The following is a 288,358-nucleotide window of genomic DNA, read 5'->3' on the forward strand; positions in this document are numbered from 1 at the left end:
ATGCCTCACCTTGAACCAAGCATTGGTGAATTGCGGTCTGGTTACAGCCCTAATCCACCAATGTGTGGTATGTACCACCTTGAACACTCACTAGTATGCAGTACGTCCCAGCTCAATTGGGGAAGGCCTGCGGTGCGTCGGAGATCCAGACCAACGCTCCCACCTCCATTAGGTGGCTTTGGTCCTGGAAATGCCCAGGCTCCCTGCAACACCAGCACACCAGCCCAGGCTTTACTCCCACACCTGTGGCCCCTGATTCACCCACCTGGGGGAGAGAGGAGACAGACACAGGGGGATAAGAAGGAGAGGGAAAGCACAGGTTCGGGGAACTGGTTTCAGGGGAATTGGCCCCCGTTTCCATGGAGCAGGGATGGGGAAAGGGCAGGAAGGAGGATGAGAGACACGAAATTGAGAGAGAGAGAGAGAGAGAGAGAGGAAGAAGGGAGGGGCTCACCTGCCCCCAGGTACGCAGGTACGAGTGATGCCAGACAGTGGTACTGGACCCACTCCACCATCCCTTCCGGAGGTCAGGCGATGAACTGCTCCAGCACCACAAAGTCAATCACATCCTCAGCGCCTCATCCCTCAGCCAGGAACCACCTCCGGCAGGTGTCCCGGAACTTCTGGGTGAAAGCAAACGGGCAGCCAATCTCGTGGAAGGTCAGCAAATGGAAGTGCTGATGGTGCTGTTCTGGGGTGCGGCTGACCCGTTGCAAACTCGCTTGGTTCAGGGCAGAGTAGTCCAGCATGTTGGCGACCAGTAGCTGCCTGGCCACGAGTTGAGCTTCACCGGTCAGGAGCGGCAACAGGCGGGCCACCCACTGACCCTTGGGCCAGCCCCACGCCACTGCAGAGCGCTCCTACAGCTCCAGTAAGGCTTCCGGGTCGTCCTTTGGTCCTATCATGGTGAGGGCGATGTGTGGCGTGCCAAACCGCTGCCTGAGCATCGAGCAGGTCCTTGATTCGCTGCTCCTGATCTCGGCGCAGCCGGTGGAGGGCCTGGTGCTGGGTCTGGTGCAGGTTGGCGGGGACGTGATGATGTCGGCCAGTGGTGAGGATTCCATGACGGCGTCTTCCTCAGAAATCCCAGGTTTCGGCACCAGTGTGACACTCTCCCAAGAGCAGAAATGAGGAATCCGGCGGCAGGCTTGGAACAACTCAACAGGCACTTTATTTAACTTTCGCTTTTCAGCACTTTTAATCACACACACATGCGCGCACACACACGGCTCTGTGCTGGTTGCTCTCTCTCTCTAAGTGCTCGTCTCTCCTTTTTATCCTTGCCTCTTCTCACTGCAACACTAAACACCCATTAATAGAATTCCCCACAGGTGTGCATTCCTTACGACTCACCTTCTCCGGCTCCACCCTCCATTCACAAACTGGCGCCCGAGCACGCCCCTGCTTCCACAATTACTTTTGAACATGAAATTGAATGTGATTGGTTCATTCTGAACACAACCACATCCCCAATTATAAAAGGATGTGCACTTATGCAACAAGGTTATTGTAACTTTTTTATTTTTTCTATTTTTCCTTAAAATGTTTCTGATTGTTTTTCACTTAGTTTTTATACATTATAATTTCACATTAAGGGTGGGAAAAGTTCTGACATGATTTATCTTTTTTTTTTTTTTTAATCACAAAAACCTGCCATTTTAACAGGGGTGTGTAGACTTTTTATATCCACCATAGGTATATAAAAACACACATCTGTATTTATTTATTTTGAATTAGTTTATTTTACAAATTAGTTTTATTTCTGTTTTTAGAGATTCACATTTTAAAATTCACATTAAAAAACCAAGTAGGCTATATAAAAACCTGTATTCAGGTTGCTCATTTCAGTTCAGATTCAACCAGTCAAATTCAAGCTGCAAAATTAACACTGTTACACTCCAGCAGATCATCCACTTTTATTCTGGGTAAAAACAGATAAATGTTTTTAAAAAAATCAGTGTAGAGGCCAATATTCTAAAATATCATTTTAAAAATCTAGATTGTCTGCTAAAACAGAAAAAACATTTATTGTAAATTCATAGCCATGACAATAAATGGGTAAATTTTAAAGTTTTTTTTAAGTTGGCTCTTGTTTTCCATTTTTTAATTTCCAAATGTATATAGATTTATTGGATGATACACAGATTGTTTTTAAACCCATGCACCCTCAGGGACTCAACTGCTCACTACAGGTTCACAGTTGATGACATCAATAAAGTGCACACTTAGAGGAGGAGAACAGGACTTACTTTTCCCCTTTGGGCTGCCATGGCAGGCAGACCTTTGCTGTGTAGAATGAACTGCTTAATTCAAAGCCTACAAGCTTTGAAACCTACAGACAGAAATGTAAAGACAGTAATAACTTTTACATGGATGTTTGTTTTTGTTTGGATACAAGCACATTTCTTTTTAAGAACTTGCATTGACACCTCGCCACAGCAGATCATTGGTCTGCGTATTTGATTTGGCATAGTTTTTACAGCAGATGCCCTTCCTGATGCAACCCTCCCCAGTTTTATCCAGGCTTGGGACAAGCCTCAAGATCACAGTTTTAGCATTGCACAGCTCAGTTGATTTCTGTGGTTATCAAGTTATCAACTTTTAAATGCAACTTTCATAATAACAAGCTGTTGTTGAAGTATAGCAACAAACAAGCCCTTCCTGAGCATCTCACAAAATGTACAATTAGCACTAATAATTGGAATAAAGTGTATTGGTGAAAAACCTTTTGATCATACACACCATCAAAATGTTTGAGTCCATAAAAGGAAAAGCACCTGACAGCCATTGCAATATGTGGTTGTGGATCACTGATGATTTGGGGCTGTTTTCGTGGCTGGTGGTTTTTAGGGGCTCTTGTTAAGATTGATAAGACATTTTAGCCCAAAACCTTTGTTTTTTTGTTGTTTTTTTTTTGTACATGGACAATCGGAAGGAGCTTAAATATTCTGCATGGTGTAGTCAACTAAGATCCCTTTACAATTTTCTCCAACCTTTTAGCCCTTACAGGAAGGGGCCCAGAGCTGTTATACTCTCCAGTGCATCACAAAATATTAATTGTAAGGCTGCTGATCATGAAAAAAATGCACTACTTAAAAAAATGTGTTAAAATATAACTATACAATGTCCCTGCATGTTAGAAGTTGAAGAATCACTTATGGCATGTGTTCTTTTTATATATTGATTTTTTTTTTTTTTTTTTTTAATTAACGGTGCCAGTAGCCCTGAATTGCACTGTGTATTCAGACAGTAGTGATGTTACTGCAAAAGGTACTTGTATATGTAAAAATATAAATAAATATTTATATAAATAAATTGCTATCTTATTGTGTGGATTGCATAGGCTAATCTGAGTACTGCACGGAATTACACTGAAGAGTGGTGGCCATTTCCAAAACACCCAATCCTCCCAGAGACTGATTGCAACATCGACTAACCTATCAGAGAGAGAGAGAGAGAAAGAGAGAAAGAGAAGGGTCTGGACCTGAATCAAAAGAAGACAGAGAGGTCTTTATACACACAGTCTTGGGAAAAGGGCAGTATGATAGGAGTTAGCAATATAGGATTGATAAATAATTGTGTTTATGTGTTCAGTATGCATGAGAGTATATATTTCTGGGAGGAAGAGGTTTATACATGCTAAGATGTCTTTGGGATATTTTCATCTTTCTTCTTAGAATTCTTTTTTTTTTTTTTTTGGCCATTTGTTTGTTGATAAATTGGTGGGGTGAACTAGACACAGTATTCAGTTAGTATAATATCCGTCTGTTGCATAAACTGTGTAATCTGTGCCGTAACATCTAGTCGCATTCTGTGCGCATGCGCCACACGGACCGCCCTGATGTGGCAAGAGCTCTGGAATCCGATCAGTTAATTCAGTGTCCTGTATTTTCTTAAAAATCGTCGATATTTTTCGTCGTTAGACCCGCCAGAAAGGGGATCACTGACAAAATTAATTTTAATCTGATTTCAGGTTCTGATTTCGTGCCTATTTGTTAAAGCTACTGGAAAACTCTGGATATGCTGGAGATTTTACTGACGGTAACTTTTGGTATAGCTTCCCTTCTCTTGCTACTTTTGCTGTTCAGCAGGAGACGGTGAGAATTCCCCCTTACGTAATGTTTAACTCAACATTTCTTTTCCACATACAGTACGTGGGTGTTTATGAGCGTTATTATTATTATTATTACTGATTTTTATCTAATAGAAAAGTTCATTGAACATTTAGTTCACTCTGTCTTAGTAAAACGTTGCAAGTTTTAAACAAGTTTATCGGTGCATAAAATAACTTTTTTTATTTCCAGTATACCAAACAAATTCTACTGTCCTACAAAGTTTTGATATCCTTAGTCATGTCCAAAAAGGACTGGACTTTGACCAGTAGTGTATGTATGTATGGGTCATTATCAACATAAGGTGCCTTTAGTGTCCTCAGTACAATCACTCAATTTTCAAGAAAATATAGCAAAACATTTAATTTTTTTAACTGTTATTCTGAATAGTTAAACATTGATGAATACACCACATAATCGCCTTAAGATGCACCTGACAAATTTTATAAAGTGCATCTTAAAGACCCCTTGTCAATGGTGCCTTTGTGTTTGAAGGAGAGAGGGAGAGCCTCCACTGATAAAAGGATGGATTCCATTTCTGGGGAAAGCTCTGGAATTCAGGAATGATTCTTATCAGTTCTTACGACAACTACAGACGTGTCATGGAGATGTCTTCACTGTACTGATTGCAGGTACAACCACCAAGACAGTGCAATAAACAAACAAACAAATAACTAAATACATAAATAAATAGATAAGTTAAAAAAGTTTTTGTAATTGTTTTAATTTGTTGAGTGATGACAATGTCATTCGATTTCATCATATATTTTGAGTAGAAAGATTAATTATTGCGGTTCATGGTGATATGAAATTGCGGGGTCCCTGGAGGACTAGTGGTTAGGCCACAGCGCTCTCACTGCTGCAGCCCGGGGTTGATTCCTGGCCAGGGAACCAACCCCAGCCACTGGGGTTGTGTGCAACAGTGCGCTCTCAGTGCCCGTCCCAAGCCCAGATAAAATTGGGGAGGGTTGCATGAGGAAGGGCATCTGGTGTAAAAACTGTGCCAAATCAAATATGTAGACTAATGATCCGCTGTGGCGACCCCTAAATAGGAACAACAACATGGTAATATGACATTGCGATAACCATTTCAGTTTGTAATCATGCATTGGCTCATAAGGGATGGCCGTATGGGACTCCAGCACAAGGGAAAGTTTCCATGTGTAGCTCTTGGGGAATTGTTGTGGATTGAGATACCTCACCTCTTTCTCAAAGATTATAATAAGTTAATGAGCCCTAAGAGAGATGCCATCTTGCCATTCATTTGGGATAACAGATATTTCCAGTGTGGGTTTTCAGACAACTACTAAAGTAACAGTGGAAACCAAAGCCTCGCCAGCCATCATGGGGATATGATTAGGACACTTAGGTCTAGTTGCTGAATTCTGTGCAACTAGGGTAGAATCAGTGGTAGAGTGGCAGAACGGTGTACAGTAGATGCTGAGGCAAGTCATGGGCCAGTGCCTCCTATACCTGTCTGACTCTGCCAGGGACAACCACAATTGCTAATAAGTTGACTTAACAAAGAAATCCAGCTGTATCTACACCTTTCCCAGAATTGGTACACGATGTACAGTCCCAGCAGGTGAGTTGCTCTCAGCGAGGCTAACCATGGAAGGACCCACCAGAGGAGCTGTCTGACCTTTAGCTGTCTTGATGATTGATACATCTGATAGTTCAATTCAATTCATTATTATTTGTATAGCGTTTTTAACAATGGACATCGTCACAAAGCTGCTTTACAGAAATATATAAATATAAATAAATTATAAATATCCATAATGACAAGGTGGCAAGGAAAAACTCCCTGAGACAATATGAGGAAGAAACCTTGAGAGGAACCAGACTCAAAAGGGAACCCATCCTCATCTGAGTGACACCACATAGTGTGATTGTAAATAATGTCCCTTCTATAACTGTGTACTATATGGTCAAAAAGTGCAATTGTGTAACCAGGAACTTATGAGTTTATGAGCAAATTATGAATATAAGCATCAGAATTATTTCTGAATTCATTATAGTTTTAACATGAAGTCTATTTTGTTGAAGTTATCAAATGTTCAGTGATGGGTACTTGAGTGTTGAGAACTGTTTGTAGCAAATGCAGTCCATCAAGGAGAATAGTATGATCAGTGGTGTCAAAAGCTGCACTAAGGTCAAGCAACACAACCAAGGAGACACAACCCACAACAATTAGAGGCCAGTAGTAGGTCATTTACCACTTTAACCAGGGCTGTCTCTGTGCTATGATGAGGCCTATATCCTGACTATATTCATGAAAACTATGTAGATATGAGAATAACTTCTGTGCTACAACCTTTTCTAGGATCTTGTAGATAAATGGGAGTTTTGATAGTGGCCTATAGTTGGACTATGGGTCGAGGTATAGCTGACAGGGGTCGAGGTAAGGTTTTTTTAGTCAGGGCTTTGATTAACTGCTAGTTAAAATGATTTAGGTACATAGCCAGTGCTATGGGAAGAACTGATTATTTTTAGAAGAGGTTCGATTGCTTCTGGAATTATCTGTTTGAAGAAACATATAGGTAAGGGATCTAGTACACAAGTTGATGATTTTGATGATGAAATTAGAGAAATTAGTTCGGTCTCTTGAAGGGGAGTAAAATATTCTAATCATTGATCTGATAGTTATATTGTTATCTACAGGGTTAGTTAACAAATTGTCTGGCTTTAAATTTATAGTTTGAATTTTTTGCCTGATATTTTCAATTTTGTCATTGAAAAAAATCATGAAGTCATCACTACTAAATATTGATGGTGTGCATGCTTCTGTGGTGGTCTTATTCCTAGTTAATTTTGTAGCTAATCACAGAATATAAGATTGCTTATGTAAACATTTTGGCTTGTTTCAGTAACTATGGTTTCTTCTTCTTCTTTTTTTTTTTTTTTTTTTTGCAAATTTGTTTTGATTAATGATTTCTAGAATCCTTTGTTTATTATTAAATTCATTAGTAGTTTTTAAATTCTTAGATATGAATATATAAACCAAAATTTTTGTACAGGCAATTTAATTGGGTGGGTGCAGAATGTAGTTTTAACTGGTTTTAATGATTCTGAAACCTGACCTCCCTTCTCCAGGGCCTCTTTGGTGGCAGACAAAAAGAGTGACCCTAGCACACAGGACAGATTTCGCAAGGTTGATTTATACACATCCAGTAAAAATGGACTGTGATAACCACACTTAGCGACATGCATCAGGCTGGTTGGTGGAGAGTCATCCCATATTCTGGCCTAGGTGTCCTGCTGCTAGGAGTGAGATGTTGATCAGATCCCCTACAGATATGCTGTGGTTTGAATGTCAATATCCAGTCCTACTTGGGACTGCCATTTTGAGAGTAGCTTAGAGCTTGTCAGCATGTGGGCTGGCAGAGGATATTGAGGCCGTAGTTAAACATTGCATTGCAACTATTGAGTAATTTTCACCTTTGGAAAATCTCCCAGAGCACAGGTAGACACAGCATCCTAGCATTCCCCGAATGAGGACTGGGAAGGAAGACCGGGCATTGAGCTACAGTATTAAGGAAGGCTCTGTTGAGGGACACACTGGGATGCATGGTCACACTTCTATTGCAGAATCATCTATTGCAGCTGAGCCGTGTCTGCCACCAGGTCGTCCATATGCCTAGAAAGTTCCTCAGATTGCTTTCTCGGCTTCTTGTTATTTTTATCAATCATTGACTGATGTGGGCATTTATATTAACAAGTTATTTAGGCTGCTGAGTTTGGATCACTTCTGACTCTGAAGCAGGGTCTTAATCTGTCATGGTGGGGAATCTGTTATGGTATGCAAAAACACTAAAGAATACTAGCTGTGGGTGTTCACAGGCCCACTAATCTGTCATATGGTTAATTAAAAAGAGTAGAATTAGAGCAATAACAATGAAATGAGAAAATGTTTGCCAGACAGCTTTGTTAGAAAAAGTTTAATTTTTATCGTGAACAATGACAATTAGACTTCAAACATTCAGCCATTCACGTAAAAACTGCTGGTCATTTAAAACGAACCAATCTAGAGCACCATTATAGCATAATGGCATCAATCATAATATGAATAAGTACCAATCAGATGAATACTGCCTTCTAAGTCCATATGATCTTCTGTATTAAGTGTAAATTTAGCTTAAGTGTAAGTTTAGCCATTGTAATGCATTGCTTTCTGAAATTTTATTAAACCGTCAATGGGCTCTAAGCAATATTCAATCATTCTCTAACACAAATTCCTTTAATATTGTAAGCTGACAAGAACAGCAGCATAGCAGTAAACAATCAGCAATCTTTCTTCAGAATCCTTCTCTTAATTTTGTGATTACTTATTTTGAACCGAACCAAAGAATCTAGTGCAAAGTTTTTCAGAATCTTATTCACAGAATCAATCTGCTTACTGCATACTGCTGTTGCCCTCTGCTCACTTCTGGTGGACGTTTATGATCTTTACATGGATTTTGTTATAGGGCTTGGAGGAAGACTTCATTTGCTATAACCAAATCTTTATACACCAGCACAAGTCAGGTTGTGTTACATGATTGCATTACTAAGCTAGCCAGCAAACATCTGAATAGGTATTCTCAAAAGTTCAAGAATGTCTTGACTGATAATGTAATGGTCTGCTATAGCTAGTGATGTGTCATGATCAGTGACATTTGTGTATTAGGGGAGGTGATTATCAGTATAAATTAAAATTAATCTCCTTAATGATGCAGACACAAAACATTATTATATTAAAATGCAGGGATGCTTACTCTATGCATATTTGTAGTGCCTTGCTGATTTAACCATTATTTTAATAGATTTTAGAAAATAAAATGAAAAGTAATATTTTGTTAATTAGAAAGTAGAGTAAGATATCATGAAACAATTTCAGCCAGAGTTAGGCAAAGAAGAACAATCAAATGATCAAAATATAAAGCAATCTTTCTCCGGTTTAGGAAAAAAGTCAAGCTGTTTGGGAGCCAAAAGAATTAAACTTTACTGGTGAGGTGAGCCAAATGTTCTGAAAAGAATCGAAATTCCTGTCACTAATTGTAATGCTATAGCTTGCAACAGGTTATAATCACCCACCCACACACACACACACACACACACACACACACACACACACACACACACACACACACACACACACACACACACACACACACAAATAGACACCAACCCACCATGCACCTTAGCCAACACTGTCATTACTTAGTGCAGCTATTTGCATTAACTTTAGCTAGCAATCTATAGGTGTGTTGTTTTGACCAGGTGGGAAATTCAACAGGTAGTCAAAACAAGTGCAAGAAGTATTAGTCTAGTACATGCATAAATACACCTGTGCTGTCCACAATAATGAATTCACCGTAATATAATTTCACTCCTTTATTAACATCTTTCCAATTACCTTCCAGACAGATACAAATTTAAAAGTGAGAAAAAAAAATCAAAGACATACAAAAATGTGTTTGCTTGTGATAGTAGGGAAACTAGAGAAAGCAGCATGGAGAAGCCAAAAATGCAAAGATAGAAGGCAAGACAAAATAGTTAAATCTGTAAAATGGATCTTGTAAATAGTCTCATCAGTACAAACAGCATACTGTCTGTACTGAAACAACCTCCATGAGCCGATTCTAAAAACCCTTTGACCCGTTTTTTTCATTTGGCAAAAGGGGTAGGCAAGGACTTAGAATATTTTACCCTTAAAGATGTAGCAGACTATGCCACCCTGGGACTTGCACCCAGGGAGTACACCAAGTTACTATTAACTGAGACCAAAGTCACAGGTTCATATGTATGAGGAGAGGCAGATTTTCAAACAAAAACTGTTTTTTTTTTTATAAAAATATGAATAATAAATCAAGCACTAAAATGGTATTACATCAATCTATGAAGAACAACTTTGCTTAACACAAAACTAATCAAAACAAAAAAACACAAAGGAGCAGGGCTAGAGCTTACCAGATGAAGATAAGCTATCCATTTGCGTGGTTGAGTATGACGCCAGTAAGCCACATGTATACACAGCAACCACAGATGAACTATCTAGATATGGTGAGGAAAAGAGCATGCATTGAATACCCACCACCAGGTCTACCAGCCCCCTCACCTGAGACCCCAGCTCCTATTAACAGAAATAACAAAAAGAACAATTACACTGGTCTACAAATTTTGGGAAATTATCAACCTCAGAGATAAAATGTGCTAATTCTTACATATTTTGATTAGATGATTTAGAAAACAGGTGATAAAGGTGCTGGTTGGCTAAAGTTTTCAAGATATTTCACGATAAAGATTTATAATTATCTATACACAGGTGAGTATATTTGCCTGCAAGGGAGGGGGTTGTCTGATGATCATGATGCCTCATAACTTCTCGACAAAGTACGGTAGAACAATGAAATGGTACCATTTATGAAATTTATGAAAGTTTATAAATTTATCTTTGAGACTAAAGATTATTACTTAACTGTTATTTATTGGTCTTTTATTGCAGAGTACATTTGTCTTGGCCAGATTCTTAAAATCGCTATAAAAATAAAATTGAATTGAATTGAATTCAGTCAATTTGATAAATTCAGACCAAAACTGAATCAAGACTGCATAAAAAAAATACATATAAAGAATGCAGCAGTAACCGCTGACAATCAGTCATGAGCAAAACTCCCAAAGAGGCAAAATAGCAGCCTAGTCTGAAGCAGGACGTAGACCACAATGCCAAAAAAATTAATGTTGAAACTTGTAAACAGGGAAATTAGCAACTGATAATATTAACTTAACAAAAAAATGTAACAAATTACATACAACATAAGACTACATGCCAAAGAACTGGATGCATACCAGAAAACTTAGACCTAGCATTAATGTTGTTCCAAAAAATAGGATTCATGGGGACAATCCAGGCTTCATGCTTTGATACTTGCAAGCTGAATGAGCTTAAACTGTGCTTAACAAGCTTAAACTTCATCCAACAGCCCTAGTCTTTAACAGGGTAGAAAATTTTGCTAAATCATTATATAAACAGGACAGACGCAAAGTGAAAAGAATTAAGAAAGATAGAGATATACTGCACTAGTGTTAGCCAAAGAAACACCACAAGAATGAGCAGGTGCTCAAAAGCTTAGAGCACAGTGAGTTACCAGCAACTTATATACACATTTCCAGACTGGCTATTAATTACTTAATCACTATTAATTACTGCCTGAATTAGGAACATGCCTTAAAGGGGCAGGTGCCAATATTCATCCCGCCACAGTTACATATGGAGAGTCAGCAATACTGACCAGTTTGAGAGAAAGAGAGAGAGAAACACTGCCTTAGCAGTGTTTTAGTAACTGATTAATTAATGTTTATCAATTTAAACCTCTGACATATCTCATGTTCCCTACAAGGTAACATTGCATATTTGCTGATGGAAAGAGAGGTGATATGCTGTACACAAGTATACACACACATGTACACACAAAAATGACTGTGCCTTTATGCAGAAGTCTGAAGAAGTATTTTTATTTCCCCATTCATTGTTTGCAAATCAAACATTCCAAATAAGGACTGAGCCCCTATAAGAGTTAAACTCCATAATCACCCTTGATAAGAAACTAGATTATATCAGTGCATTGTAGAACATTAAAACCACATGCCAAATATTGTGTAGGTTCAGCTTGTGCTGCCAGAATAGCTCTGACTTGTCGAGGCATGGACTCCTCAAGACCTCTGAAGGTGTGCTGTAGCATCTGGCACCAAGATGTTAGCAGCAGATCCTTTAAGTCCTATAGGTTGCAAGATGAGGCCTCCATTTATTGGACTTGTTTGTCCACATCCCACAGATGCTCGATCAGATTGAGACCTGGGGAAGTTGGAGGCCAAGTCAACACCTTGAACTCTTTGTCATGTTCCTCAAACCATTCCTGAGCAATTTTTGCAGTGTGGCAGGGTGTATTATCCTTCTGAAAGAGGCCACTGCCTTTAGGTAATACCATTGCCATGAAGCGGTGTACTTGGTCTGCAACAGTGTTTAGGTAGGTGGTACTTGGCAAAGTAACATCGACATGAATGCCAGGACCCAAGGTTTCCCAGCAGGACATTACCAAGAGCATTGCCTCCGCCAGCTTGCCTTCTTTCATCCTGGTGCCATCTCTTCTCCAGGTAAGCGACGCATGTGCACCCCGCTGTCCACATGATGTAAAAGGAAACGTGATTCATCAGATGAGGTCACCTTCTTCCATTGCTCCATGGTCCAGTTCTGATGCTCACATGCTCACAGCATGGGCACTCTGACCAGTCTGCGGCTACGCAGCAACATACGTAGCAATCTGTGATGCACTGTGTATTCTGACATCTTTCTATCATTGCCAGCATTAACTTTTTCAGCAATTTGTGCTACAGTATCTCTTCTGTGGGATTGGACCAGATGCGCTTGCCTTCGCTCCCCATGCACGTAATGGGCGCTCATGACCATGTCAGTGGTTCACAGGCTGTCCTTCCTTGGACCACTTTTGGTAGGTACTAACCACTGTATACTGGGAACACCCCACAAGACCTGCCATTTTAGAGATGGTCTGACCCAGTTATCTAGCTACCACAATTTGGCCCTTGTCAAAGTTGCTCACATCTTTACACTTGCCCATTTTCCTGCTTCCAACAAATCAACTTTGAGAACTGACTGTTCACTTGCTGCCTAATATATCCCACCCCTTGATAGGTGCCATTGTAACGAGATAATCAACGGTATTCACTTCACCTGTCAGTAATTTTAATGATGTGGCTGATCGGTGTACCTGAAAGGCTGAAATCATGTCAAACACAACCAACAAAGCAAAACAAAAAAAATTAGCAAACATTTTTACAGCAGTTTCATTTTATTGTTTGCTTTATATGCATAAATCTGATGGAAACTTAGCTCACCAATGATCTACAGTCCACGCTAATGTTAAAGAATTTTTAAAATCCTTGGATTTAGTCATAACATAGTCTTAACGATTAAAGCAGCAGTTCTTACATACGACTGTACAGTATCCATGTGAGATTATTCTCTGAAGCATGAGAGGCACAAGCTGGGCACAAACTGATTTTTGGAAGTGTCGGAAACCATTTACAGCAGCAGCGCCGTCAACACACCTCAGAAATCATGTGAGAACCTCTATGCCTGTGAACCCACCTGATCCGTGCCTTTACCTAAGAAAAACAAAATGCCTGACTGAAAAAAAATAGGTTTTCAACCTAGACTTAAAGCCTGAGACTGGGTCTGAGTCCTGAACACTAATTGGAAAGCTGTTCCATAGTTGGGGGGGTGTTGTAGGGAAAAAAAAGACACTACCCGATGCTGTAGTCTGCACTGTACTAGTTACTGACAAACAGCCTGCACCTTTTATTTAAAGCAAAGCAAGCATGGTGGATCATAATAGACCAAGAGTTTGCTCATGTACTGTGGGGCAGATTTCAATATGTAGTCATTTTTTCCACAAAAAGTAAACCATTAAGAAAGAAATTAGCAGCCAGGTGTTACTAATGAAATACACAAGATTAGTTATTCATTAAGAAGTGTGACTACCTCTATAAAAGCAGAATTTTTTTGACAGTTTGGTGTTCTGGGGCACTCACGGTGATGTCTAAATCATGCCAAGAAGAAAGGACATCAGCCATGTTCTCAGAGAAGCAATTGTTGTTGCTCACCAATCTGGGAAGGGTTATACGGCCATCTCCAAACAATTTGAAATTCACCATTCTACAGTGATAATGATTCTTTAGAAATTAAGAGCCTTCAAGCGGTTGCTAATCTTCCCAGGAGTGAGCATCCCAGCAAATTCAGTCAAGGTCAGACCATTTAATGCTCAGAGATATAAATAAAAATCCAAGAGCCACATCGTGTGACCTACAGGCCTCTGTAAGCACATTAAATGTTTATGTTCACGACAGCGCAATCACAAAAAGACTGAACAAGTATGGCTTTCATGGAAGGGTGGCTAGGAAAAAGAATATGACAGCACAACTTAAGTTTTCAAAATTGCATCTGATCAAAGATTGTTCTGGAACAATATCCTTTGGACTGATGAGATTAAGGTGATGTTCGGTCATCATGCACAGTGCCATATTTGACAAAAACCAAATACGGGGTATCACAACAAACACCTCATACCAAATGTCAAGCATGGTGATAGAGGGGTGATGATTTGGGCTTGTTTTGCAGCCATGGGACCTGGGAAACTTGCAGTCCTTGAGACAACGATGAACTCCATTTTATACTAGAATATTCTTGAGACAAAAGTGAGGCAAGCTGTCCAGCAGCTGAAATTGGGTCACTCAAAAGGACACTGATCCCAAGAACACCAGCAAAGGGACATCTGAATGGCTAAGAAGAAAAAATCAAGCTGTTGGAATGGCCAAGTCAAAGTCCAGACCTCAACCCTAATGAGATGCTCTGGTGGGATCTTAAGAGAGCTGTGTGAATGGTGGAGAGCATCTAGTTGGTTTGTTAAGAATCCAGTCTTTGTTTAGACAGTGTTCAATTGGGCTTAAACCCTTATTTACATGAAAGTGGTACAGTGCAGTAAATGTTACAGGGGGTGCAAAACAGTTAAAGCACAGGATGTTTTCTTTTGGCTCTATAGCCCTTTTCATCATTGTCAAGTTAGTATCAAATTTATAGACGCTAGCTATTCTCTGCATAGATATTATTTGATTTATTATTGAGGCTTCACACTTTGATTAGGACATAATTTGCAGGGCACAGGGATAATGATCTCCAAGCTAAGACATCTCCCTCATGGCCCTGGAGTTTGGCCTTCCTGTCATATCACACAGAATGCTGGTTGCTAAGTATCATACAACAATAACTATGAATTACAGTGCTGGTCAATATATAAGAAAATAACATTTAAAAATTTGTGTGTTTGCATGTGTATGTGTCCTGTTGTAGGTAAATACATGACATTTGTGATGAACCCACTCCTGTACCCAGCTGTCATTAAGCAGGGGAAGCAGCTGGACTTCCATGAATTTTCAGATGCAGCAGCTTCCACAACTTTTGGCTACCCTGCTGTACGCACTGGAAGGTTCCCTGGCTTGAGTGACAAAATCCAGAGATCATTCCTGCTGCTTCAGGGCTCCGCTCTTAACTTTCTCACTCTCAAAATGATGGGAAACTTACAGCTGGTCTTACAACAAGACTTCTTGTCCAGCCATGAGGTTGGAAGTGAGTGTGAGTGGCAGGAGGAGGGCCTATATGAGTTCTGTGAACGTGTGATGTTTAAGGCAACTTTTCTAACACTGTATGGACGACCCCCACACACAAACATGGATGTTCACGCACACTTTCACAGGGAGAGGTGGATAGATGCACTGCGGGATAACTTTAGGAAGTTTGATGCAATGTTTCCTCTGCTGATCACCCGAATACCCATTGGTCTGCTGGGAAGAACTAAATCTATTCGGGAGCAACTAATCAGGTTTTTCCATCCTCAACGAATGGCAGAATGGACCAGTCCATCAGAGTTCATACAGGCACGTAAGGATCTTTTCCAACAGTACGACACACTCAAAGACCTGGACAAAGCAGGTAAAATATAGACATGTTTCAAGTGGAGTAATAAGAAAGAAAAAAATGTGGTAAATCAAATAGTTAACGTTAAAAGAAATGAGTGGCCCAGACAGCATTTAGTTCCCTTTAGTTTTACAGTTGGGTTTAACCATTGTTACAGAACCTTGCAAAACTTTCTCCCTCTCTAGCTCACCACTTTGCAATTCTGTGGGCATCAGTGGGGAACACTATCTCAGCATGCTTCTGGTGTCTATACCACCTTCTCTCCAGCCCACAGGCATTTTCAGTTGTGCGAGAGGAGATAATGGGCTTGTTTGGAGAAAAGGAGCCTGAGTCTATTCTTAGTCGTGACATAGTGACTCGAGAGCAACTTGAGAAACTGATTTACCTCGGTAACTTATACTGACACATACATGTGCCCACACACACAAGGGTTAAAACAGTAAACCTAAATGATGAAGAATGCAGAAAGGCTTTGCAGAAAACTGCTAAATTATGCCCCCTTTTTTTTTCATTGCATTCTCTCTCTCCCCCTCTGTACCTGTTTCTTTTTTTCTCTCGGTTCCTTTCTCCACTGTAGAGAGTGCTATTAATGAGAGTCTCCGTCTTTCTTCTATCTCAATGAATATCCGGGTGGTTCAGGAGGATTTCTGTCTGCGTCTGAACCCGCACTCCTCAGTTTGTGTGCGTAAAGGAGACATAGTTGCTCTTTACCCCCAGAGCACCCACTTGGACCCTGACATCTACCCAAATCCACAGGTAACTATATAGGCAAACCACTTTGGCTGTGGAGACAACGCTAAAAGCAAAGGGGAACAGTAATGAGAATATCGGTCTGACTCTGATTAGCTATGATAATAAGCTTGTAAAATTCTAAAACTGAAGTTGAATGAATGTTATTATACATTTTTACATGGTGATGTGTGTGTTTGGTCCTGCAGCAGTACCAGTTTGACCGGTTTGTGGAGAATGGGAAGGTGAAGACAGAATTTTACAAAGGCAATCAGAAGGTTCGTTATTACCATATGCCATTTGGATCAGGGGCTACCATGTGTCCTGGACGATTTTTTGCCATTAATGAGCTAAAGCAATTTTTGTGTATCACACTGCTGATGTGTGACATGCAGCTCAATGCCAGTCAGCAGCATGCAACAATGGACAAAAGCCGAGCAGGTCTGGGCATAATGCCTCCTGCAAATCATATCTCCTTTAGATACAGAGTAAAAAAAATCAGCATGTAGAGACAGGGGCTGTAGGATTGGCAGCAGAGGTAGTGATATATTGATAGCAGTCATTACTCTTCCATTTCCATGATAAGACCAAAAGTAACTTAGATGCTGTTGAGTCAAGGACAGAAATGCTTGATCTAGAGCAGTGGTTCTCTGCTTCAGACCCAAATTTTACATTTGATATTGCAGTGTTGCTATAATTACACACTGCAAGGTGCAAGTATTTTGTGAAACAAAGTTTGCTTTGGTATGCATTGAGTGTACAAAAAATGTGAGTGTCACAGGTAAACAATGAGACTAAAGGCATTTTTGTGAGACCCTAAAGTCTATCTTTTTTTTTTTTTTTTTTTTTTAAACTTACATTTATGGCATTTGGTAGATGCCCTTATTCAGAGCAACTTACATTCATCTCATTTATACAACTGAGCAGTTAAGGGCCTTGCTCATGGGCCCAACAGTGGTAGCTTGGCGGTGCTGGGGTTTGAACTGATGACTTTCTAATCAGTAGTCCAACATCTTCACCACTGACCTAGCACTGTCACTCATAACAGTTCTATCAAATAATCTCAAGAACCTATGTTCTGACATTAGAAAAGGATGTTTCCAGGCTAACATAAACTATTTAAATGTATGCACTATTAGGTAATAACATTTGTTATATTGATTATAGAAAAAGATTTTTTTAATACCAGCTGCTGTGATGAGAAACAGGATTAGCCATTTGTGATGATGCATTTTTTCTGTTTCAGTTTAGAAGCCTAGCCAGATAGCTACACTATAAACACAGAGCTATAGAGCTGAGAGCCAGTGAAGTAGCCTGCTGGAGTTTACTGCAAAAGAAAAACAGAAAAGGATTTATAATATAAGGTGTAATTTCCCCCAATCATTGTTATTTTAATCATTTTCAGTGGAACCATTTGACAGACAAGTTGTGGCTTAAATGATTAAAATAACAAAAAAATATCAGTCATCAGCGCTCCTACTGCTGTCTGACATTCACCTGAAATGAGCATGTCACATTTACAATTTAATTGTGCAGATCAGGAAAACAATCATGATTTTATTTTGTATATTTCCTCATTACACCAAAATTAATTTCTGGTTAACTGCACTGCCAGCACAACATACTACTCATTTTTAGACATAATCGTGACTTACATCAAGCACAGCACATTGTCTGCATTCAGACTGTGGTACACAGAAACTGGAGTACACATACATAGTATATATAGCAGTTTATGGTAAATGCCCACTGGATGGGGAAAAAAGGCTACTGTACTTATTATTATTATTTAGACTTGTGTGTAAGGATGTAGGGAGATGTTTTTGAAGGCCTGACGTAAGGCATAGAGGGAGTCCTACTCTATCAGGACTGATTTAGGGCACCTGCACTGAAGGTAACTAAAGTTGCAGTTGTGTCCTCTTATCAAGTGAAGTGAAGTGAAGTGAAGTGACTTGTGGCCAAGTATGGTGACCCATACTCGGAATTTGTGCTCTGCATTTAACCCATCCAAGTGCACACACACAGTAGTGAACACACACCCGGAGCAGTGGGCAGCCTTTTTTTTTTTTTTTGCTGCGGCACCCGGGGAGCAGTTGGGGGTTCGGTGCCTTGCTCAATAATCTCAATTATCTATGCATGATGGATGGGATAGGCCTGGAACCTAAAATTCTCATGTTCTTGCTGTTATATTAGATTTTTACTGTATATGTACTTCCATTTCTAATTATATAGTCATTTAGGATCATTCATGCTAATTTTAGCTTTATTTGGCCAATAAGGATGAAGTTCTTTGTCTACTTGTAACCAATCATACCTGTGCAGTAAACTATTTAATTGCATGTATCACTTTGTTCTTTTTAGTTCTCCTCCCTGGCCATGATGAGAATAAACGTATTATTCTGGAGTCAGTTGTGTCTCTGTGAGTTTAACTTGATATTTTTCTTTAGAATGTAATATTCCTACCACACTAGAAACTCTAGATGAAAGATATTGTCTTAATGAGGACACAATTTACTTATAATTGCCTTCACCTGTGAAATATTAAAACAACTCAGATTTTCTGAACAAAGACCACCTCAGTTTAACTGTCACTAAAAAGACTGTCAGTCTGAAGGAAAGGAGTGAAAATGAAGACTAATGAGCAGTCTAAGGATGTTAAAGATAAGGTAATAGAATATCATAACTTAGGAATAGGGTGTAAAATTATACCTAATAGGTTGGACATCTGAGTAAGCACTGTGACAGTGAGGAAGAGGAAGCTGCATCACACCATTCAAGCACTACCTAGACAAGGCCCTTCACAAAAATGACAGAAACTGGGAAACTGGTGAGGGAAGCCACACTAAGGCCAACAGTCACTCTGAAGTAGTTACAGAGTACAGCAGCTGAGAGAGGAGTGAAAGTGCACAAAACAAATCATGAGCTCTGCATAACTGGAATGTATTGGAGTGTGGCTAGAAAGAAACCATTGCTCAAGAAGAGTCATATGAAAGCAGGAGAGCGATCCAGTGATGTGGGGATTTTTGTTATGATAAGACCAAGATTGAGATACTGTATTTGGGCAGGTTTCGAAGCACAATGTGGGGCGCAAACCTATGGCAGATAATACTTCATTTAACACCATCCCTATAGTAAAACAGGGTGGTGGCACCAACCTTCTTCTGGGGACACTTTCATCCTCTCTACCAAAATCAAAATTGAAGGGAGAATGCTTCAGTCTGCTAAAAACAAACCTGGGAGAAACTTCACCTTTCAGCAGGACAATGGTCCTAGACACAAGGCCAAAGCAATGCAGAAGTGGTTAAAAACAAACAAAAAAAAAGGTGAATGTTTTACAGTGGCCAAGTCAAAGTCCAGATCTTAATCCCATTGAAAATCTGTGGCACTGTTTGAAAATTGCAGAAAATCTGCCAGGTAGAATAGGTGAAAATCACTCCCCAACAGTGTGCAAAACTGGTAGGAAATTACCCCTAACAGGCTGCAACAAAAAATTGTTCTATTAAGTACTAGCCTAAGGAGTTGAATACTTATGGGACAACATTAGCAGTACTGCTGACAAATAATGAATTTTGACTTTGAAAATTTACTTTAAGAGCACACTGGTTTTAAATAAATTTACTGGCTGGAAAAATCTGTGTAAGTATAATTTGTAATCCATGCAAATCTGATGACTTTTAAGAGGGTTGAGCATGTTTCAATTTCACTTCCGAGGTAAGTAAATGCACCACGTGTCTGATTTCACCAATGGGAAGTGCATCTACGACGTCTAAGTGGAGCAGTTCAGTAGTCGGCGCGACCTACACACGGAGTTTTAATGACGTGTAATTAGCAGTAGAGCTGAAAAAGTGCTTTCTTTCTCTTACATATCGCTGAGTGGCTCCTGTTCAGGTTAGTAGCTTGGGGGTCTGTTATTACACTGGTCTATCTATTTAAAAAAAAAAAAAAAAAAAAAAAAGAGTGCGATTGAAAGCACCGATCAGGCCGCATCCGGGGGAACTATGCGTAATGTTGTTTTGCTAACCTCGCGTTTTGTTTCACACACCGTTTAACTTTGGGGAAACAGAGAGAGTTTAAAAGTGCAGTATATTTGTATTATTGTTAATATTTAAACGGAGCTGCAGGACGTGTCATACATAGTGAAAATGTCCTGCCCTCGGTGACATTGCTAAGATGAGGCACTCCAGAGATGCTCGACATATGGCGTTTATTGTCCAACCACTATTAACGTCTATGAATACAATCTGCTTTTATATTCGTATCGAACACGTGATTCAGCTCAGTAGCCGACCATCATTCGCATTTAATGAATTAAAAAATAATCAAAAATGCAGTGTTGGTTAAAATGGCTTTTGACGATTCATGATGTAACCGTTTACGTCACCCCGACACTATTAAGTAGGAAGTAAATCTGTTTTTTTTAATTGTGTAGTGGGTGTATATGTAATGCTGTATGTATAATCATTCAGACAGTCTGCTGAAGTGTACTTCAGTAATAAGTATATCGGTGGTAAAAAATTGCAGTGTAGTACACAAAGTTTCGAGAGAAATGGGTCGTTTCTGATAAAAGTCCTGCAAGTAAAAGGCTATAACCAGTTGATATATGATATTAAATGTTAATATATGACTTTCATTTCAAGAGCTCTCTAAGACCTGAGAATATAAATGAGTTGGGTTTTTTCATTGATCATCTACAGTAATTGCTTTATTCTGGTCAGGGTTGTGGTGGATCCAGAGCTTATCCAGGGCCACTGGACATGAGGCAGGAATATGCCTATCTATCTATCACAGGGCATCATGCACATGTAAAATCACCCACTTGTTTATACTGAGGGACAACTAAGTGTAGCCACCAAAATGAAAAGCATGGTTTTATCAAGTTACAACTTCTAATTGCTTGCTAATATTTGCAGCAAAGATCACTGTTCCACAGATGGCAGTGTGGATACGGTTCCTGATTGTGGTGGCTCTGCTGCTGTTCAGGGCCTGCTTGTTGGGTGCAAATGGCAACTGCAACCCTCTTATTGTAGAGACGGACAGTCTTTTAGCAGAGAGAACACAGCAGCAGCATCTGCGTGCACTTTTCCTGAAGTATGGTGAGAATGGGACCATCTCATTGTCTGGTCTGCGAAAGCTGCTTGAGGGGTTGGGACTAGACCGCATCAGGAGAGTAACAGTGCAACACCATGGAAACAAACATGAACACACACACTTGCATACACACTCACTAACACATGCACACAAACATGCCGCACCCATACATTCTGCTGGTAGCAAGAAGGATGGTGATGTTTCAAGTGTGGAAAAGAGTGACTCAACCTCCAGTGTGCATCCTGACTCTATTTCCATGAAGAAGAGCCAATCGGATATTCACCACAATCTCTACATGAAGAGAGATTCTGATCCCACTGCTATCCTGACCACACCGTCATATGTCACCAAATCACGCCGGGTAGAACGCAGTGCAGACTACAACCTCATGGACTCGGACTCTTCCCAGCCCAATGCAACATACTCCAACGACACATACCACAGTGAGAGCACATCCACACACAACCTGGATGACCACCATGATGAGGATGAGCATAGCCCATTAAGCTATAACAGTCATGAGGTAAACACCAAAGATATTATTTAAAAATATTTCTTTGCAGCATTTCAGTCAACTAATACTACTACAGAACTTCTAAATAGCTTTAACCAGGAATATTGTGCTTCTGCTGTTCCTAACGTTGACCACAAATGAATGATTACAAATTGAAATATTACTCGCATGGAAACAAGTTATGTCATGTGGCCAACAGTGTAGTGTAATGTCAAGACTTCCTTTAGAGGAAGTGTTCTGTTGTAACATGCTCTGCTATTTACATCAAATGTATTTTCGGTCTATATGAAGTGACAGTGCACCACAGCATGCTTCATAACACAGTTCAACTAATTGATAATTAAATTCTTCCCAAGACAGAGTTTAGCCGTTTATTATCATTTATAATCTATATTTTTATAGATTTAGTTGATTAGTTGTTGAAGCCTCACAGCATACTATACTTCAGTACAGCCAAGAGGCACAAACATAGGTTATTGAAACATTCAAAGGGGTATAACACTACACTTATGTTGCATCCACCACATGTTTGTACACACAGTCGTAGGAAGTGCTGAAATTCAGAAGCCTGTGTCAAGAGCCAGTGCACAGTCACTGATATCACATGTAATGGCTTCTTGCTTTCTGCTTACTCTCTTTATCTCAGTGCCAGAATGCCACCATGATTCTGCAGATGCATGGCATGTCCCAAGAAACGACTCTCTCTGTTAATGACTTCAGCTTCCTTTGTCCTGCCCTCCTTGTGCAGATTGATTTTAAGTCCTGCCTTCTGCATGCTGACAACCAATCAGGTTAGAGCATGTTCAGTGATTTACATAGAAATTGTCTTATGCTCAATAATGATATGCAATATATAATCAGTTGATATAGCTGTAAAAATTCTTTGGGACATTTTTAGACTATAAAGATCACTTTCACCATCACCACCATCAACATGATAAAGCTATTGGAAAACACCAGAAGAATCCTTCCATTCATATGGGTAAGTATGTGAAATGTATACATGCAGATACACTGTGCATGCAGAGTGTGCCTCTATGCCCTGTTGACTGAGTGAGAAAGGAATATGTGCATATGCATGTGTCTCATTTGTAGTCAGGTCCATAAATATTTGAACATAGTGTACTGGAGTTTAATTAAATAATGAATATGAAAAGTGCAAACTTTCAGATTTAAAGGTTGAATTAAAACTGAAAATCTTCATTTAAATTTAACTCCAACATAATGTGGTAGACAGCTAAAATAACAACTTTGTCAATGTCCAAATATTTATGGGCCTGACTGTATGTAGAGCACCTGTGCAAGTATAACCTGTGTTTATTCTATATGTACACTCACTGGCCACTTTATTATAAACACCTGATTATTCATGCAGTTATCCAATCTGCCAATCATGTTGCAGCAGTGCTTCACATCAATCGGAATAGGTTTAAAAAAAATAAAAAAAAAAGATCTTATTGACGTTAATCATGGCATGGTTGTTGCTGCCAGACAGGTCTGTATACTTCTGCATTCATTTAATTTTTAACCTTTAAATCTGAAATCAAATATGGGAAAATGTCTGTTTGGTTTTTTTATTAGTAAGAATAATACAGCAACAATTAAAGACTTTACTTTGCTTTTTAAAAAATATTGATTATTGAAAGTAACATACATTATACAGTTATTTTTTATTTTCAATATGTTTAACCTTTGACCTCTTTGACCTGAGCTGCTTGAAGGAAGCGGTAGGTAGCTGCAACTGCTAACATAATACAGCCTAAATAAAGAATTACAACAAACAAAAAAAGGACTATTTTTAGTAGGTTTTTCATTTTGTATGCTCACAGTCCACTTTTTTTACCATCCACTATTAGCAACACCCGCTCAGTTATGCATTTATCCAATTGGCCAATCAAGTGGCACCAGCACAATGTATAAAACCATGCAGATACAGGTCCAGAGCTTCAGTTAATATTCACATCAAACATCAGAATGGGGAAAAAGTGTGATCTCTGTGACTTTAACTGTGGCGTGATTGTTGGTTCCAGACTGGCTGGTTTGTGAACTTGTAAAAACAGTATAGAACATAATTCAGTCTGTGTCAGATTCTGAATCTGAAATATCAACTGAAGTCACAGATAAGAAAATGCCACTCGACATTGAGGGCATAGCATCTCCTTCATCAGCTTTCTCCTCCTGTGCATCGGTCTCCGCTTCTCTGCTCTTTGTTCTTGTTGGGGTTTTATGTTCCAGGTGTCTTGAACCTTTTCCAGAAAACATCCAGAAATTAATTGCCTTGTCTGGGCAAAAAGATTCAACTGATTCCCCATTTATGGAGAGTTGCATGCAGTCATTCAGTGTTTCAGGCTGTAGAGAGGTACGATATGTTGTCTTCCCTCGGTTCATGCAAGAAAATCCTCTCTCACAGATGGCTGTCGATGGACTAAGTGTCAGCATTAATTTCACCAGCAACAAGATATGAGAGAGGTGTTCTGGATTCTCAGAGAGGAGATCTCTGTACAAGCAATCTAGCTTGCCACCACGGTGTTCTGCAAGCCACATTTTTAGATCCATCCATTCTTGTGGAATTTTCTCCTTCTCTTCCTCATTTAGCAAACTGGCAAAATGTGTGACAAGATAGTCCACCTCTTCATCCCCATAATTTGCCAGCTCTTCTCTGGGGTGGGGAAGAGTGGAAGGGTCAAAAACTTTGAAACAAGAGAGAGGCTTTTCATGCAGACTTTTAAATCTGCTGTCCATGTACTTAACTGTGTTGTCAATAATCTTCTGAATCTTTGCACCAAGGGCCTCTGTGGTCTGTGGCCTCACCTCTTCTAGCAGGTCGCACTTGGATGAGATGGTCCTGTAGTCCAACATAAAATGCAAGAAGCGAACAAATTTCTCAGTCTTCATCTCCTGCACCACCCCCTTTGCTTTGGCAGCATCCTCTGACATAATATCACTTCCTCCTGACATATTCTCCATATGAACAACAGTGGGAGTGTAATTTTTTTCCACAGCCTTTAGACATCTTAGCCTGCTTGGAAGCCACCGTGTGCTCTTCAGACCACTGAAATGTGCCACTTTCTCTTTTAGCAGTTCACTTATTTCTGTCAGTTCTCTTCGCTTCTTTGGGGGAAAAGTAGTACATCTTAATGATGGTTTTCAGTGTATCTTCAAATTTCACCAGGTACTCACAGCCTTTCACACTATCCAGCACGGCTAGCTCTAATTTGCGTGCCACACAGTGGATTGTTATGATGTGGGGTTTCCTCTGTTTCAGTCTCCCAGCTACTCCTGTTTTCTCACCCATCATTACTGCAGCTCCATCAAAATTTGCACACACTACTTTCTTTTTCCATGTGTCTTCCCTGATACCCATGGTGTTCACTGCCTCATCAATAGCTTCTAAAACACCTGCAGCATTTGCACTCTTGACTGGCTGACATTTGATCATGTATGTGTATATGTCCCATTATCTCTCACATATCTGACATGAACCAACTTCTGTTCTATTATACCAGTGTCTGTACTGCCATTTGCAAGAATTGATAAGAACCTGCTTTCTTAAATTTCCTTTTCAATCTGGTCTCTTGAAGTTTGTGCTATTGCTCCAATAAATTCTTTGCAAGTGTTGTCATTGAGGTAAGTGGAACCAAGGTCTAGGTTTTGCTTTTTGAAGTCTGCAAAGACCGCTAAATTTTGCCAATGGTAATTCACCTTTTGCAACATAGTATGCTGTTCTGAAAAGTTTCTTCAGGACTTCTTGTTGTGCTTGTTTTATTTTTAGTATGTTTTTTGCAATTGGTGTTTGTTCTGGGAAAGACTCTGCAGAGTGAGCACCAATGCATTTCTTGTGATGCAGGGATTTCTCATGGGTTCTGATGGTGTCTTTCCTAAAATTACTGGTTCCAGTAACAAAAGCACTTGTCGAGTCAGAAATCGAAGGGAACTGATGACACACCTGGCAGAACATTGTCATTTATCTTGTCGTGTTCCAGCCACAGAAATTCCTTTGTCCATGAAACCAAAAAGCTGCGTTTTCTTTTCGCCTCATAGTCTGATTTTTCAGAACTTTTCCGCTTTGTGGTAGTCTGCTTTTCTTTGGCTGTCCCTGCTTCATTCTGACCTGTCTTTTTTTGCTCAGCAGAACTGAAATACCTGCAATCTCTATCACATGTTTAAGCTTGCTGCAGGAGATTTCACTTGTCACATGAGGATAGTAATGACTGACAGGACGAGCGTCACTGATACACGGTTCGCACGATTGCGAATTGAAAGTGAAAGTTGAAACCGAGCGCTCATTCAAACGTGATTTCAATACCCCACATATTGATAGTGCCTCCCCGATGCCCGAAAATTACATACAACATAATTACCCAACCAAATTTGTGAGAGAATGCAAAAGCATTTCAATATATTTTTCCTCCCTATAAGATAGCCCGACGGGCAGGGCAGAAATACATTTTAGTAGCCCGACTGGATGACACAATAGCCCCGGGACGTCAGGCTAGCGATTTTGCGAGCCCTGTATTAGCAGAGTAATGACTCAGTTACAGCAGAGTCCGTGCACCATGATTTGTTAACCTACATGCACAGACCTCCTCCTTTGCTCTTAGTAGAGTCCACTGCTGTTCTGTCTGCCCTGGAGACACAGCGACCCTGTAGCTCAATGGTCCTGCTAGAAATGTTGTTAAGCCATGTTTCCATAAAAATCATGATGTTGCATTCCGTAATCCTTTTATGCAATTTAATCTGAAGCTGCAATTTGTCCATTTTGTTCACCACCGATCATACATTTGCAAGAAAAATGATTGGGAGAGATGGTTAATGTGGGTTTAGCTTTAGTCTAGCTCTAAGGCTGCCTCGCTTTCCCCACCTTTGTTTCTTTGTTTACAGTCTCGGCACCGACACTGGGCTCTGTCTGCCAGAAGAGCTGGATTAGCAGTCCATGGTGATCTGGCAATTTCCTGAGGGAGTTACAGTTGCAGCTGTAACTGTCGTCTAGCAGTGTTTGTCGGTTATATGAAATATATGTAAGGCTATCCTGAGTGAATAAGTTTGCAACCAATAGTGTAATACTACTAAATTGCAAAATCTAGGGAGAAGCAGATCCTCACATTGTACACGCACCACCATCTTGGTCATAATCCTATACCCGTCCTGGCAGCTCAAAACAATCTGGCTATTTTCCTGACCTCTCATCAACAAGGCTTTTCCACCCACAGAACTGACGCTCACGCATTTTTTTTTGTTTGTTTCATTTTGTCGCACCACTGTAAAAATGCACTCATCCGTGATGTACATCATGTATGCCTAGTCATGCATTTCAACATCATGAGAAAAATAAGTAGTGACCTTGAGAAAACAAGAAGGTGTTGGACTCAATGCAAGTGTCTCGGAGTCTGCTGGGAATCATTTTGGTTTGAATTCCAGCCTGTAACTAATCACCCCTTGCTCTCTCCTTCTATTTTCATATTAGTAATTTAGTTGTTAATTAGATATTTATTAATCATATATCTTGGTGTTCTAATGATATATTTAAACTTTTCTTGTATTAGTTGCTATCCTTTGACATTTATTTTTACTGTTTTATAAAATTGTCATTTTGTAAAGCATTTTGAACTGCTTTTTGTGTGAAAGGTGCTATTTAAATAAGTATTATTAGGGTGAGTATATTAACATAAACTGGTGATTTTCAGCTGCACTATTGCTGTAATGGATGCTGTAATAGAAAATTATTCGGCACCTTACTGATTTGAAAATTTAACTGAACCCATCACTGTAATTAACACAATCTTTGTTAAAAGAAAAATTATTTGAATATCATTCACGTGTGCTGTCATAGCTCATGCCTAGGATTGCAACGGTATAAGGTTTTCATGATACGATAACCGTCTTGGAAAATATCATGGTTTCACTATATACGGTATTACAAAGGTTTTTTTTTGGTATAAATGGAAGGATATGTTTAAAAAAAAAAGTCTCCCTTTTGAAAATAGATAAAATAAATAACAAATCCGTTCGTTGTTGAAATAGAACAAAAACAGACAATATTGAGTCTAAAATGTAAGTCACTTATTAACTTATTGTTTACATGTTAGCATAGCATGTTAAATTAACTACTAAATGAAAAATAACATCAGCTGTGTGAGCTTTTAAAATAAAAATGTCCTATATTTAACATATACTGTAGGTGCATGACAGTGCAGCCAGTGTACCTTTACCCCCCTCTCTCTCTCTCTCTCACACACACTCACTCAGTCACCCAGATTGGGGTCAGTGTGTGTGTTTGTAAGTCAGAGGTTGCCCCAAGCCAGGATCTGGAAAATGATTTTGGTGGCACATTTTATGATTGACGTTTAAACATTCACATGTTTTTTCTTTAGGGATTAAGTTGTAAACAGAACGTATTCCTTGATCTGCATGGAGGGATGCGATTCTTGAATATGGACAAAATTGTTTGTGTTTCCTCCTCTAGCCACTTTGCGTCCACATTTTTTGCAAACTAGATATCCGTCCTCAAGGACAACCTCCCTTTCATTTTTGGTATATCCAAAGAAATCCCACACTACTGATTTTAATTTCTTTTTCGGCGAGGGGTGGAGATTGGTGATATCAACCTCGCTTCTTTGACATTTTCTCCGCTGTGTGTCAAGTTGACAAAGAGTAAAGGCGATGCAAATGCGCAGGTGAGATTCTCCGTCCAGTTGCGCTTTTTTTTTCTCCCCAATGCCGTAGATAAGCAAACGTACATGGTATGATAACCGTCAATTTTCATACCACGGTATACCGCTGCAACCCTACTTGCTCCACATTTATGCTGCTTATACAGTGGCATGTGAAAGTTTGGGCACCCCTGGTCAACCTTTTTGTTAATGTGAAATGATCTCCAAAAGGCATAAAGTTACAGATGACACATTGCCTTTATATTTTAAACACATCTTGAGGTAGTCCATCGTGGATTTTGAGCTGTGTTTAGGATCATTATCCGTTTGTAGAAGGCATCCTCTTTTCAACTTCAGCTTTTTTACAGATGGTGTTATGTTTGCTTCCAGAATTTGTTGGAATTTAATTGAATCCATTCTTCCCTCTACCCGTGAAATGTTCCCCGTGCCATTGGCTGCGATACAACCTCAAAGCATGATCGATCCACCCCCATGCTTAACAGTTGGACTGGTGTTCTTTTCATGAAATTCTGTGCCCTTCGTTCTCCAAATACACCTTTGCTCATTGCGGCAAAGAGTTCTATTTTAACCTGATTAAATGCATCAGGCTTGTGTAAATGTTCTTTTGCAAAATTCAGATGCTGAATTTTTTACATGTTTAACTTTATGCCTTTTGGTGATCATTTCATCTTCCACGTGCTTAACTGTTCACATTAACAGAAATTTTGACCAGGGGTGCCCAAACTTTCGCATGCCACTGTAATTCCAGCACCCCCTCAGTGTAAAACACCTTCTCGCGTCCCTTGTCAAGTGTCTCCTCAACATCTCTTCAGAGATGATCCCAAGCTGTAGGCATTCATGTTGTTGCCAGAAAAGCTTCAACAGCGTATCCCAGAGATGTACCCTTGAAAATTAGTTGAATTGATATTTATGATTACATTTTTGCATTATATGATTTCAGCACATTAATTTAATAAATAACAAAGAGAATATTGAATTTATATTTTGAAATGGGAACAGAAAGGAGCAATTCTCCATTAACATGTTGATTATAGCATTTTAAAAAATAATAAAACCATTCGTTTTTGGTTTTTCAGTTAAGTTTAAAATACAATAATGAATGAACCCAAGTACATGGCCCCAGATGGGCTGGTTAAGTCTTTCATTAACTGCCAATCTGCTGGAATTTTAATGCACAATAGTCTCTAGAGTTTATACAGAATGGTTTGTGGAAAAAAGTGGCAATAACTCAAATTATATAAATAATATAAAAGACCAAAAAAGAAAATTGTTTTTCCAATCTTCAGCTGTCCAGTTTTGGTGAGCCTGTGTTGACTGTAGCCTTAGATTCCTGTTCCTGGTTGACAGGAGTGGAGCTTGGTTTTTTTTTTTTTTTTTTTTTTTTTTTTTTTTTTTTTTTTGGTAACTTGTCTTTTACTGTTGTAGCCCATCCATTTCAAGGTTCAGTGTGTTGTTTGTTCCTCATTCTGATTGATGCAAATGTCCTGATCTGCATCTGCAATATTTTTATGCATGAGCTGCTACAACGTGATTGGCTGATTGGATACTTGCATGAATGGGCCTTTGAATTCCTAATAAAGTGGGCAGTGAGTGTATATAATCAATTGTGTGTTTGTCTGTTACAGCTTGGATTGGAGGTTTTCTCTCTATCACAATAATCAGTTTGCTGGCTCTGGTGGGCGGAGTCCTAATACCACTCATCAACAAAGTCTGTTTTAACTTCCTGCTCAGCTTCTTGGTTGCCCTTGCAGTAGGCACGCTCAGTGGAGATGCCCTCCTGCACCTTATCCCACATGTAAGTTCACACATGGAATTGGTTAAGCTTTGTATTCTGGGCTACTTCTGAAAGCTGTAAATGTAAATTAACACATGCCGCAAAAGTAGTGTATCAAGAGCCTATTTAACTGTTTTATCTGTCTGTTAGTCTCAGGGTCACCACAAGCACCATCATGCTGCCAGTGAGAGCTTGGACCATGGTCTCCATGGCGACAGTGAAGATTCCCTTAAGCCTGTTTGGACAGGGTTGACTGCATTGGGGGGAGTCTACATCATGTTCCTCATTGAGCACTTCCTGACCCTTGCAAAAATGTTCAAAGATAAAAAACAAAAGGTTAGGCTAACAAGCAAAAATGCTCTGACACACACACAAGCACAGCTGTGAGCACAAAATGATCGATCAGGGTAAAGTCGGTAAAACAGAAGTGGAAATTATGTTGACTCACTATTGTGCCAATAAAAATAGTTAATAATAAGTAGTGAGTGCTAAAGTCTCTGTCAGCAAAGGCATTTGTTTGAGGCTTGCATCTATGTGTAGATAGACCGGCCAAAAGACAGTACAATAACTAATAAAACAGGACAGTAGGCATTCCATAATAAGAGACAGTAAGAGACAGTGCAGTGCTGACCAGTACACATTGTGGAAGTGTCAGATATAACAGGTAATGCAAAAGAATAACAATATACACCGATCAGTCATAACATTAAAACCACTTGCCTAAAAGTGTGTAGGTCCCCCTTGTGCCATCAAAAAAAAAAAAAAAAAACAGCTCTGACACATCAAGCCGTGGACTTCACAAGACCTCTGTAGGTGTGCTGTGGTATCTGGCACCAAGACATTAACAGCAGATCCTTTAAGTTCTGTAAGTTGCCAGGTGGGGCCTCCGTGGATAAGACCAGCACATCCCACAGATGCTCCATCGGATTGAGATCTGGGGAATTTGGACGCCAAGTCAACACCTTGAACTCTGTCATGTTCCTCAATCCATTCCTGAGCAAGTTTTGCAGTGTGGCAGGGTGAATTTTTCCTGCTGAAAGAGACCACTGCCATTAGGGAATATCGTTGCCATGAAGGGGTGTACTTGGTCTGCAACAATGTTGAGGTAGGTGGTATGTGTCAAAGTAACATCCACATGAATGCCAGGACCCAGGGTTGTTGAATGTTCCCAGCAGAACATTGCCCAGTGCACCACACTGCCTCTGCCAACTTGCCTTCTTCCCATAGTGCATCCCTGTGCCAGTCTCTGAGTATTGAGAAGTGTGATGGTTTTTGGGAAGAAACTGTTGCACAGTCTGGCCGTGAGGGGCCTGAATGCTTTGGTACCATTTGCCAGACAGCAGGAGGGTGAAGAGTTTGTGGCTTTGCGGATGCAGCATGTGGTGTAAATGTCTATGATGGAGGGAAGAGAGACCCCGATGATCTTCTCGGTTGTCCTCACTATCTGCTGCAGGGGTGCAATTTCCAAACCAGGCAGTGATGCAGCTGCTTAGGATGCTTTTGATAGTCCCTCTGTAGAATGTGGTGAGGATAGGGGTGGGATACCAAGATGGCGGCGCGGCAGTAGCACGCAGCGGCCACTCTGGATACAAAATGGTGCTTTTTTCGTCCTTAGGCCGACTTTTTAACGGCACATGGACATCGGAGCTACCGGTGTTCGTGTTTACCACCGCCAGACACTTATAAACCTCAAACACTACAATACAGCCTCTCTGCAAGATGATCTGTTGGAGAAGCTACGCGATCTCGGCTTGCTGCGGGGACCAGGCCTCCAGCCCTCGGCATCGCCCGATGCCGGTGGCCGGGGGAGGGGACGTCGCAAGCGGTGCGCGAGAAAGCAGAAGCGCGGCAAGAGGGCGGGGGTTCGTGCTAGGCTAAAAACAAACCCTAGCCGGCCAGCTCTCCCGTCCATCCTGCTCTCCAATGTCTGCTTCCTGGATAATAAACTGGACTACATCCGACTCCAGCAAGCTACGCGGCGTGAGTTTAGAGACTGCTGCGTCTTTTTCACGGAGACGTGGCTCAGCAACAGAGTTCCGGACGCCGCCATTCAGCTAGACGGGCTAGCCTCGTTTCGTGCCGACAGAAACACTGCTCTGTGCGGTAAGGCTCGCGGCGGCTTGTGTGTTTACATCAACACGGAATGGTACAAGTTACTGCTCATCGCTGGTGGAGTTTATGACTGTTAGATGTAGACCTTTTTATTTACCACGGGAATTCACTACTGTTTTCATAATCGGTGTATACATTCCCCCCAGTGCTAACGCTAATGATAAGGAGGCGCTCTGTGTACTGTATGGGGCTATTAGCGAGCTGCAGAATTCACACCCTGACGGACTGTTTATTGTTGCCGGAGATTTCAACCATGCAAATCTCAAGTCAGTGCTCCCTAAATTCCATCAGCATGTGGACTTTGCAACGAGAGGGAAAAACGTGCTGGACCTTGTTTACGCAAACATCCCCGGCGCGTACCGTACGGAGCCCCGCCACCACCTCGGCTACTCAGACCACATCTCTGTTATGCTAATGCCAGCATACAGACCGCTAGTCAGACGCTCCAAACCGGTTCTGAAGCAGGTGAAAACCTGGCCAGGAGCCATCTCTGCTCTTCAGGACTGTTTTGAACACACTGACTGGCACATGTTCAGGGAAGTGGCAACTGACAGCGACTTCACTGACTTGGAGGAATACGCGACATCAGTGACCAGCTATATTAGCAAGTGCATTGATGACGTCACCTTCTCCAAGACCATCACCTCACGCTCCAACCAGAAGCCGTGGATGACTGCAGAGGTGCGTGCGCTACTGAGGACCCGCGACTCCGCCTTCAGAGCAGGCGATAAGGTGGCCCTAAGAACAGCAAGGGCCAAACTGTCCCGGGCCATCAGAGAGGCGAAGCGCACACACGCTCAGAGAATCCATGACCACTTCAAGACCAGCAGAGACACCCGGCGCATGTGGCAGGGCATCCAGAACATCACCAACTACAGGTCATCACCATCTGCCTGTGACAGTGATGCCTCCCTCCCAGATGCGCTGAACGACTTCTACGCTCGGTTTGAGGCACAGAATGGCGTGGAAGATCACCCCTTCTCCCAATGACCAGGTGCTGCGTCTAACCACGGCTGACGTGAGGAAGACTCTACACAGAGTCAACCAACGGAAGGCTGCTGGACCAGACAACATTCCTGGCAGGGTGCTCAGGGGATGTGCAGACCAGTTGGCAGATGTTTTCACGGACATCTTCAACACCTCCCTGTGCAGCACCGTTGTCCCGACCTGCTTCAAGGCCACCACCATCGTCCCTGTGCCAAAGAAGTCTTCAGTGTCCTGCCTCAATGACTACCGTCCCGTTGCATTTACACCCATCATCATGAAGTGCTTCGAGAGGCTCGTCCTGAGGCACGTCAAGACCCTGCTGCCTCCCTCACTGGACCCCCTGCAATTCGCTTACCGCCCCAACCGCTCAACAAATGATGCCATCACCACCACCCTCCATCTGGCCCTCACCCACCTGGACAATAAAGTCACTTATGTTAGAATGCTGTTCATAGACTTCAGTTCAGCATAGAACACAATCATTCCTCAGCACTTGATCGGAAAGCTGAACCTGCTGGGCTTGAACACCTCCCTCTGCAACTGGATCCTGGACTTCCTGACTGGGAGACCTCAGTCAGTCCGGATCGGGAACAGCATCTCCAGCACCACCACGCTGAACACTGGGGCCCCACTGGGCTGTGTGCTCAGTCCACTGCTGTTCACTCTGCTGACTCACGACTGTGTAGCAATGCACAGCTCGAATCATATCATCAAGTTTGCCGATGACACGACCGTGGTGGGTCTCATCAGCAAGAACGACGAGTCAACATACAGAGAGGAGGTGCAGAGCCAACAACCTGTCTCTGAATGTGGACAAAACTAAAGAGATGGTTGTTGACTTCAGAAGAGCACAGAATGACCACTCTCCGCTGAACATTCGACGGCTCCTCTGTGGAGATCGTCAAGAGCACCAAGTTTCTTGGTGTTCACCTGGCGGAGAACCTCACCTGGTCGCTCAACACCAGCTCCATAACAAAGAAAGCCCAGTAGCGCCTGTACTTTCTGCGAAGGCTGAGGAAAGAACATCTTCCACCCTCCATCCTCACCATGTTCTACAGAGGGACTATCGAGAGCATCCTGAGCAGCTGCATCACTGCCTGGTTTGGGAATTGCACTGTTTCAGATTGCAAGACCCTGCAGCGGATAGTGAGGACAGCTGAGAAGATCATCGGGGTCTCTCCTCCCTCCATCACAGACATTTACACCTCACGCTGCATCCGCAAAGCCACCAGCATTGTGGATGACCCCACACACCCCTCACACACATTCTTCACACTCCTGCCGTCTGGTAAACGGTACCGAAGCATTCGGGCCCTCACAACCAGACTGTGCAACAGTTTCTTCCCTCATGCCATCAGACTCCTAAATACCTAGAACTGGACTGAAGGAACACACACACACACACATATACACACACACAACTGAACTGGTCCAAAGGAACTCACGCATACATACATACATACATATATATACACACAACGGAACATCCTCTATGCACATGCACTGCACATGTTTTGCACGTCTTATTATTGCTGCTACTGCTAGGTTTACACTGTTTACACTACCTCAGCTGTAATATTTGCACTACTGTCACTTTATCACTTTCAACAGGACTGTGTACTGGTCGGCGTCGTAGTTATGTACTGTCTGTTCTGTCTTGTGCTGTCTGCACATGTTTGCACTTGTGCACTTTACGTTTAATTTATGTAATTTATGTAGTCCCCGTAGTTCTGTGTTGTCTTATGTGGCACCTTGGTCCTGGAGAAACGTTGTTTCGTTTCACTGTGTACTTGTATATGGCTGAAATGACAATAAACTCCACTTGACTTGACTTGACTTGACTTGACTTGAGATGGGCTTTTCTCATCCTTCACAGAAAGTAGAGATGCTGCTGGGCTTTCTTGGTTATGGCGCTGGTTTTGAGGGACCAGGTGAGTTTCTCCGCCAGGTGAACACCAAGGAATTTGGTGCTCTTGATGATCTCCACAGAGGAGCTGTCGATGTTCAGCAGAAAGTGGTCACTCTGTGCTCTCCTGAAGTCGGCAACCATCTAATTTGTTTTGTCCATGTTCAGAGAGAGGTTGTTGGCTCTGCACCCTTCCATTAGCTGCTGCGCCTCCTCTCTGCATGCTGCCTCTTTGTGGTGGGTCTCATCAGCAAGAACAGTAGTGTGAACTTGAAGTGATTCAAGCTGTGCATTGCTGCTTAGTTGTGAGTCAGCAAAGTGAACAACAGTGGATTGAGCACACAGCCCTAGGGAGCCGCAGTGCTCACTGTGGTGGTGTTGGAGATGCTGTTCCCAATCCAGACTGACTGAGGTCTTCCAGTCAGGAAGTCCAGGATCCAGTTGTAGAAGGAGGTGTTCAGGCCCAGCAGGTTCAGCTTTCCATTCCGGTACTAAGGAGTGATTGTGTTGAATGCTGAAGTCTAAGAACAGCATTTGAATGTGTCCTTTTTTCCAAGTGGGTAAGGGCCATATGGGGGGTGGTGGTGATGGTGTCATCTGTTGAACGGTTGGGACAATATGCGAATTGCAGGGGGTCCAGTGAGGGGGCGCAGCAGGGTCTTGATGTGCCTCAGGACGAGCCTCTTGAAGCACTTCATGCTGTTGGCTGTGAGTCCAACAAGATGGTAGTCATTGAGGCAAGACCCTGAAGACTACTTCGGCAGGGGGCAGATGTTATATGTTATGTTGTGTGTGTGTGTGTGTGTGTGTGTATATATGTATATATATTTATATATATATTATACATTATACACACAATATTTTCTAAGCAGTCTTGTACAACATGCAGTTGACTTCATCTAGTCTGAAATATTGCATTTAGACTACTTTTTTAAACTTCATCTGCCTGCATTTTCTTACCGCCTGTCTCACTTTTTTTTTTTCCACTGCCCTGACTAGTCAACATCCCCACAGTAGCCTAGTGAATGTATTAATCTAATAAACTTGTCAGTGTAACTAATTACATTAAAAACAAAAGCTTTAATCGGTATAGTAGATGTTACCACATAATAGTGCAGACAGTTGAATAGTTTCTAGTAGCACTTCTATTGCCTAGAACTGTCCTATTCTACTATCAGGGCCTATATTGTTGGTGCTAATCAACAGAATAGATATGTTAAATTAATAGCCTTAGATTATGACTCCTCAAAGGCTCACAAAAATACTGATAGCACAAGAAATACTGGCCCTATAAAAATTTGAATTATGTAAAATCTGTTGAAAATGCAGTACAATAGTGTCTCATGTTCCCCCCCATAGTAAATGGACACTGGGTTCCTGTTATTTTACCACTGAGGAATGTGCAATGCTGAATCAGTAAGATCAGCAACTATAAGCAAGAGCAAAAATGATTTATCCTTTGCATTTTCCTGTAAAATGTTTTTACTTCAGTACATCTATGCATTACTAAGGCTTGAATGACTAACTCTAGATATGGGTGGGTGTGTGTGTGTGTGTGTGTATGTGTGCATGTGTGTAGGTGCAGAAGAGAGCAGACTTTGCTGTTGAAATTTTAGATTCTCAGAACGTGGCAGACCCTAACATTAAACCACTGGATGGTGAGTTTGTGTGACTGGATATTTGCATTATACAACCATAATATAGTATGTTGCTTGAAATTGATGGATGATGAGAACATGTTTCAGTGTGAACTGTCTGGTCCCCCCCCACTTCTTCTTCTCCGCATTAGACTCTGAGGTAAATGGCAGGCATGCATGGGGACAGGGTCTGCCAGAGGAGGAAGAAGTGATGTTATCTCAGGGTTGTTACACAGATGAAGATTGTGAGAACAAGTGCCACTCCCACTTCCACGACACTGTTGGCCAGTCAGACGAGCAGCACCACCATCACCACAACTACCACCATATTCTGCATCACCACCACTCTCAAAACCATCACCCCCACACTCACACACACAGACATACACACTCTTATTCTGTCCAACATTTCGAGAATGCTGGGGTTGCCACCCTTGCCTGGATGGTCATTATGGGGGATGGCCTGCACAACTTTAGTGATGGGCTGGCTATAGGTAAATCACACACAAAATTGGATGTATGTTTTAAAAACATATATTCTCACTGATAAAGTGGCAGTGTGATTCATGCAAATTCTTACAGCACTATTCATCAACTTAAATGCCTTCTGAAAATGTCTCTCTCATCCATATGTGCGTTTTTTTTTTGTTTTTTTTTTAAATAAAGGAGCAGCCTTTACAGAGGGTTTATCTAGTGGTCTTAGCACTTCAGTCGCTGTGTTCTGCCATGAGCTTCCTCATGAGCTGGGTAAGACCATCTTCACCACCATCATTAGTGAACTCCAGTATTGTGCAGGTTTTAGTATGTAAGGTTTTTGTTGCATGAGTGTATTATGTATGTGTATGCATGTGTATTATTTCTGAGGGAAATAACATTGCAGCTTTCCAGTTTATTTGCTGCTTTCGGATTTGCCTTGGCTTTGATGTGCTCATGGAGACACCCACCCACCTGACTGCTCAGGGAGAGAGAAAGAGAGATGATGTAAATGTAAAGTAGATATCATAGCACAGAGTCCACCCTTTTAAAGGTTTTAAATGACATTCTTTTAACTATGGAGTCAGGGGATTTTGCAGTTCTTGTGTTATTAGATCTGTTGTGTTTTAGATCTGTTAGATTAGATGTGTTTGATACTCATTTGATGGTATCCTCCTCTCTCGCCTTGAACATTGTGTGGGCATCCAAGGTATTGGTCATAAATGGTTTACTTTCCTATCTGTCAAACAGAAGTTTCTCGGTTTGCCTTGGGAAATTTTCTTCTGCTGCAGCTCCTCTTACTTGTGGGGTCCCACAGGACTCTCTTTTAGCTCCTGTTTTGTTTTACTTATATATGCTGCTGTTAGGGACTATCTTTAGGAAACATAATGTATCATTTCACTGCTTTGCGGACAATTCTCAAATATACCTACCTTTGAAATTGAATGACACAAATGCTTTACAACCCCTGGCTTGGCTTGTTTAAATGATTTGAAATCATGGATGCCATTTAAATTTTTTGAATCTCAACGAAAACAAAACAGAGATTGTTGTATTTGGTCCTTCTGATGAATATTATATCTGGAATCAACTTTGGCCTATTAACTTGCTTCTTTCAATTTGTTTTTAAATCTCTAAATGGATTGGCATCAGCCTATATATCCAATCTCTTATCCATGCACAATCCATGAAGGTCCCTTAGTTCAGAACAGAGGCTGTTGACTGTTCCTAGGTCAAGATTAAAATTGAGAGATGATCATGTCTTTTCATTAGTTGCCCCAAAACTATGGAACAGTCTACTCATTCAAACTGAACTGCTTCAACGTTATATGATTTCAAATCTAAGTTGAAGTTATTTGTTTTCTCTGGCTTTTAATGCATCATAGAGAGTATTTGATCTCAGTTTATCTGTGTTGTGTGTGCAACTGTTTGTTCCGTTTTGTTTTTTTTTGTTTTTTTTGTTTTTTAGTTTCTGTATGTACAGTGCTTTGGTCAACACTGTTGTTTTAAATTGTGCTATATAAATAGATTGACAGTGATATAAAAAGTCTACACACCCCTGTTACATTTGGGGTTTTTGTGATGTAAAAAATGAAACCAAGTGGAAAAACAAATATAAACATTTTAGGGGAAAAAAAACTTAAAATAACCTGAGTTAAATGAGTGTGTATACCCTTTAACTAATACTTTGTTAAAGCACCTTTTGCTTCTTATACAGCACTCAGTCATTTTTGAGTAAGAGTCTACCAACTTGGCACCTGTTGATTTGGCATATGTTATTCCTTGCGAAAATGCTCCAGATCTGTCAATCTGTGAGGGGATCCCTTGTGCACAGCTCTTTTAAGTCATTCCATAGGCTTTTGATGGGATTTAGATCTGGGATCTGACTGGACCATTACGAAAAGTTTATCATCTTCTGAAGCCATTCCTCTGTTGACCTGGATTTTTGTTTTGGGTGATGCTGGAAGGTAAACTTTTTCTTCATATTCAGCTGTCTAATAGAGGTTTGCAGGTTTTGTGTCAAAATAGATTGGTATTTGGAGCTATTGAAGATTACCTCTGTCCTGACTAGAGCCCCAGTCCCAGCTGAAGAGAAGCAGCCCCATAGCATGATACTGCCACTACTGTGCTTCACTGTGGGTAGGGTGTTTTTTGCACCAAACATGTCTTTTAGAATTATGCCCAAAAATCTCCTCAGACCATAACACATTTTGCCACATGGTCTGGGGTGTCTGTCTGTTTTGGCAAAATGTAGACAGGCTTGGATGTTTTTTTTTTTTTTTTTAAATGTGAGAAAGGGTTTCTATCTACCTACCCTGCCCCATAGCCAGCCCATGTGATTAGGGCTGCAACTAACAATTATTTTAAATTAAATTCACACACTGGGTGTTACAAATGTAAATTTCAAAGTAAAACTTTACATTATCGCAACATTTTGTCCAGTTATTTTAGCAGCAGAACTTTTTTTTTTTTTTTACATAAATGAACAAAACAAAACCACAAACTGTGTTTCTCAAAGAGGTAGAACTACAAAGTGCTAGACCATCACTGTTTGTTTAAACAGTCAATCTTCCATAAACTTTGAATTGAAATGCAAAAAAGTCAACATATCCACATGCTCCTGGCTGAGACTGGCTCTCTTTTTGCAAGCTATGTTGCCTGCAGCAGAGATGAGGCGCTCAGATGGAGTTGAGGTACCTGGGATGCATAGGTAGGATTTTGCAAGCTTTGCCAAGGTGGGATATTTTGCGTGATTAACTCCTCCACCAGTCCAAAGGAATCTCTTCAGCTTTCTCCTCTTTATTCTCTTCCTCACTGCTGCCTCCAGACTCCAGGAGTGAGTCAAGGTAAGAGCCAGATGTTGAAGGTTCATCAGCTGCAGTCACAGTTGAAGTGGATGATTTCTGCTGCAACATCTCCCTTCTTACGGCAAGCGCCTCTGTTTGCCTGCACATTTGTCATTTGTTCTGGTGTTAGAAATTTCATCCTTCGGAACTTTGGATCTAGGGCAGAGGAGAGAATTACTGTTTGGTACTTGCTGAAAAATAATGTCCTTCCATCTAGTTTGAAGCTGCTCTTTTGCAATGGCCTGGAAGGACTTCAGTGGAGCTGAATCAAAGGCTGCACCCTCAGTGGACCTCAACAGTCCTTTCACAAGTGCAGGCACTGAAGAGATTATGATATATTCTTGTCCACTCATAAACACAGTGGCACATTCAAAAGGCTTAAGAGCAGTGGAAAGCTCTTCAAGCAGTCTCCACTGGTCAGGTTTTAAGTCAAGATAGTGTTTGCCTCTTTGTGTGATGGATGGGTCAGAGAGGGTTGCAGTGACTTGGCCACCTTTGCTCAGTCACTCGGTTAATCATGTAGTACGTACTATTCCATCTAGTACTTACATCCTGAACAATTTTGTGCTCAGATGATCCCATCTGTTTCTGTTTTTCTTTGAGCTTTCTGCTGGCTAGTTCACTTTTTTTAAAATGTTCAACTAGACATCTTGCAGCCCCAATGGCTGTATTCTTTAATGCAGCAGTGATCACCAGCTGCAGTGTGTGGCCAGTCCGGCGGATACTGATCCATCCAAGCTTCTTCTCCAGTATGTTTGCTGCAGCCACAATATTGGCACCATTGTCATGTACAATGGCAATGATTTTCTCTGTGGGAATTTCAAACTTCGTCACTACATCCTCCAACCATTCTGCGATGTTTGCTGCTGTATGTCTGTCTTCGAGTGGCATGGTAATGAGGCAGACAGACATCATCTTCCTCTCATCCCCTATGTAATGGCATGTAATGCCAAGGTAGGCTTCAGTGGCTACACTTGTACATATATCAGCAGTTAAAGCAATTCTTTTCTCACTATTGTTGATGTCACCTTTTACCTTCTGGAATGCCTCCTGGTACTTTCTCTCCATCAGTTTAGTAAAATCTGTTCTTGAAATAAGTGTGTATCCTGGATTGAGTATGCTGATCATGCTTTTAATACCTTGGTCTTCAACCACTGACAGTGGCCGCATGTCAGTGACCAGCATTTTGAGGATGGCATCAGTTACAACAGCTGCTTCTTGTGGGGTGCATGGCTGATTTTTTTCTCTGAACAAACTCACTCATGGTGCGCTGTTTCTTTCTGAAATGAAAAAAGGTGCTTTTCAGGTGCTCGTGCATCACTGTCGTGCTACTGTGCCACAGGAGCTCCACTTTGAAAAGTTTGCAAGTTACAACTTTCCTCACAGAATTTAATGTAAAGTGCTCCCATACCTTAGAGGACTTGGGTCACACACTTTTTCCGCTGTTGCTGCACATGTACTCTCCGCCATTCTTCTGAAGTGCATCTGTTTTTGCCGAAACGCTATGACCAAACGTGTCGTGAAGTGTCATGAAGGTCAACTAATCGATAATGAGATTCGTTGACAACGATTTTCATTATCGATGTTATAGATTAGTTGTTTCAGCCCTGCATGTGATGAATACGAGAGATTGTGGTTACATGCAGGGAGTGACCAGTACTCACGTCATATTCTTGCAGCTTCTTTAAGGTGGATTTATACTTTAACTTCATGTACACCATGATGGTTGCTGCATCCTACAGGCACTTGGTGCAACGCTTATGCACATCCTCAGAAATTAACTCTATGCACCTCTGTGATGCAATACCAACATAATAGTGGAGGCAGTATTGCACCCTGTGATACCATGCCCACAACTAACTAAACAAATTAACATTGTGTCTCAAATCGCATACTTATGTATATTCTTGATCGTTATCGAGTACTACAGTTATTTCCTAATACAGTTAGTCTTTGAATTTTAAAAACCTCTTAGACCTACCAAAAGACCTGTTTTCAGTACCAGTCTTCTGGATTTTCTAGATTACTAAATATTTTTGAATGTGTGGTGAGGGTTTTTGATTTGAGATGCAGATCATGACAACAGTCATGCCCATGGCAGAAAGTTTTAAAGCGAAACAGAGCTCATCAGTCTGTATAACAGCGCTGTGCATGAAATCGCTAAACATTACAGCTCAATTACAAAACATTACAGCTGCGATTGGAAACCCAATTTACTGAGATGTTATGGCTCTGATGTGCCATTTAATGGATGCCGCTTTTAATCCTCCACATTTACGTAAGATACGTAAGCGAGTATGTGAGCAATATCACTTGTGTAGCATCTGCTTGTGCACGTGTATGCATGGGGAAAGTGACGTATGTATGCACCTTTAATGTTGCTTTAGGTCTATTGGCAGCCTCCCTGATAAGATTTCTTCTTGTCCTTACATCAATTTTGGAAGCCTGTCCTGTTCTCGGTAATGTCACTCTGGTGCCCTATTTTCTCCACTTGTTGATGATGGCCTTCATGTTTGTTCCATGGTGCATGTACAGCTGTATAATAATTAAGCAATACCGCACAAGCAAGAGTGCGGTTATACTGAATATTTGCACAGCTGTGATTCACCATAAACGTTTTATATTTCCAAGCAGAAAAAGGAGGCAAATGCAATGGTCAGTCTCCAGAAAAACTGTGGCAAATTGTCCAAAATGTTCAGTTAAACTTGGCAGCCAATTTCCTTATAAAATTTTAATTAGGGTCACTAATTACATTTAATTAGGCATTTAATTACTTACTACAATTAATTAGACATTTAATTAGGTTTTTTTTTTTTTTGCATATTTAATTATTTTTGAAGGCTTTTTTGCTTTAGAGTGTTTCTTTGTGTATGCCTGAAACTTTTGCACTGTACTGTATATGAGACAGCAAGGCTTAGGTGTATCATGTTAGTTATTACTCCTCTAGCTCATCCCATATACCCCTCCCAGGTGCAGACCCATGCTAAGCCATGCACACACATGCTGGGATGGTGTAACTGCTAGGATCAAACTTCAGTGTAATGATGTTGACTGCTATATTTGTTGGATCCATATTGTATGATAAAACAATTGCCTTGAGTTACAGCGATGTAGTTGTATTTCTTTGGTATCTGTAAATAACAATTCGCGTCACTCCCGCATCAGAGAAACTAAGCTGGAGTCTTAACAAACTTTATTTCTTTATCTCTAGGGGATTTTGCAGTTCTGCTGAAGGCTGGAATGTCTGTGAAACAGGCGATTCTTTATAATTTGCTGTCAGCAATGATGGGCTACCTGGGAATGGTTACAGGCATTCTGATTGGTCACTATGCTGAGAATGTGGCCATGTGGATCTTTGCTCTCACGGCTGGACTCTTCATGTACGTCGCACTGGTGGACATGGTGAGTAACACATTTAGTAAAATTTTGAGTAAAATTTTTCTTCATTCTCTTAGCAGATGAGAGTCAGACATTGTAATTAGTTTTAACACTGGCTTGCATGGACCAAACCTCCTGGAGTAGTTATCAATTAATAATAAAATTATGTAAAGAATAAAATAAATCATTAAACACTAATCAATAAAAAGTCATCAATCACTAGTTTATCACACCTTTGGTGTGATAAATTTGAAAGTATTTTGTTTTTATGTATTAATCATTTAATAAGTAAAAACTATTTGTTGAATCTGTTGTAATTCCTTTTCAGAATAAAATCTTGCATTATTTATTTATCCATTAATTTTCACATTTCTTAGTCATCCTTAATTGATTCTTTATTTATTAGTGCAGCACAATTGGCATGTATCCACTTTAATTTTTAGGCTTTTATTAACTTTTTTCGTTCTTGTAAAGCAACTGTCCCAGATAAGTATTTGTGTGTGTATAGGTCCCAGAGATGCTACATAACGATGCCAGTGAAGCAGGCTTCAGTCATTATGGATTCTTTGTCCTGCAAAATGCTGGGATACTGCTTGGTTTTGGCATCATGCTCATCATCGCCATGTTTGAACACAAAATTCAACTCAGTATTGAATTCTGATTTAATCACTCCACTGCCCTCAGTTAACACCTCTTTCATGGCTCATGGTGAAATCTAATTCATTAACCTTTCATTTCATTTTACAGATTCTGTATAAAAGTCTGGAATTTGCTGAATTTTGGAAATGTTACATTGACATGTTACATGAGTCAAAGTTCCACTGTCTCACTAGGATACATATTTAGTGATGGCCCTCTCTAGGAACCAGCAGTAGTTTTACTCTTTGCAGTGCAGTGCGTGACCATTTCATGGTTTTGGTTGTCTGCATGGTCATCTTAGAGAACAGATTGCCTGTGCTGGGATTAAGCTGAAAAGTGCTTGAGCTCAATATACAGTGATATAATGCATGAGGTTGATGTTCCAATACAATTTTATAGAAAATAATTCATAGGAAAAAAGGAATCTCTTGAAAGAGTAGCAATTATAAAAGCATCATGTATTTTGTTATTTATGTATGCTGCACAAACTGCAACAGTATTGTTGAGCATTTTATGTGCTGTTACAGAGTGTACCTGAATGTAAATGTTTGGAGTATTTTCTGTTTCTTGTTTTCACATTCCATTTCAGTGATGTTTACTTGTGTGTTATTAAGAATGTGTGAGGGGAAGAAAATAAAACAATCTGGATTTATTTGACTCCCTGGAATTCATTTTAATATACAGTCAAAGCTATAGTGCAGCCAAACGATTTCAGGTTGCCAGGGTTGTGGGGGTAATAAATATTGACTGGGAATGAAGGTGTAAACCTTGAATCACATGCATTAAATATTTTTATCAAAACAGTTTTGCACTGTTGTAGCATAACACAGTGGTTCAGTGGGTAGGGTTATTGCCTCGCAGCTCTAGGTCCCCAGTTTGATCCTGAGATGGTGCAGTTTTGTGTGTTCTCTCTGCATCCATATGAATTTCCTTTGGGTGCTTTGGTTTTGTCCTGTCTCCAAAAACATGCATCTGGCAGATTGGCTAAACTATATTGCCCCTAGGTGTGAATGTGTGTGCATGGTGTGTTTCCACCTCAGGTTTAGTATTTCTCTATGGTCCTAAACAGGATAAAGCGGTTTCACAGAACCATGAGGAAAATTAATGATGTCCTGTCATTGTTCTAAATTTGTACTTGAATGTTAAAGGAAGATACTGGAAATAAATTGCAACACTGCAAGTGAATTTAAAGTCCTTGCTTTCTAATCTAATTAAACCTTTACTAATTTACTTAATGTTGCTGCATGTAAGGCTTTGGAATACCACCCCCTGTGGTAGAAAAATGCTATAGCAACCTATTTATGGAAGAACATTTATTATTCTATTTCTGTTTGTGCTCTCATTCTCCTCTGCACAGATTTACAGTATCTTGTGGCAACGAGTGCACAACTTCAAAGATAATTCAGAGCTGTATCTAACATTACGCATACTAAGTCATATGGCTAAATAGTAATGACAGTTACTGACTGTGACTATTGTGCCTTATCACACTATTTCTTTCGTCTCTATTACTGAGATGAAAGTGCAAAACCTCTAGGTTGATGTTATCTCTGCTGTTATCTCGCTGTGCTGCTGTGTATGTTTCTGCGTCTTCCATGCTGATAGACATGAGCTAGCCACCTAAATCTAGTTTAGCTAGCTAAAATAAAAAAAAAATCTGGGTACTTTTACTATGTGTATTTCTATCAATGAATCTGTGTTCTGCTTATTTTATCTAGTCTGTGCAATTTGTTCTCCGGCCTGTCAGAAATGATAGGCTTGAGTTGAATAGTGTTAGCACCCTAGCCAAAACAAAACAATAAATTTTAGGTACACACCAAGAGCAAGCAGAAACCCTGGATGACTTATCTCCTGATATAAGCAAGTGAAAACTGTAATTATACAAAATCTACAATGAGGATAAATTATTAACTGCATTGAAAATATAATTGGCATCCAGGGTTCAGCCCTCAGCTGGTTCGCTTCCTACACTGAGTGTAGGACTTTTTCAGGTAACATTGGCAATAGTTTTTCCACACCGGCCATTACTTGTGGGGTCCCCAAAGGGACTATTTTTGGGCCTGCACTCTTTAAATATGCACGCTACCATTAGGTCACATCTTCCGGAAGCACAATATCTCGTTTCACTGCTACCCAGACAACAAAGATTTACAGTGCTGCTAGAAAGAAACAAGGTGCTACATAAGCATAACACATAACAACACAGAACTACAAGGGACTACATAAATTTATACATAAAGTGCACAAGATCAAACATGTGCAGACAGCACAATGACTACTGGGATAGACAATGGGCACGGTAAGTCCCAGTGCAGTGCTGACCAGTACACAGTTCTATTAGAAAGTGAATCCAGTGATGTGTGTGTAATTAGGAACCCATGTATCTTAATGAATAAATTAACACACCTGATCACATGTGAAATTTGCTCACAGGTTAAATTGATTGGGAGCCTTACAGGGGCAGGTGCACAAAGTTAATAAAGAGACACCTGGATTAAGGTTTTAAAACATTTTAAAATAGCATAACCTGCTGAATTTGTTAAAATTCAAGCAAAAGTATATATTATAATAAATTATATTGATATTTAAAGTTTATATTATAGTTATTTCACTATAATAAATAAATATAACTCAGACTTCACTCAGGCTGTCCCTGGACATTGCTGTGTACCTTGTCAGTGTACCTTGGTCGAGGCAGACAAAAATGTGGACACACCTGTTCATAGAAGGGGTTTCTTTATTTTTAATTTGCCTCCTATTTTAGAATAATATTGAAGACCTTAACACTATAAAATTACACATGTAATTTTATAGTGTTAAGGTCTTCAATATAAAATTACACATGTAATTATGCCTTGACCAAGAAAAGTGTTTGACAAATCAAAACTATTTTACATTTAAAATTCTCAACACTTCATTTCTAATGAAGCTTTGCATACTCTTGACATCATCTCAGCCAGCTTCATGAGTAGCTTCACCCAGTAGGCTTTTTTTTAATTCCCAAATAAGCAGAGAACGTTTTGACTGCTTCTCCTAAGTTCTAAATGAAAACTGCTTGTTTGGGGAAGCTATTTTATTTTAATTATACATGCAAATTAAAAATACATTTCATTCAGAATTAAATATATTTGTCTGTGTTAATGTCACTATTTAAATTTGTCTTGTATTTGAAGAGTGACACAATTTTTATTGTTTTGCCTCTGTACACCACTACAATGGATTTGAAATGAAGCAATCAAGATGTGACTGAAGTGTAGACTTTAATCTTCAATTCAAGGGGCTTAACAAAAATATTGCATTAACTGTTTAGGAATTACAGACATTTTTACATAGTATATTAAGATTATTTTTAAAAATTGAAAGCAAATCATTTGTAGTCAATGACTGCCTGAAGTCTGGAAACCATGGACATCACCAAATGCTGAGTTTCCTCCCTTGAGATGCTTTGCCAGGCCTTTACTGCAGCCACCTTCAGTTGTTGCTTTTTTGTGGGTCTTTCTGCCTTCAGTTTTGTCTTCAGTAAATGAAAACATGGTCAATTGGGTTGAGGTCAGGTGACTGACTCAGCCATTCAAGAATATTCCATTTCTTTGCCTTAAGAAGCTCTTGGGTTGCTTTCACTGTACGTTTTGGGTCGTTATCCCTCTCTACTGTGAAGCGCCATCCAGTTTTGCAGCATTTGACTGAATCTGAGCAGTATAGCTCTATATGCTTAACAATTCATCCTGCTACTTCTATCAGCAGTCACCTCATCAATAATGCCCATGCCATAACACTGCCTCCACATGTTTGACAGATGATGTGGTATGCTTTGGATCATGAGTCCTTCCTTTCCTTCTCCATACTCTTGTCTTCCCATCATTCTGGTACAAGTTAATCTTGCATCAGAACTGGTCGAGCTTTTTTTAGAGGTTTTTAGCAAAGTCTAATCTGGCCTTTCTGTTCTTGAGTGTGACCAGTAGTTTGCATCTTGACGTAAAATAACTGTATTTACATTTGTGAAGGCGTCTCTTGATTGTAGACTTTGACAATGATACGCGTACCTCCTCCAGAGTGTTCTTGACTTGGCTAGATGTTATGAAAGGGTTTTTCTACACCAAGGAAAGAATTCTGCAATCATCCACTTTAGTCATGGTCTTCAATTCAGTTAAATTTTATTTGTATAGCGCTTTTAACAATGGACACTGTCACAAAGCAGCTTTACAGAAATAAATACATTCAAAATAAATTGTAAGTGTGTGAATTTCTCCCTATTGAGCAAGCCAGAGGCGACGGTGGCAAGGAAAAACTCCCTCAGACGATATGAGGAAGAAACCTTGAGAGGAACCAGACTCAAAAGGGAACCCATCCTCATCTGGGTGATAATGGGTAGTGCAATTGTAAATAAATCCCTTCTATAACTGTGTACTACATGGACAAATAGTGCAATTGTGCAACCAGTAAATTCATTAGTTTTCACATGAAGTCTGGTTTGTTGAACCTATCCACTATCCACTGATGGAGACCTGAGTGCAAAACTGTTCACAGCAACCCACAGCCCCAAAGCCACCACAGCTATTGCAGTCCCAAGCCATCACAGTACAACTCCCCATATGAGATCCCCAAGCCATCTCCACGGCCCCCAAACGACACTACTTCCCAATGATCTGCAGGCTGTCCATGTGCTCTAGCAGCAGCAAGCGATCTCCAACCAATGAGAACTCCAACCAGAAGTAGGGCATCAGGATGGATCAGGCAGGTCCAGAGAGCAGAAGGGGTCAGGATCACTGGTATCTCAGGAGTAGCCTGTGTAGCTCGACAGAGAGAGAGGGAGAGATTGTTAGGTAAGCTTTTGTCCAGTAATGTTCTTCCAGGCCTTTTGGAGTTGCTGAGCTCACCATTGCATTCCTTCTTTTTAAGAATGTACCAAATTGTTGATTTGGCCACTCCTAAAGTTTCTCTCTGATAGGTCTCTTTTGTTTATTCAGTCTAATGATGGCCTTCTTCACTTGCATCATATTGAGAGTTCCCATGAACAGCTACCAAATGCAATTTCAACACTTGGAATTAACTCCAGACCATTAATCTCCTTAATTTGTAATAAAATAATGAGGAAACAGGCCATACCTGGCCATGAAACTGCTTATCAGTCAATTGTCCAATTACTTTTGAGCCTGTGAAAATGAAGGGACTATGTAAAAAAATGGCTGTAGTTCATAAATGGTTAATGCAATATTTTTATTAAACTCCTTGAATTAAAGCTTAAAGTCTACACTTCAGTCACATCTTGATTGCATCATTTCAAATCTTTTGTGGTGGTGTACAGGGGCAAAATTACAAAAAACAAAAAAATAATAAAACTGCTGGGTTAAGCTACCAGTTCAACACCAGTATTTTGGATATACATTTTACATTTTTACATTTATGGCATTTGGCAGACACCCTTATCCAGAGCGACTTACAATAGTGCTTCAAAAGTCTATCAAAAATACATTCTGATATTGGCTCGCTAGGTCACAAACTAGGAATACCATCAGTCCAAAACTCTGTTGGGGAGGTGCTTTTTTTTGTGAAAATGCAGGTTGAAAACCAAACGTGCAGCTGCATTCTGGATCAGTTGCAGAGGACGAAGGAAAGAAATGGACGAATTCTTCTGATGTTATAAAGGAGAAATCGACATGAGCGTGTTAGATTAGCAATGTGAGAGGAGAAGGACAGTTGATTGTCCATGGTTACCCCAAGGTTGCGTGCGGTAACCGAAGGCGAGATCAGAGAATTGTCTAGGGAAATTGCAAGATCCTGAGATGGGGATGAATCACCTGGGATGAACAGCAGTTCAGTTTTGGTGGGATTAAGTTTCAGCTGATGAGTTGTCATCCATGATGGGATGTCAGCCAGACAAGCTGATATCCGAGAAGAAACATGAGAGTCTGAGGGAGGGAAGGAGAGGATGAGTTGAGTGGCATCTGCATTGCAGTGGTATGAAAACCCATGTGAGGATATGACCGCACCAAGAGATTGAGCATAGAGGGAGAACAGGAGAGGACCAAGTACTGAGCCTTGTGGAACACCAGTGGAGAGTCTGTGAGGAGCAGATGTGGATCCCATGTCACCTGATATGACCGATCTTCCAGGTAGGAAGCAAACCATTTCCATGCTGCACCACGAATTCCTAAGCTCATGAGGGTGGATAGGAGAGTCTTGTGGTTCACCGTGTCAAACGCTGCTGAAAGGTCAAGGAGGATGAGAACTGAAGACAGTTTGGCTGATCTAGCGGCATGTAGCTTCTCAGTGACGGCCAAAAGGGCAGTCTCTGTGGAGTGTGCCGGTTTGAAGCCAGACTGATTGGGATCTCCGAGGTTGTTCTGTGAGAGATAGCAAGACAGCTGATTATAGACAGTCCGTTCAAGGGTTTTAGAAAGAAAAGAGAGAAGTGATACCGGTCGGTAGTTGCTGATGACAGAGGGATCTAGAGTGGGTTTCTTCAGGATGGGAATAACTCTTGCTCTTTTGAATGAAGTTGGTACATGACCAGATGTTATGGAGCCATTGATGATAGTGGTGATGAAGGGGAGGAGGTCTTGAGAGATGGTCTGGAGCATTGTGGAAGGGATTGGATCCAATGGGCAGGTGGTAGGATTGCAGGATAAGATGATTTGCAGGATCTCTTCTGTTGTTAGTTTAGAAAACTGTGTCAGCGAATGAGAAGGAGAATCCTCAGTGTGTAGTGTAGGAGCAGGAGTAGAAGTGAATGTCTGGCAGATTTTTCCAATCTTCTCATCATAAAAAATGGCAAAGTCTTCAGCAGTCAGAGAGGATGGAGCAGGAGGAGCCGGAGGGTTGAGCAGTGAAGAAAAGATTGCCAGGATCTTGTGCAGAGGATTCCAGCTTTTCTTTGTAGAAGGCAGTCTTAGCAGAAGTCACTTCAGAAGAAAATTTGGACAGGAGAGCACAATAGGAGACCAGATCTGTGTCGAGTTGCGATTTCTTCCACTTCCTCTCTGCTGTTCTTAATTCTCTCCGATTACTGCGCAGCACATCTGATAGCCAAGGAGAAGGGCTAGAAATCTTCCTGGGTTTAGAGGATAGAGGACAGAGGAGGTCCAAGGATGAGGAAAGTGAGGAGAGGAAAGTGTCAGTGGCTAGCTCCAATGGTAGGGAGGAAAAGGAGTCAGGGACAGGAAGGGATGATAGAGTGCAGGAAGCTAAGGAGGAAGGGGAGATAGAGTGAAGGTTTTTACAAGTGGGAGAGAAATATAGATGGCTGGTGGTTTTAGGCAGGATAGGGAGGGTGATGGTGAAGGATACCAAGAGATGGTCAGAGATGTGGAGAGGGGTAGCACAGATGTCTGAAGTAGGAAAGGGGCGACTGAAGACAAGGTCCAGGGTGTTACCTCCTTTATGTGTAGGAGGACAGCTGTTGAAAGTTAAGGAAAAGGAATGGAGAAGAGGGAGAAGGCAAGAGGACTGGAGCTTGTCAGCAGGGAGGTTGAAGTCTCCAAGGACAGTAAGAGGGGTGTGAGTAGAGAAAAGACTGAGAAGCATGTCCATTTCTTCAAGAAAGCCCCCGAGGGGACCAGGAGGTCGGTAGATGACACCGATGAGAAGGTTGACTGGAGACGTAACTGTAACTACATGGAATTCAAAGGATGAGATGTTGAGATGAGACAGGGAGAGCGGTGTGAAGCACCATCTCCGAGACAACAGCAAACCTGTACCACCACCCCTGCCACCTTCTCGTGGAGTGTGCGAGAAAGCATAAGCAGAGGATAAGGCAGCCGGTGTAGCTGAGTTCTGTGGAGAGATCCAGGTCTCAGTTAGTGCCAAAAAGTCAAAAGAGTAATGGGAAGCGAAAGCTGAGATGAAATCAGCTTTCTTTACAGCAGACTGGCAGTTCCAGAGCCCACCTACCACCACTGTTTGAGATTGAGACAACAGGGGAGGGTAGATGAGGTTACTGGTACTGCGGCCTCTGGCTTGTGCAAAGCTTCTGGGTCTGTGAGAGGCAGCAACAGAGATTGGTCACATGTCTGTGGCTTAGTGAAAATAAAAATATTGGGAGGGAACGTGTAGTACTTAACTAAACAAAACATACACCATTAAAGTTGATACTTTCTAAATTTGTGTGTCTAACTGTTGCAAATTATGTTTCCGACCAATATATTTTAGTAGGCCCTGCCCACAATTCACACCTTAAGGAAGACTGAAACTACACTTGATTAGTCACCTGAGAGAACTAATTAGCATAGTCAAACAGACACTTCCAAACACCACAACAGAATCAACAATACAACAATTCAATAATACAGCAATTCTAGTGGCGAGAATCTACATCCAACTGAGTCAAGTAGATAGTACACAAAGTCAGAGACTTACCTTACCAGTAGAGAATAAATTCAAGATAGAACTTGAATATACTGCATATGTAATATATAATAAAGCAAATATGAAACAATCATATTTTAGTTTATTATTATAAACATACACGAAATAACATTCTTTTTTATCACATCTAGATATGTGTACATTCTTGAATGTAGAACCTTTCCTGCTGCTTGGATTCACACCAGAATCAAAGCAACAGCCTGGAAAGCAGCACACCCAAACTAGCAAATAATTGAAGACAGATCTGGGTGCCAGGCTGCGTAGCCGATTGCTCTGCACAGTGCTTGCAGAAAGTGGTAAAATCAGGTAAGATTGTGGTTTGTGTGCACTCCACTTCTACTTTTCACTTCCAACTTCTTTACAAGGCTATACAAAGCATGGCATTGCATTGTGCAAAAGCATCATGTTTATCATCTCTGGTCTACTAAAATGGGTTATGATTCATTTAGGGTTGTGAGGGCAGTGAAGCTTGGCAAGATCCAATTTTTATTTATTTGTAAGGTCAAGAAATTTCATTTTGCAAATGTTAAAATCAGAAACTATACTCTAGGCTTTTTAATGTGCCAATGTATAAAGAATGAGTATTACAAAAATGCATTCATTTTGAATGAATAGGAAAGAAGTCACTGTAGTTTCTGAGCCAAAAAAAAAGGCAGATGGCTAATTCTGATTGGTACTTTAATGTCATTGGTGTCATTGTGATTTTTTTTTTTGTTTGTTTGTTTGTTTTTTTGTTTGTTTCTCTGGATTTAGTCATGAATGGGGGAGAAGTCAAAATGTCTGGTGGGCATCTTTTACAGTCATGGTTGCCAATGAAATATAATATTTGTATCATCATGAAAAACTGCAGGCTTCCTGCTGTGTATTTTGTTTAGATTTTTCATTTTTGCACAGAAATTATTATTTATTATTATTTATTATTTATATTGTTTGTTTGTATGTTTGCGAAGGGCCATAACCTAAGACTGTTAATTTTTTTTTAAATTTATTTAACATATTCTATTGATTAACACCAATAAAGACTGTGAAATTAGAAAAGGATCTTTCTAGGAAAAAGAAGGGCTAACAGAAACTATTTAAGTATATGCACTGTTAGGTATTAACATTTATTATACTTTTTTTTTAAAGCATTCTTTTGTTAAATCACATTTTATTGGCTACCAGCTGCTGTGGTGAGAAACAGGAATAACCAATCAGGATGATGATTTCTCTCTCTCTCTCTCTCTCTCTCTCTCTCTCTCTCTCTTTTCGTTACTGTCTGAAAGCTACTATCCAAAAGCTACTCTCTGAGCCCAGAGATATCACAGGGATCAAGTAGCCTGCCGGAAGTCTGCTGTACTGAAAAGTACATCAGTATTTCTAAGGTGTAATTTTACCCTATTTCCACATGCTAGTTTAATCATTTTCAGTGGAACTGTCATAAATGTGTTTTATGGGAACGTTATTAATACTGTATGGCAAGATTGTTTGGCCGGAGATTATGCTTTAAAATAATCATATCGACAATCAGGATTTTATTTTATATACGTCCTCATCACACCAAAAGTAATTCCTGTTTAGATGTGACTGTGACTTTCATCAGCCGCAGCATAAAAGGTGTTTCAGCACTGTGAGACGTGAACGCTCGCGCGCTGCAAGTCGCTACACTACGCAGAGAATCCTAGAGAGTATATAATAATGTACAGTAGAAGAATACTGCGGACCATTTCAACATTATTTCTTGAGGTTGTATAATATTTTTGAGGTTGACACGTGATTTAATTAAGGTACTTGATAATGAGAACGTTAGCGGGGCCTATCGCCCGCCACCCCCGCCCCACACCCCCCCCCCCCCCCCAATACGGTCCTGTCAGGAAACTTAACCAAGTAAAATTATAAAATTATATAATGTCTGAATGAATTAAGGTCTGAAATCTAGAGGTGAGCTAAATTTAGCAAGTGAACTACTTCAATATTAGACCGAAAACACCGAGGCATGATGCGTTTTTCGGCGTGGCCGCGAGGGGGCAGTGTGAGAGGCGCTGCGGCCGCTGAGCCGCTCTTGCTGACTCGCTGCGGCAGCTGGGTTCGGTCTTTTCCGGTGCCGTAAACGCTGGCAGCACGTGCGTTGACGACATGGCACTCTACAACTTTAAAAAGATTATGGTGGTCCCCACTGCAAAGGTAAGATTTTCACTTATGAATTTTTTAAATATGTTATGTACGTCGTTACGTGCCTGGTATTATTGTTCTTACTGTAAACGTGTCTGCTTTTGACGCGTGTGTCAGTAAGTTGGCTGGAGTTAGCATGGTTGGCTAACGTTACTTACAGTTATATCAAAGTGAGCGAATCGAGTCATGTTTGAACGTTTAAATTAATGTCTTAGTTACGATTTAGTTATAAGTTATAGATATTTTTTCGTGGATTTTCAAAAAGCAATAATATTCATTATAAACCTGTTTTATTTTGAGTACAAAATCCTAAAATGCGTTACATTGAAAAGATTAAAAGATTTAAAAGTATCCGCAATTATCAGCGCAATAACGTTACTTCCACGATCTGTAATTATGATAAAGTACTAAAATGAAATCATACGCTATTACTAGTTAATGCAGATTTTGTGACCACACTTTGAGTGCTTTAAGAATTTTTTTAAACATATTTTTTTTTCTTACTGGAAATATGTGTTTTCTCAGTAAATGTTGTAAAGACACCGGTTGTCCTTCCTTAGACCGCTCTTGTTAGGTACTAACCACTGTGTACTGGGAACACCCCACAAGACCTGCTGTTTTGGAGATGCTCTGACCCTGTTGTCTAGCCATCACAACTTGGCCCTTGTCAAAGTCACTCAGATCCTTACGCTTACACATATTTCCTGTTTCCGACACATCAAATTTGAAAACTGACTCTTCACTTGCTGCCTTGCTTATTCACTTCATCCTCTTTAAAATCAGTGTGTGTATATGTATGTATGTATGTATGTATGTATGTATGTATATACATAAGAGATAGATAGATAAATTTCTTAACCTGGAATTATGCATGTCTCATTTAAACATCTTTTAAGTTTTAGAATGCTATCCACTGAGGTGGCAGCAGTCGTTTTTAAACTTTATACAAGTAACAGTAGAGACTGAAAACAAATCAACATGTGAATCTAACACACAGTTTCCTCTTTGTTCTTTCAGGACTTCATTGACCTGACGCTGTCTAAAACCCAGCGCAAAACCCCTACTGTGATTCACAAGCATTATCAGATTCATCGCATTCGCCACTTCTACATGCGAAAGGTTAAGTTCACACAACAGAACTACCACGACCGTCTCTCACAGATCATAGCGGACTTCCCCAAGCTGGATGTGAGTTGCATAGTTGAAGTTTTTTATTATTTGGTCTGTTTACTTGTATTCATTGGACGTGTGGGTTGTTTTTAACAGTCTGTCTTTGAGTGTTTCTTATTTTCTTTCTTTCTGTTCCCATTCCATTTTTCTCTCTTTCATTCTTCTAGGATATTCACCCTTTTTATGCTGATCTGATGAATGTATTGTACGATAAGGATCATTATAAACTTGCTCTGGGTCAGATCAACATTGCCAAGAACCTGATTGATAAGTAAGAATGCTATGTTTTTTTTTTTTGTTTTTTTTTTTTTCCCCCATACTGATGACCACATTTATTTTATGTCATATTTTTTATTGTATTCATGAAAGGTATCTGGAATGACAGAAATTATGTAAAATGTGTATGTGTGTTTGTATGTAGTGTAGCTAAAGACTATGTGCGTCTGATGAAGTATGGCGACTCACTGTATCGCTGCAAGCAGTTAAAGAGAGCAGCACTCGGTCGCATGTGCACCATCTTGAAGAGACAGAAACAGAGTCTGGAATATCTAGAACAAGGTGCACATCCTGACTCTCAACTCATTTTCTAACCTGCTATGACAGACTGGTTACCTGTGCCATATGATTAATGTGTGAAGGCCATCAATGGTCATAAATAAATGCACTTAATGTTTGCGCTTGCTGTTTTAGTTCGTCAGCATCTTTCTCGTCTGCCCACAATCGACCCAAACACCAGAACTCTTCTGCTCTGTGGGTACCCCAATGTTGGCAAGTCCAGCTTCATCAACAAGGTGTGTGAAATGTATAAGGTTAATGGAGCATATGAATGTATTTTCTTTTTATTTTTTTGAGAATCAGACAACAAAGACACCAGTTTACCTGTTTACCAGAACTCTTAATATAATATTGGCTTTTAAATTTAGTGATAATTCACATGATGTTGGTATGTGCCCAAACTGAATCAATTCTGAAATTTCTGTGCTTAATTATGACTACAATAAGTTTCTATGAGGGTATATCTTCTATTTAGATATACCTTGGATTGTTTATTTTTTTCTTCTTCTCTTTTATGATCACTATTGCTTGATGTCTGAGGGTATCATCTATATTTGTGTGTGTACTGTGCAAGTACGCAAAGTGTTGGGCCACCATGGGTCTCCAGAACAGCTTTAGTATGCAAGCAAACCCTGAGTACAGTTTAGTTGAATTGATTATTGTACAGAAAAGAAATTTAGACTTGTCTGGGATGGTTCAGTAAAATGGACACCTGCCCATTCCATACTAGTTAGACCCTTTTGATGGTTATAGTGAAGAATGTTTTCAGATCGAAAAGCTGAGCTGCAATATTTATGATGAGTCAGTCTAGTTTGTTTGTTTAAAGTTGAATAAATGTATATAACTAAAAGCTGATATCTAAATAAAATTCTCAAATTGTAGTGCTATGCAGTTATGATTTTTAAAAAGGTATTTAGTTGCAAGGCTACATTGACATTTCTTTCTTTCTTTTTTCTAAGTAAGCATTAGCCCATTAAATGTTTCAACCCCATTTAAGTCAGCTGCTAGTTAACCAGAGCTGAGATGTGTAATGTTTTTGTTAGGCTGTGTTATAAGTTGTGTCTGTCCATGCAGGTCACACGTGCAGATGTGGAGGTGCAGCCGTATGCCTTCACCACTAAATCTCTGTTTGTGGGTCACATGGACTATAAGTACCTCCGCTGGCAGGTGAGTGTAATAACCTTTTACAGAGTTGCTCTAAACAAATACAGTCCTCTCAAATTTTCGGAACAGCAAGGCCAATTCTTCTTTTTTTTTTTTTTTTTTTTTAATATATAAATACAATGCACTGAGGACATTTGGGGTGAGTTTGAAAGATGTATATGAGAGGATAGATCAGAATTTCACCTTTCATTTCCTGGTGTTTACATTTAGCTGTTTTAAACTACTTAGAACATGGCACCATTTGTTTCAAGTGATCAAAAATATTGGAACAGGTGTTTCTTGTTGCCCAGGTGTGCCTTGTTAGATTGACTGTAAACAATAAATAGCTCTGAATGTCTACTCTTGGTTTGAGCTCTGAAGACTGCATTTGTTGTTAAAAAGGATAAACCAACTCAATGAACAGAAAGCTGTCAATGGGTGAAAGGCAAGATATTTTGAAGCTGCGAAAAGAGGGATAATCAATCAGAGCCGTTGTACATGTATTGGGCATAACCAATACAACAATTTGGAATGTCCTGAAAAAGAAAGAAATCGCTGGTGGATTAACAACCAGACATCAAACAGGTCAGCCAATGAGTTGATGGCATTGTGAGAGCTGTGAAGAAAAACCCAAAAACAATCATCACTGACATCACCAGCAATCTCCACAGGGCAGGAGTGTAGAAATGTAGAGGCAAGTTGCAAACCACTTATTCCACAAGATGCAAACCACAATTTTACATTAGCAGTAAAAATGGGAACACCCAATTGGAATTTGCAAAGAAATACAGAGATGTGCCACAAAAGTTCTGGAACCAAAATTAACCTCTACCAAAGTAATGGAAAAGCCAAAGTGTGGAGAAAGAAAGGATCTGCTCATGATCCAAAACATCCAAGCTCCTCTATCAACCATGCTGGAGGTAGTGTCATGGCTTTATTGATGGTGTGACTCATGATGGTAGCGGCAGAATGAATTCAGAAGTCTACAGAAACATTCTGTCTGATTTACAGAGAAATGCATCCAATTTAATTGGGAGAAACTTCATCATGCAGCAAGATAATAACCTAAAACACACTACCAACACAAAAAAGGACTTCATCAGGGGAAAATGTGGAATGTTTCAGACTGGCCAAGTCAGTCACCAGACCTTAACCCAGTTGAGCATGCATTTCATCTCCTGAAGAGGAGAAACCCCTCAAAACAAACAACTTAAAGAAGCTGTGCTATAAGCCTGGAAAAGCATCACAGAAGAAGAATGCAATAAAAGTTTGGCGATGTCAGTGGGTTGCCAACTTTCAGTTTTTGCCGACAATTCAGTTATTGTAAGCAAGGGATATGCAACCAAATATTAAATACAGTAACCAAATATTAACTAAATATTAACCAAAGTGTTATTTACTTTAAAACTATCTGTTCCAGTATTTTTGCTCACCTAATTGCTGGCAGTTTGTTAGTAAATCTGTGATGCATATTGTGTATCATGGATATTGTGATATGATATTTTTGTTATATTGCCTACTCCTACTGTAGATAAAAAAAAAGCATTTTCAGAGTCAGAATTTATGACTTCTGCTTCAAAATAAAGGATTTATTTTAAGGATAGAATTAAGATGGAGTAGAATAACTGTGTGTGTTTGTACAGGTAGTGGACACCCCCGGTATCCTGGACCATCCATTGGAAGAGCGGAACACAATTGAGATGCAGGCAATCACTGCGCTGGCCCACCTGAGGGCTGCCGTGCTCTATGTGATGGACATATCTGAGCAGTGTGGACACACACTTTCACAGCAGCTTGAACTGTTTAACAGTATCAGACCCCTCTTTGCAAACAAGGTATACTCAGACACCCATACATGCATGCACACGCAGTTTCTTATACTGACTGACATCAGAATAACCCTAACAAATAAAATGTTTTGGCACAATGTATTTTTTTTTTTCCAACTCAAAAAGACAGAAAGTAGTCTGAACAACATACATGCATTTAAAAAATGAAAAGCGCCCTAACCCATTGTGAATCATTGGGGGATGTTGTGGTGGTTCAGCTAGTGGTGCAGGAACTGTTATGAACATCAGTGGCATCCATGATTTCTGTTAAGTACCTGCATATTTTAAGCCTAAACTTGGTTGACTCTGCCAGACAGTTAAGACTTGGCTATAGATCTTTCAAAACCAACAGTATCCCTAACCATGTATTCGATTTTAAAATCAAAATAAAGTTCTTAATTGTCAAATAAGTTTTTTTCTGGTCCCAACCCATCCCCAAGTCCTTTGTCAGTTACTGTAACTTTTTAGAGTAATTATCTCTTTCAGTTACTTTAGTTTTAATGGGGGTTACTTTATTATAATTTTACTTGTACATCTGTAAACAGAGATGTAATCTACTTTTAATGCATTATATTCAGCTCTGTTTTTCTGCCACTTTTTTCCTGTAGCTGGATATCAAATACTGTGCACTACAAAGGCAACACCCATGAAACAGGGTTGTAATTTTATGTTTAAAATTAAAAAAAGTTTACCTTCAGCTGAATGTTGGTACTTGTTATAAATACGTTATTATTTTCAACCATTAAAATCAGCATTGTTAACATACGTTTAATGTGATATAGTGGAATGAATGAGAAAGCGAGTGTTAGTGTGAAAGGAGGTGTGTTTAGCATGTGTGTTGGTGTGGGGGTGTGTGTGTTGGTGACCCCTGGTCTATTTTCAGGGATTATTTTCAGTGTACTACTTAAGAAAACTTTACATTTATGTTTAATCTCAAAATATCATTAGCTGTTGACTTTTTTTGGTAATCTGTGTGCTTGTGTGTGCACTGTAGCCTCTGATTGTGGTGGCCAATAAGTGTGATGTGAAGAAGATCAGTGACCTGTCTGAGGAGAATCGGGTAAGTTGCTGTGGCGTACATTTTGGCATCTATTTTATGTTCCAGTGACCATTTTACTGTCAGAGGCACACACAAATGGTGGTGTTAAGTTGGACAGTACCAAGTAAATGTCCTGTCAACTAAGTGAAACATGATCTCATTATGATTAAGACTTAATTGCCTACAGAATGCATCTTCAGACTGCATCTATACACTTGCTTTTAGTAATTTGGTAATGACAAACCAAGAACAAGAAAAAGCAAACATTTTATTATCCAGAAAAGGCAAAGCTTTTATTTAAATAGCCACAAACCAATATTAAACTAAACCAGTCTTTTTAGTTTATGTAAAAATAATTGCAAATCTGTGGCATCTAATTTACGATCATGTTACTCTGTATTTATATCCGAATCGGGTGAACTGTGTAGGAATTAGAGCACTTTTTAAGGGACCAAACGTAATTGGACAATTAACTGCTCAGCTGTTCCATATGTTATTCCCTCATTATTTCACTTAAAAGTAAGTAGATCAAAGGTCTAGAGTTGATATCAAGTGTGGCATTTGCATTTGGAATCTGCTGCTATTAACTCTCAATATGAGGTCCAGTGAGTGGTCACTGCCAGTGAGGCAAGTCATCATTAGGCTGAAAAATCAAAACAAACCCATCAGAGAGATAGCAAAAACTTTAGTTGTGACCAAAAAAAGTGTTTCCATATTTTCAAGATGGTTTTCTCTGTGATGGCATGCTCCTCCAGTTCCATCAAATGTGCTGAAGTGGCAACGCACACCGCAGCATGATTCATAACACAGTCCAAATAAGCAGTAATAAAATTTGTTGCTATTTGTTGCTGTAGTCATTGTTGTTGATTACATGCCCTATAACAAGAGAGTACTGTATGCATTACATCTTCCCAGTGCAGTACAACTGTGTCTAAGTATTAGTAAAGGAATATGTGCAAGTAGTCAAATTATAAGGCTAGATGGATGATATTTTTTCTGGTAGCAGTCGGTAGCAGTACTGTCTAGTAACTGCTAGCTTTTTTTCTGTATTTGTCTAGAAAATTTTTGCTGATCTCTTGTCTGAGGGGATCCCAGTGATTGAGACCAGCACTCTGACAGAGGAGGGGGTCATGCAAGTAAAGACTGAGGTAAGGTTACACAAAAATTGTTTGTTTGCCACACTGGAGACAACCTGTCAGGAGGCTACTGAGCCGATGATTACCACAAGAAGACTCACTCTAGTATTGCGGTACTAAATGTTTGAATGGTGTGTCAGATTATAGTTAATTGTAAGATTACAGTTAGCTCTAGTAAATAAAAAAAAATCACAAACATTACAGTGAACTGTAATGCAAAAAAGTATTAAATTATTGTTACTGGTAACAAAATCTAGGTGCCAGCATTAATAAAGGTATCAAGAACTTTCTTGATTGTCATTAGTTTTGCAGTTGGAATAAACTGGTGAGGTCAAGTCTTTGGTGTGTGTTTGAATGTAGTTACAGTTTATCTGTTGTTCTGAAAAGGGTTTTTCCTTTGTAAGTGATAACGGTTGTGTTTCCAGGCATGTGATAGGCTGCTGGTCCACCGTGTGGACACAAAGATGAAGGGGAAGAAAGTACATGACATCCTGAACAGACTCCACCTTGCAGTGCCAACCAAGAGAGACGACAAGGTTCCCACATTCATACATGTTAAACCACATGGTTTAATAAATAATTTTAATCAGTTTAATTAATCATTCACTTCTTATTGTGTTTAGGAAAGACCACCGTTTATCCCTGAGGGAGCAGCTCTTCGCAGAAAGGTGATGGAGGTTGACACTCCTAAACGTAAACTGGAGAGAGACCTTGAAATAGAGCTTGGAGATGATTACACACTCGATTTGCAGAGTAAGTCACTCACACATAGCCGTTTTTTTTTTTTTTTTTTTTTAAGTTATTAATATACAAAAGCTTCTAACAATATATTTTAGAAATGGCCATAAAGGTATCCATTCAAAATCCCTTTTGTACTGTATATGTGCTCATAGAATACTGGAACTTGATGAATGCTGATGAGAAGCATGATAAAATTCCTGAGATCTGGGAAGGACATAACATTGCTGACTACATTGATCCTGAAATCATGAAGGTGAGAGAAATAAACAGTAATAGTGTGTAATACTAGCTGCCTGGTAGGCACGGCTCAGTGCAGGTAAGACTGATGTTTACAAACGCACTTAGTTTAGTAATGTGTTAATCATGTTCACCCTCTCACTCACCCTAGCGATTGGCTGAGCTGGAGAAGGAGGAAGAGCTCCGTGAACAGGCAGGTGAGTATGACTCTAATGAAGAGAGTGAGGATGAAGAGATGCAGGAAATTCGGCAGCTGGCCAAACAGATTCGAGAGAAGAGAAAACTGAAGATTTTGGAGTCAAAAGAGAAGGATGTGCAGGGACCCAGAATGCCCCGTACTGTCAAGAAGGTCAGTCTTCCCTCCTGGTTGCTATAAATCACACTGTGACAAGATTTAGATTAGAGCAAGAATCAGGCAGTCAAAATATGTGTTTTTCTTGTACAATATTTAATTGGATAATTGGCTTGGTACACACACACATTTTTCTTATGTTCCACTTCATGACAAACCTGGATTTGGTATATTTGGCTTGATTGACAGCCTGTGTTTGATGTGCACTGATTGTTGTCTGATGGGTATGTGATTTGCTCTGGGTGCGCTGTGCAGGTGGACAGAGCAGCGTTGGAGAAAGACATGGAAGAACTTGGTTTGGACGTGACGGACAAAGATAATGTAAGAAATCCACTTGCTTTCCTTAATGTTACTTTTACAGTGGATATAAAAAGTCTGCACACCCCTATTAAAATTGCAAGTTTTTGTGATCTAGAAAAATTAAACAAAGATAAACATGTCAGATCATCTTCCACTTTAAAGGTGATATAGCAACTAACAAAATTCAAGTGAAAAACAAACAAACAAACATTTTAGGGGGAAAAGGAAATCTATAAAATATATTTAAAAAATATATAACCTTATTGCATAAGTTTGCACACCCTTTTATAATAGGGCATGTGATTGGTTCGTTCTGAGCATAATCACATTCAAACTCATGTTCAAAAGTAATGATCATACACCCGACATCAATGTAGTAATGTATTAACCTCAAATAAAGATCAGCTGTTTCTGTAGTAATTTCTTGACATCATCTTAGTTTCATCTGACTGCTGACATAATGGTTCACAAACAGCTTACAATTCATATATGGGCTCTCATTGTAGAAAGGTATCAATCAGGAGAGGGATACAAATCCCCATAAAAATTGTAAAATCTCTATAGGCTACAGAAACTGGTCACTCCCTGCATGTGATAGCAGTCTCTCGTATTCTTCACATGTCTATGGGGTAGGGGTGGCTAGACGGAAGCCCTTTCTCAGGAAATAAGTCACCCCAAGCCATATGGTCTGATGAGACCAAGGTAGAACATTTGGGCATAATTATAAAAGATATGTTTGTTGCAAAAACAAGATAGCTTATTACCCAAAGAACACTATACCCATGGTGAAGCATAGTGGTGGCAGCATCATGCTATTGGGCTGTTTCTTTTCAGCTGGTACTGGGGCTCTAGTCAAGATAGCAGGACTCATGGATGGCTCCAAATACCAGTGTGTTTTGGCAAAAAACCTGCAGAGGTCTGCAGCTGAAGATGTAGGAAAAAAATTCACTTTCCAGTGAATTTCCATAACAACACAAAATCAACAAAAGAATGGCTTCAGAAGATGATCAGATCGAAATCCTATCAGAAACATGTGGAATGACTTCAAGAGGGTTGTGCACACTTGCAATTTGATCTGGAGCATTTTTGCAAGGAAAAGTGGAGTAAAATTGCAAAATAAAGATGTCCTAAGATGGTAGTCTCTTACTCAAACAGCCAATGATGTATTAAAAGAAAAGGTGATTTAACAAAGTATTAGTTAAGGGCTAAACCAGGGTTTTTTTTTTTTTTTTTTTTTTTTTTTTTTTTTTTTTTTAAGATTTCAAATGCTTTTTCTTGGTTTAGTTTTTTTATATCACGAAAACCTGCAATTTTAACAGGGGTTTGTAGACTTTTAGCATCCATTATTTTTACGTGTGTGGGATATTTGCAAATTTTTTGTTTTTTCCATTTATATTTTAACCTTTTCTCTCTGTAGAGCCACTATGCCCAGCAGGCTCGGAGGTCACGTTCACTGGTTAGAAAGAGGAAGAGGGAAACATCTGTCTTGCCAACTTCACGCACCCGTAGTCAGAGTGCATCGAAACAACCACGTGACCAGTCAGGAATCAGAGATGCCAAGGTACACAACAGAATCTCATTGTTTACATCAAAAAAATTTGTTTCAAGAAATGTTTAAACTGTTGTAATGTTGAAATGCTGTACGGTTGTTTAAACCTTAAACAGTCATAGAATATTGGAGGTCAAAATGAACTTCTGGATCAGTTATATAACCTCTGAACTAAAAAGTGTACCATTATGTTAGAAACTGTTTAGCTGCTGAAGTTTAAAGCTGGTCTATGATTCAGATGGTTGTTTGATCATTTGACTGAATGACATTTGTTTTATCTTTATTTTTTCTCTGACTCTCTTCTACCCTTCCCAGATGATGAAGAAGGTGAAGACTATGATGAAGAACTCTCAGAAGGGGATGAACAGGCAGGGAAAGAAGGGCGAATCAGACAGACACGTATTCGACTTGAAACCGAAACACCTGCTTGCAGGAAAGAGAAAATCGGGCAGCACCAACCGTCGATAAACACATTCTTCATTTTACATATGCTTGTGTATGTGCAAGCATGTGCATTTATAAACTTAATAAACACGTTTCTCTGATATCCAGGTTTATTTACATACCCAGCATCAGATATGCAAGGTTCATGATGTCCTCCACAAAATACTCCACTGAACATATTGCTGGACTTCTGTTGAGTTGTATGTGGATGGGAGTGAAATAAATCAGCATGAGCTGAATAAATAGTTTGAATGTTTTTTATATGTCCAAATGAATAATGTTTTAGCCACCTTCTGTGTATAGAATGGTGTTTAATCTAAAAAATTAGACAGTATAATTTAAACTTGCCCAATTAAAGACCAGCATATGCATTGTGATTGATACAGTCCTAAGATGCTATTTTGAAAGACTAGATTTGTGTTTTTTGTACTTAGGTTTTGTACTTTTAAGGGTACTTTAATGAGGAAGGGTGAAAATATTCTATAGTATTCTGGTCATTTGCATTAATGTGAGGAGAATTTGAGTTTATTTGAGTTTATTTGTTGTTTATCTAAAGACAACCATTTAAAAATGAGGTAAACAACTTTGCCCCATTCGCTGAAGAAGAGACTCAATTCACAACTAAAACACTTTTATTCTAAAACCTCACAATATAAATCTAAATTAACTGCTCCAGCATCAGATTCAATTTAAGGCCTGGTTTATTCTTGACGGGTGACTACACGTGCGCAAGGCATTGTTTACATATTAGCTTGCGTACCTTATGTACATCTGGAGGATTAAAAGTAATATCTACTGGAGAGCAAGTCAAAGTCGAAAAATCCTGGGCTGTTGGGTTTCTATGTCAATCTGTAAAATGTTTAGCAATTCTGGGATGTAGTCAGGTCCACAAATATTTGGACACTGACAAAGTTATTATTTTAGCGGTCTACCTCAGTATGTTGGAATTGAAATTAAATAATGGATACAAGATCAAAGTGCAGACTTTAAGCTTTAATTTGAGTATTTGGTGTTTGCATTCAAATTGGGTAAACAATCTATAAATTACAGCAATTTTTATGTATGTGGTTTGGAATCTGTTATTGTCAACTCAATATAACGTCCAAAGAGCTGGCACTGCCAGTGAAGCAAACTCATTAGGCTGAAAAATCTAAATAAACCCATCAGAGAGGTAGCAAAAAATATTTGGTGTGACCAAATCACTATTTGGTACATTCATAAAAAGAAAGAATGCACTGGTGAGCCCAGGAACACCAACAACAAAAATGAGTAACTTCTCCCTGCTGAAGGAAAAACCCCTTCAAAGATCAACTATCAGAATGATAGCAAGAGAAGTATATGAGGAAGAGAAGGAACTGCTCATGATCCAAAGCATACCACCTCATCTTATGGCATGGGCATGTATGGCTGCAAATGGAACTGTTTCACTTGTATTTATGTTTGCTAATAAAAAAATTTTAAAAATATATTTAAATATATATATTTATATTTAAATATATTTTAAAAATATATCAAGTCAGAATATTATACACATTTGAATAATGAGATTAATATTTCAATAGGTTCATAAAATACATCTGTGCTTAGTGGGTCTGGGTGGGAACTTAATATTAGGTAAAGAGCTGCAAAAAGTTTGAGAACCAATGCTTTAGATAAGTAAATATATTTGAATGGAAGGTCATAGTTTTTGACTTAAGGCATAGCTCATGATCACGATGGAGGCGGCACCTATTAAAGAAAAACCAACAGAGCTCATCTGCCATCTGTTTATATAAATCACATATAAAATGAAATCACTATACATTTTATTGGTCAACACTGCAACCTGATGGACAGGGACGTTTTGGTCTTAATGTTCCATCTAGTGGATGTCACTTTTAATCCTCCCAATGTGCATAAGATAAGCATATACATGCATAGTCACATGTATAAACCACAAGTATAACCCATGCCTTAGATGTAATATAAATTATTAAAGAATAACAAGAACAAATTAACTTCTTTAAAAGTTATTCTGAATTTTTTTTTTACACATAGGTGTATGTATCTGCTTAGCTGCACTACATGTCAGATGAAGACACTGACTGCTGCAGGGTCAGTCTACCAAAGTTCCACCTTAAATAGATAGAACTGCAAACTGGCTAGCAGTGATTTACTGAGCTACATAAACTTCCCTGAGCTCTAACAGCTTCGGCAGTCCGTAAATCAAAGTGAAAGCCAACATGCAATTGTGTATTATTTGTGTGGCTCAGCTACTTACACCCACTGTAGGGAAAATAATATAAATGACCAAACACAAAGAATGGTTTAGCTGAAATTATGTGCATTATGTTTTACACAGTTCTGCTTCAGTCATGTTATTCTGCCATCCAAAGTTAAATGCATAGGATCAAATTTATGATCTCTTCCCTAAGGAAAAACAGCAGCACTTCAAAGAAATCCAGTTTTTAAAAAAAAATAAAGTCAGTTGCTTTCCTTATGCTTTACTTATGATGGCAGCGACAGGTGGAATTCCCTGCCTTCTTCCTCTGTGTGGTGTACACAACCAAGTTCAGTTCCATAATAATGAAAATGTCCTGAATCTAGATGTTACTGTGGTACTCATGAATTTGACTCACAAGGCTGGTTCACCAGTAGCTCATATTCTTTGCTATATTCCTACAAAAGGCCTTCCTGACTAAAAATCAATTTAAATATTTTGTGTTGAACTGTCCTTTAATTCCTTCCTTTCAATTTACATTTAGTCTTTGTGACTCAAACACTGCTATTAAGCCAACTCCAGAATACATTTTTGTTTTAGCTTGTGCAGTATTTTTAGTGTGTTTGAATTCTAAACACTTATTTCATTCATGTGTATTAGCCCGTTTCAGTGTCCTCTGCAATGCACGTGTGGATAAGTACGTCTGTTACTCAGTGTAGTGTATCATGGATTATTACAGACATTAGTGTTTATTTTCTGTGGTGTCTGTTGAAATCTTGTTACTCAGGATGGTGTTTCTTGGTGTGTATTCGCAGGTACTGCTTGCCTGCAAAGCGTTTGCCACAGTGTGTGCACTCATATGGTCTTTCTCCAGTGTGAACGGTCTGGTGTGCTGTAAGGTGGCCAGACTGAGTAAACCGCTTGCCACACTGTTCACAGCGGTATGGACGCTCACCTGTGTGTATCCGCATATGTGTGTCTAGGCTCTGTGCTGTGGTGAAGTTCTTGCCACAGATGGAACAGATAAAATGCCTCTTACTGACTCCACCCCCTTGCAAGGAACCACGTCCTCCAAACAACCCCAGCCCAGCCACATTACCCAGTCCAAGCAAGTGCTGTGCAGTATAGAGAGGGGAACTGTGGGCAGCAAGGGTCCTTGTGTCATTTCCAGCAGAGGAAGTATGGGAGTGTGACAGTGTGTTATGCCCTGGGTGTGTACTCCAGTCCAAAGTAAGATTCAGATCAGATACCATAGGCTCTCTCTTCATACTCATCTTATCTGGAAATGGGCGGCTATGACCGGTGATATCAGTGTGTGTGTCAGACAGTGAGTGCACATTACTCTGTGTGTTAAAAGAACAGAGGGGTTCATCAGAGGCTGTTAGGTCCACGCTAGAGTGTTGTGAATCCTCAGTGTGCGAGTGTGTGTCTGTGAATATGTGTGAGGGAATGCTCGGGGAGTGTGCGTCTGCGAGTGTGTGTGTATGGAGGTCATCATTTGCAGAGGCTGTATCTGATGGGACTTTATGTGACAAGAGCTCTATGACTTCCTCATCTGGAGAATCATGAGTTACCACAGCAACTGTTTCGTCATCATCATCATCATCATCATCTTTGAAAGAAAAAACATATATTAGAAATAGTCATGTTCTGCTCCATTATTGCACAGGTAGAACAAGAAAATAAACGTGACTCACCATTTTGTGGCTCCTGACCTTCCTCTTTGACCTGCACTGTGATGAGAGCATGCTCTTCTGAATCTCGTGACTGTAACATAATTAAAAACTCACTCAATAAGGAATCCACTCAAGTGTGTACCTTTTCCTGTTATTCTGTGTAGTTAACCAGACTGTTCAAATGGTTATTTGAGGGTGGTCATAACACCAATACAGCCGATTATATATGTGCCAAATAACATTTTCCACAATCATGGCGCTATAATGATTTTCATAAAAGGTCCACAGTCATCATTATGATCTCTACATGTTTAACTGCCCCAGATGTTCCTTAGTTTGTGTAATCATTAATTTTATGGTAACTCAGTGCTTAAGGCTTTGGGCTGCTGATCAGCAGGTTGTGACTTCAAATCCCAAGCTGCCATTGTTGGGCCCTTGAGCTCAATTGTATCCTGTCTCAGTTGAAAGTCTAGTTGGAAAAAGGAAAGAGGACTGGAGAGAAGTTATTCAAGACTTGGTAGAATTAGGACAGCACCATGACAGAAAAATGATTTACTATGCTCTCTGAGCATGTGGATATTTAGGTGACAGTCAATGAAGTACTGATGTGTATTACAGAAGGAGAAAAAGAATGGTAGATAAGGTTTTATATTAAAACATATTATTTAATGTTTAAAATAAACAAACAAAAATGAAATAAATTGCTTTATAAGAATAAATCAGTCTTGCTCTGGTTCAGCTCTGCTACAGCGACAGATGTGTCATGGCACCAAAGTATATGTCACATGCAAATCAGTCAGTCAATGTTGACACCCTCCACAATGGATAAGCTCTAATGGTGTGCATTTTCGGTTATGAATGATTTATTACAATATATGTGCCAAACATATGCAACGGTTTTATGAACAAACAGGAAAGGAATAGTGTTTATCTGATCTCATACCAGGGAAACTTGCTGACAGATAAATAACCTTCTGCCTATATGAGAACTCTGGCTAACCTTCCAGGACAAGAACACAAGTGCAGTTACAAAGTACCAGTTTCCTGTACAAATATCCCTCGTTTTTTTAACTCCCACTGCTCTACAGGATTATGAGAACCAAACTAGGGGCCACACTTGATTTACAAGAGAAACTCACAATCTTCTCTTTTGTTTATGAAAACAGATTTTGTGAGATATTATTTTGAAATGTTACTGGGAGGCACATTCATTCAAGCCACATTTAAATGAAAATTGTGAAAAAGACTAAAACAGCATGTACGATCTCGACATGCTGCACTTGCATAGGAGTTCTATTCTAGACTGTCACTGAGTACTAACACTAACCAGTTTTCCTATTACAGTTACTGTTTGAATTTTAAAAACCTTTCATGCATACTTCAAACCGACCGATAGGTTTGTTTTGCATTCCAGTCTTCTGGCTTTTCTAGATTAGTAAATATTTTTGAATGTAAGGTCAGAGTTTTTAATTTGATGGAACTCATGACAACAATTACAACGACGGAGGAAGGTTCTAAAGACAAACGGAGCTTGTCGGTCTGTTTAAAGTTGCTGTGCATGATATTCTCTAAACCTTTTACAGTTCCAACTGGAAACTAGATGAGCAGGGATGTTTTGGCTCTGATGCGCTATCTACAGTGAATGCTGCTTTTAATCCTCCAGATGTACATGAATTACACAGCCGAGTATGTGAACAATGCCGCTCATGTTGCCGCTGCTTCTACATGTTTACGCAAGTCATGTGTCAAGTATGAACCAGATCCCTTTGCTTTTGAGTCGGGCTGTATCACATAACCCCAGTGTGAATAATTCCCCTACATCAACACACTCATCATGTTTTATTCCTTATATTCCGTTCGAACCTGAATGTGACAGTGCAGATAGGGGGCACAATTTCATTAAAGTACTTTTACAGCAACTGGAAAAACATAAGTATACATCACCCCCACGGACTAACAAAAGGACTTCATCAGCCTTTCTGCGGTCCTGCCGGGTTTAACCATGATGCAGTATGGACCAAAAAAGAGAGGATCTTACATCTCTCTCTCTCAGGCTCATCATCATATGCAATCTATTTGCAAAGAGGAGGCCTACTTTTCTTTGAGACCATATGGCGTAAAAGCAGTTAGTGCTACCCAGTAGCATCTCACATGTTTTTGTCTTTCAAGTTCACATTCACTTTTAACAGTAAGCGAATCAGCTTTTTTTTTTTAACTCTGTTGGACGGTCGGACCTCTGTGAGTTATGAAGCCGACTGATCTTTGTCAGGGAGCAAATCCAAAAACAGATAAACCTGCAAAATGCATGTATGCATGAAGACATACTCAAATGTGCTGCATTGCCATTCACCTACAGTAGAATCACCACCAAACAAACCCGAATCCCCATTTCTCTCTATCTTTGTCTACCATTTCTCACTCTATGCTTACTAACGGTCACTCAGTCAGTGATCGCTGTTTATGGAGTTTGGTCCTCAACATAATGACCAGATCCCCATTAACGTTACTGCGTTTTGGAACTTATTACAATTTGTAATAGTTAAAATAACTATTAATGTCACTATTACCAATACAAAATTTGATTGTATCTGCTTTAATTTCTGAGATATAGATGCTTTATTAATGGGGTGTGGCCCTGTAAAAATTAGTGCTACAGAAAAAGTTACAAAGTTCCATAAGTTATTACCTTTGAACTATTCAGGCTAGATTCATTAAATTTTCAAGGAAAGTTGTCTAATATAAGATGTCTTTAACTTTAAAAATAGAAGGTCCACATTTGCATATTTGCCAATTTATTGCCTGCTGAATATTGGAAAAAAAATCATGCTTTGGCCCTGTATATCTCTACATGTCACATCACATCAAAGCATATCAGATCTTTCAAAATTTCTATTATCTATATCTATTATTCATGTTATGGTTCTATTTTAGCAACACCATGCATTCCTGAAAGTCCTCAACCTTTGATTTCTGAGGTGTTTAAAAAAAAAAATAAAAAAATCATTTTGCACCCTATGTCAAATACATACTGCCCATGTATGCTAAGGTCTACCATAAAAAGAATTAAACCACTTGAAAGAGCATGTTTTATTTTAGCAAATACACAAAATATGGTCCTTTGAACCAAACTATATTAATTAAGGTATTAATTATACCATGTTTTTCTAGTAAGGGCTGTGACTCTTTTTTTTATTTTTTTATTAAGTGTTCTACTCTTATAAACATGGGAGTGGACAAGATATTCCTGCTTTATGCAAATGTATGTATTTATTAACATAAAAAACAATGACAAAAATTGTTCAGAAACTCTCAAAGGTACAGCATTTACCATAAATATAGTGAAAATCAAATTATAACTAACAGCAAACTCAATTAATACGAAACAAAGATGTTCCAGGAACCCACAAAGGTCCAGCATGGGTCCACCAATTTTTCATTACTTTAGTATAGAATAAAGATCACCCCTTATCCCTCACACTTCTCAAGCAAATCACACAAAGTAATTGTGTCCAATCTCACAGATGGGAAAATAAAGGCTCACAAAAACCTCCCCTGTGCTATGTGGTATCAAAAAAGTATTATAAAAAAATAAATTATAAACAAAACAATAAATAAAGAGAGCAGAAAACTGTGGAAAGGGGGTACAAGAAAGAAAATTCTATTGGCTATTTGCTACCTTTGCACTCTCATCTTTGTATAAGTCATCTATTCTTGTCACGGTGGTGGTTCTCGAAGGCAATTCACATGTACAGTCATTACATGCAATCCGAATTGTCACGCAGGCCCTCCACAATGTTAACAATGTTTACAATGTTTAAACAGACCTGTAGCCACCCATTTTGCTATAGCTGCTTTTAGCTTGATGCTTCTAGTTTCGTCCATGGATTTCCCTTGCACACTATCAAGTGTGGTCTGCCGTATGCCAGGGCTCAAAAAAGGTGTTAAAAGGAAATTGCATTAATTTGTTATTAGCACGGTAACTTTGAAAGCCCTAATGCAGTCCCCTCTGAAAGTACTGGAATGGCAAGGCCATTTCTTTTGTTTTTGCTATGCACTGAAGGCATTTGGGTTTGAGATCAAAAGATGAAAATGAGATGATAGATCAGAATTTCAACTTTCATTTCCTGATATTTACATCTAGATGTGTTAAAAAACTTGCACCTTTGGTGGAAGACCACCTAATATTTAACTGAGAAAAAGTACTGGAACAGACAATCGTAAAGTAAATAACACTTAATTTTTGGTTGCATTTCAATTCCTTTCAATAACTGCATGATGAAGTCCCTCCCAATTAGATTGGATTAATTTTTCTGTAAACTAGCACACAGAATGTTTCTGTAAACTTCTGAATTCATTCTGCTGCTACCATCATGAGTTAAATCATTAATAAAGATTAATGAGCCCATTCCAGAAGCATCCATGCAAACCCAAGCCATGACACTGCCTCTACTGTGCTTCAGTGATGAGCTTGTATATTTTGGATCAAGAGCAGATTCTTTCTTTCTCCACACTTCGGCCTTTCCATCACTTTGGTAGAGGTTAATCTTGGTTCCAGAACTTTTGTGGCTCATCTCTGTATTTCTGTTTTGAATTCCAATCTGGCCTTCTGATTCTTACTGCTGATGAGTGGTTTAAACAAAGAGTAGACATGCAGGCTTGCTGGAAAAATGCTTACCAAAACAGACAGTTACTATAGTGACAAACAGCTTATTGTGGAACGTGAACATGTCTTAGATTTTTAAAACATACTTAGTATTAGTGCTATCTAACTTTATGAACTAATATTTTGCTGTTATTAGCTGCCTGAGGAGTAAAATGCGAAATGAAGTGGGGTCGAAACAAACTGCCCTGACGTTCATTAAAAGGTGTGTTGTGCCCTGTTATTGTATCATAATCAGACCCTGGCTCCATATAGTGCTAATGGTAAAATACATAGTTAGTCTTTTATTTTAAATTTTATTAAATATCATTAAAAGCATCGAATTTTGCTCTACCACTTTTGGAGTAGTGGTGCCACCCCTGGGTGGGATCAAACAAAAGGGGCCCTGTTCCAAGATGTTTAAAACATCTAGATGCAAATATCAGGAATTGAAAGCTGAAAATCTGATCTATCGTCTCATATTCATCTTTTGATCTCAAAGCCAAATGATTTCAGTGCATAGCAAAAACAATTTAATCATGCAATTCCAATACTTTCAGAGGGGACTGTGCGTGTGTGAAAAAAATATATACAAATATATATATACAGCTGTGTGCTTTCACTTGTCAGTTTCACTGGGCACCGATCTATCCTACACATGCACTTTATTCCTAAATGCTACACTAGCATGTAACACACACTTCCCTGCAGTGTGAATATACTGGAACCAAGCTCAGGAAAGAACCGGAGTCTTTGGAGCTGTGAGGCACCATCGTGCCACGGTGCCACCCCATATAATAATAATAATAATAATAATAATAATAATAATAATAATAATGTATAGGGTTTGAGATGTGTAAGGCTGTTAAATTTTGTCTGGCAACCCTGGTCCTTTGTACAGTGCCAACTTGCTGTATTGCATGTTGCACTATGGTCCTAGAAGCATGGTATTTTGTCCTATTGCAAATGTATACGTGCTTAGATGAAAATTAAAAAAAAAAACGCCTATGACAATATTTTTTTAATAAAGCGATTAGCAACAATTCTCACCTCCGCCCGAGCGCGGCGGCTCGTGGCCTCCTGCACGGCCGCAGTCTCATCACTGTAGCCGCGCGCAGCAACAATGGACTCGATCAGCTGAAGTTTTCGCCGGAGCTCTTCGTTCTCCTTCTGATGCCGTGAAATCTCCATGTGTAAAATAGCGTAGCCGTCATCCACGAGCTCGCAGATTTCCGCCACTGCCGCCCGAGTCAGGGTTTCCATTATGGTCGCAAGCTGTGTGTGAAATGCGCGGTAATTCGCCATCCTCTTCGTAAGCGCCGAGTAGACTGTTGTGACAGATTAAATGACAGAATATAAAGAATACTGAGTCGTAGTGCTATACAGCGATATAGACTTACTATGGTTTCGGGACTTGAACGTGCTAAACTGCGAATTCTTTAAGTTGTCAATTAAGTATCAATTCCGCGTTCACCTCATCTCCGCTTATATCAAAATAAAAGTCTTCGGGTTGCATTAACTAAAGTCATTATCATTACCCGTCGATACTACACACTCCAGTTCAGTTGGTGGCGGTAATGCACCTAAAGCTGGTCTGCCAACCGCCAATAAACTGAAAAATAAGAAGAATATTAGGTTGAATTACAATTACAAATTGTCGGTCTGTGTCAATTTTAGTATATTAAAAGTCATAAAGTTATACCCATTGAGGATATACCGATCCAAAAGCACATTGCAAGAATACTAAAGACTATGCACGATTACTTGTGCATACTTGTGCATTGTATGCAATGCAACAACTTTTGACAGTCACAGCTATCTTTGTTAGATGCATTGGTACACTTTTGCATTCACACTACAAATGTTATGTGGTTATATGCTATGCAGACCACCTCCAAAGGTGGTTTGAGCGATCAAATCACAATGCATCTCCGAGTCAAACTGGACCCCAAACCTTGTGAGACACCAGGTTGTACTTTTTCAGTCTCTGAAGAATCTTGACTTATGCTCACACAACTCTGACAAATAAGATCTTAACCAGTCAAGACCCTGTCTGTCTAACCCAACTTTGTATTCAAGCCTGTCCTTTCAAATATGGTCAGTGATCACATTAGCTAGTCCTGACTCCAAAAACCAGATAGAAATATATCATACTTTTTATTACTATTTAGAAAATAGCCTGTCAGGTGACTGTCAGGTGACACATGTTGGAGAGTGGATAGATTAGTAATTGATAGATTAGTAGCTCTCTGTTGAGATACACGTTACTTCTGAGATGCCAGTGATCCTGACCCCTTCTGCTCTCAGGACCTGCTGATGCCCTACTTCTGGTTGGAGTTCTCATAGTTGAGTTCGCTCGCTGCTGCTGGGGGTGGCCCCATATGGATGGCCTGAAGAACCGTTTGGATTGCTGGGGATGGTGCCACCTGGGGGCTGTGGAGATTGCTTGGGGATCACATATGGGGAGCTGTACTGTGGCTTGGGGCTGTGATTGCTGTGGTGGCTTTGGGGCTGCACCTTCGTACTAAGGACTCCATCAGTGGACAGTGGATAGATTTTAACCAACCGGACTTCTTGCGAAAACTGTGATGAATTTACTGGTTGCACATTTGCACTATTTGTCCATATAGTACACAATAATAGAAGGGATTTATTTATAATTGCACTATCCGTTGCACCCAGATGAGGATGGGTTCCCTTTTGAGTCTGGTTCCTCTCAAGGTTTCTTCCTCATATTGTGTCAGGGAGTTTTTCCTTGCCACCGTCGCCACTGGCTTGCTCATTAGGGCTAAATTCACAGTATATTTTTTGAATCCATTTATTTCTGTAAAGCTGCTTTGTGACAATATCCATTGTTAAAATTGCTATACAAATAAAACTGAATTGAATTGGATAGATCAGATCACATATATGATGTTTAAAGATTTAAAAGGATTGATTAACAATAGGTGTCTTAAAAAACTAGGTTAAGCTAAGTGATGAATCATTGATAATCACTGATAATTCCAGTAACTTACAAAGTATTCAGTCAAGGACACAGGTTTGAGCCACGAAATAAATCCAGTTTAATAACTCATTCACGATATTTGTGTGGCCTAAGTGCTCATTGCAAAAAGACGGAACATCGGCTAGAACATGGAATATCTGCTAAAGAACTATACATAGCTTATCTTTGACCTCAATTTCACTCCAAGTACTGAGGTGTACCTAATAAAGCAATGTCTAAAGAAATCTGAACAGAGTCAGAAAGATTCAGCTCAAGCTATGACTCATTTACAGTACTGTCTTAGGCACCCTTTTTTTTAGTACAAACTTTGTTATAGATTTTTATTTTATGACCTCTACATTATTGATTCAGTACAAAAACTTTTTAGATTTCCAAACATTAGTTTTTCAGCACAAAATTGTTACAGAAAAATGTTTGTATGTCAGTAAAGAAAGCAGCACTTTTCAGACAAAAAGACATAATGAAGGCTGCTGGGTTTTGCTGCAAAAATAAGAAGCAAGTGTGACAGTCTAAGTCTCCAGAAGAACTGTGGCTGGTTCTGCAAGATGACAGTAACACTTACAGCTAATTTCCTTATAAAACAGCACAAATTGTACCTGAGACTACTACATATATTTTTTTTAAAGCGAAAGATCGTCACACCAAATATTGACTTGAAGTTTCATTTATTACTGTTTACTGCTCTTTATAGTTTTTTTTAAATGTAGAAACATTTAATTTCATTATTTTTGAAGGCATCTTTGCTCTACAGCATTTCTTTGCATGTGCCTAAGACTTTTGTACAGTACTGTATATACAGTTCTGTTATTCATATTAGCCAATAACATACAGTACATGCAGAGTTAGTGGCTGTGTCACTGAACATTCAAGAAAGGCTGGACCCTGTAATGGAAAGTCCAGGTCAAACAAAACCCTACTAGCAGTTTGGGACTCATTAAAATCATTGCATTGCACTAAAAATGTGCACCCTACAGCAGGGCTTCAGGTTTGAATCTGAGCTATGTCACATAGCCATGAATAAGATTAACTGAAGATGCAAAAGGAAAGGCACTTAATGATCAATAATTAGCACCTCTTCACACCTCCAACTCTCCACTTTTAAAAGATGTGTTTTTGCTGCTGTCTTATTCCAACTTTCAGTTAAAGCCCAATGGTCTAAATTTAACCAACCCAGAGGATGAGATCATTGTGGTCCACTTTACCATCTATGGAATGCTAACACAAGTATAACATTTCTTATATATTATAATGTAATATTTCTCAATGTAAAAAATAACTAATTACAATATTGCCAACTGTACTGAAGGTCAATCAAGACATGTTTGTGCTGACCTCAACAGAGGCACTGATGAATATATTTCTGAGCCAAAGTACAATGCAAATCTACTGAACATGTTAATATTCACAACACTGATCTAATAAGCCATGCTGGGTGCAGCTGAACCATTTCTATTGCTATGTCTCAGAGACAACATCAAAGTTATTATTATTATTATTATTATTATTCATAATAATCATCATCATTATTACTACACAGAATAAAATACATCTAACACTATATTATAAACAGAGTGGGAATTCCCTACTACTGGCCCATACTTAGATAATAATATAAGTAATAATATAAATATAACATAAACATCATTATAGTCTTTTTCTATAGTCATTATAATCTTTTTTTAACTTCATTTTCTATTCCATAGCCATATGTTCCTTCATTGTACACTATTGTCAGGTGCTCTTCTAGACCCGATGCTTTACTAATTGAAAAGAAAATCGTAATTTGGTTCTACAGAATTGTTAGTGGATAGACTCTTGAATTACAAAGATATAGAATAGAAAAATGTGTACAAGTGAGTAATTGAACAGTGAGGAGTGACTTTGTATGTAACATTTTTTCTGGTTATGTTGCTTCTTTGAGAGACCAACCTTACAATCTCCTGAATAGTAGACAGCGTACAAAGAGAAGTGACCACAGGCATTAGAAAGCTAACAAATTTGGGCATAGTGATGCACATTTGCACATACTTGAGTTACCTGAATGATTAATTCAATGATTCACTTCTGCTTATGTGACTGTGTGTATGAGTGTCTGTTAGACCGTGTGTGTTTCTTCATCACTCAATTCTTGATGTGATATCCTAAAGGAAAGGCACAAAGTCTATGTGAGCACTTTTGGTGTTAAACCTATGGAAAACACTAATAATGTTATTCATATTGAACTTAAAGTCAAACTATTGTATATATACAAGTCTATAAATGATTATATATAAAGGGAATTTTAAGTCAACTCACCTCAGTCTTGGTCCAAATTGTGCATGCTGTTCCAGACTTAGAGCCACCTGACACACACACACAAACACACACACTTACTTTCAAACATATATGCATCTCTGTGTGACAAACTGTAATGAAGCTATTGAAGAAAAACTATTTCAGACATTTGACATTGACCCTGTTTAGATCAATTCCAAAATCCAATCAGTTCATCTGCTTGTTACAATGATAATTTCATATTAGTCCTACAAACATTCAACTGCTCATTTTTGAGATATTGCACTAAAGAGAACCTCAGACAGACGCACGGATAGATACATAGACAACCTAATGCCGTACCTAATGCCTCCACCACTAAATGGCGGAGGCATAAAATGATTTATACAGTCCTCTTGGGTGTTCCTTTGAACGTTACTTTATTAAAGAAATTACCTTCAACTAAAACCTGAAGTGTTTTTTATATTACAGCATCACTTGAGATTTAACAAGTCAAGCATAACATGTGCTGTGCTGGTTATGTCAGAAGGTTTGTATATATACTCACATATAGATGATATCAGGAAAAGGAAAGTCATTGCTACAGCAATTCCTCCACACACATATCTGTCAGGTTGTGAAATAATTGCACTGTTACTCAGAAACACTTTCACTGACAAGAAAAAAAAAACTATGGCAGCCAGGACTTCACAAAATCAAGAGAGCTGTAGAACATTCAGTGATTCATTAGCTGATGATATTCTCACTTTTTCACTTAGTCACTCATTTTCTCACTTACACATGCCTTCTTTCCAGATCTTACCTGGAAAACATGTTCGCACAGAGACACAGTGTGAAAAGGAGGACAAGGAAGGCCTTCCTAAACATGGCATCTAGAAATAAATTATAAATGATCAATATTACAGTGTAATCCTTTACAAATGATTAACATCAATCTCAGTGGGGGTATGAGATATCTCAGCACCTCTAGGCTTGTAGGTACTGTATATAATTATTCACTATAGTCCATAGGTTCTCATAAGTTCATAGGCTGTGAGTGTAGACTGTGTGTAATTGTGGGCCCTTACACACAATTTGTAAAAGCATTCAGAAAGCAACTGGGGGAAAAAATGTGTGCGATCTTTCCCTCTTTGATATATTAAATTAAATTTGATCTAATTAAATGATGTCATGTTCACGACCACAGCAGTCGTGGCCTAATGGTTAGAGGCTCGGACTTGCAATCCGAAGGTGAACCTGAAGGTTGTGGGTTCGAGTCTCAGGTCCGGCAGGGATTGTAGGTGGGGGGAGTGAAGACCCAACTGAGGAAGACCCTTGAGCAAGGCACCAAACCCCCAAAACTGCTCCCTGGGTGCCGCAGCAAAAAAAAGGATGCCTGCTGCTCCAGGTGTGTGCGTGTGTGTGCGTGCACTTGGATGGGTTAAATGCGGAGCACGAATTCTGAGTATGGGTCACTATACTTGGCCACAAGTCACTTCACTTACTATTACTTTGCATGAGCAGAAATGAGCATGCTCTCTAGGCAAGGTTTTTTTAAAAAATAAGTTTAATCTTAGAATAAGTAAGTTACCAAAAAGGTTGTAAAGAACACCTGTATTAGAATTTACCCTTGAAATTAAGTTCTTACATGCAATAGTAAAACCTTCCTAAGAGCATATCATTTGATGTAAACTTGAATTAACTTTGCTATGACATAAATTGTCAAATTATATGCCATATTTGAGAAACTCACAGACCACAGACTCACAGAACTCACAGAAGCACTATTATAAGGGTCTTACTTGTAATGTAACAGAATTTTCTTGTCACTTAACAACAAAATTGCTTTTATTTGGTTACACCATGCTGACATTTAAGAAATGTTATTTCATCTATTATTATTATTATTATTATTGTTATTACAAAACCAAAATATTTAAGTTGTTGTAAACGTGTGTAGCAGGAGGACAGCATTCATGCATATTCTGTACTGTACACTATCACATTTTCCTCTCACCTGAGGGTGGGTTGTTGGGTGTGCAGTAACATTTAGATTCTGGTGGGACATCAATCAGACTATTCAGTGACTGAGCAGGCAGAACAGGGGCAGAACAGTCTTCACAGAGAGACTCCACCTCTGGTAAAAAACTTTCTTTGTCTTTAAGAGGCACAATTTCTGTAGGACCTGCAAGAGACACACACGGGTCCAGAATACACATATGTACACACACTTTGGTCTAAAACATTTTTTCAAAACTAACCAAAGCCCTTACCATATGTAAAATAGACAGAGGTGTCTTGTTCAGTGCCGCTGTTAACATCCAAACATGATGACAATTCAGCAGACGACAGGGTACCATCTCTACCAAAAATGCTTCCACTGAGCAAGGACTGGCTGACGTCATTCAAGAGTGTGGCAAAAGACCTTCTGGTTTTGCGCCTCCGACGGAAAATTCTATAAACACACACACTACAACACGTAAAAACTGCAATATGAGCTCTTTAAATGCTAAATAATAATGGTAATGACACCAGTCAAATGTACAGGTGGAAACAAGAAAAGTATGACTTGTTGCGTTACTACACAGTATCTGCTGGAGTCATGAGCTAAAAACAAAAACACACCAAGAATATATCTAATAACTTAGAAATCAAATGTGTAGAACAGGTCAGACATTCTCGCACAAAAAATTTCCTCCTGTCTTGTACTCGATCATCAGTGTTCAATATTTGACATATCAAAACATATTTGACTCATCTCCACTGTTGTTTATTCCTTCATATACAGAGGCATTAAGTAGTTAAAGTTTATTAGTTAATTAGTTATATGATGTCATATTTATACATAGTAATTTTGTTTACATTACACCTTATGGCATAGGCTCTAAACCGTGGGGTTTCAGCTCTCAACTGCGATCCTGACCAGGATAAAATGGTTACTAATTTAGCTGGGCTCTGCTAATACACAGATTTGGCAGGGTGTAATTAACCAGTTATGCTGAAAGAATCACACTTTTACAGACAGTGTCTGAATCTGCTAGAAGTCGATTAGGTTCTAATTAGATTTAGAACCTGATTTGGAGTTTGCAAAACCAGTAATGATAAACTCATTAATTAAGATCAATTTTAGTTTAATTCAGTTTTTTCATGGACTACATATTTTCTCTTCAAGATTAGTTATGAAAATTGAAAAATTTCTCATTTTTGTCTCCTACAGAATACTGACCAGTTTGACAGGTCTTGACGCGACTGTTGCACATGTAGAACATGCACTGACAGGGTTGACACGGCAGCCTATACTGTTCAGCCCTAACCTATGGTGAGTCTGCAATATGTGTTATTCAAGTATGCAGTATGCAAAGCATTATGCTTTTTTCACATTTGTGTTGTTAGCTTTCTTAGTTTACAGTCATGTTTTTTTTACTAAACAACAGGAATTATATAAACACTGAATATCATTTAAATGATGGCTAATATAATTAACTTAAATTAAATTAATTTAACCCTCCTATTGTGTTCCAGGTCAAACTTGACCCTTTCAGGTCTCAATGTCTCTGAATTACCACTACACTATATAATTTTTTTCATGAAACTTGATGACTTCTTTAACAGTGATGATATGAAGCTATAAAAAGGAAGTCTCTACACCATTTGGGTACAAAGATACTGTTCAGGGTCAAATGTGACCATGTAGATCAGAATGGCAGTTCAGAATGTGGCTGCTGTAGTTGGGGTTTGCCATAAAGAAATATGACTATACAAACTCATGTGTCTCTTTCAACTGGGTCAGTGGTATCTCAGTGTTTAAGGCATTGGCCTACTAATTGGAAGGTTATATCAAATCCCAGCATGACCCTTAACTCTCAACTGCTAAGTTGTACGAATGTAAAAAGTAACGTCCTTTCATGTCTGTAATTTGCTCTGGATAAGGGTGTCTGCCAAATGCTGTAAATGTAAACTTAATTTGGAAAAACTTTGAACTAGTGATGAGAGGTGTCAAAAATGAAGTATAAAGTTCACAGTCTGTCTCTTCCTCTCTCTGTTTCTATCTCCTTTGTCTGTGTCTTCACTCACACACTCACATACAGGTTCTCACTGTTACTGACCGAGCAATATTTTCTTTGTAGGAAATGTTGGTCTGTGTTGGAGTGAGGGTCAGGTTACCCTCATCATCGGTAACAACACTGTCTTCTGTCAGTACATAGTAGCCATTTGCAAGTAGGCGTGGACTTCTACGGCACAGGTGCACTAAGCCTGTTTCCGGATTGGTGGAGAAACACTCATAAGAAGCATCAGAGAGGAAGGATGTGTGAAAACTGAGGAAGAGAAAAAAGAAGAAACACACAAAAGCTCATACAGAAATGCAGATATGCTTATAACATGTTTAGTCACTAAAGAGCCCTTCTAAAATCATAAACACATTATAAATCTTAAGATGTCATTAAAAATTTTGTAAATTAATTAAAAAGTAAAAAAAATTAATTTACTTTTATAAACATATTTTTTTAAAAGTCACGATTAGCATAAACAGGGCTAAACGTACATCTCCTGACCTTTGCCTGTTCTCTGACCTTGTTTTTGTCAGACTTTGATCTGTCTGCAAGCTTGATAAAGAAGGCTTTTGTTTACCTGCACCTGCGTCCATATTTGCCATTCACTGTAAGCTGTGGTGCATTATGTAGTGAGATATTGTGGTGCATTATGTAGTGAGACTACAACTAAATACACTGCTCAGAAAAATTAAAGGAACACTTTGAAAACACATCAGATCTCAATGGGGAAAAATATCATGCTGGATATCTATACTGATATGGACTGGGTAATGTGTTAGGAACGAAATGATGCCACATCGTTTGATGGAAATGAAAATGATCAAACTACAGAGGGCTGAATTCAAAGACACCCTGAAAATCAAAGTGAAAAAATGATGCAGCAGGCTAGTCCATTTTGCTGAAATTTCATTGCAGCAACTCAAAATGGTACTCAGTAGTTTGTATGGCCCCCACGTGCTTGTGTGCATGCCTGACAACGTCGGGGAATGCCCCTAATGAGACGACGGATGGTGTCCTGGGGTATTTTCTCCCAGATCTGGACCAGGGCATCACTGAGCTCCTGGACAGTCTGAGGTGCAACCTGGCGGCGTCGGGATGGACCGAAACATAATGTCCCAGAGGTGTTCTATTGGATTTATGTCAGGCAAGCATGGGGGCCATTCAATGGTATCAATTCAATTCAATTCAATTCAATTTTATTTGTATAGCGCTTTTAACAATGGACATTGTCACAAAGCAGCTTTACAGAAATAAATGGATTCACAAAAATATATTGTAAATATTTAAATTTATCACTGTGAATTTATCCCTAATGAGCAAGCCAGTGGCGACGGTGGCAAGGAAAAACTCCCCGAGATGATATGAGGAAGAAACCTTGAGAGGAACCAGGCTCAAAAGGGAACCCATCCTCATCTGGGTGCAACGGATAGTGCAATTATAAATAAATCCCTTCTATTGTGTACTATATGGACAAATAGTGCAATTGTGCAACCAATCACAGTATTTGCAAGAGGTCCGGCTGGTTAAAATCTATCCACTGTCCACTGATGGAGTCCTGAGTACGAAGCTGCTCGTGGCAACTGCAGCCCCAAAGCCACTACAGCAGTCGCAGTCCCAAGCCATTACAGTACAGCTCCCCATATGTGATCCCCAAGCCATCTCCACAGCCCCCAGGTGGCACCATCCCCAGCAATCCAAACAGTTCTTCAGGCAGTCCATATGGGGCCACCCCCAGCAGCAGCGAGCGAACTCAACCGATGAGAACTCCAACCAGAAGTAGGGCATCAGGATGGGTCAGGCAGCGAGGAGGAGCAGAAGGGGTCAGGATCACTGGCATCACTGGCATCTCAGAAGTAGCATGTGTAGCTCGACAGAGAGTGAGAGAGAGAGAGAGATGGAGAGAAGGGAAGAGATTGTTAGGTGAGCTTTTGTCCTCTAATGGTTAAGCACGATGTACTTTGCATGCAGAGTGCAAGCAGGGACTCCGGCAAGACTAGCTATGACAGCATAACTGAAAGGGAGAGCCAGAAGCTAACACAGACATGAGGGCACCCTGGGACATAAGGCAGCCAGCCACTCCACCATCGACAAACCTGAGTGAACGTGTGAGAGTGGGGGGGCGACAGCATCCAAACATCCCATTTCACCACAACACTCTATGCCTGTGAAACCCTCCAGACCTGCCCCTGTACCTAAGAAAACTATTCACAAAAGGCTTGACTAAACAAATATGTTTTCAGCCTAGACTTAAACACTGAGACTGTGTCTGAGCCCCGAACACTAAGTGGAAGGCTGTTCCATAACTGTGGGGCTTTGTATGAGAAAGCTCTACCCCCAGCTGTAGCCCGCATTATTCGAGGTACCAACAAATAGCCTGCATCTTTTGATCTGAGTAGGCGTGACGGATCATAAAAGACCAAAAGTTCGCTCAGGTACTGTGGCGCGAGACCATTTAGTGCTTTATAGGTCAATAGTAGTATTTTATAATCAATACGAAATTTGATTGGGAGCCAATGCAGTGTGGATAAGATAGGGGTGATGTGGTCATATCTTCTGGTTCTAGTAAGGACTCTCGCTGCTGCATTCTGGACTAACTGGAGCTTGTTTATGCATCTACTGGAACATCCAGACAGTAAGGCATTACAATAATCCAACCTAGAGGTAACAAAAGCATGAACTAATTTTTCTGCATCGTGTAGTGACAATATATTTCTTATTTTAGCAATATTTCTGAGATGAAAGAAAGCAATCCTAGTTATATTATCTACATGAGCTTCAAAAGAAAGACTAGAGTCGATAATCACACCAAGGTCTTTTACTGCTGCACATGATGAAACAGAAAGGTCATCCAGAGTTATTATGTAATCAGAAAGCTTACTTCTAGCTGCATGTGGTCCTAGTACAAGTACTTCTGTCTTGTCAGAATTAAGTAAGAGAAAGTTAATAAGCATTCAGTTTCTAATGTCTTTTACACATTCCTCAACTTTATTAAGCTGGTGTCTGTCATCTGGCTTTGCTGAAACATACAACTGTGTGTCATCAGCGTAACAGTGGAAGCTAATACCATGCTTACGAATAATTTTGCCCAGAGGTAGCATATATAAAGAAAAGAGCAGTGGGCCTAAAACAGAGCCTTGCGGAACACCAAACTTTACCTTAGCATGAGAAGAGAAGTCACCATTTACGTTTACAAACTGATAACGATCAGTCAAATAAGACCTGAGCCAGGAAAGGGCTGTTCCCTTAATGCCTACTACATTTTCTAGTCTATTGAGGAGAATAGCATGATCAATGGTATCAAAAGCTGCACTAAGGTCAAGCAGCACCAGCAAGGAGACACAACCCTGATCAGAGGCCAGTAGTAAGTCATTTACAACTTTTACCAGTGCTGTCTCTGTGCTATGATGAGGCCTAAATCCTGACTGATACATTTCATGAATGTTATTCCTATGTAAGTATGAGCATAGCTGCTGTGCTACAACCTTTTCAAGGACCTTGGAAATAAAGGGGAGGTTTGATATTGGCCTGTAGTTGGACAGTTGACAGGGATTGAGGTCAGGTTTTTTAATCAGGGGCTTGATAACTGCTAATTTAAAAGATTTAGGTACATAGCCAATGCTAAGGGAAGAATTGATTATCTTTAAAAGAGGTTTGATTGTTTCAGGAATTATCTGTTTGAGGAAACAAGTAGGTAAAGGATCTAGCATACAGGTTGATGATTTTGATGATGAAATTAGTGAAATTAGTTCAGTCTCTTCAAGGGGACTAAAGCGTTGTAGTTGTTTATCTAATATTATCATATTATCATCTACAGGGTTAGTTATAGAACTGTCCGGTTTTAAATTAATAGTCTGAATTTCTAGCCTGATATTTTCAATTTTACCATTGAAAAAATTCATGAAGTCATCGCTGCTATATAATGATTGTGTGCGTGTTTCTATTGTGGTCTTATTCCTAGTTAATTTTGCTACAGTATTAAATAAGAATCTAGGATTATTTCTGTTATCTTCAATTAGGGTGGAGAGATACATTGATCTAGCAGCACTAAGAGCTTTCTTATAGCTCAATAGGCTCTCCTTCCATGCTATTTGAAATACTACCAAGTTAGTTTGACGCCATTTACGTTCTAGTTTTCGAGTGGTCTGTTTTAAAGTTCGTGTGTGATCGCTATACCAGGGTGCTAGCTTTTTCTCCCTAATTATTTTTCTTTTAAGTGGAGCTACCTTATCTAGTGAGTTGCAGAACGTTGATTCTAAACATTCAGTTGCCTGGTCAAGTTCTTCGGTTCCTTCATCCACCAGGAACTGCCTACATACTCTCGCCACACAAGGCTGGGCATTGTCGTGCACCAGGAGGAACCCAGGACCCACTGCACCAGCATAGGGTCTGTCAATGGGTCCAAGGATTTCATCCCGATACCTAATGGCAGTCAGGGTGCCATTGTCTAGCCTGTAGAGGTCTGTGCGTCCCTCCATGGATATGCCTCCCCAGACCATCACTGACCCACCACCAAACCGGTCATGCTGAACGATGTTACAGGCAGCATAACGTTCTCCACGGCTTCTCCAGACCCTTTCACGTCTGTCACATGTGCTCAGGGTGAACCTGCTCTCATCTGTGAAAAGCACAGGGCACCAGTGGCGGGCCTGCCAATTCTGGTGTTCAATGGCAAATGCCAATCGAGCTCCACGGTGCCGGGCAGTGAGCACAGGGCCCACTAGAGGACGTCGGGCCCTCAGGCCACCCTCATGAAGTCTGTTTCTAATATAAGATAAACTTTATTGATCCCACAGTGGGGAAATTCACTTATCACAGCAGCTCACAGACAGTTAAAGTGCAGGAAGAAAGAAAAAGGAAGGAAGAAAGAAAAGTTAAAACTATAACTACAGTCAGGTCCATAAATATTGGGACAGTGACACAGTTTTGGTAATTTTGCCTCTGTACACCACCACAGTGGATTTGAAATGAAGCAGTCAAGATGTGACTGAAGCGTAGACTTTCAGCTTTAATTCAAGGGGTTTAACAAAAATATTGCATTAACCGTTTAGGAATTACAGCCATTTTTTACAGAGTTCCTCCATTTTCACAGGCTCAAAAGTAATGGGACAATTGACTGATAAGCAGTTTCATGGCCAGCTGTGGCTTGTTTCCTCCTTATATCATGATAAATTAAGGAGATAAATGGTCTGGAGCTGATTCCAAGTGTTGAATTTGCATTTGGTAGCTGTTCATGGGAACTCTCAATATGCCGTCCAAAGAGGTGTTGATGCAAGTGAAGGAGGCCATCATTAGGCTGAAAAACCAAAACAGACCTATCAGAGAGATAGCAGAAACTTTAGGAGGGCCAAATCAACAATTTGGTACATTCTTAAAAAGAAGGAATGCACTGGCGAGCTCAGCAACACCAAGAGGCCTGGGAGACCACAGAAAACAACTAAAGTGGATGATTGCAGAATTCTTTTCTTATTGAAGAACAACCCCTTCACAACATCTAGCCAAGTCAGGAACACTCTGGAGGAGGTAGGCCTATCATTGTCAAAGTCTACAATCAAGAGCCACCTTCATGAATGTAAATACAGACGGTTTACCTCAAGATGCAAACCGCTGGTAACATTCAAGAACACAAAGGCCAGATTAGACTTTGCTAAAAAACCTCTAAAAAAAAGCCTGACCAGTTCTGATGCAAGATTAACTTGTACCAGAATGATGGGAAGAGAAAAGTATGGAGAAGGAAAGGAAGGGCTCATGATCTAAAGCATACCACATCATCCGTCAAACATGTAGAGGCAGTGTTATGGCATGGGCATGTTTGGCTGCCAATGGAACTGGGTCACTGGGGTTTATTGATAATGTGACTGTTGATAGAAGTAGCAGGATGAATTCTAAAGTGTACAGAGCTATACTTTCTGCTCAGATTCAGTCAAATGCTGCAAAACTGATAGGACAGCGCTTCACAGTACAGATTGATAACAACCCAAAACATACTGTGAAAGCAGCCCAAGAGCTTGGAAATTAAATGTTCTTAAATGGCCGAGTCAGTCACCTGACCTCAACCCAACTGAGCTGCTTTTCACTTACTGAAGACAAATCTGAAGGCAGAATGACCCACAAACAAGCAGCAACTGAAGATGGCTGCAGTAAAGACCTGGCAAATCATCTCAAGGGAGGAAACTCAGCATTTGGTGATGTCCATGGGGTCCAGACTTCAGGTAGTCATTGACTGCAAAGGATTTACCTCGAAGTAATAAAAATAATCCTAATATTTATGATTATATTAGTTTGTCCCATTACTTTTGAGTCTGTGAAAATGGAGGAACTCTGTAAAAAATGGCTGTAATTCCTAAACGGTTAATGCAATATTTTTGTTAAACCCCTTGAATTAAAGCTGAAAGTCTACGCTTCAGTCACATCTTGACTGCTTCATTTCAAATCCACTGTGGTGGTGTACAGAGGCAAAATTACCAAAACTGTGTCACTGTCCCAATATTTATGGACCTGACTGTATATATGCACCCTTAGGAATAATAAAAGAAATAAAATTATATAAAATTATATAAAATTTATAAAAATATTGTACAGATGAATATCACAGTAATGCAGTGTTGTAAGAAATAAAATTATATAAAATTATAAAATATTGCACATTTGAAAGTTACAGTAATGCGGTGCTGTAAAGTCTGACAGCCACTGGTATGAATGACCTGCGGTAGCGCTCCTTCCTACACTGGGGGTGTAGCAGTCTGCTGCTGAAAGAGCTACACAGGGTCTCCACAGTCCCATACAGGGGGTGAGAGGTGTTGTTCATAATAGATGTCAGCTTGGCTAACATCCTCCTCTCACCCACCACCTCCACAGAGTCCAGTGGGCAGCCCAGGACAGAGCTGGCTTTCCTAACCAGCTTGTTTAGTCTCTTCCTGTCCCGCTCTGCACTGCCTCCCACCCAGCAGACTACAGCGTACAGAATTGCGGAGGCCACCACAGTGTCGTAAAATGTCCTTAATAATGTCCTGCACACTCCAAAGGACCCTAGTCTCCTCAGCAGGTGGAGGCGACTCTGGCCCTTCTTGTACAGAGCATTAGTGTTATCCAGCCAGTCCAGTCTATTGTTTAGGTGGACACCTAGGTACTTGAACCTATCCACCAACTCAATGTCCAAGCCCTGGATGGTCACTGGTATGTGGTGCTGTGTTCTCACTCTCCGGAAGTCAATCACCATTTCCTTCGTCTTACTGGTGTTCAAGTGCAAGTGGTTACACTCACACCAGTCAACAAAGTCCTTGATGACGTCCCTGTATTCCTGTTCATTCCCATCAGATACACATCCAACAATGGCTGTATCATCTGAGAACTTTTGGAGGTGGAGTCTCCCCTCTGCGACAATCTGTGAACTCTTTGGTTACTGGGGCTGTGTGTACAAGCTGTCAGTGGGCTTGTTCCCATACCTGCTCACTCTGCCTGAACCATTCGTCCACTGCGCGTGAGTCAGTCAGGCTGGCATTCCATGAGAACAGCGGTAGCTGGTATCCTCAAACACATTGGAATGGGGTTAACTTGGTGGCTGAGTGCCGGATGAACTTATCCACATACTCTGCCCATGGAAGGAATTGTGCCCAGTCTTCCTGATTGTTGGTGCAGAATGTGCATAGGAATTGCCCTATTTCTTGGTTGGCTCTTTCTAGTTGGCCATTAGCCTGGGGATGAAAACTTGATGTCAGGCTCACTGTGATGCCAAGTTTCTTCATAAATCCTCCCCATTTGTGTGATGTGAACTGCACTCCCTAGTGACTCATAATGTCCTCAGGGATGCCAAAGTACCTGAACACATGGTTAAATATCAGTTCTGCTGTTTCAGATGCTGACAGCACACCGGATAGGGGAAGCAGGTGAAGGGACTTTGAGAAATGGTCGATGATTATCATCATGACTGTGTTGCTCTGTGAGAGAGGGAGATCAGTGACGAAGTGGATGGCTAGATGTGACCATGGTCTCTGAAGCATGAGTTGCGGGAGGAGTTTCCCAGCATGTTCCGTAGGGTGCCGTTAATCAGACACTGAAATACTGTGGGTATTTGTATGCACTCCTCAGATCCAATCTTTTGAAGAGTTTGGCCTCCTGTAGCTGTGCGAGCGCTGAGGGGACGAGTGGCAGAGGATCATGATATTCTACTGTGACTTGGTTGAGGCCTCGATAGTCACTACATGGTTGTAGACCGCCCCCTTTCTTCTCCATGAAAAAGAAGCCAACAGATGCTGTTGATGTCAAGGACCGAATATATTCCTGTTGCAGAGCCTTCATGGCTTGAGTCTCCTTGGTTGACAAGAGGTAAATGGGGTTCCAAAGTGGTGGGGCTCTGGACAGGAGCTCGATGGCACAGTCATAGGGATGGTGTGGTGGTAGTCCACTGGCTTTGGCCTTGCTGAAAACCTCCTTGAATTTGTGGAACTCAGTGGGAAGTTCCACTTGGGACTAAGTTTCAGGGCTTTCAATGGTTGTGGAGGAAATGCAGATCAAAGGGACTTAGAGTCACTTCTCATGACAATGCTGACCAGTGTGTGATCTCCTTCTCCTTCCAGGAAATTTGTGGGCAATGGGTCTGCATCCAGGGGAACCCAAGCACCATGGGGACTGTGACGAGGAGTGATATCCATTCCTGGTGCATGGCGCTGATGTGGAGGGTTATGGGTTCGGTGCTGTGGGTGACCCCCCCCCCCCCCCCCCCCCCCCCCCCCCCCACAGTGGGGCCTCCATCCAGTGCTTGGACATGGAGAGGGTGTTGCAGTGGCTGAAGGGGTAGCTGGAGCTTTTCAGTGAGGGTGCTGTCTATGAAGTTACCAGCGACGCTGGAGTCAATCAGAGCTATAAGATGACAGACATTCTTGGCGTATGTGATCTGAACGGGGAGTACACATTTCTGTTGAGAGAAGAATTTAGAGTTACTCACCATGTGGGAGCGAGAGGTGTTCGCTCATGATTCAGCTGTGGTGCCTTGGTCATCGGCCTAGAGGAGCAGTGTGCTACTTGATACTCAGGGCTGCCACCGTAATAGCGTAATTTCTCCTTCTGACGCCTTTGGCATTCCACAGGGATTAGCTTGACTTGGCCAAGTTGCATGGACTCTATGAGGTGGATTTCCGGAATTGGGATGGTCATGGCTTTGATTCTTCCTGGGTTCCAAAGCATGATGTTGAGACGAATAGACATGTTGATAAGTGAATCGAGGGTGGCTTGGTCATCCCAATAGAGCTGGTTCATTCCAGCTGCTTCCAGAGGTTCAAGGCGTATTCAGTAGTACTTAGGTTCCTTTGCTTCAGGCTAAGGAGTCTCTCACCAATATCCTTGCCCTCAGGAGAGTAATCGAATACCCTCTGGAAGAGCTGAAGGAAGTGCCATCCTTCAGGATAGCCAGCATACTTCTCCGTGCGTGCTATGAGTGCTCACCTCCTCGGGACCATACAGCTGTTGCCCATGTTAGTGCTTTGTCAGTAATTAGTGAATGAGTTGTGTGTGATCCGTTAAATGGTGAACATGAACATGAAAGTTTCTGTGGTTGTTGGGTATTCCGTGGTAGCCATATCTGAAGGTCGTGCTGTATTCTGCGTATTGTAGTTGGACACCGTTTCCGGTGTTGACATGACAAAAACAAGACATTTAGAGGTGGAAGGTGTTGTCCATATACTCCCAAGACAGTATCATGATAAGGCACAAATCTGGAAAACAGTACTGAATATTTGTGCAGCTTTGAAGGTCCAGAAGAACACAATGGCATCCATCATATTTAAATGGAAGAAGTTTGAAACCAAGTTTGAGACTCTTCCTAAATCTGCTCAAGAATGCCCAGGACCTCATACTGGAGCGAAGGTTCACCATTCAACACGACAATAGACGCAATGCCAGAACCCTAAAAATGTACATCTCTGAAGATACCTGACAACAGTGTTACAATGCCTCTCCCCATCAAACTTGGCAGAGCTTGACAGATTCAGCAGTCAGGAAAGAAAGAACATCCTCATATCCAGGTGTGCAAAAGCTTGTAGCATAGGACTAAAGAAGACTTAAATCTTTAATTGCTGCCAGTTGTGTTTCAACAAAGTATTGTGAATATCTGTGATATTTCAGGTTCTGTTTTTCAATACAATTACAAAACTGTAAAAATTTGAGCAGGGGTACAGGTGTTCCTAGGTGGCTGGTGAGTGTGTGTGTATACATATATATATATATATATATATATATATATATATATATATATATATATATATATATATATATATATATATATATATTACTGTGCAAAATTCTTAAGCACATCCAAAGAAATGCCGTAGAACAAAGGTGCCTTCAAAAAATCATGAAATTAAATGTTTCTACATTAAAAAATACTATAAAAACCAGTAAACAGTAAAAAATAGGAGTCTCAGGTACAATTTGTGTAGTTTTATAATATAAATTAGCTGTAAGTTTTACTGAGCATCTTGCAGAACCAGCCACAGTTCTTCTGGAGACTTTGACTGTCGCACTTATTTTTGCAGATAAGAAGCAAGTGTGACAAAAACCAGCAGCCTAGATCATGTTTTTTGTCTGAAAAGTGGTCACGTATGTAATATGCTGCTTTCTTTACTGACATACGAACATTTTTCTGTAACATGTAATTTTGTATTGGAAAACTAATGTTTGGAAATCTAAAATGTTTTTGTTCTGACTCGAAAATGTAGAAGTCATAAATATATATATATATATATATATATATATATATATATATATATATATATATATATATATATATATATATATATATATATATATATATATATTAGTATTACACATTATCTGGTTTGTACCTGTAGGATGGCTGACATCCCTGTGCATTCCTGGTTTTTATAGGAGAACCTACAACAAATACAAACATAAAAATATAATATTTACATAATATTATAATATAATATAAAAATATAGCAACATTAATACTATACTCAATCTGTGTGTGTGTGTGTGTGTGTGTGTGTGTTGGGGGGGGGTAAACACTAACTTGTTATGGTGCCTCTGAAGAATATATCCATGGTTCCTACTGCTGAACAGCCTACAAAACACATACACACACAGCAAGTTTATCTTATTTTCACATAAAACCCTAATCATACAAAAACACACACACACACAAAATATTCTTCCTAAAGGTCACAGCATGAAATGTATTAAAGAGCTACCATTTTCTGATTTCTGACATTTTGGCATAAATTCTTTTGCTGAAATGTAGTGCATTTTTCATAAACTCAGTATCACTGATGTGAAGCACCACTGTCCATACTGACCCCTGACCATGTGTGCCCCAATACCATCCCCACCCCTTCCCTGCAGGACCCCAACGTCATTCATACCTAGGTAAGTCTCATCCTATAAAATATTTTCGGATTCTTCCGAAAGTGGACAGATGTTTAAAAAGATCTGTTTCACAATGCTGTGCAAAATGTACATACATATATATATGTATATAATAACATATATATATATATATATATATATATATATATGTGTGTGTATATATATATATATATATATATATGTATATATATATATATATATATATATATATGTATATAATAACAAAAATATTAACATATACAGTCAGGTCCGACAGTATCTGGACAATGACAGAGTTTTTGTGATTTTTGCCTATAAAATTTTTTGCCTATAGATTTTTGCCCAGACTTCAGGCAGTTTCATTGCCTGCAAAGGATTTTCATCCAAGTATTAAAATTATAGTTATATTTACGATTATGTCACTTTGTCCAAATACCTTTGAGCCCCTGAAAATGGCTGTAATTCCTAAATGGTAAATGCCATATATTTTTGGAACCTCTTAAAATAAAGCTGAAAGTCTACACTTCGATCACATCTTGATTGATTTATTTCAAATCCATTGCGGTGGTGTATAAAGGCAAAATCACAAAAACTCTGTCATTGTCCAAATACTTCCGGACCTGACTGTATATGTTAATATTTTTGTTATTATATACACACATATACACTATATTACCAAAAGTATTTGGTCACCCATCCAAATGATCAGAATCAGGTGTCCTAATCACTTGGCCTGGCCACAGGTGTATAAAATCAAGCACTTAGGCATGCAGACTGTTTTTACAAACATTTGTGAAAGAATGGGTCGCTCTCAGGAGCTCAGTGAATTCCAGTGTGGAACTGTCATAGGATGCCACCTGTGCAACAAATCCAGTCGTGAAATTTCCTCGCTCCTAAATATTCCACAGTCAACTGTCAGCTTTATCATAACAAAATGGAAGAGTTTGGGAACAACAGCAACTCAGCCACGAAGTGGTAGGCCACGTAAACTGATGGAGAGGGGTCAGCGGATGCTGAAGCGCATAGTGCAAAGAGGTCGTCGATTTTTTTCACAGTCAATTGCTACAGAGCTCCAAACTTCATGTGACCTTCAGATTAGCCCAAGTACAGTACGCAGAGAGCTTCATGGAATGGATTTCCATGGCCGAGCAGCTGCATCCAAGCCACACATCACCAAGTGCAATGCAAAGCGTCGGATGCAGTGGTGTAAAGCACGCCGCCACTGGACTCTAGAGCAGTGGAGACGCGCTCTCTGGAGTGATGAATTACGCTTTTCCATCTGGCAATCTGATGGACGAGTCTGGGTTTGGAGGTTGCCAGGAGAACGGTACATTTCAGACTGCATTGTGCCGAGTGTGAAATTTGGTGGAGGAGGAATTATGGTGTGGGGTTGTTTTTCAGGAGTTGGGCTTGGCCCCTTAGTTCCAGTGAAAGGAACTTTGAATGCTTCAGGATACCAAAACATTTTGGACAATTCCATGCTCCCAACCTTGTGGGAACAGTTTGGAGTGGGCCCCTTCCTCTTCCAACATGACTGTGCACCAGTGCACAAAGCAAGGTCCATAAAGACATGGATGACAGAGTCTGGTGTGGATGAACTTGACTGGCCTGCACAGAGTCCTGACCTGAACCCGATAGAACACCTTTGGGATGAATTAGAGCGGAGACTGAGAGCCAAGCCTTCTCGACCAACATCAGTGTGTGACCTCACCAATGCGCTTTTGGAAGAATGGTCAAAAATTCCTATAAACACACTCCTCAACCTTGTGGACAGCCTTCCCAGAAGAGTTGAAGCTGTAATAGCTGCAAAAGGTGGACCGACATCATATTGAACCCTATGGGTTAGGAATGGGATGGCACTTAAGTTCATATGTGAGTCAAGGCAGGTGACCGAATACTTTTGGTAATATATATATATATATATATATATATATATATATATATATATATATATATATATATATATATATATATATATATGGCCCTCCTATCTCAAGGATTAGAACTATTGCCAATTTTGGCACTAAATTTTAGACTACGCCACCCCAGAATTTTGGCTAGGGACCCACAAGTACATCAAGTACCCAATACACAGATTCGTTGTGGCTGAGACAGGTATCAAACAATGATGGAAGGGTTCACACAATTTATTCAGAACAGCATACAATAAACTGCAGCATTGATCTCTTTAATATACAAACATTAAAACACCTCACTCATAACATTATACACATGCACACTTTACCACTTCAGAACTGGGGAAATCGTCTTGCCTATCCAATAAACACAGCAACCACATGTGCCACCACAGCACCAAATCACCCGTTGTGAACACTGCAAGCTGACAGCCGCACCACCACCACACACGGAGTACTCTGGCTAATGTTAGCCCCCCAATTCTGAAGGAAAAAAGAAAACAAAATATAAGACACAATCAAACATACACTTAAATAATAACCCCAATAAAGAAACATTTAGGTTGGGCTGTTGGAGGAAAAGAGCAAGTCAAATTGCTCACAAAAATAAACAAAAGAAAGAAAAATTCAAAATACACAACCACATACACACAAAAACACAACCAAATAGTACTGACAAACATGTCGCTATTCGCCTCCGGTACCCCTCCTCAAGTCCCACATTCACCGGATGCTGAAATGAAATGGTCATCCAATTAACCCCGAACGCATCTACAACCCATGCATGGTTCTAGTAAAAGGCAGAAGGTTGGTCGAAGAGTACAACTCATTAAAAAAAAGGAAGCAATCCAATCTGTTCCGGCGCTCCTAAACAGCCGGTGAATAACCAATGCTCGTAGTTGCAGCTCATACAGACGAACAGCGTTGCATCAAATCTAGCAGCGCCCCACCAAAAAGCCTGCTGCAACACCTTCCAGCCCCTGTATCACTACTAAAATAAAAAAAATAATTACATTTTTTAAAAAAGGAGTTACTACTTTGCCCAAACATTAAAACATAACATACCTGCGACTGACAACACACCCCGCCCAATGTGCTCGGCGGCATGCAAATTAAACCCTCGCAGAGATCAGCCTTCACTCAATGCATCCGTAGTTCTCCTCAGCCACGCTATTAAATGAAACAAGTCTCAATTAACCCCACATAACAAACACAGACCACATTGTAGCCACCACCAGCAGCTCCTACCTCCAGAATGTGCACCCGGAGCACCAAAATTGACGTCACTTCCAGGACCCAACTGGACGCACTTAATTAGGCGTCAGTCCTATCTCCTTTTATAGCCACGAAGCGTACCCTATATCCGCCCCATACAAAAAACGGCAGATCACATCGCCACATACATATATATATATATCTTTATTATTATAATATATAGTAGTAGTAGGCAGACTACCACTGCTGTTTGGTCACAAGACGATACATTCAACACACACATCTTGGACAACACAACACAATTATCATCCTAATATAGACAAATATTACAACTTAAGCGGAACTGGTAGGCTGTAATGTATATTACAGTGGCGGTGGGAATAGCAGCTGGATGTAGCTCAGGGTGCATTAAACACACTGGAAATATTGTGATATATAATAAATAATAGCAATGATATATAGTAATGACAATTAATAAATATGTTTAATCAATAGCAATATTAATTAAAAATATTTAAACTAATATTTAAAATTTTAACTTAATAAACAAACAAACAAACAAACAAACAAACAAATAAATAAATAAATAGCATTTATTTCAGTGCTTTCTTGCACTGTGAAATTACGTATAATGTGCAAATATCTGTACTGATACTAAGGTGGTTATGAATGTGTTACTAAATATAATCAAATAAGGTTTGTTAATCCAGTGTGATTTTCACTCCTATGTTAGTACCTTCACAAAACTTTATAGAATTTTAATCATGACCTGAACATGCACTGCTGCAGTATGACTACGTGACTATGCTGAAATATAGCCACGCCCTGTTTAGATTATGGATGCTGAACAATATAGCATAAATATTTTTATTTTATAATGTTTCTAGTTAGAAATTGTTTAGTTGATGGCTTAAAAATTTTCTTTGTGCACACTTTAACAGTATGTTCAGTGTAAAAGACCACATTGATTAAAATGAAAGTGTATTGGATGTGGAGCCACTAAGAAGTGTTTTAAGTGTCTGGTGTAAAATGGGCCTTCACTGACTGCCACATTCATCAATAACCAGAGTGTTAGCATTCAGCTTATTATCATGCTTGTGGCAATGCAGTAAAGTTCATAAAGTTCTGCTTTTACAGCATTTTTTAATTCTATTCCCATTCCAGCTCATATCCATAGAAATTCACTGTATTACAGCTATGTCCAATACCATGCAACTCTCTATACTAGAGTAGCAATACCTCCTGCTTGTAAAATATCTTCAGCCTTATAAAAGTAAATAGGGAGTGAATGACTGAGTGAGTGAGTGTAATAATGTAGTTGGGGAATCCTGCACCTCAGAGAATATGGTGGGTAGGAATATACATTTAAGTGACTGCTTATGCCCATAAATCACATGTTGCACTGGCCAATCACAGATTAGAACAAGCTGTCCATCATATTTTGCATCAGTCAACCTAAAGCTCAGATTAAGTTTCCAGAGTAAGTTTAAAGCATATATCTGAGTATGCAAGATGAATCATTCCCTTACTTTAATGGACAAAGAGAGCAGTTAATTATTTATTATCCCATTCAGCATTCTTTGCCTGGGATGGACTGGCGTTCCATCCAGTGTGTATTCCCACCTTGCACCCAGTGTTCCCAGCAGTGGCAGAACTTTGTTACAGTAGGCCCCTTTGCAAGCTTTAAATTTGGGGTTATACTCATATTGCCTTACCAAATAAAGTATTTGCATGTGCATATTCTCACACCCTTAATATTTCATAAACATTCAGTAACCTGGTATCCCTGTTATGACTAGTAGTACTGTCTACACCTGCACCCCAACCCTAATGTCAGTTATATTGCCAAGCAAAAATTGCATTAAATACACTACAAAAACAGATCAATATATAATTAATTGCAGCTGTTAGCTAACTAATTAATAGGTGCATTAAAGTTACCAAACCATTATCCTTTGCTAAACTCGTTCAGATGGTTTACCAGTTATCAGCCAAGTTGACGAAAGAGATGAGTTAGAAGAAGGACGAGGAATAATAAAAATTTAATTGTAATAACATTCCCCCAGCCTTTCTCTTTCCTCTCTCTTTGCTGTTGGGCTCCACTTTTATGTTTATAATTGAAAGGCATTCTGGTACTTTTGCCTGGCAGCCTGCTGCACTGCAGACTGCTGCACTGTGAAACAAATACACTATATGGCCAAAAGTATGTGGACAACTGACCATCACATCCATATGTGAGCCTTCTTGAAACTTTTGCCACAAAGTTAGAAGCACACAGTTGTTTAGAATTTTTTTGTATGCTATAGCATTAAGATTTCTCTTCACCATGTTCCAGCTATGCCAAAGGTGAAGCGCAGAGCCGAGACCTCAACCCCACTGAACACCTTTTGCATGAACTGGAATGTCAGGTCTTTTTGTCTGACATCCAGGCTCAACCTCACTAATGCTACTATCCCAACAGCCACATTCCAAAATCCAGTGGAAAGCCTTTCCAGAAAAGAAAAGGAGATAAACTCCATATTTTTTAAAAAGGATGTACAACAAGCCTATATGGGTGTGATGGTCAGGCATCCACATACTTCTGACCATATAGTGTAACTTCAAATAAGCAAAGAAGTGTAACTGGACCAACCATTAGTAACTTCTAAATCACCTGATAAAATCAGACAATGTAATACAATAGGTAAATAGAAAAGTAAATTGTAACAATGAAGTAGATTTATTTGGATTTCATTGTCTAATTCTAAATGGCGTAATTTAATTGTTGGATAGTGTCGTTTTCCATGGTTCGCCAGTTTGGAGTAAGCAATCAGCCACACATTATCAATATTTATAAGACGCTTAATATAAAAACAACATTTTTTATATTATTATTTATTTATATATAATATATTTATTTAGCTCAAGTCTAAAAATTACATACACTACATAAAAACATTAAACAACACATAATGTTTGAAGTTCAGTAAGACCCCTGGCTGAAGCATGATATGATGGACACATACTTCACATATTTCCTAGGAGTGAATGAGTGAATTACATGAAGTGTTATGCATCTAAAAATAAATACAGAAAGAACGCAGTCTGAAAGAGAAGGAGAAAGTGGGGGCCAGATGGGGGCTTGAGCGAAAGCACATAGAAGCAGGAAAAAGGAGGGGTTAAACAGGGCTGACAGCACTGGAGATGATGCTGGCAAAGTGGGCGGAGACAATACCACTTCCTGTTATTTCTGTATTTCCTGGAGAGAAGCTCATTGGTTATGGGTTTTATTCTAAATTGTTCACCCACTATCGTTTCCCCATTCACCTCCCAGTTTAGGTCGTTAAAATTCTACAAGGAGGTGTGCGCGCTTCAGAGACTCTGTCAGTTGTAATTAGATTGCCTAAAAATAAAATCAGAAACTTGGACCATGTGTAGTAAAGCAACAAATAAAGAAAATGAGGAAAATGGTTCACTCGCGGTCTAAATATCCTAGAAAAAAAAAGTCACAAAAAATAGGCAGAAAGACACAAGTGGAATGTAAAATATCAAGGCTAATCAGCAAAAATGTTGTGGATAGCGCATTGTCTCCTGGAGATCTACTACAGATGTACATGCTCACACTGTATTTTGTAGTATTTGTAGTAATATAAACTTAATACGTAAACCAAAACTTTGCAACAGTATCAAGCGCAAAGAAATGATGTATCTATCTGATTTATAGAGATCTACCGTCTCTATACTGGAGCAAAACACTACATTCCTACATGACATATGCTCTAACAAAACAATAATGGCCCAGCCCAGCTTACCAGCTTTCCTGTGCGGAAACGAAAACAGTCGCAATGTTAAATTAGAGGGAAGCGCTGCGATCCCACCTCCAAATACGAGATCAGCTAGACACTTTCAATTCCTCCAATATCTCCAGCTCTGTTTGTTTTTAGAGTCTTGCTTTTATAAAGGATTTGGTTTAACATGACGCAAACAGACCAGAACAGACCAGGGGTCGTCCATTTGCGGACCCAGCAAAATATTTCAGCGGACCGTACTGAGAACTTGGGGGCGGGGGACACAGCTGGAGCTGAGCAGATCAACGCATGAAAAACCGCTTGTTGTAGTTCAGCGAGTCTCTACGGGAACCTTTGCGGCTTCTGTAGCAGATCCTCATCTGTGTCGGTTTGGTCCAATCACATGCATTTATAAACTGGCAGCTCATCTGAACAGACAGTATAGGACTAGTGACATATTCAGAAAGAAGAGTTTTCACATCGGTTTTTCATTTTATTTTCCCTCTCTGGTCTGATTAGCGAACTGACAATATTGTTTGTTTAAAAAAAAAAAAAAGTCGTCGACGAAAACGGAATGTTTAAAGTCAAATGGACAGAGAAGGATGCGTTTATTCTCATTGCGTCAAATTAAAAATTGTGTATCAGCTGTTCAGAGTGCATGTTATCAAATTAGATCAAATTAGATACCTAAGTACAAAGCTAGCTAACTGGGTTATCCTGCTAAACAGCTTTGAACTATGGACTACGTACTATTAAAAAGGACACAATATTTTCACAATTTGAATAGCTTTTGAGATATAAAAGTCATGATTTTGAGATAAAAAGTCATGATTTTGGATAATACATCTAGCCTTTGAGATAATATGTCAAAATTTTGAGATAATGAGTCGAAGTTTTGGATAACTCGATCACATTTATTACGTATTTGTCCACTTTTTTGCATTCATTACATAAGTAACAAGTTTGCAGGCTGTAAGAAATAGGAAACTGCAAATACCCCACCCTTCATATGTGGTCGTTTTATTTGCATTGTAATGTGATTTATTTGGGAGTACACGTTCTGTAATTGACAGATACAAATTTTCATAAAATGAAACAGAATGTTGTGAAAACAAAAAACATTGAGTGAGTAACAATTCTGTAATTTTTACCCTATTTTCCCGCCGGGATGAATTAAGTCTCATCTTAAGTAGCATTAAATCGGCACGCTTGGTTAACATAGTTAGTCCATATTGCACCCAGCGCTGGGTTTCCAAATTTTAGCACAGGGTTATTTTTAGCACAGCAATTTTTATGAATTGTTATTTTTATCCAATTTTAATGAAACACTGCATATTTTAAACATTGAAATTGCACACAAATAAAGTAAAGAACAGTAATGTACATGCTATGGGCAGATCAAAACTGAAGTATTGATACTTAAGATCCCGGCATTTATTTTTAAGAATCGATTTTGACATTTAAAAAGAAATATGAATATTATTTTTATTAATTTATCATTGTCAGAAATCGGTAGATGCAAGTGCACATAATGTATTATGTGAAGTGCAAACAAAACAACCAAAACTGTGAAAACAAGAACCATAAACATGAACTGTGGATAAGAGGCTAATTAACATACAACAGACTATAAGCGATACTGTGGCACACACAACAACAAATGACAAAAATATAGCTGCAAGCAGCGATGATGGGCCCAAGCACTACGGTGACATTGCCACCCGGTGGGCGTATGAAAACAATGCACAATGAAGTGAGTGCTGTTGAGTAACTTGTTTCGAGCTGATCTGTTTGGTTAAGCCCAAGTCTAAGGCTTTACACAGCTTCAGTGTCCCAACAAACAAAATATTTGGTGAGATAATGCATGAAGAAGATAAGAGATATATGTTGTTATCCTTATTAGCCATTAATTAATTGTAATGAAGTAATGTGCAGTGGGCACATGCATTTAAGGGGGTGCAACATTGCTCTGTTTATGTGCCTTTCTCCCAGTTTGTGATTTGATTGATTTGAGTTACAATGTAACAGCTATGCAAAGATTAAGTATAATTATAGCTCTATGGTAGATGTCTTTTCAGAAAAAAAGACTGCTTTTCAAAAAATCCACATTAAGTCCAAAATGACCTACTTCCTGTTGGGCGGGGCATCATTTTGAAAGTTGTCTGGCTTGATGGGAACAATATATGTACTGAGTTTGGTGACTGTAGGTAAAACTGACCCCAACACTTTAGTCAAAAGGGGATGCTACAGCGCTCCCACTCCATGCCCATGTCTCAGCTTTTGCCATCCGCCTAACGGTGAACAACTCTGACCTGCTTGATGACTTTCATGAAATTTTATGCATGCTAGGAGCCTCAAAAACACCAGAAAGAAATATTAAAGTTCAATGCGTTACCACTGCAACACTATTTAAGATAGCAAAAATCCTTTTGCCATTTTACATCAGCCATGTCTTGGCATTACTCTGACCAAGCTTGAAGCAGTTTTGGGTAAATTTAAGACTATTTAAAAGCCTGTTTTAAATGACACACTTCCTGCTGCCAGTTGGTGGCGCTATGACCATGACCAACAATAGTCACATCCATGTGCTCAGCCCCATGACCAAACATACAGCTCAAGTTTGATCTAAATCATGCAATGCATGCAGAAGGTATGAGACACTTCCTGTTTCCCTTTTTTCACCATAAATTTATTGCCTCGCCATGGCGAAACCGCTCAAGATATCAAAAATCTGTTCTTGATATAGGTCATATATTGATGCGATCCTCTATGCATCTCTCTTCCTCCAACTCAGTAGGATCCAGAAGAATGGACTTGTTCATTGTTCCAGCTGTTATCAGGAGCAAAGACAGATGCAATAGAATGAATGTGTGGCACTGTTATGTACCCTGGATACGATCTATTTATAAATGGGGCTTGTAACATTTTATTGGCCAACGGTGGGTGAGAGTAGGCAATCAGCAACCAAAATGATTTCACACACCAGAAGAATGTGTCTCAATGCATTTAATGCGCATATTGAGGCAGTATTTTAATGCCATGTGGTTGGTCAACAGAAAGAATGTACATGACAGTAAACACTCTTGAATAAAAACGGAGCCTGGACCATGGACGGCGCTAAAGAAAAGAACAAAACCAAAAACAAGCGTGCCCAAAGTTAAGCATTATATATATATATATATATATATATATATATATATATATATATATATATATATATGTACACACACATATATATATATATACATACTCCCCTTCAGAGGCTACAGAAGATAGTTACATGTTTCCCAGAAGACAAAATAAGTTAAATTTACCCTGATCTTCAAATTCAAAAAGTTTTCACCCCCCGGCTCTTAATGCATGTTTTTTCCTTCTGGAGCATCAGTAAGCATTTGAACCTTCTGTAATAGTTGCATATGAGTCCCTCAGTTGTCCTCAGTGTGAAAAAATGGATCTCAAAATCATACAGTCATTGTTGAAAAGGGTTCAAATACACAAAAATGCTGGAAAACCAAAGGATTTGTGGGACCTGAAGGATTTTTCTGAAGAACAGCAGGCAGTTTAACTGTTCAGGACAAACAAGGGACTCATGAACAACTATCAGTAAACAAAAAAACACAGCTGTGGATCATTCAGGTAACAACACAGTATTAAGAATCAAGTGGATGTAAACTTTTGAACGGGGTCATTTTTATAAATTCAACTACTTTTTTCTCTTGTGGACTATACGTAAACATCTTTTATGTGAAATATCTTATTCAGCACTAAATAAACAATAACATGCATTTTGTATGATCCCTCTTATTTTGGTAAAATAATTAACATTTTGCAGATTCTGAAAGGGGGATGTAAACTTTTGACCTCAACTATATATATATATATATATATATATATATATATATATATATATATATATATATATATATTTATATATATATATATATATATATATAAACAGTGTATATATAAATATATAAACTGAAATCAGAAGGAACACAGAAAGAACCTAACTACTCTAAGCTTGCCTGTCCATTAACAGAAACTGCAAGGGTTGGCACCCGCCCCTTACCTAGGGTGTCTAGACAAAGGGACGGTGTGCTGTAGGCTATAGGCGTGCCCCTACTTCCCTGTCCAGACCCCAAACACAAAAGAAGCAGCAGTGGTTGTTTAGTACACCTCTGAACGGTAATTTACACAAGTAGGATATTGTCCAAACACTGCTGCTGCATCCGCCAATCACTTAATAACGCGGGGGATAACTTTTTTTAAACAGGCATAATGTTTTAATAACACAAACCAAGTTGCAGCGGTATCAGTGCGGATGTGTGTGTGGCGCTCAAACAATTGCCAAAAATGCATGTGACAAGCAAAAAGAGAATGAATGGAGGTCTCTTTCTCCCCAAAACTCTTCGGACTAACTTTAAATCCGTAGCTCCTCCTCCACCGCGCAATGATTGGAGAAGCGGAGTGTAGGCACGCAGCACGCCTGGCATTCCTTGACCTGCACACAGAAAACAAGCGGAGCACGCCTGCGTGATCGTGTACGTAACATAATGTGCAATTTGTGGTATTAACATAATGTGCAATTTTTAAAAGTAGTATTTTAGGGTTAGCATGTGCATTCCTTTTAACTGATAAACTTGGATAAGCAGTAGAAAGGCCAATCCACGACCCTGTCCATTAACGGCAGCACTTTTTACATGGTGAGGAGACAATTTAATATAATTGGGCTTAATTATGAGCCACTGTGCCATAATCTTGTAGCAGGGTTGTCCAAACCAGTGCCATTTTTAAATCGCCTGAGAAGTATATATATTTTTTTGAAAATGGGCCAGTTATTAAGAAAGTTTAAAAATTAGATTTCTATTTTGAACACTGGGTGTCAATGTCGTGGCAAAAACTCTTCAATTCAGAATGAGAAAAAAGACTTCCAAAGACAAGGGGTTCTGGATGCCAAAAAATCAATAGACTTTATTGAATCAAACAGCAAGAGAGCATCTGATTTACATTGTCGTGGTTCATGCTTTTATACAGTTCTGAAGTTTTCTCTTTTTTTCTTTTAATCACACACCTGTCTCTCGCACAAGTATTTCACTGTCCCCTTATCTTAGTTTTAACCGTGGCGAGAGGTCAGGCAGTTTATTTTTTAAAAACAACACTAGCCTTCAGACATTAGCCTTCAGACACCACCTGTAAGGTTACACCAGTTTGTAAAGGAAGAATGATGATGGTTACACCATCCTTGTAAAATCATAGGCATAAAGTCACTCTCTAAATGTACTAGAAATGGTACAGTGTAGTATATAAGTAAACCTCTGAAAGTTAAGTACTTGCTTGAATACGTAAGGTCATGGTTTAACACGATCACATTTCAATACTGTTGCATAGATACTGATTGACATAATACTGATTAACAAATACTGATTGACAAATAGCATTGATAAAGATAGAAAAATTCTTTCATATCAACATCTGAAATTATGGCTACATTATTGCTGCCAAGCTACTGGCAGCACAGAAAAAAAAATAATAGAAAGCAAATGCAAAAGATTACAGGCACATTAGTAAAATTAATATTTTCACCGAATTCAGAGGGAAGTTTGTTTAGTTTATCAGCCGTCAGTTGCTGTAACAAAGGGGTATGAATGGCAATGGAATGTTGAAATGAAGTATGAAAATAAACAACCCTTTTCAAGTTCTACACTGGTGCTGAACAAGTACAGAAGGTGAACAAAAACACAGTATTAATGGTGATAAATTTTATAGAGAGTCTGTGGCCCATGACTGCATTTTTTTTCTCTCCACTGGCCCAAAAGAAAAGTTTGGAAACCCCTGTCTTAATGAATGAGGGAAAATGATAAATTTGTGTTTACCAATAGTTCTGCCTTTTAAATGTACCACATTTACTTTTGGCCAGCGAATTTACTATTGGCCAAGGGTGCTTTATGGTGCTGCAGCAGGTTGCATTGCTGCCTCCCAGCTCCAGCGTCCTCAGTTTGATCCTGAGCTTGAGCTACTATCTGTGCATAGTTTTGTATGTTCTTCCTGTGTCTGTATGGGTTTCCTCCAGGTTCTATGAATCCCTAACTGTCCGAATGACATGACATTAAATGGCTACATTAAATTGCCTGCCTATGATTGTGGGCACCTAGTCTTAAAATAGTCCAAAGTTATCAGCAAAGGACTGGTGTAGTAAAGGTTTTTATGGCAGGTGTGCTCAAACCCAATTTTGTGTTGATACAACATTCTTGTTCAAGGTATGAATAATTTGTCATTTCACTGTGTACAAATTCAAACAAGTTCCAATTCTCCCATTTTCCCCACATAAAGGAGGCAGTAGTAAGTTGAGCAAATCTAAACTAATGAGCAGTAATAACTTCATCCTGGTGAGGGCTGCAGTGGATCCAGAGCCTATCCTGGGAACACTGGGCATGTGAAGGGAATACACCCTAAATGGGACACCAGTCCAGCACATGGCAGCATACACACACACACACACACACACACACACACACTCATTTCACACCTAGCACATTTTATGTGTAGGAAACCCACATGGACACAGGGAGAAAATGTGAAACTCCACACAGTTCAGGATTGAACCAGAGACACTGGAGCTGTGAGACAGCAATGCTACTCACTTCATCACTTGTGATCATTCGGATCGCAAGACCCTTCAGCGGATAGTGAAGACAGCTGAGAAGATCATCGGGGTCTCTCTTCCCTCCATCACAGACACCTGTGATTACACCTCACGCAGCGTCCGCAAAGCCACCAGCATTGTGGATGACTTCACACACCCCTCTCATACACTCTTCACCCTCCTGCAGTCTGGTAAACAGTACCAAAGCATTCAGGCCCTCACGACCAGACTGTGTAATAGTTTCCTCCCCCAAGTCATCAGACTCCTAAACACTCAGAAACTGGACTGAAAGAACACACACACACACAACTGCGCATCCTCCATCCTCTTTGCAATTTCTTTTGCAAGTTTTGCACATTACACTATGCTGCTACAATATTTATTATACTGTACATAGGGTGCTACTCTTATGTTTACACTATTTCAGCTACTTATATTGTATTCTTGTACTCTTTGCACTATTCTCACTGGACTCACTTTCAAATAGAGTTGTGTACTGGTCGGTGCTGCATTTGGACTTACTGCGTCCATTGTCTATCACAGTAGTCATTGTACTGTTTTGTGCTGTCTGCACATGTTTGCACTTGTGCACTTTATGTATAAATTTATGTAGTCCCTTGTAGTTCTGTGTTGTTCTGTGTTTGTCTTATGTAGCACCTTGGTCCTGGAGAAAGGTTGTTTCGTTTTACTATGTACTAACTGGCTGTATATGGTTGAAATGACAATAAACTCCACTTGACTTGACCACTTGACTTGACTGTGCTGACCTGTTAAATAACACGGCTGTTAATGAACCCACCTATTTTTCAATTGATCAAACTTGGATGAACTGGACTGGCCTGCACAGAGTCCTGACCTGAACCCGATAGAACACCTTTGGGATGAATTAGAGCGGAGACTGAGAGCCAGGCCTTCTCAACCAACATCAGTGTGTGACCTCACCAATGCGCTCTTGGAAGAATGGTCAAAAATTCCTATAAACACATTCCTCAACCTTGTGGACAGCCTTCCCAGAAGAGTTGAAGCTGTAATAGCTGCAAAAGGTGGACCGACATCATATTGAACCCTATGGGTTAGGAATGGGATGGCACTTAAGTTCATATGTGAGTCAAGGCAGGTGACCGAATACTTTTGGTAATATAGTGTATATACTGATGACCCAAATGCCTGGCATACAGCTCTACACTCAACTATAAACAATCTGAAAATGGCTGGAAACAAAACCATGAGGCAACTCTATCTGGACACAACCTCTTAATTCTAGAAACTAAATTCTAGATAGCCTAGAAACTAACCTGAGTGAACTGATGAAACAAAACCAGGCTTTAATCCATAACCTCCAACACAATCCCACAACCAGTCAACAAGCTTACAGCAACACAACAGCCCACTGGCCCCTATGGACAGTCAGAAAAAATACAGCAACACCACTGCCTCACAGCCCGCTAATTCTTGCTAATTCTAAAATAAAGAATACAACACCTGAAAGACACCCACTCACCCACTGGTCACTGCCCAGTAGAGACTGACCCATCAGAGCCCCGCCCAACAGAGTCCCACCCAGGAGAGTCCAGTTTACAAATATGCAAGGGGTTCACAGTAATCTAAGTAATGAGAACTGGCACTTCTCCTATCTACAACAACTCACATACTCGGAGGTGGTTCAAGGTAAAAATACCCAAACGCATTTTTTCAATTGCTTCACCTCATCTGTAAAACACTAGGATAAATAGCCAAGAAACTTCCTAAAATGCTTTCAATGAAGCACAAAAATGCCAGAAAATATATTGTAACTTCTTTCTTCTTTAAGAATTTGATAAATATTTTTATGTTCATCCTTATCCCTCCTTTTGTAAAATTTGATACATATTTTAATTTTTTTGTCTGCCTTACTCCACTAACGAACATGTAAACAACATGTAAATGATGAAATCCTTAAGTAAGTTCCTGGAATATCCAGGATTTTTATTCATCCCTTCGTAGTCCTTGGTGTTTTACTGGTTGAGGGCCCAAATGGCCTGCAGGAAGAAGCTCTTCCAGGCCCTAAACCAGTATATAAAGAAAAATATTAAATATAAGAAAAATATATACTTTTATGTATATATTTTTCTTTATATTTAATATTTTAATATATTTTCTTTTCTATGTTGGAACAGTTGTAAAAAGCATTTCACGGCAAGTCGTACTGAGTATGGTTATGCATGTGACATAAAATTTGAATTTGAATTTGAACTAAAAAAAAAAAAAAAAAAGATTAACAATTGCTGTATTATTAGAAACATGGTGTTGATCAGGCATAGATACTCACTGTCCCTTAGGCTACAGGGAAATCCTCCTTTTTTTCTTTCTTTCTACACATAAATGTAAAACAAAGCTGCGACTCAGGCAGGGTCATTATTTGAGCCTCAAATCCCAATAGTTCTTAATAGTTCTTAACAATAGTTAAGAAAGAACTCACATATTTCTGGCTAAAACCTAAAAGAGGGCCTGTTAACCATGACAGTGACCATTATGTATGTGCAGCATACCCTACACACCCTATTCAAACAGCATATTCACAAAAACAGCAAAGTGAAAATATTTGCATGTTTTGTTGATTTTAAAAAAGCATTTGACTCTATTTGACACACTGGATTATTTTTTAGCAAGTTTTTAAAAGTGGTGTAGGGGGTAAAGTATATGACATCAACTCTATTTAAACAATAAATGCGGTATAAAACTCAGCAACAAAAGAACAGAATACTTCACTCAAGGGCATTGGGTGAGACAGGGCTTCAGCTTGAGTCCAACTCTGTTCAATATTTATATCAATGAGTTAGCTGTGTTACTGGAAAAATCTGAAGCCCCTGGACTCACCCTAAACAATAGAGAAGTCAAACATCTGCTCTACACAGATGACCTGGTGCTGCTATCATTCAGACCCAAACCCAGTCCAGATTACATTGCTATCGGGTCCTAAACAGAGAGTATGAATTAGCAAGTATATCTTCACAGTCAGAGATATAAATCAGAGACAGATCCTGACCAGGTACAGGCTGAGTGAGCACAGTCTTGCCGTGGAGAAAGACAGACACAGGAGAACCTGGCTGCCCAGAGAGCCGAGACTGTGTGCTCACTGTATGAATGGTGAGGTCGAGACAGAGCTGCACTTTCTCCTCCATGGCCAAAAATATAAACGTGAAAAAAAAAAAGTTTCCCTTGACAAGATTTTGAGCAATTGCAGATTATTGTGGGAGGATACACTGCAGCTTTCACTGTAAAATACGTTGCAGAATGTCACAGCCTGAGGGACAGCGAGACACCGAGTGAGAGACTCACACTGACCGCTCAAGAACTAGCCGATAACAGTGAAACAATGTTTATTTTTTCTCCATGTTCCTTTTTTAAAAAAAAATACATTCTCAATATGTATATGTATTTTAACATCAATTTAGTATTTGGTGACCAAATACTAAATTGATGTTAAAATACATATACAATACAAAAATACATATACATTCAAAGTATTCCAGCTAACCATGTAAAAGGCTTACATTAAATCAATTATGGTCTTTATATAGGCCAAAGGCTCTCCAGAAGCCAAGTAATTCTGGACTAGTCATAAGACCATAAAAGTAAATATTGAGTGGCTTGGCACTGCTAACGTCAATTATCAGAATAATGGTTAGGGCAGAATGGTGGGACAGTGGTGCAGGGTCCACTGCAGGGTCCTAGGTATGAGTGCATGAATGTGTGCATGCATGCTGCCCTGTGATGCAGGCTGTATTCTTGGATCATGCCGACATATGGGGATGCTAAAATAGCTAAAATAAAATAATTTTAAAAAACAATTAATAAAACGGGAACACAAGTTTTCATAAGTAGTGCAATTTATTTTTTCTGCAAAACACTGGCTTTGAAATCATCAAAACCAAAACAACAAATATCCACCCATTTTGCAGTGAGTGTGGGCCCTTTTGTTTGTATAGAGTCCCCATAAAATCAGATTTCTTATAGAGATGCACATTTTATTGGAAATAGCAAAATTATAATCAGGTAATCATTAAAATGCATTTCTAATTATTATTTATTGCCATGGCTACATATAGCACACTCTACAATGTCATATCTATGTGAAGTGATTTTCAAACAAACTGATTTTCCTTGCACTGTCAGTCTACACAAATGAACAAATAGTATTTAAAAATATTTTTTGCCATTCAAAACATCTTTTGAACTAAAACCTGCTGAATGGAATTTAATGTAAATGTGTAAAAGTATAAATTTAAAGAATATCTTTGTATTGCTGTTACTGAATCAGGAGCTATAACAACCAGTTCCAGAAATTGTGAAGAAGCAGACAATAAATATAGCATGCATTAAGATGTTGCAAATAAATAGTTAAAATCTGTAGCATACATTAAATGAGACATAGATGTTTGAGGTTGTAACTCTTTTCCAAGTCATTCATTAAAATACTGTTCGCCTTCTGACAACAGGAGATAGAGCACAATAAGCGGATATACCTTTTAAGGACTTGATACACTCATAAGTATTCTTGTTACTTGGGATCAGAAATGACAGATCATATAAATAGAAGCTAAGTTTATTACAAAGTTAAACAAAGGGCATTTTAAGGTAAGAAAATATTATATATATACATATACACCACTTTATTAGGAACAACTGAACACCTGCACATTCATGCAGTTATTATTCAAACATGTAGCAGCAGCACAATGCGTAAAATCATGCAGATACAGGTCAAGAGCTTCAGTTAATGTTCACATCAAACATCAGAATGGGGAAAAAGAAAAAAAAAAAAGTTATCTCAGTGACTTTGATAGTGGCATGGTTGTTGGCGCCAGATGGACTGGTTTGATTATTTCAGAAATTGCTGATCTCCTGGGATTTTTTTTTTTTACAAACAACAGTCTTTAGAGTTTACAAAGAATGGTGCGAAAAACAAAAAACATCCTCTTTGAGGCTGAAACACCTTGTTGATGAGAGAGATCAGAGGAGAATGGCCAGACTGGTTTGAGTCTATATTAACTCAAATAAGCACTTTACAACTATGGTAAGCAGAAAAGCATCTCTGAACACACAACCCATCAAACCTTGAGGTAGGTGCACTATAAAAGCAGAAGACCACATCAGGTTCCACTCCTGTCAGCCAAGAACAGAAATCTGAGGCTATCATGGGCACAGACTCACTGAAACTGGACAGTTGAAGATTGGAAAAAGTCACTAGTTGCTGTGAGCCTGTGCCAAGGATCGCCTCAGATTCCTCTTCTTGACTGACAGGAGTGAAACCCAGTGTGGTGTTCTGCTTTTGTCCACCTCAGTGTTCGATGCTTTGTGTGTTCTGAGATGAGTTTCTGAGAGGAGTTTCTCACCACGGTTGTAAAGAGTGCTTATTTGAGTTACTATAGACTTACTATATCTTATAGAGTTACTATATCTTTCCTGGCAGCTCGAAGCAATCTGGCCATTTTCCTCTGACCTCTCTTATCAACAAGGCATTTCCATCCTCAGAACTGTCACTCACTCAGTGACAGTTTTTCACACCATTCTGTGTAAATTCTAGACTGTTGTGTGCGAAGTTCCCAGGAGATCAGCAGTTTATTAAATACTCAAACCAGTCCTTCTGGTGCCAACATCCATGCCATAGTCCAAGTCCCAGAGATCACACTTTTTCTTCATTCTGATGTTTGATGTGAATATTGTCTGAAGCTCTTGACCTGTGTCTGCATAATTTTGTACAGGTGTTCCTAATAAAGTGGGTGGTGGGTGGTGTGTGTGTGTGTGTGTGTGTATATAATATATATATATATATATATATATATATATATATATATATATATATATATATATATATATATATATATATATATATATATATATATATATATATCTGTGTGTGTGTGTGCATACACACGCCGATATAGATATATACAGTATGGTTATGAGTAGGTGTGTGTGGTAGTCTCTGTGATGTGTGTGGCATGCATGTCTCTGGTCATGTTGTTCTTTTCCTTGAGTTTAGCCTGAAGCAGTGTGTGTTCCACCACCCCCATACGCACGTCCATCTCCTGGATCTCCTGCTTTAACTTAGTCAGACTCTGCCGGATCTTTACTACTGGAGCTACAAAACAAATGTTAATTTATACCCAGAAAATTAACAAATGTTAGCAGGAAATTGTTCATTAAGGGGGTGTATGTGTGTTGTTTCACCTCCATCTGACATGCTGCTACCCTTCTCCTCCATCTCCTGTTTGACTTTCTCAAGATCCTCACTGATCTGTACATAATGTTACAAAAGTGTCATTAGATGCTATGAAAACATGAGATATGAATATTTGTGTGTGTGTGTGTGTGTGTGTGTATGTGACTGTCAGGTATGTTGTATGGGTATTTGTGAACTCTGAATGTATTTAATGGGTTATATCACAGGTTCCCAATCCTGCTCCTGGCATACCCCCCATCCTGCACATTGTAGTGTTTCCTCTGCTCTTACATATCTGATTAAAATAATCAGCTAAATCAGCCCTTACTGAGTTGAAGTGGTTGTGAAGGAGCTGGGAAAACACTAAAATGTGCAGGACAGTGTTTGGAACCTGTGGGTAACATGAAGCTTCTCTGTGAGGTGATAGCATCTGTAGTGGTTGTATCACCTCTGCTATAGTTCTACTTCTCTCAGTCACTCCTCCACTGCCCTGCTGATACAGCTCCTTGGCCTAAACACACACACACCACAAGAAGTTAAGTATAAAAATAAAAGCTGCTGGACATAAAATATGACAATTGGTAGAAAATGCTTTTGCTACTAGTGGAAGAAAATTTTCTAACAAGGGTGGTGCTATGCCCCATGTAGGTTAATCTGACAGTTGTGAGAGGCAAGTCAACGCACACTGAAGGAGAATTCAAGGCTATGTAGTATGCCTAAATAGTACTGACACAATTAATGTGCTGATATTCCCTATTTAGCAGTACTACGCAGTTTAGTATACAACCCAAGTATTCACAACTCAATTATCTGCTGTGATCATCATTGTCTTCTCAGCATTACAGAATAAACAAAATGTTATTGTGCATGTCAATGTGACCATCTTGCCTTTAACGAGAGCTTCTTGTTCATCTAGCATTAGCGGGGTCTGTTGATTACATTTTTATAGTTTGTTTCCAAAGCATGATAACTGCCAAATTCTCATTTATCTAGATAATCTGTATGGAGGTGGGGGAGTGATCGAGTGCTGATTTGTGAATGGAGGGAGGAGCAGCACAGAGCCAAGTGTGTGTGTAAATCTGCTTAGTAAAATAAAAATCACTGAAAAGTGAAGAAAATAGTGAAAGAAAATAATGAGCTCTTTTTGAGTTGTCCCAAGCCTGCCTCCCATCTCCTCATTTCCGGTACAACCCGTAAAAGTGTCACACTGGTGGCGAAACCCGGGAAATTGAGGAAGATCTGCTGTTATGGAGTCCTTGCTCCTCGCGGAGATCACCAAAACCCTTGCCGGCATCCACCAGACGCAACATCAGGCCCTTCTCTAGCTGTGCACGGAGCAGGAACAGCGCTTCAAGGCCCTTCTCCATGCCTGGGCAAAGGATTGGCAGGGACTATGAAGCCTGGTCCATCCAGCCCCATGCCCCACATCACGGTCTCCCAGGACTGCAGGATGTCCTGGAAGCGTTTATTTATCTCTTTGAGCATGCTCTGGAAGTGTGGGGCTGACTCACAGTGGGCAGTCTACTTGCTGCCGCTACTGTCGGGGGAAGCCCGACTCACTGCCCAACAGCTTCTGGTCATGAACCTGCTGGAGTACCCAGAACTAAAGCGGGCTATTTTGCAATGGTTTGAGCCAGTTATTGGTCCCAAAGAGCTGTCGGGAAATGTTATTCCAGGTGGCTCACCTAATCTGGTGCATTTAGGTTAGGACACTGAACCGTCTCATGGCCCACTTCTATTGGCCGGGCATTCGCAGCGATGTTTGCACGTGGTGTGTGACATATTGTGAATGTCTTCTGGTAAATCTGCTGACCACCCTAAAAGTGCCATTGTGCCCCCTTCCATTGATTAAGGTCACCTTCGAAAGAATTGGTATGGACCTCCTCGGGCCATTGGTACTGACGGCATTGCTTTGTGCTGGTCCCGGTGGATTATCCAACACAATACCCCGAAGCCATTCCTATATCTACCATGGGGCACAGCAGTATACCATCTCAACATCTTTAAACCATGGAGAGAGGAGGTCCCTGTGGCTTTGGCGACGGTCGTTCTGAAGAGGGAGGAGCTAGGACTGGAGGTGAATCTAAAAGGGGTGGCTCAATTCACCCTGTGGAGACCACGTCTCACCATCTCAAATCACGGAGGTTTCCAAGTTGCACACAGAATTTTCTATGTGTTTTTGCCTCTACCAGGTTCCACTAACCTCATAGAACACCACATTGAGATGCCTCCAGGAGTGGTGGTATGCAGCCGCCCCTATCATTTGCTCGAACACAAAAAACAAGTGGTGCAGGAGGAGACTGATGGTATTCTTAGTCTGTGACCCAGAGAACCAGTATCAGAATGTATTTATTGATAGAGACTTCAAAGTGCTTCTGTAAGTCGCTCTGGATAAGGGCATCTGCCAAATGCCGTAAATGTAAATAGAAATGTGAGTTCAAGGCCATGCCCGATATGGGGGTAATCAAGGAGTCCCACAGTGACTGGTCCAGTCTGGTGGTCATGGTTCCCACGGCAGATGGTTCTCTCCGGTTCTGTATGGACTTTAGAAAAGTCAACACAGTGTAAATTTGACGTGTGCAAGATGCCTTGCATTGACAAACTGCTCAATTGGTTAGGCGTGGCTCACTTTTATGCAACACTGGATTTGACAAAGGCATATTGGCAGATCCCCTTGACTAACATATCTCGCCTTTTCCATTCCATTTGGTTTATACCAGTTTGTGACCCTTTCTTTTGGGTTGTCTGGAGCCCCAGCAATGTTCCAACAACTCACAGACAAAATCCTCCATCCACAAAATGCTGTTGGAAATTAGCTGTTTAGGTTAAGCCTCCTGCATTCTCCACCAAAATATGTAGGACATTAGCAGATCAGCTCAGAAGGGGAAATTTTGCAAACTTAATATTTTAATAGCTGAACAACTATTCATCCAGCGATGAGTTGAAATTAGTGTATTTTTTAATTGTACATGGGGTATTTACCTCTGTGGCCACTGGCAATAATATTCTAAATACAGTGAAACACTATATTAAGAGCACAGTAACAAGATCAGCAGTTTAAGGCAGTAAATTATAAGCGCAGAGACACAAGACACTTGCCTTTAAAATCAGATGAGACTTTAATACTATTACTTTATACTACTTTACATGCTTGCATGCACTCACACACAAGGTTAACAGGGAAGGGTTTTGAATAGAGAATGAATGAAGTCCTGAGTATCTAGGACTGTAGCTGTTTCTCAGACCATGACCTGAACAAACCAACAACTTATTAATTAACCTTTGTTTCATTTAGAACGGCTTTAAGCTTTATATTAACCAGTTCAGCTAGAATATGGAGGTACTGTACTTGTGTTTAAGTTGTCTCTTTGAATGGGGATTCATCAGCAGTCTGGTTGCTTTTGAATGGTGTCTCGGAAGACCAATCAGGATGATGAATGGAGTGAGGCGCGCACCAGCAAAGTCTTGTAGGAGGGTTGCAAAGCATTGATGAGAGGTTCACAAGCTTTGCAGGAACTAGTCTGGATGCGGAGCCTCAAACTGAGCGTGATTTCCTCATGATGGTGAGGGGCGAGAACTTCTGAAGCTCTTGGTTGACTTGTTGGAAGAGACTCCCACAGATGTTGATGGAAGAGAGCTCCTTGAAGATGTTGGTAGAGACTCAGAGTTGTTAAAAAAGACTCCCTCGAGATGATGGTTGAAGAGAACTCAGAGTTGTTAAAAGAGACTCCCGAGTTTCCTTTGTGTCAGGGTTTTTTTTTTTTTAACCCTTTCCAGTTGGGCTGACCATAAAATGCTTGCTCCAATCATCAGGATCTTGGGGCAGGGTGTAAACTGCACTCTCCTCCTCTGACACTGATTAGCATGCAGAGCTCTGAGTAATGTGTTTTTTCTAACTTTCCACAAGGTAAAATTAGAACTTTGGTCATGAATTCTGTAACAGGGATGTAATACATTGTACTCCAATTTACTTTATCCCAACTCTTACACAACCATCAACACAACACCAAATTACACAACCATCACACGCATACAAAACAAGCTGTTGTTAATAGATTGATAATAATCAGCCACAATAATCATACTAATACTCAACCTGGATAATGCATGCTAAGTAATCAAATTAATAATGGCAACCTTGTGGCTATAAGCATGACACAAATATAGTATGACATTGAAAGACAACTTGTTTTAAACCATGGTGCTGTCCTCACCCTCCGATACTATCTGTTGGGATGAGCCTTCACCCTCTGTTCAGACCATGCCCCGCTCCGTGGCTCCACCGCATGTTTAAGTTCGAGGTGGTCCACAGGCCGGGGGCACAGATGGCTATGGCCGATTTCTGCTCTTAGCATGGGGGGGAAGTCGTCGGCAGGCTGGATGGCTCCCTGGCCTGAGTCGGCATGGTTTGTGAATGGAGGGCGGAGCCAGGAAAAGTGAGTGCTAAGAACCTACAACTATGCAGGATTTCTCTAACAAGTGTTCTGTTTCAGTGAGCGGCAACAAGGATAAAGGGGGAGAGACGAGAACCACGGGACAGAGAGAGCTGAGCAGCACAGAGCTGTGTGTGTAAATCTGCTAAAGTAAAATAAAATTGCTGAAAAGCGCAGAAAATAGTGAAAGAAAATAAAGAGCCCTTTCTGAGTTGTCCCAAGTCTGCATCCCGTCTCCAACTCGTAAAAGTGTCACAATCTGCTTCACATATTCACAGTTTTATTTATGCAGGCGTATTTAGCGTTAATGGATCTTTTGATGATTTTAAGATCATCTTTTGAGAGCAGATTTAAATGAGTCATTCCATGTCAATTCAAACAAAGTTCCAAAAGGTTGGTTGCATTAATGTCTTCTAATTAGTTTAAACTTATTCTAGGCTTAGTATGTGCAAATAAGACGTATCAAGTACAGCTGATCAGATATTGATACTTCACAAAATATAGCTTGTTGTCAGAAGAGTGAGGGATTTCTTGTATAAAATAAGCTTCCGTCACATTTTTTTGGCTTTTACTTGACAGATCCAACCAAGTCATGTTCTTATAAAATTTTCTGGTCAGAGTTGAGGTATTTCTTAGAGATAATGTCAAATTCAATTCAGTTCAATTCAATATTCAATCCCATATGAGCCGCAGTCCAAAGCCATTTCCATGGTCCCCAAGCAGCACCATCCCCAGCAATCCCAATGATCTTCAGGCCACAGCAGCGAGCGATCTCTAACCGATGAGAACTCCAGCCAGCCAAAGCTGTATCTGTCTTATTCTCTGAAATATGGGCCCTTCAAAATGGCCGAAAATTAAATATTTCCATTATAAATTCATTCTGAAGGATTTTTCAGATGCTCCCAGAAAGGTCTTAAAGGTAGATACAGACTTAAAACTTGCTGGAGAATTATAGTTGTTGGTTCAGATGGCACTGATACCTTTATAGACACCAGATAATGCTTCAACTCTTAGTTTCCAATTTTTTAAAAAATAATTTTACTACTCAAAAACTAGTATTTTGAAAATTATTGAAAATTCTCTATATTATATAATTCCATTTTCTTTCTTGTATTATGCCATGTCTGGAATATAACCACCAAGTTTCATTTGGAAAGGACCACTCAGTTTAGAGATTTAGGCATGCAAAATGACTAAAATTGCACAAATTTTCATTTGCAAGAAGCAAATGTTGACAAGCAGCTAGGGACCTGAATTTTTGCATGCATAAACTATTATCCTAGGACTACATGCACCCCAAATTTCATTTGCCAACTGGGCTTGCATCATTATTAAAACAAAATGTGGTTATGTACAACAGCAATGTTAATGGCCACATAAACATGTTATTCTTTTGATAAGTCCTACATAATTTGCTGTAAAAGTGTAAAGTTTAGACATGATTTATAATTAAAAAAAAGCTTCTAGGCAGCAGAAAATTTTTATGGATAACTGGTCTGTGGAGCATTCTAGGAACTTAGGGGAAGTTCTAAGAACTCAGGGGAAGAGTGTTTCCCATTGCTTCCACACAGATGACGTCAGTGACCTGACGGCAATGGAAGTGGCCTCTTTCAGAAGGATAATGCGGCCTGCCACACTGCAAAAATTGTTCAGGAATGGATTGAGGTTCAAGGTACTTGGCCTCCAAATTCCCCAGATCTCAAACCGATCGAGCATCTGGGGGAGGTGCTGGACAAACAAGTCCGATCAATGGAGGCCCCACCTCACAAGAGCTTAAAGGATCTGCTGCTAATGTCTTGGTGCCAGATACCACAACACACCTTCAGTGGTCTTGTGGAGTTCACGCCTTGACAGATCAGAGCTGTTCTGGTGGTACAAGGGAGACCTACACAAATATGACAGAGTTTTTGTGATTTTGCCTTTATACACCACCACAATGGATTTGAAATAAAACAATCAAGATGTGATTGAAGTGTAGACTTTCAAGTTTATTTTAAGAGGTTCCACATAAATATGGCATTTACCATTTTACCATTTAGGAATTACAGCCATTGTCAACAAAGTACCTCCATTTTCAGAAGCTCAAAGGTATTTGGACAATTGACTGACAAGAAGTTAAGACCAGGTGCGGTCCATTCCCTTGTTACTTCAAGACAAATGTAGCAGATAAAAGGTCTGGAGTTGATATCAGGTAATGAGTTGGCATTTGGCAGCTGTTCGACTGGAGCTACCAATATGAAGTCCAAGGAGATCTCAATGCAAGTGAAGGAGGCCATCATTAGGCTGAAAAAACAATATAAATCTATAAGAGTGATAGCAAAAACCTTAGGTGTGGCCAAATCAACAGTTGGGTACATTCTTAAACAGAAAGCAATGGTAAGCTCAACAACATCAAAAGGCCTGGAAGACCACGGAAGACAACTAAAGTGGTGGATCGTAGAATCCTTTCCTTGGTGAAGAAAAAACCCTTCACAACATCAACAGAAGTCAAGAATATTCTGGAGAAGGTAGGCGTATCATTGTCAAAATCTACAATCAAGAGACGCCTTCATGAATGTAAATATTGAGGGTTTAAAACAAGGTGCAAACCACTGGTAACATTCAAGAACAGGAAAGCCAGATTAGACTTTGCCAGGAACATCTAAAAAGCCTCCCAGGTTCTGGAATAAGATTCTTTGGACTGATGAAACCAAGATTAACTTGTACCAGAATGATGGGAAGAGAAAAGTATGGCTACAGCTCATGATCCAAAGTATACCACATCGTGTCAAACATGGTGGAGGCAGTGTTATGGCATGGGCACGTATGGCTGCCAATGGAACGGGCTCACTGGTGTTTATTGATGATGTGACTGCTGACAGAAGTAGCAAGATGAATTCTGAGGTGTATAGGGCTATACTCTCTGCTCACATTCAGCCAAATGCTATAAAACTGATAAGACGCCACTTCACAGACATACTACGAAAGCAACTCAAGACTTTTTGAAGGCAAAGAAATGGAATATTCTTCAATGGCCAAGTCAGACCAAATATTGACTTTGTTTCATTTATTACTGTTTACTGCACTTTATAGTATTTTTTTAAATGTAGGAACATTTAATTTAATTTAAGGCATCTTTGCTCTACAGGATTTCTTTGCATGTGACTAAGACTTTTGCACAGTACTGTGTGTGTGTGTATATAATATGTTATATATATATATATATATATATATATATATATATATATATATATATATGCACACACTATATTGCCAAAAGTATTCAGGTGTAATTCAGGTGTTCCAATCACTTCCATGGCCACAGGTGTATAACATCAAGCACCTAGGCATGCAGACTGCTTCTCCAAACATTTGTGAAAGAATGGGTCGCTCTCAGGAGCTCAGTGAATTCAAGAGTGGTACCGTGATAGGTTGCCACCTGTGCAATTAGTCCATTCGTGAAATTTCCTCACTACTAAATATTCCACGGTCAACTGTTAGTGGTATTATAACAAAGTGGAAGCAATTGGGAACAACAGCAACTCAGCCACGAAGTTGTAGGCCACATAAAATCACAGAGAGGGGTCAGCGCATGCTGAGGCGCACAGTGCACAGAAGTCGCCACCTTTCTGCACAGTCAATAGCTACAGACCTCCAAACTTCGTGTGGCCTTCAGATCAGGGTTTCCATGGCCAAGCAGCTGCATCCAAGCCTTACATCACCAAGTGCAATGTAAAGCGTCGGATGCAGTGGTGTAAAGCACGCCGCCACTGGACAGGGCAGTGGAGACGTGTTCTCTGGAGTGACGAATCACGCTTTTCTGTCTGGCAATCCGATGGACGAGTGTGGGTTTGGCAGTTGCTAGGAGAACGGTACTTGCCTGACTGCATTGTGCCAAGTGTAAAGTTTGGTGGAGGGGGGATTATGGTGTGAGGTTGTTTTTCAGGGGTTGGGCTTGGCCCCTTAGTTCCAGTGAAAGGAATTCTTAATGCTTCAGCATACCAAGACATTTTGGACAATTTCATGCTCCCAACTTTGTGGGAACAGTTTGGGGATGGCCCCTTCCTGTTCCAAAATGACGGTGCACCAGTGCACAAAGCAAGGTCCATAAAGACATGGATGAGCGAGTCTGGTGTGGATGAACTTGACTGGCCTGCACAGAGTCCTGACCTCAACCCGATAGAACATCTTTGGGATGAATTAGAGTGGAGACTGCAAGCCAGGCCTTCTCGTCCAACATCAGTGCCTGACCTCACAAATGCGCTTCTAGAAGAATGGTCAAAAATTTCCATAAACACACTCCTAAACCTTGTAGAAAGCCTTCCCAGAAGAGTTGAAGCTTTTATAGCTGCAAAGGGTGGGCCAACTCCATATTAAACCCTACGGATTAAGAATGGGATGTCATTAAAGTTCATGTGCATGTAAAGGCAGACGTCCCAAAAATTTTGGCAATATAGTGTGTAATATATAGTGTGTAATATATATATATGTATATATATATATATATATATATATATATATATATATATATATATATATATGATTTTCTTAAATTTCTTAAACCTTTTAACTAAGTGTAGAAACAGTATTTGGTGTCCACAATCGAGTTGTCAGAACCCAACTTCTGTAACACTTCAGCAAGTTTCAGGTCTCTGTGTACAATACTCTGTGTACTTTTACATTTATGTACATTTATGTACTAAATGTTTTAGCAAATTCTAATATCATGGTGCAACCACCTCTGGTTGAGTTTTTATGGAATGACCCAACTGCCGCACAGCCCAAGAGAAGTTATGTGACCACATGAGAAGTGCAAATTCGACTGATATTGCATTAATATGGACAACAGATGCAGCTCACAGTGGCTCAGCAATTCAGTTTTACTGTTTTACACCCCTGACCCAATAATGATTGATGCAGCATTGAAGTAAAGACTTTAATTTCAAAAGTCCTTGAAAATCAGTTTATGAGTCTACACTCAGTCAGGCATGAGCAGGCAAAACACTAAACTGTGCCTGAAGCACTCCCTATCAAGTTTACCTTGCTTAGACTTTTACCTCACGGAATTTTGATTGTGCATTCCTGTAGTCTGTGATTAGGTGTTCTAGCTGTGTGTTGATATACTTCTCTCTGCTGCTCACTTTCTCCTGAGTCTTACTGATCTCCTCCAGCAGTTTATCCAGATATGCCTGAAACATATGCAATCACTGAGCTCCAAAAGCCTTGAGTGTTAAAAATATACAAACTTGAGTTATATGTAAACATGTGTAACATACCTTGGCCTCTTTCAAAGAGCTTTTGATGCCGTCCTGGTGCTGATGCATTTGGCTCACATGGCTTCTCCAATCCTGAAGTTTACCATAATTACCTGTTACTCAAAACTCTAAACTGGTAAAACATCTTGATTCTCAGGCCTGGTCAAAGCATTTAATTTGAGTAGTATAATACAAAATGTTACAAGTAGTATAAGTAGTATAATTATAAAACAAAAAAAATCTAAATACCAGGTATAAGTGTTTGGGATTCATGAAGTCATTTTTAGGATTTATTTTTACTCTTTCTAACTTAAGTAAGAAATGATTGTGAAAATGGAAGCTCTAACCTTAACATCTGAGCGGACAGAGACTTTGAGCTGGGGCAGAACCCTCTCTACCTCCAGATTCCACTCCGCAGAATCGGTGACTGACTCCAGGATCATCTCTGGTCTCAACACACTCACTTCCTAAACACATATTCACTTGCACATCACATAAATCAGTAAAAACCATAAACGTTTTCACAAAGATTTATAATTTAATTTTTAATTAAAAACTAAAACGTCACATTTATATATCACATTATATATCAGACATCAAGCTTAATGCGGTGCATCCCACTTCCACTGATCACCCTTGAGACGGCTCACTTGTATTAAATTCTGCTGATTGGACATGATTTCAAAAGACAGTGGATATAAACTGTCTACATATCCCTGTTAAAATTGCAGGTTTTTGCAAAAAAAAACAAAAAAACAAAACAAGAAACCAAGATAAATCATGTCAGATCTTTTTCCACCTTTAAATAAGGAATAACTGCATGGTCTGAAGTGTGTTATTACACTTATACCACTTGGTATCATTTGCCAATGATTACAGTGTTTATTAATGAACAACACATTGCACCTTTTAATGGTTTATAATTGTTTTTAATGTTGTGGAACATCCACAAGTTAGTTCCTGTTCTATTCTCACTTATGTTATAGCTGCGATAAACAGTCACTCTTCAACAGCTTCTCTCTCTCTCTCTCTCTCTCTCTCTCTCTCACACACGCACACACACACACACACACACACACACACACAAAGCACAGTCTGTTTAAAAAAAAATAAAAACCTGCTTTTAAATCTGTTTATCATCAGTCTTAGATTATGTGGCGCATCCACCGCACAAGTCCCTGTGTATAAAACTGTTACTGCAGAAACAAAAACATAATGTAGCAAGCAGCAATTACGGGGCCAAGCACAAACTTGCTGTGATGCTTGCTGCAGATTTCTCAGGTACCATCAGGGCATATGTGTCAAAGACAATTTGAGTTAAAACAGTAATGATTATTCTAGTGATGTGATTGTTGTGACAGCAGTGATGACTTTATGCAAAATAATTTACAAACCACAAGAAGAAATACTTGAAATGTTTTATAATTTCATATAACGTTTGACCAATAGATGCACTGTCACCAAATTCCTATGGAATTGTCTGGGGATGGTTACAATGGCTCATATAAACTTTCATCATAATACATCAAAGAATTGCACAGATACAGCCTCAGATCCTTGCGTTTCTCTGAAAAACTACATTATATAAAACAATTAACAATTAAAACGTGACAATTTTTTTTTCAAATTTTACACAAACCTCTCAGCCCAAAAGGCAAATATATCCACAGTGTTTTGTTTTGATCGGTCTTCGGTAACTGTCTAAAAACTGCTGAAATTTGATTGGCAGATGGCTGCCATGTTTTTAAGACACACAGTTGTCCTCATGGACAATGACGGACATGAACATAGATGCTGTAGGCCAATTTTTATGCAGTTCAGTTTGGCCTATCAACACAAAATCCATAACTTATTGCTGGCATGGACTGAAGATGATCTGAGTTGAATCTGGTGAAAATTGGACAAACAGTCTGAAAAGCAAAAATATGCTTTTTTCATATCTCATGAGCACTAGGTGGTGCTGTTCTGAAACAGTGTAGGCACCCTCAAGTCATGATGGCTATGAAATATACTAAGTTTGGTCTGAATATGCTAAAGCATTATGGAGATATAGCCTCACGTCCATTTCGGCATGCTCATGAAAATTGTCTGACTAATCAACTTGAATTCCATAATTTTTTGTCGGTATGGTCTGAAAATGACGTTATTCGACTTTCGTGAAAATCGGATGAATGTTCCAGGAGGAGTTCATAAAAGTATGTTTTCAAAGCATTTCAAAATGGCGCACAGCAGATTCAGCCAACCATGGCATAATTGGTAAAAGTAATCAAAAGCTATTAGCATTTATTGAAATTTCATTATAATTTTTTTGACCACAAGGTGGCACTCTCCTGAATCTTTTTAAGTACCTTCAGAGTATAGTGCCAGTGACACCAATGATACTGATTTCACAAGTCCATGTTGGCATGCTTATTATCGAATTCGTTTGCACGTTATTCGAGAACGTTTGACTAATCAACTCGAGTTTGAAAAGGTAGGGTTTTAAGAAAATTCAAAATGGTGGAAAAATTTTCATGACAGAAAATGACATCAAAGGGTGCATTCGACTTGGCACAAGCCAAGAAATCGGAGGAAAATTTTGTTTCTGGCATTTATGGTTCAAAAGTTATTAGCATAAAAATCAGTGCAACTTTGAGCTGTTGGTGGCGCTAGAGGGCTTAAGATACCAACTCCAAATTTGCTATGGTAACATTTCAGACTGTCCCCTATCTGTGTACCAAATTTGATAACTTTCCTATGTACGGTTCTAGAAGAAGAAGAAGAAAGTTGATGAAAACAATGGGTGTCTACGCACCTGTGGTGCTTGGCCCCTAATTAGAATGAGTGCATAATATTAACATTCATGTTACAGCTGGCAGTACTAATAATGCACACTTTCTGATTATCAGATTTGAGAATTCAATTGAACTCTCATATAATGTGATATAGCAACCAACAAAATAAATAAAAAGTTTAAAATAAACAGAAATGTTTTGGGGAAAAAAGAACAAGTACTGATCGCTCCCTGCATGTGACAACAATCTCTCGTACTCTTCACACATCTGGGCTAGATGAAGCCCTTTCTCACAAAATAAATAAATAAATAAATCCCCCCCAGCCAGTTCTGCCTAAATTTTGCCAAACCATGTGGTAAAATGGTTTGAAAAGACCAGGGCAAAATATATTTGGCATAATTCTAAAACATATGTTCAGCACAACAACAAGACAGCTTATCACTCAAAGAACGCCATACCTACAGTGAAGCATGATGGTGGCAGCATCCTGCTATAGGGCTGCTTCTCTTCAGCTGGGACTGGGGCTCTATTCAAGATAGATGGAATCATGGATAGCTCCAAATACCAAACTATTTTGGCACATAAGCTGCAGACCTCTGTTAGAGAGCTGAAAATGAAGAATTTCACCTTCTCATACGATAATGACCCCAAGCACAAATCCAAGTCAGCAAAGGAATGGCTTCAGAAGAAGGTCAAATTTTGGAGTCAGAGCCCAGATCCTGTCAAAAACTGTGGAATGACTTGAAGAGGGCTGTGCACAGGAGATCCCCTCACAATCTGATAGATCTGGAGCACTTTTGCAAAGAAAAGTGGACTAAAATTGCCAAATCTAGATGTTATGTTGGTACAGAAATTGGTACAATCTTACCCAAAGAGACTGAGCACTGTATTACAAGCCAAAGGTGCTTTGACAAACTACTGTTTAATGGGTGTGCACACTTATGCAACCAGGCTATTGTGTTTTTTTCTTTTTCCCCTAAAATGTTTCTTTGTTATTCACATGAATTTTGTTTTCTGCTATATCACATTAATGGTGGAAATCATCTGACATTAGTTATCTTGGTTTAATTTTTTTTTTTTTAAATAAAAACCTGCAATATTAACAGGGGTGTGCTGACGTTTTATATCCACTGTACCTTTGTCAGTATAAAGCCCCACAGCTGGCAGTGCATATCAGAACAAAAAAAAAAACACAAGTTAAAAGAAATTGATCATATACCCCTGAGGCAAGATTACATCAAAGCACAGATCTAGAGAAAGCTACATAAAAGTTCTGCCACTTATCATCATACTTAAATGGAAGACATTTGAAATCACTGAGACTTTTCATAGAGCTGGCCATCCAGACAAACACAGGGCACTTTGAGTTTACCAAAAGCTACCCAAAGGATACTCAGGATAATATTATATAGTCTAATAAAAACACGATTTAACTATTTTGCATGAATGCCAACTGTTACATCTGCAGGAAACCAGGCATCATTCATCACCTGCCTAATTCCATGCCTATATGACACACAGTGGTGGCATCATGCTGTGGGGATGTTCTCCAGCAGCAGGAACTGGAAGGCTTGTCAATATCAAGGGTAGATCAAACTGATCAAAGTACAGAGATATCCTTGAGGAAACTCATGAGCACTCAGGACACCATGATAATGACTCAAAACAACACAGACAGGTTGATGCAGGAGTGGCTTCAAAACAAATCTGCGAATGTCCTTGAGTGATACAGCCACAACCAGGTCTTGAACCTGATTGAAAATCTGTGGAGAGACCTTATATAGCAGTAAACTAATGCTTCCGATCCACCTTGACAGGACTCAAGATGTGCTGCAGGAAAGAATGGGAGAAGACCCCTAACTCCAGGAATACCACTGTATGATTGATACACAAATGTAACAAGTTTAATTTCTGATTCATGTGACACTCATCTGTCAGAGTTTGTGAGAGTCAGACAGTGAAAACAGTGCTGCTAGTTCTTAAACTCACACTCTGACTATTTCTGGACTTCAGTTCCTCCAGATCAATAACGTCATCTTCCTCATCAGCCTCCTCCTACAAACAGACAGGGTTTAATGCTGCATTATAGATATGGTTTTCATCTGTCTACCACAGTATATTGGAGTTGAAATTGAATAATTAATATGCAGTGCAGACACTTTTGGTTTTAATTTGGGGGTATTTGCATCCAAACTGGGTGAATCGTGTACGAATTACACCACTTTTATAAGCGGTTGCTGAACATAGATTGGCCAATGGCAGCCATGTTTTGACGGCAGAAATGAAATCTTTATACGTTTTGTTTGTCTTGACCCAAGGTTTCCAATGATTTAAGACACCTGAGTCTGTGACAAACGGTTCAAAAGGTATGGCCATGTTTGTAGAATTTTTTTGTTTTGATCACTGTAGAGCCACTGTGTGGCCGATCGGGGTGAGACTTTGCGCCCTTGTAAACTGGTGGAGTACTACAATCCCTCAAAGTTTCATGTTTCTAGGCCTTATTGTTTGGTCCAATACTACTACTACTACTACTAACAATAATAATAATAATAATGATAAATATAGCTGCAAGCAGCAATCAGAGTTCAAGCACTTCAGGGCCTTTAAGGACATGTGTAAAAAGTTATTACTTAATATTGTGCAAGCCTATAAGCACCTAAATCAGAGAAAAAGCAAGATAATTTTAAGAAATATATGGGAATTTACCAGAAAGAAATAGAATTTTTAAAATTTAAACTGTTGTAGAACCATCTATTGTCTAATCTCCATAAAATTTTGCATGCTTCTTAAGAATCATATATGGATCTTTGATCCAAGATGGTGTCACAGGCAATAGCATGCAGGAGCTGCTCCGGATCCAAAATGGTGCCATTTTTGTTCTTAGCCCGACTTTTAATGGCACACGGACATCGGAGCAACCTGTGTTCGTGTCTACCATCGCCAGACACTAATAAAACACAGAATCCACGCAACAACCGACTGCATGATGATTTGTTGGAGAAGCTACGCGATCTCGGCTTGCTGTGGAGAACAGGCCTCCACCCGGCCAACGGCATCAGGCGACGCCGTAAGTGGTGTGCGAGGAAGCGGAAGCACGTCAAGAGGGCAGGGGTCCATGCTAGGCCAAAAACAAACCCTAGCCGGCCGGCTCTCCCTTCCATCCTGCACTCCAATGTCTGCTCCCTGGACAATAAATTGGAGTACATCCGACTCCAGCAAACTACGTGGCATGAGTTTAGAGGCTGCTGCGTCTTTGTTTTCATGGAGACGTGGCTCAGCAACAGAGTTCCTGTCGCCGCCATTCAGCTAGACGGGCTAGCCTCGTCTCATGCCAAGAGCTCTACCAGGATGAATAGCTCTATGTTTGTCACAGACACTATGCGTGCTGGCAGATGTTTGTACCTCATTTTTCAGACGTCACCAGGCCACTGACTAACCTCACTAAAAAGGGAGCGTCAGAACTGGTCTAGTGGATGGAGCCGTGCAAGCAGGCACAATTGAGAAGGAGTGTCTAGCCATCAAATGGGTGGTCTTTACCCTCCGGTACAACCTACTGGGGCATCCTGTTACCCTCTGTTCCCATCATGCCCCGCTCCAATGGCTCCATCGCTTGAAGTACGCCAATGCATGGATCACTCATTGGTATCTGGCACTTCAGCCATTCAAATTCGAGGTGGTCCACAGGCCAGAGGCACAGATGGTAGTGGCTGATTACCTCTCTTGCTATGGGGGTGAGTCAGCTGCAGGCTGGATGGCTCCCTGGCCTGAGTCGGGCGGTGGGGTTATATGGCAGCGGGGGCGTGGTTGAGCATCAGCTGTGGACGGAGAGGGGGCAGGTCGAATCGGCAGGTAACGTGTGATGATTCTCACCTGTGTCTTATTACCGCCAGTCCACTTACTTTTGTCTTTTTGTGCTTTCAGAGATTCCCGTAATCAGCAAGAAAGAGCGAAAGATATAGCTGGCGGAGCTCGCTATATTTTTGAAGACACGCTCACACACCCATACACATGCCAAAGAGCATGAACTTGAACTTGATGGACGGATTGCCACAAGTCTGAGACAGACCCTTTTTCTGTTGAAGTGTTCTGCTTTGTTAAGTTTTTGAAAGCGCTGATGCAAGCACCACATTGGTTGTGCCTTCATCATTGGATGTTTGTGGACGTCCACTTCTCAGTTGGTCCACAACACTTTTTGAATTTGTTTATAAGTTTGGTAATAGTGCTGTGTGTGATGTGCTTGCCATGTTTCCTGTTAAAGTCCATGGCAAACTTGGGACAGCTTCCTGATCCAACCATGAGAATGATTTCAATGTTTTTTTTTTTTGTCAAAGGCATTCTTAAAGGTTATCTGAAAAAAAAAGTTCCTTAATCCTCTCTGCACGAGGGGCACCATATCAGCTGACCCCGGCTTCCTAACAAGCTAACAAGCTATGCATATGCAAAGAAAAGAATTTCACTGTGCTGTAATGTATATGTGACAAATATATATGTGTGTGTGGTCCCTCCTTTTTAAGGGACCAAAAGTAATTGGACAAGATAACAATCATAATAAGGGCTCTAAGCACCAAAGGTGCTAATTTGCATAATATGCAAACCCTACTTTTGCAAACTAGTCCTAGGATTTCTGGCCCATCAAAAGGTCATTTGGTAAATTTTGGGGTGTGGTCATACATAGGGGTGGAGCTAAGGTCAGATAACTGTTTCTCAGAAACCATACATCTGATTGAGCTTAAATTTGGTAAGGTGCATCTATGTGCTAATGTGTAATTGAGTTTTTGATGGTGACCTAATTGATAAAAAAAAAAAAAAACGTGGCTGTCATCAGCCAATCCGTTTCAGCAGGCAATTAACAGAGAAATCTCTTTCAGGATCCTGACTTGGGAGATAACACCGATAACTTGGGAGTGTGCCTCCGCTACACAGTGTGCCAAGATGATGTGCAGAAGCACTGCTTCTGGATATTGCATTGCATAATCCACCAGGGCTAACAAAAAGTGATATCCTCGAGTACACCGATTTCTAATGGCCTGATGAGGTCCATGCCAATTCTTTGGAAGGGGACCTCGATTAAGGGTGATGGGCACAATGGCGCTTTTGGGGTGGCCAGGAGATTCACCAGCTGACATTTGCGACATGCCGCACACCACCTGCGAACATTGCCCTAATGCCTGGCCAATAAAAACCATTAGATGGTTTAGGATTTTATCCAGCTCCAAATGCCTATCCATGGGATTATGGTGGGCTGCATGGAACAGCACAACGTTAGGCTGAATTTGCTGACCATCAATTTCTCTCACTTGGTTGAAGGTGTGCCTCAGGGTCTCGTTGCATTACTGCTCCAAAGGGAAATCTCTGCATAGGGTGGAGTAGAGGAGCCCTCCACAACCTCTGTGTCCCCCTGACACAGAGCTGACTTTGACAGCCCCAGCACCACCTTCCCAGTCAATGCCCCAGTCCTGGTGGGTGCAGAAGGTTCTACCTGTGTAGAAAGAGAGGGATTTGGGGGAGACAGCAGAAGTGAAGGAGAAGGCGGGGAGGAAAAACAGGGAGGAAATCCGGCTCGGGGGGCCGGTTTTAGGGCTTGGTTCCTGGGAGGAGTAGGAGAGAGAGAATGAGGTAGACAGCAAGGAAAAAGGGAGGTGTCTGGACCAGTGATCGCCATCACGTGATCCTCCGCCAGGGAGGGCCTGTGGCACTGGACTCACTCCACCGTACCTTGCTCCAGTACCAACTGCTCGATGATCTGTTCCACATCCAGCACAATGCTGGCATACATAGTCCCCTATGTATGGAGACTTTTGGGACACCCTGTATATATACGTAGGACTCGGTGAGTGAGGGTACAGAGGAAGACTCGGGAGGCAGGCAGAATTTTAGCCAAGCTCCAGGCTCGCATTTATTCAGTCCATGATTTTCAAAAGCTCAACAAAACAGAGCAGTTCAACAGAAAAAGGGTCTCGTGGCATTCGCTCAGTCAGGTTCATGCTCTTCGGCGTGTGTACACGTGTGCGTGCACGTGTGTCTCATGAGCTCGGCCACCTATAGATCACTCTGCCTTTTGTTCACAGGTTATGTGAGTCACTGAAAGCACAAAGAGACACAAATAAGTAGACTGGCAGTAATAAAACACAGGTGCGAATCATCACGTGTTACCTGCCAGTCCGACCAGCCTCCCCTCCGTCTACATCACATACAGTCAGGTCTGGAAGTATTTGGACAATGACGGAGTTTTTTTTTTTATTTTGCCTTTATACACCACCACAATGGATTTGAAATAAAACAATCAAGATTTAATCAAAGTGTAGACTTTCAGCTTTATTTTAAGAGGTTCAATGACTGCCTGAAGTCTGGAGCCCATGTTCTCAAAACTCAAATTCTGAATTTCCTCCCTGGAGATGCTTTGCCAGGCCTTCACTGCAGCCACCTTCAGTTGCAGCTTGTTTGTGGGCCTTTCTGCCTTCAGTCTTGTCTTCAATAAGTGAAAAGCATGCTCTATTGGGTTGAGATCAGGCGACTGACTTGGCCATTGAAGAATATTCCATTTCTTTGCCTTCAAAAAGTCTTGAGTTGCTTTTGCAGTGTGTTTAGAGTTATTATCCACCTGCACTGTGAAGCGGCGTCCTATCAGTTTTGTAGCATTTGGCTGAATGTGAGCAGAGAGTATAGCCCTATACACCTCAGAATCTTGCTACTTCTGTCAGCAGTCACATCATCAATAAACACCAGTGAGCCCGTTCCATTGGCAGCCATACATGCCCATGCCATAACACTGCCTCCACCATGTTTGACACATGATGTGGTATACTTTGGATCATGAGCTGTTCCTTTCTTTCGCCATACTTTTCTCTTCCCATCATTCTGGTACAAGTTAATCTTGGTTTCATCAGTCCAAAGAATCTTATTCCAGAACATGGGAGGCTTTTTTAGATGTTTTCTGGCAAAGTCTAATCTGGCATTCCTGTTCTTGAATGTTACCAGTGGTTTGCACTTTGTTGTAAATCCTCTGTATTTACATTCATGAAGGCGTCTCTTGATTGTAGATTTTGACAATGATATGCCTACCTTCTCCAGAGTATTCTTGACTTCTGTTGATGTTGTCTTGACTTCTGTTGATGTGTTTTTTTCACCAAGGAAAGGATTCTACGATCCACCACTTTAGTTGTCTTCCGTGGTCTTCCAGGCCTTTTGATGTTGTTGAGCTCACCAGTGCTTTCTTTCTTTTAAGAATGTATCCAACTGTTGATTTGGCCACATCTAAGGTTTTTGCTATCTCTCTTATAGATTTATGTTGTTTTTTTTTCAGCCTAATGATGGCCTCCTTCACTTGCATTGAGATCTCCTTGGACATATTGGTAGCTCCAGTCGAACAGCTGCCGAATGCCAACTCAATACCTGATATCAACTCAAGACCTTTCATTCGCTTCATTTGTCTTGAAGTAACGAGGGAATGGACCACACCTGATCAATTAACTTCTTGTGAGTCAATTGTCCAAATACCTTTGAGCCCGTGAAAATGGAAGAACTTTGCTTAAAATGGCTGTAATTCCTAAATGGTAAATGCCACATTTTTGTGGAACCTCTTAAAATAAAGCTGAAAGTCTACACTTTGATTAAATCTTGATTGTTTTATTTCAAATCCACTGTGGTGGTGTATAAAGGCAAAATCACAAAAACTCCATCATTGTCCAAATACTTCCAGACCTGACTGTCTCTGTGTGTGTGTGTGTGTGTGTGTGTGTATATATATATACACTGCTCAAAAAAAATTAAAGGAGCACTTTTTAATCAGAGTATAGCATCAAGTCAATTAAACTCCTGGGATATTGATCTGGTCAGTTAAGTAGCAGAGGGGGTTGTTAATCAGTTTCAGCTGCTTTGGTGTTAATGAAATTAACAACAGGTGCACTAGATGGGCAACAATGAGAAGACCCCCAAAACAGGAATGGTTTTACAGGTGGAGGCCACTGACATTTTTTTCCCTACTCATCTTTTCTGACTGTTCTTCACTAGTTTTGCATTTGGCTTGGGTCTCTACTGGTAGCATGAGGCGATACCTGGACCCTACAGAGGTTGCACAGGCAGTCCAACTCCTCCAGGATGGCACATCAATACGTGCCATTGCCAGAAGGTTTGCTGTGTCTCCCAGCACAGTCTCAAGAGCATGGAGGAGATTCCAGGAGACAGGCAGTTACTCTAGGAGAGCTGGACAGGGCTGTAGAAGGTCCTTAACCCATCAGCAGGACCAGTATCTGCTCCTTTGTGCAAGGAGGAACAGGATGAGCACTGCCAGAGCCCTACAAAATGACCTCCAGCAGGCCAATGGTGTGAATGTCTCTGACCAAATAATCAGAAACAGACTTCATGAGGGTGGCCTGAGGGCCCGACGTCCTCTAGTGGGCCCTGTGCTCACTGCCTGGCACCGTGGAGCTCGATTGGCATTTGCCACTGAACACCAGAATTCGCAGGTCCGCCACTGGCGTCCTGTGCTTTTCACAGATGAGAGCAGGTTCACCCTGAGCACATGTGACAGACGTGAAAGGGTCTGGAGAAGCCATGGAGAACGTTATGCTGCCTGTAACATCGTTCAGCATGACCGGTTTGGTGGTGGGTCAGTGATGGTCTGGGGAAGCATATCCTTGGAGGGACGCACAGACTTCTACAGGCTAGACAATGGCACCCTGACTGCCATTAGGTATCAGGATGAAATCCTTGGACCCATTATCAGAACCTACGCTGGTGCAGTGGGTCCTGGGTTCCTCCTGGTGCACGACAATGCCCGGCCTCATGTGGCGAGAGTATGCAGGCAGTTCCTGGAGGATGAAGGAATTGATACCATTGAATGGCCCCCACACTCGCCTGACCTAAATCCAATAGAAGACCTCTGGGACATTATGTTTCGGTCAATCTGACGCCGCCAGGTTGCACCTCAGACTGTCCAGGAGCTCAGTGATGCCCTGGTCCAGATCTGGGAGGAAATACCCCAGGACACCATCTGTCATCTCATTAGGAGCGTTGTCAGGCATGCATACAAACACGTGGGGACCATACAAACTACTGAGTACCATTTTGAGTTGCTGCAATGAAATTTCAGCAAAATGGACTAGCCTGCTGCATCATTTTTTCACTTTGATTGTCGGGGTGTCTTTGAATTCAGCCCTCTATAGTTTGACAATTTTCATTTCCATGAAACAATGTGGCATCCTTTCATTCCTAACACATTACCCAGTCCATATCAGTATAGATATCCAGCATGATATTTTTCCCCATTGAGATCTGATGTGTTTTCAAAGTGTTCCTTTTTTTGAGCAGTTTATATATATACACACACAAACAAACACACACACACACACACAGGGCAAAAGTCTCCATACATAGGGAACTATTTATGCCAGCACCATGTCGGTTGTGCCTTCATCAGTGGATGTGCGTGGACATCCACTTCTCTTTTGGTCCGCAACACTTCCAGTCTTTTTAAAATTGTTAGTAAATTTGGCAACAGTGTCATGTGTGATGTGCTTGCCATATTTCCTGTTAAAGTCCATCGCAACCTTGGGACATCTTCCCGATCCAGCCATGAGAATGATTTCAATACGTTCTTCTTTTGTCAAGGGCATTCTGAAAGGCTAGCTGAAAACAATATAAACTAAATATGAAAAATTTTGGAAGACATTTTTGTCAAAAAGTGTTATTTTCCCCTATGTATGGAGACTTTTGGGACACCATATATATATATATATGTGTGTGTGTGTGTGTGTGTGTATGTATATGTGTGTGTGTATACAGTGCTCTAATTCCCACACGGTTCACCTGATTTGGACGTACATATGTACAATACACTCAAATTAAACCTGAAATCTCAACCTTGAGGTCATATTCATTACTTAATTTCAATTCCACTATACTGTGGTAGACAGCTAAAAAAAAAAACATTAACTTTGTCAATGTCCACATATTTATGGACCTAACTATATGTGTAAGTGTGCGTGCCTCACAGTCAACTCCTCCACTTTGCTGAGTGTGAGCTCAGCATCATCCCCCATCACAGACTCCTCCTCCAACTCCTCTGAGGGGTAGAGAGGCCTGAGAAAGAGAAGCAAATTTTTGAAGTGCTCTTCTTAAATGTTCTGGTAGGTCACTCCTTTAAGTGTGGTTTACCTCTTCCAGACAAACTGCCTACATTTCAGTGCTTCCTCTGCCAGGCGGTCCAAGACGTAACACACATGTTCTCCAGCACCAGACTTCAGCTTAGATGGAGGAAAGTCAACCAGCCCACCCTACACCAACCACAGAAACAATCAAGTCATAAAGAGAGTACACTCTCTAGGAATGGCTATTTGTCTCTCTTTCTCACTCTCTCACACACATAGTCATGTGTTCTTGTGTGGCTGTAACTGACCAGTGCCCTAAGGTGCGTCAGGATGTTTGCGACAATCATGTTGGGGTCATCGTATTCCTGTGGTGTTTCAAACGACCGGCCACACAGTGTTATGAGCCACGCTGCGATGACATTAAACATGTAGAATTGTTCACCAGGGTTACTGACTGTGTATGAACTTGCTACAAAATAATGCCTGGAAGAGAGATAGAGAGGAGCAAAATGGGAAGGAGAAGCAGAGAAAGAAGGAATGAGATGGCAGTGGCCAGTTTTTGGAACAATTTTGTTCAATGTGCCCACTCAATCATGCATGCATTGAAATTTGATAATGTACATTTAACATGCCAGCATAAAGGCATAAAGGGCCTTGTGAGCTGCTAAACAGTCTTTCGTTGTTCAAAACAATGGCAATAAAATCTATTCTATTCTATTCTAATCCAAATACATGCATCTGACAGGGCTACAGTAGCTTAGTGGTTCTACACAAGGACTGTACAGTTAGGAGTTCCCAGGACTGCCAGAAAGCATTTTTTCAATATCAATAATTCATGTTTGAGATAGCTTCAATAAAATTATTACATCATTCAATGTGGTAGCAGCCGCGAAACTCTGAACATTTGAATTTTTGTCTGTTTTGTACATTTGGTTCCCTTAAGTTCTTCATTTTAGTGCAAACAAGCGTTACACTACTAGTTCCCCCAGCACTTAAATGGAGCTTTCCACAGCAAAACAGACAGCTCCACCTACCCCTCCTCTGTCGCTCATTTCATCCATTGGGAGAGCCAGTGCTCCTACACCTGAAATGTAACCTGAAGAGGACAGGTGGCACAATATTGACAAGGATGATGTGCCTCCCATTCAACATCACTTTTCTCCTGCCCGCACTCCTGGGGTACAGCTTGATAGCCACCATTAGCACACCGCTCTCGAGCTGTTTCAGTTTATAAAGCCGATTATTCTACTTATTCGAGAATTCAACCATCCTGTCACATAAATATAGACAAACCATATGGCCAAAAGTATGTGGACCATAACCATCACACCCGTATATGGGTCTTCCTCAAACTGTTGCCACAAAGTCGTAAGCACACAATTGTCTAGAATTTCTTTGTATACTGAGCATTAAGATTTCCCTTCACTGGAACTAAAGGGTCCATATATGTTTCATCATAACAATGCCCCTGTGCACAAATGGTCATGGTTTGCCAAAGTTGATGCAGAGTAAAGAAGTGTCTGCTAAAGGTGTGTCCAAAACAGATGGCAGCTGCACTGATGCCTTGCAGAGTTTATATTTAATTTCTTTTATAAGGCAGTGGTGTACCTGTGAGATAATGGTTTTAGACTGGCTTCGAATGTGGCATTATCATGTTGCCAAGTTATCAATATATGCTAATAGTCACTAACTCTAAAGTCCATTAGGTGAAATGGAATAAAGTATTGTCAGAGAAATAGAGCGAATATTCTGTGGCTACACCAGCCGTTCTCACAAGAAATGAAATCTGGTCAAAAATAAAGTCAGTAAATAATTTCACATAATGTATTTGTCCACAAAGTTACCGAAAATGAACTTGATATGAAAACATAGATGCAAGTGCCATCTCTCAGTTAGGCTTAATACTGCAATTAGAGAGCCCATAAACTTGCTCATCATTCAGGTTTGTGACAGTAAGCAAATGGTAAACCTGTTGAATGTGTACTGTGTACTGAGGGCTGATTTATCCTTGATATCAACCACTAGCCAACTCTTGTAATGACATAGATCACTAGGAGTCCAGCACTAACAATGTTGATGCAGCATGATTCCTGCCCAAATGGGGCTCTATTAGCACTTGCTGCAATAATAACTCTGTGGAAGTGGGGCAGTGAGCATGATGCCCCATGATTGTGCAATATCTACAACCGCAAGCAAATCAATGGAACATCAGACTGTATCTGTGAAATAGTAACTTTTTTATTTTTTAAATCACTGATCACTTAAAAGAGGTATTTATGACGAAATCTCTGCTTGTGAAGTGTATTATGCGGTTAAACACAGGCTGAGCTACAACAGTACTTCCTGTCAGCTTAAGACAGTTTAACAGCTCTCTCCTTCAGGACTCAAACAGTGTAAATAAAATGCATATGGGAAGAACAAAAGCAAAGATGATTGCTATGAATGTTCCAAGACTGAAGATTGTTGGGGATATTTTGGATGACCTTACACCTGAGGTGAGCCCATTTATTTCTCAGTTGCCAAAGATGCAATGATGCAACAGAAAAATGTTTCCAGGGTGTCTTAGATATTTTACGGTGTCTGATGGAGCTTCCTGACTCCTATGCAAGCTTCTTGACTTTTATGAAGACAGTGATGAAAAGGCTTTTATAAGCTGTCTCGAGAAGTATGAATTAGACTGGGCATGTTCCAGCTTATGCTGCAGATAATGCTAATGTTAATTTTGGGAAACACCACTCTGTTCTGGACATCGAGTCAATGGTTTTAAAGATTTACAATCACTTCTCAGTATATGCTTCATGAATAGAATAATTGTGAGGATTTTTTAAACTCATTTGAGTTTAAAAAATTTAGTTTAAAAATCATTTGATTGAGTGGAGAGAAATTCTGTGTCATGTCTGCATGTGATGGCTCTCTCTTCACTGAGCTGTTGATTGTCTTCTCTGGTCATTAAGGGAGAGCTGTTATACAAAATGTGTGTGTGTGTGTGTGTGTGTCTGTGTGTGTTTACGTATGTACATACAATGGGATCCAAAAGGCTGGGAACATTTAAAACTGGAAATAAACAAAGTTTTAGAATTCAGAAAATTTTACTATTCAATATTCAAGATGTTACACTATTTCTAAGTCACTATTTAAATTTAAGCAAATTTGTGATACTGACTATATTAACTCCTTTGTACAAAAGGTCAGATTTTCCATGAGTCTTATCCCTTCCACTGAAACACGTCGATGGATATGATCTAACATGGATTATCAATTTTACACAAACTTGTGGAGTCTGTGTCAGCTGAAGGGCACACTGTCATTAAAGCAAAAGGGGACATACCAAATACTAAGAAATTCTGAAATTCATGTAAATATTTTTAAGATTCTACTTTTCCCTCAAGCTGTAGCTGATAATATCATTAGTGATGAAAATTTTTCAACCAGAAGTCTTTTCACTAGTGGTCACAGACTTTTGGACCCCACTGTATGTGTTTATGTGTGTGTATATATATACACTTATTGTCCACTTTATTAGGAACACCTGTAGATTCATGCAATTATCTAATTAGCAATCATGTGGCAGCAGCATGATGCAAAAAATCATGCAGATACAGGTCAAGAGCTGCAGTTAATTACGTCTTTATTATGTTTGTTCGTATGTATGTACATGTCTGTTTTTATTTTTTATTTCTATATAGTTTGTTATCTTGGCATTCAACGTGGACAGCAAAGGAAGAATTTCATTGTTCAGGGAAACTTGGTTTCCTCATTGTGCACATGACAATAAACGCTTTGAATCTTGAATCTTGAAAGTTCACGTCAAACATCCAAATGAAGAAAAAGCGTGATCTCTGTGACTTTGATCGTGGCATGGATGTTGGTACCAGTATCACTGGGATATCTCCTGGGATTTTCACACACGACATCTGCAATCTGTGCGTGGGTGTATATATGTCATTGTGCAGTTGCCAGATTGCCTCATTGGATAACTGAATAATTGAGCAGGTGTGCAGGTTCTTATTAAAGTGGAGGGTGAGTGTGTGTGTATATACACCAATCAGCCATAACATTATGACCACCTGCCTAATATTGTGTTGGTCCTCCTTTTGCTGCCAAAACAGCCCTGACCCGTCGAGGCATGGACTCCACTAGATCCCTGAAGGTGTGCTGTGGTAACTGGCACAAAGATGTTAACAGCAGATCCTTTAAGTCCTGTAAGTTGCGAGGTGGGGCCTCCATGGATCGGACTTGATTGCCAGCACACCCCACAGATGTTCGATTAGATTGAGATCTGGGGAATTTGGAGGTCAAGTCAACACCTTGAACTCTTTGTCATGTTCCTCGAACCATTCCTGAACAATTTTTACAGTGTGGCAGGGCGCACTATCCTGCCGAAAGAGGTCACTTCCATTAGGGAATACCGTTGCCATGAAGAGGTGTACCTGGTCCACAACAATGTTTAGGTAGGTGGTATGTGTCAAAATAGCATCCACATGAATGCCAGGACCCAAAGTTTCCCAGCAGAACATTGCCCAGAGCATCACACTGCCTCCGCCAGCTTGCGTTCTTCCCATAGTGCATGCTGGTGCCATCTCTTCTCCAGGTAAACGATGCACACGCACCCGGCCTTCCACGTGATGTAAAAGAAAATGTCGGACCAGGCCACCTTCTTCCATTGCTCTGTGCTGCCACTGCTGGGCCCTTGAGCAAGGCCCTTAACCCTCAACTGCTCAGTTGTATAAATGAGAATTGTAAGTCGCCCTTTTGGCAGTGGACAGAGGTCAGCAAGGGCACTCTGCAGGTCTGTGGCTACACAGCCCCATACGCAGCAAGCTGCGATGCACTGTGTGTTCTGACACCTTTCTATCATAGCCAGCTTTAACTTTTCAGCAATTTGTTCTACAATACTTCTTCTGTGGGATCAGACCACACAGGCTAGCCTTCACTCCCCATGCGCATCAGTGAGCCTTGGGCGCCCATCACCCTGTCGCTAGTTCACCGGGCTGTCCTTCCTTGGACCACTTTTGGTAGGTACCAACCACTGCGTACCGGGAACACCCCACAAGGCCTGCCATTTTAAAGATGCTCTAACCCAGTCATCTAGCCATCACAATTTGGCCGTTGTCAAAGTCTTTCTAATCCTTACACTTGCCCATTTTTCCTCTTTCCAACACATCAACTTCGAGAACTGACTGGTGACTTGCTGCCTAATATATCTCAACCCTTGACAGGTGTCATTGTAACGAGATAATCAATATTATTCACTTCGCCTGTCAGTGGTCATAATGTTTTACATATTATATATATATATATATATATATATATATATATATACACTATATTACCAAAAGTATTCGGTCACCTGCCTTGACTCACATATGAACTTAAGTGCCATCCCATTCCTAACCCATAGGGTTCAATATGATGTCGGTCCACCTTTTGCAGCTATTACAGCTTCAACTCTTCTGGGAAGGCTGTCCACAAGGTTGAGGAGTGTGTTTATAGGAATTTTTGACCATTCTTCCAAAAGCGCATTGGTGAGGTCACACACTGATGTTGGTCGAGAAGGCCTGGCTCTCAGTCTCCGCTCAAATTCATCCCAAAGGTGTTCTATCGGGTTCAGGTCAGGACTGTGTGCAGGCCAGTCAAGTTCATCCACACCAGACTCTGTCATCCATGTCTTTATGGACCTTGCTTTGTGCACTGGTGCACAGTCATGTTGGAAGAGGAAGGGGCCCGCTCCAAACTGTTCCCACAAGGTTGGGAGCATGGAATTGTCCAAAATGTTTTGGTATCCTGAAGCATTCAAAGTTCCTTTCACTGGAACTAAGGGGCCAAGCCCAACTCCTGAAAACAACCCCACACCATAATTCCTCCTCCACCAAATTTCACACTCGGCACAATGCAGTCCGAAATGTACCGTTCTCCTGGCAACCTCCAAACCCAGACTCGTCCATCAGATTGCCAGATGGAAAAGCGTGATTCATCACTCCAGAGAGCGCGTCTCCACTGCTCTAGAGTCCAGTGGCGGCATGCTTTACACCACTGCATCCGACGCTTTGCATTGCACTTGGTGATGTGTGGCTTGGATGCAGCTGCTCGGCCATGGAAACCCATTCCATGAAGCTCTCTGCGTACTGTACTTAGGCTAATCTGAAGGTCACATGAAGTTTGGAGCTCTGTAGCAATTGACTGTGAAGAAAGTCGACGACCTCTTTGCACTATGCGCTTCAGCATCCGCTGACCCCTCTATATATATATATATATATATATATATATATATACACACAATGTATATTTACACACAGTTAGGTCCGGAAATATATATATATATATATATATATAAAATATACACACACACATACAGTACTGTGCAAAAGTCTTAGGCACCCTATTTTTTTTTAGTACAAACTTTGTTATAGATTTTTATTTTAGATTTCCAGCACAAAATTAAATGTTACAGAAAAATGTTTGCATGTCATTAAAGAAAGCAGCATATTACATAAGAGACACTTTTCAGACAAAAAACATAATGAAGCTTGCTGGGTTTTGCTGCAAAAATAAGAAGCAAGTGTGACAGTCAAAGTCTCCAGAAGAACTGTGGCCAGTTCTGCAAGATGCTCAGTAACACTTACAGCTAATTTCCTTATAAAACTGCACAAATTGTACCTGAGACTACTATTTTTTTTTTTTAAAGTGAAGGATCGTCACACCAAATATTGACTTTGTTTCATTTATTACTGTTTACTGCTCTTTATAGTATTTTTTAAATGTAGAAACATTTAGTTATTAAAAATAACATATATATATATATATATATATATATATATATATATATATATATAAAATTTTTAATAACTAAATGAAAAGCATGCTCAATTTGGTTGAGGTCATCGGAAATTTAAGAACATTTAATTTCTTTGCCTTACGAAGCTCTTCGGTTGCTTTCATGGTACATTTCATGGTACATGGTGTCCTACAGGCCATATATAGTCCATGCTATAACACTGCTTCCACGTTTGACAAATAAGGTGGTATGCTTTGGATCATGAACCCTTCCTTTCCTTCTCCATACTCATCTCTTCCCATCATTCAGGTACAAGTTACTCTTGCATCAGAACCGGTCAGGCTTTTTTTTTTTTAAGGTCTGTTCTGTTTTATCAGCCTAATGATGGCCTCCTTCAATTGCATCAACACCTCATTGGACCGCATATTGAGAGTTCCCATGAACAGCTACAAAATGGAAATTCAAAGCTTGGAATCAACTACATATTTATCTCCTTAATTTGTCATGAAATGAGGAAACAGGCCACACCTGCCCATGAAACTGCTTATCAGTCAATTGTCCAATTACTTTTCAGCCTGTGAAAATAGATGGACTCTGAGATGACTTTTGCTTCGTGACATGGTGCATGATCTTGCTGGAAGTAGCCATTAGAAGATGGGTAAAATGCAGCCATGAAAGGATGCACATGGTCAGCAAAAATACTCAAATAGGCTGTGGCACTGAAGCAATGACTGATTGGTCCCATTAACACCGAAGTATGCCAAGAAAACATTCCCCACAGCATTACACCACCTCCACCAGCCTGGACTGTTAACACACAATCCATAGATTCATGCTGTTGGCGCCAAATTCTGACCCTACCATCTGTCTGCCTCAGCAGAAATCGAGACTCGTCAGACCAGGATACGTTTTTCCAGTCTTTAACTGTCCAGTTTTGGTGAGCCTGTGCCCACTGCAGCCTCAGCTTTGTGTTCTTAGCTGATAGAAGTGGAACACGACAAGGTCTTCTGCTGTTGTAGCCCATCCACCTCAAGGTTCGAAGTGTTGTGCATTCAGAAATATAGAAATATAGAATACATGCAATATAAAAATATTCAAACCAGCCCATTTGACACCAGCAATCATGCTATGGTCAAGATCACTAAGATCACATTTTTTCCCCCATTCTGATGGTAGATGTGAACATTACCTGAAGCTGCTGGCCCGATCTTCATGATTTTATTTATTAAACTGCTGCCACATCATTGGCTGATTGTGTGTATATGCGCATATAAATATATATATATATATATATATATATATATATATATATATATATATATATATATATAGAGAGAGAGAGAGAGAGAGAGAGAGAGAGAGAGAGAGACAGAGAGATACACACACATACGTGTATAAGCTGATTGAATGACTAAATTGGCAACCCTAATATCGACGCTTCACAGCTCCGGTACCCAGCATAACATCACGAACAATGAACCAACTAACACTCAGTCCCTCAGACATGCTAACGATACCTGGCATCCTAAAGTCTGGGTTAAAAACAACTTGACGTTATCATATAACTTCTATGTAGTTTACATCAGATAAACCTAGCCAGTTAACGACATCCAAACCAGTCAGCACCTTTCTTACAGGATTCTTTAGTCTTACTTTACCTGGATAGAGGTTTCATGTTGTGCTTTACAAGGACTTGTTCCTCATAATCCAACAGTTTTAGTTTATCTAACAAGTCCTCCATGATCATAAACATCTGGTGCTGTAATCCAGAACTCCGTTCATCCTCGTCTTCCCTTCGACCATCGTCTGCCATGTTTTTATACCCACCCGGGAGCTTACTTTTATCTACTGTAAATTTTGCTGAACGACGGGTTTTACAGGTTAGTATCCCGAAAACCAATGGAGTATGGGGTGCAAACTTGAATTAGCTAGCGAACATTAACAAAAGGTAATTCAGCTAGCTAGCTCCTACCATTGCTGGACACAAATGGCTTGTTGTCGTTAACTTAGTTACCGTTGTCAGTCTATAACAACAACAGGCGAATTGGCTCATTTTACTTCCGGGTGAAATTTAGTAGACAAAGTTACATGTTTAAATATAGTCACTCACAATATAAACGGAATGCACATAAATACCAATAATTTTGCCAATAAAAAATGAAAAGCACAAATAATTACTTTTTTAATAACTGCAATCGTACAATCATAATTGTCCCCAAAACGAAAAAGTCTAGAAAATATCACACGGTGTTTACACCCTATTTACCAAGCCAAATGTGAGTATGACCTAGGAGCCTTATCCCAGACTGCTCCAGAAATGTGGAACAACAGATGTATAATAGTTAGAAATAAAATGCAGTTTAGTCATTTGGAACTGGATCCAAAAGCATATAACAGGTTAAACATTCAGTGACGATGGTGAAATTTATATTTAAGTTAATATACAGGAATAGTATTTCCCCTTACATTCATCAATATTTTGCCGTAAGTATTACCATACCTAGGGAACTGTATAATTTATTAGAATCTTATAGAATTATTTCTAACTTTTAAAGAACGAGAAAGATATTTTAATTTATTGGTGTTCATTCATCTTCGGTAACTGCTTTAACCTGGTCAAAGTGGATCTGTCTCAGTGGCTCTGGAACCTTTGTAATTTTACTGTTTACTTTCTAATAATAGTAATGATTTTGATACTTTTCATTAAATTATTGCTGAAGACATTTTTCTCTTATAAATAATCACTTGTAAATAATTTATTAAGCTGGTTACTGGTTTTATTAAATTTCTGGTTATTACTATTTCTACTATTATATCACTATCCCAAAATAAATTCAATTAAATGATTGCAAAGGCGTTAACACGGTCCCTGAAATGGCCTCCCGTGGGAGCGCTTGATGGCTCTCCGTCCCAGCTGGGGGCGGTAAACGGACCTTTCGTCGGTCTGCCATCTGAAACACGTACACGAAGAATGAGTCGCCTGGAACGATAAAAGAGAGCTGTACGTGAACAGTATAAATTAGTTGGCGCTCTACTTCAGTATAGAAGTAAGAAGTTGTATCGATTGTAGTTACCTCACGTGAAGCTCGTGAGGTTAAATATTTTAATATTTACATATTTTTAATATGTAACTTCGCTCAGTTGTTTAGTGTTAAAGGTTGATAGTATAATATTAACAATGTGTTGCGCAGGTCGCTAGCTAGGATAACGATAGCCAATTCTGCATAGTGGTTAAGCTAGCTGGCTTTTACTTTCTTTTTTCACAGTACCTGTTACTTTGTGCGTTACAGGTAATGTAACTGACTGAATGACAAAAACAATGATAAAGCTGCTTACTTTAGTGCCAGCAAAACAACCGTGACTGCTTAACACTGGATACGTAGTGAGCGCAACAAAAGACCTTTAATAAAGCAACATTTATAATAATTTTAGTTCCTGAGGGTTTAACACAAGAAGAAACACCAGTCAAGGCGTCTGGAACCGTTTCTAATGTTTGTGGTTGTGTTTTGATGGTGCAGAATTGTTTAAAGTCGTTTAGGAGTTTGTGAAGTGTTTGGTGTTGTGTTTAGATGGTTATGTTTTGGAGTGGGTTTAGGGAATGCAGTAGTGAATTGTGTAGTGATCAGAGGATGCTGTAGTGGTTCTGTCTGTTTTATTTACAGAAACTGAATGAATGAGAACAGCATGTCGGGGGTACCTGCAGTGCGCGTGAGTATTGAGTCATCCTGTGAGCGGCAGGTGCAGGAGGTTTCACTGGATGGAGTGGAGACGTATGTGCCACCACTTTCCATGTCACAGAACCTTGCAAAGCTTGCACAGCGCATTGACTTTGGTCAGGGCTCTGACTCGGATGAGGAGGACCCAAATGGACAAAGCAGAGTGTCTGACTGGAGCAAGCAAGACCTGGAGGGGGAAGAGGGTGAGTAGGGGTTATGTGCGCCTTCACTATCATGCTTTTATTGACACTGGAATTAAAATAATTTTTAAGTCTTATCAGACCTTTAGTATCCCAGTAACGCATAACCCAAAATTATACAGGACTGGTAAAATTCCAACCTTGTTCGTGGCCATGGGATTCAGTGAGGAACCATCTACGGAGTGCTCTGACTGAGATGTGTGTTCTGCATGACATGCTCAGTGTCATCAAGGAGAAGAAGTATATGGCTCTTGATCCAGTATCCCAGGATCCCATTGTTGTCAAAGTAAGAAAATACGATGCAATCTCTCTAAGCTCTCTAACCACCGTGCAGTTAAAGTCTTGAATCTGACTGGTCAGAATGGCTTGGACACTCATAGTTTCTATTGTTTCTATAGTAACAGCTCATACATAGGGATTTGTATGGCAGATGGAAAAAGTGTTGTTTAACAAAGAAAAATGTATAATTGTTGATATGGTGAAGTCTGATTATTCCTGTTTAGGCCTAAGGAACTCGCTAACTCGCAAGATTTTCCTGATGTGTAGGCATTGGATGCCCTGCAGACCATGATGTAAACACAAACACACAGAGTTTCAACAAAGAATAACAATGACTAAGAAATAATAAATGTTGTAATAGCTGCATATTATTGCCCAAAACAGAACAGTAGCCTAGTCTTTACTGTTTATTAGAGCAAAAGGCACCATGCAGTTGCCTTTAAATTCTGTTTGGAGGAAAGCCGTACTATTAGATTAAGGGTGCACCCAGAAACCACACATTCTCATACAGTACCACCAGAATTATTGGCGCTTTAATATATTAAAAAGAAGAACATATGCAGTAAGTGATGTTTGAACATAGTGATATTGTATAGATTTATTTAAAAATTGCTCTAAGTAGCAGAGTGTTGCTTAAACAGCGATATGCATTACTTAATAGGTGAGGTCATTAAAATACCATCATTAAAATACTCCTGTCCACTGTACTTAGTGGCATCATATCTTATTTTTCCATCAAAAATATGTGTCAATCCCAGCTTCCAATTTGAAAATTTTTTTAAAATTAAATTTTTTTTTTTTGCCATGTTTAAACCATTTTCCTGCTTCTTTGGATTTATTATTGTATTATTTCAGCAACATCTAGAATCATAGAAGTATGATGACTTCTTGAATTATTGAATAGAAAATGGATAGGTTGACCCCGTTTCGTTTTTAAGTAAAAACCTTTAAATATATCTCATTTCTTAGTTAGGGGGGCATGGTGGCTTAGTGATTAGCACGTTTGCCTTGCACCACGGGGATTGGGGGTTCAAATCCCAGCGTACAAAGAGCTTGCAGGTTCTCCCTGTGCTTCTGTGGTTTCCTCCGAGTACTCCAGTTTTCTCCCCCAGTCCAAAGACATGTTGTAGGCTGATTGGCATTTCCAAATTGTCCATAGTGTGTGTTTCTGGGTTATGTTATTTTCAACACTGTGAAGACCTAATGTATGTTTGAAATGATGCGTATGAAAATACAGGACGAATAGCATTATATTTTCAAGACGGTATGATCCCGTATTATTTAGGATGGGTGCCAACCCTACTTATAGCTTTTCTCTCATCTCCTGGTGCGTTTTTTTGATCCGTATGGGATAACGGCAGGAAAAGTCTACTCAGTCAGCTGTTGTTTATGAGAAACTCCTTTGCTTGATGGCTGGCTAACTACATTTGAATGCACTTTTACACTCCATGTTTGTTCAGCTAGGTTTTTTTTTTAATAGTGGAACAAATTGGTAATGTTTAGACTTTGTCAGCACTGGATGGCAGCATATGTTGGGCTTAACTGTGCTCGTCATACTTTAGATATGTGACCTGGGAATGCTATGGCCTTTCTCTGGAACAATGACATCAAGAGATGATGACCCACTTTCACTTTTGCTTTCAGGCCTCTCTCTCACCATTCAGCCTGATTGACTGTTGTGCTGGCTTTATGCCATTACTACATGCTGCATAATCAGGCTGCATCCATTGGCTATTTCAGGAAGTTAGAAGGGAAAACAGAAATGAAAGTTTATCGAATTTGAATGCCCAATTGGGTTGAGGTCAGGTGACTTACTCGACCATTTAAGAAAATTCCATTTCCAAGCTCTTGCATTGCTTTAATGGTATATTTTGGGTCATTATGCATCTGTACTGTGAAGCACTGTCCTATCCGTTTTGCAGCATTTGACTGAATCTGAGCAGAAAGTATAGCTCTATACAGTTCAGAATTCATCCTGCTACTCCAATCAGCAGTAACATCATCAATAAACACCAGTGACTGGTCAGGCTTATTTATTTATTTATTTATTTATTTATGCAAAGTCTAATCTGGCCTTTCTGTACTTGTGTGTTACCAGTGATTTGCATCTTGAGGTAAACCTGCTGTATTTACGTTTATGAAGGGGTCTCTTGGTTGTAGACTTTGACAGCGATACACCTACCTCCTCCAGAGTGTTCTTGACTTGGCTAGATGTTGTGAAGAGGTTTTTCTTCACCAAGAATTTTGCGATCATCGACTTTAGCTGTCTTCTGAGGTCTTTCAGGCCTTTTGATGTTGCTGAGCTCGACAGTGCATTCCTTACTTTTAAGAATGTACCATATTGTTGATTGGGCCATTCCTAAAGTTTTTTTTTTTTTTTTTTTCTTTTTCAGCCTAATGATGGCCTGTTTCACTCGCATCGACACCTCTTTGAAGTTCATGGAGTTCCCATGAACAGCTACCAAATGCAAATTCAGCACTTGGAATCAACTCCAAACCTTTTATCTCCTTAACTTGTCATGAAATAAGGAGGAAACGGGCCAGATCTGGCCATAAAACTGCTTATCAGTCAGTTGTCCATTTACTTTTGAGCCTGTGTAAATGGAGGGACTATGAATAAATGGATGTAATTCCTAAACAGTTAATGCAATATTTTTGTTAGACCCCTTGAATTAAAGCTGAAAGTTTACACTTCAGTGACATATTCATTACTTCATTTCAAATCCATTGTGATGTACAGAGGCAAAATTACGAAAATTGTCACTGTCCAAATACTTATGGACCTGACTGTATGTACTAGATTGCCAAATTTCCCCTATGAGACATCAAAAAAGGTACGTCTTATGGAAATTAATGAGTAATCAGCGTGCATGTGTGTCGGTTTCCAGACCCCCCAGGTTTTCCAGTTGATCAGTAAGAAGAAGTCTCTGGCCACTGCAGGCCAGTTGCTGTTGAGGGGGGCAGAGAAGCTAAGTAAGTCTGTAGCAGAGAGTCAGGAGCAGTGGCGTCAGCGTGATTTTAATGCAGAACTACTACACCTGCGCTCACAGTGGAAGTTGCGCAAAGTTGGAGACAAAATCCTTGGAGATCTTAGCTACCGTAGCGCAGGTGAGTCAACGGCTATGACTATGATAGTTATTTAACAGGATATGCTCTGTTGTAATTCAAATGTCCTCTCATGACTGCAGGGTCATTGTTTACTCATCATGGCACTTTTGAGGTGATTAAAAACACAGATATTGATTTGGATAAGAAAATTCCAGATGATTACTGTCCACTCAACGTTCAGATTCCGAGTGACCTAGAGGGCTCTGCATACATTAAGGTAAAAAGCAAATATTGTATTAGACACAAGGCATACTGATATGGTGCAAAGCCATACTTACATTTTGTAGTGGCTTTGTACTTCTACAGGTCTCTATTCAGAAACAGTCTGCTGATATAGGAGACCTGGGAACAGTCAATCTTTTCAGGAAGCCCCCCAAAGCCAAGCCAGGTACTGAGTAAAACTTCTAATAAACTCACATGAGGTTGGCCATATAAACCACAGAACACACATGCCTAAGAGGCACAAATTTCAGAGATTTTCATGCTTTAATAAAGCAATCTCTTTTTTTCCTTCTCTTTCTTTCCTCTCTCTCAGGCTCCCAGATATGGCATCTAAAGCTGGAAGCTGCTCAGAATGTGCTGCTATGTAAGGAGATATTCGCTCAGCTCTCTCGGGAGGCAGTGCAGATAAAATCCCATATTCCACACATTGTTGTCAAAAACCAGATCATCTCACAGCCTTTTCCTGGTAAACTCAACCACACCTTGACCAAACAGCTCAATTATCTGATGATGATATGGAAATGTGTATGTTAGAGGATGTTATGCCTGTACGATCCTGATCACAGAGTGTGCAAGCAACTAATATGAAGGGATATTTGTGGTACTGGTGTGTGTGTGTGTGTGTGTGTGTGTGTGTGTGTGTGTGTGTGTGTGTGTGTGTGTGTGTGTGTGTGTGAGAGAGTGTATATATAAATCACAGAGTGTACTGTGGCTAATTGATGTATGCAGGGCTATATGTATTTGTATCTCATGTAAGTTTAGTGTTTGCAGGGCTGTGTTTATATCCATTCAGAGGTGTGTGTTTGCAATGCTTTGTGTGTATAAGTAACAGTCAGTTGGTAATTGTAGGACTTCAGCTCTCCATCTCATTGTGCCACTCTACTACGGATAAGAAGAACCAGAGAGCTTCACCAGACAAAACCAAACCAGATGACCATCTATATGTGTTGGAACACAACTTGCACCAACTTATTAGAGAGGTACACAAAAAATACCCTCACTGTATATGCTGTTATTCAAGCTTATTAGAATCCTGTGTATACATGCACAGTGGCCCTTAATTCATGAAAGTTGTTCAGATATGAGGGCAAAAACAAGTTCTGAAAGATCTGATTGATGGTGTCCTGTCATGGGCTGCCATGCCATGCCATCCAGGGTGTATTCTGGCCAGTGTTCCCAGGATAGGCTCCAAATCCAGCCTGACCAAGATAAAGCATAATGAATGAGCATATGTACATGTACCTCTTAGACTTATGCACTGAAAGTTATGCTCTTGGAAGGAGTTAGAAAAGAACTTTTTTTTTTTTTTTTTTTTTTTCTTTTTTGAGTAAATATTGTCAATACTTCTGTGTCAAGTTCCATAAACAGACTCTGAGCTCCTCTGTGATGCCCCACCCTGCAAGTGCTCCGTTTGTTCCTAAGCGTCTGCGGATGGCTGGACCAATGGCTTATGATAAGTCGGAGATCAGCTCGCTGCAGCACAGTGAGGGCTTACTTGAGAAAATAGTCAAACAAGCCAAACATATTTTCCTCAGGAGCAGGTAATGCAGACACATGAGCTACAAGAACATGCACACTGTGTACATTTGTAGGAGCTATTGTACCATAGTCTTTCTCTTTCAGGACGGCACGAACCATTGACAGCTTGGCAAGTCGTATTGAGGATCCTCAGATTCAGGCTCACTGGTCCAATATTAATGATGTTTACGAGTCCAGTGTCAAAGTGCTCATCACCTCACAAGGCTATGAGCAAATCTGCAAGTAAGAGTAGATACTGATTCCTGGCCAAGACTCGGCTTCTATCTAGTTTACATATAGATGTATCTAGTACTTTTTGCCATACTGATGTTTGTGATGGATTCATAAAATGAGTATAAATTAGGCATTAGACAGAATATCGTTGTCTCGAATATCACAATGCAAAATACTGACCAGACGAATTTGATGCTCGTATCGTGTATCACGATATTTCCATTTAATATTTATGAGCTCTAGCTCTACTCGCACAGTAGGCAGCAGCACCAGAGGTAGTAACGTACAAAGTACGAACTTTGCGTGTGGGAACCTAACTGTCTTGAAGTATGTTTGCTTAATATTCCAGAATATTAAGCTAATCAGGAGGAATGGCTATGGCGCATGTCAAATTCAGCTTCAGCCTTGTTTCATTTGGCCTTGAGCTTGGGGAAAAAAAATAATGAAATGCCCCTTAATACACTACTGCTCAACTTTTTCACACTATCCAGAATTTGTGCATTGAAGATGGATGGCAGACAGCAGTAGAGAGCAGTGATGGCACTAATTTATTTAATCATATAAGTCGCAATCTATGGCCAAACAATCTTTCCATATTAATAACTTAATAACCATTAAATACATTTATGACACTGAAAAAGATTAAAATAACATACTATTAATAATTATTAATAATATTATTATATATAAATATATATATTATAAAAATATTATATATAAAAATAATTTTATATATAAATCTGATATACTCTGACAATACAATGTATTATTACAGTGGTTTGATTTGTTGTCATTAAAAAAATAAATGTATTAAAATCTAACATTTTGTGTCAATATTGTCTTGTGAAGCCTGTCGGGATACATCTCGTATTGTGGCTTTAGTGTATCATCTCCTGCCTCGTACAAATATTAAATACCTGAATGACCTGTCTTTCCACACCTCTCTCTCAGGTCTATCCAGCTACAGTTGAACATTGGAGTGGAGCAGATCAGAGTTGTGCACAGAGATGGTCGTGTCATCACTCTTTCTCACCAAGAGCAAGAGCTGCAAGACTTTTTACTGTCACAGGTAAATATTCATGCCCACAGCACCACAATATCTGCATTAATTTCATTAGTTATATTAGATAACAGGAATTTAAACACATGCCTAATGACTGCATGAAATTTATGTAAATCATAATCAGCTGATACTTTCTTAAGGGCCCTATAGTTGCTTTTTTTATTTCTGTCAAAAATAAATATTTTGACAAATTTGTGCTTTTCAGCCACACTTAAAAATGTTCTCAAAAATGAACAAAAACATGTTTAGTGTGTTCCCTTTTTGCCATTATCCTGGGTGGGTGTGAGCCTCAATGTATTATGTATTGTTATAATACTTTATAATAAAGTATAAAGTATTACGTATTCAGTTGCCTGTATTTTTCCATTTGGATGCACTAACAATTAAAAATTAAATTATTTTTAATTAATTAAAAAAAACTAAAACAAGCATTAAATTCACAAAAGTCTGTAGTTTTACTAATTCACTAAAAGTCACTAACGTGACCTGTTCATTAACACACATTGTCAAAACTAGTGTGCTGTTTTATAAAACATTTCTAAGCTATGTTTACAGTCATAAAATCAGATTCAGAAATTAATAAAAGGGTGACATTCACTGTGCAAGGAAATCAGACTTGGCTGTAGACTGACAGTTTTGTTAAATGCCTCATTTGTTAAATTTGCTCCTTATCCAACGTGATCTTTCCATGAAGATAGTCTAGGCAAGATTAATGATTTCTACATTGTTTTGGTGAAATATATTTATTGTTTCTTAAAGTTAAGGTGTCAAGGCGGCCTAAAACTAGGTTCTTATTTATTTATTTATTTTTTGTTTGTTTTGTTTTTAAATAAATCGGCTGAGAGAATGGCACTGGCTCAGCCTATACATTCTCTGGGGGACAATGCAGAAAAAATGCACCTGGCAATCTGGCTATATATAAAATGCTATTAACTTAATAAATTGACTGCTGTTAAAATTGTATTTATAATATTAAGTTATAATATTATTAACAGTTGTTTACTGTGTAAGATTTTTTGGAAGAAGGAATAATACTTTGCAGAATGTGAAAATCCAGAATTGGATTTATTTGGCTTTGTGTTTGGGTGTGTTACAGATGTCTCAGCACCAGGTGCATGCAGTACAGCAGTTGGCAAAGGTAATGGGCTGGCACGTTCTAAGCTTCAGTAATCATGTGGGACTTGGAGCCATTGAGAGCATTGGCAATGCCTCTGCCATTACAGTAGCATCACCAAATGGAGCTTATGCCATTTCAGGTATATGCACAAATAGCAAAATATATGCAAATATACTCATTGTTTTCCTCTTTGCAACCCACATGTGTATGCTTATTTATGTGTGTGCATAGTGCCGAGAGGGAACATAGACTCTAAACAGTAAAATTCAATATTAATTAAATATCTCATTAAACATAGTTCTCAGAATGCATTACATCACAGTGCATTGCATTTTGTCGTGGCATTTACTATCTTGTGAGGATCACAATGTTGGAATTACTTGCAAAGTTATGGCTTTATTTTACCTCCAAATGTTTTTACTTTCATGCTTCTCCTTGCTCTTGGAATTTTAGTGCAAGAAATCTAGGTCATTGTAAGGAAATTAGCAGTTTAGGTTAAACTGATGTATTCTCCACCAAAATATGTAGGAGATTAGCAGATCAGCTCAGAAGGGGAAATTTGTAAATTTAATATTTTAATAGCTGATCAACTATTCATCCAGCGATAAGTTGAAATGAGTGTATTTATTAATTGTGTACGGGATATTACCTCTGTGGCCACCGGCAGTAATATCCTAAATATAGAGAAACACTACATTAAGAGCACAGTAACAAGATCGGCAGTTTAAGGCAGTAAATTAGAAGCACACAAGACACTTGCCTTTAAAAATCAGACGAGACTTTATTACTATTCTAAAACACAGAAACTAATCTAACACAAACACACGCACACATGCACGCACGCGCACACACATGTAAACAGGGGTGAAAATGGCTTTGAAAAGACAGTCAATGAAATTCCAAGTTTCTAGCAGTTCTCAGACCATGACCTGAACGAACCATCCACTTATCAGTTTAATTTAACTTTTGCTTTGTTTAGAAGGGCTTTAAATTTGTATTAAATGCACCAGTTCAGCGAGAATCTGGGGGTACTATACTTGCGTTTGTGTTGCCAGGATTCCCTCGTTGCGTTGTTGGTTGGGAGGAGTTTCCGGCAATGTCAATTGGTCGGTGGTCTGGTTGGCCTTATGTAGCATCTCGAAAGACCAATGAGGAAGATAAACAGAGTGAGGTCGCGAACCCGGTGGAGTCTCGTAGACGGGTTGCAAAACTTTGATGAATGGTGCACAGCGGTGTGAAGGCGAGAGTTGGAGGCTTTGCAAGCACCAGTCTGGATGCGGAGTCTCGGAGCAATCTCCTTGTGATGACGAGGGGCAAGAACTAAGCTCTTGGTTGATGGGACTTCCTTCAGATGTGGATGGAGACTCACTTGAGCTGTTAGTTGGAGATGTTGGTAGAGACTCCCTGAAGATGTTGATGGACTCTTGCAAAGATGCGTTGGATGAGACTCCTTTGTGTCAGGGGGTTTTAACCCCTTTCCAGTTGAGCCGACCCCAAAGTGTTTGCTCCAATCAGCAGGATCTTGGGGCAGGGTGTAAACTGTATTCTCCTCCTCTGACACTAATTAACATTCTGGTCTCTGAGTTATGGGCTTTGCAAACTTTGCACAAGGTTAAGTTAGAACTTTGGTCAGGAATTTGGTAACTTGCATGTAATACATTGTACTCAACTTCACATTATACCAACCTTTAGGAAGTTCAATAGCGATCACACACATACCAAACACGACATACCTGCTGTTATTGATACACTCACAAAGACTATGATACCTGTTAAATGATCAAAAGCATCATAATGACCTGGTGGCTATAAGACAGAATGACACTAAAAGAGGCAACAAGTTTTCAAACTATGGTGCATCATCTTAAAAATCCTTACAGGAGATGTAAAGTAGCTTTATGTAGTCTGTTAAAGCTGGGTTCTGTGGAATGTGTGAAGGGTGGTGAACTTTGTGTTCCAAGGTTCAAAGGTCTCATTCAATGAGGGTCCTTGGGTGAGTCCCCTTTTCTGTAGTTATCAGTTTTACCATTGTGTTGGGTGAGCCATCTGGTCTTGGCGAACGGCCTAGATCAATAAGTTTGACAGAGGTTCCTCTTGGCTGAGAGGGTTCGTCCTCTGGTCAGGGATGTCCTATCAGTTGTCGATTGTTCACAGGTCAGTTGAAATCCAGCAATCAGTAAACAAGCGGTAATTAACTTGGGTCTGCAAAGTCTGGGAGCAGGATTCCTAGTTTTATGGCTTCTTTGCTTTCCTTGCCTGTTTGCTTCAGATCCTACATCATCAACCTAAAGATTGTTTATGGATTTCAAATCGGTTACAGATTATAATTGGTAGTAATATCCAAAATCTTCAAAGGCTTATTCAGTACTTTCTGATATGATTATTGGTTGATACGACACAAAGCCATATTAACTTACAGTCTGCTTTGAAGGTATTGGAATGGTAAGGCCAGATTTTTGTTTCTGCTATACACTGAAGATATTTGGGTTTGAGATGAAAAGATGAATGAGACAGTAAATCAGAATTTCAGCTTTTATGGCTTGGCATTTACATCTAGATGTGTTAAACAGCTTAATCGGAATCCATCCATTTTCAATGGTCAAAAATATTGGAACAGGTGTTTCTTGTTGCCCAGGAGTGTCCTGTTAGATTGATTGTTTAAACAATTAATAGCTCTGAATGTCTATTCTCGGTTTGAGCCCTGGGTTTTGCCTGTGAACACAGCATTGTTGTTAAAAAGGATAAACCAACATGAAGACAAGAAAGCTGTCTGTGGAAGAAACGCATGCCATTTTGAAGCTGAGGAAAGAGGGGAAAAATTGAACAGAGCCATTGCCAAGCATTGGGCATAGCCAATTGAACAATTTGGAATGTCCAAATTGAAGGAACCCACTAGTGTACTAACAACCAGACATTGATCAGGTCAGCCAAGGCAGTAGATGACAGACATTGTGAGAGCTGTGAAGAAAAACCCAAAAACAACAGTCAGTGTCATCAGCAACAACCTTCACAGGGCAGGGGTGAAGGTATTACAATCCACCGTTGGAAGACGACTTTGCTAGAGGCCATACCACAAATTGCAAACCACTCATCAGCAGTAAGAATAAGAAGGCCAGATTGTAATTCAAAAGGAAATACAGAGATTAGCCAAGTTCTGGAACCAAGATTAACCTCTGCCAAAGTGATGGAAAGGCCAAGTGTGGAGAAAGAAAGGATCTGCACATGATCCAAAACTCCAAACGGTTTGCCTGTAATGGGTCAATGAATCCGACAGTGAAGCTGGGAAGTGAGGCTGTATCTCAGATTTTGCGCACTGACACAAAACTTGGTAGGCATGTTCAGGACTATGACCTGAGGCTATGCAATAAATTTCATGACAGAGCCACCTACTGGTCAAAAGTAGCAATAATATGCTAAAAATGCTTACATCTAACTGCCATTTTTGCTACTTTTCCTTCAAATTTTGTCCAGTCTTCACCAAATTTGGCTCATACCGTCTTGAGACCTGTCTGAACAAAATTTATCAAAGGAATTTTGATGTTCAGAACTGTTCTCCCATAAAAGACTGGCAAATGCGTGAAACTACAAATCAGTCCTGAAACCTTTTGCCTACAGTTATGGCTCTGCTTTCCTGTGATTGCTTATGCAACATTTGAAGTGCATCTGTGAATGTGCGGCTTACCAAGTCTGGGTGCTTGGCCCCCGAAAATGCTGCTTGCAGCTTTAATCTTTATTGATGTAACTCATGATGCTAGCAGCAGAATTAATTCAGAAGTTTACAGAAACATTGTCTGTCGATTTACAGAGAAATGCATCCAATCTAATTGGGATGAACTTCATCATGCAGCAAGACAATGACCCAAAACACACTGCCAGCACAACAAAGGACTTCATCGGGGGAAAAAAATTAATCACCAGACCATAACCCAATTGAGCATGCATTCCCAACACTTTAACACGTAACACTTTTTATTTATTTATTATTTTATTTATTATTTTATTTATTAATTAACACTTCTAGATGTAGATATCAGTAAATGAAAGCTCAAATTTTGATCTATTGTTATTTTTATATATATATATATATATATATATATATATATATATATATATATATATATATATATATATATATATATATATATATATATATATATATATATATGTATGTGTATATGTGAATATACACAGTGGTTATAGAAAAGAACCACTCCCCTTCAGAATAATCACATTTTGTTGCTTTGCAGTCTGAAATGAAGATGGACACAATTTGTTTTATCCAGCTGTATTTACTCAGTGCAACTTATAACATCCAAGTGAAAGATATAACAGCAACAGGTCAGAAAAAAAAAATTAAAAAACAGAATTACTGAGTTGGATAAAGGATCACCCCCTTGTGTCAGTATTTTGTTGAACCACTTTTTGCTTTAATTACATCCTTTAGTCTGTTGGGATACATCTAGACTTCGCAATATTTGCCCACTCTTCTTTGCACAACTGCTCAAGTTCAGTTAAATTTAATGATGACCATTGGTGGACTGCAGTCTTCAAGTCATTCCACAGATTTTCAATGGGGTTTAAGTCTGGGCTCTGACTAGGCCATGCAAGGACATTCACCTTTTTCTCCTTCAACCACTGTGTGGTCAATTTTGCTGTGTGCTTTCGGTCATTGTCATGTTGGAAGGTTAACCTTCTTCCCATTGACAACTTTCTGGCAGAAGGCAGCAGGTTTTCCTCAAGAATTTGACAGTATTTTTTAAATCTCAAACCCAAATGTCTTCAGTGGCAAAAGATAAGAATTGCCTTTCCAGTATTTTTCCAGAGAGGGGACTGTATATCAAAGACTTAGGTAACACTACATAAAAATATTCTCACATGCGTACTTGTTAGTCACTGGTGCAGATGTTATTTGGATTTATTCCATACATACAAATTCACATTAAAGTATCAGTGAAGTATCAGTAACAACTGCAAAAATGCTCTAAAAGAGCGGAAAAAGGCAGAAGTCTTTCTTCAGAAGTCCAACAACTGAAAACCTCATCATATTAAAAATAAGCAGAGCACAAGCATAGAGAGAAATTAATGAAGCTAAGAGACAATGTTGGAGACAATTTTTATCCAGCATTTCAGCAAAGACTTCTACAAAAAAAGGTTTGGAATCTGATTTTCAGTATAATAGGCAGGAATTGCTAATTTCCTTGCAGAAACTTTTAGAAAACATGAATCTACTGAATATTGCCTTCCTGCTTTTCAAGCAATTCAGGCTGCAGAAGAAAAGAAGGGTGTTGACTTTTTCTCTGATAATTTTGAATCATATAACCTCTTTGAACCCTTTCAATCAGGTTTCCCTCCTTTCCACAGCACTGAAACTGCTCTCCTCAGAGTTGTAAATGATCATCTCTCTGCTGACTCAGGGGCCCTTACTATTGTCATTCTTCTGGATAATAGCTCTGCTTTTGATACCATTTCTCACTCCGTACTCCTATCCTGGCTTTCAGCCATTGGTATCTCTCTTGGTTCTTACTTGTCTCACAGACAGTATTTCATATATTATATATATACAAACACAAATCCTCCACTGTCCCCTTGCCCCTCTTGGCCCACTGCTTTTTATTGTTTATATGCTGCCCCTTGGTCATATCATTTGGCATCATGATCTCTGCTATCACTGCTATGCCGATGAGACACAGATCTACCTTACCACTAGCGCTCCCACATCCCATTCACCTCAGTTCTTAGCTGCCTGTATCACTGATATAAAACAATGGATAAATTGCAATTTTCTAAAATTAAACTCTCCCAAAACTAAAGTAATGCTTATTGGACCCCATACACTAATTAGGAAAAAATCATGAAGATATCAACAATACAGTATTTCTTTCAATCCCTCTTTAACTGTTAGGAACCCTGGCGTTACTTTTGATCCCTTCCTCACATTTGAACCACACATTAGCTCCATTGTTAAAACTGCCTTTTATCACTGCTGCAAAATAGCTTGCCTTTGTCACATTCTCAGTTTTAAAGATGCAGAAACTCTTGTCCATGCATTTATCACGTCCTGTCTTGACTATTGCAATGCCCTTTTTATTGGACTTCCATCCAATGCCATAACCAGATTACAATATATTCAAAATTCAGCAGCTAGAGTCCTCACTCACTCCTCTAGGTCCACTCACATTATACCCATAAAACATAATCATGCAGTGGCAACCTGTAGCTTCAGGGATTCAGTACAAAATCCTTCTTCTGACCTTTAAAGCCCTCCATATCCTAGTCCCCCCCCCCCCCCCCCCTTCCTATTCGCACTCCTCCATTTTTACATCCCAGCACAGACTCTCAGATCCTCTGATACAGGCCTACTTATTGTACCATATTTCCACTTCTCCACCATGGGTAGTAGATCATTTGCTGTCATGGTTTTGGAATTCACTCCCCAGAACCTCTGAAATGTTACTTCTTTCTTGACTTTCAAATCACAACTTGAAACACAATTATTCCTTCAGTACTTTGGCTCTTCCCCTAACAGTTGAAATATTTTTATCATTGCTCTTTTGTGTTTCAGCTTTTTTTTTCCCCTCCCTCCCATTCATCCCCCATGTCTATTCGTTTGGAATGTAAAGTGTAAAGCTGTGGAAAGGTGCTATATAAAACAAAACATTATTATTATCATTATTATTATCATTATTATTATTATTACTATTACTGGAAAGAAGTAGAAATCATTCCCATTCTAAAAGCAGGGAAAGATCACAGTGAACCTTCCAGTTGTCTCATAGCTCTGACAAGTTGTTTATGTAAAACTATGGAGAGAATGGTTAATGAACACCTTGTATGGATGTTGTAGTTCAATCATCTTAAGTTCAACTTCAAGTTCAGCCATATACAAGTACATAGTGAAAGGAAACAACGTTTCTCCAGGACCAAGGTGCTACATAAGATGACACAGGACAACATAGAACTACAAGGGACTACATCATTTATACAGAAAGTGCACAAGTGCAAATGCGCAGACAGTACAAGACAGTACAATGACTACTGGGATAGACAATGGGCATAGTAAGACCCAGTGCAGCGCCGACCAGTACACAGTTCTGTTTAAAAGTGAACCTAGTTGCAATAGTGCAGAGTACAAGTAGCTGAAATAGTGTAAACATAAGTGTAAATGTAGCAGCCTATGTACAGTATAATAAGTATTGTAGCAGCATAAGCATGTGCAAAAACTTGCAAAAAAAAAAAAAAATTGCAGAAAGGATGGAGGATGCTCAGTTGTGTGTGTATATATGTATGTGTGTGTGTGTGTCAAGTCAAGTGGAGTTTGTCATTTCAGCCATATACAAGTACATAGTGAAACGAAACAATGTTTCTCCAGGACCAAGGTGCTACATAAGACAAACACAGAACAACACAGAACTACAAGGGACTACATAAATTATACAATAAAGTGCACAAGTGCAAACATGTACAGACAGCATAAGACAGTACAAAACAGTACAAGACAGTACAGTGACTACTGGGACAGACAGTGAGCATAGTAAGTCCCAGTGCAGCTCTGACCAGTACACAGTTCTGTTTAAAGTGAACCTAGTGACAATAGTGCAAATAGTACAAGAGTACAAAACAAGTAGCTGAAATAGTGTAAACATAAGTGTAAACGTAAGAGTAGCAGCCTATGAACAGTATAATATAATGAGTTATGTAGCAGCATAAGCATGTGCAAAAACTTGCAAATAAATTGCAGAGAGGATGCTCAGTTGTGTGTATATTGGTATGTGTGTGTATTCCTTCAGTCCAGTTTCTGAGTATTGGAGGTATGTGTGTGTGTGTTCCTTCAGTCCAGTTACTGAGTATTGAGGAGTCTGATTGCATGGGGGAAGAAACTATTGCACATTCTGGTCGTGAGGGCCCGAATGCTTTGGTACCGTTTACCAGACGGCAGGAGGGTGAAGAGTGTGTGAGAGGGATGTGTGGGGTCATCCACAATGCTGGTGGCTTTGCGGATGCAGCGTGCGGTGTAAATGTCCGTGATGGAGGGAAGAGAGACCCTGATGATCTTCTCAGCTGTCCTCACTATCCGCTGCAGGGTCTTGCGATCCGAAATGGTGCAATTCCCAAACCAGGCAGTGATGCAGCTGCTCAGGATGCTCTCAATAGTCCCTCTGTAGAACATGGTGAGGATGGGGGGTGGGAGATGTGCTTTCCTCAGCCTTCGCAGAAAGTAGACACGCTGCTGGGCTTTCTTAGTTATGGAACTGGTGTTGAACGACCAGAAACTTGGTGCTCTTGGCGATCTCCACGGAGGAGCCGCCGATGTTCAGCGAGTGGTCTCTCTGCGCTCTTCTGAAGTCAACAACCATCTCTTTAGTTTTGTCCACGTTCAGAGACAAGTTGTTGGCTAACCCTAACCCAGCTGTGCATTGCTACACAGTCATGAGTCAGCAGAGTGAACAGCAGTGGACTGAGCACACAGCCCTGTGGGGCCCCAGTGCTCAGTATGGTGGTGTTGGAGATGCTGTTCCCGATCCGGACTGACTGAGGTCTCCCAGTCCGGAAGTCCAGGATCCAGTTGCAGAAGGAGGTGTTCAGGCCCAGCAGGTTCTGCTTTCCAATCAAGTGCTGAGGAATTACTGTGTTGAATGCTGAACTGAAGTCTATGAACAGCATTTGAACATAGGTGTCTTTATTGTCCAGGTGGGTGAGGGCCAGATGGAGGGTGGTGGTAATGGCATCATCTGTTGAGCGGTTGGGGCGGTAAGCGAATTGCAGGGGGTCCAGTGAGGGGGGCAGCAGGGTCTTAATGTGCCTCATGACGAGCCTCTCGAAGCACTTCATGATGGGTGTAAGTGCAACGGGATGGAAGTCATTGAGGCAGGACACTGGAGACTTCTTTGGCCCGGGAACGATGGTGGTGCCCTTGAAGCACTTCGGAACAACAGTGCTGCTCAGGGAGGTATTGATGTCTGTGAAAACATCTGCCAGCTGGGCTGCACATCCTCTGAGCACCCTGCCAGGAATGTTGTCTGGTCCAGCAGCCTTCCGCGAGTTGACTCTGTGTAGAGCCTTCCTCACATCGGCTGTTGTTAGACACAGCACCTGGTCATTGGGAGGAGGGGTGGTCTTCCTCGCCGTCACGCCATTCTGTGCCTCAAATTGGATTGTCTGAGCATGTGTGCGCTTTGCCTCTCTGATGGCCCGGGACAGTTTGGCCCTCGCTGTTCTTAGGGCCAGCGTGTGGTGATGGTCTTGGAGACAGTGACGTCATCAATGAACTTGCTGATATAGCTAATCACTGATGTCGCGTATTCCTCCAAGCCAGTGAAGTCGCCGTCAGTTGCCACTTCCCTGAACATGTGCCAGTCAGTGTGCTCAAACTAGTCCTGAAGAGCAGAGATGGCTCCTGCTGGCCAGGTTTTCACCTGCTTCAGAACCGGTTTGGAGCGTCTGACAAGCGGTCTGTATGCTGGGATTAGCATAACAGAGATGTGGTCCGAGTAGCCGAGGTGGGGACGGGGCTCTGCACGGTACGCACAGGGGATGTTTGTGTAAACAAGATCCAGCGTGTTTTTCCCTCTCGTTGCAAAATCCACATGCTGATGGAATTTAGGGAGCACTGACTTGAGATTTGCATGGTTGAAATCTCCGGCAACAAACAGTCCGTCAGGGTTTGAATTCTGCAGCTCGCTAATAGCCCCATACAGTTCACAGAGCACGTCTTTAGTATTAACGCTGGGGGGAATGTATACACCGATTATGAGAACAGTGGTGAATTCCCATGGTAAATAAAATGGTCTGCATCTAACAGTCACAAACTCCACCAGCGATGAGCAGTAACTAGAAACTAGCACCGAGTGCTTGCACCATTCCGTATTGATGTAAACACACAAGCCACCGTCGCGAGCCTTACCGCACAGAGCTGTCTCTGTCGGCACGAAATGAGGCTAGCCCGTCTAGCTGAATGGTGGCGTCCGGAACTCGGTCGCTGAGCCACGTCTCCATGAAAACAAGCAGTCTCTAAACTCACGCCGCGTAGTTTGCTGGAGTAGGATGTAATCCAACTTATTGTCCAGGGAGCAGGATGGACAGGAGAGCTGGCCGGCTAGGGTTTGTTTTTAGCCTAGCACAGACCCCTGCCCTCTTGCCGCGCATCTGCTTTCTCGCGCCCCGCTTGAGACGTCCCCTCCCCCGGCCACCGGCATCAGGCGACGTAGAATTTTCGGTTACACTTTTTAGTATTAGAATAAACAGTATTGCAAAAGTAATTGGGCCAGCCATCCACGGCAGCCTTTATGTGGATTACATCTGTATTTATTACAGAGGTAAATTCATGCATAATATTTAACAGAAATTGCAACTGACAATCAGTAGAATGCAGTCTTGGTCCATATCAAATGGTTTCAAGTTCTCAAAGACCAAAACTCGGTGTGCATTTTTGCCAATTACACTCTCTTCACCTCGACCCAGAATTATTTTGGAAAGAGACCAGCTGTCAAAGAAGCAAGATTCCTTGGCATAACCTTTGATAATAAATTGTCCTTTATCCCTTACTTCAAGAATTTAAAGCACAGTTATTTTAAAGCCATGAATATCTTAAAGGTTTTAGCCCAAACTAATTGGGGAGCCGAAAGCTCAACTCTGCCGAAACCCTATAGCACGCTGATTCAATCATGTCTGGACTATGAGACCATGGTGTATGGCTCAGCTAGGAAATCATATATCCAGCTGTTGGACACTGTCCTTTCAGCATGATGCCGGTAGTTGCGTGAAGAGCATGCAGCCTTTCATGTGCACGGGGGGACGTCACACTGGTGTTAGTGTCTTTGGCTTTAGCCATCCACTGGAGAGGAGCATGGTTGGTTACCAGGGTGAAGGCCCGCCCGGCAAGGTCATATTTGAGCTCGTTGGTTGGTAGAGCCCACTTGATGGCCCACTTGATGGCTTGAGCTTCTCTCTCCAGGGCAGTGTAGTTTCTCTCTGCGGGGGTCAGCTTTCAGCTCACGAAGAGGACCAGGTGCTCTTCCCTGTCGAAGACATGTGAGAGGACAGCCCCCAGCCCTGTCTCTGATGCATCTGTTTGGACGACGAAGGGGAGGCTGAAGTCGGGGTTTCACAGTACCGGAGGGCTCGTCAGGGCTTGCTTCAATTCATCGAACACCCGCTCGGCCTCCCGACTCCATTCCAACTGGTCCGGTTGTCCTTTCCAGGTGAAATCTAAGAGGGGAGAGGCAATCGAGGAAAAGTTGGGCACAAATCGTCTACAGTATCCAGCCAACCCCAAAAAAGGCACGTACCTGTTTCTTGGTGGTTGGTTTTGGATACCATGGTTTCTACTTTCTTTTTCTGTAGCATGAGGAGGCCCCGGCCGATGCGGTATCCCGGGTACTGTACCTTGTTTTAATCCCAGGTGGCACTTCTTGGGGTTGGCCATCAGCCTAGACTTCCGGAGCTCTCCTAGGACCTCCCTGCGATAGTACAGGTGGTCAGACCAGGTGGAGTTGTGTATCACCATGTCATCTATGTAGGCCACAGCGTAGTGGTGATGGAGCCGTAGGATGACATCTGTAAGTCTTGAAAGGTGGCTGGGGCCCCATGCAGCCCAAAGGGGAGGACCCGGTACTGCCAGTGGCCGCCCAAGGTCAAGAAGGCTGTCTTGGGCTTAGCTGCTGGACTCAGGGCCACCTGCCATTATCCCTTGGTTAGGTCCAGCGTGGATATGAAGCGGGCCCTCCCCAATAGCTCCACCAGGTCGTTGACCCTAGGTAGGGGGTAGCTGTCAAACTCCGAGACTTGGTTCAGCTTCCGGAAGTCATTACATGGCCGGATACTCCCGTCTGGTTTTGGCACTACCACAATGCGGCTGGACCAGGGACTGGTGGACTCTTCGATGATGCCATCCCAGAGCATCTGGCTGAATTGCCTTGCGACGGGCCTCTGGGACGTGGTAGGGCCACTGTCAGACCACGACTCCCGGAGGGGTTTTGAGGTCGTGGTGGACCAAGTGCGTAACGCTGTGGGTGGAGGAGAAGACGTCCGCAAACTGGTCCACCGCCACCGCCGATAATGGGGAGAGAGTTGAGTGGTACAGGAGCAGGTTTATAGGGGGTCGTCCTCTGGCACTGGGGGCACTGCTGGCAGAAGGCCCGAACCTCGGTGTCCATCTCAGGCCAGGTGAATCGGTTCATCAGCTTTGCGAGGGTGTTCGGTGGCCCCAGTTGTCCCCCCAGTGGGTGTGCATGGGCCAGGTGCATAAGGGCCTGGGTGCGGCTTTGGGTCGTAGCACCACGGGTGGAACTCTGCTGCCGTACTGGCAGGGGAGAAACCACAGCGCAGGCGGATCTCGTTCTTCACGATATTATGCTGCGCAGCCTCCACTGGGTTGAGGGCATGGTAAGCCAGCTGGGCCTCTCCCGTGAGGAATGGCGCAAGGGTGTGGGCCTAGTCCTCCCTGGGCCAACCTTCCCTCTGAGTGACATGCTCGAACATATGCAGATAGGCCTCCACGTCGTCATCGGCCATTAGTTTGGAGATGAGGTGCTAGGCCTCGCGGCAGGGGCTGAGGAGGGGGACCGCAGCGGTATCTGACTTTTTCTTCAGGTCCAGGAGCTTCTGGGTGGTGGCCTGGAGGCCACGGGCCAGCTCCTGGGTCAGGGCTTGCTGCTGCAGGCTCGCCTGGAAGAGTTGTTGCAGTGCCTCTTCCATCACGGTGCTAGGTGCTGTGTTCATGGACGTGTTCTCCACCACTGTGATACACGAGATCACGAGTCGACCGAACACAAGCACCCAGAGGCAGGAATGTGAGGAATGTGCTCTTTATTTTCGAAGTGAAAGTCAGGGGTAAGGGAAATGGGGAGTGAGGGAAGGTGGTGTGGAGGTGGCAGTGAGAAGTTGTCCCGGAGTGGAGCGCGGCGAGCAGGCAGCAGCAGTGGGACAGAGGGTGCATGGCGGGCACTCTCAGCAGACAGGGCCGTTGTCATGCAGACGGTGAGGCTCGTCTTCTTCGCTCACATCTCCTTCTGACAGCCATTAGTGGGCTCATAAGGCTTGCCTACCAGTACTGGAGAGCAGCCGCAAGCTCCCTTTATATTCCTCCATCTTCTCTGTGAGGGTAGATTTTTGCTGCTGTTTTTATTGGCTGCCAGATGCGCAGCATTAGATTGCTCTGCCTCACAGCCACGTGCACTCAGGCTTTCCAAAACAATGGGGGTGCTGAAGCAGCACTGTCCTTGCAGCACCCCGCCAGCAGTCGTGTGAGGAAGATGGGTGGGTGAGGAGGATGGATGAATTATGTGCGCGAACCTGCAGTCACAGTGTGAGTGTGTGTGTGTGTATATGTGTATATGTGTGTGTGTGTGTGAGATATATGTGTATATATACAGTCAGGTCCGGAAGTATTTGGACACTGACAAAGTTATTGTGATTTTGCCTTTATACACCACCACAATGGATTTGAAATAAAACAATCAAGATGTGATCAAATTGTAGACTTTCAGCTTTATTTTAAGAGGTGCCACAAAAATATGGCATTTACCATTTAGGAATTACAGCCATTTTCAACAAAGTACCTCCATTTTCAGGGGCTCAAAGATATTTGTACAAAATGACAATTGTAAATATAACCATAATTTTAATATTTGGATGAAAATCCTTTGCAGTCAATGACTGCCTAAAGTCTGGAGCCCATGTTCTCAAAACTCAAATTGTGAGTTTCCTCCCTGGAGATGCTTTGCCAGGCCTTCACTGCAGCCACCTTTAGTTGCTGCTTGTTTGTGGGTTTTTCTACCTTCAGTCTTGTCTTCAGTAAGTGAAAAGCATGCTCTATTGGGTTGAGATCAGGCGACTGACTTGGCCATTGAAGAATATTCCATTTCTTTGTCTTCAAAAAGTCTTGTTGTTTTCGCAGTATGTTTAGGGTCATTATCCACCTGCACTGTGAAGCGGTGTCCTATCAGTTTTGTAGCATTTGGCTGAATGTGAGCAGTGTATAGCCCTATACACCTCAGAATTCATCTTGCTACTTCTGTCAGCAGTCACATCATCAATAAACACCAGTGAGCCCGTTCCATTGGCAGCCATACATGTCCATGCCATAACACTGCCTCCACCATGTTTGACACATGATGTGGTATACTTTGGATCATGAGCTGTTCCTTTCTTTTGCCATACTTTTCTCTTCCCATCATTCTGGTACAAGTTAATCTTGGTTTCATCAGTCCAAAGAATCTTATTCCAGAACATGGGAGGCTTTTTTAGATGTTTTCTGGCAATAAATGTTACCATTGGTTTGCCCCTTGTTGTAAACCCTCTGTATTTACATTCGTGAAGGCATCTCTTGATTGTAGATGTTACGCCTACCTTCTCCAGAGTATTCTTGACTTCTTTTGATGTTGTGAAGGGGTTTTTCTTCACCAAGGAAAGGATTCTGCGTTCATCCACTTTAGTTGTCTTCTGTGGTCTTCCAGGCCTTTTGATGTTGTTGAGCTCACCAGTGCTTTCTTTCTTTTTAAGAATGTACCCAACTGTTGATTTGGCCACACGTAAGGTATTTGCTATCTCTCTTATAGATTTATGTTTTTTCAGCCTAATGAAGGCCTCCTTCACTTTGAGATCTCCTTGGACTTCATATTGGTAGCTCCAGTCGAACAGCTGCCAAATGCCAACTCAATACCTGATATCAACTCCTGATCTTTTATCTGCTTTATTTGTCTTGAAGTAATGAGGAAATGGACCGCACCTGGTCAATTCACTTCTTGTCAGTCAATTGTTCAAATACCTTTGAGCCCCTGAAGTACTTTGTTAAAATGGCTGTAATTCCTAAATGGTAAATGCCACATTTTTGTGGAACCTCTTAAAATAAAGCAGAAAGTCTACACTTTGATCACATCTTGTTTTATTTCAAATCCACTGTGGTGGTGTATAAAGGCAAAATCACAATAACTTTGTCAGTGTCCAAATACTTCCGGACCTGACTGTATATATACACACACATCCTGACTTGAATCTCATTGAAAATTTATGCAAGTCTACAACTAGGACCATTGTGACATTTTTGAAGACAATTTACCAAGAAGAATGGGCCAAAATTAAACTACAATGCTGAAAAAAAATTCTCTGTAATTGCCAACAACAGCTTTGCAACATGGTACTTTTTTGTTCAGATTACAAGTATGAAATCAAAAAACATTGTGTACAAATTTGAAGTGGATATATGCACTAGAAATACAATATATTAAATATGAAAATAAGTGTCCAAATACTTATTTCCTCTCACTGTAGAAGTATACACATTAAATAATATTCTTTTATTTAATCAAAATATTTGATAAAAACACCTGGTATCACAGTTTTTTTTAATGTAGCTGACATGACCGTTGTCATATGCTACAGCATGGCTGGACTCACTGATGAAAAATAAGTCCATTAGAATTCAAGCTGACAGGTTCACTTGCTCTTTCTCAGTATCCCAGATGTTTTCCTGAATTACTGAACCCAATTTTTAGACTGCTTGAATTTTTTTTAACATGATTTTTTTCAACCTAAAATTTTCAAAAACATCACATTTACACATGTATTTTTTCAAGCATTACAAATTTACTTGTTTTGTTTGAAATTCAGGTTCTGCAGACTCTGATTTAATTCCATAATGCTCATAGATCATGGTGAACTCTATGGTTGACATTTGCATGGAGGAGTTTTGCTCTAACCTGTAAGCGCTATCTGTCTTGATGCTGCATTTGTGTGTCAGTTTTCATTGATCAGCTTGGAGCAGCCAGGTTTCTGATGTGCTTTTACTTTTAAAATTGGGGCTGTTCTCTGAAGCTTTAGAGATGAGGAATTTCAGGGGATTTGCTTGGGCTAAGGGCAAACAGTAGCAGAAGCAGAAAGCAACCTTGGAGTTTAAGAGTAACGTACTCTTTGTGCCCTCACTGGGATCTCGATTATAAGCTAGGACAAATCATAGCAGATGGATTTGTTGACAGTACAGTATGCGTCTAACAGGCTCTGTCTTCATACATACGTCCTCTTTTTCTTGCTGTTATTCCTGCTCTACTAGTGTGCGTGTCGTTTTGTCCATGTCTGTGTGTCTGTTCAAATTTCTCATTCATCCAGGCATTTCCCCCCATTTTTTTAACAGGTATGTTAATTAAGCAAATCAGCATTGCAGTATAAATGCAATTAGCCAAATTCAGTGAAAAATTCCATGGCCATTGCATAAAAATGAGTTTGTTTTCATTAAGTCTGTTAACACAATTTATTTTTGTCGATCACCATGATTTCCAACAGACATTTAAACCATCCAGCTTTGTGATTGACAGAATCCGTCTGCGATTCCTGATACTATAATTCTTCAAGCTTATAACATTCTTTCAGTTCTATGTTGTTCATATCAATTTCTAGGGGTGCCAATAGTTGACACATTTTTAAAAAATATTTTTTGATCAATTTCTTAGAATAAATTTACTTCAACTAAAGGTTAGATTTCTCTTAAATTTTCATTGCTATATAGTGTGTGTGATTATATACATATTTATCAGTGATGCTCTAAAGTAGCACTATCACTAATGTTAATATCCATGTTGTCCATGTTATTTCCACAATAAAAACAATAGAAAAAATGTTATAAAAATAAAAATAAAAAATGTAAGCATTTAAAGAAAAGCAAACTGGAACCTCAAAAAGCAAAACCCAGTGTTGCTTACAAAATACAATTCCAGGCAATGCTTTATGATGTCAGCTCCACATTTCCTGTAGTATAAGTACATATATCTCCATAAGTACCTTTGGAGAATTGGTAATATATGTACCATTTTTAAAGAAAACATGAGTGAGCAGGCAAAACACATTTCTTTTATTTCTTATGGGATTCATATTCAACTGTAGATTATAACAGAATGGCACAATCATAAAACAGAACATGGCAACAAAGAAAAAAATGAAATGACCCCTTTTCAAAAGTCTGCATACCCTTAGTTCTTAATACTGTGTATTGCCTCCTTTCGCATCAATGACAGCGTGCAGTCTTTTGTAATAGTTGTCTGTGAGGCCCCAGATTCTTGCAGGTGGTATAGCTGCCCATTCGTCTTGCCTCCAGGTCATGCAAAGTCTTTGGTCGTCTTGCATGAACCGCACATTTGAGATCTCCCCAGAGTGGCTCAATGATATTAAGGTCAGGAGACTCCAGAACCTTCACCTTTTTCTGCTGTAACCACTGGAGGGTCAGCTTGGCCTTGTGCTTAGGGTCATTGTCGTGCTGGAAAGTTTAAGAGCGTCCCATACGCAGTTTTCATGCAGAAGAATGCGAATTGTCTGCCAGTATTTTGATAACTTGCTGCATTCATCTTGCCATCAATTTTCACAAGATACCCCATGCCTTTAGAGCTCACACACCCCCAAAACATCAGTGAGCCACCACCATGCTCCACAGTGGGGATGGTATTCTTTTCACTATAGGCCTTGTTGACCCCTCTCCAAACATAGCGCTTATGGTTGTGATCATAAAGCTCTATTTTGGTCTCATCACTCCAAATTACAGTGCGCCAGAAGCTGTGAGGCATGTCAAGGTGTTGTCAGCATATTGTACATATCGCAGTAAAGGCTGCTTTCTGGCAACTCGACCATGCAGCTCATTTTTGTTCAAGTATCGTTGTATTGTGCTCCTTGAAACAACCACACCGTCTTTTTTCCAGGGCAGCCTGTGGATTTTTCTTTGTATCCTGAACCATTTTTCTGGCAGTTGTGGCTGAAATCTTTCTTGGTCTACCTGACCTTGGGTTGGTATCAAGAGATCCCGGAATTTTCAAATTTTGTATAAGTGATTGAACAGTACTGACTGGCATTTTCAAGGCTTTGGATATCTTTTTATACCCTTTTCCATCTTTATAAAGTTCCAATACCTTGTTACACATGTATTTTGACAGTTCTTTTCTGCTCCCCATGGCTCAGTATCTAGCCTGCTCAGTGCATCCATGTGAGAGCTAACAAACTCATTGACTATTTATACACAGACACTAATTGCAATTTAAAATGCCACAGGTGCAGGAAATTAACCTTTAATTGCCCTTTAAACCCGTTTGTGTTATCATGTGTATCTATAACAAGTCCAAACATTCAAGGGTATGTAAACTTTTGATCAGGGCCATTTGGGTGATTTTTCTTTAAAAAGGAGCCAAACAAGTATGTAATAATAAATGGCTTCATATGATCACTATCCTTAAATAAAAGAGTTTTTTTTTTTTTTGCATGATCAGTCATATTTTCAAAATCAATGCCAAGATTTCACAATTTCTGATAGGGTATGCAAACTTTTGAGCACAAATGTGTAGGCATAGCATAATACCAGGAAGGATGTCTGTTTTTAATCATATTAATGGTGTGTTTTTTTTTTGTTTGTTTGTTTGTTTGTTTTCCCTGCCAGTACGGAATGGGCCTGAGAGTGGATTTAAGGTTCTGGTTCAGTTTCCACGTTGCCAGACTAAAGATCTCCCAAAAAGCGACGTGTTGCAGGATGGGAAATGGAATTTTTTGCGAGGGCCATATAAGGAAGTGCACTGGAGCAAGATGGAGGGCAGGAACTTTGTTTATAAAATGGAGCTTTTAATGGCAGCACTTACTCCTTGTCCTTAAAACAAAAGTGTCTATATGTCTATAGATATGCATACATGTTTTAGCTTTTATCCTTATAAGTAATTTTCTCCCCTCTTGGGATCCCTGTTGTTGCATTGTGTTTGTACTAGTTGCATTATTGTTGCATTTCAGTAACAGTGTTTGACGGTGAACTTCTGGTGTTTCTGTGCAGCATCTCTTATGTGCTTATAAATAAATAACTATAGTGTAACCTCTATCTGCAGACCATTGGAATGCTTCCCATTGTATCATTTAGTTGGATTTCATACAGAATATGACTGCATTATGTTACTATTTCCTTGGCCAAGAAACTTTTTGAGCTATTTGAAGAGCAATATTAATGGCTAATTCATGCTTAAAAGTATCATGAGCTGTGCAGTGGTTACACCATTTTATTGTAATTGTTTCTAGTTGTGTCCTTTTAGAACAATAAACCAGATGCCTCATTTATAAAACTTTGTTTGGTTTCCAGACTTAAAGGATATGTGTGCACAAACATAATTTCTTATGCATGACTGATTTAATATGCTATAAATCATTCTTCACATGCATATTTTGTTTATTCGTGATCTATATAATATATAAAGTCGAAGACAAAATTATTAGCCCCCTATGAAATATTTCATTATTTTTCAAATAATTCCCAAGTGCTGTTTAATGGAGTGAAGATTTTTTTCAACACAGCATTTCTAATACATAATAGTTTATTTACAAAACTTGGAGTGTTTGTAAAACAAGTAGAAACAAAATTATAGCCAAGAATAAAAAAAGTCTACAGGTCAAAATTAGCCCTGTGATGTTAATAGTCAATAGCGTGTCCCTTTTGCTTGATAACAGTGTTTAGTCATTTGTTGTAGTTCTCAACAGGTTTCAGGCATGTCTCCTGAGGAGTTGCAGCCCATTCCTCCTTAGCAGATCTCTCAAGCTCCTCCAGATTTGTTGTTCTCCTGGCATGGACTTTGGTCTTCAGTGTGCCCCACAGATTTTCTATTGGATTCAACCCAAACCAAGTTTTGTTGCAGATTACCTGAGGTTGTCTTTGAAAATCTTCTTGTAGTCTTCCTTTTTCATGTTTCCTTCGACCCTGACGAGATTCCCACTTCCAAACGCACTGAAACATCCCCACAGCATTATACTCCCACTGCCATGTTTCACTGTGGGAACGGTGTTCTTTGGGTTCTTTGAGTGCCTCTACCTTCTTTCTCCAAACATAGGCAACATCTCTATGGCCAAAGAGCTCTAGTTTTGTCTCATCTGACCAAAGGACATGTTTCCAGTAGTCATCATTTTTGTCCAGGTTGTCCTAGGCAAATTTCAGTCTAGCTTGGAGGTGTCTCTTCTTTAGAAGTGGAGTTTTTCTTGGTCGGCAACCTCGCAGTCCATTCCTGTGCAGGGCTCTAGTGACCGTCTTCATTGAGACATCAATCCCGACTTGACTAAATCATTCGCTAGTGTCTTGGCAGTTGATCTTGGGTCTTTAGAAACCTCTCTCACTAGTTTTCTTTCCAAAGTTTTTGAAATCTTTCACTTCCTACCTCTGCCAGTCTTGTTCTCCACTGTGTGGGTCTCTTCAAACTTCTTGATAATACTTCTCACGACAGTTCTTGACACTTGAAAACGCTTTGATAAATGTGTATATCTTTCTCCTTTGTGAGCATTAACAATTCTTTTTCTCAAGTCTAAACTAATTTCTTTTGTCTTTGCCATGATGACAGTACAAATTATTTTACAAGTTGTTTTGCAAGATATTAATCCTCAGCTTAAAGTGAAATTTAAAGGCTTGAAGGGTTAATTAGGTAAATAATTGGACAACAGTGGTGAGTTCCGTAGCCAATCAAACAGATCATTTCTTAAGGGGGCTAATAATATTGACCTTGGCAATTTTTTTTTTAAATAATTATTTTATTCCAGGAAAATTAAAAGAAATGAGGCTTTCTCTAGAGGAAAAATACAATATGAAATACTGTGATAAAATTCCATTACTCCGTTAAACATCACTTGGGAAATATTTGAAAAAGAATTGAAATTTCTTAGGGGGCTAATAATTTTGTCTTCAACTGTATCTGTGTGTGTGTGTGTGTGTGTGTGTGTGTGTGTGTGTGTGTGTGTGTGTGTGTACATATATATATTACACACACTTACACACACACACCGATCAGCCATATCATTAAAACCACCTGCCTAATATTGTGTAGGTCCCTCTTGTGCCACCAAAGCAGCTCTGACCCGACCCGGAATGGACTCCACAAGACCTCTCAAGGTGTGCTGTGGTATCTGGCACCAAGACATTAGCAGCAGATCCTTTAAATCCTGTAAGTTGTGAGGTGGGGTCTCCATGGATCAGACTTGTTTGTCCAGCACATCCCACAGATGCTCAATCGGATTGAGATCTGGGGAATTTGGAGGCCAGGTCAACATCTTGAACTCTTTATCATGTTTCTCAAACCATTCCTGAAAAATTTTTGCAGTGTGGCAGGGTGCATGATCCTGCTGAAAGAGGCCATAGCCATTACAGAATACCGTTGCCACGAAGGGGTGTACTTGTTCTGTGACTATGTTTAGGTAGATGGTATGCATCAAAATAGCATCCACATGAATGCCAGGACCCAAGTTTCCCAGCAGAACATTGCCCAGAGCATCACACTGCCTCCGCCGGCTTGCCTTCTTCCCATAGTGCATCCTGGTGCCATCTCTTCCTCATGTAAATGACACACACGCACCTGGCCATCCACATGCTGCTCACATGTCCATTGTAGGCACTTTCGGCAGTGGACAGGGGTCAGCATGGGCACTCTGACCGGTCTGCGGCTACGCAGCAAGCTGTGATGCACTGTGTATTCTGACACCTTTGTATCCTAGCCAGCATTAACACATGCATCAGTGAGCCTTGGCCGCTCATGACCCTGTCTCCAGTTCACTGGTTGTCCTTCCTTGGACCACTTTTGGTAGGAACACCCCACAAGTCCTGCCATTTTGGAGATGCTCTGACCCTTTTGTCTAGCCATCACAATCTGGCCCTTGTCAGAGTAACTCCTTACAAAGTGTAAAGATCCTTACACTTGCCCATTTTTCCTGCTTCCAACACATCAACTTCAAGAACTGACTGTTCACTTGCTACCTAATATATCCCACTCCTTGACAGGTACCACTGTAATGAGATAATCCATGTTATTCATGTCACCTGTCAGTAGTTTTAATGTTATGGCCCTATTCCTTCAGTTCACCAAAGCAATGAACTCTTTGACAGTATTTATATAGCAATGTGGGTGTGGTCAATGGTGCGATTTGTATTTCGAAAACCAGTGATCACTGCAAATTGACTTGAAGTTGGCATATTCACCCTGAGTGATGACTCAGAAATGACCAGAGATGTCCAGTCATTCCACACTGTGGTGTTGCCTTTAACTATATCCTGTTTCCTGGGGTATGAATATGAAGTTGCACACCTATTAATATCCCTCTCATCCATTACCAGGGGAACAAATCAGGTAATTTATGTATTTAAAAAAATTACATTAAGCACAAATGGGGCCATAACAAAAGTTTGGAAAAAGATAAAAAGTTAAAGATAAAAAAAAGATTTGCAAAAAGAGTATCTTTTGCTCTGAGAGCATCTCACAAAATCAGGATTTTTGGTCATGCACAGCATTAGCACAGTAGTTCTCAAAACTTTCCAGCATGAGCCCCCCAAAAAATTAAAGGGAGACTTTTTAATCAGAGTATAGCATCAAGTCAATTAAACTCCTGGGATATTGATCTGGTCAGTTAAGTAGCAGAGGGGGTTGTTAATCAGTTTCAGCTGCTTTGGTGTTAATGAAATTAACAACAGGTGCACTAGATGGGCAACAATGAGACAACCCCCAAAACAGGAATGATTTTACAGGTGGAGGCCACTGACATTTTTTTCCCTACTCATCTTTTCTGACTGTTTTTCACTAGTTTTGCATTTGGCTAGGGTCAGTGTCACTACTGGTAGCATGAGGCGATACCTGGACCCTACAGAGGTTGCACAGGCAGTCCAACTCCTCCAGGATGGCACATCAATACGTGCCATTGCCAGAAGGTTTGCTGTGTCTCCCAGCACAGTCTCAAGAGCATGGAGGAGATTCCAGAACAGGCAGTTACTCTAGGAGAGCTAGACAGGGCTGTAGAAGGTCCTTAACCCATCAGCAGGACCGGTATCTGCTCCTTTGTGCAAGGAGGAACAGGATGAGCACTGCCAGAGCCCTACAAAATGACCTCCAGCAGGCCAATGGTGTGAATGTCTCTGACCAAACAATCAGAAACAGGCTTCATGAGGGTGGCCTGAGGGTCCGATGTCCTCTAGTGGGCCCTGTGCTCACTGCCTGGCACCGTGGAGGTCGATTGGCATTTGCCACTGAACACCAGAATTGGCAGGTCCGCCACTGGCGCCCTGTGCTTTTCTCAGATGAGAGCAGGTTCACCCTGAGCATACGTGACAGACGTGAAAGGATCTGGAGAAGCCGTGGAGAACGTTATGCTGCCTGTAACATCGTTCAGCATGACCGGTTTGATGGTGGGTCAGTGATGGTCTGGGGAGGCATATCCATGGAGGGACGCACAGACCTCTACAGGCTAGACAATGGCACCCTGACTGCCATTAGGTATCAGGATGAAATCCTTGGACCCATTGTCAGACCCTACGCTGGTGCAGTGGGTCCTGGGTTCCTCCTGGTGCACGACAATGCCCGCCTCATGTGGCGAGAGTATGCAGGCAGTTCCTGGAGGATGAAGGAATTGATACAATTGAATGGCCCCCACGCTCGCCTGACCTAAATCCAATAGAAGACCTCTGGGACATTATGTTTCGGTCCATCTGACGCTGCCAGGTTGCACCTTAGTGTCCAGGAGCTCAGTGATGCCCTGGTCCAGATCTGGGAGGAAATACCCCAGGACACCATCCGTCGTCTCATTAGGAGCATGCCCCGAAGTTGTCAGGCATGCATACAAGCACGTGGGGGCCATACAAACTACTGAGTACCATTTTGAAATTTTGCAATGAAATTTCAGCAAAATGGACTAGCCTGCTGCATCATTTTTTCATTTTGATTTTCGGGGTGTCTTTGAGTTCAGCCCTCTGTAGGTTGATGATTTTCATTTCTATCAAACAATGTGGCATCATTTCGTTCCTAACACATTACCCAGTCCATATCAGTATAGATATCCAGCATGATATTTTTCCCCACTGAGATCAAAGTGTTCTTTTAATTTTTTTGAGCAGTGTATATTTCATAAAATGGAACAAATTGTCATAAAACTGTTTTGACCGTTAGAAATAATATTGTGCTGAAACTGATACTTTCAGAAATTTTTGTTTTGGAAAAGTGCAACAAAAGTGAATAATATTGAACATTAACTTACTATTTCCATAGTAGATGAATACTGAACATTTAATCTACATATATTTAATCAAAATTTGCATTAAACCCATTACATTTTGATGTGGTAATAAAATAAGCTTTTTCAAGCACTGTAGTAAAATGTCAGTGGCTCAGTGGTTTTGTTTGCAACGTGTATCTGAAGGGTTTTTTTGTGCTATGAAACAATAAAAAATGTGTTCTCAAAAAGAAGTAGCTTTAAAATATTTAAAAGAAATCATGCAGTGCAGGAACATCAATTTAACAAATACTGTACAAAAGCACACATCCTCTCTTAGTGGGAAGGGTGAGACTGTCTTTCTTTGTAGAGCTTATCAATTCTGGGTGTTTTTGGTGACAGGCAAACTCTCCAGTCATCTTCCACATTAAGCCGTGCCCTGTATTTTGTCTTTATTGCCACCATGGCTGATAAAAATGTCTCACAAAGGCAACAATATTCTCATGGCCTGAAGAGCAACCTCCTTGTACTCCTTTTCAATTGTGGGCCAAAATTCCACTGGGGTCTGCTGATTAAATCTCATCCTGAGAGTGTGATCACTGGATAATTCTAAAATTTCATCCTCAGCCTTTCGGCTGAGGCCACTGGCCATCACATCACAAGAAAAGGGATCTTGAACCCAGTCATATTTCTCCATGTCAGTGTCTGTGAAGTAGTGACTTAAATGTTCATGGAGTGAGTGTTAATGGTGTCCAAAAAAGTCCATTCTCATAATGTTTGTGTCCAAAAATTCAGATAGATTTGCCTGTTTGTAGTTCACATATCCACAGATAAATTTTTCTCCTGAATGCATTTAGTCACTTGCCTCCACTATTTTGGAATAAGACCCCCAAACAGACAAATCAAGTCCACTGAGACTACTAAAAATGTCTGCAAGGTAGGCCAGTTTTGCCATCCACTGTTGGTCGGAAAAGAACAGTGCCAGGTCAGGAGTGTGTGCTTTCAAAAAGTCATAAAGTTCATGTCTCAATTCGAACACTTGCTCCAAAACTTTCCCGTGTGAAAGCCACCGCACCTCCGAATGGAAAGGTAGCCGATCATGAGCTGCCCCCATCTTCGTGCATAGTTTTGCAAAGAGACGTGACTTCAGTGGTCTTGACTTAACGAAGTTCACAGCTGCTACTACTGCTTCCAGCACATCGTGCAGGTCAGATGCCATTGATTTTGATGCCAGTGCTTGACCATGAAGCATACAGTGAGTGGCTATGATCTTTGGGTTTACTGCTTGAATTCGGGTGACAACTCCGCTCTTGTGCCCAGTCATTGCTGCCGCACCATCAGTGCAAATACAGTGCACTTTTCCCAGCTCAGATTTTCTTCTATCATGAAACTGTCCAACATTTTGAAAATTTCCTCACCCATAGCTCTCCCCTCGAGTTCTTTGAAAAATAAAATGTCTTCCAACTGCGCTGCACTGCTAATGTCAGTGCATTCATCAAGCTGAAGCGTGAACTGCTCACACGATCGCAATCTTGCAGTCAGAGATTTCACATCAAAAGAGAGGTCCTTGATCCATCTGCCTACTGTATCGCTGGACAGTGGTATGGATTTAATCTTGTTTGCAGCCTCCTCCCCGACCATCACTCTGCACAAATCCACTGCTGCTGGAAGTATTAATTCCTCCCCAGTTGTGTGTGGCTTTTTACATTGGGCTATTCGCCGAGCTGCAAGATAAGATGCTTGCTGCGCTTTCTCAGGAATTGTCGTGATGTTAGTCAGTTGTACCTTTTACTTTACATATTCTTCTTTCTTTCTCTGGAAAAAATCCTCACTTTTATTTGCATTGCGACGATTCATCGCAAGACGTGGACAAGTCACAGAAATACGATCTGATAATGGTACAAATTTTCTTGGAGCAGAGCGTGAGTTGACACAAGCTATTGAAGGCTGGAACCAATCTCAGATTAATAGCATGCTTCTGCAGAAAGGAATCAAGTGGATTTTTAATCTTCCAACTGGTTCACATCATGGAGGCACATGGGAAAGATTGACTAGATCTGTAAGGAAGGTTAGTAATGCCACCTTAAGAACACAAACCTTTGATGAAGATTGTCTTCATACAGTTCTATGTGAAGCTGAAGCAATCATTAATGGACATCCCATTACTAAGGAATCTTTCAAAAGGAGGATATATATTCTCGTCGACAATGGAAACAAGTGCAGTATATATCTGATCTGTTCTGGAAACGATGGACAAAAGAGTATTTACCTCAATTGCAAGAGCAACAGAAGTGGTCAGCTTCAGCCCGCAACTTCATTCCAGGAGATATTGTACTTTTGGTTGATGATTCTGCACCCCGTAATTCAAGGATAATTGGGAAAGTGATCTAAACCTTTCCAGATTAAAAAGGTTTTGTCCGTCAGGTGCGACTCAAGACTAAGACCAATTTTTTGAATAGACCAGTCACGAAAATCTGCCTTCTGCAGGGGGCAGATATTTGACATTTCCCTTGGAAAAAAATTTTTTTGGACTGGTCAGTATAGACATTGACACTGAACCTTTATAGACATTGACTTTACACATTGATATGATTGAGTTAATCACTCATTGACACTAAAGTATTAAGGGCTTTACATGGACTCCATCAAATGTTTTTGTAAATACACAGACATTGATTGATGTAAAAAAAAAAAAAAAAAAAATTAGTTATTGTATTTTGAGATTTTGAATCAAATGTCTGTCTCCTATGTGTATTTAGTGGATGTAATTATTATTAAGATTATAATAATTAGGGGCTGGAGTATAGGAGCCATGTAAATATTCATGTGTGATGTCATGTGACTGTGGGAAAATATGGGAGTGTCATTAATTATTTGAGAATTAAAGCACCTGTTGTGGGAGGGGATGGCAGGAAGGAAGGGGTGAGTGTGGGAGCACACATTTGTTTGTTGATGTTTGTTGACCATAAATTCAGTCAAAGTTTTTTTTTTGCCTTAATTCAAATGATCCCCCGATGCTTCAAGAAATGTTGATGCCTCAATGTTAAGTATTTGGTGGAGAAAATAAACTTCAAGATGCAAATGTAATGGATGATTGACGTGTCATAAGTTATTCCCGCATTCAGCTCCTGCAGCTTTGGCTGCTACACCCAGTGTAAAACTTGGTTGATGCTTTGGGGTATTCTGTGACTTGGATATAGAGAAAACTCTCAACAAGATGATGATCCAAACTTGCTTCCAAATCAACACAAATGGTTAAACAAATGAAAAAAAATCTAAATTTTGCAATGACCATTTCAGTCGGATTTGAACCCTACTGAAAACCTGCAGTCTGAATTGAAGAAAGGCCCATGTGCACAAATCTAAGAATATAAAGGAACTTAAAATATTTTGGATGGAGTAGTGGATAATGATTATTCTACAAGTGTCATCAACCTTATTCGACATTACAGGAAGAGGCATTGCTTTTATTCTCGCCCCCAAAATAGTTTGACCTGCGAGCAGAGTGTAGCGGGTCCATGGTGAGCGCATGCAGAATGGAAGTACACTCGTGAGCAGAATCTCTTCTGCATGCTTGATTAACTGCTCCATGCTCATGAATAGCTTTGGGTGCTTACAAATCACAGTCAGGCTCTCTATTAATGGTCCTTTCTAGCCAAAGAGAAAGTACAGCACAGTGGCTTGTGTCTAACTCCCATTTGCATGCACAAGAGTCACATTATATCGACACAGCCTATTCATATCATTCATGATTTCTGCTGATTTGTCTGTACAACTTTTCGTTCATTAAACAAAAATGGTACTTCATGAATAACCCAAAGCATACAAGTAACTATTAATTGCATATACAATTACTATATATGGGTGGATGGAGTAACAGGGATTCAAAAGCAAAGCTAAAATGTCTCTTAAGACCCTCTAGTGGCTGGCTGTAGTACAATTTTTAAACCCTGTCCAGTCCCACTTTAGTGAACGGGAAAGGACCCAAACTTACATTTTAAGTCTCCACATATTACTTTTGGAAATAGCGTTCTGTCGTTTTTTTAAGTTCAATTCACCTTGATATCACCACCAATATTTTTTTCAGTGTGATAAATGTGTTTTATAGGAGTTATTTGATGATAAATAAAAAGGGAGTGGTTGATGAGGTGATTAACATTTTTGGACAATAAAGAGAGACTGTTGTGTGTGAAAATCGCAGGAAATCATTTCTGAAATTTCTGAAATACTCAAACCAGCCCATCTGGCACCAACAACCATGCCATGGGTAAAGTCACAGAGATCACATTTTTCCCCATTCTAATGTATGATGTGAACATTATCTGAAGCTCTTGACTTGTATCTGCATGACTTTTTGCATTGTGCTGCTGCCACATGATTGGCTGATTGGATAACTGCATAAATGAGCAGGTGTACAGGTGTTCCTATTAAAGTACATGGTGAGTTTATATGAAAATCATGGAGAGCAGCAAATTTTTCTGTTGTGTTGACTATAAATTTTGACTGCGGTTTACCAGTATATTTTCAGTAAGTTAGCTACTTATAATTACATTACTTTGATTAATATGATGTGTTAGCCAATGTCAGCTTCCCTAGTAAATAGTAGCTCATTCAGTCATTAGTCACCCCTGGACAGGGTGCCAAACCATCACAGGGCACAACTGCACACACACTCACACGTGTGTTTGGACTGGGGGAAGAAACCCCCGAAGCATGGAGGGAACATGCAGACCCTACGCACACGGGCAGAGGCGGGATTCAAACGCCCCAGCAGTGCTAACCACTAAGCCACAATTAATTAATAACACGCTCACTGCATCATCTTAATTTGCACTCTGTCAATGTGCGCACTAAACAGAGGTGTCCATAACCAATGTAGGTGGGCGATAGGCAGATCTGTTGTCTGACTGGCCATATCTACTGTGCATGCTCTGCCTCCAAAGTCTCTATTGCACAATCTCTGGCTCCAATTTTTAACCTACTGTGCAAACTCAAAGATGGCATTATTCAATCCAACCAAATTTAGGCTTCAAAACTGTATAATGGGAGCAAATGGCGCCATATTTTCCACTCATATGTGAACAAACTGGGTAATTTTTTGTTAAGCAGACAGGAGAACAGCAGGTCCAGAGCAGAGCCCTCAACAATGAGACGTTGCGATCATCTAACACTCTAGGATGACTGACATGGGGTCACAGCATCTCAGTGCTAAGATTTAGGTCCAGGTAGTAAGCTGACATTTTCGATGAGAGGCATGCTGGATACAAGCTGAAATGTAGGTATTTGAAGGTGAAAAGAGAGAATGAATTAAGTGTCATCAGCATAGCAGTGGTATGAAAAACCATGTCCTCCCTCACTGAAATAGGCAAGGACCAGCAGTGAGCCTTGTGAGACACTATTGGAGCTTTCCTTCAGGTAAGAATCAAACCACTGCCATGCTTAACCTGTAATCCCAAGGCATATGAGAATGGACAGGAGAACTTCCTTCTGACTGTTGGAGAATCTCAATCTCTTCCTATTTAAATTTGATTTTATCTATAATCTCTCCCAAATATAACCACACTGGATCGCATACACTAGGTCCGTTGTCATGTCCTCTCCTGTTTTCCTCAAGATTAAACAGGAAGTTTATCAAGCCTTAAGATCATCATCAGTGTAGCATACAGAAATTATTAAATTAGCCTAATGATAGCCCAATGGTAAAAATAAAAATATAGTGCACTGCATTAGGTCTACTTACTTGACATAACTGTCAAACACAAAAGCTACCATTTGTATTGTCTAATTAAAAATGCAGTATTACAATGTTGTCATACATGTTGGCTTACAGTCAACTTAGTTATAAATATATTCATCCTATACATACACAGCCAATTACTCCTGTTGCCTCCCACCTCCCAAAAAGAGCCAGTATGCCAGAAAATGGATTAAATATGCTAACCTGTCTCTTGGTGTGTCTGCATCAAAGGCTGTGTATACTGTATATCAGTGGACATCATAACAAGGGTTTAAAGGTAAAGTAAAGCCCTCTTTTTTCTCAAAAATCTACAATATTTAACTCTGCACATTACTATGTTAGTAAATGGAAGTCAAGCCAAAATTACATTTTAAGTTACAGCTTCACAAATTATTTTTGGACAGACTTTTTTACAAATTCAGTTGATGTTGATATCTCCCAAATTTATTTTTTTTCATTTTATAGTGCTATTTATTTGATGCTAATTAAAAGGGTGTAAGCTCTTACTGAGAGTACAGTGAAATTAATTGACATCTTTCAAACTTTGAAAGTACTATAGCACTATCATATCTTGTTCTGCTCTAAACTGTTCTAATAGACAGTTTTTCTGGTATGTGGATCAACTAGCTCATTAATTAGCTAGCTAGCTGCTAGATAACATTAGCAAACTGAAACAACTTGAAGGGAAGATCACAAATTACATTGCTAGCTAGATGTCATAATATTAATTTGGTTTGGATATTAAAATTGCCCAAATCATATTTAAATAGATTATGTGAACATCCTGTCTTTTAGGTGCACTTCTCCATTTAGATGGGTAACTTACTGCAAGTGTCAGTTGAATATCATGGAGAGCAGTAATTTTTGTCATCTAAAAATATGCTGTGTTCAGTATAAATGTTGACTGCTGTTTACCATTATATTTTCAGTTAGTACTTTTCATTAGCTACTTATACTTTACTTTTATTAACATGATGGATTAGCTAGCATCAGCTAGCTAGCGCATGATAGCTCAGAAAGTCATGGCAACTCTAAACTCTTTTCCTGACAATGGTAAAATCAGTATACTTGAGTAAATTCTATGACTACAATTTAGCAACACGTTTTATGTAATTAATAATGCTTACCACTTTAAGCTAGCATTAGTCAATGCTTCATCTTTTTTTTTTGCACTTGTCATATGCCTGTCACCATGCACACTCCTGGCATGAAGAATAATACGAATAATATGGGCAGGCCAGAGAAACTCTGACTCCACCAGCTTCTACTGCACAGACTCTAGCTCCAATTTTCACCTGCTCTGCAAACTCACTGAAGATGGCAACTTTCAGTTCAACCAAAAAAGGCTTCAAAATTGCACAATGGGAGCCAATGACACCATGTTGTCTACTTATATATATACAGTTATTAGTCTTACCACTTTAAGCTAGCATTAGTCAATGCTTCATCTTTTTTTTTTGCACTTGTCATATGCCTGTCACCATGCACACTCCTGGCATGAAGAATAATACGAATAATATGGGCAGGCCAGAGAAACTCTGACTCCACCAGCTTCTACTGCACAGACTCTAGCTCCAATTTTCACCTGCTCTGCAAACTCACTGAAGATGGCAACTTTCAGTTCGACCAAAAAAGGCTTCAAAATTGCACAAAGGGAGCCAATGACACCATGTTGTCTACTTATATATATACAGTTATTAGTCTTACCACTTTAAGCTAGCATTAGTCAATGCTTCATCTTTTTTTTTTGCACTTGTCATATGCCTGTCACCATGCACACTCCTGGCATGAAGAATAATACGAATAATATGGGCAGGCCAGAGAAACTCTGACTCCACCAGCTTCTACTGCACAGACTCTAGCTCCAATTTTCACCTGCTCTGCAAACTCACTGAAGATGGCAACTTTCAGTTCGACCAAAAAAGGCTTCAAAATTGCGCAATGGGAGCCAATGACACCATGTTGTCTACTTATATATACAGTTATTAGTCTGCATGTGCGATGCCCTGAGATGGATTGGCATTGCATACAGGTTGTATTCATGTCATGGTCACATCACTTCTGTTCTCCACACTCTTCATTGTTAGCAATTTCCTGTAGAATACAAAATATGCTCCTCCTCCTGACCATCAATGCATCCACTGAAATGCATGGACCATACTTTTTCTGTTTAGCAGCACTTCAGCTGTGGAACAGTCTCCCAGATCACCTGAAGGAATCAAAGACCTTGGTTTAGTATCTTAGTATAATTTTTATGTCTTCTGGATATTTTGCCTTAGTTTTTTTATGTACCATTATGTACATTATGTCTTATGTACCATTTTTATTTTGTAGCACTTTGAGATTTGCCTCAAATGAAAAGAGCAGTATAAATAAACTTTATTATTATTATTATTATTGTTTTCTTAATTTAATTTCAGTATAAACTGACACAATTCATTAGTTCTTCCCTGTTGGGCATGCTCCCTCTGACAAAAACAAGTAGAACTCAATGCCTGAAATACCCTGAAAATACTCTTCGAACAGGAAGGAAGCTATTGAAGAAAAACTATTTTTTGACCTTGAAGTGATTTAGCCACTTGTTCTTGAGATATCACACTAACAAGAATCTTGGACTGACCAATGGCAAAAATCGGGAATAGTCAGAAAATGGGGCTTGAGTTCCTGAACATGAACAAGTAACAAGTAACATCTCAGTATGACAAACAGGAAAGAATCTATTGAAGAAAAATAGATTTCAGACATTTGATCTAGCCTTGACCTTGACCCTGTTTGGATCAGTTCCAATATCTAATAAGTTCATCTGCTGATTCAAATTAAAAATCCTACAAACATTCAAACACTCATTTGTGAGATATCGCGTTAACGAGAATCTCGAACGGACAGACAGACAGACAGATGGGCAGATGGACAACCCTAAAAGATAAAGACTCCCACCACATGTCAGAGACATAAAAAAGATTATCACCATATTTTGCAATTTTTTAAAAGATGTGACACATTATCACTGTTTATTTTTTTTAAAAATAAGTTTCAGTCCCATATCACATTGACCCCACAATCAGGGAGTACATTGGGATGTGTAGTCCTTAAATGTCAGAGTGCAGAAATACTCATGAGGTCATGTTACAGTGTGTGAGGTAGCTGCAGCTGCTGACTTCAATTGAGTTAGTTAAGTATTCCCAAGGGTCGGGTGGTGTTTGTGCAGATAAAATTAACCATTCAAGCATACACACATAAAAAAATCAGTATGTAACACTGTTCCACCCTCAATCTATATATTTCAAAGGATAATCACACACTTAGTATAATACACATTAAATGCAATTGTACATGTGTCAAGGCATTTTAAACTATCAGGGCTTTCCATTTTGTTTCCCTGTCCTGCTGATTCCCAAAATGCCCCGTGTCCTCTTACAGCTGTACTTATTTATATCTGTGAGATGTGTGAGTGGAGGGTATGAGTCAGGCTGGTGGTTCTTTGGCAGGACAGATCTTGGTCTTTGCATCAGTCAGTCTTTCTCTCCAAGTCAAACAGGCTGGCAGATCTCCTGCCTACCAGGATAAATGCGTGGTTGAGGACTTTATCCTCACTAAACCATCAGTGGTTGTTTCCAGTGTTTGTAAGAGTTTGTTGGAAATGGAGAAGAGTAGAGACATGGTGCTGGGAATTGAGGATGAGTCTGGTCAGCCGGTGTCTCCACTGTCCATCCTGTCTCTTCTGGAACGTGTCTCCACTATCATTGATGGTGTGCAGGCCAGCCAGCAAAGAATGGAAGAACGCCAACATCAGCTAGAGGCATCTGTTGCTACAGTCCAATCAGAACTGCTCAAACTGGTCCAGAACCATGGTGCCACAGCAACCACTGTGGACAAGCTGCTGCAGAAGGCCCGGCGTGTGAGCGCTCATGTGAAGGAGGTGCGTTCACGTGTGGAGAAGCAGAATGTCCGTGTAAAGAAAGTGGAGACTGCACGGGATGAACTTCTCACCAGGAACAAGTTCAGAGTGGTTATCTACCAGGTACATATACACAGAAACACACACACACACTTTGTAATACTCATGTTTTTGTATTTGTCTTTTTTTTTGTATTATATCTTGATAGACCCAAGGTATGTTTTTAGGCAACGTGTTGAATTTAAGTCCCACTTCTACATATAGTTTCTTTTCGGGTGCTGGTTAGCAGCTTTTTGTTGTAGGTAAAGACTTCTTAACGTTTGCATTTACATTTAGTCACTTGGAAGATGCTCCACAAAATATTTGTCTTAGTTCTTGTTCAGTTAATCTAGTTTGTCTATCTTTTTATTCCTTTGTTCTCTAGTTTGCTTTATTCCATTTATTTTCTTCTTCTCTCTGTTCTCTTTCTCTCTGTCTTTTCCTTCAGGGTGAGGCTGAAGTTCCATCAGTTGCTGTGACAAAAACCCCTAAGGATGCAGGGTTGGCTAATGTTGAGGTGGAGCCTGATGAGTATGAAATACCTGCAGACCTCTCATCTGATGAGGAGTATATGGTGGTGGAAGAGGCAGAGTCATCAAGGGCAGCACGACTGAGGCAGACAGGCTTGAAAGGGATAGACAACATCAGAGCGGCTTTCTCCAAGGATAACATGAATAAGACCCGTGATCGAACACGGGAGAACCTCAGCAAGACTAAGGAGAGCCTAAGCAAGACAAGCCAGACTTTGGGCACTAAGATCAACACCCTGGGTGAGAAGATCATTCCTCTTGAGCAGCGGGAGAAGATGCGTCAGAGTGGTGAGAGGCTGAAGGAGAACATTGCCAAGAAAGCTCCCAGCAAAGAGTCCTTCCGCATCAAACTCAAGAAGGAACGTGCTGTTGCTGAGGGCCAGGAGGGTGCTGAGGCAGAGCCTGCTGTGACTCCACCAAAAGGCAGGAAGACCAGCCCAGAAGTCACCTACACAGAGGTTGTTACAGAAATCAAACGGGAAGGGCCTGTATCTGAGGAACGAGCCACCCGTATTTCAGAGGAAGGAAAGAGTGGGCTGGCCATAGAAACACCAGAGAAGTGAAGAAAACAGTGGAGAGGGATAGAGAGTGTAAGAGAAAAAAATCGAAGCGCTAAAGAAAAGGCATAAGAAAGTTTATTAGAAATAATAAATAATAGAACACAATGTGCATATATGTGTGGATGTAAAATCCAAATTTAAAACAAATTATAACTGAGACCTCCCAGTCTAATTACCAGGATGGCAAACCTAATCAGTGAGTAATAAGGACTAGACATCATTAAGAAAGAGTCATACTGGTACAGCTGTCTGTGTGTCAATTCCATGTTTAGAAATAACTTTGAAAAACTGAGCAACTGCACAACTTATTATTTATTAACACACATAGGGAGTATTGCTTGTGAATTTACTGGAGTAGAAAAAGCACTAAAATATTCAGAACAGTGGCCTAACATATTTGGGAGTGGGGAACACTAGTTATAGGGCCATATTTTTTTAGAAGACCTAGATTTTTTTTTTTTTTTTTTTTTTAAACAATTCTTAATTGGGAACATTATGTCCAGCACCTTTAAAAACTCTCAATCTCTCTCTCTCGCTCCCTCTCTCTCTCTCTCTCTCTCTGTGTGTGTGTGTGTGTGTGTGTCAGAGTGCATATACATTTGGAGGAGTATTTGACATGTATACTAAAAAAAGATGACTTGAAATAAATGAACAGCTGAGCATTCCTTGTCTCTCTCTCTGTCTCGTTCCCTCTGTCTCTTTGCCTCTCTGTCTCTCTCTCCCTCTCTTTCTGTCTCTCTCTCTCTCTCTCTCTCTCTCTCTGTCTTGTTCCCTCTGTCTCTTTGCCTCTCTGTCTCTCTCTCCGTCTCTCTCTCTCTCTCTCTCTCTCTCTCACACACACACACACACACACACACACACACACACACACACATTGCCAAATGGCAAATGGTTCATGGCATATCTTTAGAAACACATTGGACATGACTATGCTGTGTTGCTATATGAGCCAGAACAATGTTCACACATGGTAGCCCTGCTGTACAGAGATACTTGTGCATGAATATATACACACACACACTATAGAGCCTACACACACTGGAGTAGTTACAATATTTTTAGGAGACTATTAAACAGATGTATTTTTAGTTTTTATACTGTGAGTATTATCATGGAAGGGGTCAATATTTCAAGACTGGATTTATAAGGTTCTGAATTTTTTTTAAAGGCTTTACATTCTTTTACAAAATGAGAATGAGTAAATGAAATACTTTGGGTAGTCACTTCTTTCTTATTTGATTGACTCTTTACAGAGGTTGTATGTGGTAGAACTGTGGCACAAGATTTTTAGGGAGGGTTTCATTAATGATTTGTCTGAAACATAGAAGGTACACATTCTAAGCACAAATATAGAAAATCCAAAAGTATTTGTTTGTTAATAACTACCAAACACAAAAACACCACAAACTATAGAAACTATAAATCACACTGAAACTATAAATAAATTGTTTTGTTTGCATTAATATACACTGATTCCCTAATATTTGCAAAAGGAAACATTTTATTACTACTTTATTATTTAGTTACAACAAAAAATGATTTGACAAAAAAGCATTCAGAAAAATGGCAGGTTGCATGTGTAACCATGGCTCTAATGGCAGGTTCTAAGACTGGGGTTGATGAGAATGACCAGAGGATGAACATAACATACCAAAGCCCTTTCATAGGCCACTCACTTAGGGTCATTGTCACATGTGTTGGAAATGTGGTCGTTCTACTGGCACTTATCTACACTTAATGTGGGATTGTCATTTGGTGGCTCCATTCTGGACAAGAGTTATTCAGACCATTGAGGAGTGGATGGAGCAGCCTCTACCTTGTTCTCCAAGATTTTGTCTTCTTGGAGATACAACTGTTCTACAGATGGAGATATCTAAAGTGCAGGCTGGGCTGGCTGTTGCTGTATGAATTACGACTGTGAGATTGGTGCTGCAAAATTGGAAGAACTCAGACACTCCCTCTTTCAAGGATTGGATTGAACTTATGAATTCTAACGCATCATATGAGCGAATGCTGGCAAAACTTCAGGACTCCACCTATGTTTTCAATCAGAGATGGGGTAGGTTTTTGTATTATCTGGAAAACAAGTAGAGGAATGGTTTGTCGTGCTGTCATTTTGGTTGTTTGTTTTATTATATTGTTATTTTTATTATTGCTTTTATTATTTATTTTATTATTATTATCCTTAAATATTCATTGTTTGTAGTTGTGTTTGTGTATTCTATGTTTTGTGGGTAATACAAGTTTAAAATAAAAAAGTTGAATGACAAAAAAAAAAGTTAGCGTTAACTCCTGGCAAGTTTGCCCCTGAACCCCATCTGATCCCTGCAACTGATCCAGAATGCAGCTGAATGACTGAATGAACTGCTATCAACCTCTCCAAGCTCTCCTACTCCATTGTTATGCTCCCTCCATTGGCTTCCTGTAGCTGCCTGGATCAGAAAACACTGATGTTTGCCTATAAAACCTACCTACCTTAAAGCACTTACCACACCCTGCTCTGCACCACGTTCCCTCTGAGCCTCTACCATGGATCGACTGGAACCAGTTCTCAAGGTAAAAGGAGAATATGCATCAAGACTCTGTCCTGGCAACCAAGAGGTGGAATGAACTCCTCCTGGCAGAGTCCCCATGGCAGACTCACTGGCTGTCTTCAAAAAAAAAACTAATGTCCTACCTCTTCACTAAGCACTTGAATTAGCACTTTGTTTATCTACTATTATATTAAAAAATCCTTGACTTGTGTTTTCCTTTCTTTTAGACTGCTGATACTCTTTGTCCTTCACCTAGTGAACTAGCATGAGGATGTGTTTTTGATAGAGGCTACAAAGCGCTTCTGTAAGTTGTTCTGGATAAGGGTGTTTGTTAAATGCTGTACAGTGGGGCAAAAAAGTATTTAGGCAGCCACCAATTGTGCAAGTTCTCCCACTTAAAAAGATGAGAGAGGCCTGTAATTTTCATCATAGGTACACTTCAACTATGAGAGACAGAATGGGGGGAAAGAATCCAGGAAATCACATTGTAGGATTTTTAATGAATTAATTGGTAAATTCCTCGGTAAAATAAGTATTTGGTCACCTACAAACAAGCAAGATTTCTGGCTCTCACAGACCTGTAACTTCTTTAAGAGGCTCCTCTGTCCTCCACTCGTTACCTGTTTTAATGGCACCTGTTTGAACTCATTATCAGTATAAAAGACACCTGTCCACAACCTCAAACAGTCACACTCCAAACTCCACTATGGCCAAGACCAAAGAGCTGTCAAAGGACACCAGAAACAAAATTGTAGACCTGCACCAGGCTGGGAAGACTGAATCTGCAATAGGTAAGCAGCTTGGTGTGAAGAAATCAACTGTGGGAGCAATTATTAGAAAGTGGAAGACATACAAGACCACTGATAATCTCCCTCGATCTGGGGCTCCACGCAAGATCTCACCCCGTGGGGTCAAAATGATCACAAGAACGGTGAGCAAAAATCCCAGAACCACATGGGGGGACCTAGTGAATGACCTGCAGAGAGCTGGCAACGAAGGAGTGGCTTCATAAGAAGCATTTCAAGGTCCTGGAGTGGCCTAGCCAGTCTCCAGATCTCAACCCCATAGAAAATCTTTGGAGGGAGTTGAAAGTCCGTGTTGCCCAGTGACAGCCCCAAAACATCACTGCTCTAGTGGAGATCTGCATGGAGGAATGGGCCAAAATACCAGCAACAGTGTGTGAAAAGACACTTACAGAAAACGTTTGACCTCTGTCATTGCCAACAAAGGGTATATAACAAAGTATTGAGATGAACTTTTGTTATTGACCAAATACTTATTTTCCACCATAATTTGTAAATAAATTCTTTAAAAATCAGACAGTGTGATTTCCTGGATTCTTTCCACCCATTCTGTCTCTCATAGTTGAAGTGTACCTATGATGAAAATTACAGGCCTCTCTCATCTTTTTAAGTGGGAGAACTTGCACAATTGGTGGCTGACTAAATACTTTTTTGCCCCACTGTAAATGTAAAATGTAAATGTAAATGACAGCAGAGAAGCAATATGGGCTACCTTGATGTCTCTCCAGCAAAACAATGGGACAGAAAATTATCCAAGAATCTGGTATTATATTACCAAAGACAGTTTCCTTTCAAACACTTCAGATCACATCAGAAAATTGCTCAGGACACTCAAACTTCTGTTTTTCATGTATTATATTGTTTGTGTAGCACATGCTTAAAGTATGTGTAAAGGTTACATGTTCTTGAAATGCACACAAACCTTAGCAACTACATCATGTTTGGTCTCAAATGCATTGAAAGTCACGCTTAGAACTTCAGAGTCAATTTCAATTTGATATTATTTGTATAGCACTTTTAACAATGGACATTGTCACAGAACAGCTTTACAGAAATATATAAATTCAGGATACAAATTTTAAATGTATGAATTGATCCCTACTGAGCAAGCCAGAGGCGACGGTGGCAAGGAAAAACTCCCCGAGACGATATGAGGAAGAAAACTTGAGAGGAACCAGATGCAAAAGGGAACTCATCCTCATCTGGGTGACACCGGGTAGTGTGATTATGAATAAGTCCCTTCCATAACTGTATATTATATGGTCAGAAAGTGCAATTGTGTAACCACAAAAGTTCATTATAATTTATTGCATTCATTTATAAGTTATCAACTGTTCACTGAGTGCAAAACTGTTCATGGGAATTGCAGTCCTAAAGCTATCAAAGCAATTGTAGTCCTAAGCCATCGTATCAGAACTGTTCATATCAATTGAAGTCCAAAGTCATTTTCATCCACAGTAATCACATGTAACTTTTGGCTGTCCATGTGGGGCAATCCTCAGAAGCAGCGAGTGGTTTCCAAGTGATGAAAAATCCAACCAGAAGTAGGGCATCAGGATGGATCAGTTAGGTCTGGAGAACAGAAGGGGTCAGGATCACTGGCATCTCAGGAGTAGCATGTGTAGGTCGACAGAGAGAGAGATAGAGAGAGATTGTAAGGTATGCTAATTGTCAGGTAAAAGAATATGTACATTGTGTGCAGAGTGGAAGCAGCGACTCCGGCAAGACTAGCTTTGGCAGCATAATTAAAAGGGAGAGCCAGAAGGTAACACAGACATGAGGGCGCCTGGGACATAAAGCGGCCAGCCACTCCACCATCAACAACCCTGAGTGAATGTGGGGGGGGGTGGGGGGGCAGCATGTTTGACAGCATCCAAACATCCCAGTTCACCCGGTTCACCACAACGCTCTATGCTGTGAACCCTCCAGATCTGCTCCTTTACCTAAGAAAAAACTATTCAAAAAAGGCTTGACTAAACAAATATGTTTTCAGCCTAGACTTAAACACTGAGACTGTGTCTAAGTCCCGATCACTAATTGGAAGGCTATTCCATAACTTGTATTTGTATATGTATGTACTTGTATTTGTATGTATGTATGTACTTGTAATTGTAGTATTTTATAATCAGTGCGAAATTTGATCGGGAGCCAATGCAAGGTGGATAAGATAGGGGTGATTTGGTCATATCTTCTGGTTCTAGTAAGAACTCTGGCTGCTGCATTCTGGACTAACTGGAGCTTGTTTATACATCTACTGGAACATCCAGACAGTAAGGCATTAGTATAATCCAACCTAGAGGTAACAAAAGCATGAACTAGTTTTTCTGCATCGTGTAGTGACATTATATTTCTTATCTTAGCAATATTTCTGAGATGAAAGCAAGCTATCCTAGTAATGAGCTTCAAATGAAAGACTGGAGTCAATAATCACACCAAGGTCTTTTACTGCTCCACATGATGAAACGGAAAGACAATCCAGAGATACTATGCAATCAGAAAGCTTACTTAGCTGCATGTGATCCTAGTAAAAGTACTTCTGTCTTGTCAGAATTAAGTAGAAGGAAGTTAAGCATCCAGTGTTTAATGTCCTCTACATACTCCTCAACTTTATTAAATTTGTGTTTCTCATCTCATCAGAGTAAGCTCTGTGCATACACAACACTTACGTTTCATGATCTAGGCATTTTATGAACAAACATAAAGTTGTCTCCAAGACAGGGGGGTGTTAATTGAAATTGCACCCCAGGACATCCCTTTTGACAACAACCAATCAGCAGCACTGAATGAGATGAGGCAGGAACACTGACCTGGTAAATCACTTCTGAGTATAAACCTAGGAAACTCAAACACCTGTGAGTTGGGAATTAGTTTTCCAGCCAACTTGATATCTGATCATCAACTATAGAGTCATGCTTCTGACTTTAACTATGGCTGATCCCACATTGACCTCAGACAGTCTCTACTGTTGCGAGAAGTAGAAGCATGAGAATTTTGGACCTTCAGTACTAATTGTTCACAGTGACTCATAAGCTCCTTCATGATCTCTGGATGAGCTGATTCAACAGGCTCTGGCTGGACAATCAGTGTGATTCCCATTTAAATCTGTCAGAACCAAGTCATAAGCCTTCATCTATGATTCCCAGACAAGCAGCTGCCTTCTGTTGCTGCTTGTTTGTGGGTCTTTCTGCCTTCCGTTTTGTCTTCAATAAGTGAAAAGCATGCTCAATTGGGTTGAGGTTATCAGACATTTAAGAACATTCCATTTCTTTGCCTTAAGGAGCTCTTGGTTCACTTTCGCTGTACTTTTTTTGGGTCATTATCCATCTGTACTGTGAAGTACTGTCCTATCAGTTTTGCAGCATTTGACTGAGTCTGAGCAGAAAGTATAGCTTCATACACTTCAGAATTCATCCTGCTACTTCTATTAATCACATCATCAATAAACAACAGTGACCCAGTTCAATTGGCAGCCATACATGACCATGCCGTAACACTGCCTCCACATGTTTGACAGATAATTCATGAAGGCATCTTTGATTGTACACTTTGACAATGATACACCCACCTCCTTTAGAGTATTCTTGACTTGGCTAGATGTTGTGAAGGGGGTTCTTCTTCACCAATGAAAGAATTCTGCAATCATCCACTTAGTTGTCTTCTGTGGCCTTGAAAGTCCTTTTGGTGTTGCTGAGCTCGCCAGTGCGTTCCTTCATTTTAAGAATGTACCAAATTGTTGATTTGGCCACTCCTAAAGTTTCTGCTATCTCTCTGATAGGTCTGTTTTGTTTTTTCAGCCTAATGATGGCCTCCATCACTTGCATCTACACCTCTTTGGACCGCATATTGAGAGTTCTCATGAACAGGTACCAAATGCAAATTCAACACTTGGAATCAACTCCAGACCTTGTATCTCCTTTATTTGTCTTAAAATAATAAGGCAACAGGCAACACCTGGCAGTGAAACTGCTTATCACTCAACTGTCCAATTACTTTTGAGCCTGTGAAAACGGAGAGACTCTTTAAAAAATGTCTGTAATTCCTAAACAGTTAATGCAATATTTTTGTTAAACCCCTTGAATTAAAGCTGAAAGTCTACACTTCAATCAGGTTTTGATTGCTTCACTTCATATCCATTGTGGTGGTGTACGGCAAAATTAAAAAAATTGTGTCACTGTCCAAATACTTATGGACCTGACTATTTATATAAACCACCTGCCAAATATTGTGTAGGTCCCCCTTGTTCCATCAAAACAGCTCTGACCCATCCCGGCATGGACTCCACAAGACCTCTGAAGGCGTGCTGTGGTATTGCACAAGACGTTAGCAGCAGAGCCTTTAAGTCCTGTAAGTTATGATGTGGGGCCTTCATGGATCGGACTTGTTTGTCCAGCATATCCCACAGATGCTCGATTGGATTGAGATCTGGGGAATTTGGAGGCCAGGTCAACACCTTTTTAATATTCCTTAAACTATTCCTGAACAGTTTTTGCAGTGTGGCAGGGTGCATTATTCTGCTGAAAGAGGCCATTGCCATTAGGGAATTCCATTGCCATGAAGGGGTGAACTAGGTCTGCAACAAAGTTTAGGTAGGCGGTACGTGTCAAAGTAACATCCACATGAATGCCAGGACCCAAGGATTCCCAGCAGAACATTGCCCAGAGCATCACACGGCTTCTGCTGGCTTACTTTCTTACCAAAGGTCATCCTGTTGTCATCTCTTACCCATTTAAGCGACACACATGCACCCGGCCGTCCACATGATGTAAAAGAAAACATGACCAGGCCACCTTCTTCTATTACTCCATCCTCCAGTTCTGATGCTCACGTGCCCACATTGTGCAGTGGACAGGGGTCAGCATATGCACTCTGGCTGGTCTGTGGCTACGCAGCCAATATGCAGCGGGCTGTGTGTTCTGACATCTTTCTGTCATAGCCAACATTGACTTTTTCAGCAATTTGTGATACAATAGTTATTCTATGGGATCGGAACAGATGGGCTAGCCTTCACCTTTTGATGCGCATCAGTGAGCCTCGGGCGCCCATGACCCTGTCGCTGGTTCACTGGTTGTTTTTCCTTGGACCTGTTTTGGTAGGTACTAACCACTGCATACCGGGAACACCCCACAAGTCCTGCCGCTTTGGAGATGCTCTGACCCAAGCTCTTGTCAAAGTTGCTCAGATCCTTACGCTTACCCATTTTTCCTGCTTCCAACACATCAACTTCGAGAACTGACTGTTCACTTATATATATATATATATATATATATCTAATATATCCCACCCCTTGACAGGTGCCACTGTAATGAGATAATCAATGTTATTCACTTCACCTGTCAGTGGTTTTAATGTTATGGCTAATCAGTGTATATATATATATACATATATATATATATATATATATATATATATATATATATATATATATATATACATATATATATATATATATATATATATATATATATATATATATATATATATATATTATACTATACACTGATTACATTTGGCTTTGAGATCAAAGTCCTTTGTTGTGTTGGCAGTGTGTTTTGGGTTATTATCTTGCTGCATGATGAAGTTCCTCCCAATAAGATTGGATGCCAAGCAGAAACCACACCTGATTCCAGGTTTAATCAGTAGATCTTGCGCTTGCATTTCAATCAGAGGTGACTCATGCTTGTTTGGAATGAGGACTTTGAAGACTCCAACTTTGTGGATAAGACTGAACATCCCTGATGTAACCTTTCTACAGCATATCTTGTTTTTGAAAACAGTGTAGAATTGCAATTGAAGTATATATATATATATATATATATATATATATATATATATATATATATATATATATATATATATTTATTTATTTATTTATTTATATACTATTTATATGTAGGGAAGATGTAATATGTTCTTCCAGCCTTAGGGGGGAGCTGTGTTTTATTGTTGTGTGAGCCTCAATAACAGGGGTGGAGCTGGTGTTCAGTCAAAGTTCGGTTTCCCTATGGGAAGGTAAGGAGGGTTATCCTGTTCTCTGTGACATCTGTTTAATTTATTTAGTTATATTGGCCATCCATGCCAGTTTTAAGATGGCGGCGCGTGCACACGCTACGGCTTCTCTCTCTCCCGACAGTACGGTGTTTTCGTGTTTTTTATCTCCATCACCGACCCCCACTCCTGTATCTCGCCCACAGTGGATGCGCCACAAGCGGCGTGAGAGGAAGCAGAAGAGGGGTAAGCACGGAGGTATCCGGGCTAGGCTAGCGGCTAACCCACACAAGCCAGCGATCCCCACCATCATACTGGCCAACGTATGCTCTTTGGAAAATAAACTGGACTACATCCGTTTACTGCGCTCCACTCAGAGGATTGTAAGAGACTGTTGTGTTTTTGTATTCACGGAAACATGGCTCAGCAACAGCGTCCCGGACTCTGCCATTCAGCTCGACCAGCTAACATGCTATCGTGCAGACAGAGTTCTCGTCGAGGGAGATAAGTCCCGCGGCGGCGGGCTTTGTGCTTACATCAATGATGCTTGGTGCCATGACGCTGTTGTGGTCTGCAGACACTGTTCACCCCTGGCGGAGTTCATGATTATTAAGTGCCGTCCGTTCTATCTAACAAGGGAATATACAGCCATACTGCTCGTTTCTGTATACATCCCTCCCAGCTCCAGTAACAACAACAGGAGTGAGGCACTGAATGAACTATACCAGCACATCAATGAGCAGCAGACAGCCCATCCTGATGCATTTCTCATCTTGGCTGGGGATTTCAACCATGCAGACCTAAAGAGTGTGTTTCCTAAAATATATCAACACATAGACTTTCCAACTAGGGGAAACAACATACTGGACTTTGTTTACACCACCCAGAGTGGAGCTTACAAGGCTCTTCCCCTCCCCCACCTTGGTGCCTCAGACCACATCACTGTCATGCTAATGCCTGCATACAGACCGCTTGTTAAAGTTGCCAAACCAGTTCGCAAACAAATACTGGTGTGGCCAGAGGGGTCTTCAGAGGCTCTTCAAGACTGTTTCAGCACCACAGACTGGAATATGTTTAAGCAAGCTGCCACATACAACAACACCACTGACATCCAGGAGTACTCAGAGACTGTCACTGCCTACATCACCAAGTGTATTGAAGATGTAATGGTCACCAAGACCATCACTGTTCGGGCCAATCAGAAGCCGTGGCTGACAGGCAAAGTCTACAGACTCCTGAAGGCTTGTAACGCTGCCTTCAGATCTGGAGATGAGGAGGGACTGAGGACAGCTAGGGCCAACCTGTCCCGAGGCATCAGAGAGGCTAAGAGACAGTACTCCAGGAGGATAGTTCATTGTTTTAGCGAAAGCAGAGACACTAGAAGCCTGTGGCGAGGGATACAGACCATTACGGACTACAAGCCCCCGCCGCAGACCTGTGACAGCACCATCTCCCTGCTGAACGAGCTGAATGCCTTCTTTGCTCTCTTTGAGGCACAAAACAGCACCACTGCACAGAAGACTCCACCTCCTCCTGGTGACCAGGTGATGACATTGTCCATGCACAGCGTGAGGAGATCCCTCAGCAGGATCAACGCACGCAAAGCTCCGGGGCCTGACAAAATACCTGGTCGTGTACTGAGAGACTGTGCAGTAGAACTCACTGATGTCTTCACAGACATATTTAACATCTCACTTAGTCAGGCTGTTGTTCCAACATGCTTCAAAGCCACCACCATCATTCCAGTCCTGAAGAAGTCGTCACCCTCCTGCTTCAACGACTTACTCCTATCCTAATGAAGTGCTTTGAACGACTAGTCATGCACCACATCAAGTCTTTCCTCCCCCCCTCCCTTGACCCCTTTCAGTTTGCAAATTGGTCCAACCGCTCAACCCGATGACGTCATCGCCACTGCTCTCCACTCAGCCCTCACACATCTGGACAAAAAAGACTCATACATTAGAATGCTGTTCATAGATTTCAGTTCAGCATTCAACACTATCATCCCTCAACAGCTCATTCACAAATTGGTCCAGCTGGGACTCAACACCTCGCTGTGCAACTGGCTGTTCGACTTCCTGACTGGGAGACCTCAAGCAGTACGGGTCGGCGGCAACACCATCACATTGAACACAGGGGCCCCTCAAGGATGTGTGCTGAGCCCCCTTCTCTTCACTCTTCTGACCCATGACTGCACACCATCACACAGCTCCAATCTCTTCATTAAGTTTGCGGAGGACACGACTGTGGTGCATCTCATTAGCAACAAAGATGAGACAGCCTACAGGAGCGAGGTGAGCCGCCTGGCTGGGTGGTGTAAAGACAACAATCTCTCTCTGAATGTGGAGAAGACAAAGGAGATTGTTGTCGACTTCAGGAGAGCGCACAGTCAGCATGCTCCTCTGACTATCAATGGTGTGACTGTGGAAAGAGTGAGCAGCACTAAGTTCCTGGGTGTGCACAGGTCATCACAGAAAACCTCTCCTGGACTGACAACACTGCATCACTGGTCAAGAAATCACAGCAGCGTCTCTACTTCCTGCGCAAACTGAAGCGAGCCAGAGCCCCGGCCCCCATCATGTGCACCTTCTACAGAGGCACCATCGAGAGCATTCTGACGAGCTGCATCACTGTGTGGTATGGCGCCTGCAACGCATCCTGCCGAAAGACCCTCCAACGCATAGTGAGAGCAGCTGAGAAGATTGTTGGTGTCTCTGTCCCCTCCCTCCAAGACATCTACAGCACCGTCTCACCCGAAAAGCCCTTTGCATTGCGGGTGATCCCACCCACCCGACACACAGCTTCTTCAGTCTGCTGCCATCAGGGAGAAGACTGCGGAGTCTTCAGGCCGGGACCAGTAGACTGAAGGGCAGCTTCATCCACCAGGCTGTCAGGAAGCTCAACTCTCTCCCAAACTTTGACCCTCTGACACCACCAACCCACCCCCACCCTTTTCTGACAGTTTACTTTGTCACTTTAACTTTGTCACTTTAACTTTGTCACTTTAACAGTCTGATAAGCTCTTTGCACTACTCACTTTACATTTACACTGTTTGCACTCTATCTGTTGTGCCTTGTAGATCTACATTTATACTCTATTTATATGTATCCATTTGCATTTCCATTTGTATTTTTACATCCTTTTTTTTTTGTGTGTTATCTGTATGCACCTAGGGTCTGAGAGTAACATAATTTCAATTCTCTGTATGTGCTGAACATGTGGCAGAATTGACAATAAAGTTGACTTTGACTTTGACTTTGACTTTAAAGAAATATTGTTGTTAAGATGTTAATTAAAGCATATGTGTGATTATTTTTGATGGATGATTTCTTATTTGTAATATTATTTTGTGTTTTGTAAATTTCATGTGGCAGAGCATATTTTTTCGATATGTTGTATTGTGTTTGAGCTTTATTTGAATGTTTCGGGTTTTACTCTTTGTAATCTGGATATTTCTAACATTTATCTTTATTTGTGACATGTTGAAGTTCATTTTTCCTGTGTTTGACTAAATTTGTGAACTGTTTGACTAGTTTTTATTTTACTGCAGTCACAACTATATTATTTCCTTTTCATAATTTGATATATATTGTTATTTTGATGTTACAGTTCTGGCACAGTTCTGTTTCCCTATGGGAAGATGCTGCAGTTCGGTGATGTATGTGAAAGCCGATGCTGTTTGGTGCATAGTGGCTGATGTGGATAAATAGCCTAATTAAAAGAAAGCTACTCTGCTTTGACTCAACGGCGATCTTGGTGTCCTCCTCATTCACTCCTTACATTCAACACAACGCAGAGACATTTGGGGGAGCACACCAACAAAGAGGGATACACACACACACACACACACACACACACACACACATACACACACACACACATATATATATATATATATATATATATATAAATGTGTATATATATATATATAAATGTATATATAAATCTTTAACGACATTACTTGTGCTTTTCATTTTGCACCGGGCAAATGCTTTATAATAAATGACTCTTATTTTGACAAAATCCTACCTATTTTCTCTATGAAGTAAAACTGATTTGCCTGTACAGCAGAAAAGATACATTACTGCACCTTCATCAGTAGGTGGCAGTAATGTATCTTAACCTGGCTTGCCAAATAAAAGACAAACGAAGAAGAAAACCACGTGTATTACTGTCTCTCCAGCTTAGGTGCAGTCTGAGTTAAAATATGGCAAATAAACGTCAAGGCACGGACTTAAAGTTCCTCATACCAGAGAAGAAAGCTAAAGAAAATAATAGCGAGTTTAATGGGACTGTTTTTAAATCCATGCTAAAGGATCCCAGTAAAGCATTTAAGGGTAAGTGGAAATGTGTTCGAGATCTACCAAGTTAACTCATATAGTGTTATAGAATTTATCGCGCCGTTTTCTTTAAACATGTCACCGGTGATGTAGCTATATGTGTTATGTTAGTCTTCTTGGAAATGTGTAATCTAACAAATTGGTCAGTTTTATATTGGACATTCGATGCATATTCAAGTTTTTTTTTTTCTCAAGAAATAAAAGTACAAAATGATAAATTGTATATTATCTCTGGAGTGGACAGAGAACCAACGGCAATCGAAAATATTTTTAAAACCTCCTGCGGCTAAAGCTCCCTGAAACCGTGGATCATTAGCGCTGATCTAGATGATGGAGTCACTAAGGGACCGTCTAAAAATTACCCAGAATTCGGTCTAGAATATAGTCGTCTACCTTGTAGGATATCTGACGTAATGTAACATTAGAATACGGATACAGTACAGTGGTGTTTGTTTGTATCTTTTTTTGCATTTTGTGACAGCAGAATATTACAGTTGACATGTCAGACATTGACAGGTGCATTTCCACATGTACTCATGAGTGACTGGCTCAAAGCAACACAACCACTTAGATGTTGCAGAATAGAAAAAGTAGCTAAGAAAGGTAAATCACATCCAGACCCCACACTTTTCAATAAGCCTTGTTATTTATACCCACTGAAGACAATAACAGACCATAAAGTGTGTGTGCATGTTTCATCTAGCATAATAAATAAATATATTAATTAATTAAAATAAAATAACATTTGAATAAAAAAAAGATTTTTACGATATAAAAATTTAGTAGAAAATGGCATGTGTATTGTTTTTGCTTTATATACAGATGTATACAAATCTAAAAATAACAAATATAGAAATGGAAACTCCTAACAATGCTGGTTGAAGTCCCAAGATCCATTTTAAATTCAGTAATGCATCCAGTAAACACTGACATGTCTCAAAAATAGCTTTATTTATAATGCAGACAACACAGTAAAGCTAGTAGCACTAGAGTCCTAACTATAACTGAAAGGTTTCACCTGTTAGCACTATTTATTCCACACTACATTGGCTGTATTGATTAAAAATGCTGGTAGTAACCTATAAAGCACTAAATTGTCTTGTCCTCAGTACCTAAACTGAACATTTGTATATTGTGATTATGGTAAACTGAGATGCTCTGTTGCTCTCACGTACACGTGAGTTTGGCCTCCACCAATCCACTGTGAGGCAGATGATACACAAATGGAGGAAATTCAACACTGCTGTTCCTCTCTCAAGGAGTGGTCATCCAGCAAAAATCATTCCAAGGGCGCAGTGAATATTATTTTGGGAAATCATAAAGAACCCCAAGGTAACATCTAAGGACCTACAGGCCACTCTTGCATTGAATAGTGTCAGTATTCATGAGTCCACCATCAGCTAAACACTGAACAAGAATGGTCTGCAGGATAGCAAGGAGGAAGCCACTCTCCAAAAATGAACACTGCTTGCTGTCTGAAGTTTGCTCAAGACCATGTGGATAAGTCAGAAACCTTGGAGGAATGTTCTGTGGACAGATGACTCAAAATAGAACTTTGTGGTTTAAACCAAATGCTGCATTCCAACATAAGAACCTCATCCCAACTCTGAAGTATGGGAGTGGCAGTACCATGGTTTGGGGCTGTTTTCCCACCTTGGGTCCATTGATAGACCTATGAATTCTGGATTGTACCAGCAAATTCTACAGGAGAATGTCAGGGTATCTGTTTGTGAACTGAAACTTAACCATAAGTAGGTAATGCTGCAAGACAATGTCTCGAAGCACACAAGTAACTGCAACTACGAAGAAATTAGTAAAGCAGAAGAAAACATTTAACATTTTGGACTGGGCAAGTCAAAGTCCAGACCTTAACCTAATAGAAAAGTTGGGGAAAGATCTAAAAAGAGCAGTTCATGGAAGGAAGCCAATATCAATGATTTGGTGCAGTTTTGCAAGGTGGAATGGGCCAAAATTCCTCCAAACGTTTGTGCAGGATTGATCACCAGCTCCATGTTCAACCTTTTACTAGTAAATTTGATGCTGTCAGCTGTGGTGGTCAGTTCCTTTTTGCTTTGTTTAGTCAACTTTTGGGCAAAATGTTGATTTTTAAAAAGATTTTTCTAGTTAATGTCAAACTGCAATTGCATAGTGTGGCTTCAACAGGTACAGTTGTTGCGGGAGTGAGATGCAGACATGTCTATTCCATTTCTTCTCTTCCTAGAAGTCCCAGAATGGGTTTTATGACTCCCTACAAATGTAGTATTACATAAGTTTTAGAGTATGAATACAGTAATATAATTTTATGAGTTATAATGATTACATACAAAACTCTTGATTCAATACATCTGCGTACTGAGCAATATATTCAAGAGACTGCATAATATAGTAGGTTGTCGGTCATAAAATACCACTTATTACTTGAGGTGTAATAAATATTTAAATTTACAGTAATCAAGCTCACATTTCCTACACCTTATCTTGAATCAGGAGAGGCTACAGGGGTTTAAAAAAATATGCTTCTCCTAATCACGTTGCTTTTCATGAGCTAATACGGTACTATACTATACACCCACGCATGCGTCACTCTCTTCAAATGCTGCTTTAAGACAGCATTTCCCAGCTGATTCAATCTGGTTTAAAGAAATCACTGCTGTGATTGGGAAGTTCATATGTGGAATTTGGAGAATGCAAATGTAGTTCAAAACTACATTTGAGTCACAGAAGCTGTGTGACTTTCATAGCATATCTCATAACATATATTGTGACATTCTAATGCACAGCTTATTTGTTGCTTGCTTGAATGGAGCATACAAACTCTAGCATTGCCATTATTTACCTAATTAATTTCAGTTTCAGTTAGTTTCAGTTATTGCACTTTTATGATAATGTTCAGTATTTTTAAATCAGTTGAAAAGGCTCATGTTTATTTTTGATTTTTGAAAATGTATTGTATCAGGACACTACCTTATATTTAACTGAAATTTTTGGGCTGAACTCCAAGCACTGTGTCTGGTGAAAACCAGATGGCAGTGTCATGTTATGGGGTGGCAGGGATGGGGAGACTGGTCTGAATTGATGGAAGGATGAATGCAGCCAAACACAGAGTGGTCCTTTATGAAACCCTGCTCAAGAGTGCACATAGCCTCAGACTGGGGTGAAGGTTCATATTTCAGAATGACAACAACATGAAACATACAGCCAAGACAGTAGTGGAGTGGCTTCAGGACAAGTCTGTGAATGTGTGCTTGGCCCAGCCAAATGCCAGATTTGAACATAGAACATCTGCAAAGAGACCTAAAGATGGCAGTTCATAGACGCTTCCATCCAGTATGATTGAACTTGAGAGGTTCTACCAGGAAGAATGGGAGAAACTTCCAAAATCCAGATGTACAAAGCTTGTAGAGACTTACCCAAGCTGTAATTGCTGCCAAAGGTTCTTCTACAAAGCACTAAACAAAGGTTCTGAATACTTATCTAAACGAGAGATTTCAGTTTTTGATTTTTAATAAATTTGCAAAAATCTTTAAAAGCATGTTTTTGCTTTGTCATTATAGATTGTCATATTAGCTGCACTGTAATGTTTCGGTCCACCACTTACTGTTCGTCAGTAATGTCCTGGGAAGCCAAAGTGCTCCCTCACACCAGACCTTGAAGACTAGGAGGAAACCAGCTAGCTCCTGCTTCCAGCTCTTGCTTGATGCTGAATGTGGGAGTTAGTAAGCTAGTAAACTAGTATTTTAGCGTATGGGTGTAGGTGTTTTAAATCCCTGTAGTGCCTCCTGGTTCAAGATAAAGAAGTTACCTATTCAGGGGAATGAGTGATGACTTGATTAAGTTTTAATGTTTTACACCTCATGCAATGCAAACACTATTTGATGATGAATAGGCTATTTTATTACGCAGTCTGTTGTATCTGTTGATCGATGTGTTGACATTTCAAATTGAGAGCCTTGTATGAAATGGAATATGTGATATGATACATCATATTGTTATGGCCCTACAAAGGACCCCATTGGGTTCCACTCATGTCAGCCAAGAGCAGTAGTCTGAGGCTACAACAGGCACAGACTGACAGAAACTGGACAGTTACCTGGTCTTTTTTCCAAACTGCAAGTGTCCAGTTTCATTAAACAGGCAGTGATTGTTCTGCAACGATAACCGGAGATACAGTGCAGTTTTATATTGTATGGCACCAAGAATTGTATTGTTTGTTATTTTGGTTATTGCTAACAACCATTTGGTTATGATACACCAAATGACTTCTTGTAGAAGCACTATTATTAGGAGACCAAGTACCAAAGGTGCATAGGCACTTGATTGTTATTTTATGTCTTCTTCTTCTTCTTCTTCTTCTTCAAGCTAGGGTGTCTATGGCAGCCCTTAGAACCATCTGGCAAAAAGTTGTGAAATTTGGCACACTGATTGGGGAGGGTCTAAGGAACATTCTGACCAAATTTGGGCCAAATGTTGGCAATGCTCTAGCGCCATCATCTGGTCAAATTTGGGCTTAATTTGGAAGTACATTTATGGTCATAATTTTTGAACCATGTGTCCAAAATGTAAAAGCCAGACATCACTATATTCCTGGGTTGAGCCGAGTTCAATGCACCCTATTACGTCAATTATATTTTCAGCCATCTTGGATTTTGTCAAAAACAGGTTTTTTTGCTACTCCTCCTACAAATTTTGTCCAATCATCACCAAATTTGACACACATCATCTTCAGAGTAAGCCTCACAAAAGTTGTCAAAAGAATCTTGAATAGTCCAAAGGGTTTGCCCGTAATGGGCCAACGAATCTGATGGCAAACGGGAATTGAGGCTGTATCTCATCAACGACTTTGCGCACTGACACAAAACTTGGTAGGCATCTTTAGGACCATGACCTGAGGCTATGCGACATTTTCGTGATGGCACCACCTATTGGTCAAAAGTTACAATAACATGTCAAAAATGCTTATATCTAACTGCCATTTTTGCTACTCCTTCTCCAAATTTTGTCCAGTCTTCACCATATTTGGCTCACATCATCTTGAGACCTGTCTGAACAAAAGTTATCAAAAGGAATTTTTATATTCAAACCTGTTCTCCTGTAATGCGCTGGCAAATGCAAAAAAAAAAGGATGTCAGGGTGTATCTCAGCAATGCATCTACGTATCATCACGAAACTTGATCTTCAGGACCATGCCCGAATGTACCCAAGAAGTTTTGATAGATTCACACATTTTTCCTGTAATTCCCTGGCGTATGCAGAAGTGAACGCACACCAACATCTGTAATTCAAGTGTACTTCCTGTTGACCATCTTGGATTTTGTTAAAAACTGTTTTTTTCTCTACTCCTACAAATTTTCTCCAATCTTCACCAAATTTGGCACACGTCATCTTCAGAGTAAGCCTAACAAAAGTTATCAAAAGAATTTTGAATATTCCAAATGGTTTGTCCATAATGGGCCAATGAAAGCTGCCAAACAGGAATTGAGGCTGTATCTCAGCAATGACTTTGCGCACTGACACAAAACTTGGTAGGCATCTTCAGGACCATGACCTGAGGCTAGGCAACAAATTTTGTGCCAGAGCCACTTACTGATCAAAAGTTACAATAACATGCCAAAAATGCTTATATCTAACTGCCAAATTTTGTCCATTCTTCACCAAATTTGGCTTATATCATCTTGAGACCTGTCTAAACAATGCTGCAGCAATGCCACCCTGCTGCCCATTTGTTCATCTAGACCTTCCCTCCTACAGTCAGAGAATTCCACCACTGATTTTGGTCAAAACATACACATCATGAGTGAAACTACAAATCACTCTTGGATTCCTTTGTCTAAAGTTATGGCTCTGTGTTCCTGTGATTACTTAGGTAACAATTGTAGCATGTCTGTGAATGTGTGGCTCACCGAGTCTGGGTGCTTGGTTCCCGAAAATGCTGCTTGCAGCTTTAATTATTATTGTGTTTACATTTTGTCCTCGCCCATACAAAAAGGTGGACGATAGAACTGGGTTCAGGGATCTACTGTGAATACAACAGGTGATTTCCTTGCAGACTCTCATGGCTGTTTCACATCACTTTAGCCTGGAAAAAAAGACAGGAAAACAAGCATTTCTACCATTTCAAGTTCAAGGAGAGCACAAGAGGCCATAATAATCGGTTGTGCAGTCAGGAATTGTGGCAATCACAAAAACTCAGCTGGATGGTGGATTTTTATGTGATTCTATAGTAATGCGCAGTAAACAGTTTAAAATAAAAAAGCTCATAAAAGCTGATTTATTATATAGTCCCTTTACCATTCTGTGGCTTCCAATAAGTGGTCGTTAATATTGGGGAGTTCAAAACTAGGGGTGCTCCGATCGGGATTTTTGGGGCCGATCACCGATCCCCGATCACTGGAAGCTGAATCGTCTGATACTGATACCAATCACCGACTACAGGGTCTATTAGAAGCCTTCTATTTATCATGTAACATTATTTATTTGTTAAATATAGTTTATTAAGTATTAAAATTAAGAGATCATGATTTGACAACTGTGTATTTATTGGCAAGCAACATGTGCAAAATATCAACAAAACATTGCAGCCTGTGCTTGGTTAGTAATTGGGAACAGCTTAGAGCTTGACAAATACAACTTTCCTGTACAATATATAAAAAATAAATAAAATTAAATTAAAGACAGAATAGAGTCTTTAGCTTTAGACTGTTTAAACATTAGACTAAAAACTGCAACAAAAAAAGGGCTATAGCCAAAATACTGTTTCAAGTCAGTCAGCCCTCACATCTCTTGGGATGTCAAGAAGAAATGCAGTTGACACTAACAGAACCACAGCTGCATTATCACGATGGCTTTTGTATCATGAATCAATGATAAATTCTGGAGTAGTTGTTTTTTTTCTGGGAAGCTCAGTCAGATTTTGTGGGCTTGTAGAGAGAGGGAGAGTGAGGTAGAGAGAGAGGATGGGTACAAATTAGTAGATTAATATCGCCCAAAGCTTACTTCTTAAGCATCAATGGCAGATTTTTCTTTATAAATATAAGCATCTCCGTATTTTTGGCTGACAGCTTGTTCCTCTTCTCATCTATAATATTTCCTGCTGTGCTAAAAAGTTGCTTGCTATCAACACTTGTGCACGGGGCACAGAGGTAGGTCCGTGCTGCTTGTGCAAGAGCTGGAAAGCGGCTTTTATTGTTCTGCCAAAAAACAAGTGGCTGTCCACTTTGTGGGATAACTGGCTCTGATAGGTAGAGGTTCAACTGCAATGATACTGAGCTGCTGATGTCACTGCCACCATGTTCCCGATCTCCATCCAACAACTCAGCATACATTTACATTTACATTTATGGCATTTGGCAGACACCCTTATCCAGAGCGACTTACTAGGGGAAGTTCATTCCACCACCTTGGTGCCAGAACAGAGAAGAGTCTCGATGCAGGCCTTCCTTGTACCCTGAGAGATGGAGGGACCAGTCGAGCAGTGCTAGAGGATCGGAGGGAGCGTGGTGGCGCTCGAGGTGTGATAAGTGCTTTGAGATAAGTGGGTGCTGGTCCGTTTTTGGCTTTGTAGGCGAGCATCAGTGTTTTAAATCTGATGCGGGCAGCTACAGGAAGCCAGTGGGGGGAGCGCAGCAATGGGGTGGTGTGGGAAAATTTAGGAAGGTTGAAAACCAGTCGTGCAGCTGCATTCTGGATCAGTTGCAGAGGACGAATGGCGCTCAGAGGCAGACCTGCCAGGAGTGAGTTGCAGTAGTCCAGTCTCGAAATGACAAGGGACTGAACAAGCACCTGTGTGGCCTGTGAGGAAAGAAATGGACGAATTCTTCTGATGTTATAAAGGAGAAATCGACATGAGCGTGTTAGATTAGCAATGTGAGAGGAGAAGGACAGTTGATTGTCCATGGTTACCCCAAGGTTGCGTGCAGTAACCGAAGGCGAGATTGCAAGATCCTGAGATGGGGATGAATCACATGGGATGAACAGCAGTTCAGTTTTGGTGGGATTATGTTTCAGCTGGTGAGTTGTCATCCATGATGAGATGTCAGCCAGACAAGCTGATATCCGAGCAGAAACATGAGAGTCTGAGGGAGGGAAGGAGAGGATGAGTTGAGTGTCATCTGCATAGCAGTGGTATGAAAACCCATGTGAGGATATGACCGCACCAAGAGATCGGGTATAGAGGGAGAACAGGAGAGGACCAAGTACTGAGCCTTGTGGAACACCAGTGGAGAGTCTGCGAGGAGCAGATGTGGATCCCCTCCATGTCACCTGATATGACCGATCTTCCAGGTAGGAAGCAAACCATTGCCATGCTGCACCACGAATTCCAAGACTCATGAGGGTGGATAGGAGAGTCTTGTGGTTCACCGTGTCAAACGCTGCTGAAAGGTCAAGGAGGATGAGAACTGAAGACAGTTTGGCTGATCTAGCGGCATGTAGCTTCTCAGTGACGGCCAAAAGTGCAGTCTCTGTGGAGTGTGCCGGTTTAAAGCCAGACTGATTGGGATCTCGGAGGTTGTTCTGTGAGAGATAGCAAGACAGCTGATTATAGACAGTCCGTTCAAGGGTTTTAGAAAGAAAAGAGAGAAGTGATACCGGTCGGTAGTTGCTGATGACAGAGGGATCTAGAGTGGGTTTCTTCAGGATGGGAATAACTCTTGCTCTTTTGAATGAAGTTGGTACATGACCAGATGTTATGGAGCCATTGATGATAGTGGTGATGAAGGGGAGGAGGTCTTGAGAGATGGTCTGGAGCATTGTGGAAGGGATTGGATCCAATGGGCAGGTGGTAGGATTGCAGGATAAGATGATTTGCAGGATCTCTTCTGTTGTTAGTTTAGAAAACTGTGTCAGCGAATGAGAAGGAGGATCCTCAGTGTGCAGTGTAGGAGCAGGAGTAGAAGTGAATGTCTGACAGATTTTTCCAATCTTCTCATCATAAAAAGTGGCAAAGTCTTCAGCAGTCAAAGAGGATGGAGCAGGAGGAGCCGGAGGGTTGAGCAGTGAAGAAAAGATGTTGTGGAGCTTGCGAGGATCTTGTGCAGAGGATTCCAGCTTCTCTTTGTAGAAGGCAGTCTTAGCAGAAGTCACTTCAGATGAAAATTTGAACAGGAGAGCACGATAGGAGACCAGATCTGTGTCGAGTTGCGATTTCTTCCACTTCCTCTCTGCTGTTCTTAATTCTCTCCGATTACTGCGCAGCACATCAGATAGCCAAGGAGCAGGGCTGGAAATCTTCCTGGGTTTTGAGGTTAGAGGACAGAGGAGGTCCAAGGATGAGGAAAGTGAGGAGAGGAAAGTGTCAGTGGCAAGCTCTAATGGTAGGGAGGAAAAGGAGTCAGGGACAGGAAGGGATGATAGGGTGCAGGAAGCTAAGGAGGAAGGGGAGATAGAGTGAGGGTTTTTACGAGTGGGAGAGAAATATAGATGGCTGATGGTTTTAGGCAGGACAGGGAGGGTGATGGTGAAGGAGACCAAGAGATGGTCATAGATGTGGAGAGGGGTAGCATAGATGTCTGAAGTAGGAAAGGGACGACTGAAGACAAGGTCCAGGGTGTTACCTCCTTTATGTGTAGGAGGACAGCTGTTGAAAGTTAAGGAAAAGGAATGGAGAAGAGGGAGAAGGCAAGAGGACTGGAGCTTGTCAGCAGGGAGGTTGAAGTCTCCAAGGACAGTAAGAGGGGTGTGAGTAGAGAAAAGACTGAGAAGCATGTCCATTTCTTCAAGAAAGCCCCCGAGGGGACCAGGAGGTCGGTAGATGACAACGATGAGAAGGTTGACTGGAGACGTAACTGTAACTACATGGAATTCAAAGGATGAGATGTTGAGATGAGAAAGGGAGACTGGTGTGAAGCACCATCTCCGAGACAACAGCAAACCTGTACCACCACCCCTGCCAGCTTCTCGTGGAGTGTGCGAGAAAGCATAAGCAGAGGATAAGGCAGCTGGTGTAGCTGAGTTCTGTGGAGAGATCCAGGTCTCAGTTAGTGCCAAAAAGTCAAAAGAGTAATGGGAAGCGAAAGCTGAGATGAAATCAGCTTTCTTTACAGCAGACTGGCAGTTCCAGAGCCCACCTACCACCACTGTTTGAGATTGAGACAACAGAGGAGGGTAGATGAGGTTACTGGTACTGCGGCCTCTGGCTTGTGCATGAAAGCTTCTGGGTCTGTGAGAGGCAACAACAGAGATTGGTTTGAGGCACATGTCTGTGGCTTAGTGAAGATAAAAATAAAGATTGAGGGGGAATGTGTAGTACTTAACTAAGCAAAACATACACCATTAGAGTTGATAAATTTATATTATAGTTTATAAAAGTGTGTGTCTAACTGTTGCAAATTATGTTACTGACCGCTACAGACGCTAGAATACCTTCAATATATCTTAGTAGGCCCTGCCCACAATTCACACCTTAAGGAAGACTGAAACTACTCTTGATTAGTCACCTGAGAGAACTAATTAGCATAGACTAACACACTTCCAAACACCACAACAGAATCAACAATACAATAGAATCAACAATACAACAATTCTAGTGGCAAGAATCTAGATCCAACTGAGTCAAGTAGATAGTACACAAAGTCAGAGACTTACCTTACCAGTAGAGAATAAATTCAAGATAGAACTTAAAGCACTACATAGCATGCAAGGAGCCAGTTTGTGGTACTTTCTCTGGGGGTTCGGACCCACTTGCAGCCAAACTGGCCTCACCATCCTGCTGCTCCAGTCCAGTGGCCAGGACATCAGAAAGCAGCCCACGTATCTGGGGCTTGAGTGCGTCAGGGAAATATCTGTCTTTATACTTTTTTATTAACAAGAAAACAAAACATTGATTAATTTATTTGAATTGAATATGAATTTATCAAAAATCATAATCGGAAATACTTTAGTGACTGGGTTACAGTTGTTCCATTTTAGACAAGAAATATGTGACAGCACAGAGAAATAAGAAAAAAAAAAGAAAATATAAAATAAGAAATGTTCTATTATTTAATGCATTTTGAGGTTATGCTTGGCTCTTGATTTGTCAGCCTAGCATACTCTAAAAAATATGCTTTTTAACTGTAGTCTTATTATTAATTCTTCCAAGTGCTTATTTTTACAGCAAATTTAGCCAAATTTGAAGGAAATGCCAGCCTACACAAAGGAATAACACAATAACACAGTGTTCATTTCAGTAATAGCTCCTTCTATTAATCATTTCGAGCAAAGATGAATTTGTGCAAGATTCTTGCAATTTGAATTAAGGAGCCTAATAGAATGGTCAAATAATATATATGTTCCAGTTTATATCGATTCTGAATTTAAACGTTTTCAATACATTTTCAAACATTTTCAAATTTGCCTGCCCGTTAATGCGCTCTGACAGCGAAACAGCTCCACACACGAATGTGAAGAATGTGTAAATTAAGTTCTCTCACCTCGGATCGAGGATTGTAGCGATGCTATACAGGCGCTCAGATTCAGTGTCACGGAATCTTTTCTGGACCGCTTCCAACAATGTGGCTTTCGAAGTTTTTACACCATGGACAGTCTCTGTGTTCTTCTCAAGAAGACAAGTTAAAGCTCTGATGGATGGTATAACATCTGCAGCCGATGCAGTTGATGAGCTGATCTATTGCGTGAGCTCTTCAAATGGGGCGAGTAGCGAAATCATATTTTCCACTAATTTCCACTGGCTTCCCGGTGAACATGGAGGGTAAGTCATAGTCGGCTCCATAAGCACACAGGGCACGTTTCTGTTCCAGCAGACTCTGCAGCATGTATACAGTACTGTTCCACCTGGTAGGTACATCTTGCTGTAGTCTCTTGATAACACTTTCTGAATACTTTGAAGTCGGGAGTAGGCAAGCAGGGAGTGTTTGAAATGACCGACGATGCGTCTTCCAGAGGCAATTATATCAGCGATGCTGCGTTGTGACATAACTCCCTCAGCCACAGCAAGCTGCAGTGAATGCGCCATGCATGGCAGGCTGGGTAGATTGGCGTCCCTCATCGCCTTTTCCATGTTCTTTACATTATCCCTTAGAATAATGTGCACTTTTTCCTTTGGGATTCCCCATGCACGAAACATGTCGCTGAATGCAGCAGCAAGAGCCTCCGCAGTGTGTGACCCTGAAAACTCTTGAGAATGAAGAACAGCTTTTTGTAGTTCGAAGTTTTGATTAATAAACTGTACAGTGAGGCTCAGCATGGACATGGGACATACACTTGCACTCCAAATGTCACTCGTGAAACTAATTGATGTTATGTTGTCCTTCATAAGGCTGTTGACATGTGTAAACACTGTTTGGTATAACTGCGGCAGGCACACATCAGTGAAATATTTACGCCCTGGCATAATGTAACGTGAATCCAAGTAGGACATGAGTCGCCGGAACCCTTTGTCTTCCACAATAGACACCGGCCGATGATCAAGGCATATGAATTCCATTATTTTGTGTGATATTTCTTTATGCTTCTTACTGTCCTTGCAGTAGGGTTGCTGTCGTTGAAACGTCTCTGTTACCAACAGCTGAGTGAGTGGCGTTTGAGTTGCTGTCCCGCTCTCTCTTAGTGCTAGTCAATTTTGAAAACTGCTCATATTCTTTTACGTGACTAACCTTTAAATGTCTGATAAGGTTGGTTGGTTTTGGGTGCTTCTCGCCTTCTGGGATTTGCTTGGTACACACGTTACAGATTACTAATGTATTGTCTTTTTCACACACCTTGTAGAACTGCCAGGCCAGTGAAGCCATTTTAGCAGCGCGTAAAAATTTGTCTCGCGAGTTTTGCGTCATCTGCTCAGCCACTCTGGATCGGCTTTTATAGAGACCGACGATCAAAATTCCCAAAGCGATTATCGGCCGATTATGATCAGCGACCGATCAATCGGAGCACACTTATTCAAAACACATGCGCAGATTGTTTCAGATCCACTGTCATTTGGCTCATATGCCATTTTATTGGGGAGAAAAAGACTGCCTTTTTGGCATGTTTGAGTGATAACTCGTACTGGGGTATGCCAATGTTTTTTGCAGAGCTTGCATGGAAAATACTTAATGATTTATAATCAGCGATAAATGTCACTGGGTGTTGTGGCAATGTAATACTGACTAGGGACAATATCACACAAGCCTAATGTATAAATGAATACAATAAATGAATTGCTAAAATGAGCAAAACTTTCCTATTTTACTTAACATAAACATTTCTACAGTTGAGCCCAAAGGTTAAGATACATCTAGACTAAAGATATTCAAACTCAGTTTTTCACAACTCCACACAGTTCATGTAAACTTACATTTTATGTGTTAAGCCAATTAAGGCATGCATTTTATTTCCATATGAAAGAAAATAAAAACACATTTATTTCAGCTTTTTTGTGGGTCAGATTTTCACTGGGTCAAAGTTTATGTACACTTTGTTAGTATTTGGTGGTATTGCCTTTTAATTGCTTGAACTTGAATCAAACACTTGGAGTAGACTACTACAAGCTTCTTTGGTACAATACTTCAATCAGATTTCGTTCCTCCCAACAGACAAGTAAGACAGTTAAGTTTGTGGGCCTCCTTGCTCAGACATGTTATTCCATTTCAGTCACAAATTTTCTATGGTATTCAGGTCAGGGTTTGTGATGGCCACTCCATTATTATCATTTTATTCATTATTTTATTATGTTTTGAGGTTTTGCATCAGTATTTTTAGAAAATCCTTCTTCCTCATGATGCCATCAATTTTTTTGCACCATTCTCCTTTCCAGCAAAACACCACAGAGCACAACTGCACCTTTGTGCCTGCTATGAATGTGCAGTTGATTCAATAAACCCTTGAAACAAAATGTATGGTATCTTGAAATGTGTAGAGTTGTGAAAAACGGAGATTGATTAGCCTCAACTGTACAGTGAATAACATGATAAAGCAGAATTCTAGCATAAAAATAGAGTTTAATACATTACTTGTCATGGTATGTAGTATTCTGTTGCACAGGATTGTGTCACTTTGAGTTGGCACTTTAACAGCATTCAAGATTTTTTTTTTTTTTTTCCTCTTCCTGTTTTCACCCATTTAAGTCGCAAAACTACAATACCTAGCATGCAATACGGATCATGCATCAATATTCAGACTATGAGAATCCCTACTGGCTAGTCTGAAGCACTCTGACATCTCCCATTGGTACGCATTTCTGGGGGAAAAAAACCACAGTGGTATTGTGAATCCCCTCTGAAAGTATTTGAATGGCAAGGCCAATTATTTTGTTACAGCTATACACTGAAAACATTTGGATTTTAGATCAAAAGATGAATATGAGATGATAGATTAGAATTCGAGCTTTCATTTACTGATATTTACCTCTAGATGTGTTAAACAACCTAGAGAATCGCAACTTTTTGTGCCAGATAACCCAATTTGTTAGGAGAGCAAAGGTATAGGAACTGTTTGTCTTAAAGTAACTTAAACACTTAAACAGTTTATCCTTTTTATCAACAAATGCAGGCTTCACAGGCAAAACCCAGGGCGCAAACCAAGAATAGACAATCAGAGCTGTTAATTTTTAAACAATCAGTTTAACAGGGCACATCTGGGCCTGCCAGGAACACATATTTCAATATTTTTGTTGTTTAACACATCTAGATGTAAAAATTGCCTTTGCTGTTCCAATACCTCTGGAGGGGACTGTAACTGGTCTTTAATTTTTTATTTTTTTATTTTTATTATTAAAGTAAGCCAGAATTTGCTTTCTAAAATGTTGCGTTGTGCATACTATCAAATTGGACACCATTCCAAGCCAACAGAAGACAGTTGTGGTTAGAGGCATTATCTCGAAGGATAATTCTGGCCGGAGTAGTTCCTTTGCAGTGCCCAAAGCTAACTAAGAATTATATCAGTAAGATGGGCGAGCTAACTAAGACTTCAACATGCCTAGCCTATAACGGAAATGTTTAGCTAACTAAATTTGTTCAGCTTAAAAAAAGAATTTATAGCATCTGGCTGGGCAGCACCTCGGCTTTCAGTGCAGCCGTATAAATGCTCGGAGTTTCTATGAGATACAGTATGTATATATGTCCGGCTATTGCAGGCTAAGTCACCACTTAATCATTTAGCCACTGACAGTGCTCAATAGATTTTTCAGTCAGAGAGTAGCTCACATTGCTAGGCTAGTCAGGTCTTTTTCCAACCAGGTTGCATGCGCATCTCTTTGTTTACGAACACTAAAGAGTTCTGTACAACATTGAAGAATTATGGATATTTGAGTGTTCACTTCAAACTGGAGGACTATGAAAGAGATTTGAAAGCAGAGTTACTGGGTTTTCCACAGAATAAAATACTAAAGTACAAAACAGAGCAGAGGAAAGGTCCTTGCCTGGTCAACCTGACCTTGTCCTCACCTATGTAACTATTGGTAAGATTTCTAGTAAAGTCACTAGTGTCATAAAGATTTGCAGTCGGCTATAAGTTATTGGATTATTTACACGGCACTCACCTTGCAATTATAGCCTGAGGTTGAGTCCCTCTGTGTGCCAGGCCCCCGGGGAATCGCAGCGTGTGAGAAGCCTGCAAGCATGGTGTAGTGTTTTTGCCCTCGTAATTTCATGCTCATAAGTCACAAGCCGTACAGTCTTGACCATTGTGTGAGCCTGTAGGGTGTAGACAAACAGCACTGAGGCATTAGAGTACAGCCATATTCATATGATGTGCACTGATGCTGATATAAGTCCCACTGTTCTGCTGATATAGAGTACCTCTTTATCAAGTGCAGACCTTTTTATCTGCCCCGTGAATTTACATGCATCATAATTGCTGCAGTATATGTACCCCCGAATGCTAATGGTAAGATAGCCATGAAAGAACTTAGCCGTGAAAGGTGCTGTTATTAGTAAGCTACAAACAACGCATTCGAATTGAGCTATTATCATTGCTGGGGATTTTAATCACACTAATTTGAGGACAGTATATTCTATCAAAATGTCTACAAGAGGAGACAACGTTCTTGATCATGATTATACAAACATTACTGAGGCCTACAAAGCTACTCCCCTCCCCCACGTTGGACAACCAGATCGTGTAACCCTGTTCCCGCTCCCCAAATACACACCCATCATCAAATGTGTGAAACCCACAGTGAGGACTGTAAAAGTCTGGCTAGAAGGAGCAGACTCTTCACTACAGCAACAGTTCCAGGACACAGACTGGAATGCCTTTGCTTCTTAGGCCACACTGGATTTCCACACATACATTAATATTTACACCAGTTCTGTTCAGGATCACATCAAGTGTGTCAACACAGTAACCACCCAAAAAATAATTAAAACATACCCGAACCAGAAGACTTGGATGGATAAGGATGTCTGACTCCTGCTGAAGGCATGTGACATTGCTTTCAGATCTGCGATTGGGAAGCTTACAACTTATCCAGGGCCAATCTGAAGAAGGGAATAAAAGCAGCTAAACACAACTATAAACTTCAGTTATAAACTCCTCGACACTCAGGGACTGGACTGAAAACACACACACTCAACTGAGCATCACTCCATCCTCTTTGCAATATCTGCACACACCTGCATTCAATTTCTGGTGCTATAAATATTTTATATACTTATATTTTATATACTTTATATATACGTATATTTATACTCTCCACCTGGCTGCTATGTTTACATTCAGCAACTTATTTGGTCAATTTTTTGCACTACTGTCGTAAAAGTCACTTTTTTAATTAGTACTGTGTACTTGTTGGTGCTGCACTGAAACTCACCAGGCCCCTTGTCTTATTTTGATAGTTTTTGTACTGTCTTGTGCCGCCTGCACATGTTTGCACTGTGCACTTTATGTAAATATATGTAATGTCTACTGTAGTTCTATGTTTTGTTTTATGTAGCAACTTGGTCCTGGAGGAACGTTGTTTTGTTTCACTGTGTACTAACTAGCTGTATATGGTTGAAATGACAATAAAGCCACTTGACTTGACTTGAGATAGAGGATAACTTCAACAACCATGACCCTTGACGCGTGTGGGCAGGAATCCATGCCCTCATGGTATATAAACCAACCAGCAACAGTTCCTCAACCAGTGATGTCGCCCTTCCAGATGATCTTAACACCTTCTATGCTTGCTTTGATCGTGGAAACACAGAACCACCAAACAAAGCTGATCTCCCACCTGATGACCTGCCACTCACATTCTCCACCAGTGATGTGTGCTCCACCCTGAGCAGGGTAAATGCACATAAAGCTGCTGGCCCCGATGGCATCCCAGGCCATGTGCTCAGGGCCTTTGCAGAGTAGTTCATCACTGATATTTTCAACTTGTCCTTGGCCCAGGCAGTTGTTCCCACCTGCTTCAAGACAGCCACCATTGTACAAGTACCTAAACATGCTGCTGCAATGACCCTCAATGACTTCTGTCCTGTCGCTCTCACTCCCATCATTGCCAAGTGTTTTGGGGGACTGGTCCTCTCTCACCTGAAAACATGCCTGCCCCCAGCACTGAACCCATATCGGTTCACCTACAGACCCAACAGGTCATCTGAGGATGCCATCACCTCAGCTCTCCACTCTGCCCTGACCCACCTAGACAATAGCAACCCCTATGTCAGGATATTGTTTGTTGATTTCAGTTTTGCCTTCAATACTCTCACCCCATCCAAGCTGATCTCCAAGCTCATTGATCTTGGCATCAGCACCTCCATCTGCAGTTGGACCTTGTGGTCTGTTAGTCAGAAAGTCCAATCTGTTAGGCTTGACAACCACAACTCCTCCACCCTCATTCTGAACACTGGCGTACCACAGGGCTGTGTGCTGAGCCCAATCCTCTACTCTCTCTTCACCCATGACTGCATGCCTGTGCATGGCACTAACTCCAAGTTTGCAGATGACACCACGGTGGTAGGCCTGGTCAGTGGCGACAGCCTACAGGGAAGAGGTTCAGCACCTGGCAAAGTGGCGTGCCAACAACGATCTTGCACTCAACACTCAGAAGACCAAAGAGCTTATTGTGGACCACCGGAGGACAAGAAGAGACCATACAAACACACTCACAAACACACACCCATCCACATTGATGGGGTCGGGGTGGAGCATGTGACCAGCTTCAAGTTCTCGGGTGTCCATATCTCTGAGGAACTTTCCTGGGCACTCAACACATCCACACTGATCAAAAAGGTGCAAAAGCGCCTCCTTAGGAAACCAAGGAAGGCTCACTTATCCCTCAGGTACTATGGAACTTTTACCGCTGCACTATTGAGAGCATCTTAACAAACTGCATCATAGTGTGGTACGGCAATTGCACTGTCTCAGATCAGAAGGCCTTCCAGCGAGTGATGAAAACTACCCAATACATCTCTGGTGTCCAGCTACCTTACATTAAAGACAGTCTTCACAAACTCTGCTTACGGAGGCTGAGAAGTATAATCAAAGACACCTCTCACCCCAACCATGGTCTGTTTACTCCTCTACCATCTGGGAAACGCTACAGAAGTCTATGCTGTCGCACTAGCAGACTCAGGAACAGTTTCTTCCCGTCAGCTGTCAGCCTTCTGAACTCAGGCGCTGAGGTGTACACCCCTATTCTAACCCATGTTATTAAAAAAACCCACTGTACTGTACAATATTAATGCTGTGTGCACTCCTAAATACCATCTGTATCTTGTCATTTGCACTACCATGGTAACTTGCCCTTACACCTCATTCAGAACTTGCCTCCTTGCACATTAATGACTAATTACTACATGCACCTTCTATGTTTGTACTGAGCTGGTCTCTTCTACCAGATTTTAGAATGTATGATGCACCTTGTATGTTTGTACACCTTGTCATTTGCACTGAGCTGGTTTCTACTTCCTCTCCCTCATACCTTGCACATGTATATTCATAAATATATATATATTTATAGACATATTGCTATTTGCACTTCTGGTTAGATGCTAAACTGCATTTCACTGGCTCTGTACTTGTACTCTGCACAATGACAATAATCTAATCTAATCTAATGTGTTCTGATGGGCTCCCACAAAGAAGCAGACCATCTGGGATGTCCCGCGTTCCTCGCGCACATTACGGCGCTCAGTCTCACAGTGAACAGGAAGATCCCTATCCCATACGTCATATGATTCATTGTGGAGGGTGCTAGCCACCTTATCGTCCCAATTTGTGTCAGACATTACTGCACCTTAAGGCTGATTTACACTGGCTGTTAACTATGCATACTCATATGCAAGATGTCAGCCATATCCTGCAATCATTTGGCACGTCACTTGTCCATGGTGAGGGTTTTTGATTTGAGATGCAGTTCATGACAACATTCACGCCTACGGTAGAAAGTTTTAAAGAGAAAAGTGCCATCCAGCGGATGCCACTTTTAATACTCCAGCATAAGATACGCAAGTGAGTATGTGAACAATGACACTCACATAGCAGCTGCGTGTGCACGTGTACGTGTGGTGAAAGTGAAGTATATTTGCACGCTTACAGGCTTGGGTAGGTTTCTGTGGTGGTTCCTGCTTTTGCTGCCATGCTTGAACTGTTAACTGCAGCTGTAACAGTAACCCTTTAGTCTTACTGCCTAGTTTAATATTACCCCCTAGTTTAATGTTTATTATAGCACTCCCCATATTCTTGAGAATATGCCACAAATTAAATTTGTATTTTTTTGATGTTCTAACTGTAATGAAACATTATTCTGAATGATTTGCACTGTATTTCATCCTTAATATGTAATTTTTATTTAAACATGTTAAACAGAGAGTACAATGGAATGATAATTTATTTATGCTTTATAAATTTCTGTAATATGAACAACTTTTGGACAAAAACAAACCTTGCATTTGAACCTTATAGCTATCATTTACAAATAGCTTCTTGTTGTTATCTCTTACCTTCTAGCCTTGGAAATCTTCATACAAACTGCAAAACAACTTCCATGTGCCAACCTGTATGATGTAGTTGAGGGTTACATAAAAATCTCAGCAGAATGTGCAGAAATATTGGCCTTATTAAAGGGGGATACCCATTCTGAGACTGAGGTAAGATAATACACCAAAAATGTCTAGCTAATAGATAAGAAAATTTGTCTTGGCTAAGGTCAATGTAATTACTAGAATAAGTTCAGGCTAAGTTTAGCCCAAGATTAGGGCTAATTATTGCGAAATATTTGTCTACTTGAGCTACTAAGTGACTGCTCAGGAATTCAGGCCTTTATATAATGTATCTTTTTCTCTGTTCAGCTGATGCTGATATTTCAGAGCTTAGAGTTGATTTTGCTGCGGACAGCAAGTGACCTTTCTCATTTCAACCTTATGGGCTCCAGCATTGTGAAGAAGACTGTCTCGTCACACATGAAGTTGCTGCAGTCCTCTTTGTGTTCAGGCAATCGTCAGTAAGTTTCAGTACTCCAGCCCATCTGCACAGCTGTTATAGTAGTATTTTATTTTAAATGGCCTGCCCACAAGAATGTTGAGTTGAATTTTCCAGTACACATTTAACTAAACTGTGGACAGTGTTATATTTTTTGGTGATTTTAATTTCATAATTGAAATCTGACAGTCACTAATAAGGCTTAAACACACCCATGGATAAGTAATCCCTAACCAGTTCTCATTATGGACCTGTGGATGGTTAAACTTGAGACAAGTAACTTATCTATTAATGCTAATATGTGTGTTCAGAAATATCCAACACTGACGGTCGTATGAACTTTTTTTTTTTTTTTTCCGGTGTGTTCAGGTTTGTCCGACAGTGCCTTTGTTTGATGACAGCGATGGTGTCTCAGGGCACTGAGGCAGCATGTGAAATTTTCAGCAGTTTGGTTTTCAACAAAACTCTCAGCAGCCTTGCTCGCATGAGAGACAGAACTGTGAGCTCTTCATTTAGATTAATTCTATATTTTCTGCTCATATAGATTTTAATTATAGACATTATTATAAACTTTTTTTTTTCCTCCACATATACTAGTGCTGAATGGTATGGGCAGTATAGGGTCATTTTTGTTAATATATTTAACACATTCCACCAGGTCAGAGATTACACTGTATGGACAAAAGTATGTGGACTCCTGACCATCACATCCATATTTGCTTGTTGAACATCTGATTCCAAAGTTGGTCCTCCTTTTCTGCTATAAAAGCCTCCACTCTTTTTGGAAGGCTTTCCACAAGATTTTGCAGCGTGGCTGTGAGGCTTTGCCTATTCAGCTACAAGAACATTAGTGAGGTCAGAAACTGATGTCGAGCGAGAAGGCCTGGTGCACAGTCGGCGTTCTAGTTCATCCCAAAGGTCTTCAAAGGGGCTGAGGTCAGGGCTCTGTGCAGACCACTCGAGTTTTTCCACGCCAACCTTGGCAAACCATGTCTTTATTTGCGCTAGGCCCTTTAATTCCACTGAAGGAAAATCTTAAAGGTACAGCATACAAAGACATTCTAGCTAATTGTGTGCTTTCAGATATGTGGCAACAGTTTGAGGAAGACCCACATATGGGTGTGATGGTCAGGTGTCCAGATACATTTTAACCACATAGTGTAGAAGTATTAATTGCAGGATTTTTGTTAATGTTTTGATTCAAAGGGCCGACCAGATGTTCGCATGTCCTACATTCAGTTTGCCCTCTCTTTTTTGATGTATGGAGACACTGCAACAATAGTACATGTACTGGAGACCAAAGGTATTATTTACTTCATGTAAGTGTGGAAGGTTACAATGTATAGTGGCATGGTACTAACCTTTTTTGATTTTTATTGTTTAGATTTTCTGTCAGAAATCTTAAATACAGGGCTAAAAGAAGACAGAATATCAACAATCAGTGTGATACTATCTACCTTTCAGTCTAAGGCAAGGCTTTTACATTTTAATTTTCTGAAGCATTTTGTATGTCATGTATCACCTTTTAATCGTTTTAATCTAAATTTTTTTATGTTGATCTTTGCAGATTGTTCAAAATACTGCTGTGAGCAAAACTCAGAAGTTACGTTTCTTCACTGCTTCCACTTTGGCTCAGATTGCTTCTCTGTACAGATGGAATGGGACTGTGGATATATCCACTGATCAAAGTGTGGTAGGAATGGGATCGTATGAAGTCATGTTCTCTCTCTCTCCATCTCTCTTTCTGTGTATGTTTGTTTTCTTTCTTTCTATCTCCAATTTGTAATACTGCTTCATTTTGTTTCTTAGACTATGAATGAACAGGAAGGAGGAAGGCTTGTTGTGCGAGAGTCTGTTCATTGTTTCCTTCTTGACCTCTGTTGCTCTCGCAAACATGGTATCAGTTTTCATGACCCAAGCCTGGGGACAGCTGGAAGGTGCGTGGGACCCAGCATCACTACTAATGCACTAAATCCATTTTACACAATGACCTAATGCTCTTGTTAACAAACACTATTTCCTCAGCTATTTTAGTTAAATAATGGCACCTTGCCCTGGTGTTGCTGATCTCTTGCTGCTGGATTTTGTATAGTTTTGCTTTTGCACCCAGTGTTGGTTCTAAACTGGCCATATATACATGGTTGAATGTCAGTGCTGTACAAGGATATTCCGGTAGGCTTGCTGTTCATTAATCCCTCATTACAAAGACGAACGCACATTTGACAGTTCAGTGGTGTTTAAACTCTAGATATTGGTCTACAGAGATGTGGAAAACACCATATGGTTAGAGGAGTCATCCTTCACCATATTCTCAAGTGGACGAGTGGATGTGAGATGTACACCAAGAGAATCATACAGTCATGAATGGCTCTGTTAATCACTTGCCTGCTTAAGTGGAAATGGTCACTGCAAATGAATGCGAAGTTTGACTTATCACATTAATCCTCTGATGAAACATTTTTCTTTACATTTCTTTTTCTTTACATTTTTCATTACCTATGTAACTGGTTCTGGGAAACTCATAACCACCAGGGGTGGTGATAATGACCTGGATACCTTCTTGTGCACGTGTAGCCTTATGCAGAGAACCTCCAACAAAATACTGAGGTGCGAAAGATGCGGTATTTGCAAAAAAATACCATTGTCGTACAGCCATCTTTCCCTGCCCTGTAACTTGCTTGCCAAGCAACTGGCCCAACAAAATCCCATGGTTGGTGTAACCACTCTCCTACTCATTGGGCTGCACTCAGGAACATGCTATTCCCTAGAGAACCCCGTAAGCAAGCTGTGGTGACCAGATTTTTGCTCTTTTCCCATTGCTGGGCAAGGCAGATGACAGCCCTGTGGCTGCACACCATGTGGGCTCAGAAGAAGAATTTGACTCAGTTGAGGTTGACAACAAGCATGGATGGGGTACCACACCTGACTAGGTTGATATTAGTTAATATTAATTAATTGATTGTTTGGTTGATTAATTGATTAAGAATTTTTCTTACACAAAGATGTCTGTGGCCATGAGGAAAGGAGGAAAGAAAATAAAAGAGCAGTAAGTGACCCCATACTTTTTATGGAGAGACAGGGCTGGCAGAGGTTTGTCCAATCATGGTGGCAGAAAACTTTTATTACCTGAGCTGGCCAATGCCTTCTTCACCCCACATGGTGAGGGGTCGTGAGGTACAGAGTTCAAACAAAGAAAATTCCTTTGTCCCATGCAAAGAAACCCAAAAAGTAATATATAACTATACTTTTTTTTGACACTGATAAAAAATAAAACTTAAAATACTACCAAGTCATACATGAATATGCTCAGGCAGTACTGGAACTCTTGACTGTGCCATAAAGTGTGAGTGGTCACAGTCCTCTGCCTGCATTTGCACTGATGGGAAGTTAAAGTGTCCATGAGAGCTACGGCCCTTAAGGTTTCTTGAAAGAGTGCGATGGCTAACTTTTCAAGCCTGGAAAGAACAACAAAAAAGCTTTGAGATCTTCTGCTGTCAGAGTCATATGAAACTTTAATTGCACACAGGTGGCACAGGTGGTCTTAAACTAATTGTGAATTCTGATGGCAACTTTTATAATATTTATATCTTAGACAAAAGCTAACACCCATATTCAAAACATTTGATAACCTTTTGACTGAGATGGATCTTTTTATTCTCCTTCTGTTCTCATACTATAATTTGCATAACTTGTTTGACTAGGTGTAAATGTGATGAAAGTCTAGGGAACTTTTTTGTGACAACGGTGATTGGGGCACTTGCAGTAACTGATTATCGGCCTTACAGCTTGGGAGAGAGGTTCCTTATAAAACTGAGGCAAGCTCAGTTCTCTGCCTTAGTTTAGATTTAAATTTAGCATGGAATGTACTGCTACCAAGTCACTGTACCTGTACCTTTTCCAGGAAACTCCTCCATCATCGCCATAACTTGGCAGTTTAAGTCATTGCCATTAAATTCATCTTTTCCCTTTCTAAAAGCCTCAGCCACCCGTTGTTTTTTCAGAGCTGGGAATATTGTCCTGCTACAGTTTGTGGTGAGCCTTAAGCAGGTCATCGAGGATGAAAAAGTGGCTGAGCTGCTTGTCAGCATTCTGAAGTGCAACCCTGATATTCTGCACCGTTACTTTATTGAAACACAACTCTGCTTTACTCCGCGCATGAAAGGAGCCTGGTTGGACAGCATTGCACTGCTCAAGAAAGTGAGTTCTCTGCCATATGGGAGGGAGACTTAAATTATACGCTAATTGTGCTGCATGACTGACATATTTAACTCTATCCATGTTTGTCTTTTTTCACATAGATCTATCAGTCCCTGCCTGAGGTGTCCCAGGCATTCCAGCTGCAAGAGGTGGTTCCTGTCCCCCGTTTCCTCAGCATGGTTCTAGTTACCTCCCTCCCTCCAGTCTGCAACAAGGCCTTTTTCACTCAGGGGCTCAATGTGAGTCGCGGTTATCGGAAACTCCTATCCTAAAACACATTAACTATGTTTATATTGCAATATTTGTGTTGTGACCAATGATTCTATTGCTTATTTCGTGGTGCTGTAATTTCATTATTCCTGTGAGAGGTTAGTGCAGTTACAATGGTGTTTAATAGGAAAAATGTTTTTTTTTTTTTTTAACAATCTCAAACATAAAGGATAATAGTCAGGTTTCATGCTTGCCATTTTTCAGGGGCATTCATATTACTTAGAAATCCAGAGTAGAAATATTGTAAACAGCAAATGTTGGACTAAAATTTCTAGAATTCTATGCAGCTATATAATGCAGATATGAGTGGAAACTCCGCTTGGCTAATTAGCAATCTATGAGATGACAAGCAAAATGGTTTTGATGGCAGTATGCAGTCAGGTCCATAAGTGTTTGGACAGTGAAACGATTATTGTAATTTTCCTCTGTACACCACAATGGATTTGAAATGAAGTAATCAAGATGTGGTTGAAGTGTAGACTTTCAGCTTTAATTCAATGGGTTTAACAAAAAATATTGCATTAACCGTTTAGGAATTACAGCCAATTGTTACATAGTCCATCCATGTTTTCTCTCTTTTTCATGACAAGTTAAGGAGATAAAAGGTCTGGAGTTGATTTCAAGTGTTCAATATGCATTTGGTAGCTGTTCATGGGAACTCTCAATATGCGGTCCGAAGTGGTGTTGATGCAAGTGAAGAAGGCCATTATTAGGCTGAAAAAACAAAACAGACCTATCAGAGAGATAGAAGAAACTTTAGAAGTGGCCAAATCAACAATTTGGTGCATTTTTTTTAAAAAGGACTGCGCTGGCAAGCTTACTCCAAAGGGCCTGGAAGACCACAGAAGACAACTATAGTGGATGATTTCAGCATTCTTTCCTTGGTTAAGAAAAAAACAATTGACAACATCTAGCTATGTCAAGACCATGTTTGAGGAGATAGGCATATCATTGTCAGAGTCTGCAATCAAGAGACGCCTTCATGAATGTAAATACAGAGGGTTTACCTCAAGATGCAAACCACAAGTAGCACTCAAGAACAGGCAAGATTAGAATTTGCTAGAAAACATCTAAAAAAAAAAAAAAACCTGCTGAGGAAACTCAGCATTTGGTGATGTCCATGGGTTCCAGACTTCAGGCAGTTATTGACTGCAAAGGATTTGCATCCAAGTATTAAAATAATCCTTATATTTATAATTGTTAGTTTGTCTAATTTCTTTTGAGCCTGAGAAAATGGAGGGAGTATGCGAAAAATGGCTGTAAGGTAATGCAATATTTTTGTTAACCTTGAATTAAAGCTGAAAGTCTACACTTCAATTACATCTTGATTGCGTCATTTCAGATCCATTGTGGTGGTGTACAGAGGCAAAATTACGAAAATTGTGTCACTGTCCTAATACTTATGTACCAGACTGTAAGCATGAAATTGTGGATAATTTAAGAAACTGCTAACCAATGTAAAAATAGACCAACATGTCAATGAAAAGTTTAAACTAATCAAATCAACTTGTAATTTCATTACAAAATAAATATTGGACTCAGTCAGATCCATAGTATTTGGACATTGCACCACATTTTATTTTTATATGTCTACCACACTATATTTGGATTTAAATAATGTATGAGCTCAAAGTGCAGACTTTCAGCATTAAACTTTGCACAGTAGAAGAAAGATCCCTTCCCCTGAAAACTAACCCAAGCTTTTGGCCTGTACCATGAGTTTGAGTTGCCATCTGCAACATGATTGGCTGATTGGGTAATTACAAGAATGAGCAGAGTAGAGGTGTTCTAAGGTGTAACTAATTTACTAATAATGTTAATTTTCAACAGTTGCACAGTGTGGAGGGCCAGCATGCTACACTCACTCTGATAGCTTTTATCCTAAGAAGAGCTCAGAAGAATATAGAGCACAGTCTGAAGAGACCAGTGTTGGATAGTTTTGATGCACACAGTCTCAATGCCAAGGAAGAGTTTGTCCAGCTTTACAGGGAAGCACTGAGTAAGGTGTGAACAATCTCAAAAAGGATATAAAGCAAAGAAAGAGACATGTAATACAATGTAAGTAAACACAATGATGACACACTGAAGGCATTATTCTATTTTTTTCACAGGTTTTACCGGACATCATGTCCATTGTTTCAAAGTGGCAGTCACTCTCAAAGAATGAGAGAAAACGGGATGAGGTACAGATGGGCTTGTCAAAACTAAAAGCAGAGGAGGTTAAAATTCAAGAACATGGTAAAACACTGTGCATTTGTTGTTTTATTTACTGTGCTTGTGTTGATTTTATTGAAATAACTATCTTGTGTACTGCAGGTGATCGAAATCAAAAGCTAATCTTGTTTAAGGCTCTTCTACTGCACGTGATATGCTTATATCAGAATGTTGTTCCTCACCTTGTTACCGAAAGCAAGTTTGACTTCAGCAAACTGTTAAAAGGTGAGTTCTCTCCAATGCTCAAGTTTTCTTCTTGGTTTGGACTTAAAGGTAAACAAAATTAGGAAAAGGACCTTACATATAGCATTCTGCAGCAATATATTCAACTATTCTCTAATGAAAAGAAAATGTATATTTTGAACGTTTTTGTGTTCAAAATATACATTTTCTTTTCATTAGAGAATAGTCCAATCAGATATCACTTCATAATAGGATGTGACAATGTTGGTGCATATCCCTCTCATGGTACCCATTTATTTATATAGAAATTACATTTGCTCCTAGACACTTGCAAAATTTCACAATAATCACACAGATGACCGGGGCAGGGCAGAAATTTCACGAATTACTTGTGGCAAAGGTAACGTTCTATGACAGTGCCATGTTTAAAGTCACTGAGCTCTTCAGTATAACCTGTTCTACTGCCAGTTTTTGTCTAGGGAGATTACATGGCTATGCACTTACATTACATTTTTGCACCTGTTAGCAGTGGGTGTGACCTCCTGAACTCAATAAATAGGAGGGGTGTCCACATAGTTTTGGACATATTGTGTGTGTGTGTGGGCGCTTGCAGTCCCCCCACCTTGAAAGTATTGGAACAACAAGGCCAATTCTTTTGTTTTTGCTATACTCTGAAGACATTTGGGATTGAGATCAAAAGAAAAGTGAGAGGATGGATCGGAATTTCAGCTGGTATTTACATCTAGATGTGTTAAACAACTTAAAACATGGCATCTTTTGTTTGAACCCACCCATTTTTCAAGTGATCAAAAATATTGAAACATGTGACTGACAGGTGTTTCTTGTTGCCTAGGTGTGCTCTGTTAGACTGATTAGTTAAACTTTTAATAGCACTGAATATCTACTCTTTGAGCCCCTGGATTTTGCCTGTGAAGACTGCATTTGTTGGTAAAAAGGATAAACCAACATGAATTCCAGAGAGCTGTATATGGGACAAAAGCATGCCATTTTGAAGCTGAGAAAAGAGTGAAAATTGATCAGAGCCATTGCACAAGCATAGCCAATACAAAAGAAAGAAACTACTGGAATAATAAAAACCATGATGATCATTGTGAAAGCTGTGAAGATGATAAAACAAAAACAACAGTCAGTGTCATCACCATCAGTATCCACAGGGCAAGGCTGAAGGTATCACAATTCACCATTCAAAGAAGACTTTGAGAACAGAAATAGAGAGGCCATACATGGCCATCCAACATGTACAAGCTCATCAGTCGAACACAGTGGAGGTAGTGTTATGGCTTGGGTGCGTCTAGAATGGTCTCAGTAATCTTTATTGATGATGTAACTCATGATGCTAGCAGCAGAATGAATTCAGAAGTCTACAGAAACATTATATCTGTCTGCAGAAACATTCTGTCTGTCTGCCAATTTAAAAAGTAAATCACCAGACCATAACCCAATTGAGCATGCATTTCACCTCCTGAGGGAGGAACCCCCCCCCCCCCCCCCCCCCCCCCCCAAAAAAAAAAAAAAAAAACAAAAAAAAACAACAACAAAGAACAACTGAAAGAAGCTGCAGTACAAGCCTGGAAAAGCATCACAAAAGAATGCAACAGTTTGGTGATGTCAGTGGGTCGCTGTCTTGATGCAGTTATTGCCAAATATTAAATTTAGTTTACTTTAGGATTATCTGTTCCAATATTTTGCTCACCTAAAAATTGGGTGGTCTGCAATCAAAGATGCCATGTAGAACTAAGCTGTTAACACATCTGGATGTAAATATCAGGAAAAGGTGTGTGTGTGCGCATATGTATGTATGTATGTATATATGTATGTATAAAGCCACTCAACAGATGGCACAGTCATTTCTACATTCTGTTTTGCTCTCCTGTTGTGTTTTGAGCACTTTATTCAGTGTATGATATGTTGATCAGTGCATTTCACCATCTTTGCCATCTTTCCACCCTCTTTATTGAAATGACATTCAATTTGAATAATAATTGGCAAGTTTAGCTGATTATACATAACCAAATACAACAATAATGCTACTACAGCTTTGTTGTAGTGAGTTTATCCAAATACATTTTTTTTTTAAAAAGTATTTTTCCTGTGCACTGTAAAAGGTTTAATGCATTTTCTCAAAGGCCTTAATGTTTGTATTCGTTCAATTTAAAATTAGATTCTAATGATTAATAAGCAGAAGATGTCTTTGCAGTTCTCTATGTGAATAGTTTGCCCTGTAACCAATCTTAGCATATTGAATGTCAGTCTTAATCATTTGCAGGCATTGTATCAGAGAAAGGAATGAAAGGTGCTGTCCCTCCCATCCTGCAGTACCAAGTACTGCAGCTGGCGCTGGAGCTTCCTGCTAGCAAGTTTTCTTGGTTCCGCTTTCAGGTATGTTGGGTATACCCATTGTGTGCCAATCAAATGCAAGTTGTAAGCCACACATCATTGCTATATTTAAGAGAGTTACTTGCCTTTTAACCTGTGCAGGCAAATGCTAGCTGGAAGTGGTGAAACAGCACTCAAGCATATACAAACCTCTATTTTGCTACTTTACTGGTACATGTTTATTAAGTAACAGATCTTCAGTATCAGAATTTTTTTACCATTTGATGTTGCCAAGGACTTTATTAAGCAGATGTTTTTTTTTTTAATGCTATATCGGGAAAATTTGTCCTTTATATGCAAATTAGGTTCTCTTTCCTGCCTACCATTCCCATGGATGGTATAATAGCTTGCTAACACCAGTGTAAAGATTAAACATATTTGGTGATATGTCACTTATATCATATTTGTATTAAATTCAATTCAGTTTTATTTGTATAGCGCTTTTAACAATGGACATTGTCACAAAGCAGCTTTACAGAAATAATTGGATTCACAAAAATAAATATTGTAAATATGTGAATTTATCCCTAATGAGCAAGCCAGAGGCGACAGTGGCAAGGAAAAACTACCTGAGACAATATGAGGAAGAAACCTTGAGAGGAACCAGGCTCAAAAGGGAACCCATCCTCATCTGGGTGCATCGAATAGTGCAGTTATAAATAAATCCCTTCTATTATTTTGTATTATATGGACAAATAGTGCAATTGTGCAACCAGTAAATTCATCAGTTTTTGCAAGAAGTCCAGTTGGTTAAAATCCTTCCACTGATGGAGTCCTGAGTACGAAGCTGCTCGTGGCAACTGCAGCCCCAAAGCCACTACAGCAATCGCAGTCCCAAGCCATTACATTACAGCTCCCCATATATGATCCCCAAGCCATCTCCACAGCCCCCAGGTGGCACTATCCCCAGCAATCCAAATGGTTCTTCAGGCCATCCATATGGGGCCACCCCCAGCAGCAGTGAGCAAACTCAACCGATGAGAACTCCAATCAGAAGTAGGGCATCAGGATGGGTCAGGTGGGTCCGGGGAGCAGAAGGGGTCAGGATCACTGGCATCTCAGAAGTAGCATGTGTAGCTGAGTGAGGGAGAGAGAGATGGAGAGAGAGGTAGAGATTGTTAGGTAAGCTTTTGTCCTCTAATGGTTAAGGACAATGTACTTTGCAGAGTGCAAGCAGCTCTGGCAAGACTAGCTATGACAACATAGCTTCTGGCTCTCCCTTTTAGTTAACACAGACATGAGGGCACCCTGGGACATAAGGCAGCCAGCCACTCCACCGTCGACAAACCCTTTCGACAAGTCCATTTCTTGTAGCATTGTTATGCTGAGGATTTCCAACTTTACCTTCCGATCAAACCATCCAATACTTGTTTATTTGACCATCTTTTACCATGTCTAGCTGAAATCAAGACTTGGATGGGAAATAACTTCCTACAGTTAAATGAAAACAAAACTGAGGTTCTCTTGCTAGGCTCTCATGTATCCAACAATTCACTTAAAAATCAGTTACAATTTGCATAGTTATGCAAAGAACTTGGTGTTTGTTTTGCTCCAAGTTGATAAGCAAATTAATGCTGTTGTAAAGAGTTGCTTGTTCCAACTTAGATCTATTGCAAAATTAAATTCTTTCTTTCTTGCTTAGATCACTTGATTTCCTGGTAGATTATGTATGACTGCTGCAGCTATGAGTGGTGTAAGTGTTCATTTAAGAACTTTGGATGTAGATCTAGATCACTAATGAGTAAGACAAAGACGACAGTAGCAAGGAAAAACTCACAAGTCAACATGAAGAAACCTTGAGAGGAACCAAACTTAAAAGAAAAAACACATCACTTGTGGGGTTTAGGGTTCGGACACCATTCATTATGTTTCTGCCAGAGAACCACCTGTTAAACTCAGTGAGCATCTTGTCTAAAACAGGGTAGAAAATGGCTATATGAATACTATCTTTGTCTAGTTCTAAATCTGACCTTTTCTAATCTACAGTAGTGAGCACACAGTACCCAGCCAGTCGAGAGCTTAGCCGTTTTTGTTGTTTTGCAGCCGGCTGTATTGCAGTATCACATTGCTTACAATATTCAACAATTTATTCCACAGGCTATCAAAAAAAGAAAAAGACTTACCTGTCCCTCAAGTTATTCAAAGTTTGACTAAAGCTTCAACTAAATCAACAGGGTTTGAGAGGTCAAGTGAACTAAAGACTGTAGCATATCAGACAGAAGTTTTGTTTCTGCAAAGACTATACAGAATGTAAAATTGCTTACACAGTGCAAGCGTGCTTCAACAGATTTCTCGCCATTGTGTTCTTGAGCTATCTCATAAGGACTTGCTTAATGACAATCTATTCGTAATGCTACATAGAACCATCTACCGACATGCCCAGCAAGTATCATTTAATCTCTGGAGCTTTCTGGGTACACCTTCATACATCTGGTTTTGTACACTGAGCCATTTTTGATGGACATGTGATCTAGATGTGAAGACATACTGTCTTTCTAGTAAGGAGAAGAACTGCTCTGCCTCAAGTTGCATGAAGTTTCCTTTATTATCTGAATCTGCACTCATTGTATCCTCTTTGTGGAATGTTTTGCATGGCTGTAAATATAGAACTTCATCTAATAATATAGTTTTTAATGTAGTCCTGGTCGTCTTTAACCTGTTTGCTGTGTTCCTTGTTTAGGGTATTTAAGAGTGTTGCATAATTTATTTTTTTTTTTTACAGCTGTCTGATAGTCCCTCCATGCAGTCATTGTTTGTTTGTGCCGCTCAGATCTCGCATGAATTGCAAATCTACCCTCTTTGTAAGTCGCTCTCTTCCAGTTGCTGAATCCTGCTGAGTCAAATACTGTCTCTGAGCTTTTGGGAGGCCTAAAATTAGTACCGGGAAAGCACCACGCAGAGTCTACATTTTTTGAATATTCAAGCCAGTGGTGGATATTGTACCAGGCTGTCTTGAAACTCATCCTTCTGTTTCCCATCAGTGTCTTCGGATATATGTTTATGTTTATGTCCCAAAGGTGTTCTATCGGGTTCAGGTCAGGACTCTGTGCAGGCCAGTCAAGTTCATCCAACCAAATTTCACACTCGGCACAATGCAGTCCGAAATGTACCGTTCTCCTGGCAACCTCCAAACCCAGACTCGTCCATCAGATTGCCAGATGGAAAAGCGTGATTCATCACTCCAGAGAACGCGTCTCCACTGCTCTAGAGTCCAGTGGCGGCGTGCTTTACACCACTGCATCCGACGCTTTGCATTGCACTTGGTGATGTGTGGCTTGGATGCAGCTGCTTGGCCATGGAAACCCATTCCATGAAGCTCTCTGCGTACTGTACTTGGGCTAATCTGAAGGTCACATGAAGTTTGGAGCTCTGTAGCAATTGACTGTGAAGAAAGTCGACGACCTCTTTGCACTATGCGCTTCAGCATCCGCTGACCCCTCTCCGTCAGTTTAGGTGGCCTACCACTTCGTGGCTGAGTTGCTGTTGTTCCCAAACTTTTCCATTTTGTTATGATAAAGCTGACAGTTGACTGTGGAATATTTAGGAGCGAGGAAATTTCACGACTGGATTTGTTGCACAAGTGGCATCCTATGACAGTTCCACGCTGGAATTCACTGAGCTCCTGAGAGCGGCCCATTCTTTCACAAATGTTTGATTATCTTCAACCCCAGACCTACACTTTTCTACACATGCCATGTAAACTGACTAACAGAGCTGTTCAACATCATAAACCTGATGGTGCTGTGCTGGTGGACACAAATGGCTCTGCTGTCTGTGTCTCAGTCTGTCTCTACCTGTTCTGCTGTGTCCTTGCTGTTCAAGCCAGGCTCTCCAACTGACCATTCTTCCTGCTCATTCTGCCCAGTTGCCTGGGCTCTCTCCCCACCTGAATGATCTGGCTCTATCTGACTTTCTGAATGATTGTCTTTCTGTTCTTGAAAGAAGTATGATATTTCACTTTTCCTCTTCATTTTGGAAGATGAAGAGGAACTATAGAACAAAATTGTCATACCACCAACACAGTGGTTTTTTTGCGTTAGCTAGCTAACATTACACATATATGCAAACAATTGAGAATGTGACATATTCTCAATAACGCTAGCTTACATGAATGTATACATCTACAGTAGCATGCTTATATAGACAGGCAAGACAAAAATATTTTTCTCAGAAATGTTTTTCTCATATTATCACCTTAAATGGTCTGACTAGTAAAATGTATTTTTACTTTAGTGTGCCACTTTGGGGCTTCGTACAAAAGTGGTCAGGTTATAATAATTAGCTCAGAGTTGACTTACTCCTCATTCAGGGGGGCACAGCAGGGGCCAAGCTTGTTGTCACAACTGCAAAGCACATCCTTAAGAGGCTCTTGATAATGGCATTTGCTAAATGCTGTAAATATAAATGTATGGCACAGCACCTATACATCCCAGTATACCAAAATTCTCTATGCCCGTGAACCGTTAGATCTGCACCTTTACCCAAGCAAAGAGCTATTTAACAAAATGCTTGACTAAACAAATAGTCATAGTGACTGTGTGCCTGAGTCCTGTGCACTAATTGGAAGATTTATCTATAACTGAGGGCTTTGCAGTTTTAAATTGTCTTCAACAGTTCTGTTATTCCTAGAGACTGGTAATCACCATGGGAAAAACATGAGCTATTCATTTGCATATTAGCTTTTTATGTACATAAAATGTCACATAAGCAGGACCCCTGGTGTTGCTTAGTTGCCTTTTTGGGGATCAAGCCTTGGGGAGCAAACTATCCTATTGCTGTTTGCCTGGAGTCCTAACATTCCTAAGAACAAAACAGTAGGGTTCCTCTAAAGAAGAAATATCCTAACTAAATCAGTAGGGGTTGTATTTGGATCCTTAATAATGTCACTTTGAAAACCACAGATCACCATCTCCACATGCTATGTTGCAAGGATGGAGAAACAAGACCACTGTACTGTGGCAGTAGCTATTGGGGATTTAGGCATGATTTTTTTCAAAATACAGCTAACCTATCAACATCATGTCTTAGAAGACTTTGCCATTGTTTTTGCCTGAGTTTTTTTTTTTCTGTTCCTGCTTGTGTCAGTCATGATCTTTAATTGTTACCATAGGATGTAGTGGCTCCAGAGTGGGAGGGACGGGAGCAGTCTGTATTATATGTGCTGCTAAAGATGTTTGTCAACTGTAGCAACACTCATCTGAGGACCACAACTAGGATGCTCGTGCTTAAGGTCAGTATATGGGACCTTGGGTTACTTTTAGAGTTAGAGTTTGGAAAGGTCGTTAAATAGGTTTCTGCCTTATTGTAATGTATTCACTGTGGTGAGAGAGGGAGAAGACACTAAGGGTGGTTATTTCATAATAAATAATTGTTGCTATTCTGTTGTCAGATCCTGAGAGAAAGTGGTCCATTTGAGCACAACTGGAAAGAGTTGGAACTTTGGCTGGACCATCTGCTCCATTTGGAACCTTCTCAACAAGAGACAGTCATCCAGTTTTTAGACTTGGTACCACAATATACTCCTGCATCTCAATCACCGTGTCATATTTGTCACGCTCACTCCAAAGATATTATAGTCAGGGCCATAAATATTTGGACATTGACAAAGTTATTTACTGCCACAGTATATTGGCGTTAAAATTAAATAATGAAGATGAGCTCAAAGTGCAGAATTTCAGCTTTAATTTGAGTGTATCCAAGTCGGGTGATCATAGGTGTTGCAGCACTTTTTATATGTGGCCCCCCCTTTTTAAGAGACCAAAAGTGATTGGACTTTTGGATGCTTGGCTGTTCCATTGCCAGGTGTGTGTTGTTCCCTCACTTTTTCACTTACAAATAAGTAGATAAAAGGTCTAGAGTTGATTTCAAGTGTGAAATTTGCATTTCGAATCTGTTGCTGTTGACTTTCAATAGGAGGTCCAAAAAGTGGCAACTGCCAGTGAAGCAAGCCATCATTAGGCTGAAAAATAAAAAAAGTTATCACAAACATAGGTTTGGCCAAATCAATTATTTGGTACATACTTAAAAAGAAAGAACACGCTGGTAATCTCAAGAACATGAAAAGGCCTGGAAGACCACGGAAAACAGCTGTGGGGGATGATGAGAGAATTCTTCCCCTGCTGAAGAAACACCCATTCAGAACAGGTGACCAGATCAAGAACACTCTCCAAAAGGTAGGTATCGGTGTCAAAGTCAACAATCAATAGAAGACTTCACCAGAGTAAATACAGAGGGTGTACCTCAAGAACAGGAAGACCATGGTAGTGTTTGCCAAAAACATATTTTTTAAAAAGCCCATGCAGTTATGGAACAGCATCCAATGGATAGATGAGACAAAGATGAGCTTGTACCAGAATGATGGGAAAAGAAGAGTATGGACAAGTGAGGGAACTGCTTGTTATCTGAAGCATACCACCTCATCTTATGGCGTGGGCATGTATGGTTGCCAATGGAACTGGTTCCCTTGTATTTATTGATGGTGTTATTGCTGACAAAAGAAGCAGGATGAATCCTGAAATATATAAGGCTATATTATCCACTCAGATTCAGCTGAATGTTTCCTCAAATGGTGCTTTGTAGTGCAGATATACAGTGACCCAAAGCATACTTCGAAAGCAACCCAAGACTTTTTTTAAGGCATAGAAGTGGAATGTTCTGAAATGGCCAAGTCACTCACTTGACCTGAATCCAACTGAGCATGTATTTCATTTACTGAAGCAAAACTGAAAGCAAAACGTGCTAAGAACAAGAAGCAACTGAAGACAGCTGCAGTAAAGGCCTGGCAGAGCTTCACCTGGGAAGAAAGCCAGCATCTGGTGATGTGTTGTCATTGATTTCAAAGTATTTGCAGCTAAGTATACTTTTGGTGCCTTAAAAAAATATACATATATACCACTGTACGTATAAAAAGTGTTTCTTCACCTTTCACCCAATTTGGATGTAAATAGACTTACATTAAAGATTAATTAAGTTACATTTAAACTCGGACACACTGTGGTAGACAGCTAAAATAACAATAACTTTGTAAATGCTAAATATTTATGGACCTGAATGCATACCAATGTTAACCAGTTTTGGTGTCTGTATGTGTGTTTGTGTGTGTGGGGGAGATGCAGGTTCTGATGAGGGTGGTATTTAACCCTTACATTTACATGGATAAAGTTGCAGTTATGGTGCAGGAAGCTGTGTGTCTTCAGGCTAAAATTAGAGGACAAGATGGGAACACTAGCTGTGTTCCCATATCACACATTGACGGTGAGCTGTCATACAGTTTCACACACATTGTGGATCAGGCAAAGGTTCAAATAAGTGTTTTGAACTGAACTGTACTTTAACTGTACTATGTGCAGGTTGTACTGTCAATACTTGGTCTTGTAATTTGACTTTTTCACCTAATCTAATCAGTCATCATGCGTGCTTTCATCAGGAAAGTTCAGAAGTGTTGTACTTTTACTGCCTAACAGATGTGCCTGGTGTAATAGATGTCGTCATAGAGGCCAGTGAAAAGGATGCTGACAACATTGGGCTGTCTCTTACTGATGACATCATCCTCCAAATATTCCCTTTCAGTGCTGCTGTGCCTGCTGTGCTGGAGGCCCGGAACAAACAACGGGCTGCCTTTATAGATGAAAAACGTAATCTGGAGAATTGTAGTTGTACTTGTGAACTTGTAGTTATTTTACAATTGAAACAGTACTTGCCCTGTGTCTGATATATCTTATTACATTTAAGATTAGAGGCATGCTTTGAGGTAGGGCTTGTTATTCTTTTAATCGATTGGGATTGTTTGGAATATTATGTAGATGTGAAAGATCCTATAGTCTCTCCGAAACATCAGGCATGCTGATTCTTATTTTAATGCTGTCAGTAAGACACATTTTAATTGTTGATTTATCCAGACATTTAATTTAAACCAAAATGTTACATTTATGTGCAGTACTGCAACTGGAAATGGTGCTTTAAGGTGGGCTGTTGTTTTACAGGTGTGCTGTGTGAGTACATATGTGCAGTACTGTGTGATATCCTTCACTCACAGAGGGATCCACTAGCTCTGTGTTTGACTCTGCGAAACTATGATACAGAGCTTCTCTCTTCTGAGAACCTTTCCCCACCTCATTCCTCTATTTCTGTCTTCTGCATGTATTACTTTAAATGGCTCTCCCAACTGCATCAGGAAACGCAGGTAAGGTTTCTTTGCACTGTTAAATATTATTTGAATGTTACGCATATTACAGGTAGTCCACTGTACAGTACCCCCCGAAAGTATTTTTTTTAAGATTGTTTTTGCTTATATACTGAAGACTTTTGGGTTTGGGCAAGAGATATGCAAAGTGTTATTTATTTTAATTTACTTATCTAACTTAAAAGACTTATCTGTTCCTATACTTTTGCTCACATAGAAATTGGGTGGTCTGATACAAAAGGGTCTGTTTTATTTTGTTTAACACATCTAGATGTAAATATCAGGAAATGAAAGCTGAAATTCTGATCTATTGTCTGATTCATCGTTTGATGTCAAAACCAAATGTCTTGTGAATAGCAAAAACTAAAGAATTGGCCTTGCCATTCCAATTCTTTTGGAGGGGACTGTATATAAACGTAGTGTTTCAGATTGTGCTTCCCACCTAACCATTTGGTTTAGATCACTTTGCTGTCACACATTCTTAATGAAGTTTTACATATGTTGGTCTTTGTTAATCCAAAACTCAAAATACTTACTAACTCAAAATTCAAACTATTTACACCTCCTACAGTTCAGCCTGGTGCATTCCACTACTTCTCTACCTGTTTTGGATTTTTCCGCCTACTTGAAGGCGTGCTTCTGTGAAGGACCTGGCGCTTTCCTCCAGGACTCCTTCTGGAAAGGCCTAGAGCAAACTTTGTCCACCTTAAAGTTATCCAAGTTTATTGGGGCTGTCAGTCAAACCCTGATCTATCTCAAATCTTTTGTGGAGACATTCTGCTCGGTAACTTCTATTTTTCTCCAAAAATAATCTCATGCCTAAGGTTAAATCCAGCTTTGGGGGCCAATTAACCCTAGTATCCAACTACAATTTTAATAGTCTTTACTAAACCCTTCAGTTCAATTTTACATTCATTGAACTCATTTTGAGTCATTAGAAAGTAGATTACTAATGCAGGTAATTTCTTTGTATAGGAAATCCCTTTTAATGCAGTTTTTTTCCCCCTTACCTATATTGATGTAGCTCCCTAGAGACCAGGCAGTCAAGATGGTGGGCTGTTTGCTGGAGGTGCTACATGCTCTGTTTCTCAAACTATTCAGCAAAGCTGAAACTCCACCCACCCGGTCAGAACCTCAGAAGGAGGAAGATTTTTTTCTGGATATGAACTGTACAACTATTCAAGAAGTCAACAAGGAGCAGGTACAAAGTTTTTTGCCAATTCTTTGACAACTATCAGTTTTATTAAAAAGTATATAATTTGCTTTTCACATGATATTGCTGGTAAAGTATTCTTTATGGACAGTAACTAAGAATATTCATTAGCAGAAATCTGCTTAATAAACTAGCCGTAAAACTAACTTTGACTGAGAAGTATTTGCAAGAGTGCTCATATTAAATCATGCTTGAAGCGAGGGTTTTCCATCATCATTTAGTTTGTTCAGTATGTTTAGTTTCTTTTGTATTATGCCTTATTTAAAAGCTTCATGACCATTACTGTTTTCTACCTTTCTGCAGGTTTTACTTGTTGTGTTCAGGTTGGTGTTCAAGCACCCGGTTTTGCACCAGTGGTTCTTGGCATTGGAGCTGGGAGTGTTGCCGTCACACTCCCTGGACCCAGAGACAGCGAGTCAGCTCTGTGGTCAACTGACGCAGGGTGTGCTCAACCTGCTGATGTCCTGTGTTGAGACCCTTCGAGCCCTCCATGCCCTGGAGGTCATCAGCCCTTACTTGTCAGCCATACAGCGAGCCTTGCTCAGTGAGCTACAACAGAGCAACAGGTATGCCATCATAATCCTCAGTTTCCATATGTTTTCTCTTAATAATAGTGAGTAAATTAGGTATACATACCAGACAACAAATGTACTCTGTACAGGATTAAGGCCATGCATAGTGCTGCATCCATTCCAACTCTGCAAACCAGTTTGATCTGTGCCAAAACAGATTTAGAACCAGCCCATGTTAACCATGAATATTGTTACACTGGTGCAGGTCCAACTGTTATTTAAATAAAGATTAAATTCATAAGTGGTTCAAACTCAAGACTAATTTTTGATAGTAATTAAATTTTTGAAACTAAAATGTTAGAAATTTTGAATCAATTCCAAGCTGCTATTAAAATGTTAATTCACTCAGTTGGGTCTGATACATGGGTCAATTACTTGTTTTGACCTCTGCTTGACCATTTTGCATACCATACAAGGATGGTCAAATAATAAAATCATTAGCTAGGCCACAGAGAAAGTAAAAGCTCCATTCTCATGCCCACTACATAATCGCTCATAGAAGAGGCGTTTGCGCTACACAGTCTTTCACATTGAGATCCTTGACGGAGCGTGCCCAATCTCCAAATCCCATTTTCTCAGAAAAATATATATGAGAGCTGTCTATTATGTGACTGTCACTTCTTTGTGTGGAAATAAGTGAAAAAGAGATATAAGAGAAATTTTCTGGAGGAGTGAAAAGAAACACAGTTTAGTTTGTGTTTATTTTTGCTGTTCTTAACAACCATTTGGTTATGACATGCCAGAGTTTTTTATAGAAGCAATATTACTGTGCTGATTTTGTCATCGCTCTCCCACACAAATAGACAGATGATAAACTCATCTCAGGGATCTGTGGCGCAGATTAATTTGATTTCCTCTCGGGCTCTCAATGGCTGTTTCTCCCCGAAGTATTTGCAGCCAACTGCAGGGGGTTTCACACTGCGCAATGCCAGTAAAATCAAATATACTTAGACTGAGATTGCTCGCAGACTATGGAAATCGAGTCGTTGGATGGTGCACACTACACGACTTATTAAGCTTATAAGCTAAGCTTAACAGGAAGGTGCAGCGAGTAGAAATTAAATATTAGAAATTATTCTTAATTTTACTAATAATTCTATTAAATAGGGCACTAGTCTAATGGACAAAATAATCTCCAAATGAGGTAATTCATGATGGTTATACAATTAAGTGAATTAAGTGAATACATTTATAGTTTGTACAACTTGTTTAAGACAGACACACAAGTAAAATGCATAGAAATTTTGCCTCTTACACACACACACACACACACACACACCGTATGGTGTGGACAGATATCAGTGGGAATCATGCTAACATTCCAGCTGTAGCCTCAGTTGAGTCAGCTTGTCAAGAGATAGTGGAGAAAGCCTTATGAGAAAATATGCTCAATTCTTTAGTGAATATTGCTCTGAAGTTGTAAAGTTCTCATGCATCTAATGTACCTGCGAACATCAATAGGAAGTAGGTTTTCATTCCTTTTTTTCTGGTGGTTAAGCCTATTTGCCTGCTATGCAACTATAATTAAATGTGCAATATTTTAAAATGTGCAGTATTGGCCATGTGAAGTCCTTTCATACATAAACTTTGTCTTCTCAACATAAATTCAGCTTGACACTATATAAATCTATTTGTGTCAGTAAATTGGCCTACTAATTTGCATAGCAGTTCTTTATTTAGGATTTATTTATTGCATGCTTCTTTAAGAAATACTGTTACTTTTGAATATTACAGCATTTTGCAATAATGGTCTTGATGTTTGACTTTTAAAATATTGTACAGGGTTTGGAAGGGAATATTTTTGCATTGTTAAAAGAAACATTATACTGTGGAGCTGTATAGTCATAAACATGCGACAAATAACTCTTTAGACATGAGTTTGGAAACTCCTGTCCATTGGACATGTTTTAGAAAGACCAAGTGTATAGTTATAGGGACCCTGTTATCAATATATGTTGACCAGATTTAAGAAGGATAATCTAAGCTATAGATCATATGAAACGACATCATCTGCACAGCTAAATGAGACATGTCTTCACAAACAGGTGCGTCCACCTAAGAGAAACAGAAAGGGAGAGAAAGAGCGTACATGCTCGTAGAGAGAGCACGACGCCAAGAAAAACAAAGGAGGGCAAAAAAAAAAAAACAAATAAGACAGATCAAACCACCGACCGTAACAACATTTAAAAAAAATAAAGTGTATTTAGCTAAGTTGATAGAGTAGCATGGTGGCACAGTGGGTAGCATTGATACCTCAAAGCTCCAGGGGCTCTGGTTTGATCCTGAGCTCGGATTACTGTCTGAAGAGTTTTGAATGTTGTTTCTGTGTCTGTGTAGGATTCCTCCAGGTTCTTCAGGTTTTCTCTCACCTCCCAGAAACATGCACATAGATGGATTGGCTACACTAATTGCTTAGTGTAGCCAATCCATCTATGTGCATGTTTCTGGGAGGTGAGAGAAAACCTGTGTATGATGTCCTGTGATGGAGTGTTGTCCCATCCATGGTGCATTCCAATGCTACAAGAAACTGGCAGGGGTTATGGTATAGGTCTGTTGTTGTCTTGGAGATGGTGTTTCACACTTCTCTCCCTGTCTCATCTCAACATCTCATCCTTCGCTGTTACAGTTACCTTCCCGACCAGCCTTCTCATCTTCATCTACCGCCCTCTTGGTCCCCTAGGAGACTTTTTTTTTGAAGAAATGGACACGCTCCTCTGTCTTTTCTCTACTGACAGCACACCTGTTACTGTCCTCAGAGACTTCAGCCTCCCCTCCAACAAGCTCCAGTCCTCTTGCCTTCTCCCCCTTCTGCATTCCTTCTCCTTGATATTCAACAGTTGCCCTTCCACACTCAAGCTGACTCCAGCTAGAGACATCAATGCTGTCCCACTCCACATCTCTGATCATCACTTGGTATTCTTCGCCATCACCCTCCCTTTACTGCCTAAAACCAGCTATCAATATTTCTCTCCCACTATTCAAAATTTCTACTCGATCTCCCCTTCCTCTGTAGCTTCATGCACCCTATCATCCCTTCCAGATCCTGACTTCTTTTACTCCCTACCATTGGAGTTAGCCACAAACACTTTCCTTTCCTCACTTTCCTCATCCATGGGCCTCCTCTGCCCTCTTTTTTCTTAACCCAGGAAGGTTTCTTGCCCTGTTCCTTGGCTTTCAGATGTGTTACGCAGCAGTCAGAGAGAATTAAGAACAGCAGAGAGAAAGTGGAAGAAATTATAACTTGATGCCGATCCTACCTCTTACTGCGCACTCCTGTCCAAATTCTCATCTGAAGTGACTTCTGCTAAGACTGCCTTCCACAAAGAAAAGCTGGAAACTTCTGCACAAGATCCTCACAAGCTCCACAACATATTTTTTTCACTACTTAACTCCCTGGCTCCTCCTGCTCTGTCCTCCCTGACTGCTGAAGACTTTGCCACCTTTTATGATGGGAAGATTGAAAAAATCTGCCAGACCTTCACTCCTACTCCTACCCCAACTCCTGCACTACACACTCAGGATTTCCCTTGTCTTTCACTGGCACAGTTTTCTAATCTAGCAACAGAAGAGATCCTGCAAGTCATCTTGCCTTGCAACCCTACCACCTGCCCTTTGGATCCAATCCCTTCCACAATGCTCCAGACCATCTCACAAGGCATCCTTCCCTTCATCACTACTATCATCAATGGCTCCATAATACCTGGTCATGTATCAACTGTATTGAAGAGAGCAAGAGTTATTCCCATCCTGAAGAACCCCACTCTGGATCCCTCAGACATCAGCAACTACCAACCAGTATCATTTCTCTCTCTTCTTTTTAAAATCCTCAAATGCACTGTCTACAATCAGATGTCTCTCTGTCTCTCACAGAACAACCTCCAAGATTGTAACCAGTGTGCCTTCAAAGTGGCACGTTGCCCTTTTGGCCATCATTGAGAAGCTACATGCTGCTAGATCAGCCAAACTTTCATCAGTCCATTCTCCAAGACCTTTCAACAGCATTTGACACCACAACCGCAAGACTCTCTTGTCCACCCTCACGGGCCTTGGAATTCGTGGCACAACATTGTAGTGGTTTGCTTCCTACCTGGAAGTCATATCACGTGACGTGGAGGGGATCCATATCTGCTCCACGCAGACTCTCCACTGGTGTCCCACAAGGCTCAGTACTTGGTCTTCTATTCTCCCACTATACTCAATCTCTTGGTGAGGTTCAAGTCAAGTCAAGTGGAGTTTGTCATTTCAGCCATATACAAGTACATAGTGAAACGAAACAACATTTCTCCAGGACCAAGGTGCTACATAAGACAAACACAGAACAACACAGAACTACAAGGGACTACATAAATTATACAATAAAGTGCACAAGTGCAAACATGTACAGACAGCATAAGACAGTACAAAACAGTACAAGACAGTACAGTGACTACTGGGACAGACAGTGAGCATAGTAAGTCCCAGTGCAGTGCCGACCAGTACACAGTTCTGTTTAAAGTGAACCTAGTGACAATAGAGCAAATAGTACAAGAGTACAAAACAAGTAGCTGAAATAGTGTAAACATAAGTGTAAACGTAAGAGTAGCAGCCTATGAACAGTATAATATAATGAGTTATGTAGCAGCATAAACATGTGCAAAAACTTGCAAAACTTGCTCAGTTGTGTGTGTATATTGGTATGTGTGTGTGTATTCCTTCAGTCCAGTTTCCGAGTATTGGAGGTATGTGTGTGTTCCTTCAGTTCAGTTACTGAGTATTGAGGAGTCTGATTGCATGGGGGAAGAAACTATTGCACAATTTGGTTGTGAGGGCCCGAACGCTTCGGTACCTCTTACCAGACGGCAGGAGGGTGAAGAGTGTGTGAGAGGGGTGTGTGGGGGGTCATCCACAATGCTGGCGGCTTTGCTGATGCAGCGTGAGGTGTAAATGTCCATGATGGTGGGAAGAGAGACCTGATGATCTTCTCAGCTCTCCTCACTATCCGCTGCAGGGTCTTGCGATCCGAAACGGTGCAGTTCCCAAACCAGGCAGTGATGCAGCTGCTCAGGATGCTCTCGATAGTGCTCTCGATAGTCCCTCTGTAGAACATGGTGAGAAAGCGGGGTGGGAGATGTGCTTTCCTCAGCCTTCGCAGAAAGTAGAGATGCTGCTGGGCTTTTTTAGTTGTGGAACTGGTGTTGAGTGACTAGGTGAGGTTCTCTGCCAGGTGAACACCAAGAAACTTGATGCTCTTGACGATCTCCACAGAGGAGCCGCCGATGTTCTGCGGAGAGTGGTCTCTCTGTGCTCTTCTGAAGTCAACAACCATCTCTTTAGTTTTGTCCATGTTCAGAGACAAGTTGTTGGCTCTGCACCAGTCCGTTAGCCGCTGCACCTCCTCTCTGTATGCTGACTCGTCGTTCTTGCTGATGAGACTGTGTCATCGGCGAACTTGATGATATGGTTCGAGCTGTGCATTGCTACACAGTCGTGAGTCAGCAGAGTGAACAGCAGTGGACTGAGCACACAGCCCTGTGGGGCCCCAGTGCTCAGCGTGGTGGTGTTGGAGATGCTGTTCCCGATCCGGACTGACTGAGGTCTCCCAGTCAGGAAGTCCGGGATCCAGTTGCAGAGGGAGGTGTTCAGGCCCAGAAGGTTCAGCTTTCCAATCAGGTGCTGAGGAATGTGTTGAATGCTGAACTGAAGTCTATGAACAGCATTTGAACATAGGTGTCTTTATTGTCCAGGTGGGTGAGGGCCAGATGGAGGGTGGTGGTAATGGCGTCATCTGTTGAGCGGTTGGGGCGGTAAGCGAATTGCAGGGGGTCCAGTGAGGGGGGCAGCAGGGTCTTAATGTGCCTCATGACGAGCCTCTCGAAGCACTTCATGATGATGGGTGTAAGTGCAATGGGACGGTAGTCATTGAAGCAGGACACTGGAGACTTCTTTGGCATGGGAACGATGGTGGTGCCCTTGAAGCACGTCGGAACAACGGTGCTGCTCAGGGAGGTGTTGAAGATGTCAGTGAAAACATCTGCCAGCTGGTCTGCACATCCTCTGAGCACCCTGCCAGGAATGTTGTCTGGTCCAGCAGCCTTCCGCGAGTTGACTCTGTGTAGAGCCTTCCTCACATCGGCTGTGGTTAGACACAGCACCTGGTCGTTGGGAGGAGGGGTGGTCTTCCTCGCCGTCACGCCATTCTGTGCCTCAAACCGAGCGTAGAAGTCGTACAGCGCATCTGGGAGGGAGGCATCACTGTCACTGTCCTCTAGTTGGTGATGGCCTGGATGCCCTGCCACATGCGCCGCGTGTCTCTGCTGGCCTTGAAGTGGTTGTGGATTGTCTGAGCGTGTGTGCGCTTTGCCTCTCTGATGGCCCGGGACAGTTTGGCCCTCGCTGTTCTTAGGGCCGCCTTGTCGCCTGCTCTGAAGGCGGAGTCTCGGGTCCTCAGCAGCGTACACACCTCTGCAGTCATCCACGGCTTCTGGTTGGAGCGTGTGGTGATGGTCTTGGAGACAGTGACGTCATCAATGCACTTGCTGATATAGCTAGTCACTGATGTCGCGTATTCCTCCAAGTCAGTGAAGTTGCCGTCAGTTGTCGCTTGATTCTCTTACTATATTACCTCCCCAACAGAGATTGTATGCTTAGTCCGTGACCTAGTGAACCAGTAACAGGATGTATTTATTGATAGAGACTTCAAAGCAATTCTGTAAGTCTCTCTGGATAAGGGCGACTGCCAAATGCCATAAATGTAAATGCTTTCCCACCTCGCTCGCAGCGTTTTTCCGGCATAGGCTCTGGCTCTGACCCTGACTAAGAAAAAAGCTTGCTGAAGGGGAATGAATGCTGTGCACTCTGCCACTGATGGCCTTAGTAAAGCTTTTATTGACGGAGCTCCTGACTGCTAATTAAGAAATGCCGTAGAATATGCCAGAATAGGCACTCAAGTTTTGATATTGGGCTAGTTTACAGGAGCTGTTTTAAGTGATACTGGGATTTTGGCAGATCTGCAACCCTTCTGGGCACAAAATGTAATCACAAGTGGTCACTGAAGATGCTTTGGAGACACATGAAAAAAATGTCTGAACAGAAATTTATAGCTTTATGCTTGGCACAAGTTCTTATTGGGGATGTGATTGTCAGGAATATTTTGTGACTCCCATGGTCCTCTATCCCAAACATGTTTGCTGTCAGGGTTGTGTAGATTAAAGATAAGACAAAACTGTGCTTACTGAGAGGTGGGAGCTGCTAGTTCAGTAAATACAGTGCAGGCAATACTCAGAGAATAAACTGAGGAGGTTAAGAGAGAGGCTCCTATGGAATTAAATTTCAGTTACTGCTTTTGAGCAGATATTCATATACAGTGGGATGGAAAACATTCAGGCCACTTGACTTTTTCACACTTTAAAATTCAATTTAAAATGGATTTTTTTTGGCCATTAATCCATAATGACAAAGCAAAAACATCACTGTGAAATGGAAGAAGTTTGGAACCACCAGGACTCCATTGCTAAAGATGGCCATCCAGCCACACTCAGTAACTAGGCATGCATGGCCTTGGTCAGGGAGGTGATCTTGCTATGGTGTGCTTCTCAGTGACAGGGATGGGGAGACTAGTTAGAATTGAATACAGCCAAATACAGAGAAGTCCTTGAGCCAACAGTTGAGCTAACTTAAAATAGGCCTTAAAACTACAAACTAAAATATACTACTACTGTAAAGTAGCAAATATTGTGTACAGTTTGCTAACAACATCCTGATTGGGACTAACTCTAAACCTTGAACTGGTGTCATTACTAGGTGTCTGGTAGAAGAATCTCAGACTGTTGAAGCCTTCCTGGAATTGTACGAGTACATGGATCCGTCCAGTGTGAGTGAGGTGCTATCAGCCCTGCTGCTGCTGCCCCAGAGCAGCCTGTTGGCTGGTGGTGACAAGATGAGTTTGTATGGCCATGCTGTCCTGACAATCCTCACCAAGAACATATCTCATGGCCGCTCTGGAAACATTACCCACTGTCTATCTCGGGTGCACTTGCACAGTTTGGCTGCCCTCCACAGTTCCTGCTACAGCATTCAACTGGAAGATGTTTTTTTGCAGGTAAGTGTAATGCAGTTGATATGAGCAGTCTTGCTACGATGGCTTAGAACAACAATTGCTATGATAGCTTTAGGGCTGCAACTGACACGAGTTTTGCAGTCAAGACTGTCAGTAAACAGTTGATAACTTCAACAAAATAGACTTCATTTGAAAACAATAATGAATTTCCTGTTTACACAAATGCACTGGACGGGTACACAGCTATAGAAAGGAATTATTTTCTGTATAATTGCACTATTCATTGTCACACAGATGAGGATGGGTTTGAGTCTGGTTCCTCTCAAGGTTTCTTCCTCATATAGTCTCCGAGATTTTCCTTGCCACCCTCACCTCTGGCTTGCTCATTAGGGATAAATTTATAAACTTACAAGTTTAAAATTTATATCCTGAATTTATATATCTCTGGAGAGACGGTAAAGAAAGCAGCTAAATGTACATTGTTAATCAACTACTAGTCTTTTTTTTTTAATTTTCTTTTGTGTTAATGAACACTTAATCATTTTGCATGAAATGGAGGGGTGTGTGAGAGACCATGTGAGATCCCACTCAGGTAGTTTAGAGAAAGAAAAGCCTAAATATAATGATGCAGAAGAAATCTACTTGAATCTACTTAAATTACTAGACTAGTAAAAATTTGTAATCGTGAAACCCCTAGTAAAAACTGACTGATCTTAAACACTGCACTTTTGAGAGCTACTTTCTATAAATAATACATTTAAAATGTAAAATAAAAGTATTTATTTTAAATAATTGTTACTAAAAGCATGTGGTGAATTTGTTTTTTATAGGTGCTGCACAGAGAGCCTGGCTGTGCAAAATTGATCCCCACTGATATTCTTCTCCACTGCCTCCAGTGCCATTCTTCTCTAGAACTTGCAGCCCTGCTGGTGCAGAACTGCTCCACTCACTGTCTAACATTTGAGCTCTGGTGCCTAGAACAGACTGACCTTGCACACATCACAGCACAGAACAGTAGCTTCCTTTCTCTGCTGAGCAGCTACCTTCAGCAAGTTACCACTGAAGACCCCTGCAGACCTAAAGACAGTCAGTACTACCACTCATTGTCAGATAAATTAACAGAACAAATGCTTACATTTTAATAAATTTTTTTCATTGATGTGTGAATATTCAGAATACATTAAGTATTATAGGAATTATTATAAGAATATATTTCAGTTATATTAAGTTCAGGAGCCTCATTTTTAAGAGTTAACTGTGTTAAACCATTTTAATTTATAAATCATCAGTGAATAAACTATGAGTGCCATGGACAAGTGGAACAGCAGAGCCCTCCCCTGACATCACTGTACAATGTCAACTGATAATTCTGGCTTACTGCAATGCTTTTCTGCATTCATGCTATTTAGAAATGTGTGCCCAGAACAAAAGTTTCATTTGTATAGAGCAATCTTTATTATTTCTAATTATGTCACTTTGTCCTGTCATGAGCAGTTCAAAAGGCAGTCCTGCAGATGCTGACCAAAGCTTTGTTGGCTGAGTTGTCAAGCTCAGTGCTACAGGTGGATGCTGATGTGCCTTTGGAACTGTGTGTGGAGCTCCTCTCCGGCCTCATCCCACTGGGAGCTATGGCTTCTGATCTCACTAAACTAATACGTGATTTGCCTGTCCTCCTTGAGAAACCAGAAACCAGTGACCAAAGGTAAGCTTGTTTAAACCAGAGACTCTACTTTTACACCGATCAGCCATAACATTAAAACCCCCTGCCTAATATTGTGTAGGTCCTCGTTGTGGTGCCAAAACTGCTCTGACCCGTTGAGGCATGGACTCCACAAGACCTCTGAAGTTGTGCTGTGGTATCTGGCACCAAGATATTAGCAGCAGATTCTTTAAGTCCTGTAAGTTGCAAAGTGAGGCCTCCACAGATTGGACTTGTTTGTTCAGCGCGTCCCACAGCTGCTTGATCAGATTGAGATCTGGTTGTCTTGTTCCTCAAACCATTCCTGAGCAATTTTTGCAGTGTGGCAGGGTGCGTTATCCTGCTGAATGAGGCCACTGCCATTAGGGAATACCTTTGCCATGAAGGTGTGTACTTGGTCTACAACAATGTTTAGGTAGGTACGTGTCAAAGTAACATCCACATGAATGCCATGACCCATGGTCTCCCAGCGGAACATTGCCCAGAGCATCACACTGCCTCCAATGGCTTGCCTTCTTCCCATAGTGCATCTTAGTGCCATCTCTTCCCCATGTAAGTGACAGAGAGGCACCCCGCTGTCCACATGATGTAAAAGAAAATGTGATTCATCAGTTCAGCGTGGGCACCCATACCTGCTATGCACTATGTGTACTGAAACCTTTCTATCATAGCCAACATGATCTTTTTCAGCAATTTGTGCTATAGTAGCTCTTCTGTGGGATGAGACCAGATGGGCTAGCCTTCACTCCCCACACGCATCCATGAACCTTGGACGCCCCTGACCCTGTCGCCAGTTCACCAGTTTTCCTTCCTTGGACAACTTTTGGTAGGTACTAACCACTGCTTACTGGGAACACCACACAAGACCTGTCTGACCCAGTCTTCTAGCCACAATTTGGCCCTTGTCAAAGTCACTCAGATCCTTACGCTTGCCCATTTTTCCTGCTTCCAACATATCGACTTCGAGAACTGACTGCTCACTTGCTGCCTAATATATCCCACCCTTTGACAGGTGCCATTGTAATGAGATAGGTGCCATTGTAATGAGATAGGTGAAGTGAATAACATTGATTATCAGTGGTTTTAATGTTATGGCTGATCAGTGTATATTGACTGGGAATGGTTGAATTGAGCAAGTCGTACATTCCAGGATGACAGTTGTGGGAGCCAAAACTTTATAGTGCCAAATCTGTGCGTGACTGGGATATTGGGACCAACTTGCAAATTCACCGGATCTCATGTACGCTTATTGTAGAGGCAAATTACCTTGCTAGCCCATTAAATGATTTAAACATCAGTTTAAAAATATATGTATTATTTTACACCCCAGATGCTTGTCTTTTTTGATAATCTATTAATAATTTATTAATGATTGATTTATTTAAAAACTGATTTCTTAATAATAGTTGATTTTACCTTTTTAAATTGATGAAATGAAATAGTTGTGCTTACTAGACTGTCCTTTCCAGATTCATGCACATATGAAGGCTATATTATGTAGTGGATTTTATAGTCTGGATCCTTTTATTGGGCTTGTCATTGAGGGAACCATTTCCAATTAAACACATAAGTCACTGTCAAGCAAACTACTGGGCAAAGTAGTAATTCTAAAAGAGCATGATCAGGATATGTCGATGATGCACATTTTCATGCAAATGTTTTTGTAACGATGTTGTAGCATGATCATTGCAACCCGTACTATAAAATGTATCCCTGCCTCATGCAGCTGGTTTTGCCAGTTATCTAGCTTTATGTCTAGTGAATGATTTTGCTTCAGGTGGCGGTTGGCAGACTTAATCACTGAGAAGCTGGCCTGTACACCAGAGCAAATTCAGTGGAGGAAATCTTTGCTCACTTCTGCCCTCCGTTGGTTGACAGCAACTTATAAGGAGCACAAGAAGCCACTTGTTAAAACTGAGGAGACCATGTTGCAGAGACTGAAGACACTGCTGGTGTGTACAGAACATGTTTCTTTGCATGTTCCATGTTATTGACACAGTTGGCAAATGCCAAATACCCAGTTCTTTTTACCAAGTTCCTTTTTCCAGTACAACAGTCCAGAACAATCCTGATCCTATTCCTTTATGGCTGTCAGTTTCTGCAGATTAATCATTGAATTAAGAATTGAACCTTTTAAAAAACTGTAACTATACTATACAACTTTGTGTAAGATTCACTATTCATAATATCAAAAACATTTATTTTGCAAAACACGGTGTTGATTTGTTTATTTTGAGTATAATGCAAATGTGTTTTTTTTTTTTTTTTTTTTTATTTGCATACTTCCAGATCTCTCCAGAGTATATTACAGATTTGGACTGGAACATCTTTGTTAAATCAGGTTTAAAGTGCGTGATTTTCTGAAGCTTTTACCATTAAAACTAATAGATCCGCTAACCTGGAATATTAACTCGTTGAAAATCACTTGTGGTTTTTTTTTTATTTTTTTTTTTTTATTTTTTTAAATAAATGTTTACAGATATCGCTACAAGGACAGAATGTTCCTGTGCACCCTGAACTCTTTGTTGGAGCCAATGTATAGAAGTGTGCTAACACCTAAAGGATTGTTACCCATAGAAACCCTCCACATGATGGTCACTAGTCACTCTCTCTTCTTGCCCACAATGCTGGCGCCCCAGGATGACACAGACAGTAGACAGTACTCTAAGGGTAAGAATTGCTGCAATACTACATGGAGTGTATTACAGTCCTCAGCTCCAGTCCTGGAGGCCCTGTGCCTGTAGAGTTATGTAATTGTTGTATAGAATCATATAATATTTTATGGTCTCCCTTGGATTTCACTTTTTTTTTCAGAGGCACTGGTAACCCTTCTGCTCACCTTGGTAAAAAAATGTCCTGAGCTCTGCAAAAGCAATCATTTTCATGTTCTGCTTGGTGCTTATGGAGCTTCATTGAGCTATACAGGTAAATGTTTTGTGTGTATATGTGTTGTGTTACTGATAATGGATATAGTCCGTACAAAATTATAAAACAAACTGTTTGTATATCAGAAGATCTTACTCTTGAATGACTTATAAAACAGGTACAGTAACTTTACTTTTAAACCACCAGAATGTAACTTTTGGGAATTCTGGGACCCCTCTAAAATACACTATATGGCGAAAAGTTTGTGGACATCTGACCTGACTATCATGTGGACCTTCCCCAAACTGTTGCCACAAAGCTAAAAGCACAAAATTGTCTAGGATGTCTTTATAAACTATAGCATTATGATTGTCCTTTCACTGGAGCTAAAGTGTCCAAATCTGTTTCACTGTGACAATGCCCACAAAGTGACATGGTTTACCAAGGTTGATGTGGAAGAACTCGAGTGGCCCGACCTCAACCCCGCTGAATACCTTTGGGATGATTTGGAACACCGGCTGTGCACCAGGCCTTTTCACTTAACACAAATCCCTGCAACCACATTCCAAAATCTAGTGGAAAGCCGCCCCCGAAGAGTGGAGGCTGTTACAGCAGCAAAGGGAGGGACTAACTCTGTGTTATTGCCCATGGTTTTGGGCACATATGGGCGTGATGGTCAGGCATCCACATACAATTGGCTATATACAGTGGATATAAAAAGTCTACACACCCCTGTTAAAATGCCAGGCTTCTGTGATGTAAAAAAAATGAGACCAAGATAAATCATTTCAGAAATTTTTCCACCTTTAATGTGACCTATAACCTGTACAACTCAGTTGAAAAACAAACTGAAATCTTTTAGGTTAATAATGTGTTTGCATAAGTGTGCACACCCTTAAACTAATACTTTGTTGAAGCACCTTTTGATATTATTACAGCACTCAGTCTTTTTGGGTATGAGTCTATCAGCATGGCACATCTTGACCCGGCAATATTTGCCCACTCTTCATTGCAAAAACGCTCCAAATCTGTCAGATTGCGAGGGCATCTCCTGTGCACGGCCCTCTTCAGATCACCCCACAGATTTTCAATCGGATTCAGTTCTGGGCTCTGGCTGGGCCATTCCAAAACTTTAATCTTCTTCTGCTGAAGCCATTCTTTTGTTGATTTGGATGTATGCTTTGGGTTGTTGAAGTTCTTCTTCATCTTCAGCTTTCTAGCAGAAGCCTGTAGGTTTTGTGCCAATATTGACTGGTATTTGGAACTGTTCATAATTTCCTCCACCATGACTAAGGCCCCAGTTCCAGCTGAAGAAAAACAGCCCCAAAGCATGATGCTGCCGCCACCATGCTTCACTGTGGGTGTGGTGTTCTGCTGATGTGCAGTGTTCTTTTTGTGCCAAACATACTTTTTGGAATTATGGCCAAAAAGTTCAACCTTGGTTTCATCAGACCATAACACATTTTCCCACATGCTTTTGGGAGACTTCAAATGTGTTTTTGCAAAATTTAGCGGGGCTTGGCTGTTTTTCTTTGTAAGAAAAGGCTTCCGTCTTGCCACCCTACCCCATAGCCCAGACATATGAAGAGGGATTGTTGTCACATGTACTACACAGCCAGTACTTGCCAGAAATTCCTGCAGCTCCTTTAATGTTGCTGTAGGCCTCTTGGCAGCCTCCCTGACCAATTTTCTTCTCTTCTTTTCACCAATTTTGGAGGGAAGTCCAGTTCTTGGTAATGTCGCTGTTGCGCCACATTTTCTCCACTTGATGATGATGATCTTCACTGTGTTCCATGGTATATCTAATGCCTTGGAAATTCTTTTGTACCCTTCTCCTGGCTGATACCTTTTAATAATCAGATCCCTCTGATGCTGTGGAAGCTCTCTGTGGACCATGGCTTTTGCTTTAAGATGCGACTAAGTAGGAAAAGCCTACTAGAACAGCTGAACTTTATTTGGGGTTAATCAGAGGCACTTTAAATGGTGGCAGGTGTGTACTGACTCCTGTTTAACATGAATTTGAATGTGATTGCTTAATTCTGAACACAGCCACATCCCCAGTTATAAGAGGGTGTGCACACTTATGCAACCATATTATTTTGTTTTTTTATTTTTACTCGCCCGCCCTAAAAGATTTCAGTTTGTTTTTCAGATGAGTTGTACAGGTTATAGGTCACATTAAAGGTGGAAAAAGTTCTGAAATGATTTATCTTGGTCTCATTTTTTTACATCGCCAGAAACCTGGCATTTTAACAGGGGTGTGTAGACTTTTTATATCCACTGTAGTGTTGTTAATTCATTGGCGTTTGGTTAAAATGAGATTGGAACAAGACGCAAACCAAGGAATCGTTCTCTCTGCATAGTTCACCACTGCTTTCAGAATTGTACATTTGTTTGTTTGTCTGTATGTATGTATATGTACACTGTTCAGCCATAACATTAAAACCACTGACAGGTGATGTGAAGAACATGGATTGTCTTGTTACAATGGCACCTGTCAAAGGGTGGGATATATTAGGCAGCAAGTGAACAATTAGTTCTTGAAGTTGATGTGTTGGAAGCAGGAAAAATGGGCAAGCGTAAGGATCTGAGCAATACTGGCACAAGGCCAAAGCAACGATATCTGAGTGATAGGGACACAAGGCCAAAACAGCAGGTCTTGTGGGGTGTTCCTGGTGTGCAGTGGTTAGTAGTAGGTGGTCCAACGAACGACAGCTGAACCGGTGAACCGGCAACAGGGTCATGGGCGCCCAAGGCTCATTAATGCAAGGCTAGTCCATCTGGTCCGATCCCACAGAAGAGCTACTGTAGCACAAATTGCTGAAAAAGTTAATGCTGGCTATGACAGAAAGGTGTCAGACCACACAGTGCATCGCAGCTGGCTGTGTAGCCGCAGACTGGTCAGTGCACCCATGCAAGCTGGCAGAGGCAGTGTGATGCTCTGAGCAATGTTCTGCTGAGAATCTTTGTGTCCTGGCATACCACAGCACACCTTCAGAGGTCTTGTGGAGTGTCGTTGCCTTTATGGATCAAAGCTGTTTTGGTGGCACAAGGGGGACCAACACAATATTAGGCAGGTGGTGTGTGTATGTATGTATATACATACATACACTATATTACCAAAAGTATTTGGTCACCCATCCAAATGATCAGAATCAGGTGTCCTAATCACTTGGCCTGGCCACAGGTGTATAAAATCAAGCACTTAGGCATGCAGACTGTTTTTACAAACATTTGTGAAAGAATGGGCCGCTCTCAGCAGCTCAGTGAATTCCAGCGTGGAACTGTCATAGGATGCCACCTGTGCAACAAATCCAGTCGTGAAATTTCCTCACTCCTAAATATTCCACAGTCAACTGTCAGCTTTATCATAACAAAATGGAAGAGTTTGGGAACAACAGCAACTCAGCCACGAAGTGGTAGGCCACCTAAACTGACGGAGAGGGGTCAGCGGATGCTGAAGCGCATAGTGCAAAGAGGTCGTCGACTTTCTTCAAAGTCAATTGCTACAGAGCTCCAAACTTCATGTGACCTTCAGATTAGCCCAAGTACAGTACGCAGAGAGCTTCATGGAATGAGTTTCCATGGCCGAGCAGCTGCATCCAAGCCACACATCACCAAGTGCAATGCAAAGCGTCAGATGCAGTGGTGTAAAGCACGCCGCCACTGGACTCTAGAGCAGTGGAGACGCGTTCTCTGGAGTGATGAATCATTTCGGACTGCATTGTGCCGAGTGTGAAATTTGGTGGAGGAGGAATTATGGTGTGGGGTTGTTTTTCAGGAGTTGGGCTTGGCCCCTTAGTTCCAGTGAAAGGAACTTTGAATGCTTCAGGATACCAAAACATTTTGGACAATTCCATGCTCCCAACCTTGTGGGAACATTTTGGAGTGGGCCCCTTCCTCTTCCAACATGACTGTGCACCAGTGCACAAAGCAAGGTCCATAAAGACATGGATGACAGAGTCTGGTGTGGATGAACTTGACTGGCCTGCACAGAGTCCTGACCTGAACCCGATCCAGAGCCAGGCCTTCTCGACCAACATCAGTGTGTGACCTCACCAATGCGCTTTTGGAAGAATGGTCAAAAATTCCTATAAACACACTCCTCAACCTTGTGGACAGCCTTCCCAGAAGAGTTGAAGCTGTAATAGCTGCAAAAGGTGGACCGACATCATATTGAACCCTATGGGTTAGGAATGGGATGGCACTTAAGTTCATGTGTGAGTCAAGGCAGGTGACCGAATACTTTTGGTAATATAGTGTCTATTGGGATAAAGGACCTTTTTTGGTTGTGACTTGGTCTGACATTTGTGCAAAATTTTCAGCTTTTCAAAAAGAGTACCAGAAAATGAATGGTGTCATTTTCAGCACATATTCGGTTTCAGTAAAACTCAAACATGTGAGTGAGCTTCATACACATTTTATGAATAGCTGTAAAGTACTCAGTGCCTATGACCTGTAATTTTGAACATTTGCAGATACCTTTGACAAATTCTACAATAGACCGGTGATATAGTCGGGTCCATAAGTATTTGAACAGTGACACAGTTTTCATAATTTTGCCTCTGTACACCACCACAATGGATTTGAAAGGAGGCAATCAAGATATGATTGAAATGTAGATTTTCAGCTTTAATTCAAGGGGTTTATCAAAAATATTGCATTAACCATTTAGGTATTACAGTCATTTTTTTACATAGTCCTTCCATTTTCACAGGCTCAAAAGTAACTGGACACTTGACTGTTAAGCAGTTTCATGGCCAGGTGTGGCCTGTTTCCTCATTATTTCAGTACAAATTAAGGAGATAAGAGGATTGCAGTTGATTCCAAGTGTTGAAGTTGCATTTGGTAGCTGTTCATTGGAACTCTCAATATGCAATTCAGAGACATTGTTGATGCAAGTGAAGGAGGCCATCATTAGGCTGAAAAAATAAAGACTTTTCAGAGAGATAGCAAAAACTTTAGGAGTGGCCAAATCAACAATTTGGTACATTCTTTGTCTTTATGGACTTCACTTTGTGCACAGAGGCATCGTCATGATGAAATAGGTTTGAGCCCTTTTGAGCCCCCAGTCAAATGAAATCTTAATGCTACAACAAACAAAGGCATTTTAGACAATTGTGTGCTTACAGCTTTGTGGCAACAGTTTGGGTAAGGTCCACATATGAGTGTGATCAGGTCCACACACTTGGCCATATAGTTGATAGAAATTTTGGCACTCTTTCTGAAATAGAGAGTGCCTTGATAATGCAATATAAAGTTTCTTGTGTAGAGTTAAACTTGGGTTCTGAAGCTTGGGTAAATGTTGACTAATGGTTATTTGTTTCGCTTTTATGTTTACAGACCAGAAAATTTTACTGATGCTTAAAGAATATGAGAAGAACAACATGAGTTTGATGGAATTTCAGTAAGTCGGTTTTTGTCTTTAGGTCATGTGCGTAGGTATTGTTATTATTCCTACAATGCAGAACCATCAGGTATCAAATATACACTCACTGGGCACTTTACTAGGAACACTATACTAATTCTGAGTAGGGTCTCAGATCTGGTGACTCAGAAGGCCACTGAAGAACATAGAACTCATTGTCATGTTCATGAAACCAGTTTGAGATGCCTTTTGCTTTGTGACATGGTGCATTATCATGCTGGAAGTAGCCATTGACTAAGTTTACTTTGAATTTATATGTATTAATGTATGTATGTTCAGGTACTTGCTATGGGGTCATGCAGCAGTGGAGTACCATAAAGCACGGAAAAGCCTGGGTCCATCGCTATGGCATCAGCTCAGCTCTGAGTCACTTTTGGACCAACTGGTTGTTGACAGAATGTTAAATACTGTTGCACACTTTCCGTTACACCAGCATCTTATCCCACAGGTATCACACTGTCCAGCACCAGCACCTTATTCCACATAAACAGCATGCTTTTTACTACTTTTTAAAAAAAAATAATAATAATTTTAACTACAGGTAGCACCAATACACACACACTCAGAACAAACGTATCCATTTAGCCTGGATACTCCCAAATACCAAGTCATAGTTACCCATATTTAAACCTGTCTGACTCTTGATTCTATATGACAGTTAGTAGAATGCCTCTATTTTTGTTACTCCTAAACATTTGAACACCCCTTCAAAGTTATATTTTTGCTGTCAAATACCCCTAGGCAAAAGATACACTTACACCAGAATTATTTTCAAATATCACTTATAGCCAACACAAAGATACACACAAAGGTGCATAATTCACTTAACCAACCTTTAGCAATACTATACTTACTCATATTTAAATAGCCTGACTAAATTTCTCAGCATCTCCATTTAATGTGCACAATCAACCGACCTCACTCTAATACATACACATACAATTAAGAGGACAAAAATTTGTCCTCTTAATATCAATTAAGCTTTTGTTTGCCATTCGTTATTTGAAGTGAAGATGTTATTCCAAAGACTATACTAATAACTGAACAATCATGAGACAGAATTATTATTAGTCAGATGTTAATTTTTTTCTCAGAATGAAGAGTTGATTTCCATGGAAGAGAAAGAGGGCTCTCCAGATAAGATGTCTCTTTACGATCCTTCCTTCCTTATACCCTTGTTCAGCTATGTTGTCCGCCCAGGTAAACATCAACTGAACATCTCCATACAGTATAAAGTCTTAGGACAATCCAAAAGTTACTTATATTTTACTTATCAGTTTGTTCAAACATGTGTGGAATAATGATTTAATAACTTAATTATTAAATGGCACAACAGAAGTGTTTGCATATCGTTGTGAGATAGTGTGTACGAATCCCCACAATACCACATCCATCTGTGGCTGAGAGCCATGTGAACAATATTTGACATGCTCTCTCAGTGGAAGGGATGGCATACTCTCTACCCCGTCAGTTAGAATGACACCAGCCAATTGTGGACATCTGTGAGCTCATATGCGGAATAGGGAAGGTAGTATTTTCTAACGAGTGTTATGCTGCCCAGTGATGCAGGGCAGATCATCAAGAATGTTTGAACGGTTTGTTCATCTGTGGCCTCTTTAGCATTTTTTGCCATTTGGAAAATACTTCAGGATGCTTGTGGAGACCAAACTGTAAGTCATAGAGACATGAAACGTGTTACACGTAGTACTCCCTCCTGCTACTCAAACAAGTGAGATAAGCACAGTAGCTTTGGGTCATATCTCATGAACCATGTGCCATAGAGAAAAAATTATGTATTCTTTTTTCAGCTCATGTTTTTCACTGAATACAAACAGAAAGCTTCAAGGAGCATTAAACTCTACCCACGTAGAATTTGAGCTAAGATTTTTATGTGAGTCTTTTTTGCTACTCCCAAAATTTTTTTGCCTGAGATGATATTCAGACTGAGCATAACAAAAATTATCAAATGGATGCTGTTCAGTTCCAAATTTGACTGTGAAGTGTTGCTTCTTCCTACTGACACCAAATTTAATAAACATACACTACATAGTATTTAGGTTCATTCCAATTTTGATGCATGTCTCTCAATAGGGGGCGTTATAACATACAAATTTGTGTGGAAATGCTTGTCTGATTGAGGTGAAATTCTGTATGCTAGTTTGTTGTTTACTGTGCTTGGTTTAAAAAAACAACAAAAAAAAAACCATGGCTGCCGCTGACATTTGTTGGGGTTAGCGTCAGCCGATCATAACAAAACTTAAACGATATGTCCATCTAGCTACACTCTAGTGTTCTATGTAACCTCATAAGAATTGGGCACTAGATTGTGCTATTTGTTTTTCAATCTAAAGATAAGACTATGTCCTATTTGGACATTTGGAATGTTTGTAGATTAAAAATCAGAAATTACAGCTATATTTATAATTGTTTCTTATATATATATATATATATATATATATATATATATATATATATATATATATATATATATATATATATATATATATATTACCTCCCAAACGCAGTGGTCTTTGTTGTGTTTCTAACATGTCACCTTTCCTCACAGAGTCTGTGTTAGATTGCCGAAAGTTTGTATGCAGTCATGCTCTGGGCCTTACAGTAGTGGCCCTAAGCAGCTATGATCACAAAATGAGGGCTGCGGCCTACCACGTCCTAGGTTCCTTCTACCAACATTTGGAATCTGTTCATTTCAAAGAGAGAAAACAGGTACTCAGCTCAGCCCAATTGTAAAACTCCATTTGTACCATTGTACCAAATATTTGTTTGTTTCAGTTATTACAGCTGAATGGTAAGCGCATTGCTGTCTCCTTTCCCCAGCTGCTTTATTTGTTGGATACTCTCAGGAACGCGATTCAAAAGGAGAATCTCAGAATCTCTTTTATGCATGCTACGTACATCGCAAAAGTGGCTCAGCAGATTCTGAGACCTGGTCTGTTTTATTTCTGGAGCAATCTTATATTATTAGTTTACATACAGGCATTGTTATATAGATTTGATTTATTTGCTTACCCTCAAAACTGTCTACTTACTTATAGAGGAGCACATGTACCTGGTGATCAGTAGGTTTCTTTTGGGAACCCAGTATGTGGATCTCAAAAGGGTTCCAGACTTCTTCAGACTTTTCTATAGCTTTGATTTAGAGGTAATGCATTATCTCTTTGTTTATTTTTATTCTTTATTTTCTTTCTTCTGCTGTCATTACTTACTTTACTTAATTATCAAAAAAAATAGTTTGAAGCCATTGTCATGTTTTTGTCTCCTTTATTGTTTATTTCAGCATAAACTGGAGAGGGAGTGGCTGTTAAAAGTGCTGGAAGAAGGTATGAGAGATGGACTCTGCTATGAGCTATGTGAACAGCAGGGCATCTTCCAAACACTCATGGGTTTCTGTAGCAGCCCACTGTGTGACCAGCCTGTCCAGGTACACTTCACCTCTGCACTGGCTTTAAATGGAGCACCCTTTCAAAAAGTATGCATATATTAGGTTGTCTGTATAATATTTGGATCATTTTCTGGTTAGTGTGGCAGTGTGCCTCACTGTGTAAAATATTGAGGTCAGTGGTGTGAAGCAAGTTGAAGGCAAGCCTAGATTTTACCAGGGTGCAATCAGACATTCAAGAACAAACTTCCTTGGCACTTTGCGATTTTGCTCCTGCTCTCCAGGCCAACAACTTGCTCACAGGCCAAGTTGATTTTGGGAAGGTCCAAAAAGTCATCTATCTATCTATCTGTCTATCTATAACTTAATGCCTCTATTTAATTAACGGTCACTTTCAACAACCCTGCAGCCTGAAGTCACCTTATGTCTGGAAGATTGATATTCACTTAAAAATAAATGCATGTTTATAGCATGTTTCCTCATAAAATTGACATGCATTATGATCAGCCTTTTCCTGGTAACTACTGTATTATTTGAGAGATCCTACCCAAGCACCTGCATATTTAAACAACAGCAAATTGGTTATTAGAAAATAGGCTATTAATATTTTGATCATTTGTGCATTAGTTCTACAATGTATATGTTTTCAAAATGATGCAACTTGCAGCCAGTTTTATTAGGATATACCTGCTGTCATCAAGGCTGCGGGTGGGGTAAAAATCATGAAACAGTTTTACCTGTTGTAGATAGAATTTCATATGCATAGTACAAACACTTTACTGCTCTGCACTGATCCCACATTTTCGTCCATGATTACGGAAACCTACGACAGGTCATTTCACAATGTCATTTTGTGTTTTAGTCTTCAAAGTTAATCATGACCAAGTGTGATTTGAAGTTCAGATAAATGATGATACAAATTCTGGCACTAGATTCTGCCTACATAAGCAGAGGTGCCAAATCAGATATATTGGCTGAAAACTAAAGTAAGCTTTATTTCTTTTTTCAGCAAAAGCATGGGTCAGACAAAATGCAAGTAAAATTTGGTCAGTGGGAAACCTAGTTCACTGAAGGGAAATGGATATGGAACATGAAAGATGTGCATTTAGTTTTGGTATTGGTTACTTTTGTTTTGCTTTGGAAGAATCAAGTGGCTCATGTATCAAACCACTTCAGTTTACCTAGTATTTAAATCTACATTTCTATCAATCACAAAATGATGGACGCTTTGGTTGATATGGTTTACGTCACCTGCATTTTGACTTTATTGGGAGTCTAGAAGAAAAAGAAAGTAAAGTGAGCTATCTGGCAGGCTGTTTAAATTGACCATTATAATGAGCTGGTATAAAACCTCACACTTTATTTGTGCACATAAGCACAATATCATAATTCTAGTTTACTGTAAATAAATCCATTATACATTAATGTGATCATATCACTATGTGTGAAGCAAACATGAAACACAGGAGAAAATTCTTGATATACTCGCTCATGCTGTTAATTTACACTAGCTGTTCAGTCTGAGATTTTTATCATAGTGAAGGTTAAAGACACCACCTTGATCACTAATAGTGTGAAACTGACATTTTTTTTACAAAGCATTTTTCATCCATTTCTGTCTTAAACTTATTTTTAATGGACTGCACTTTAAAAAAAAAAAAAAAAAAAAAAAAAAAAAAAAAAAAAAAATAGAAGATGGAAGGACCTAGATGCAGTAAGGGAAATTTTGTTTACACCTTAATGTTTAAAATTTTATTGTTTATGCTTCAGAATTACTTGGAAACTCTTGATAAAGACCAACAAAAGAAATGTCACCATGTCTGATCACAACATCCCAGCAACATCAGCATTGGCCAGAAAGCCAGCTGACTCATAACACTATATACGCGCATGACACACTGTTAGCTCATGGGAGGATTATGTGTTATGAATACTGATATTTCAGTTTCAGGTTGAAAATTGCAAGTGGAATGAATACTTATGCAAGGGACTTTGTATGTAATATACATCATCTAGGTGTTGTTATCTTTATTATAAAACTGAATTTGTTGCAGATTCAGATTGTGAATGTTCTCTGGGAGACTGCTCATCTCCCCAAAGCATCCTATGACTTTAGCAAGGCTCATGGAATCCTAACATGGATATTACAACTCATAGAAAGGAGGTGAGTATGACTTCTACTTTTTTATATTTTCCTTGTGATTTTTTTAATGAACCAAGTTTTTTCCACTTTCAGCTCATATTCCCATCCACTTAGCAAAATTCTATTTAAAAAATGGAATAATAGTTGTCTGACTCATGATATATGACATTCTGTTTCTGGCAGGAATGTTGACAGAAGGATGCTGACCATTGTAATAGGCCTGCTCCATACTCTGTGGTTCTCTAACCTTGGCAAGACCAACAGTAGGGTGCAGTGGGGCAGTAGAGCAGACATGCAACTAAACAGTTTAGGCAAATGCCTTCCTTTTTCACTTATCAATGACTTCCTGTGTGCCCTGCTCTCAGTCATTAGACACCTCAGGTAACTACATTCCGTCAACCAAATGTTGACTACTTCAACAGAACATAAACAGTTATGCTGCTTACATTGCTTCCAGAACTGTGAAGTTAGTGTTGCAACCAAGAACAGATCATTTTTACATGCCACATGCTTCAGCACTCCATGGTTCTGTTCTGTGAGCTTGTATGGTCTACCACTTCGTGGCAGAGCTGCTCCTAGCACTTCCATTTTCATAGCACTAACAAGGCAGAAATTTTGACAAAGTGAATTCTTGTGGTGGTTGCATCCTATGACAGTGCCACGTTGAAGTCACTGAGCTCTTCTGTATGAGCCATTCTCCTGCCAGTGTTTGTCTATCTAGATTGCATAACTGTATGCTTGATTTTATACGTTAGCCATGGGTGTGGCTGAAATAGCGGGACCCAGTTATTAAGGGGTGTCCACATACTTTGTAATGTATATACTTACATTTGAAAATCAACAAATGGAATAAGCACAACAGGGAGGGAAAAAATGTTATATGTATTAATATATAAGAAGACATGAGTTGTTGTACTTGGCATTGATATATAAATGGTGGTATATATTTTGGTGTTATGGATGTGTTACTCAGTTGCACATTTGAGTGTATATAAATGTGAAGGTGAGAACATGGAAAACACAGGTTTTAAGCAATATAAACTGCAAGACATGCAGGTGTTTATTCTCAGTTTGATCCTTGGTGCACAGATGGCCTTGGTGGCCACAAGTTCCAGAATCTTGAGTGTTGAATTTCATTGGTTATTCACACTTTCATGCACACAAACTGACCACCAAAGAAATGGCCTGTTTTTGTGAAAGTAGGTGTGTTTTGGCTGCCTGTTTTGCAAAAATATGCATCTGACAATTTGACAAAAGGCTAGACTTATTTCTTCTGAGATTATAAGCTGCATAATGTCTGTGAATAACCCTGTACTAGAAGGGCTGTATGTTGATGAGCATTAAAGCATTGGATTGTGCTGTTAGTTGTTAAAATCAGTAATATATGGAACACTCTGGGATTTTACTGAATTTCTCCATAGAAAAAGATTAGCTGAATGAGCACAAATGAAGAGAATGTTATCAACCTTAAGTGCACTCACTTCAAGACCTTACATTGCTAATGTTGTTCTTCTTTTGGCTGCTCCGTATGGGGTTGCCACAGTGGATCATTGGTCCACATATTTGATATGGCACTCCCCCCCTTTCCTGATGCAACACTTCCCAGTTTTATCTGGGCTTGGGACCAGCTTTTTAGGGCCTCGAATCGCTTCAAACTTGGTCAGAGTAATGTCGAGACATGGCTGATGTAAAATTGCGAAAGGATTCTTGATATTGTAGTGTTGCCATGGTAATTCCTCAAACGTTAATACTCTTTTAGGGTGTTTTTAGTATGCTTAAAATTTAATGAAAGTTGGCACACACATCAGAATTGTTGGCCGTAAGGCAAAAGCTAAGACAGGGGGCGTCTAGGGGGGTCATGTAGTGCCCCCTTTTGACTAAAGTGGTGGAGTCAGTTTCACCTACAGTCACCAAACTCGGTAAATATATTGTTCTCATCAAGCCAGACAACTTTCAAAATGGCAGTCATTAGCTCCGCCCAAAAGAAAGTTGGTCATTTTGGATTAAATGTGGATTTTTTTGAAAATTGCAGGCTCTGAATATTTAAATACACTTCCAAGGGGATTCATGCCATTCTCACCATGGGCTTAACCTAACAGATCAATGCAAAACAAGGCACTTGCTTCACTATGCATTGTTTTCATACACCTATCGGGTGGCGATGGCACCATAGTGCTTGGGCCCGTCATCGGTGCTTGCAGCTATATATGAAGTTTGTAGTTTGTAGTTATTCTGTACAACTGAGAGCTATCATTTGTTTTAATCAGAACTGGAGTGGAGCCATCTGACGTGGAAAGTTTTCTGCAGATGCTGGATTCTGTGTTGAAGCATCATGGCACAGCACTGAAAGGTAACAGAGATACAAACTGGCTGCATCCCCAGACAATGTCCTGCTCAGCTGCACTCACCCTGCTTCACTGCTGGGGAACACTGGCCTCTGATACCACACTACTCAGTTGCCTTCAAGACCTTTTCAGCATGCACAGCATTAAAGTACTGCATGGTAAGTGTTTACCATGCACCCTTGTTTTTTTCAATTTTGCAATTACAGTCTGAGCTTTATCAGAATTTATGGTGATTGTTTTGCACTTGGCCAGCACAGCCTCTTGTTAAGAGTCACAAACTATTTTCTTTCCATGCATGCACACGCGTTGCTTGGAAAGCAATATTATACTCTACAGTGCATCATTAGTGGCTCATGGTCATAGATTTTGTAGAATGACATTAATAACAACATAGCCTTAAACAGAACTAGGTTTGCATGTCCTGAAGGAAATATACAGTGTGTGAAAAGAGCCAAAAGAAAGTTGACATCTGTTCCTATGGACATTCTACGACTGCGTACAGGCACTTAAAACCTGTACGTTCACCAGCAATTCATCATTAAACTTACAAAAGAGTAGCTCAGAAGTCTCCTACTTTGATCTTTTTTCAACTATATTCTGTATTTTCAGGTATTTTTTAAGAAAAAGGCAGATTGCACAATTTTCATGGACTCACTAATTGAATCATTTGGACGGACCATTGAGACTTTGTATTTAAAGACCCTTCAGAAAGTAATGAGACTCAATAAATATAACTATGAAAACAAAAAAACAACACTAAGAAGTACAACAGATGTAAGCCAAAAAAAAGGGCTACAGTCTTCCTGTAATTGGCTGTTCTTGATATTGTGTAGTATGTAGGTAGTCACTGACATAAGTGATAAGTGGTGCCAAGATAGAATTGAATTCAGCAGTTCTGTTTTTGAATTCGTATGTAGATTTAGATCGCAATCGAGCAAGCCAGAGGTGACAGTGGCAAGGAAAAACTCCAAGATGACATGAGGAAGAAACCTTGAGAGAAACCAGACTCAAAAGGGAACCCATCCTCTTCTGGGTGACACTGTAGTGGGATTATAAATCATTACTCCTCCATAGCTGTAAACTTGATTTTGCCTTTATACACCACCACAATGGATTTGAAATAAAACAATCAAGATGTGATCGAAATGTAGACTTTCAGCTTTCAGGTTCCACAAAAATATGGCATTTACCATTTAGGAATTACAGCCATTTTCAACAAAGTACCTCCATTTTCAGGGGCTCAAAGGTATTTGGGCAAAGTGACAATTGTAAATATAACCATAATTTTAATACTTGGATGAAAATCCTTTGCAGTCAATGACTGCCTGAAGTCTGAAGCCCATGTACTCAAAACTCAAATTCTGAGTTTCCTCCCTGGAGATGCTTTGCCAGGCCTTCACTGCAGCCACCTTCAGTTGCTGCTTGTTTGTGGGTCTTTCTGCCTTCAGTCTTGTCTTCAGTAAGTGAAAAGCATGCTCTATTGGGGTGAGATCACGCGACTGACTTGGCCGTTGAAGAATATTCCATTTCTTTGCCTTCAGAAAGTCTTGAGTTGCTTTCACAGTATGTTTAGGGTCATTATCCACCTGCCCTGTGAAGCGGAATCCTATCAGTTTTGTAGCATTTGGCTGAATGTGAGCAGAGAGTATAGCCCTATACACCTCAGAATTCATCTTGCTACTTCTGTCAGCAGTCACATCATCAATAAACACCAGTGAGCCCATTCCATTGGCAGCCATACATGCCCATGCCATAACACTGCCTCCACCATGTTTGACACATGATGTGGTATACTTTGGATCATGAGCTGTTCCTTTCTTTCGCCATACTTTTCTCTTTCTATCATTCTGGTACAAGTTAATCTTGGTTTCATCAGTCTAAAGAATCTTATTCCAGAACATGGGAGGCTTTTTTAGATGTTTTCTGGCAAAGTCTAATCTGGCTTTCCTGTTCTTGAATGTTACCAGTGGTTTGCACCACCTTGTTGTAAACCCTCTGTATTTACATTCTTAAAGGCATCTCTTCATTGTCGATTTTGACAATGATACGCCTACCTTCTCCAGAGTATTCTTGACAACTAAAGTTAGGTCCAAATACTTCCGGCCCTAACTGATATATGTATGTATATATATATGTGTGTGTGTGTGTGTATATATATATATATATATATATATATATATATATATATATATATATATATATATATATATATATATATATATACAGTATATATATATATATATATATACAGTATATATAATGTGTGTGTGTGTGTGTACACTGATCAGCCATAACATTAAAATCACCTGCAGGTCCCCACTGTGCTGCCAAAACAGCTCTGACCCATCGAGGCATGGACTCCACAAGACCTCTGAAGGTGTGCTGTGGTATCTGGCACCAAGACGATAGCAGGAGATCATTTAAGTCCTGTAAGTTGCGATTTGAGTTAGCGCCTCCATGGATCGGTCTTTCTCCAGCACATCCCACAGATGCTTGATTGGATTGAGATCTTGAGAACTGGAAGGCCAATTCAACACCTTGAACTCTTTGTCTTGTTCCTCAAATCATTCCTGAACAGTTTTTGCAGCGTGGTAGGGCACATTATCCTGCCACTGCCATTAGAGAATACCATTGCCATGAAGGGGTGTACTTGGTCTACAACAATGTTTAGGTAGGTTGTACGCGTCAAAGTAAGATCTGCATGAATGCCATGACCCAAGGTTTCCTTCCCCAGGTAATTGATGCACATGCCCCACCCCCCTACCCCCCATCTACATGATGTTTAAAAAAAATTGCTCCGTGGTCCTGGTGCTCATCCCTGCCAATGGGCACTCTGCCTGATCTCCAGCTATGCAGCCTCACACTGCGATTTACTGTGTTCTGACACCTTTCTATCATAGCCAGCATTAATTTTTTCAGCAAATTTGTGCTACAGTAGCTCTTCTGTGGGATCAGACCAGGCAGGCTAGCCTTCGCTCCCAATGCTCATCAATGAGCCTTGGGCGCCCATGACCCTGTCTCCGGTTGTCCTTCCTTGGACAACTTTTGGTAGGTACTAACCACTGCATACCGGGAATACCACACAAGACCTGCCGTTTTGGAGATGCTCTGACCCTTCTAGCCTTCACAATTTAGCGCTCAGATACTTATGCTTGCCCATTTTTCCAGCTTCCAACACATCAACTTCGAGAACTGACTGTTCACTTGCTGCCTAATGTATCCCACTCTTTGACAGGTGCCACCGTAATGAGATTATCAATATTATTCACTTCACCTGTCAGTGGTTTTAATGTTATGGCTGATTGGTGTTTAATTACCTTTCACTGATGAACTTTCTGCCATCTTTAATTTTCTTTCTTTTTTTGTTTTATTTTTTAAAGCAACTTCATTCTCAAACTATTCCTAGGCGATTTATCTAATCAACATAAAATATGAAATCTATCATGTAGATAGGTTGCTAACAAAAACATACTGAAACAAGTTTGATTGGCCAGACTGTTTGGCCACTACAGGTCATTGAAATTTTGGGCCATGGCATGTATGCACTAAAATAGCTGTATTTTTTCAATGCATGGTCAGTAGGACACTCTGGCAACATAACAATTGGTGTGTGCACTTGTGCATGCGCGTGTGTGTTTGTTCCTTTCAGGAACCACTGAGTGTTGAGTTTATTTAGTTTACTTAATGGTTGGTTAGTTTACTTACCTTCAGACAGGTGCATTGTGCATTGTGTGCATACGTATTAATTAAGTATGACTGCGCTATTTTCATTGTTGTTTCACTTTAATTAAGATAAGATAAGATAAAAACTTTATTAATCCCCGAAGGGAAATTCAGGTGGTCTTGTAGATAAGTAAGAAAGAAAGTAGTAAGAGTAGTAAAAAGTAGTGAGAGTAATAGAAATTAGTGAGAGTAGTAAAGTAGCGAAGTAGTAAAGTAATGAGAGTAGTGATTAGTCATCTGCCATTGGCTAAGGTGTTGTAGAGCCTGATGGCAGTGGGGATGAAGGATCTCCTGTATCGTTCAGTCCTGCAGCGCACTGAGGTGAGTCGTCCACTGCAGCTGCTTCTCTGGTCCATCGTGGTGTTGTGTAGGGGATGGTCAGGATATTCCAGAATGTCCTCTAGATTTTTCTGTGTGCATCTCTCCACCACGGCCTCCAGTGATTCAAACCTCATTCCAGTCACTGAAGAAGCTTTTTGCACCAGTTTGTCCACCCGCCTTGCATCCTTCTGCTTTATGCTGCCTCCACAGCAGACTGCAGTGTAAAACAGCACACTTGCTACTGTAGTTTTGTAAAACATATGTAGCATCTTCCTGCAGATGTCGAAGGACCTAAGCCGTCTTAGGAGGAAAAGCCGTCTCTGCCCTTTTTTATATTGTACATCTGTGTGAAGTGACCAGTCCAACTTATTGTCCAGGTGCACATCTAGATATCTGTAGGCTGGCACCACTTCAATGTCCGCACCATAGATGCTGACTGGATAAGGAGGGGGTTTAGCCCTTCGAAAATCCACTACCATCTCCTTGGTTTTAGAGGTGTTTACTAGGAGGCAGTTTTTGTGACTCTGAAGGATTTTATCAGGGCTCTGTACTCCTCTTCCTGACCATTCCTGTTACATGCAACAATCGCAGTATCATCAGAATACTTCTGAATGTGGCAATACTCAGAATTGTAGGTGAAGTCCCCTGTGGAGCCCCTGTGCTGCTTAGAACTCTACCAGAGATGCAGTTCCCCAGCCTGACAAACTGTGGCCTTTCTGTCAGGTAATCAGTGATCCAGGAAACAAATGAGAGGTCAACCCCCAACCCTTTCAGTTTGTCTCTAAGGATGATTGGTTGGATGGTATTGAATGCACTCGAAAAATCAAAGAACATAATCCTCACGTAACTTGCGGGTTCTTCCAGATGAGACAAAACACAGTGACACATGTACAGGACAGCATCATCCACACCAATGTGCTCTCTGTAAGCAAACTGCAGGGGATCCATTGCGTATTTAACCTTGAGTCTTAGTAGGCGCAGAATCATCCTCTCCAGAACCTTCATAATGTGGGATGTGAGAGCCACCGGCCTATAGTCATTTAGTTCAGCTGGACACTTTACTTTAGGTACTGGAACTATACAAGATGTTTTCCACATAGCCGGGACCCTCCCCAATTTTAGACTCAGGTTGAAGATCCTCTGCAGAGGCTCACACGGTTGAGCAGCACAGTCCATAAGCAGTCTAGGACAAACACCATCTGGGCCAGCTACCTTCCCACGGCACAGTCTTTGTAACTGCAGCCTCACCCCTGTTACTGTGACAGATGGTGGAGCATGCTCAGGTGAAGGAGGAGGCAAAGCTGCAGGGGTGGAGATGCACACAGGTGTAGGCAAAGGAGTTACAGAGGAGTTATTTGTAACAGTAAAATCAAACCTATTGAAGAACTTGTTGAGTTCATTGGCTCTGTCCACATCACCCACTGGTGCCTGGTTGTTCTTTTTTTTGTAGCCAGTGAAATTGTCAATTCCCCTCTACACTTCTCTGATGTTATTCTGCTGTAGGTCTTTCTCTATTTTGTTTTTGTAGTCCTCCTTAGCCTGCTTCAATTTCCTCTTCAGCTCATATTGGACATGTTTGAGTCTTTCTTTGTCTCCATCTTTAAATGCCTCCTTTTTCTGGTTAAGGATAGCCTTGATGTCACCACTGATCCAGGGTTTGTTATTTGGGAAACATTGCACAGACTTTGTAGGTATAATAGTGTCTCTACAGAAGTTGATGTAATCCGTGAAGCAGTCAACCTGTCTGTCAATGTCCATGCTGTTCCCTTCTACTCCCAGCAATACGTTCCAGTCTGTACATTCAAAGCAGTCCCTTAGAGACTCAACAGCCTCAGGTGTCCATTTCCTGAATGAGATGGTGGTTGCAGGTTGCTTCAGTACACAGGGTTTATAACAGGTCCGCAGTAAGACCAGGCTGTGATCTGACCTGCCAAGTGGTGGTAAGGCAGTAGAGGTATAGGCCTCCTTGACACTTGCATATAGTAGATCCAGTGTTTTACCTTCTCTAGTAGGACAGGTGACAAACTGGTAAAATCCAGTCAGGTGTGAGGTGAGAGTCACATGGTTAAAATCTCCTGATATTATAATGAGGGCCTCAATGTTGAATTTGTATCCTGGCAACAGTCTCATGGATGACTTCACAAGAGACATTAGCATTTGCTCTTGGTTGAATGTAAACAAGTATTGCGATGATACTGTATGACTGAATTCCCTGGGAACATAATATGGTCTGAGACCAACTGCCAAAAGCTCAATGTCCTGACAGCATATCCTCTCCTTGACAGTAATATGACCAGGGTTACACCATCTCTTGTTTACAAATAAAGCAAGTCCTCCACCCTTTGTCTTGCCACTTGCCTGAGCATGTCTGTCTGCACGTACCAGGGTGAAGTTAGGCACATTCACACAGGAGTCTTCAATGTTTTGATTCAACCAGGTCTCAGTAAAACACATCAGGCTACACTCACGAAATTCTCTCTGGGTCCTATCCAGTGCTTCCAGCTCCTCGCTTTTGTTCACTATAGAGTTGACATTCCCCATGATGATGGATGGTAGGAAAGGTTTGTATCTCCATCTCCTAGCCTTTACTTTAGCACTAGCTCGACATCCACAGTGAGACCTCTTCAGCTCAGCTGGAATAGGGTGATGCACTCCAGATTTACTCCGTTGTAGTAAAAGGAGGTCATTCCTTGTGTAGATTCTTCTTCCCATAGCAATATCCATAGGTCAATAAGCAAATATAACAGTAGTTGTCAAAAATATGTCAAAAGAAAAAAACTTTGAGGAGCTACGAGACTTTGCTGCCAACTGTTCGGCGTGAAATTCTGAAATTAAGCCGAATGCATAATATGCTGATGTTGGGGTGATGTATTTGGTTATGCTTCTGGCATTAGTATGGTTGTTACGGTGAATTAAGCCATTACTTCCTATTTAAATTGTAGTGTTGACTTAAAGAATATAAATGGATGTATTTTTATGGCTTGTGATATTGTAGTTTATGTTTAATTAATATAGAGCTGGGCAGTTCATAGCTAGTGCATGTGCACTGGGTCAGGACCTCATGTCTGAGAACAATCTGTATTCACCCACTTGGAATGCAGTGCTTATTACAGAGAATGTTATAGAGATCATTTAGTTCATTAATTCATATTTGCCTGAACCTGAGACATAAGGATGCTGTGGTTGAAGAAAATATGACAAAATGTACACAACTGCATGCAAAATAAAGTCTTAATATAAGTTTCCAGATTTTAACCATTTTTACGTCCTAGGTAAATGTCTGACGAAAATGCTGATCACAGTCTGTATCTGACTCGAAATGTCTGTCTGATGCCCATCGCATTATCAGTCCAATCTCACAGTTAAATTAACTGCAAGTAAAAATGCTGCAAATCAGCATTTTTTCACAAATGGAACTCATCATGACCCAAATGTTCCTGCACAGAACACAGATACCGATTTTGATTGTAAAGTAATTGAACATGCGTAAGTGTTTGAGTCATGATGTGCTCTTTCAATACAGTGCTCATAGTTCGTCTTACAGATTTCAGTAGGGGTGAGATGAGAGTCAAATAACTGTTTCTCAGACTTTTCTCAGCCAATCACATTGCAGCACACACTTCACAGTTTTAGCATTAAACTACTGTCACCAAATTTTAATGGTGTGTTTATCAATGTTTGCTTTAGTGTTCTATGCAACTTGGTGAGAACTAGCTACCTGTGGTGCGATCTGCCCATGGTGCTTGGCCCCTGCAGATCACAGATATATTTATTATTATTAGTAGTAGTAGTAGTAGCAGTATTATTATTATGCACTAAAAAGACTGCAAGTCATAAAGGCACGAAACCTGGCCAGTGTGTTATTAATTTGCTGACCTTTGACCTTTATCTTAAGAACCATGAGGTGTAGAGACAAAATTATTTTTCCTCTGATTCCTTGGCTAATTACAAATGTCATCAACAACACATACCAGCCCATCCTAATGGGTAGGAGTGTGGTTTATCTAATAGCTGCATGGATTCACATGAAACTTAAAAGCCATTTTCAGAACAAGGTGAGCAGGTGAACAATGTTTGTGGTATGATCATTCATAGGGGGCAGGGTTAAATTTAAATGAAATGTTTTTCAGGAACAAGCTGAAAATTTTTCAAGCTGAAAATTTTAATACTGAACCTTTGTTCTAATCTGTAAGTGGTCAATGACCTCATAATGACCTGATTGCTTAAGAAAACATGGCGCCATTGGCCAGTCAGCCTTGAATAGGCATTTGATAGGGTGGACATCAAGCTATTGTAACAAAATTTGAATTGTATGTTCTTCTAGGAACCCTGTAGTTCCCTATTTAATGTCACTTGAATTGGCCACTTGGAGGTGCAACTAATTCCTTGACATCAGTTTGCATTCCATAAAAAGTTGCATTTTGACCATTTAGCCCTGCATATTCACATTTAGGTTAAATTGCATAATATGTGAAACCTACTTTTGTCCCAGGATTTTTGGAGCATTTTCACAAAAGTGGTGTCACAATACTCTGAACAATCACCAAACTTGAACAGAATGTTCATCTGTGGTTATGGGGGTGGTGATTTGAGGGGTCTACTTTTGGACTGGCCCCACAGATAGCTGCTTGTTGCTATATCCTTTGTCTCTTTTTATGATTTATATTAAAATTCACAGGTTAATAGTTCATTTACTTTTAATTATTTTAGATCATCTGTAAATTGTTTTATCACATGCTTTACCATGAATGATTTTCCAATTTGAACATGCTATATATTATTATTATTAATAATAACAATAACAATAATAATATTAATAATGCTATTGTTATGGGTACTATTCTGTAAGTATCAACTGTAATATTCTTGGCTTTGTATGTAACTAAAATTAAATGTTTTCTCAGGAACATCGCAAGAGGGAGTGCAAGTAACAGTCCATTGCAAGGATAGACATACAGAGAAATATGTGCAGTCTTTGATGAAATGCAAACCCCTCTTGCTGAGTGTTCTCACACACTGGGAGCCATGGGCTATCCTACCTAATCAGTCTGACCAAAACCTTAACCCAGCAACTGTATCACCATCCAACAGCTCTTACCTTCATTCTGATAAAATGCCCAGTCTCATAACTGCAACTGCTCACATACTCATCAGATGGACCCTCAGGACTTTATCTGAGATGCCTTTTGATGAATACCGCACCTTTGCAACCTTGAAATGGTTGGAAAAAGTTATAGTGCCCCATGAAGCCTTTGCCAAGTCTTTGAAAACTGATGAAGCTGTGAGAGTTGACTTCTTAAGACTGTACCACCAGACATGTGTGTTCAAAGTGCAGGATCAAAGCACTTTCAGACTGGACACTCTTCAGCTTTTCAGCACAATTATGGTGCACTTGTTAGAGGTTGAGAAAACTCTTCACACAAATGTGATAAAAGCATGCTTGCACTCACCTACCAATGATCTAGTTAAAAGAGGTAACTTTCACTCATACCTTTTTCTCATTTTTTTCCCTTTATGATTGATACTCCACTGTAATTTCTTTTTGTGTTTTTTTTTTTTGTTTTGTTTTTTTTTTTGTAGAAGCAGGTCTGAAGCTATTGTCCTTGTACCTTCCCGAGATCTGGAGTGGAGCCAAGGTGCCTCAGCTACTCCTGACGCATGCCCAGCTGATAACAAGAGGGAGAAAGAACTCCCAGAAGCCGTCAAGAACACCCATCATGGAAATTTGTGAAGACATTCTGTCTGCTGTGGACTAATCCAAGTTAATTTGAAATCATAAATACTTTGCAAGACCTTGGAGCTAAAAAGGGTTTTGTAAAGAACCATGTAGAAAGACTACAACTGTATGTGACTTTGAATTTAAGAATATTGGTAGAATCCATTACATGCATAACCATATCAGTAAGTGAAGATGAGGTCATTTGAAGAGAGGAAATTGAAGATAATCATCCATGTTAATAACTGTGTGTGTTTAAACTGGTTTAGTAGGTTTGTATATATTTGTATACTTAAATCCATGCTTGGGGGACATGTCTAGCCACAACTTACAGGCAAATGATAAAGGATATTTTGGTATTAACTTGAAATAAGATTAACAAATTTGGAATAAAATTAGAAATTTTGGAAGGTAAAATAATTGAAGCCATTTAATTGTTTTCTTGACATGTTTAACTATGCTTTGGCTTTTTCTACATTTTAGCTTTTCCCCCAAGTCTGAGACTTCTGTCTTTTTCTTTGGAAACAAAAGTGAACTGTATATGGACTCATTGACTAATTGTGGGTGGATTTGTATCATGAGTTGGTGATGATTCATCTTGCAAATTAGAGTAGAGCCAATTGATATATCATTTGGCATAAAATCAGCTGATATAAATGTTCCCTGAAAATCTTTATTATTTTAAAAAACCTTAATCCATGCTTTATCAGTGTGTTTTCTTACAGTAAGTCATCAATAAGGTTTCTTTAAAATTTCTATAGGAAAACTCATAAATTAATGTAATCTTGTGTTGGATTGCTTAATGCTGCACGATTTCCCTTGGAAGTGTATACATATTACATACAACTCCACAATTGTTGCTTAGTTGTGTGCCTTCTGGAGCATAAATGCAGGATAATGGCAGAAATGCAGGATAGTAGGCAGGTGCTACAGCTCAGTGGCATGTCATGTAATGTACAGTGACCAACAGCCTCAAGATTATTTTATTTACAGGAAACTTATTATTAATAAATACATATTACCTTGAGATACCTTTGGCCTTTCCAAAAAAAGAAAATAAAGGCATAATGTTGGAAGAAGTCCGAAGACGCATAGGGAAGGAGGGAATATGGAGAGGGAGAGGGAGGTGAAAAGTTATGTGGAAGTAATGGGGAAGAAGCTTGGTCATCTTAACCACATGCCTGCTGCATGGATCTGTTGTAAAAAAAAAAAAATACTGTAGTTTAAAGCATTATTAAAACCAGTGAAATTGTTTCTATTATTTGTTAAAAGTTACTTAGTTAAACATAGCTTTGTTAATGTTTGGGTAAGGAAAGAAATTAAACAGATTTAAGTAACTGTTGCTTGAAATGACCCTAAAGACAGAGTGAGGGGGATGAACAGTGGAGTAAAGGATTCGGAGGCCTTTAGTCACATTTTACATATAAAAATAAACGACATGGAATATATTTTCATCTTTTAGTAAAGTCATGTGTAAATATTTGTGTAACCCGAACCGGACAAAGAATTTTGCACAGCTGATTTGTCTGTTGTGATGCCCACAAAACTCCATAAAAGGCAAAGCTCACAGAACTGAAAGGACAAGCGAACGGCAAAAAAAAAGACTTGCTCAGTAGAAGGGAAAATTATTTTGCCTGATGTTTGTGCCAATAAAAAAATATACAGTATGTATCAGTGTAACAGCACCTAAAAATGTTCTAATCTGGAGCCAAATTACAGAAAAGGTGAATTAGATGTGAGGAGAAAAGAAAATATAGATCTGCTGTACCCAGGTGATCATGGACACCAAGCATATCACACAGAGAAACTGTTCTCTCTCTCTCTCTCTCTCTCTCTCTCTCTCTCTCTCTCTCTTCACAACAAAATGTCTTGGCCACTTTGGGCAACTCTCGGCCAGAAATCTCTCGAATGCTCCATGGAGCTGTGTTGAAAAAGCAGGAAGAGGATGGTCCGCAGCACACTAGGCGAGTATACGGCACATTGCAGCTTGAGACACACCAAACTGGACACACATCAGACACTTTGTGCTGGCTGTAATAAATTGTTGCATAGCATTAAAAGATGATGTGGCAAACAGAACTAATTTATATGCTAAACCATTGCCCTTCATTCTTTTATACAATAGCATTTCTTCTTAATTGAATGACTGGTCTTATTTGTCTTAATTTATGAATCAAATCACAAACTAGGAGAAAGGCCCATAAACAGAGCTATGTTGCACCTCCTTAAATGCATGTGCCCACTACACATTACTTCACTACAATTAATTAATGGCTACTAAGGATAACATATACACTATATTGCCAAAAGTTTTGGGACGTCTACCTTTACATGCACATGAACTTTAATGACATCCCATTCTTAATCCGTAGGGTTTAATATGGAGTTGGCCCACCCTTTGCAGCTATAACAGCTTCAACTCTTCTGGGAAGGCTTTCCACAAGGTTTAGGAGTGTGTTTATGGGAATTTTTGACCATTCTTCTAGAAGCACATTTGTGAAGTCAGGCACTGATGTTGGTCGAGAAGGCCTGGCTCTCAGTCTCCGCTCTAATTCATCCCAAAGGTGTTCTATCGGGTTCAGGTCAGGACTCTGTGCAGGCCAGTCAAGTTCATCCACACCAGACTCTGTCATCCATGTCTTTATGGACCTTGCTTTGTGCACTGGTGCGCAATCATGTTGGAACAGGAAGGGGCCATCCCTAAACTGTTCCCACAAAGTTGGGAGCATGAAATTGCCCAAAATGTCTTGGTATGCTGAAGCATTATGAGTTCCTTTCACTGGAACTAAGGGGCCAAGCCCAACCCCTGAAAAACAACTCCACACCATAATCCCCCTCCACCAAACTTTACACTTGGCACAATGCAGTCAGGCAAGTACTGTTCTATTAGCAACCACCAAACCCAGACTCATCCATCGGATTGCCAGACAGAAAAGTGTGATTCGTCACTCTAGAGTCCAGTGGCGGCGTGCTTTACACCACTGCATCCGACGCTTTGCATTGCACTTGGTGAAGTAAGGCTTGGATGCAGCTGCTTGGCCATGGAAACCCATTCCATGAAGCTCTCTACGCACTGTTCTTGAGCTAATCTGAAGGCCACACGAAGTTTGGAGACCCTGCTCTGTGATTTTACGTGGCCTACCACTACGTGGCTGAGTTGCTGTTGTTCCCAATTGCTTCCACTTTGTTATAATACCACTAACAGTTGCCCGTGGAATATTTAGTAGTGAGGAAATTTCACAAATGGACTTATTGCACAGGTGGCAACCTATCACGGTACCACGCTTGAATTCACTGAGCTCCTGAGAGCGACCCATTCTTTCGCAAATGTTTGTAGAAACAGTCTGCATGCCTAGGTGCTTGATGTTATACACCTGTGGCCATGGAAGTGATTGGAACACCTGAAGTCAATGATTTGGAGGGCTGTCCCAATACTTTTGGCAATATAGTGTATCTCTTATTTTCTTCATGCATTATCTCACCAAATATTAGCTGTATGTTTGGACATGGAAGCGGTTGTAAAGCCTTAGACCTGGGCTTAACCTAACACAGCAAAGCAAAACAAGTTACTCTACAGCAATCGCTTCACTATGCATTGTGTGATGGCACCGTAGTGATTGGACCTGTCATCACTGTATTTAGGGCCCAAGCACTGAAAGTGTGAAAGGCCCTATTGTTTTCCTAAGGATTATTAGGGCCCAAGCACTGAAAGTGCACAGGGCCCTACTGTTTTCCTAAGGATTATTATTTTTTAAATTTTTTTCAAGGTTTCAGGGTCTTTTGGGGCCCTTAACATGCTCAAAAACTCATAAAATTCGGCATGCACGTCAGAGTCGTCAGCCATTAGGCCCGGGCAAAGGGTAGCACATGGGTGTCAGTACACATATTTTTCTTATCGACCTGAACAACTTTCGCACTGATGATCCTTAGTGCCGACCCAACAGAAAGTTGCCCATTTTGGATTTTGTGAAAAGTGCATGCAGTGAACTTTTAAATACTCCTCCTAGGGGATTCACGTGATTCTCCCCAAACTTGGTCAACATTATGCCAAGACATTGAGGACGCTAAAATTGTGCAGGGATTTTTGATATCTCGAGTGGTTTCGCCATGGCATGGCAATAAATTTATGGCAAAAAAGGGAAACAGGAAGTGTCTCATATCTTCTGAGAGCACTGAATAATTTAGATCAAACTTGAGCTGTATGTTTGGTACTGGGGGCTGATCAAATGGATGTGGCTATTGTGAGTCACAGTCATAGTGCCACCTACTGGCAGTGTGTCACTTAAAACAGGCTTTTAAATAGTCTTCTTATATTTACCTGAATCGCTTCAAACTTGGTCAGAGTAATGTCTGATGTAAAATTGCGAAAGGATTTTTGATATCTTAAATAGTGTTGCCATGGTAACACATCAAACATTAATACTCTTTTTTGAGGCTCTTAGTATGCTTAAAATTTCATGAAAGTCTGCACACACGTCGGAGTTGTTGACTGATAGGTGTAGGCAAAATCTAAAACATGGGTGTGGAGGGGGGCTCTGTAGCAACCCCTTTTGACTAAGGTGGTGGGGTGAGTTTTACCTACAGTCACCAAACAAGACATTGATGATGCTAAAATGTGAACGGATTTTTGATATCTTGAACAGTGTGGCCATGGCGAGGGATTAAATTTATGACAAATAAGGGAAACAGGAAGAGTCTCATATCTTCTAAGTGCATTGTCTGATTTAGATCCAATTAGCGTTGCATGTTTGGTCATGGGGGCTATGGTGCAACCCCCTAAATGCATGTGCCCACTACACATTACTTCACTACAATTAATTAATGGCTAATAAGGATAACAACATATATCTCTTATCTTCTTCATGCATTATATCACCAAATATGAGCTGTATGTTTGGACAAGGAAGCTGTTGTAAAGCCTTAGACCTGGGCTTAACCAAACAGATCAGCTCAAAACAAGTTACTCAACAGCACTTGCTTCACTATGCATTATTTTCATACACCCATCGGGTGGCAATGGCACCGTATATATATAAATTTTTCAAGGTTTCGGGGGCTTTTGGAGCCCTTAATATGCTCAAAAACTCACACACACGTCAGAGTTGTGGCCATTAGGCCCAGACAAAGGGTAGCAAATTGCTAAATTGCAAACGGATTTTTGATATCTTAAACAGTTTTGCAATGGCGAGGCAATAAATTTTTGGCGAAAAACGGGAAACAGGAAGTGTCTCGTATCTCATATGTTTTTGAGGCTCTTAGCATGCTTAAAATTTCATAAAATTCAGCACACACATCAGAATTGTTGGCTGTTAGGCGTGGACAAAACCTAAGCTATGGGCGTGGAGGGGGGGCTCTGTAGTGCCTCCTTTTGACTAAAGTAGGTTGGACAACTTTCAAAATGACAGTCATTAGCTCCACCCAATAGGAAGTAGGTCATTTTGGATTTAATGTGCATTTTTTGAAAATTGCAGGCTCTGAATTTTTAAATACTCCTCCTGAGGGATTCATGTGATTGTCACCAATCTTTGTCAACATTATGCCAAGATATTGAGGATGCTAAATTGCAAACGGATTTTTGATATCTTGAACGGTATCGCCCTAGCGAAGCAACAAATTTGGACATGGAAACCGTTGTAAAACCTGGGCTTAACCTAACACATCAGCCCAAAACAAGTTACTCTACAGCACTCGCTTCACTATGCACTGTTTTCATACACCCACCTGGTGGCAATGGCACTGTAGTGCTTGGGCCCATCATCGTTGCTTGCAGCTATATTTATTATTGTACTTCCCCATAATATGGGACTCTGTTAGTCCACATTGTCATGTGTTTTCATCTGGTCCGAAATGCCACTGTTAGTTTCCAGACCAGTGTGGTACCCGACACGCAGAATACCTACATGTACTTTACTGTCTGACTACGCCACCCCCTAAAATGGGCGGGGGAAACCCCTTTTCTCTCTGTAGTGTGGCTGATTGTAGACCCTGCCCGCAAAGAAACAGTTTACACAAGGCATGTACACAAGCTCAAATTTATTACAATTTTGAATAGGTACAATTGCTAATGTGAAAAAGAGACGAAGGGAAACTGGCTGGAGCTTCTCAAACTAATAAGGTCGGGTCGGCACGGCACCCACAGCTCCTCTCCTAGGAGGCCCTGATGAGAGAGACAGACACAACAAACCCAACACCATACAAGCATGCAACATAGCAAACACTGCACACACAAGGTCAGTAATTACCACTACAAAATACCACACCGTGTTGCATGTTACCAGTACACACCAAAATAGTGTCCCCTCAGTGCAGCCCCCAACTGAAAGGAGCAGTAATGAGGTGCAGATCCGGCCTTGTACAGAGAACCTATACAGAGACAAAAAGAGGAGAACAGCCAGCTCCCAACACAATGACCACCGCGCTGGCTTGGTCAAGGCAGGGTTACACTAGACCAAGGACAAAAAAAAAAAAAAAAAAAAAAAAAAAGGACAAAGCCAAAGGCAAACAAAACAACCAACAAACAAACTAAAAAAAGACTTGTACACTGACAATAGAACAGTGGCTGGCCTGGTCCCTTTAAAAAGAAATAATACACATTAATCCCCAATTTCATTCACCAGCACACATAAAACCAACATATACAAGAAGTATTGGCCTACTTTGCAAGAGTATTCAATACTCCCCGCAGCACAATAACCCAGGAAGATAAAATGGGGCACTCCAGTGCTACAAATACAAGTACATAATCAACACATTTTAAATACCAATATAAAACAATTTAAAAAAAATTAAATCACATAAGACAAACTACCAGAGTGTCTGCAGCCCAGCAACTCAATAGGAGGTCACAAGTCCTTCAAATGCCACGCAGTCACCTGTGTCCTTCATGAAGAGTGGAACACATTATTCTAGCAGTCACCCTGATAAAGTTAAAACAGAACATGAGAATTCAGTTCCTATATCGATTAAAACACAGTCTAGTCACTCCATTACCTGTATGACGGGAGTCTAGTTGCAGTGGCAAATGGCAGCAGCAAGAGAGTGTGAACTCCACAAGCCAAACTTTATAATCTCCTAATGTGTCATGTGACATGCCTCATGTGACCCAGGACAAGCAGCCACACAATGCAGATCACATGATCCCCACACTGATTATCAGTGCAGGTAACCACCAACACGAAAACACAGATCCCCACACCAGCACCAGAAAAAGGTCTCTGTTTTGGTCATCCTTCACTGGTTATCATTCATATACAGAATATAGTTCAACGTTTTATTATATGTTTTCAAAGCATAGTACCAAGCTGTATCTATATCTATAGCACCATATCTATATCCTCTGTGCTTATTCTAGCTCTAGCATTCACATCAATTCTTTTAACTATTACTCATACTCAAATGAGGTTTAAAGGTGACCAGGCTTTTTCTGTTGCAGCCCCAAGATTATGGAAAAGCCGACCCTTTTTGTTTTGTTTTTTTTTTAAGATTTTTTTTTTTTTTTTTTTTTAGAAAATTAGGTCAATCAGGTCAATTAAGTCTTGTTTCGTCTCGTCAGGTCAGATCAGGGAATGTGAAACAGAAGTGGAAGAGAAACAGATGACCAGGAATGAGGTAAGTGCATTTAAAGCTTTAATGTTCTCAAATAACTCGTTTTGTTATGTTGTGTACTCAATGCTTAATATATATGCCCAGTGTAACTATTCAGGTAATGATCTAGCTAGTTAGGCTATGCTAATGTTAGCCTGTTGGCAATCGTTGGCAGGCTAAACTCCAGTCATGCAAGGCCACAGAACTGAGTTCAGCTTTCCATCTCATTTAACACACCTGATTCCATTCATCAGCTAATTCCAAGCACATTTGTGGGCTGAATTTGGTCTGTTAGAAAAGAGTAAAACCAACCCTCTGTAGAGTTGTGTGGCCCTCCAGGCCTGAGTTTGACACCCCTGGGCTAACACTCTGGGCGGAGTGTTATACTACTAACTACTACTAACTTCGCTTCTGTTCGCTTAAATTCTTGGTCATGGCGTGAGTGTGGCAGACAACTGTGACTGACTAAATGCCCAGAACCTATTTTTCCCTTGGAATCGAGGATGATTCACCTTCGACCTAATTTACATAAAATCTGCATATTTGATTTTTTTCATTTTTGGGATTTGTATGTAGGGTTCAGAATATTTAAAATCTGGGTTCTGATTTTTAAAAAAATCTGAAATCTTACCCCAGCAATTTAAAAACAAAGGAAAAAACATAGGTAAAAATGTAAATGTACTAAATACACCACAGAAAAAAAGATTTAAAAATATGTGTATATTTTTTATATAAAAAAAATATAATATGTGAATTCATATTCAAATACTGTTGTCAATTTCCAAGGTATGCAGACTAACCTCCAACAATGCATGTCAACAAGCAACCAGCAGCTAATCGGCCCAGATAAACAACAATTTTTTCTGCTGAATGAAGTGTATGGTTTGGTTGCATAGAGAAGTCAAAACTAGGGAAACATTTTACATTTTGTAAATGTAATTTTGTAAAATGTGGATGTGTGCTGTAAATATCAAGGTGTCAGGGGTGTTGAATATGGGGACTGACACACTAACTGCACTGCTGAAATGTAAATAAACAGTGTTACAGAAGCCAGTGGTACAATTTTGTGATTATAAATGCTCAAGAGTGGAAAGCAAGCTATGCAATTGTACAATACAGAGCACTAGAGTAATTGACACACACACAGCTTTCTATTTGTTTGTTGACATTATTTTTTGATGTTTTATATCAATGTATCAGTTTGAAAAACAGTCATCTCTATTTTAAAAAGACAACAGTGACAATAAAAGCAAAAAAGAAAAAATGTGGAGAGCCTTTTCTTGGGGGTTCAGCATGACTTAAGGTCTTTACCAAATTCCACTGGTTTTCCATCATCATAGTTCCTTTACAGTTAGGTTGAAGTGAATTGCTGAACCTGCTATTCGTAAACATCCGTGTTTGATGATAACTAATAAGCAAAGTAAGAAGCTGAGAAAGCCATTATAGTCTCTTTCTAGATTTGGGGACAACCTGGCATTAGACATAAGAAATTCATGCCCTTTAGCTAAATCCTCCTCAAGCACCAATTCTTCCTCCCCACCCCTTTTCCAAGAAGATCAGGGACCTATGTCTGTGGCAAAATCAGACAGTAAACCAACAGTTGAACTGACATATTCAACTCTGCTTTCAGAAGCATCCAGAAATGAATCTGAATTGGCCTCTACCAGTTTGGACACACTACTGTCAGGCCATAAACAGCCACCCTCAAAATGGCGGTAACCCGAAACCATTTTGCCAATTGTCTTAGAACAATCATTCCAATCTCCAAGTTTCAGGCCCGGTTTCAGGGTGGCTCTCTGCCAAACTGGTTTGAGGATGTGCCAGGTATGTTTGGCACAATGCATGCTGCAATAGAGTTTTTTTAAACCTATCCTATGGATTCAGGGCTTGTTCAATTCAAATTCAATTAAATTTTATTTGTTTAGCCAGACTCTGTCACAATGCAACAGAAATCTGGATGTAGATTTAGATTTAAACTCCTAATGGGCAAGCCAGAAGTGAAAGCAGCAAGGAAAAACTCCCTAAGATGTCATGAGTGTGGAAAGTCAAAAGCTCAAAGTTTCTTGGAGTGCACAAC

At 40.3% G+C, this 288,358-nt stretch overlaps 8 protein-coding genes and 2 long non-coding RNA genes across 26 annotated transcripts in view; 6 read left to right on the plus strand and 4 right to left on the minus strand.

Annotated features, from left to right (window-relative positions):
* Positions 1-3,811: 3,811 nt before the first annotated feature.
* slc39a6 (solute carrier family 39 member 6) lies at positions 3,812-45,054 on the plus strand. Of its 6 annotated transcripts, XM_053227391.1 has the most exons (16): positions 3,814-4,097; positions 4,608-4,744; positions 15,019-15,657; positions 15,828-16,031; positions 16,220-16,398; positions 16,581-16,649; positions 21,302-21,982; positions 22,620-22,764; positions 22,872-22,955; positions 30,270-30,439; positions 30,569-30,754; positions 37,003-37,081; positions 37,213-37,554; positions 37,727-37,807; positions 43,592-43,782; positions 44,267-45,054. In XM_053227391.1, exons 1-16 carry the CDS (start codon positions 4,021-4,023, stop codon positions 44,417-44,419), a joined length of 3,417 nt encoding a protein of 1,138 aa, XP_053083366.1. In that variant the 5' UTR covers positions 3,814-4,020; the 3' UTR covers positions 44,420-45,054. The 6 variants fall into 6 exon arrangements, with proteins under 6 accessions (XP_053083365.1, XP_053083370.1, XP_053083366.1 ...); XM_053227390.1 differs by lacking the exons at positions 43,592-43,782; positions 44,267-45,054 and adding an exon at positions 38,122-43,585 and having other exon boundaries at positions 3,812-4,097; XM_053227395.1 differs by lacking the exons at positions 15,828-16,031; positions 43,592-43,782; positions 44,267-45,054 and adding an exon at positions 38,122-43,585 and having other exon boundaries at positions 3,812-4,097.
* Positions 45,055-54,769: 9,715 nt separating this feature from the next.
* Positions 54,770-65,650, plus strand: gtpbp4 (GTP binding protein 4). Its single transcript, XM_026941126.3, has 16 exons — positions 54,770-54,924; positions 55,930-56,100; positions 56,250-56,353; positions 56,504-56,640; positions 56,773-56,873; positions 57,712-57,804; positions 59,424-59,615; positions 60,604-60,669; positions 61,707-61,796; positions 62,210-62,320; positions 62,408-62,537; positions 62,678-62,778; positions 62,914-63,111; positions 63,370-63,435; positions 64,832-64,975; positions 65,279-65,650. The coding sequence occupies exons 1-16, from the start codon at positions 54,877-54,879 to the stop codon at positions 65,429-65,431; spliced, it is 1,905 nt and encodes a 634-aa protein (XP_026796927.2). The 5' UTR covers positions 54,770-54,876; the 3' UTR covers positions 65,432-65,650.
* Positions 65,651-67,159: 1,509 nt separating this feature from the next.
* si:dkey-7l6.3 (zinc finger protein 235) lies at positions 67,160-77,429 on the minus strand. Its single transcript, XM_026941127.3, has 3 exons — positions 74,973-77,429; positions 69,305-69,374; positions 67,160-69,219 (listed from the first exon to the last, which is right to left on the minus strand). Exons 1-3 carry the CDS (start codon positions 75,225-75,227, stop codon positions 68,387-68,389), a joined length of 1,158 nt encoding a protein of 385 aa, XP_026796928.1. The 5' UTR covers positions 75,228-77,429; the 3' UTR covers positions 67,160-68,386.
* Positions 77,430-77,577: 148 nt separating this feature from the next.
* On the minus strand, positions 77,578-102,245 carry tmem71 (transmembrane protein 71). 8 transcript variants are annotated; one of them, XM_034314766.2, is made up of 13 exons: positions 101,512-102,241; positions 97,754-97,862; positions 97,571-97,675; positions 96,835-96,988; positions 94,258-94,308; positions 94,070-94,118; positions 83,289-83,498; positions 81,456-81,652; positions 81,200-81,367; positions 80,006-80,075; positions 79,751-79,809; positions 79,225-79,271; positions 77,578-79,070 (listed from the first exon to the last, which is right to left on the minus strand). In XM_034314766.2, exons 5-13 carry the CDS (start codon positions 94,286-94,288, stop codon positions 79,047-79,049), a joined length of 855 nt encoding a protein of 284 aa, XP_034170657.1. In that variant the 5' UTR covers positions 94,289-94,308; positions 96,835-96,988; positions 97,571-97,675; positions 97,754-97,862; positions 101,512-102,241; the 3' UTR covers positions 77,578-79,046. The 8 variants fall into 8 exon arrangements, with proteins under 8 accessions (XP_034170657.1, XP_034170656.1, XP_034170659.1 ...); XM_034314765.2 differs by lacking the exon at positions 97,754-97,862; XM_034314768.2 differs by lacking the exons at positions 97,571-97,675; positions 97,754-97,862 and having other exon boundaries at positions 96,863-96,988; positions 101,512-102,244.
* Positions 102,246-105,548: 3,303 nt separating this feature from the next.
* ift57 (intraflagellar transport 57 homolog (Chlamydomonas)) lies at positions 105,549-145,905 on the minus strand. 2 transcript variants are annotated; one of them, XM_026941222.3, is made up of 11 exons: positions 145,298-145,894; positions 137,173-137,347; positions 136,932-137,050; positions 136,769-136,856; positions 128,766-128,831; positions 124,350-124,469; positions 124,024-124,095; positions 123,805-123,936; positions 114,784-114,846; positions 114,344-114,410; positions 111,982-114,254 (listed from the first exon to the last, which is right to left on the minus strand). In XM_026941222.3, exons 1-11 carry the CDS (start codon positions 145,450-145,452, stop codon positions 114,073-114,075), a joined length of 1,239 nt encoding a protein of 412 aa, XP_026797023.1. In that variant the 5' UTR covers positions 145,453-145,894; the 3' UTR covers positions 111,982-114,072. The 2 variants fall into 2 exon arrangements, with proteins under 2 accessions (XP_053083689.1, XP_026797023.1); XM_053227714.1 differs by lacking the exons at positions 111,982-114,254; positions 114,344-114,410; positions 114,784-114,846 and adding an exon at positions 105,549-105,988 and having other exon boundaries at positions 145,298-145,905.
* A 608-nt stretch (positions 145,906-146,513) lies between these two features.
* med17 (mediator complex subunit 17) lies at positions 146,514-174,166 on the plus strand. Of its 4 annotated transcripts, none has more exons than XM_026941220.3 (13): positions 146,514-146,640; positions 147,302-147,558; positions 147,678-147,841; positions 150,723-150,942; positions 151,023-151,159; positions 151,249-151,330; positions 151,478-151,630; positions 152,014-152,144; positions 152,521-152,705; positions 152,788-152,925; positions 153,868-153,985; positions 155,076-155,235; positions 173,503-174,166. In XM_026941220.3, the coding sequence occupies exons 2-13, from the start codon at positions 147,309-147,311 to the stop codon at positions 173,709-173,711; spliced, it is 1,947 nt and encodes a 648-aa protein (XP_026797021.1). In that variant the 5' UTR covers positions 146,514-146,640; positions 147,302-147,308; the 3' UTR covers positions 173,712-174,166. The 4 variants fall into 4 exon arrangements, with proteins under 4 accessions (XP_026797021.1, XP_026797022.1, XP_026797018.1 ...); XM_026941221.3 differs by having other exon boundaries at positions 146,551-146,686; XM_026941217.3 differs by having other exon boundaries at positions 146,595-146,732.
* Positions 174,167-188,247: 14,081 nt separating this feature from the next.
* On the plus strand, positions 188,248-190,477 carry cavin4a (caveolae associated protein 4a). Its single transcript, XM_026941301.3, has 2 exons — positions 188,248-188,806; positions 189,171-190,477. Exons 1-2 carry the CDS (start codon positions 188,426-188,428, stop codon positions 189,813-189,815), a joined length of 1,026 nt encoding a protein of 341 aa, XP_026797102.3. The 5' UTR covers positions 188,248-188,425; the 3' UTR covers positions 189,816-190,477.
* Positions 190,478-203,263: 12,786 nt separating this feature from the next.
* Positions 203,264-279,396, plus strand: urb1 (URB1 ribosome biogenesis homolog). The gene is made up of 41 exons (XM_026941402.3): positions 203,264-203,472; positions 223,324-223,463; positions 223,665-223,816; positions 224,164-224,293; positions 225,001-225,097; positions 225,179-225,264; positions 225,362-225,487; positions 225,604-225,731; positions 227,796-227,991; positions 228,093-228,230; positions 230,092-230,265; positions 230,373-230,499; positions 230,578-230,700; positions 232,946-233,058; positions 238,166-238,285; positions 238,445-238,561; positions 240,171-240,309; positions 240,519-240,689; positions 241,038-241,237; positions 241,809-242,021; positions 242,262-242,438; positions 242,754-243,016; positions 250,802-251,099; positions 251,888-252,143; positions 252,552-252,759; positions 254,534-254,708; positions 255,046-255,104; positions 255,236-255,426; positions 255,571-255,681; positions 260,965-261,028; positions 261,329-261,497; positions 262,144-262,249; positions 263,616-263,776; positions 263,888-263,999; positions 264,106-264,212; positions 264,348-264,491; positions 266,504-266,613; positions 266,776-266,973; positions 268,860-269,095; positions 277,886-278,455; positions 278,562-279,396. The coding sequence occupies exons 1-41, from the start codon at positions 203,343-203,345 to the stop codon at positions 278,735-278,737; spliced, it is 6,711 nt and encodes a 2,236-aa protein (XP_026797203.2). The 5' UTR covers positions 203,264-203,342; the 3' UTR covers positions 278,738-279,396.
* A 5,317-nt stretch (positions 279,397-284,713) lies between these two features.
* Positions 284,714-287,114, minus strand: LOC128317129 (uncharacterized). The gene is made up of 2 exons (XR_008300642.1): positions 285,688-287,114; positions 284,714-285,614 (listed from the first exon to the last, which is right to left on the minus strand). It is a non-coding gene; the product is annotated as an uncharacterized LOC128317129 (long non-coding RNA).
* LOC117599967 (uncharacterized) overlaps positions 285,859-288,358 on the plus strand; it is a 3,100-nt gene continuing 600 nt past the window's right edge. The window contains exons 1-3 of the long non-coding RNA XR_004580314.2: positions 285,859-285,907; positions 286,250-286,305; positions 287,068-288,358. The exon at positions 287,068-288,358 is cut by the window's right edge and continues 600 nt beyond it. This is a non-coding gene — a long non-coding RNA (uncharacterized LOC117599967). The remainder of the gene's footprint in view (positions 285,908-286,249; positions 286,306-287,067) is intronic.

Source organism: Pangasianodon hypophthalmus, chromosome 21 (genome assembly GCF_027358585.1).
Source record: "Pangasianodon hypophthalmus isolate fPanHyp1 chromosome 21, fPanHyp1.pri, whole genome shotgun sequence".
NCBI classification, from domain to species: Eukaryota; Metazoa; Chordata; class Actinopteri; order Siluriformes; family Pangasiidae; genus Pangasianodon; species Pangasianodon hypophthalmus.

Coding starts and splice junctions, on each gene's coding strand:
- slc39a6 (XM_053227390.1), top strand. CDS start 4,021: ATGCTGGAGATTTTACTGACGGTAACTTTTGGTATAGCTTCCCTTCTC. Junction 4,098..4,607: donor TTGCTGTTCAGCAGGAGACG/GTGAGAATTCCC, acceptor TTGTGTTTGAAG/GAGAGAGGGAGAGCCTCCAC. Junction 30,755..37,002: donor TCAAAGATAAAAAACAAAAG/GTTAGGCTAACA, acceptor GCATGTGTGTAG/GTGCAGAAGAGAGCAGACTT.
- gtpbp4 (XM_026941126.3), top strand. CDS start 54,877: ATGGCACTCTACAACTTTAAAAAGATTATGGTGGTCCCCACTGCAAAG. Junction 56,101..56,249: donor CGGACTTCCCCAAGCTGGAT/GTGAGTTGCATA, acceptor TCATTCTTCTAG/GATATTCACCCTTTTTATGC. Junction 60,670..61,706: donor ACCTGTCTGAGGAGAATCGG/GTAAGTTGCTGT, acceptor GTATTTGTCTAG/AAAATTTTTGCTGATCTCTT.
- si:dkey-7l6.3 (XM_026941127.3), bottom strand. CDS start 75,227: ATGGCGAATTACCGCGCATTTCACACACAGCTTGCGACCATAATGGAA. Junction 69,375..74,972: donor GCCGCCGCGCTCGGGCGGAG/GTGAGAATTGTT, acceptor ATTATGTTACAG/TCACGAGATTCAGAAGAGCA. Junction 69,220..69,304: donor AGGTCAGGAGCCACAAAATG/GTGAGTCACGTT, acceptor TTTCTTTCAAAG/ATGATGATGATGATGATGAT.
- tmem71 (XM_034314769.2), bottom strand. CDS start 94,288: ATGGATATATTCTTCAGAGGCACCATAACAA. Junction 94,119..94,257: donor CTTCAGAGGCACCATAACAA/GTTAGTGTTTAC, acceptor TATTTGTTGTAG/GTTCTCCTATAAAAACCAGG. Junction 81,368..81,455: donor CTCTGTCTATTTTACATATG/GTAAGGGCTTTG, acceptor TGTCTCTTGCAG/GTCCTACAGAAATTGTGCCT.
- ift57 (XM_026941222.3), bottom strand. CDS start 145,452: ATGGCAGACGATGGTCGAAGGGAAGACGAGGATGAACGGAGTTCTGGA. Junction 136,857..136,931: donor AGGCAGTTTGTCTGGAAGAG/GTAAACCACACT, acceptor TCTCTTTCTCAG/GCCTCTCTACCCCTCAGAGG. Junction 128,832..136,768: donor GCAAAGTGGAGGAGTTGACT/GTGAGGCACGCA, acceptor GTCTGTTTGTAG/GAGGAGGCTGATGAGGAAGA.
- med17 (XM_026941220.3), top strand. CDS start 147,309: ATGAATGAGAACAGCATGTCGGGGGTACCTGCAGTGCGCGTGAGTATT. Junction 147,559..147,677: donor AGACCTGGAGGGGGAAGAGG/GTGAGTAGGGGT, acceptor AAAATTATACAG/GACTGGTAAAATTCCAACCT. Junction 151,331..151,477: donor GCCCCCCAAAGCCAAGCCAG/GTACTGAGTAAA, acceptor CCTCTCTCTCAG/GCTCCCAGATATGGCATCTA.
- cavin4a (XM_026941301.3), top strand. CDS start 188,426: ATGGAGAAGAGTAGAGACATGGTGCTGGGAATTGAGGATGAGTCTGGT. Junction 188,807..189,170: donor TCAGAGTGGTTATCTACCAG/GTACATATACAC, acceptor CTTTTCCTTCAG/GGTGAGGCTGAAGTTCCATC.
- urb1 (XM_026941402.3), top strand. CDS start 203,343: ATGGCAAATAAACGTCAAGGCACGGACTTAAAGTTCCTCATACCAGAG. Junction 225,265..225,361: donor TATCTACCTTTCAGTCTAAG/GCAAGGCTTTTA, acceptor TGATCTTTGCAG/ATTGTTCAAAATACTGCTGT. Junction 255,682..260,964: donor AGCTTCATTGAGCTATACAG/GTAAATGTTTTG, acceptor TTATGTTTACAG/ACCAGAAAATTTTACTGATG.